Source organism: Zonotrichia leucophrys, chromosome 4A (assembly GCF_028769735.1).
Source record: "Zonotrichia leucophrys gambelii isolate GWCS_2022_RI chromosome 4A, RI_Zleu_2.0, whole genome shotgun sequence".
NCBI classification, from domain to species: Eukaryota; Metazoa; Chordata; class Aves; order Passeriformes; family Passerellidae; genus Zonotrichia; species Zonotrichia leucophrys.
This window is the reverse complement of record NC_088174.1, coordinates 4,216,999-4,427,798: the sequence shown is the minus strand read 5'-3', so window position 1 is coordinate 4,427,798 and position 210,800 is coordinate 4,216,999. Positions and strand designations below refer to the sequence as shown.

Here is a 210,800-nt window from a genome sequence, read left to right as displayed (position 1 = left end):
GCTGCAATTGCCTCTGGCTGGGACTTTCCAGAGCTCCTGTGCTGGGGTGGGAAGGAGAAGACTCACTGGTGGCAAGGGTAATGCTTTATCATCTGGGGTAATGCTTTATCTGGGGTAATGCTTGAGGGAATCTGTAGGGTCAGGAGCCTTCTGTGGCTTGTGCTCTCACATTGGGTCTCCAGAGTTGGGACTGCCAAGGGGGAAGCTTAGAAATTAATTAAGGTGGGAAAGGGAGGAAGGAGAAAGTGTTACAGCCTAAAAGCATAAGAAGGTGCCTTGAAAAATTGTGAAGTCACGGGGAAGATAAAAACATTTTGAGATGGCTAATGTTGCCACAGCAAGAACCTTAAATTAGAGTTTGGTCCTGTAGGTGCTCTTTAAATGCAGGGGAAGATGAAATAATCACTCTGGGGCCTTAATTAGTTTACTCCTGTCTTTGAATGGGTTTTAGTTAACCTGGAATGGGATGATAAGATGTATGGAAGAGAGGCTGCAGCCAATGCTCTTTTGTTTCTTTTTCTTAATTTGTTCACATTTGAAAGCATCAGCAGCTGGTTTGCTGAGATGATATGGTATCTAATGGTGGTTATCAGCTTGATTGTGAAGCATGAAGAGTTTGGTGATGTTTTTCATCTGGCTTATTTGCTAGAACAGCTCACTGTTGCAAAATCTCAAGTGAGAATGCTAATTAGCTTTTCTGTTGCTGTGTGGAAGATGGAGCAGTTCTTGTACCTTGTCTGGAATGAGGCTGGCAGACATTCACTAGTGCCCTGGCTGTTGGGTAAGTGCAGTGTTTAATTCTGAAGTGTGAGATATGAGAAGAAACTATGAAGTTGCATCCAGGTATCTGTATTACCTCCTTCACCTGCCAGTTGCTCAGTTGCTGTGTGTTACTGAGCAGCCCAAGGAGGAATTGCTGTCCTAGTGGAACAGCAGAGCTCAGATTTTCAGCATCACTCTGCTGCTGAACAGTCCTGAGCAAGTGTAAGGTAAGGATGGGTCTGGTTACTGCCTTTCCCTGGGAGAAAAGGGTGTGTGAAATCATAGGGGAGGAGGAATTTAGCACTGCTCAAAGCCCATCTAACAAAATTCCAAATTTCTAAAAGATCCAGTAATGAAAGAAAACAAAATTCTGGTAGGGATCCTATAGATAACTGTTCTTAATTTGCTTTAAAGGATGAGACTGAAAACCAGTGGCTGAGTAAGGAAATGGTAAAGCAAACCTTCACTAAGATTTTCAGAGTCGTGTCAGGGCCAGGCTGCCTGCAGTGCAGAAGCATTTACAGCTGGGCACAGGAGCAGGCGAGGCTGCCTCACTCCAGAGCAGTTCCTTGCCCTGCTGAAGCCCTTTGGCTTTGGTGTTGGTGCTTGCACTGCCCATTTCAGGTACGGAGTGCATCTCCTGAGGCTGGGCTGTTCACAGCCCTGCTGTGCTGAGGCTCAGCCCTGTGCAGGAGGGAATGCTTCCCTCTGCATGCCTTTCCAGAGGGCTGGCTATTATGTAATTGCACACTGATGAAATACTTTTACTCTTCTGAGGATAAACTGGTGCCTTTTGCTGTCATATTTGATCAGCTGGTTTAAAATGCAGTTCTCCACTATCAGTTTGTATCACACCAAGGATTGATGAGCAATTTGGTTTTACCACTTTGCTCTTAACTTTAAACCCCCATCATTTGTGGACTTCAGAAGTTACAACTTGTGCTTTATGCAGTTAAGTAGTGAGTACGTTTGCAAGAATCAAAGATAAATGAAAAATCCAGCTGGTATGTGGATAATTCTGTCATACCAAAGCAATAGACAAACATTTCATTTTTTTTTCCTGGCACAGTGCCTCTCACTAGCAGCTCTAATTTATCACAGAAAGCTGCGAGTGATGGCATGTGCTGAACTATTTCTCCAGTGAGCTACCTTTGGGGGCTGGAAGAAGGGAGATGTGATTTTCTATGGCCTTGCTGAAAGGCACCATCATTCTCTCTTCTCTTGGTCGTGACTTGGGTGCCTAGTGCCAGATGTAAGTAAAAAGAGTAAGACAGCAAGGAGCTCAGCCAGGCACAGCCCTGCTTTTGGGGCACTTTCCCTCACTTCAGTTTGGCTACTCTGCTCTAAATAAGCTCACAGGGACCTTGCTTTAAAGGCAACAGGACCCTCAAAAGGATAAGTGCTGAAACCCCACACTCAATGCCAGTTCAGGGTATTTCAGCCAGCAGATTTTGATTCAGGATGCCAGATAGTGATATAAAATTGGGTCTTTAGAAGTAGACTGAACTCTTCTTTTTGGACTGGCTCCAACTGAGGACTAAAGTGCACTTTTTGATGAGGAATATTGCATGTGCCTTCAGAGTGAGCACCACAGTGAACCAACTCCTAAAGGAATAACTCAGCTCCAAGGAATTACCTCTGAAGCAAGACACTGGCTGAACTACAGGGAGAAAATCCTTATCAGCTGGGTAGCTGGTTCCAGTTTGAGATTGTAATTCTCCAATGAGACTGAAGTGTTGCAGTATTAGTCCTGTAATAACCCAAGCTGCAGAAAAGCAGTGGTCTTGAATGGAGAGGTTGCCCATACCCCCATTTCTGGTACTTTTCTGGTCTTTTTCAAACCTGTTCTCTGAACTGTTGAATACAAGCAGTGCAGGCCCCTTGGACAGGTGCTACATAATCCCTTAGCAGTGCTTACTGAAGAGTGGCCAGGCAGAATTGCTCAATGTGTGTTCTTTTGAGGAAGATTTTATTGCCCAAATAAATAAAACATTAATCCTGCCTGCTGCATATATAGCAGTAGCATGTTTTTCAGGGATATCCCTTCACCTAACAAGCCTTTTGTAGGGAGGAATTACTCTGTGCTTTAGAAATGCAGGGTCTTGCTGCTCCCCTGGCTCCACAGGGCATCCTGAGTGACTGAAGGGTCAGGGGTCAGCTGGGTTGGTTTCCCTGCAGGTATCCAGCATGTTCTCCCCAGGACCTTGCAGGGCTGATTTACACTGACCCTGATTGTTCCAGGGCAAACACATTCAGCTGGGTTTGAGAGTAATTTATTCTGTTTTTTTCTACTTCCTTTTTTAAGCTGTTGTATATGAAATTAAGTGCATAAAGCAAACAGGCTCTATTTTTAATTGGGACTCTATTCCTGCCTCAGGTGTTCAGAGTTTCCCCAGCCCCCTGGGTACCTGCTGCTTGTCTCTGTGATGTGTCAGCCACATCAGCCTGCTGGTGCTTCCTCTGAGGTGTGCAGGGTAACCTGAGCTCCACATTCCCACTGGCACAGGCTTGGTGACAGCTGCAGCCCTGGTGACAGCTCGTGGAAAGAACAGGGAGATCTGAAACTCTATAGCTCTGCTCAGCCCCCAGGATGGCAAACCCCCCCATCACAGGCCTCTGCCCATTCCCTGGGTCCCCAGTGAGCTTTCTCACCCAAGCAGAGGTTCTGGATGCCAGCAGGATTTTTTTTTTTACCCACCTTTGGGCCTGTTGGGTCAGTTGTGACCTGGGGCAGTGCTTTGGAGCCACATGGACCATGTGGGTGTGACAAGCTCCCCCCTGCCCTTCTGTTCCCCTGCCAGCTGTTGGGTGGGTGTAGGTTTGTACACAGGCACAAAGAGGTGTGACAGTGATGCGTGTCCTCCCTGCAGCAGGGCTGGCTCTTTGCTCAGGGGCTCACAAGGAGAAGCTGCTGGCTGTGTGCTGGTGTTGCTGCTGGCTGGGGCATCTCAAGGTGGGGGTGTTGGGGTCTCAGCTGCTCAGAGTGACCCTGAGAAAGGTTGGAAAGTCTTTTCCCAGTTTGAAGAAAGAGTCAGAGCTCTTAATTTCTTGGTCTCAAAGTTGTTTATTGTATCTTATCTATAAAATTCCTTCTCCTGTCCTGCTGAGGTCTGCTCAGCAGGACAGTTCCAGGCACTCTGCCTGCCCCAGGGCAGTGTTATGTCTTTATACTAAAAACTACATGTACTATGTTTACAATTACTTTCCAATACCTATCACCTATGTTAGACAGTGAGCTTCTACTCTAAACCAATTTAAAAGTGCCAAAATCACAGCAGAAGATGGAGGCCAAGAAGAAGAAGGAGAAAGGCTGGACATGCCCAGATCCTTCCATCTTGCCCTCCTGAATCCCCATTCTAAAAACCCCCTAATCTACTTTATTACTTTCTGATAAATTCACTGTCATTCTACTTAATTTGTCATGGCTTGCAGATCTTCATATAAGGCTGGTAACTTGCTCCAGGGGTCATAATCAAACCCACAGGGGCATTTTTGGGCTCTGTGCCTGGGGTCTTGGCTGCTCAGGACAGCCAGAGGGATGTCCTGGGTCCTGACATGGGGGTGGCAGAACTGAGCTGCAGATAAAGCAGCAGGACAGTGTGAAATAATCTGGAGTCTTCTCCCTGATAAGCTCCAGAATCCTGGCAACACTTCACCCTAACTCTGAACTCTGGAGATACCCTTGGAATGACAGAAAATTCTTCAGGCTTTGTAGAGGGATTAAGTAGGTTAAACAAACGTTGTAGGACAGGGTTAGAATTGCATCAGCCATGGCAGCTCCTGTGGGCTCAGCTCCTGAGCAGACTCCCCGGGCATCTTCTGCCTGCAGGACTTGCTCTTTGTGCTGTCTGACAGTGCCAAGGATTTATATCAGCCCCAGTTCTGAACAGAAATGGTGCCCAGGTGCTGTGTGCTCCTGCAGGTCAGGGCAGCACCCAGGAAACAGCTGTCCCTGCAAACAGGAGCAGCACAAAGAAAATATTGATTTAGACACTAAGTGGAACGAAGTAAAACCTTTGATCTCAGGAGGGTTTCCTGGTTGTAGAGGAAAACTCTTGGGTCCCGGAAGGGGAGCAGGGGGAATGCTCAGGTCTGAGCAAACCCCTTCAGCATACAGGGGACCCAAGTAGCATTTTGTGTTCTTCTGTGGTTAAAATGATCTTCCAGGGAGCAATTTTCATCCCTGGTGTGATGACAAGGGAGGATAGTCAGGTCTGAGTCTGTCTGTGCATCCTTCCTTCTGTCTTTCCACAATCTCTGCTGGGCAATGTGGGCTGTCCTAAGATAAGATGAAAGCAGCAGGCAGGTTTTGCAGGAGGAGCTCACTGACTGCTTGCATGATTAATGTGCTCCAGGGATGGGGGAGCTGAGTTGTTTGTGATTGACTGTGGTGCACATCGACCTGCAAAGGGTATAAAATGCTGCTGGAGTCTGGGCCAGCCATGTAAACTGCTCTCCCAAGGTCACAGGCAGCTTCTGGGTGGTGTTTGTCATCCCTGCCCTCTTGGGGACACCTGCAGGGCATGTCCAGCAGAATGCAAGGGACACACAGAATACTCACTTTTGGAGGAGTAGTGAAAAACTGTGAGATCTGATCAAATACAGAAATAAAATTCTAAAGCAGCTCCAAAGTTGCCTTATAGCTTTGTAACTGTGAATTCTGCAAGGTCAAAGACTGTGAATCTGTATGTTTCTAGCCAAACCTGAACATTATAATCCTTTAGACAAATACTGTAACCAAATCTGAGGTTTGGTCTGAGCCACAGTGAGATTTCTCTGAGAAGTTTAGAAAGTGAGTGAGCTTCACTGAAGCTTGTGACTCAGAGAGAGGGATCATTCCTATATATACCATATTTTGTAATAGATGGTAGAGTTGTTGTTTAGATACTGCATTTAAAAACTGTATAAGCCATAAATCATAATTACCCATGTAATCACTGTCTCCTGCTTCTCACTGGCCAAGAACCTTCCCTTGACCACTCTGTTACTCCTGGGCTGCACAAAACCAGCGTTAGGAGATGTCTTGGCCACAGGCACAGCCTTGGTCTGCTGGTGCCTCTGTTTAGCAGGTGCCTGTGCCCTGTGGGGCTGGGGGAGATCAGCACCACTCGGTTTTCCCCTGTGACTCTGGGAATTGTGTTCCCTTCACTCTCAGGGCTGAGCGCTGGGGTGATGCTGTGGCTGGCAGGATGGAGGGGGGACAGGATCTGTGCTGGGCAGGATGGAGGCACTGGGACAGGATCTGTGCAGGGCAGGATGGAGGCACTGGGGCAGGATCTGTGCCTGGTAGGATGGAGGATGCTGTGCAGGGCAGGATGGAGGCACTGGGACAGGATCTCTGCACACCCCGAGCCGGGGCCATCCTGCAGCGCCCATTCCCTGTGCTGGGCTCGGGGCCAGCCCAGGAATGCCTGTGCAGATAGCAGAGGCCCCCCCAGCTGCCCTGTCCATCTTTAGCCCTGTCTCGGGTTACCGGCCGCCTCCAAAGGCAGGCACGGCCAGCCCGGCCCCCGGGCAGCGCAGAGGGGTCCGGGCAGGGCTGGGCCGATGGCATTTCTGAGGAAGGGCTGAAGGACGCTGCCAACCCGCCTGAGCCATGGCCCTGCTGTGCTACAACAAGGGCTGCGGGCAGAGGTTTGACCCCGAGCACAACGCTGAAGGTGAGTGAATTCGTGTGCCTGCCACCGGAGGGAATAATGGGAATTATTGTGTGCTGCTTTCCCGGGGCACAGGCACCCAAATGGCAGGAGCTGCCTCTGGAGCTGCTGGCTGTCTCCGGTGGCTCATGGGAGGAGATTGTTCTCCTGAAAGCTCCTGCCCTGTTTTCCCTTTTCAGATTCCTGCCTGTATCACCCTGGTGTCCCCATTTTCCATGATGCCCTGAAGGTGAGTGGGGCAGCAGCTGTGGGGAGTGCCCTTGTGCCCAGCAGGACTGCCCACAGCTGACCAGCCTGTCGTGTCCTGCTGTCTAGGGCTGGTCTTGTTGCAAGAAACGCACAACAGACTTCTCTGAGTTCCTCTCCATAAAGGTGAGTGAGCTGCCAGCCCGAATGCACCCACTGCTCCTCCATCCTTTCCTTCTGGCCCCCGCCCAGTGCTGTCCCACCCTGTCCTGTGTCAGGGATGTCCCTTGTCCCCTGCCAGCCAGGGATTTGTATCTGCTTCCAAGGACCTTCCAAGCAAGGTCAGAGCCCATCTCTGCAGGACACTGAGCCACCTCATCCTGGAAACTCACAGGGTTTGGGGACAGCCACCAGGCTGAGGAGGACAAAGCAGTCACTGGGCTTGTCTCTGCTGCTCAGGGATGCACAAAGGGGTTCCACAGCAAGGAGAAGCCCCCTGAGCCCTCCAGCCAAGAGAAGAGCTCAGATGAACCAAAGGCCAAGCCAGTGAAGGAGATCATTGTCCAAGGACCAAAATCAGCAGAGAAGATGCTGCGGGAAAGACCAAGGTGAGAAAGGCTCAGCTAAGTCCTGCCCTGCTGTGTCACTTCTGTGTGTGTCCTGCCCTGCTGCTCTCTCAGGAGAGGCACTTAAATCACAGAAAAACCCACTTGGCCTTTGCTGCTGCTGTTTCCCAGCTCTGATGAGCCAAGACAACTGCTGCCAATTAAAGTATCCAGGTCTCTGGAGCAGGCACTGGAGAAACTGAATGTGTCCTCTGAGGACAGGACACTCGAGAGCACTTGTACAGGTAAGGACAAGCTGATGGATGGCACTGGGGGTGCACATGGTAAATTCAGCACAGGGGTTTGCATGGCAGGCTCAGGGCAGTCAGTGAGTGCTGCATGTTCAGCTACCTGCAAAACTGCAAAACTGCATCTTGGAGGCACATTGGGATGGTCTGTGCCCACCTGGGGAGCTGGCAGAGGGTTGGGTGAGGATTTGGGGGCAGGCATGGGCAGTGTGTGTGTCCTGGGTGAGGTTGTGTTGCTCTCACAGGTGAGGAGGCTGCCCAGGTGAGAGCTGGCACCACGTGCAAGAACGCAGCCTGCAAGGCGGTGAGTACCTGCAGGGACCCAGCTTCACCCTCCTGTGCCTTCACCCTCCTGTGCCTTTATCCTCCTGTGCTTTTACCCTCCTGTGCTTTTACCCTCCTGTGCCTTCACCCTCCTGTGCCTTTATCCTCCTGTGCTTTTACCCTCCCATGCCTTCACCCTCTCGAGCCTTCACCTTCCTGTGCCTTTATCCTCCTGTGCTTTTACCCTCCTGTGCCTTTATCCTCCTGTGCCTTCACCCTCCTGTGCCTTCACCCTCCTGTGCCTTTACCCTCCTGTGCCTTCACCCTCCTGTGCCTTCACCCTCCTGTGCTTTTACCCTCCTGTGCTTTTACCCTCCTGTGCCTTTACCCTCCCATGCCTTCACCCTCCTGTGCCTTGCTCCAGGAGCATCACAGGCCCGGGTTCAGGGCAGGTATCAGGCAGGTGGAAGGTGGCAGTGCCCACCTGCTCCATATTCTCATCCCACCCTGGCAGCAGCCACCTCTGTCACTTCCCACCCACTTTCCTGCAAGAGGTTTCCACATTGGTGGTGCATTTGTGTTTCAGTGCTGCTTGCAGTGAAATACAGCACATATTCAGGGTCGGGCACGTAGGCAAAATGCACATGGAGCAATTCCCACCTGCCTTGAGCTGATGCAGCTCAGCCCAATTTTGCTCTCGCCCGAGGCTGCCTTGTGGAGCACTGCCTGCCTCAGGATGAGTGGGAGGGTGCAGCTGTGGCAGGGATGGGATGCTTGGAAACTGCAGTGAGGGAGTGGGGAGCAAAAGGCAAGAGGCAGATGGGGCCATAAAGCTGGCATGGCCTCTGGAAAGGAGTCCCTGTACCTCAGAGTGAGTTTCTGTGATGCCTAAACGTGCCCACTGTGCTTGTGTTGCCAGGCCCTGGGCTGGTAGCAGGCTGTGTGTGGGAGAAGGGTGCAGAAGGGCTGCTGGCAGGGTGGCAGGGGTGACTCTGTGGCCCTGGCAAGGTTGGGGTGGCTGTGCCAGCAGGGAGCAGGGATGGGTGCTGGGCTGCTGGCTGGGCATGGTCCCAGAGGGAATCCTCACAGAGCCTGGCAAAAGGGTGATGCTGGGCATTCAGTGGACACCTGTGCCCCATCACCCTATGCCAGAGACACAGACAGAACTTTCCTCTGCTTCTTTCTCCACAGATCTACCAGGGCCCAGAGAGTAACACAGAGGTTTGTACGTTTCATCCTGGCGTTCCTGTCTTCCACGAGGGGTAAGAAAAAACCTTTTCCCAGAGCAAACTGACCCTGCCATGGCAAGGAGGTGGCCCCAGCAGCATGGGCACTGCAGCTGTGGGTGACACCCCGCAAGGGGACAGCTGGGCAGGGGCAGCTCCTGGTTATGAGCCCCTCTGCCTCCTCCCCACCCTGCTGTGGTCCCTCTCCTGCTCCTGACCCCACTCAGGCCACCCTGCTCTCCTCAGGATGAAGTACTGGAGCTGCTGTGGAATCAAAACCACGGATTTCAGTGCCTTCATGGAGCAGCCAGGCTGCAGCCGTGGGCGCCACTGCTGGATAGAAAAGAAGGTGAGGGGCTCTCAGCACAGGCAACTCGTGTGAGCCATTGGCATTATTGGCATTTGAGAGTGCTCTTTCCATGCTCTGTATTCACACAGGTTTCTGCATTTTATTGTCTTAGTATTCAAAATTGCTGGCAGGTTTGAGTGGCCAATCTTCACCCATCTGCCCTTTGAGGTGCTGCTCTGCCTTCACAAGATGTGTCAGCTCTCCCCCCCAATGGGCAGATGTGCAGTAGAGATCTGAACGAGGCAGGACCTGGCCCTGGACACAGCATGGCCAGCATTGCAGGCTGCCACGCAGAGACAGGTGGCTGAGCACAGGAAAAGTCCTAAAAAAACCCCAAAGGCTTTGGCAGATGATTGCGGATAACTGAATTTGGCTTTAATGGAACTTTTGCTCTGCAGCTGCTTCTCAGGAGAGATCTCATCCACACACCAACATGGTGTTGTGGCAGGCAGCGGGGACCAGATCCCAATTCCCAATACTGTGTCTGTAAGTTTCCCCAGGAAAGTTCTTGACTGGAAACAAGCTTGAGCTGCGAAAGTTCTACCAAAGCAGCCCAGGATAACCCAGAAAGTGCACTGTGTTCCTCTGAGTCAGCACTGCTCCCAGCAACCCTCTCTGAGCCCAATCTCCTCTTTGTGAATGTAAAGAAGGCTGCAGAGAGGGAACTGTGATGCTGTGATTCAGGTGTTTGGTGCTAATTGTCACCTGAGGGCCAGGATCTGGGGCTAGGGCTCCTCACGGAGCATTTCTGTGGCTGGCAGTGTGGAGGGCTGCAGGGGTCTGCCTCCTTGTGCTGCTCAGAAATGAGCTGGTGGGGACACAGGCCTGTCAGTGCCTGTGCTGCTGACACGGTGATAAATCTGAAACGTGGGGGTTTCATCTAGGGTTCATCTGACTCCCAAATGCAGCATGGTGCATGATCCATACCCAATCCCTCCAGGCTGAGATTCCTGTCTGTGCACAGCACTTAGGGGCTTGGGCACAGCAGAGTGGCTCTGGAACTAGGAGAGGTGTCTCTGATCGATCTCAGAGTGCCCTGAAGGAACCCCAAGTACAGCACTGATGTCCCATGTTACATGGGATGGAAGCATGGCAGGGACTGCCCACCTTTGCACAAACCATCTCCCCTCAAAAACCTGCACAAGAGGCTGGCTTTGTTCTCCTGAGATACCAGCACAGATGTGCGAGGAGCATCCCGAGGCTCAGCCGTGCCCTCTGCTGGGGCGGTGCCTGAGCCGTGCCTGCCCTGACGGGCTGCTCTCCTCCTGGGCAGGACAAGAAGGCGGTGCTGTGCCGGCAGGACTGGCACCAGACCGGCAGCCAGGTGGTGGTGACACTGTACGCCAAGAACCCCCTGCCTGCCCTCAGCAGCGTCAAGGCGAACCGCACCGTGGTGAGTGGGGTGGGCTCTGCACGCTTGGTTTGCAGCCCCAGGAGCCAGCTGGGTGCCTGGTGCTTTTGGGTGCTACCAGCAGGGCTGGCACTGCCAACCTGCCATCCCTGAGCTGAGAGCCTGGTGGCCCCACTGCTGCATCTGCCCAGCAGCTCTGGCTTTCAGCTTCCTTTGGTGGATTTGCTGGCTTTGGGTCCTTGACCTGTGGCAGAGGTGAACCTGTCACGCCCTGAAAGGGGTGGAATGTTGCCAGGTGCTGAGGGCATTACCAGACCATTATACTGGAGCCAGGGTGTGGGATGCAGGATGGTGCTGAAAGGCAGCTGCGCTGTCTGGGGAAGAGCTCTGGCAGTGCTGTGTTGCCCTCTCAGATAATTTTCTGTTGATCTTTCAGCTCGAGGCTCATGTCATCTTTGAAGGGAATAAGATTTTCCAGGCAGAACTGGAGCTCTGGGGGGTAAGATCCTGTTTGCTTTGATTTCCCTTTTCCTGCATGGGGCTGGGCTGCAGCTCTGGGAGGCAGCCTGAGCTTTTCATCCCGGGCTGGGTACAGGCATTTATGGCCACTTCTGCTGGGAAATGCCTCAGGGGCTGCGAGGAGACTGACGTGGCTGCACTGACTGATCCAGGGCTCAGGTCGGAGCTGGAGGTCCCTGCCAGCCCTAAAGGTGTTCTGGGTTTGCTGCCAGGCTGCCCCAAATGCTCTTTGGCCCGGCAGGTCCCTGTCTTTGCCACAATCCTGCTGTGAGTTGCAGGTCTGAGCTATGAGAGTGATTTTTCAGCTGCTGGCTGGCTGGGGAGAGCAGCAGCGAGCTCAGGAATTTGCATGTGCGTTTCTGGTCGGTATTTCTGGCGCTGGCTGTGCCTGCAGGCGCGGAGGGCTGACAGGTGTGGGCATGGCTGTGTCTCAGCACAGCTCCTGCTGGGGAGAGGCTGCGAGTGCAGCCGAGGCAAGCTGAGCTCTGCTGAGCTCGGTACGAGCACGGTGGTGCTGCTGAGACACAGCAATGTGGAGCTCAGCTCAGCTCAGTGCAGCTCAGCTTCTCCTGGCACAGGAGGAGATTTCTCCTCTGGCAGGGCTCAGTGGGTGATAGTCTGTGACACACTGTGTAATTGGTTTGAATCAACTGGTGGGATGTCACTGGGGCCAAGCACGAAAGATCAGACCTGATAATCTTAACAAAATTACAAATACAAAAATTACAGCGGTTTCTACTAGACAAAACAACATCGTTGTAATCAATTTTTACAGCAGCACAAGCAGTTCTCAGGCACACACACCCTTTTCCAGTATATAGGAGCACAGTTTTCTGGTCAGTGACAGGGTGAATTTTGAAGTGGCAAATTTGGATGAATTTCAAAGTTCAGTGTCTAGACACCCATCCTGGGCATTAATAGTATTGCTTTCACAAATGAATCCCTGCTGTTCTCTAATAATGCAGGATTCTAAGTTTACTGTTTGCCACCTTTCATTCACCTTTTGTGCCCACACTCTATGTTTTGAAGGGCAGAGCACTGTTTTTTCATTATTTAATCTTAGTGCAATGATGGGCTGGATAACGTGAACAGTGGCCACATTAGAAGCAGGTTCATAGGTGAAATTTCCCATAGTCCATTTACCTGCCCGGCTCACTGTGCCTTTTCCCCTCCCTAGACCATTGATGTGGAGAGGAGCTTTGTGAGCATGGTCCCAGCCAAGGTGGAGATCACACTCTGCAAAGCCAGCCCAGGCTCCTGGGCCAGGCTGGAGCTCCCCCAGAGCAAGCTGCAGTCCTGTGGTGAGCCAGAGAAGGAAGCTGCAAGCACAGAGGAGCCCGGGGCTGTGCAGGATGAGGACTCTGACAACAGCTTGAGCTGGTCCGAGGAGGAGGATGAAGAAGAGTTGGAGATGGGAACACCGGATCTGATAACACCGAGTAACTGATGGTCGAGTGCTTCAGCCATTCCCTGGGTCCTGTGCCTCCATCCCTTGTCCCAAGTCCCTGTCCAGCTCTCCTGGGCCCCCTGAGCTGCTGGGCACCTTGACACCAGCTCCAGCAGAGCAGTCCTGGCCCAGAGCCGTGTGCAGGCTGCAGCGTGGCCTCTCCCCGGCTCGGAAGGGACAATTAATAAACACCCAGAGCAAAGGTTGTCCTCTGAAATCCGTGACGGGCGCTTAAGAAACATCCGCGGGCCAAACCCCGCCTTGTGTCACTTCCTCTTCTGTGCCTGCCTGGGGCAGGACAACAGGAGGAGTCACCTTGGGTGTCCCTGGGGGTGTTCAGAGCCCAGCACCCTCCCTGAGCCCGGCATTTCTGGGGGGGACACAGCCTTCCCTGCGGCTCCTGGGGCGCTGAGCCCCGGGCTGAGCTGAGTTAATCTCTTGCCGTCTCCCCCGCCCGGGCCCCGCGGCTTGGTCGGGACACGGTGACCGCGGACACGGGAGTGTCCCCGCCGCCGGCAGCCAAGGCGGAGCCAAGGAGAGGCGTGAGACCGCCCGGGGCAGCGGTGGGATGCGGAAGGCGCCCCGGGCCCGGCGGAGGCGGGGGATGCCTGCGGGAGCTGCGCGGGCTAACTCGGCACGGGAACGGGAACGGGGGCGGCGCACGCCGGGAACCGGAGCATCCACCCTTGTGAAAAACCCAGCAATCTTCTGCCACAGCGCCACTAAATTGCACAGTCTCGTGTAGAGAAAGCAAAAGCAAACACTCACTTTTGCCATCCTTTCCTTTTGCTAGCATTATCTTTATTAAAGATATATTGTCCTTAATAAGGATACACGTTACTATTTGTGGCTGTGCGTATTTCTGCGTATGAGGTTTGAAGTGGATCTACTGAGAAATCATCCAAAGTCAGACCAACTCGAATAAGATAATACAATACAATACAATACAATACAATACAATACAATCTCTCAAGCTAATTTCGGATAACGCATAATTACAAAAGAACGAATTTAGCATCAGCAGGATCATAGGGGGGCGGATGGCGGGGCTGTATCGGAGCACTCCGGCGGGGCCGTAGCCCCGGGCCGGGCCCGAGGGGATGCTCCGTTCCGTTCCGCTCCGCTCCATTCCGTTCCGTTCGGCTCCGTTCCGCTCTCCGGGGCCGCCGCTCCCCGCGCTCCGCCCGCCCCGGCCGCGCGCGCCCCCTGGCGGCTCCCGGGGCAGCGGCGGCGCGGAGGGCGCGTGCGCGCGGCGGCGGGCGCGGGGCGCGGCCGGGTCGGGGTCCGCGGGGAGCAGCGGGGCCGCGGGGCCGCGCCGGAGGTGAGCGCGGGGCGGCGGCGGCGGCACCGCCGGGGCGCGGGGGCGGGCGGAGCGGAGCGGCGGGGCCCGGAGAGCCCGCGGGAAGGGCGGGGGAGCGGGGGAGCGGCGGGCCCCGCGCGTGGCCGCGTGTGTTCCCGCCCGGCCGTGCCGGAACATCCTCCGTGCCCGGCCGCGCTGACAGCGGGGCGCGGCCCGCGGCCTCCGCCCGCCCGGCCACCGCCGCTCCCGAACCGGGGGACGCTGTGGGCGCACCTGTCCCGGCGGGACGCGGCCGGCTCCGGGACAGGGCAGGGCAGGTAGCCCGGCGGTACCGGGGCTGCTCCGCCGCAGCCGCGTGGCCGGCCGGCTCCTGCGTGCCCCGAGGGCTTCGGGAAGGGATGCGCGCCCCGCTTCGCGCTGGGCCGTGCGGGCGGAGCTGAGTGCGGCGGCCGGGGGTGCTGGGGAAGGGCTTGGAACGAGCCTTTATCTGCTCCGGCAGGGCAGGGCAGATCGCGCTTGCCCCGGTGCCGCCGTGTGCCCGGGCTGGGCTGGGCTGGGCTGGGCTGTTCGATGCCAGCGCGATGCTAACAATCCCGATCAGGAGCACCGCGACAAATTTAAGGCGACCTCTGCTCCCAGCGAGTGTCATAAAACGTTGGCACGAGATGAGGCAGCCTTTGGGAAGGTCCCTTGCCTCCCTGCTGGGAGTGAGGATAGGTAAGGATAGGAAGGTTGGATTTGTTCTCCAGCAGCTGGCACAGCGCTGTCTCAGGAAGAACAGTGCAAGGTGGTGACCTAAAACGCTCAGGGGGTGCCAGGTATGGTCTCATTTAGCAGCTGCCAGGAGCTGCCCTTCATCGCTCAGTGGTTCTCTTCTGCGCGCTGGGAACTTTCAGTTTTATTGCAACCTGCGCTGAGTTCCTGCTTAACCTCAAACCCCGAGAAGCAATGCTGCTTTTTATTTGTTCTGAACTTCTCTCTGGTTTTTTCCCCTCTGTTGTTTTCTGGTTTTGTTTGGTTTTCAGGGTTTTTTTTTTGTTTTCTTTTTTTTTTCAGGAAGTAGTGAGTAATCAGTTATCTGTTTATTCTTTATAGATGCTTGCAATTCCCACCATAATTACCCTGAGTTATAAAAAAAGCGTTAAATGCTTTAATTTAAGAGTTTTATGTGTACCTTAAGCTTGCAATGTGTGTCCTGGGCTAGGGTGCAGTACTTCTTGTGGCAGCATCATTTGCTCTTTGCCCCAAGCTCATTTTTTGATTTTTAAAAAGCTCACGTTCTCTTCCGTGTAAGATGTAAAATACATCACTTGAAGGCATACTTTGGAGCCAGTTTGCCACTGTTCACCAGCACAGCGGTTTTCCTACAAGGAATTCAAGATCATGAGATACATTTTAGATTATTATTTCCATTTAAAAAAACTTTTAAATATTATTCATGGAAGGAACTTTACAGAGACCCTGGAAAAACAACAAAATGTGCGGTTTGCAGTTAGTAGGAGGAAGCTGAACGTGTGGTTTGATTTGTTTATGTGATGAGGCTGTGATTCTTCTGGGGTCCAAAGTATTTTCACACAATCTGGTGCCACGAGAAGATTTGTACCTCTACAGGGAATGTTTTTTTACTTTACATGCCAGTTTGTGTAAATCTGATGAACTGCTGAGAGGCTCCTTGACTCTGGTAACTTTCGCTCACATTTTAGAATTGCAATGCTTGATGCAAATGAGACTTGGCAATGGTTGCAGTATTGTAGTGCACAAGCCATGATAAAATACATGAGTGCATGCATTAACTCTTGTCTTAGTCATACCAAAACTCTTTGAAAAAATTGGTATTGATTGAGCAAGTGCATTTTTGTTTGTTTTTGTTTGGGGGTTGTGTTTGTTTGTTTTGGTTTCTGTGTTTTGGGTTTTTCTGTTTTTGCTTGATTTTGTTTCAGTTTTGTTTTTGGTTGGGTTTTGTTTGGCTTTATTCTTTGTTTATTCTTGTTTGTGTTTTTATTTGTTATTAAATCTCCCTCCCCTTGCCCTCTCCTTCTCCCCAGTGAAATTTGGGGGCTGAAGAGGAGGACTCAAAGAAGTGCAGTCCAATGGAAAGTGTGGAGGGGCTTTTTTTCCTCACAGAAAGCAGCTTAGATTTTCCTGGTGTAACATTGCCCTTCATGCACAACAGTGGCTTTGTTACAACTGAGACTGCCAGCAAATGCCAGGTGACAAAAGATGATAGGAAGACACACTAACAGTTTTTTATTTTTCTTTTTCCCCTCAAACAGGAATCCAGAATGCTTAAACTGGATTTATCGTTCATCCTGCAACGAGCCTAAAACGCCTCTCCACAGAACTTTATGTCTGAGGTACTGTTTGCTTCTTTTAGCCAACAGTAGTGACTAAAACCTTGTCAGAATCTATGGAAGGTGGGAAGGACATGGTTATTAACTTCTTATGAGCTGACTGTGACCCCCCAGGACCAAATTGCTTGGATCACCTGGGAGTGAGTTGGTGAGTGTGGGCACAGCAGCCTGCAGCCCTGGCTCCTGTTCTTACACCTTTGCTCACCATCAAAGGGACACTTGTGTTCAAATAAACTCTGAAGGATCCCTGCCTTGATTAATCCATGCCTCTGCACGTGGTGTCAGGAGGGAAATCCAAGTTTGATACTCTGCAGCTTTTGATTCTGGCAGGATATGTGTCATGTTCATACACTGGGGATCCAGATATCTGCTGGAGTCTTGGCTTTGAGTTCCTGTGGGCTGTGCAGCTGCACCTTGTCACAGTCTTATTGCATCAGCTGTGCATCTCCTCCATGAGCTAATGCCCTTTGGAAATATTAATGATCCATTCAGGATCTTGGATTCATGGAATTGAAGGTGTTTGATATTTGGTCACTAATATCATTGCTCTGCTATAAAATTTGGAGTATAAGTGCCTGTAGTAGGATGCTTGTGTAGTTGAGTTGCCCAAATACCTCATGCAGAACACTTCATTTTCACTCATTTTCACATTCATTTTCACTGTAGTTTCCTAAGAAATATCGCTTTTGTGTGTTTCATCCCAAAAAAAATAAAATCTTTTAATCAATAAGCCAATTTCAGCCTTGTTTGACAGAGGTAGAGGTTTTAAAAATATTATTTGAAATGTTTTGAGGGGTTTCTTTTATTTCCTAGAAACAACTTTTTGTGTCAAAAGGCATGAAGGGCTTTCTAGCATTGGCACTGAAGGAGCAGCCAGCAAGAACTGCACTCCTGTTGTGTGCTTGGGAGCTGAATTCATAGGCAAAGAGCTTGGAAAGGGAGCAAGCTCCCTCGGTTCTGTTGTTCACATGGAGCCTGGGTGCTGAAATGCACAGTTCCTGCTGTGCTGCTGAAATCCACCTTCCCCTGTGGGTTTTTCCCCCTTTCACAGCCACCCAGACTGCTGCAGTTTTATTTCTCTTGCAGGTGAATGGTAGGACAGAAAGTGGTGTGAAAACTTTGAGAGGCGCTGAGAAGTCCAAGTAGGTCACTCACTGCTGAAGGATGTGAGGGATGAGGTCTCCTATTTAACTTTTTCTGCTCTTTCTTGGCACACATTCTGAAAGCCTGGCACTTCTCCACCCCTTTGGCACTTGCCTAAAACAATGGCAAGTAAGCTGAGCTGTTGTGGGATAGTAGCAGAGTCTTGATTAAATTGCTGAGAGCCCCTTTCTCTTCCCTGCTGGGGCTGGTGGGTAAGCTGCACATGTGAATTAACTCCTTTGCATGGTGTGATATATTTAGAACTGCCCTATCCACCCAGTTCTTTGTTGAAAGTTCCTGCCTGACTTCATGTTTCAGGCAGACAGAGTGAGTTGTCTCTGATGTAGTTTTTGTTACTGAAAGATGAGCAATTAAGTTGTTTCAGTTTCTTAATTTCTGCCTGCCCCTGGTAAAGCAGGATCTGGTTCTCCAAAACAGCGCGGGCTTGATGAAAGTGATGGCTGAGCAGAATGACACAGCTCAGTACAGCAGATTTCAGCTGAATTAGAGAGTTTTCTGCTCAGTTTTGGCCAAAATGGGGCCCTGTCTAAACTGTAAAGAGAAGGAAGGAAGAGCAGACAAACTCAGTGAGAGTGAGTTTATCAGAGAGCAATATCAGAGCTAAAATCCACCTCACAAAGAGCATCTGATGTTAGCAAGGCAGAGGCGTGTCCTGCTAAGAAGTTCTGCAAAGGGGTTTAGAAGTGTAGGAAGTATAAAAAACATAAATCTAGAAAACTACCGAAGGATCCAGGTTCCTGTTTTCTCTCTGTTTTCTGTCACTGTATTCTCCCTTCTCTCAGCAAACAGGGAACTTCCCTTCAGGAGTGTTAAGGGAAGATCTAGAAGTTGTTTCTCTACCACAAAAAAAAATCTGATGCAACGTGAAGTTATTGTGTGTCTGAGTTCCAAGCAGTGAATTTCCCCAGCAAATGTTCATCTGGAGAGCAAACTGTCCATGTTAATGATACCAGAAAATGCTTAATTAGGTCAGAACAGGAGCAGCTCTTCAGATGATGTCTTGACATGTTGAAATCTTGCACATTCCAGAGGAAGTGCCAGGTGTGCAGGCAGTGAAGTCAGACTTTGCAGCATCTTCTGAGGAGGGAACTAACCCAAACAGGGAATGCCAGTTTTCAAATTCAAAGCCATTGATGGACAAGATAGAAATAACTCTTATCTAAGTATTTTTGCACAACACTTCTGAGTGGGATGATTTGGTGTGGTTTTTTTTCTCTCTTTTTATTTTCTGGTTGCTTTTTAAAAAAATATTATTTAATTTGAAAATTATTCCCATTCTGCTGTCACTGCTAGAATCTCAACTGCAATAAAAGTCCTTTCCCTGCAAGGACTAAGGAACCCAGATTACTCTCACTACTTTGGATTTTCTGTTCACTTGTTTCTTTAGCTGCATAACCTTTCAACTTGGCTTTGAAGCTTGTGACCAGCTTTCTGTTTCTAAATTGGGTTTTTTTATCTATTGACGTGTTAATCTGTATTTTTCTTTCTTTCATTTTCTTGTTACTTGTCATATGTGTAGTCATATTTTTCTCTCTAAAATTTCCCCAAAAATTCTTTAGTAGGTCACCAAAAAAATCCCGAACAAACCCTAAACCAATTTTCCTACTCTTGGTAATTTTTGTTGGTAATTTTGTTTTTGCAGTGAGTATGGGATTTTTTTTTCAATGTATATTTATATTTAGATAGCATGCAGTGCCAGCTTCAAGGGTGCTTAAGAAATAGGGATTTTCCATGCAAATTTGAACCCAGGCTTTTTTACTATCTTATGATGTTTTATTGTAGCCAAATTGTTTACTAAAAAAATAATTAGAGATTTCAAACATTATGAGTTATTAAGTACATTATTAAGTACATGGATTTAATAGAAAAGACCTGATGGAGGGAATATTAGTTTGCTTGGTTGTGACTTAAATTAAAAAACTCTTTGTCTTCCATATATAAATCTTTAACCAAACTACCCTTGCTCACAACATAATTTTCTGGAGTCAAGTAGCTTTATTCCACTCTTTACTTTTTGATTAATTAATCTAAATTTTGTGTTTCAATACAAGGAATGTGTATCCTGGTGTGTGTTTGTTTTTCTGTATTGCAAATGCCACACACGATTCCTTTCAGCTCAGGCAACCTCCTTTAAAGGGGCCCTTCAGAGAATCATACTTGAAAGCCTGCAAGCTCTTTAGCTGTGTTTGTGTAGTTAATGCTTTGCCCAATGCCTTGGCAGGTTTGCCTGGAGTTATTTCCCCTTGCAAATGTTGCTCTTCTAAAATCCGAGTTTTAGCGAGGTAATTCAAGGTATTAGTGCCCTGAAAAGAGCATTCATGTTTCAGGCTTTTTTTTTGTTACTTTATTACTGATTTCCAAGTTGAAATCTGTAATAGCCTTAAATAAAACACCAACAAAGTAATCTTTGAGTAACACAGTTTCATTAGACATTTTGAATCAGATTGTGTTAGCTGCTGCTGGTGGCTTTGGAGTTTTTCCATTTGGGAATCTGTGCTGAGGGTGCTGCTGTGATGTCCCTCCAGCCATGGGCAGGCTTTGGGGTGCAGTTTGGGGATACCCTGTCACTCTGAGCAGAGCTCTGGACACCAGTGCACAGAGATTTTGGAGATGTGAGTCCCTGTTTGGGTTTTCTAGAGAGATCTGTTTACAAGTGTTTGCAATTTGTTTATTTGGGAAACCAGGGGTTGGGCATATAAGAGGCTTTGTGTATCATCTGGTTTTTGTTGCTGGCTTAGCTCTGCCATCTCTGTGATGTCACTTGTTAGTGACTGGTCAAAATGAATTGTCTGTTGCACAGATAGTTCATTTGGGGAAAGACCTTTGCTGTGGAAGCAGTGGTGTTGGTCAGCACTCAGGTTTCTGGCACAGCACGTTCTGGTACTTCAGGGGTTTGATGCAAGTGCAGGAATGGGCTTTAAAGCCTGCCCTGTGTCCAGCCAGGCTGGGGCAGCAGTAGCAGCACAAGGTGCTGGTTCCCTCCCACCATGTGTGGTTTCCACAGTGTCTGTGTACATACACTGATGCTTCCTCAGCACTGTGTGTTGTAGTGACCAGTCAGTGTCACTCCAGTTGCAGCTTTGTGCAAAGCTTCAGGTAGCCCATTTTCACTTAGCTCAGAAGAATCGTGTGCTCCCAGTGAGAAGGTGGATGCAGGTAAAAACTTTGTCTAAAAGGACAAAGCTGAGGCTTAAATGGGAATGAGTTGTTGATTTGTTTGGATGGTCCTGAAGTTCTGCATTCCCTTTGCCACTCTGATGATGTTGGAGCTGAGATCTTTCTGGAACATGCAATCAAAATAGTTTAGGTTGGAAGGAACCTTTGAAAGTCATCTGGGTCAACCACCCTGCAGTGAGCAGGGACATCTTCAGTGAGATCAGCTTGCCCAGGGCCCCATCCAGCCTGGCCTTTCCAGGGATGAGGCAGCCACAGCTTCCCTGGACAACCTGTGCCAGGGTTTCACCCCCCTCTCTGTAAATAACTTCTACCTTATATCTAATCTAAATCAATCTTTTCCTACTTTAAAGCCACTGCCCCATCTTCTATCATAACAGGCCCTGCTAAAAAGTTCTTCCCACTATTCTCTTCTGTTTGAAGCAGGGTATTTTCTGCTGGTTGCAAGTTGAGGATTACTGATAGTACCTCAAAGGCATTTGGGTGAGAAGGCAGATGCAAGTTCCTTCTTGTTCAGGCTAGCAGTGGAAGCTCCAGCACTCAAGAAATGTACAACAAATGACTGCTTGTAGTTAGTTCCTTGCTATTTTCAAAATTCTTGCTGTTCATGTGATGAAAGTTTAAAATTAATTGTGTTTTAGACTGTATTAGTTTGATTGTCAAACCTACCTTTCCCATATCAGGAAAGGGATATGGAAAACCTCAAAGTGTCAAATATCTCCTGAGTAACAACTCCCCAGGAAAGCTGTTTGACTACTGATCTTTTAGGACATGTATTTTTCTCATGCTCATTATTTAGAGGACACCAAATAACTCAAGCCTATTAAATCCTGCTTGTTCTGTCAGTGATTAGTGAGTGTAATCTGTTCTTGGCTTCTTTAGAAAAATTCTTTATGGATTCTAATCTGGGTTACTATGGCTAGTTAGATTTCAAAGAACAGCTTTTCTTGAGGGTGCTGCTTTCTGAACCTTTTATCAGGTGTCCTGTAAATAATGTAGTTTATTCAAGACTGATTGATCTGAGTGTAGTGAATTATTATTGTAAACAGTAGCAGTGCAGCCCAGAAATGAATATCTTGATTTTATTTATAACTTCTGGACCTTTCTTTGTGGTAAACTGTTTAGATAGCAGACTGTGTAGGCAAATGTGAGTGTTGGTGTGTGTGTGTGTACAGAGGTGGATGTGTGAACCTACAAACGACAGAGTATCTTGTTACTGGGTCACAATCCCTTTCCACTTGCAGGTGCCTCTGAGGACTTGTCCTTTTGCCTGTGGGAAACAGTCTGGCAGTAAGGCAAGACTGTGGGAATTTGGCTAATTTGTACTTACATGGTTGGAATGCAGCCAATTGTCACTTAGCTCTCCACTCATTGCATCTCCATTTCACTATTGTCTTTGTAGCCCCGAGCTCTTCAGAGTGCCTTGAGACACTGAATGTGATAAGAAAATCCTCAGCTATATTAAAAACACTTGCTAAATCTTATCTTTACAGTGCCCACCACTGAGTGTGCTTTGCCTGACTCCCCTCTTCTTGCTTTGAGCAGGACTCTGTTTGTGGGTGAAGGATGCAGACTATAAAGTGCGTGGTGGTCGGAGATGGCGCGGTGGGAAAAACTTGTCTGCTCATCAGCTACACCACCAACGCCTTCCCCGAGGAGTACATCCCCACTGTGTTTGACAACTACAGTGCCCAGATGACCGTGGACGGCCGGACAGTCAGCCTGAACCTCTGGGACACTGCGGGCCAGGAGGAGTACGACCGCCTGCGCACGCTCTCCTACCCCCAGACCAACGTCTTCATCATCTGCTTCTCCATCGGCAGCCCCTCGTCCTACGCCAACGTCAGGCACAAATGGCACCCTGAGGTTTCTCACCACTGCCCCAACGTCCCCATCCTCCTGGTGGGCACCAAGAGAGACTTGAGGAGTGACCTGGAAACGGTTAAAAAGTTGAAAGAGCAGAGCTTGGCTCCCACCACCCCGCAGCAGGGGACTTCTCTGGCCAAACAAATTGGAGCAGTCAAATATTTGGAGTGCTCGGCGTTGAATCAGGAGGGTGTTCGGGAGGTGTTTGCTGAAGCTGTCCGTGCAGTTCTGTATCCTGTGACAAAGAAGAACACAAGGAAATGTGTCCTATTGTAGTTGCCTTGGGTGATGGATGTTGGGAGTTGACTAGAATCTTGGAGGGCTTTTTAACGAGTTAAATTGAAGATTTGCATCTTGCACTAACAGCTCTAAGCAGAAATGGTTTATACAATGAATATTCTTGCAGTCTTACTGCTTCAGGGAAACTGAAACGGAACAGGTTTTTTTTTTTCCAACTGAGAGGTCAAATACCTAGTCTATTTCTAAAGTTCCAGTCTCCAGCTTCTCCAGGGATCACTTGATTATTTTAGTGGAGGAAAATAAAAGAGGAGACCTCTTTGAAGCCACTTCTTTACTAGATAGCCATCAGTTACTAGATTTGCAGAAAAGCACAAATCCTGATAACTTTGCTTTAAGTGTAGCTGCTGCTTTTCCCATCCTTTATTCACTGATTGAATTTGTTATACAAACAGAAGTCTGGCTGTCCAGTTGTTTTGTCAATTTAAAGCTTGAAAACAATTTGTTTACTTGCGAAAATGCCTGAACTGAGATTCACCTTGTAGTGAACTGTGATTGATTGTATGAAGAGTTAGCATTAGGCATGGTTAATGCAATGAACAAGACCAAGGGAATACCTGCAATGATTTATTAATAGAAGCAGGAGCTGATTTCTCCTTATGTAAGGAACTTAGAATAATGATGACTCACTCAAATGAGTGATTTTCATAGTTTTGAGGTGGAGAAGTGGAAGAGTAGTTTAGATTCAAGTCTTCCGTAATCTTCTAAACTGAAATTTTATTTCGCTGTCCAAAGAGACTTTGCACCCTGAGAATAAAGTTCTAACAATTACCTTCTCAGGCTGACTGAGGTATTTGGGATGACACTTCTCAAAATGAGATTTTCAGTGTAATCCCTTTGATGAATTCCAGAGACTTGACAGCAGCCTGTTTGCTTTTGAGGAATGAATTGCTTCAATTCCTAACATTCTCGGGGCCACCATCTCAGATTTTTATGGCAAATTCCTTAGTTGTTTTTCTGTGAGAAGGCTGACAGAAAATTTAGAGGTTCTGTTTACAGGAACCCCTGCTTCTTCCTGTTTTCAGTTCAGTCTGTAATGGTTAGCCAGTCACTGGATAGGATTACCTGGGTGGTTTTTTCCTCTCCTGGATGCTCAGTTCTTATGAACTCTTTTTAACTGAACTTCTATTTACATACTTTTTAACCTTCTTTAGCAGCTCTAGTAAGTGGCAGCTGGCTTTTATTTTCAGGATGTGCACTGTTCTTTATGTGTGGTTCCGGGACCAGCTGAGGAGTGAGCGCAGAGCCCTTCCTTAGACTCAACCTTCCAGCTCCGTGGTATGAAAGCAGCATGCTTCAAAGATACTTTGTGTGAAACCACTGGTGCTGGACTGGGCTTTGTTGTCTGAAGTTGACAGTGCTGTCTTTGTCTGGCTGCAGCCTCAATTGGTCATTCAGAACTTGCTTTTTCCTTGTGATTCCCACACATGCGAAACTGCACTGGTGTATACCCTGGTCAGGAAAAAAAAAAAAGTGCCTCATTTTAGCAGGATAACAGAAAATACAGCAACAAGGTTATTAGGGATCTTGTGTTAATTTGACCTTGCTTTATCTGATGCTGGCAAAAATACCAAGTGGATAGAAATGTTGGTATTTGTGCTCTATTCCACTATTTGAAGAGGATGTGCCTTTCTTCAGCTGGTGTAACTGATGCTGATGCTAACTGCAGTTTTTTTAATCTGACACATGCTCATTTTGGTGCTGCTGTAGCCAATTGCAACCCACAGATTACAAACTGCAGTTAATCCAAATACTGGTGCCTGTGGTCAGTGAACCAACACAGAGTTCCAAACTGAGCACAGAAGTACCAAAACACCCTTTCTGCAGGATGTTTGCAAAAGCCTACACACTCTGCACATTTTTCTTCACCAAGTGCCATTGCCTGGAGTGCTTTGTGTCCCTTGCACTTGCAGAGGAAGTGCTGTTCCAGATGTGGTTCCTGCCCTGAAGGCTGTGAGGGTGTAGAGAATTCACTGAGATAACCTCTACTCACCACCTTCTGCCTTTGCTTTAGCTGTAGGCCTGTAGTGTGGGCTGGGCTTGCAGGCAGCAATTAACTCTGTGCCTTGTAATTCAAGATTATTTTCTGTAGGTAAATTTCAGTAACTGAGTAAATAGACTTTATCATGTTTAAAATGTATTTATTTAAGCCAGTGCACGTGGTTTGTTTTAATGCTGGTCAGACCTAAATCAACTGTCTAGTGACCCCGGTGCAAGCCCATAACCTTTGCTTTATTCAGAAATGTACTTTTAAAAGTCTGTGATACGTTTGAACTAGTCTTAAGAGGTGCCTGAAATTAAAAGTCTACCTTTTTTTTTTTTTTGCTACATATATTTGCAGTTTTGTACTGAAGCTACTACTGTTTTTAAAAATTTTTACTTTTTTTACATACTGAAATCTTTTAATCCTGTGCCTTTTTGTGGTTATTCCTAACTGAATTACATGCATTTTGTGGAGATGAAATCTTGTGAGCAAGTATTATTGCACAACCCCTCCATTTCTGTAGGCTCAAGCAGCCATCCTGGAGTGAACTGGAAGAGAGTGTAGCGAGATAAAATTCAACTGCTTAATCAATTTATTTGATTTGGTTACACTGTTGATTACATTATACCAGAACACCTTATCCCCACTTAGATTACTTAGCAAATGGATTGCACAACAGTGCTGAGGAGAATAACATGATAGTGATAAAAATGAGCAGAGGGAACTTTGAACCATCAAAGACTTTTTACTCACTTTGGAGAACCTGGTTATTTAAATGCTTTGTATTTCTGTCACCCTCTGATGGGAATAAAAGTCCTGGCTAGCAGCTGGTTTCCTCCAGCCTCTGCTTTCCATGAGGGTGAGGTTCAGGACAAATCCAGAGAGCTTTTCCTTTCAGTGGGCATTCTCCCTTCTTGATCCTCCTTCCTTTTTTTCCCCACCTGGAATTCTTGGTCCTTTTTTGTAAGTAATCCAGTGCTTCAGTTTACAATCAGTTCTGTTTGTTCCATGCTTTATTTTTCTTCTGTGGGCAGTTGAAAAATACAGACTTCACATAATCCCATGGCTGGATTTTGTCTTGTTTTGGGAGGTCAGAAAACTCAGTGTCGGTTTCCTGATCGGTTCAAGGTCCTTTGGTTTGTTTCTGAATAGAGATGCAATGTGTATGTCTTAATTCACAGAAGAGACTCACTGTGAAGACACAGATTTTAACCTTTGCTTTGTAAATGATTTCTGAACTACTTGGGGTTTTTTTTTTAAATACAGCTGAAGCTGAGCAGTTCAGGAATTGTGTGTCCAAAGGATATCCATGAGCTGTGCTTAGATTTGGAAGTGCTTTCTTCAGTTTACAGCTGTAGCTATTTCTATGAAATTTAAAGCAGAAGAACCTCCCTGTGCTTTGTCTCCGGGTGCTAAACCTCACTCTGTAGAACCCTTGGTGCTGCTTGGGCTGACCCAAGAAGTGGATGGAGCTCAGAGGGGTCCCAACCCCAGAGTGGGCAGCAAGGACCACCCATCAGCATGGGAGCCCAAGACTCTGAAGCGTGGTACCGATACATACACTGGCAACTTGATTTTATGCTATAAAATAATTTGTATTACATCTAACAGTTTTAAAGGATTTTTTTTTTCCTCCTTGTTTTATTTTATAAATTATGCATAATGACATTGTAATAAACCTTTCCTCACCTCTCTGGCTGTCGCATTAACTCTCCCTGCTGTTTGTACCGCCCCTGTGCTGAAGGCAGCTCTTTCCTGTGGAAAGCCAGGCCCGGTTCTTTGAGGCAATAAAAGGAATTTTTGGCAAGGCCGGAGCGTCTGCGCTTCCTTGTGCGCCGCGGGGCGGGGCCGCGCGGGGGCGCTGTGGGCGGGCGCCGCTCCCGGGGCCGCTCCCGCCGCCGCTTCCGCTCGCTCTCGGTGGCGCGGCAGCGATGTCGGACTCGGAGAGCGAGGAGGAGGCGGACGGCGGCCGCGCCGAGCCCTTCTCCCTGGCCGGCTTCCTCTTCGGCAACATCAATGAGGCGGGGCAGCTGGAAGGGGACAGCGTCCTCGACAAGGTAGGGCCGTGTCGCTCCGGGAGGGCACGGCGGGCGGAGGGATGGGTGAGCCGGGGTGCTTGGGGCGCCCTGTGGGCTATCCCGGGGTGAAGCCGGATGACCCGGTTTGTGCCGGGATATACCGGGATATGCCGGGCTCTGCTGCGGTGAACCGGGATGTATGGAGGTGCTCGGGGTGTCCCGGGATAACCCGGGATGTACGGAGGTGCTCGGGGTGTCCTGTGGTCAGCCGGGGTGTCCCGGGGGATGCTCGGGGCGGGCTCTGGGGCAGGACCCCGCGGGGCTCGGCCCGGCCCGGCGCTCGGAGCCTCCCGGCTCTGGTCTCCCCAGGAATCCAAGAAGCACCTGGCCGGGCTGGGCGTGCTGGGGCTGGGCAACCTCATCACCGAGATCACCGCCAGCGAGGAGGAGAGCGCCGAGAGCGAGGGAGCGCACCTGGACGAGGAAGGTTTGGCGCTGGGGGGCTGCGCTTGCGGAGCGGAGGGGCTGCAGGGGCACAGCTCTTGCCGAGAGAGCAAAATGCACCCGGGTCTGCGGGGAATATCGTGGTGGTCTCTGGCCAGAGCCTCTCTGTCAAAGGCCTTCCCTTCTCCACCTTGCCAAACAGATTCCCACAGTAGCTCCTGATCAATTCTGCACCTGTTCCCTTTAATTTTTTATAAGTACTTTTTCTTTTACTTGTCTTTCCCCCTTCATAAATGAGTTTAATCTGTATTTATATTAAAGAAGCCTACTTAGCACACAGTATTATATCTCTTTCTGAACTTGCTGAACAGTTTTCATGAGTAAGTGATAAGTGCTTCTTGTGCTAAATTTGATTGCTTACCAATCTTTTAGGGGAAATTCAGAGCCATGAGAGCTTTTGATTAAAATGAGGGGAGCAGTAATCTGGTGGGTGATGCTAATCAGATAGTTTTGTTTTTTTCAATAAAGGAAGCATAGCAAAGGATTCATAAGTACCTAGTGAAGTCTGATGTAACTAGTATAAATTAGGATAAAGTTTTGTGTTTCTCCTAGGCTGGGTTAAGAGCACAGAGGATGCTGTTGATTACTCAGACATCACTGAAGTGGCAGAGGATGAGAGCCGTCGGTACAAGCAGGCGATGGGCAGCCTGCAGCCAGCTCGAAGGCCAGGTAAAGGGGCCCAGCACTGCAGCTCTGCCTGCAGGAGCTCTTCTGGGGCATTGTGCTTTCTCACTCCTTGCTTCACGAGCCCAGTATCAGCTTTGTGAAACTCTTTTCACTGGATGAAGCCACTGCTTGCTGTCTTCCTCTTTTAAGAAATCTGTTCCTCGTTAGAGTCACTTCAATCTTAGTATCTCTCTCCTGTTTTACTCTTGAGTTTTATTTTTTTTTTAAGACTCTGCAGAAGGTACCTTGGTTCTTTTGTTGTTCCCAGGTATCTCTGTCTGTATTCTGGCCCAGAATATGCTTTCAAAACCAAGCAGCTTTTCCATTTCAGTAGCTGCTGGTATAAATGCTACATCCTGGCATATTCTTTAAAGGTGTCTTACACTTAACCTTTCTGCTGACTTTCTGTGGTTAGGGAGAAATGAAGGTGATTTGGACTTTTTAACACGCATTTTCTTTATTTGTTCTACATAGAGTGAATGAAAGGATGTGATAGCAGAATATATGAACACACATAGATTTTAAGTGCTTCAGTCATCTTTCTGTCCGTTTCTCTTTGTCCTTCCTTCCTGGTATTTTTTAAATTTACATCTTGCAAGTGAGTTTGTGCAGGAAGCTGAACTGGTAAGAGTTTTCTTCTAGTTACAAGATAAGAATGGTGTCTATGCCATCAGGTTTGAGACAGAATAAATGGAAAGGGTGCCTGGTTTTGTTTTTATTATCTGCTTAACACATGGTGTTGTCTCCTGCATGGTTAGATGAAGATGAGGATGATTATGATGCTGACTGTGAAGACATTGATTCCAAGCTGATGCCACCACCACCACCCCCTCCAGTACCTGGAAAAAAAGAAGATGAAAAGGATGCAGCTGCCACTGGTGAGTGAGGACTTTCTTCTTCTCTCTGGCAATGTGATTGTCTGAAGAAAGTGAGAACTTCTGTGTAGCAGTTCTGCGACACCACGCGTCACCCAAACTCGGTCTGCAGGCTGCATCTGAAGGTGAGTATTTGTGGTGTTGCAGGGTTGCCTGAAGCCTAGGGGGAAGTATTTTATTTCCAGTGACTGTTGAAATACCTGTATTGACAATGAAACTGTTTTTTTATCTCATCCTCTCAGTTGTGGCTGGGGAATTCACCTGGAACGCTTAGGATAAAATGAAAGGTTAAACCAGAATGGTACTCAAACTGCCTGCACAGGCTTAATTTTTGCATAACTTCATATAAACAGTAAATGTGGCACTATGGGGTTATGCTAGGGGAGAGGGAGGGGACCTGTTTGTTTATGAGGTGCTTGTTCTGTTGTAGTATCTGAAGATGGAGACGGTATCATTTTGCCCTCCATCATTGCTCCTTCCTCTGCTGCCTCCGACAAGGTGGATTTCAGCAGCAGCTCTGATTCTGAGTCAGAGATGGGACCTCAAGAAGCCAGGCAGGCAGAATCCAAGGAAGGCAAACTCACACTTCCTCTTGCAGGGATCATGCAGCGAGATGCTTCCAAACAGTTGCCAAGTGTTACAGAGCTCTTCCCAGAATTTCGACCAGGCAAGGTATTGTAAGAGTTTTGTGGAGGAGATGTGTGTCATGTAAGCCCTCTGAATATGCATTGTACAGTGTTAGGGGTATCTATTCAGTAATCACATAGATATTCTTGCTCACTCAATACTTTCTTTAGTTTCTGTGTGCTGCTGTTTCCAGATTGATTTTATCTAATAATTTTCCTGCCATTTGCAGGAATCTCTTAAAAAGCATCCTATAAATCAGGGTGTGAATGTTTTGCTGACCATAGCAAAGGCCTGTTGGTTTGATACTTTTGCCAGATGATTAAAAACCAGTGCTAATCTGTCTGCTTCCTGCTTTTCTGGTAAATATTTGCTCCTCTTTTTATGCTGTCCTAACTTAATGTGCTTTTCCTGTAACAATTGGTGATATGGATCTTTACTTCATTCTCTCCTGAAATTGCTCTGAGCATAAATCAGAAATCACATCAAAGCAAGTTGGTTCAAAGAATGGTTGGGTTTTGCACAAAGTGAATTCATTACAATTTTTTCCTAAATGCTCCCAAATAGAAAATGCAGTTTATATATTTCAGTAATTATTTTGGAAGTTTTAAAGCTGTCAAGAAGAGAGGAAGAGATAGAGGAGAAGGACAATGAAGATGGGCTTATAGTTGCCAAACAGATAGTTGTGGATAAGGATAACTTGGTTTTATGTGTGCCTCAGAGAGTTTGTGTAAGGAGATGAATAATTTGCATCATTAATGTCATGTTTTAATGACTTAGCTGAACACTGTCTATTGGTAATGTAGGTAAGGCTCTAGCACAGAAGTTTCCCTTCTCAGTGTTTTCTAGGCTTTTACAAACTTGGTGTTTCCTTGTATCAGTGTGTTCATTCCTTTGATGCTCAGCACGTAATATCAGAGACTGGCTCAGTGTTGGGTGTGCCCAGTGGGTGCAGAAATCAGTGCAAGCAATTCATGCTGAGCACTTGCCATGATTAATTAATGAGCAATAGAGCTGGCAAAGGCTAAAGCCCTGTAGATTTTGCTATGAGGATGGTTGCTGTGCATGTTAATATAGCATTGTATTTTTGGATGAAACCTCCTAAAATAGCATGTGCAGAAGCAGACTTTTGTGTCCATTTAACCTATTAGCAATTTAACTATGTCTGAGACCTTTGCTCTTCATAGCAGGTCATTGAAACTGGATAAAGGGTTTGTAAATAATCTGTGGGAGTTTTGGAAAGAAGGTTTACATTAATAGGCAGAGGTGGACAGAGTGGTCATATTAACATTTCCTTTGGGGATCAGTGTAACAGATTAACAGAGAACATTAATAGGGTGTATGTGCAAATCTTTGGTTCCTATTCTTGCTTCCTAAATATGTCAGTTAATTTAGAAATAATTTTTTTACCCCTTTAAGAGAGTTCTTAGAAGAAAATAATAAATGTAAGTGTTTAGAAACCAGCAATCGTACCCATAGAAGGAACAGGAGAGAAAATGTATCATTACCATTAGTGCAGGTTTTGGAGGTGTGCAGTGTAGGGGAACTACATTATAATGGAAATAAAAATAAATGTGTTATTTCTGGGCCATATTTTCTATCTGTTTGCTTAAGAAATCTCTATATAACTCTCTTTTAGCTTGTCTCTTTTGCTGATAATTTTATCAACTCTTCTTCAACCTCCATCTGTCTTTCTGAAGATTGTGGCTTGTTCAGAATGAAAATCAATTGCTTCCAGGTGGTGTCTAACCACATGTCCAATATGTAAAGGCAGTCTCTCTTCCCTCTGACTTTCTCTGTGTCTGAAATTAAGAATATATCCTTTTGAAAAGGAAGGATACATCAAACAGAAGGATCAGAAACTTCTTTTTTGAGTATAACCAAGAGGTTGTTGTTGCATTGGGAACTGGGGTTGTACCACAGGCCGAGCTTCTGAATTTCAGAGTGCTCTCTTGCATTAGTGTTCTTCAGGTGAGGGCAAGCATTCCACAGTGCCTGTTTTAATCTGATCCTCCTGTTTTCTCCCGTTCCAGGTGCTGCGTTTCCTGCGTCTCTTCGGCCCTGGGAAGAACGTGCCGTCGGTCTGGCGAAGCGCCCGGAGGAAGCGCAAGAAGAAGCACCGGGAGCTGGCGCAGGAAGTGCAGATACAGGAGGGTGAAGTTGTGGTTGAGAGTGGAGTGGAAGGAAAATCTCCTTGGGAGTATGAGTTTGCTGCTCCTCCCCCTCCTGAGCAGTGCCTTTCCGATGATGAGGTGGGATATCTGAGACTTAGAGAGGGTCACCAGCTAGTGCTTGGGGTAGTAGTGGATTGGACAGTGACTTTTAGAGGAAGGAGCTTTTCCCTCAAAACAAAAGTGGAGAACAGAGTTGGCTTGTATTCCAGCTGGGCAGCAGCTCTTCTCCAAATACTAGTCAGTGACTTCAGGTGATTGCCTCTTACTGAGAAGGCTGCATCCATGGTACAGGATCAATAGGAGAGCTTACCCTCTTTGTATCAGTGAAGAAATCTGTGTTCTTGGAAGTCTAATTGCAGAACATTCTTGGGGCAGCTAGTAAGTATGGAAAAGAACTTCTTAGAAATGCTTTTCTTCTATGAGAGTAAGCTGGGAAACTCGGGAGGAGGAGACCTCTTACTGACACTTGGATAAACCACCAGTGTAACCATTCCCTCTTTGCTGTGCTTCAGATTACCATGATGGCACCTGTGGAGTCAAAATTCTCCCAGTCGACTGGTGACACAGACAAGGTGACAGACACCAAGCCCAAGGTGGCCGAGTGGCGCTATGGCCCTGCCCAGCTCTGGTACGACATGCTGGGCGTCCCTGAAGACGGCAGTGGCTTCGATTATGGCTTCAAGCTGAAGGAGAAGAACGAGGAGGAGGCCAAAGGGCACACAGAGGAAGGGGTGAGTGTGGCAAAGTGTGGGGATGGATGTGGGGATTGCTGCACAGCGAGAATCCGGCGATGGGCTGGTGGATTGTTGTGCACTGTGCAGAATGAGACGCTGAATTTTCCTCTGTACGTTTGGAATGACATCTTCCAAGTCGCATCTCCCAACGTGACTTCCACGTCTTCCAAGTTCTTATTACTCCCTTCCAGGATGCAGAATCGTCGAAGGAGAAGGATGATCTGCTAGCTGATGAGCACTTCCTCATGGTGACACAGCTCCAGTGGGAGGATGATGTCATCTGGAACGGGGAGGATGTCAAGCACAAAGGGACTAAGACGCAGCGTGCGAGCTTGGCGGGCTGGCTGCCATCCAGCATGACCAGAAATGCCACTGCCTACAATGCCCAGCAAGGTGATCAGGGCTCTGACACCAGCTTTACTTGCTGTAGTGAGCTGGCTCATTACATGCTCAACTGCAGCACTTAGTAAAATTATACATGTACAGTTGCATGTCTCAAATGTAGAACATAATTCCCCCTGTCAGGAAGTGCTTTTTGGAAAAATCACAGCTCCACTGAGAATTCTGAGACTCTGTTTCTTTCCAAAACCAGAGTAGGTCACTTCTGTTAAAAAAACCCCTATCCCAGCTCTGTCTTTTTTCTTTCCATGTGGAATACCAGATGCTGGATCCATCTACATTAATATCAAGCAAAGCTGCCCTTAGGATTTCCTCTTTCTATAGGCTAGTGGAATTTTGTTTACTTTTGTTTTTAATGGGAAGAATTATGTAAAAGTCTTCAGAAGTTTCTCTTCAACTAAAAATTGTATACTGTTTTTCTAGATAGGAAGTAACAATTCTTACAAGCCTCAGACTTCTTTTAGACATGGATGCATTTTAAATTGAAATTGTTCACATAGAATGAATGTTTGTTATATCTTATCCTGCTTTTACAAGGAAAGACTAATAGGGATGTCAGATCTTTATTGGGTACCAGTGTCAATTCTTTAGTGTTTAGCTGTGAGTACAAGACACTGAGGTGTTGGGTGTGTGAATTGGAGGTTCTTTGAAGAGGCTGCAGATTCCAGCAGTCAGCTCTGTGTGAAGTGTGTTTTTTTAAGTTTTCCCAGTTCTAATTACACATATGGGATATGAGCAGTAGGTCCATCAGGCTGAGAGTCACTCTCCATGCAATCCCCCAGTCCTGGTTTGAGGCACTGCAGTGCCTCTGACCCTCCCACTCAAGCTGACCTTGCTTTTGGTTTCCTTTTCTCTAGGTTTGAACCGCAGTGGCTCTTTGCTCAACTCACCAATTCCTCTAGCACAGAAACCCAATGTGGCAGGAGTCCTGGGCATAGCAAAGTGCAAGGAAAAGGCCCCTGAACAGCAAGGTAATGGCCCATGAATAGGTGCATGTGACACTCATTTCTGTGGCAGAAGGGCTACTTGTTTGCTCTAAAACTTTTTGGAGGCTGTGTTTCAAAAGATCAAAATCTCTGAGCATTGGTAAAGCTCAGACTTGGGGCTCTACTTCCTCTCTGCTTTCAAGATCAGTTTTCTTTTGCCTTTCAGAGGTTCTCCCTCAGGAAACCTGAAAGATGGGGAAGGTAGAGGGAGTAAGATGTGGTAGTGAGATCTGAAATAGTTTTCTGCCAAGGCTGAAATAGTTTTCTGTGTATAAAATTCTCAAGGGTTCTACTTTATGATTGTTGCAGTTTCCCTGGATGAGGACAAGCCCTGGTACTCCATTTTCCCAATTGATAATGAAGAGTTGGTGTATGGCCGTTGGGAAGACAATATCATCTGGGATGATCAGGCAATGGAAACCTACTTGGATCCCCCTGTCTTAACACTTGATCCAAATGATGAAAACATAATTCTAGGTACGTTTATGGCATGCAGAAATTTGACTTGAGTGGGAAAAGACAAAGGGAAATGGAAGCAAGGGTTTATAATCACACTGTAGTGGAAATAAATGGACTGGGGCAATACTTACAGCCTTCCTTTGTTCTGGATTTTGAAGTTAATTTGCAAGTCAAATACCTCAGCAGAACATGGCAATGCTAATAACCTTTATTGCTGTGGTGTACACATTCAACTTCAAGTTAAATGCACTGACAGGAAAGCAAAAATGAATGCCTTGAAAATTAAATTCAATGTGATTAATCTGGCTCTTGATGTGTTTTAGGAGTGACTGTCTTAGTTTGACTTGCATGCATGTTGGTTTAAGAGGAAAGGTAGGGATGTAAACTTGTGCTTTTAGAAATTCCCGATGAAAAGGAAGAGATGACTTTGAACTCTCCATCCAAGGAGAACAAGAAAGAATCTTCTCTAAAGAAGAGTCGGATCCTTTTGGGAAAAACAGGTGTCATCAAGGAAGAACCACAGCAGGTCAGCATAAGCTTTAGCATCATCTCCAGGGTTAGGAATGATGAGGAGGGAGTGAGATTTGTTGGTTTTTTTGACATCTCTCTCTCTCTGTGTTAAAAATGGAATTAGAACATGTCTCAGCCAGAGGTGAAGGATCCCTGGAACCTCTCCAATGATGAGTTTTACTACCCCAAACAGCAGGGACTTCGAGGAACCTTTGGAGGAAACATCATCCAGGTAGTCACAATAGTCTTCACTGTGAATAAAAGGGCTTGAGTGCCTTGGTAGGAGGTTTTTAGCTGAGGGTAGGACTGAAGATTTGTAGAAAAACAGAATTTAGATTACAGCAGGTCAGTTAAGTGTTCATGAAAGATATTTTTAATGCTCAATTAAAGTTAGGAGTTTGAACTAATTTTTATTGATTGCCCCATCAAACTGAGGTTTAGCTGCTTGATGTTGCTGTGTCCTATTCACCATGCTTTTGTTTGGTGTCTTGTTATGTAGTATTCTTTGTAAACCAATAGTGGGAAGGGAGAAGGAGGTGCAGTTTGTACTTCTGCTGCTACTATGTGTCTTAGTCTGAATATTATAAAATTAATTTAGTTACTAGTGAATATGAATTACTGCTCACTAGCCCTAGCTGAGGATATGATAGTTTTTTCCTTCATTCTTTGTGGAATTCAGTGACTTCTAAAACCTCATCTGACTCCAGCATCTTCTGTAATGGGAAAGCTGTATGTAATTCCAGATGAATTTCTCCCCCACTGATAGGGATAATGGCTTTACATGTAATTCCTGATTAGTAAAAAGATCCCATTGGGTGCCATTTGAAATAGTAAAATTGAAGTCATCCCTGTATGCAAAGGAAAGATCTTTATATGGAAGTAAGCACTTTTCTGTCAGAAGGCAACATTTATGATGACAAGTGAATTTCAATGCACTTGTATTTCTGCTAGGAGACCTAAAAATATCCCTGGGCTCTCTTACTTGAGGTTTAACAGGATAGGAAGATGGTCTTATTTTTGAGGTGGTGATGTCCCTCTTAGCACAGCTTTGTTCTGTACCAGCACTCCATCCCAGCAGTGGAGCTGCGCCAGCCGTTCTTCCCCACCCACATGGGTCCCATGAAGCTGCGGCAGTTCCATCGGCCTCCCCTGAAGAAATACTCCTTTGGTGCCTTGTCCCAGCCCGGGCCCCACGCTGTGCAGCCTCTGCTGAAGCACATCAAGAAGAAAGCCAAGGTCCAGTTGTTGCTGTCTGGCTCTGTGTGTGGCCCCTGGGCAGCTGGGTGAGCTGTTTTGCTGACACTGTCCCCTGTCCCCTGTCCCTGGTGCAGATGCGGGAGCAGGAGCGCCAGGCCTCCGGCGGGGGGGAGATGTTCTTCATGCGCACACCCCAGGACCTCACTGGCAAGGATGGAGATCTCATCCTGGCTGAGTACAGTGAGGAGAACGCCCCTCTGATGATGCAGGTTGGCATGGCAACAAAGATTAAAAATTACTACAAGAGGGTGAGTATCAGATTCTGCTCTTGGACAGTGATTTCCCTCTGCCTCTCACTGAGAGCTAACAGCACCTCCATTGCACCTTCCAGAAACCTGGCAAAGATCCAGGAGCTCCAGACTGTAAATATGGAGAGACTGTTTATTGTCACACTTCTCCCTTCCTGGGTTCTCTGCATCCAGGCCAGTTACTGCAGGTGAGAAATGAGGTTTTTACATTTAAAAGACTGATAAGCTGGACATGGCATAATAGGCAGAGTACCTTTTACAAGCCCTATTTATTCTATCACAAGTAATCCACAGCTTCCAATAAAAACTACCAGCTTCCTTTTGAATCCCAGTTTGTGTCTCTTTGCTTACTAGTAATAGTAATTACAATTAGTAATTCAGTTCCTAGCTTACTTTTTTTTTTAATCTCTGTTGTGTGCTTTTTAAAGGTATTGTAGGAGTTACAAGAATTGCAGGAAGTGAATCTTTGCTGTTTTGCTTAGTAATGGCATTAGAAATAGTGTTAGAGAGGGCTGAGTAGGAAACCAAAGCTGCTTGAATGCTGGGGAGCTCAATAAATAGGTGGTGGAGGGGATAGAAAACATGGGTTTCTCACAGTCCAGGATTTTATATGTACTTCTGAGAATTGCACTTGTAGTTTTTGGATGCCACTTACTAGTCAGGTGTACAGACTTCTGCTTTTATGAGCCTCTCTCTGCTGTTAAAATACATACATTTGAGATGGGGAGAGGAATTAAGAATGTTACAAGGACCACCTGGCTAATAATCCATTAATGTAAATATAAATGGATTTCAGTTAATGCTAGCTGCTCTTGCTGCAGCAATAATTCTTCCATTCTGTACCACAGGATAAAGGTAAGGTGAAGGTTAACATTAGAGATTTATCACAGAACTACCAATGCTAATTGTGTGTTTGGCTGGTTTCTATGGTTATTGTACCCTTTTGCAGATGTGTTCTTTGTGCCTTTTATTGAAAGTGCCTCCTTAAAGGACCTGAAGTACCTCCAAATGTCCAAAGAGCCCTTCAATCTCTGCATTTGTTCTAGTGTTACTTAAACTTTTGTTCTTCATCCTTGACTAGTGCCTGCACATTTACATATACTGTGATATAAATAATGGTATACCATTGCAGTGAACCTTGGGGTGTTGGTTTGGTCTTTAAGATCTTTTTTGTAGATTGTATCACAGAAGATTTGATCAAAACTTCTGAACTTTGATTTGTTTCTCTTAACAGGCATTTGAAAACAATCTTTTCCGGGCCCCCATCTATTTACATAAGATGCCTGAAACAGATTTCCTGATCATCAGGACACGCCAAGGTTACTACATTCGAGAACTGGTGGATATTTTTGTAGTTGGGCAGGAGTGCCCACTCTATGAAGTACCTGGGCCCAACTCTAAGCGAGCTAACACACATATCAGAGACTTCCTGCAGGTATGTGATAGGAGATTGTTTGGGGATTTTGGGGGGTCCTTGGGGCAAGCCCATGGGATAGGCTTGGGCCTTGGGACAGTCTTGATTTGAGGATCTCATTGTCCTGCTGTGACTCTCTTTTTTCATTTGTTTGTTTTCTTGTAAGGTGAGAGCACTGTAAGAATTGGATGTTAACCAGACAGGCCATTTTGATTTTCATTTAACCAAAGATTTATAGCCTGTCTCTTCTGTTTTAATGGCATCCCATATTATAAGTAAATGATAAAGGGTTTTTATTACCAGAATAAAAGGTTAGGAAATTATATATAAATGTACAAAATTGAAGAAGTTAGAGTGGGTTTTGAAGTGGTTGTGCTGTGTAAAATGTCACTTATGGGTTTTGCTAAGAGTCAGTTAAGGAAACTTACCACTGTTCTATCAAACAGCACAGAATTAGAGTTGCCTCATAGGTCTTAATTTTCTAGATCTTCTGGTGATTAAGCTTTGAGACAGTCCATGAACATTCCGTAATTATCCCCAATTTTATTTTTTGAGAAAATTTCTAGTAATTCACTGTCAATTTAACTCAAAATTATAACTCCAGAGGTATCTGCAGAGCAGGAGAATCCGTGCTGTTCACAGAATTTCTGTGACAAAGCACGAACATTTCTAATGTGCTAAAACAAACTTTCAAGACAAATATGTTTCCACATCTCATTCTCAAAACCAGCTGAACCTGAAGCAGACACGCAGCTTGGAAAACTTCACTGAATAAATTTATGAGAAACAATGGTTTTTAAGTAGCAAATCTGGAGCAGACACCAGAAACATCGTGTGTACTGTCTGTACAAGCTGATTTATTGTTTCTTTGGACAAATGGGTGTTGTTTTGTAGGTTTTTATCTACAGGCTCTTCTGGAAGAGCAGGGACCGCCCGCGGCGGATCCGCATGGAGGACATCAAGAAGGCCTTTCCCTCGCACTCCGAGAGCAGCATCCGCAAGCGCCTGAAGCTCTGCGCCGATTTCAAACGCACAGGTACTGAGGGGTTTTCTTTGGTGGGCAGCCATCCTGTGCTGCTCCTGGAGCTCCCAACACAGCACAAAGAGAGAACATCTCCTGATAAACCATTCTTGAAAGCTTGTAGAACTGTAATCTGACAGGGGTGCTGTTTGTTCCGGTTTTTAAGAATGCGCGCTTTCTTTTGGCGCAAGTGTGCTTGGTGGTGAGAAATGACTACATTTAGTAGTCACTAGAATAGTGACAGTAGACACTGGTCACAAGTTTAGACATTTTTAATAACTCTTTGGGCATTTTTAATAACCCTGTACTCATTAAAGACACAACACAAACACATTCCCTCTCTGTGTGGCTGTGTTGTCTTTTGCAAGCAAATACGTGCAAATGAAAGCTGGGACTGTGATAACATCCACCACGTGGGAAACCACTCAGTGTTTGACCTGTGCATTTTTCAGGGATGGACTCAAACTGGTGGGTTTTAAAGCCGGATTTCAGGTTGCCAACAGAGGAGGAGATCAGAGCCATGGTGTCCCCAGAGCAGTGCTGTGCCTATTACAGCATGATTGCAGCCGAGCAGCGGCTCAAGGTAAATCCTGCTAAATCCAAGGCAAATTCCTGGCACCCTGGGAGGGGTGAGCCTAGGTAACACCTCCTCTCTGAAGCTAATTCTGCTATAAAGTAGGCAGGTTAGGTCCCTGACTGTTGTGTCACTTGCTAAGTTTGCTGCTGCATAAAAGGGAATTAAGTTTTAAAGAGAGAAACATTGTGTTCTTACCTCCTATTATCTCAACATTTAATTAGCTCAAAAGTACCAAAGGGAAAGTACAGGAAAGGGTTTATGTTTATACCTGGAGCTCTACAGCTGAAAGTGACCAGCAGGTGGCACTGATTAGTAAGAGACACTGATTATTTTTTTTGAATTTGAATGCACTGTTAGATATGGAGTTTGTCAAAATAATGGGCAGTTTGACATCTCTGCTGCTGTTGGTCACTGTGAATCTTGCAACCAACTGTCTCTGGAAATTTGCTTGTTCAGCATGTCAGGTCTCCACAGAGACACTTCTGGTTCTGTCTCCAGTAACCTTTTTAAGACTTCAGCTTCTTATTTTTTCCCTAACATTTCTCTGCAGGATGCAGGTTATGGGGAGAAATCCTTCTTTGCTCCAGAAGAGGAGAATGAAGAGGATTTCCAAATGAAGATTGATGATGAGGTATCATCAGAGTGATACATGAGTGTGTACACCAGTATATAAATTTGAATGGCAGGAGAAAAATTAGGTCCTTGTATTTAAAGGACATATTTAAAGTCGGATTCACTGGTTCCAATGTTCACACAGCTTTCCTGGGATCTTCTGCTGGCAGCTCATACCTGTCTTTGGTGATTGTTCTTGTGGATCCTTTCCAGAATTAGGCTTTTTTTACCTTAAATGCCTTTTTGTGAGTTCCTTAGCACTTCAGTTATTCATTGAAGTGTTATCAGGGCAGCTGAAGGATCAAGAGGAGGAATTCACCCTCATTGTGTCAGTTGAAAAGTTCTCAGTATGACTGGAAGAGTTCAAAAATAAAAGCTTGGACTGTAACAGGGTTGTGATTGTTTATTTTCTCTCTGGCAGGTGCGCACAGCTCCCTGGAACACCACACGAGCCTTCATTGCTGCCATGAAGGGCAAGTGCCTCCTCGAAGTGACTGGTGTTGCAGATCCCACTGGTTGTGGGGAAGGATTTTCTTATGTCAAGATTCCAAACAAACCAACCCAGCAGAAGGTACAGTTCCCAAATAGCAATAGCTGGGAAGTCATGTGGGAGAAGTGGACTAAATAAGGGATATAAGGAAGAGGAAATATCAAATGAGCCTTGGAAAGTCTCCTGTAATACTAATGGGCTGAATCTTCCTCTGAACAGGACGATAAAGAGCCTCAGCCAGTGAAGAAGACAGTGACGGGCACAGACGCGGATCTGCGCCGGCTTTCCCTCAAAAATGCCAAACAGCTTCTGCGGAAATTTGGAGTGCCTGAGGAGGAGGTGAGTGTGAGCCCAGGGCAGGCTGCATCCTTCACTAAGGCTTTGGCAGCTGATGGTGGAAGGGATGTATAAATTTCTGCTTTGACCTCATGTGGAGAGGCTTGAGATCCACAGCCAGGTGCCTCAGCTGTGTGTCTCTAGAAGCACTCCTTGTTTTCCTGTTTGCAGATAAAGAAGCTGTCCCGGTGGGAGGTGATCGATGTGGTCCGTACCATGTCCACAGAGCAGGCACGCTCAGGGGAGGGGCCCATGAGCAAATTTGCCCGTGGCTCTCGGTTCTCTGTGGCAGAGCATCAGGAGAGATACAAAGAAGAGTGTCAGCGCATCTTTGACTTACAAAATAAGTGCGTTCTTATCTGATGTTCACAGCCTTGGACCCCACCCTGTCCCCACCTCAAAAGTCCAGCTCTGTGCATGTCTGGGGCTCACTGATATGTAGTGGTGTAGGTGTTCATTCAACTTGTTTGGCTTGTGAAATACAGCACTGAGAAAGAGGCCTTTGGCTGTTAATAGAAACCCTCAGAATAATAGAAACCCTTGTTGTCACAGACCTTTTGGAAAGGTAGAATGTGTTGCAGAGTCACAACATGAGGTGTTCTGCAGTTCCACGCATCAGTAGTTTACCACTTCCTTTTCCTTTTCCTTTTCCTTTTCCTTTTCCTTTTCCCTTTCCTTTTCCCTTTTCCTTTTCCTTTTCCTTTCCTTTTCCTTTTCCTTTTCCTTTTCCTTTTCCTTTTCCTTTTCCTTTTCCTTTTCCTTTTCCTTTTCCTTTTCCTTTTCCTTTTCCTTTTCCTTTCCTCCCTTTCCCCTTCCCGTTCTGAAAAAATTGCCATCTCTCTCTTGGGTAGCAGGTACCAATTCTATGTCCTGTTCTTAGAACTGCCAGAATTCATGCATTACTCCTTGTTCTGGCCTGAGATTTGAGAGTGGTGAGGCAATAAGGTATTGTTAATGAAGAAGAGATCAACTGTTTGGAAAGGATTGTCTTGAAACAGTTGTTCTTTTAGCAGGGGTTAAAAGGAGGGCTGAGAAGGGAATATATTATGCCTGTTGTAGTAGTGATTTGCATCATTTTTACATTTGTATTTCTGGGAAGCTAGCAGACTTTTTTTTTTTTAATTTGGGAGGACAACATTCACTGACTTTCAGGATGTCTCTTATTTCAGGGTTCTGGAATCCACTGAGATCCTGTCAACAGACACAGATAGCAGTTCAGCTGAAGACAGTGACTTTGAAGAGATGGGAAAGAATATTGAGAATATGTTACAGAACAAGAAAACTAGTTCTCAGCTCTCTCGGGAAAGAGAAGAGCAGGAACGGAAGGAATTGCAAAGGATGCTCCTGGGAGAAGACAATGACAAAGACAGGGGCAAAAAGGACAGGAGAGACAAAAAGGGGCTGTGTAAGTAACTGCAACCACCAGAATTATGCCTGGGAAGGGATGCAGGACTTTATGTCCTGCTGCAAAGTGTGCTGATCTGGCCACTCAAGAGTGTGGATTCCTTACAGGGAGAAGGTATAAACATGCTTATCTGGGGCTTTTCCCTCTCTGGGGGTTCTTCCTTCTCTTGAGCACTTAGTGGCTGAAAGTGCATGTGAAGTGTATTCTTTGCCTCATATCTTTTGTTTATTTTGAACTATAAACTTACTCTGGTATTTCTTTAAATAGTCATTGCTGCTTCCTGCTGAAGTTTCTTTTTTTTATTTTTATTTTGAGCGGGGAGCTGGTTTTTTTCAGTATTTTTCTCAAGATGTCTTCACACATAGTTCCTGCAACCATCTTACGGTTGTGTAGTTGCATCTTCAGTGTACACACAGCTCTGTGTGTGAAGCAGCACAGTCTGCAGGCTGATAGCAGTGTCTGTTACACTGTGTGCTGTGGCAGCATGTTTGGAGGTAAATTGGGCAGCTGCCAGGTCTGGATCTCCTGGAGATGTGCTTGTTTTAAGTGCATTCCAACAGAGAACTTGACATGTCCCTGACTGGCTGGTAAAACGTTTGGCCTGTGAATGAACTTCATGAAGGTGCCCATGACCACTGTTACTTTTTGAATGTGTGTGAGCAAAGCTGAACTCTGCATCTGAGTCAATGTTATTGTTGCCATCTATTCTCAAATTGGGAATAAATCACTAATAAATAGTGGAATAATTTATAAGGCAAACATCTCAACTGAATTATGAATGTGCTGGAAAGATCTGTGCTCACTGTTGAACACTCCTTGGAAAACTGGATAATTCTTGATCCTAAGTTTCTGCCAGATAACCATACCTATGATGAAAAGCACTGTAACTAATCCATCTGCAGGGCCAGATGCAATTGCATTGCAGGTTGTACCTGTGGTTCCTTGTTGAAAGATTCTGTGCTCATGGTTGAACACTCCTTGGAAAACTGGATAGTTCTTGACCCTGAGTTTCTGCCAGATAACCATACCTGTGATGAAAAGCACTGTAACTAATTCATCTGCAGGGCCAGATTGCATTGCAGGTTGTACCTGTGGTTCCTTGTTGACTGTAGCTGTTCTTTCTGGCTTTATAGTCTATGTGGATAATTAGGTATCTTTGTTTCAGCTGGATTTCATGTCATCATAAGAGAACATGAACAAGTAAAGGGAAAGACTTCTATTAGGTTTTCCTGAGTGTGTGTCTTGGAAGCTTTTAAGCCAAAACTATCTGCTGTATTTAAACAATGGTATTTCTACAATGTGGAAAAAACCTAGAAGCAAATAAAGCATTTTCTTGTGACAACAGCTTCAGCAGCCTCAGCAAACTCTCACAAGGATGATGACACTGCCTCTGTGACCAGCCTGAATTCCTCTGCCACGGGCCGGCGCCTGAAGATCTACCGCACATTCAGGGACGAGGACGGCAAGGAGTACGTGCGGTGTGAGACGGTGCGGAAACCCGCGGTCATCGACGCCTACTGCCGCATACGGACCACCAAGGACGAGGAGTTCATGTAAGGCCTTCCTGCTCTCCTCCTCCTGTCTCTTCACTTTGCCTGCAGGCTTATTTCATTCCACTGACAGCATGAAGAAATGTAGAATTGAGCGTAGAAGCCCAGCACAGTAATTGTGGAGAGAAAGAGATTTAATGGCTGTCCCTTTGGAGAGTGTCACAAACTTCATGCAGTGATTGAGCTGGCAGAAGAGTAGCTGGTAAGTCATGAACTAGGCTGGAAAATTTCTGGGCTTTTTCCCCCCACCCAGACGGAAGTTTGCCCTGTTTGATGAGCAGCACCGTGAGGAGATGCGGAAGGAGCGGCGCAGGATCCAGGAGCAGCTACGGAGGCTAAAGCGGAACCAAGAGAAGGAGAAACTCAAGGGCCCTCCAGAAAAGAAGCCCAAGAAAATGAAAGAGCGTCCAGACTTGAAAGTAAGCATTCCATACAGGTTCTGGCTACTGGAGAAATATTCTGTTCTAATGATGTACTAAAGATCTCACTGGGGGATTTTAATGATGCCTTGCCTCAAAACTAGGAGCCCATATGTGAATTCTGATCCATCACCTTCTATTTTTGCAGCTAAAATGTGGAGCATGTGGTGCAATCGGGCACATGAGGACTAATAAGTTCTGCCCTCTTTACTACCAAACAAATGCCCCACCTTCTAATCCTGTTGCAATGACAGAGGAGCAGGAGGAAGAGCTGGAAAAAACAGTCATTCACAATGACAATGAAGAACTCATCAAAGTTGAAGGAACGAAAATTGTCCTGGGAAAACAACTGATTGAGAGGTAAGGGAAAAAGCAGAGATACTGGTGGGGATAATAAGAATAAACAATTTAGAGCTTAATGCAGAATACTCATATGTGTATTAATCACATAAAGTGACAGGGATTTACATAAACTGTTAGTCCAGAATTTCCATTAAGCATTAGTTATTATGGGAGATGGAACCAAAGCCAGTACTGGGGGACAAATAGTCTTGATTCACATGAGGGCTGGAGGAAGTATTGTGCTTTTTTTTGTTTGTGCCTAGTGCTGATGAGGTCCGCAGGAAATCCCTGGTCCTGAAGTTTCCCAAGCAGCAGCTTCCTCCAAAGAAGAAGCGTCGCGTAGGGACAACGGTGCACTGTGATTATCTCAACGTGAGTGAAGAGTTGCTGAGCTGATTGCAGCACCTCCATTTCTGTTTGTACCAGCTGGCCAGGCCCTTAACTGCTCCTGTGCAACCTCCTCGTGCCTGCCCAGGAAATTAATAAGCTAAATTGTCTAGGATTTCTGTGAGGAATGTTTTGCATCTTGAAACTGCCTTCATTTTTCTGCCTTTGATTTTTTCAGCGTCCCCATAAATCCATCCACCGGCGGAGAACAGATCCCATGGTGACACTCTCATCCATCTTGGAGGGCATCATCAATGACATCAGGGATCTTCCCAATGTAAGTTTGAGCTATGACACCCAAATCCTGCATCTCAAGCAATATGGTTGAAGTAGGGTATGTGTTGTAGACACCAGAATTTGGCTGGTTTTGTATAGGTACATATTAAAAGCTCATATGTGATATTTTAAAATTTTTTTTTCAACAAAACCAGCACAAGATGAATGAAATGTAGCAGTGTGTAATGCTTTTATATATGTGGCACTGGAGAAGATCTGTCCTTCGCTCTTTTCCGACCAGAGCTTGCCAGAAACTTGCAAAATCAAAAGATTAAATGGAAGATTTGAGTTGGAAAGAGAATTTAAAAGTTCAGTTTCTTGACTTCTGTGCTGCAATTGAAAATACTACAAATTCTCAGTGAGATTTTCCTTCTTATAGTGGTATTTGAAAATATTGCATGTAAGAAAGTGCTTGCCATCATGGGGTTGATGGCAAACACTGTTTTTTATTGTGTTTTCCCTGGTGCAGGAAACTGTTTGTGTAAAGTTTTATGCATTAGTGCCTGTTTAACTGTGGACGTTAAACTGAGATTAGCCGTGCTATTACTGTGCTAATAACCATTTGTTGGTTTTCCTCCTCAGACATACCCCTTCCACACTCCTGTAAATCCAAAAGTTGTCAAAGATTATTACAAGATCATTACTCGGCCCATGGATTTACAGACCCTGCGTGAAAACGTCCGTAAGAGGCAGTACCCGTCCCGGGAGGAGTTCAGGGAGCACCTGGAGCTCATTGTGAAGAACAGTGCCACATACAATGGTAAAAACACAGGCAAATCCTGCTTCTGCTAATACACTGTGCATGGATGAGCTGTGGAACTTTTAGAGTCAAGAAAAGCAACATAAAAGCAGAGTAAATGCACTTCCAGATTGCAGTAGTGAACGTATATTTTTCCAGATATACCTGAAAGATTATATTAATTTTAATGAACTAATTAATTAATAAGAAAGAAGTGAATTCCAGCATGTAGCAACAGCTAAATGCTGACTGTGATGTGGTAATTGAAGTTCAGTTATGGGTTTGTGTCTTGGAGTGACTCAATGACTGAAGACTTCTACATGTTTCAAGTCCTGCCTACCTCCTTCATAGCTAAGTAAAATATTGTTTTCAGTAGATTACATTATTATGCTGTATTGAATGAATCTTTCAATGCAAATAGGAATAGTTCACACCCATTGAAGGCAGTGCCTTGGAGCATGCAGCTTTGAGTTAGATTACATTATTATGCTGTATTGAATGAATCTTTCAATGCAAATAGGAATAGTTCACACCCATTGAAGGTAGTGCCTTGGAGCATTTGAGTAGAGTTTGCTGTCATGATTTTACAGATTTTATTCTCAGTTGCAATAAACTTCTTCCCCATTTGGGAATGTCAGGAAACTAGTTTAAAAAAAAATGAAAGAAAGCTAGTTTAAAATAAAAGTATAGATTCTGTGGTAGAGCATGTATCTGCTGGAGAAAAGTGCTGATTCCCTGGCTTTATTCTGACTGCTGATAGAAATGTCTTTGTCCAAAATACACTAATTTGACAGAAAAACCTCCCAGCTGCACTGAGTCTGTCTAGGCTGTGCAGCATTGAGGGTGACACTGACAGCACTGAGTTTGTGTCTTTGCTGCTTCCTTTATTATTTTGACAGTTAAATCCCTGATTTGTCCTAATAACTAAGATCCATTTTTTCCATAGTTCTGTTGCAAATGCTTGTTCCCATGTCTGAGGAATCCTGAAATTATCTAAAGCTGTGGGTTTTTGAATATTCCTTAAATGTCCATCTTGCCTTCCTTAGCAGTTCTGCTTCACTGACTGGACTTAGGGAAGGAAACAGAAATTTCATGATTTATACTGTGAATATTTGGCAGAGGTGGAGGGGTTGGAGGCCAGTCTGCCACAGGCACAGCTGCTTTCCAGAAGGTTTCCAAACTTTACTAGAATGTATGCCAGAAATATTATTTACTACTAATAACATTTTCTCATATAAAATGCATGCTGAACTTGAATAACTGTGTGTATTGAAAATATACTTGAGTATATTCTCCTAACTGTGCCAGAAATATTATCAGTGATGCCTTAGGAGTAAAGATTAATCATATTGTGACATGGCCTTTTTAATCAAGCTGCACTTGCTGTGTGTGTTTGCAGGGCCAAAGCACTCACTGACACAGATATCCCAGTCCATGCTCGACCTGTGTGATGAAAAGCTAAAAGAGGCAAGTTCTGTCAATGTGTTGTGGTCAGAATGGAGGGGGGAGGGATGATCAAGAGTGGTTGAAGACTTTGAGAATAGAGGATGTGCATAGACAAAACCTAGGGGTTTAGGGAGAGTAGTAGAAAATTAAAGGAGTTCTTCCTCCTAGCCCAGAAGGTATTTGAATTTTTACCATTTTAAACAGTTCCCATGGAGCCTTTCTGAAAAAATGCTTGTTTCTTATTCTAGTTACCTTATCTATAGGCTTATATCTTGACTATTACCCCCTGTTAGTTTCAAATATTTTCATAAAAATGTGCATGGGAATCTCTCTGGGACAGATTATTGTGATAGTTCAGTTATTAGTTTAGGGTCAGCCACTGATTTTCCCTACTTCTTTTGCAGAAAGAAGATAAACTGGCTCGATTAGAAAAAGCAATTAACCCTCTCCTGGATGATGATGATCAAGTGGCCTTTTCCTTCATTTTGGATAACATAGTGACTCAAAAGATGATGGCAGTTCCAGATGTATGTATCTTGAGTGACTGTGTGTGATGTCAAAATGTGCTGATGTTGTGGAGAAAACAGTGCTATTAAATAGAAAAGTCATCTGTAAAATTATCAATTTGTATTATATGTTCCTGCTGTCAAATAGATATTTACAGGCCTAGTTAAAAATCCAGCTGGTAGATCTTTTCTCTGTGTCCCTCCTGAACCTAAATGATTGAATTCAAGAGGTCTTGTTATAAACACCTTAAATTTATTTGGAGTGTTAATCAATTCTGCAGACTTGTTTTATGACATTTGTAGCTCAAACAGTAGAAAATTCTACACAGAAGCTTTCTAAACCTGTCTGTTTTCCTTTTTTTCTTTTCTTTTTTCAGTCTTGGCCATTCCACCATCCAGTTAACAAGAAGTTTGTTCCTGACTATTACAAGGTGATTGCCAATCCGATGGATCTGGAGACCATCCGCAAGGTGAGCGCTTGGGCTGAGCAGTCTCCTGAGAGGTGTTTGGACTTGATCACTCACTGGGTGACAATTCTCTTCCAGAATATCTCCAAACACAAATACCAGAACAGGGAGACTTTCCTGGATGATGTTAACCTCATCCTTGCCAACAGCATTAAGTACAATGGTAGGTGGTGGAAATGAGGCTTCAGCTGCCTTTTGTACTTACATTAATTCATGTGGGCACCTGTACCGCCAAAGTGTGTTGAAGCCTGAGGCTGTGATTCATAAACCTGATGATTGTTTTCCTTTCTTGAGAAAAGAAATGCTCATACAGTGCTGTTTTTCCTGTCACATGGAGCTTTATTACCATCTGGTGCAGAATGGGGCAGTTACATTTGGGGAGGATGTTCTGCTTGCTCAGTACACGTCTCTGACCCAGTGATTTGTTTCTGGGAATTTTCTTGAGACAGACAGGGTACAACCTTCCTGTTGTACTTCTAAATCCTCTAAATTGCACTTTTAATGCTGGAACAAACTGGTTGTGCTCTTTTAGCTGAATGTGAGCTCTGCTTACTCAGAAGTAGTTAGGATTTAGGGTTCTGTGTAACCAAAACCTGTCTCTTGCTGCCTGTATTGAAAAAACATCAGAATGTATAAAGAGATTTGTTTCTTACTACAGGGTCAGACAGCCAGTACACAAAAACAGCCCAGGAGATTGTAAACATCTGTTACCAGACTTTAGCTGAGGTATGTGGACAACTTTAGTGGAATATTTACAATTTGAATTTTCTGCTCTGCAACCTTAGCAAGCTTTTTTGTTCTTAGTATGATGAGCACCTGACTCAACTCGAGAGAGACATCTCTACTGCTAAGGAAGCAGCACTGGAGGAGGCAGATCTGGAGAGTCTTGATCCTATGACCCCTGGTCCCTACACTCCACAGGCAAGTGACCAAGCAAGGCTTTCACTTCCTTTTAGTTTCAATCTCCTGGGTGTTTGATCCCAATTTTCCTCTTTGTTTCATGTTCTCCATCTGTCTGCAGTTTGTCTTTTAGTAGAGTATGTTGTTGGATGGTGTGCTAACACATACTGCTTTTTAAGAATAAATATTAGAAACAGTTCTGATGCTTCAGAGAGTGAGGTACCTAAGACAGAGAGAGACATTTCCTAGGCAAGTTGTAGAACTGGTCTGCAATGAGCTGTGTACAGTCAGGTACAGCTGAGTGTGGCTGGAAGGTCAAGGACTGTGCAAGTGTAACATTTAGAAATCCTCAGAAGTCAAGCAGTGGACAGGTAAGGAGAACATGAGGACAAAACATGGGTGTAGTGCTGAGAGGAATCCAGGGAGCTGTTTGGTGGTGGCATTATTGGAAAGGCTCATTGCTGTGGGTAAAGGAACTCTCTAATAAGGTCAGCAAACTCCAACTGTACTCTCATTGCTGGGATTCTCTGCATCTCTTGTTCCAGTTCTAGTGGAAAATAATATTTTTTAACTTTTATCATTATATTATAGAAGACAATTGTGTGTGTCAGGTATTTTCTATGTGTTACAGAGCAAGTACATGCTGGGTTTCTTTTCAATGTTTACAGTTTGGCAAAGATTTATAAGCTACTTAGACTTTTAAAAAAATAATTCTTATTTTGGGTTGTTTGATGTTTTTAAAAACAGCAGTTAAAAACTTCCACCAGGAATGACAAGTTAAAACTAAAATTATGAATTTAGTTCATGAAAACTAAAATTAACTTTGGAATTTGCCTAGGAAAGCAGGGGATGTCATCCTAGTGTCTGAGATGTGCCTTTTGTTTATTTGAAAAAGTTCATAGGCTTTGGGAAAGATCTCTGTGTTGATAATTGAATGATAAAATGCAAATGTTGGGGTATAGGAAGACAAATCAAAACTTTCTTTGCAGTTGTTCAGCCCAGTTGTAGACCAATAATTTTTCAGTTCTGTTCAAGTCTGATGTAATTATGTCTGGAAAGTTGCATTTAATTTTAGCAAAGTCAGAGCAGAAAAGAAGAGCTTGAAGTTCAGGAACAATTTAAGATCTTATAAAGATTATTTTAAGAGAAAAATGAGTTTAAAAATTGTTTAGGCAAGAAGTATACAAAGACTGTATGGCTGACCCAGAGTAGCAGGACACAGGTGGGTTTGGGGCAATATTTAACACTCTCCCATCCATCTCTCCCCACAAAAATACCCAAAATGTAGCATTTTAGGAAGGTGGAAAGTATTTGCTAGAAATCATGATCAAATTCAACTGGCTGAGGATGCTGAAACTGAGTGTCATGGAAAAAGACCTTCCTGCCAGTAGGAAGTGTTGGGCTGCAGGAGAGGAGATATTGCAATGATTTGTTGACACATTTCAAGAATTCAGTGGCATCAGTGGTGATCCCAATGCATCAGAGAATGAGGGACAAAAATGCCATTTTCTCACCTGATGATTTCCTTCCCAAGAGCAATGTTACTTGGTCTGTTTTGTTCCAAGCTGGTGATCAGAAGAGAGGAAAGGAGGCCTGAGCAGGGAACTGTCCTTGCTAAAAGGAAAGAGCTCTCTGAGCTTCTGCCTTGAACCTGTCACCTGAAGGCCACCCTTTCCCTCTGCTTCTGGGCAGAAATCCCACTTCCCACACTCCCAAACTTGCCACAGATGGCAGGTCTGGGGGAACTGCTTGGCTTTAGTTCCCTTTTTTAAATGCAGTTGTGACAGCCAACATTTATCTCCCCATATGGGTCTTCAGAGGTTGGCCTCCAGGATATAAAAAGCAAATACAGTTGAGAGCTGTCTGTGCTTTACATGTCAGTTTAAATCTTAGGAAGCCTGTTTTCCCTAATTTAAGAATTATTTTTATTGTTCTTAAGACTTTCAGTATTGTCTCTGAAGTGTGTATTGTAAGGGAACTTTATCAAAATCCTAATATGTAGTTCCTCATTAACTCTTCAGAGCTCAATCTGCATGCAAACTGCAGGTTGGCTTTAGGAACACTTTATCCAAATCCCCTTTTTCTTGCCTGTGTCAGCTTTAGGAGTTGAGACAATGACTTATGTAGGATTGATTGGAAGCTGCAGCTTTGCTGTTTCATAGGTGCTAGACTTTTCCCAGTTCTGATTGGAACATTTGGGGCTGCAACAGCATTCCCATTATAAGGAAGTGAATGAAAAGGGCCATGCTGAGTCAGACCAAAGGTTGATGTAATCAAGTCTCCTGTTTGTGGCAGGGAACAGAAGCAGGTGGATGCAAACATGCAGTGATCATTTTTACAGCAAACCCTCTCTGCTGCTGGGAATTGGTTGTTCGGGCACCTTAAACTTGTGTTGGACCTGGACCATTGTATTTATGAGCTGCAGAGAGGTCAATTCTCTATAAATTTATTGAATCCTTTTGGAGCCCATTTGTGATTTTGGCCTTCGTAGAATAGCACTGTGTAGAAGTACTGACTTCTATTTTAAAAGCTGTTATTTGGCAAACTTCAAAGCTGAGGTTTTGAGCCATTGCATTTACCCCATTTGTTCTTTAAGAATAATTAGCTCATTTTGACTAAACAGTGTGTAATGATATGAAGACCATGCCAAAAAGATGCATTTAGTCCTGAAATCCCAGTCTTGCCTCTCAAGATAATGTTCCAGTCTCAGTTCAGTGCCTGAGGATGTTCTGTCTCCTGTTTCCACCTATACTTTAGCCACCAGATTTGTATGATACCAGCACTTCCCTCAGTGTGTCCCATGGTGCTTCATTCTATCAAGATGAAAGCAATTTGTCTGCTATGGACACTCCCATCACCTCAGGGAAGCGAGGAGCTCAGGTCAGAATCCTCCATTTTCTCATCTGGTTGGGGAGTTGTCTTGTATGAGCAAATTACCAAAAGGAGGCAATGACTTTGTAGGAAACAGGTAACAAAGATCAAGTTTTCCAAGCAGAGAAGGATATCTCTTCCAAAAGTTATGATATTTTCTTAATTTTGACTGCTCTGAGGCAAAAGTAAAAAAAAAAAAAATTAAAGAGCACTGGGAATTGAGACACTGCAAAACAAAGAATAGAGAATCAAAAGCTGCAAAAGAATCTGCCTAAGGCCAGGTATTTGTTTGCTTCACTGCTTCTGGAAGTAGAAACCTGGTGACTCATGCTACAGAGGGTTAATATGCAATCCCTTGTTAATTCTGAATAAGGAAATGGTGAAGGATATTCTACACATTCACAAGATCATAATTAGATTATTATGGTTGCATCCAGTGACAATTAGGAGCTTGGAACATATGGTTGCCACTGTAGATACCTTATAGTTGTAAAAGGAAAATCAGACAGGTTAAAGGCATTAAATAATTAGAAATTAACTTGTTACAGTAACCACAGAATATTTTTCCTTAGCCTTTATTCTGTATTAAACAAAACAATAAATATTGAAGGAGAGGGAATAGCAGAAGGATGTGCAGTAATAGGAGCATGAAAATAAATTACCAGGAGGATGAAGAAGGTGAGGGGAGCCATAAGACTGAAAGTGGTACCAGAAAGACTGGTGAGAGCTATTCTGAACAATGCAGGCAAACAGAGATTGGTTATGAATAGCTCTGTGTAGTATTGTGGCCATCTGTAGCTTTGTGAATGCCTTCTAGATTTGGAAGTCTTCAGGCTTTCTGTAGAAATTTATAGTCTTTGGGACAGAATCATGCATGTCCTCTTTATCTTGGACTCATGGGGACTGTGGAAAGAACAGGAAGGGAAGGACTGAAAAAGATTTAGGGGAAATGCTGTATGTTTTTAAAATATATTATGAAAATAAGCATTTTTTTTACAACCTAGTGCTATTTTCCAGAAATAACTAGTTGAACAAGGAACTCTGGTCTGTGAGGCTGGAGATTCAAGGATGAGCACACCAGGTAGAAGTTTGTGGAGACTGTGCTCTCTGATCTTGCAATAAAGAGAAGAAGGATCCTTGCTCTGAGAGTGATACACAAATATTTTCTTTTCTGTCTTTCCCTTCCTGTACTGCCACACCCACCTCTGTGGCCCAGGTGTCCCTCACAGCCCCAGGTGATGTCCAGCAGTGCCCCCTCAGTGTCACTGCTGCTCTGGGTGATGTCTATCAGTGCTCCCCTCAGTGTCACTGCTGCTCTGGGTGATGTCCAGCAGTGCCCCCCTCAGTGTCACTGCTGCTCTGGGTGATGTCCAGCAGTGTCACTGCTGCTCTGGGTGATGTCTATCAGTGCCCCCCTCAGTGTCACTGCTGCTCTGGGTGATGTCCAGCAGTGCCCCCCTCAGTGTCACTACTGTTCTGGGTGCTCCCCTCAGTGTCACTGCTGCTCTGGGTGATGTCCAGCAGTGCCCCCTCAGTGTCACTGCTGCTCTGGGTGATGTCCAGCAGTGCCCCTCTCAGTGTCACTGCTCTTTTGTTCCCATCCAGATGCGCCAGGGGCGAGGTAGGCTGGGCGAGGAAGACTCTGATGTGGATATTGAAGGATTTGATGAGGATGATGATGGCAAGCCTAAGACTCCAGCCCCAGTGAGTATATTTACAGAAATCCCAGCCACAGTGTAGGTGCTGACTCTCAGGGCTGTCTGTTGAGTTTGGGAAAGTTAGCACTGGGAAATGAGGGGATGCTTCAGAGTGGACAGAGTGGGAATCTCTGATAAAAATGGCAGCAGGCTGCTGGATCTTCAGCATCCCTGTTTGTGTGACCCAGGAGGTTGAAGATGCAGATGGTGACCTTGCTGATGAAGAAGAAGGATCAGCCCAGCAGCCCCAGGCCAGTGTCCTCTATGAAGACTTGCTTATGTCTGATGGGGAGGATGATGATGATGGAAGTGATGAAGAGGGAGATAATCCTTTCTCATGTAAGTGTCCTTTTCTGATTGTTGATGAACCCAGCTGATCTCATGCTTCCAACACAAAAACATGCAGTAGAGAGCAGAGACCAAGGGGGCAAGATAAGGAAACTGGGTGAACACAAATGGGACTGAAACCAGAATAGGAATGGGAATGCTGTAAATACAGACACACATGAAAGCAGAGTCAAGACAAGATCTTGTTTATTGTATTTCATAAAGTGAAACTGCAAGTGGTTCTGAAAACAGTGCAAGTATGATTTGGTATGCAGAGCCACGAAGGGGTAGTTAAATGGATATTTAATTTGATATGAAATAGGGTTATGAATGTTAAATGTAAAATGTTAATGTTAAAACAATGTTATCACAAACAGGAAGAGGTGTACAGAGGTTATTCAGACTGTTTCTATGTTTTAATACAAACTTATGCAGAAAAGCGTATAGTGGTATTTACCAATGACTTCTGAAGGGGGAATTTTTCAGAGTAGACAAGACATAAGGCCTTTTAGGTAATGATGGCAATGAGATTGCTTTAGAATAACATCAGAATTGGGCACTCAGTGGGTGGTATCCCCTCCCAGATACCTTTTCTGCTGCCTTGTGGAGACAGGGCTTTGTAAACATTCCTTACAATCAGCACTGCAGCCTTGAACCACAGACAGTAGGTATGTGAGTGACAAAGCAAACCTGGCAGTTCCTGACCAAACTTTGGTTCATTACACAGCTATCCAGCTGAGTGAGAGTGGCAGTGACTCAGATGTGGAGCCCAATGCAGTGAGACCCAAACAGCCCCATGTTCTTCAAGAGAACACAAGGATGGGCATGGACAATGAAGAAAGCATGATGTCCTATGAAGGAGATGGTGGGGAGACATCTCATGTTATGGAGGACAGCAATATCAGGTAATTACAGCTGGTTAAAATCCCTTCTCTTAAAGATTTTTGAAGTTTTCATCATAACAACCTGAAGAATATATCATATTTTTCGTAAAGTTATCTTGTGGCTGTTCTTATTGTTGCAACCATAATTACCATTTATTCTTACTGACAGAAATTTGGGGTTGCTGTTAGATTTTCACTAATAAAAATATGAGTTAAATTAGAAGAAAAACCCACCCATTTTTTTATTTTAAGTTAGATGATTTCTTGCACATATGTAGTGGTTTTTGATGGCAGGACAAATAAAGTTTTTTATAAGCTGTCTCAAACTACAAGATGCCTTTCAAATTAAAAAGTGATTTAGCAGATTAACTTTTTTTTTCCCCTTTAAGAACAAGCATGTCCTGACTTGAAATTCAACTGCTTAGTTGAAGTCCAGAAGTATAGGAATATGCATATTCTGTATTTTGGTAGGTGTTCAATTATTAGAAAATTAAATACAACAATATCAGCTTTATTTTTTTGCATTTGAGAGAACAGCAATCTACTCTCCCTTCTTTGGGCATTCTGTAGAGTATAAGTATTTGATTCTCTGTTCTTCTTCTACTTGTGGAATTCAGTTTCTTGGTACAAATATTGATACTTTCCTAGTAAATCACAGGCATCAGAGCTGATAGGTAGCTGGGCTGGCAGGCAATGGTCATTCCAGCCCAGAATATTGACAAGAGTCATCAGGAAGTTCTAGAGAGGATGAGAATGGACTGAAAACACTCCTGCACTTGCTGTCTGCAGTGAAGGTGACAGAACCTCTTGGAGCAATCAGTTTTTCCTGCCTGGAGTGTATCAGAGTGGAGTGAAGATATTGGAATTGTTTCCCTGGTGAACTGTTTTTTCTTTAGTTTCTGTTTCAAAAAGCTGGCCAGCGACAGACTTGAAATGCACAGTCCTGGTGTTCACAGGACTTCAAGCCAACTCTTACAGCAGTTAGAGACAGAATTGCTGGTATCAGCAGCTCATTTGAAATTATTTTCTTCTTTCTTCTAGTTATGGCAGCTATGAGGAACCAGACCCCAAGTCCAACACAAGAGACACGAGTTTCAGCAGCATTGGAGGCTATGAGATCTCCGAAGAGGAGGAGGAGGAAGAGCAGCAGCGCTCGGGGCCAAGCGTGTTAAGTCAGGTCCATCTGTCTGAGGATGAGGAGGACAGTGAGGACTTTCACTCCATTGCAGGAGACAGTGACCTGGACTCAGATGAATGAACTCCCTTCCCTGAGATGATGGTCATTCTGGGCCACTCTTGGCTCCTGAATTTCTCTTGTCCCAATTTCAGTGTAGTGTGGGCTATGTTGATAAGGTTTTTTTTGTTGTTTTTAGATATTTTAATTGATTATAAAACATGTTCTATAAATGAGTAAATGGTGAAAAAGAAGCTTTAGACAAGTGTGTCCTGCTGAAGCCTTGGCTTGTTGTAGCCTGTACTGGTTCCAGAATTCAGATACAGGTTTGTATGGTTTGTTCTTCAGTCTTCATTGATGTAAAGTAATTCCTCAGAAATACTGGCCTGTTGGATACCTGCGTGTCTGTCAGGAAAAAATGCTTGCTCAGAATGAAATACTTGCTGTTGATGAACAACTGTAAGGCAATTCTCATTTCATAAAGGGGAGTTTTTTCTCTGGGACCACAAATACAGTGTCTGATGTCTGACCCCTGAGTGGTTTTGGGAACTGCCTAAAGACTACCAACACTTCAAAAACAGCTGCCCTACTTTTTCTGTAAGTTGCAACTACCTCCAGAAACCAGACTTTGGTAATGTGAACCTTTAGGAAGGCTCAGGATTCACCGGACACTGCTAATTGTCAGTGGCCCAGGGAAGCTGCTGCAGACCCTGGGATTTGGTACGGAATCCAGGTTGAGGGAACTCATGGAAATACAGCAGGAACGGGAACACAGCCGCCTTTGCTGCTGTTCCTCTGTGCGGGTACACGCTGAGCTCCGGTGTCCCGGTTGCTGAGCTCTGCTGTCCCTGTGACTGAGCTGCACTGGTGTTCCGGTGACTGAAATGTCCCAGTGAGCTCCGCTGTTTGATCTCCGCTGGCCCGTGACTGAGCTCTTCTCTCCCGCTATCTGAGCTCCGGTGTCCGAGCTCCTCAGTCCCGCTATCTGAGCTCCGCTGTCTGAGCTCCGCTGTCCCGGTGAGCGGCGGTTCCGCGGAGCCACGTGCGGGGGTACCGGGAGGTGGCGGCGCATGCGCAGTCCCGCCGGCTTTGGCGCAGCGCTGCGCGCGGAAGGATAACTTTGTTCTGATAACGCGCCGATTCCAGCAGGTCCCTCCGCCCGCCGTGTGGCAGCGCCGCCCGGCGCCGCCCGGACTCTTTTCCGCGGAGATAGTTCCGGCCGCGGCCATTCGGTACCGCCGCCGCCGCCATTTCGGGAGCGCCGCCTCAGCGCGCCGCGACCGCGGGCAGCTCGGCCCGGCCCGGCCCGAGCGCACCTTCTGCCGTCGCCGCCACAGCCTCCCCGGCCCCCGTCCCGATGGCGACCTCCGTGGGGAACGTGGCGGACAGCACAGGTACCGTGCGCTGCGGCGCCCCCGGGGACGGGCTGGCCGGGGACAGCGGGGGCCGGGCCGTGCCCTCGCCCCCGGGGCCGCTCCTCGCTGGCCGGGCCCGCGCCCGGCGGAAGTTTCCAGACGCGGCAGGGCGGGGGTGCCCCCGCCGCCTTTGTGGGGCTCCGGGCGCCCCGGGCCCGAGCGCGGTGCTGGGCGCGCTCCGGTGGGCGCTGCCCGTGGGCAGCCCCGGGCCGCTGCCGGGGAGGTGTGAGTGCGGCGGGCTCGCTGCTATATTTATCAGACTATCAGGTGACTGCGATAGAGGGCGAAGTAGGCGAAAAGCCTGACCCAAAATGTGTGTAGCTTTGCCCAGAATCGCTCGCTGCACTTAGGCAGCAGTTTTTTTTCAGCAGCCTGGTGGAATGGAAGGTGTCCCTGCCCATGGCAGTGGAATTGGAACGAGATTATCCTTAAGGTCCGTTCCAGCCCAAACCGTTGTGTGATTCTGTGGCATAGCCGGACACTACAGCGCTTTTCTGAACAGTAAGATAGCGTGTTGTATCAAGGAAAGATCCTGCCCTAAATTTAGGAACTTAAGGAATGGAGGAGAAATCTGACTCTCTCTGTAGGGCAAGAGAAAGAAGTGTTGTGCTTACTGAAAGGATGAAAGGACAGCACAGCTTTATGCCCGAGATTTTGGGTATTTCTGTAACCAGAGGGGCAGGAAGAGCTGAAATGTTGCTTGGGAAAAGCAGAAGGAAAAGGAGGATTTTTGGAGAAAGAGACGGGATAAGAGTGCGGAGATAGGGGTCTAAAGAGAATGGGTAATGATACAGAAATGTGCTGCAGCACGGTGTTTGGTACTTTCTCAGCTAGAACAGTGCGTGTGGCCAGCGAGGCTGCAGCATCCTCTTGTAGCCTGGATCCCTGCGGGTAAAGTGAGCCACGTGCGCGCTGGGAGGAATCCTGTGCTATCCAGCACCTCCCAGCTGGAGGTAACCACTGCTTCTGCCGGGAACTCGGTGCTGTCTGAGCGCAAGGTTGAGCATGAGTGTACTGCAAGTGCTTAGGATGGCATTTGTCGGGGAAAATGGCCTTGGGCGCCTTTCTGATGGTTCTGTGCAGCTTTTTGTTTCGCTCGTATTGTCTGGAAGCCTCGGGGAAGGTCATTGTCACAGCACTGTACTAGACTTTTCCAAGGTCATAGTCGAAGCATGCAGCACAAATTAGCCGAGGTACAGAAATTAATTTATGCAAGACACGAAAAGGGATTTTCCTGGCTGTGACTCTCACTGCAGTTATTTTCTTTACAAATTGATTCAGTGAGCATCCATTCATGGGCTGTCTTACGGATATTTTGCGCTGCATAACTTCCAGCCAAGTTTGTATTAAAAAGTTTCACTCATTCTGGGCTTCCTGATGTGGCTGTCCACTTCCTGCTTTTCAGTGAAATTCTGCACAATCGTTTGTAAAATAAATGCTTGGAGGTAAATGACTGGCAATTTTACACTGTTTGCCTTATCTCTGGAGACAAAGGGTGGCTTGTTTTGTAAACAGAGACACTTGATGAATGGAAGAAAGTGTCAGTGTTTCTTCTTTTGTTGCTTTTGTTAGTAGTTCTCATTCCCAGGTATTAAATCTGCACCTCCTGCTCTCTTGGCCTGGAAGTTACAACCTCAGTTTGACTTCTTGCTCTAAGTAGGCAAAATGTAGCCTTGAAATAGCGACTGAAAGCCTCTTTCCCTGCCGTCATAAGCCTTGAAGTGTAAACTTCTGGGTTGTTATGTTTTGGGGTGTTTTTTGCTTTTTTTCCCCCGCTTTGAAATTTACTGAAACAATTGAAATGTACTTGCAGAGGAAATTGAGCACACGAGCCGTGCTCTTCCTGTCTCTGGTTTCTCTGTGCCATCAGCGGAAGTTGGAAATGCCAGAAGGGCAGAACCTGTTAACAGCACAGGAACGCTCTGCTGGTGCCCAGTGTTGCTGTCAGCACCATTTATTAGTGGAGTGATTTTCAACCAGAGTTCAACATTCTCATGTTGAATAAAGGTTGTACCTTTTTATCTTTGCCAGTCGGTTTAATCAGATCGTGAAGTCCACTTTGCCCTTAGTCAGGGTTTGAAAAACAGGAATCTAATCTGGATAAGGCTACTTGGTTACTAATTTGTGAATTATCTGAAAAAGAGAGTGGCAGTGGTAGTTCCATTTTACTGTGAAACAGTTTATAGCACTGACAGAGACTGTGCAGTATCTGGAAAAACTACTGTACTTATACAGGACTTGCAGTCTTGTATTAAAACCTACTGGTGCTAAAACCCCAAATTTGAAAGTAATTTAAATGAATTGCATCAATCCCAATTTCATAAAATAAACACTGGGTAGTAAATCTGCACCTAATCTCTTTATGATTATTTTGGCTGTCTTTAAAGTTCTCACAAAAGCATGAACTTTTGTACTACCTCACTACAAAAATGTAGGCTCAGCTATTGAGGTGCTTTCTTGTATTAGGAAAGGTTTAACTGTTTCATTTAGATTCCAAATTTTAAAGCTGTAGGATGAGGTGGGAAATGTATAATGAATGGAATGGAGGGGCTGCAGAGTACAGGAGGAAAGATGAGAGATACTTGCAGTAATCGAACATTTTAATAGTAAGAGTTGTTGGTATAAAGGCAGAATTTGAAGGCCAGCACTTCTTTCAAGGATGAATGGTTGTGGGTTTTTCCAAGTTGCACTTGCTTATTTGTAAGAAATTTTCCTTCTCTCACTTCTGGTTGTTTTGCCTAAAACAGGTGGTGTTTCATTTAAGTATTTCGTTCTCCACAGTTGGGTATTAAATACTAAAACTGTTTTGTCACTCCTGTTCCAGCTAAGCCTCCAGGAGCAGTAACTCCTTTCCTGTACCCTGTCTGTTTAATGGTCCCTCCTGTAGGCCAGTTGCATAATCATTGAAGTCTGTGTTTGTCTTTCATCAGATATTGTTGTTCCAAGACCATTTTTCTTCTGTAAAAGGATTTTGACTCAGGGGAAATATAGGAGTATGTAGGATTCAATGAATGTTACCCATTGTGCTTTTTTTGCCCTTTTTTTTTAAGAATTTTCACTACTTGCACAGCAAAACTTTATTTTGTTCAAGTCCTTTATTAAAGTCTTTGTCTCATGTTTTTCATTTCCCTGTGAAATTGTTAGAACTTTTTTTTTACTTAGCAAAGCATAGGATTTTCAGTCGTGGGGAGGAGTGAGGAGAGTCATTGTTCTGTTAGCAGCACTTCCACTGTTAGGAACTAAAATATCATATCATGACAGGAGTCTCTTTCAGAATAATGGAAGTGATTAAATTGCAAATATTCACAGTCGTTACAGTCTGCATTTTTGTTATTATTAGCTGATGGAGTCAAGATCTGGTACAGATAAGATCTTAGAATCCCAACTGTCACCTGCTGTAGTGTTCCATATCATTTCAAACATTTTTATCCATTAGTTGTATACATTTTATTTTTCATTGTTTTGTTTTGTTTTGGTTTTGTTTTGTTCCCATCATCTAACTTTTTGTTTTCCCCCTTTAAATGTTTTGGTGACTCTCCAGAACCAACGAAACGTATGCTTTCCTTCCAAGGGTTAGCGGAGTTGGCTCATCGTGAGTATCAGGCAGGAGACTTTGAAGCAGCAGAGAGGCACTGCATGCAGCTCTGGAGGCAGGAGCCTGATAACACTGGTGTGCTTTTGTTGCTGTCATCCATTCACTTCCAGTGCCGCCGACTGGACAGGTAGGCTGCTGCTGCTTCCCTCTGGAGTTTTGCTTGGACTCATCAGCTTTACAACAGACAGGAGGCCTTGCCGTTGTTGGTGTGTTATTTTGATATTGAACATATTAATTAACATTGGAACATCAGCTGTATTGATGTGTATTAGTTAAAGAAGTTTTGTGGTCTGAAAGTTGTTTCTTTGTTCTTTCTGCTTGCCTGTTCCTGATCTTGCTCTCTGTGCCTCTAGCATTTTGAATTTCACTTGTTCTAGCTGTAAATTCATGTTTGCTGGTGAAGAAGTAAGAACTTTTGACTTAAGTTTGTTTTATATAGTCTTCTGATTGAAGTCATAGTAGTTCAGATATGGGAAAATAGAGTGAGTGGGGATATAACAGAACTTTACATCTAAGTCATGTCCTGCTGCTTGAAAAGAATATCAAGTGGAACATTCATACAGATGTTGGAAGAGGGATTCCTGCAGTGTTTTTTCCAAGTGTGTTGAGCTCAGGTTTGGTGAGGCAACTTGAACCCTTCTGACTAAATGAGAGCTGTCTTTGTTCAGTACAGCCTAAAATGGGAACCAGGGCAATCAGAGTTTAAAGTGGGTGGATAAAGATACAGGACAGCTCTGTAAGGCCAGATTTGCTGGCTCTGTGTTTGGCTCACCTAAGCATGAATGTTCACTAGAGTGACTAGATAAACAGACAAACACTGAATGTCAAGGGTGGGTTTGTTTGGGTGGTTTGGGTTTGTTTTTGGGTCATGGTTTCTTATTTGCTGACTGGTCTGCTTTCTCCAGGTCTGCTCACTTCAGCACTTTGGCAATCAAACAGAACCCACTGCTGGCTGAAGCCTATTCAAACCTAGGCAATGTGTACAAGGAGCGTGGACAGCTGCAGGAAGCAATTGAGCATTACAGACATGCACTGCGCCTCAAACCTGATTTCATTGATGGATATATTAATTTGGCTGCTGCACTCGTAGCTGCAGGTGATATGGAAGGAGCAGTACAGGCCTATGTGTCTGCCCTTCAGTACAATCCTGTAAGTAATGCTTTATTTTATGGAAGTCCATTCTTTATTACTGCCTTAAGACACAAAAGTAGCAGCTTTCAAAGCATGAACAATAGATAACCCTTCCAGCTTGTATACCATAAACTTAATTAAGCAGTTAATACTATTTTTAAGGATCTTTGAGAGGCTTTTGCCACAATAAATTGTGTATTGCAGTAGGGGCTGCTGGTTGGTTGCTTTTGTCTATATGGAACGTACTTAACTTTTTAGATAAAAGCTAAGCAAGGTTTGGTTTCTCTCTTCTGAAGGCAGAAGCATATTTAGCTTTATGTGCTTTAAGGTAGTACTACAGTGAGAGAATTGATGCTTAGACTTGAATGTGAGATCTTGGAAAATCACCAGGTGTTGCTTTATCACAAAGTCAGAAATTTGATGGCGATGAGCGTTGCCTTGGTAAATTTCTGCTGTAGACTGAGTTAGATTTCCATTGTGTGCTGGTTTACAGGAGCATCATTTAGGTTTTATAGGCTGAAACTGACTGTCTGTGAGTGACTCCTATAAGATTGATTGATCTGGTGTATGGATTTTTGGTTGTAACTGTTTCAAATTGTCATTTTTAGTAAACAACAGACTGCTGTCCTCTGTTTATTTTGCATCATGTTCATTAAATTTGTATAGTATTGCTCCGTGTGATAAAGGTATTTGCTTGCCCTTTGGTCAAACATTTTGATAAAAAGTACTTCAAGTGCAGCATTGGTCCCATGGGCATAAATCCTTTTTCTGTAGGAAAAGCAAACCCAGTCCAACAAGAGACTTATTGAACCTTATTTCTCTTTTCTTAAGCCAATGTGAACTTGTCTAACTTAATATGCCAGGTGGTGTGACTAGTGGATGCACTGGTTAGAATAATGTGAGATGGTTTTTTTGCAGGAGTTGAGTTTTGTTTAGGTTAGTAAATCCTTTCATTAGTGTTGACAAAATGTCTACATTCTCTCTGGTCTTTACTGCTGGATAATGCTGTTGCAGATTGTGCTTTCTTTTCAAACAAATGAAACAACAAGAACATGGGGTAAAGCTGTTGGAAAAGGATGGATTAGTGGGCAAAACAGGGAGGAAAACTTCTTTAGGAATACAGGCAGCAAAATCACTTTACATATCTTATTTAAAAGCCATAATGGCAATGGTGTATTTTAGGATTACAGGTTTGGCATTGTGGTTTAAAAAAAAAAGGGCTTGAAATGCTTACATGTGGCAAAAGGACTTAAGCTGCTGGGGGGGCATGCATTTTCAGTTTTTTATTTCTGTATAAAAGGAACTGTATTAAATACTACTTCATGTTAATTCTTTACAGTTGTACTTTTACAGTACTAAATTTGCTCAGATTATTTGTTGTTTGTAATCTTACGTCAAAAATAATTTCCATTTGTGATGTATTTATTAAGAATCCAAATTAAGCTTTCGAGGACTGGGTTGTTCCTTGCAAGTTCTCTGTGAAGACCTGTGGGGAGTGTGAAGTCCTGAAGCTGATGGTGTGATTTTGATTTTTCAGGACTTGTACTGTGTTCGTAGTGACCTGGGGAACCTGCTCAAAGCCCTGGGTCGCTTGGAAGAAGCCAAGGTAGGTGTTGGGTAGAATACATGTAAACATCAGTGTTTTGAAAACTTGAACTTTGCACCAAGTCTTCAAATCTGCGTTGATCAACAGACAGTCCGAGAAACTTCTGAAAACTGAAGGCACTGAAACACCCCAGAGTAGTTGCAGGGCAAGATATGGCATGTCCATGTTTAAAAAGTTGGTTTAAGTCAAGAAATGGAAAGTTACCAAGCCTTGCTGCTGAACTAGACTATCTGATACCATTCTGAAGTATTGGGCAGGGGCTCCATCATGCTTTCATCTGGAAATAAGTAACAATCCTTCAGATCTGAGGCTTGCCTGCTGCTGCCAAGCAGAGAGCCTGTGGTTAGCTCGAGATCCCTGTACGATGCAGGTGCTATTGAAAAGGCCGCTCTTCTAAAGTCCTTTGTGGCTTGTAAGTGGAGAAGAAACTTTCCAAATGTTACCTTGTAATATTGGCTTTTAAAGATTTTTATTCTTTTAACTTTTCCCTTCCCTTGATAGTGGAAGAAAGGCTAGTAAATAATAGCTGCAGTATGCGACACACACCACCCTCCCACCCCCATCCCCAATATCTTTTCTTCATGTCTTCCCTCTCCCCTCCCCCAAAATAAAGAAATCGGAAGGACAAAGCTGGTTTGTTTGGTAAATGAACTGATCAAAAGAAAACTTGCTGTAGTGGAAAGGTGGCTTCTAGCAGTCGTGCGTTTCCTAAACCGACAATTCGAACACCAAGATGAGTTTCAAATTCTTGGCACGTTAAAATTGGGATTGCAGAAAGAAATTGTCTTGTTACAAGCCACCTTACGCGTCCGCGCTGCCGGGGTGAGGAGTGTGGAGAAGGCAGAGCCGCTCTGGGCTCCACGGCTGTCGCTCCAAGCCCCACGCGCATGCTCAAAGTGGAGTGTATGAACAGCGTAGCTGTCTGTTTGGCTGCAGCACCAGCTGGGGAGGGCGGGCATCTTTGTGGGGTAACGGGGACAGCAGGATCCAAATTCAATATTGCTTTGTTTCTCATGAACAACTTGGATGCGTGTACCACCCTAGAGCAGCCTGATTGATTTGGTCGGATCCAGGTTGAAAACAATTGTGTAGTGGCATTCGGAGTTGAACGGTCTTTGAGACACTTGGTTCTCAGCCCACCAAGCGGACAGCTAACATGAATTGCACTTCACTGCAGCTTTAGTGTGACTGGTATAGGCCAAGACACTGCGCCTGCCTTAGGTTGCTGACTTCTTTGTTTCAGAGCTCTGGAGACACCTAGTTTGAAAGTGTTATTCCGTTTTGTGAGAACTTAATAAACGAGGAAAAACATCTCGAGTAAATTGCAATGTGTTTCTTTGGTTATCAGTCCATTTGAAAGATCAAGCCAGCAGATTCCTTACAGTTTGAACTAAAATTTAATTTCTTTGTAGATGTTTCAGAGCCTTTCTTCCAAAAAAAAAAAAGTCCCTGCTGTATGCAATTGCCCGATTAACCCTCTCCCTTCTGCATGTCTCCCTTGTTACAGACAGATTATCCTCATTCCCATGTGTTAAGACATATCCAAAAAAATGCAATTGCTTTGTTGAACTCTTACTAATGATCTTGTTTTATTTTCTCTCTTGTTTTTGGTTTTTCACCACTGATATTGTATTTAGAAGGTTTCAGGTGGGTGAAACCTCCTATTCCATGCGTAAGGTGCCTCGCTGAAGGGAGCTCGAGGCCTGGATCTAGGGCAGACACACACCTCCTCCTCCTCTTCCAGCAAGGAACGCACCGAAAAGTCACATGATGAGAAATATGGTAACGGGTTTGTAACTGCCACAGCAAAACCATTTGCCTCCATGCCTGAATCTTCTGTCTTGTGGCTTCAGAAACAGCTTAAAATATTTAATTACAAGCAAGTAATGTAAGAATATTTTATACTATTAGCCACAAATTCTTTCAAAGAAATAAAGTAAAAGTAAATTAAAATATTTTTTAAAGAAATAATTGGAGATAGTTAATAGTAAAAGCTTCTAACTCTTCCGGTTGTTCATTTTTTTCCTTTTTTCTTCTTTGTTTGGATTGCAGCGTTCTGCTCTTCTGATGATGCGCTGTGATCCTGCAGTAGCGCAAAGGCTGCGCAGCGGTAACGCGCATTGCGTGCGATTCAAGCCCCCGTGAACGGTTGACTCGATGATTAATCTCTGATCGGGCGACTGCCCGAGCTCCAGGCTGCAGCCTTTTGAACAAAAATTGGCTTGTAACGCATTTCCACAGTCCAGACATCAAATTTAACATGCGAGTTTTGTGTGGGCCTGTCTGGTAGATTAATGATTCTGGTTGGCTGTTCACTGCACCTTGGGGCGATCACTAGAGCCAAGCAGTTCGCAGCGATAGCGTGGCGCCGTGCTGGGTAGGATGCGCAGCGATTTCTTGCGCTTGCATTACAGGGACCTAAACCTTCGTGCAATCCTGTCATTTGAGGTTTTGGAGCTGTAGGAGAGGTTCAATTGTGTTTAAAGAAACTGGGGAAGCAAGATGTGGCTGGGGTGTGTCATCGCATTTGACAAGCACACTTTAAACTTTATCTTTTTCAGTAGTTTTTTTCTTCTTTTTTTATTTTTTTTAAACTAATTTCTATCAGCTTTAGAATATTTGAAAATTTTGTTTCAGAGTAAAGTTGTTTTTACACGGTAATTTTTTTATTTTTATGCACTTAAAGGCAGCAGATCTTCTGGTGAGCTACTTGAATTGTTTCTAAGATGATTTTTGTGTCAATCTAGTGTCTGAAGGAATGTTAATCTGTTACAGCATAACTGAAAAATGGTGGGCTTGCACCTGGGTTTTGGTTTGCGCTGGCGCAGGATCAACAACAGTTTGCAGCGCATTAGTTTTGGCGCAAGCTAGCCTATACTGCAGGGTCACTTTTGGCTGGTTAGAGAAGGCATACTAACAATTATTTTTTCTCATTTTTTTCTTTTTACAAATATTCCCCTTCCCTTGTATCTCTCTTCTTTAACTATTCCAAGGCGTGTTACTTAAAAGCAATTGAGACTCAACCAAACTTTGCAGTGGCTTGGAGTAATCTTGGCTGTGTTTTCAATGCCCAAGGAGAAATTTGGCTTGCAATTCATCACTTTGAAAAGGTAACTACCTAAGGGAGTCAGCTTCACTGCTAGATTTACATGTACATGCAGTTGTGTGCTTGCAGGTGATAAATATTTTGGTAGTGGAGAACTTTATGTGATCCTGTTAATTGTTTTTTTAAACTTGCTGATGTTTCAAACGGCCTGGATGGTAGTAGAGACACTTAGAACTCCCCTAGGACTTCACACATGTCAAATATGAGAAAATTAATTAAATTCTTCTTCAGCCCTTTCCTGTACTAAATTTTTTAAAAACCTGATTTGATGATACTGTTTTGTGTGTGAGAGAAAGAATCAACTTGGTGCTTAAATCATTTTGCCTTAGGATTTTTGTTCAGGTATTACTGTCCTTTGAGTAATTGAGAAGAACAATTTTAAGTGACACCTTAATTCCTCTTCTCCAGGGTTATTTTTCAGTACTGTTCAGATTTCCCTAGATTAGTGTCATTAAGAGTTGTCTGAGACCTTCCAATTAGTGTCGTAATTAATTTTGTCCTCATCTCTGAAGTTTCTAGAGTGCCCTAAAGCTGAATTTAAGACGTGGCAACAATTTCTTCCTGAAACTCATGGCTTTAAATGTACAGAAAAAAGCCTAGCTGCTCAAGATTTTTGTTTGGATCTGTGTCCATGATAGATGAAGTATTTTAATTTGGAATTAATAGTTCCCATAAGACTGTAAGAGTGAGGCTTGTCAAATACTCATATGCAGCTTTATGCTGCAGTTTCTGTAACATCATCAGTTTTAAGTGATTTTTTGCATTTTATTAGTTTTGAAGGGAGCAAAGATGTTTTAGTTAGATGGCTACTCAATTTTCCCTGCACATGTGATGTATTTGCTATTTCCTTGATCTTGTGAACAGCCTGTTCTCCTGCACTGGTAAAGCTTTAAAATTCTGTCTTACTTTGCAGTAGGTAAAGGATACAGATAAGGGTTTTTTATGGTTTCTTCTCTAAAAACAAGCTAAAGACAACGTAGCATCAGTAGACAGGAGTGTTCAGTATGATCAGCCTAATGAGAAATAAATGCTTAACACTTTATTCTGCAGTAGTTGCAACTCGGTAGGTAAGCAAATAAATAAATTTGAAGGTAGTACATGCTTCACTTCTACAGATAAATAACTTTGCTCTGTGATTGGTTTGTGTGTTTTCCTTCCTTACTGGATTATTGATAAAGTCTTAAAAACTTACAGATTATATTTATCAAATTTTTAAAAAGCAGCAAACAACTCAGTTTCATAGAAAATATGTTTGTGTTTAATGCTCAAAACTTTTACTTCAAAACCATTTTCAGGCTGTAACACTTGACCCAAATTTTTTGGATGCTTATATCAATCTGGGAAATGTTCTGAAGGAGGCAAGGATATTTGACAGGTAAGCAGATCAGTACTGTTGCTCTCTGTGGCTTGGCAGATATATCAAGATACAGATTGTGTTCCTTCTGTAAATTGTCTGTGGTAGCAAAGACTTCAAGTCTAAGCTTAGCCAGCAAATGGCTTTGAAGTGCAGACAGACCAGGCTACTGGTCTATTTAAATAAAAATAAAAAATTCCAGTGATATGTATTCTTTCATGTTGCTTTCTTGTACTTAATGCATTGTCAAAACCAAGAGTTTCTGATGAAAATAGATTTGAAATTAGGGCTCGGGAGGGTGAAAATAAGATGCACAAGAAAGAACTGAATGCTGGATTTCTCTGTTTTCATTAAGTGATTCAGAACATGATTTGCAAGTGTGTCTCTTCTAAAATTTCTCTTCTGTGTGAGACATACTGGAATGGCAGAATTCAGCTAAACATGTGATTGAATATTCTGTATTTCTGACATGTCTGCCTGATGTTATTGCCTTGGGTTGCAGTAGTGTTGCTGTGTTGCTGAACTAACCTGTTCTGAGACCTCTAATCCGATACGTGAGTCTTCTGTTTCTGGGAAAAGATCCAGGCTGTTCTGTTTATATGCAGTGTAGCATATTGCATCTGTTAATTGGTTTTTAATTTCTGATAGCTGTGGTTTGTGGCCCCAGATTTAATAAAAGCTTGCAGGGAACAGGTTAATTATCTGCATTGCACACAGTCTAAATGACTCAGTGATGTCTGATTGCATCATGAATTAGAGGACCAAACAGAGGCATGTTTTTCTGTAATTTCAGATTTTGCATCACCTTTTAAAGATTTACTTACAGATATATGGTTTTCCTAGAAATTTGATTTAAATACATCAGCCATTTATATAGTGCTATAGGATCATATAATTAAGGATTTCACTTTTGAAGAAAGTGATGATTTAAGTCTAACTAATGGTAGGTTAGTGATGAGAATAAAGATGTAATGTGATACTGTTTATCTTGTTAAAATTGAATAATAAACTGGCAAAAAATGGGGTAAGGAAAAAGAGGGGTTTTTCCTAGTAATGACAAGTGTTAAAAAAAAGAACCCGAAAGCTTTCCTTGTTTTCCAGAAGACCTAATGTTGTTCAGTATGCACTGTACCCAGGTAAATAATTCCTGCTCTCTGGGTGATTGTTTACCTTTTTATCTGATGATTGTTTACCTCTTTTTTCCTTTGTTTTGTTGCAGAGCTGTGGCAGCTTACCTGCGAGCCTTGAGTCTGAGCCCGAATCACGCAGTGGTGCACGGCAACCTTGCCTGTGTGTACTATGAGCAGGGCCTGATAGACCTGGCCATAGACACCTACAGGAGGGCCATTGAGCTGCAGCCCCACTTCCCTGACGCCTACTGCAACTTGGCCAATGCCTTGAAGGAGAAAGGCAGTGTAAGGAGCACTTCTTTCTGCTTAAAATTACTGTGAATGCTTTTTTAATAGGCACCAGCTGTCACCAATTTGTTAAGTTGTTGAGCAAGTTGTTAAGATGGATGTTAACCTCACTTAAAAGGAAGAATAATTCAGGAAATCTCCATCTTGAACCTTTTAAAAGTGATTGTATGATGACTTTTCATAAACAGTGCTTTTACAATAAATGTAGTGTTATATATAATAATAAATAACATTAAAGAATTATAAATAATAACAATAAATATTAACAGTGCCCCTTTTTTTGAAGGTGGTAGAAGCAGAGGAATGCTACAACACAGCCCTTCGACTTTGTCCCACTCATGCAGACTCACTCAACAATCTGGCAAACATCAAGCGGGAGCAGGGCAATATTGAGGAAGCTGTGCGGCTTTATCGGAAGGCTCTTGAGGTACAGCTGGGTGTGAGGGGGAGAGGGGGCTGCTTCTGCATGGGAATGTGTAATAGGACAGAGGTTTTCTTCTCCTTTCTCTAAAAAAAAATGTAAAAAAATACAATAATAAATGCATAACTATTTTTGCTGTGATGTTTGAGACACAGTCAACTTCTTTTTCTTCCAGGTGTTTCCAGAGTTTGCTGCAGCACATTCGAACTTAGCAAGTGTTCTGCAACAGCAGGGCAAGTTACAGGAAGCTCTGATGCATTACAAAGAGGCTATTAGGTAAATGGATACTCCCTGTAAGAGTCCCAGCCTTTCCTAATGGGAAAGTGCCTGGATTTGTATAGAAGATGATTTAGTCATTTGTTGTAATTTTCATAGTTGCTCTTCAGATGGAAAAGTCTGGATATGAACATGTTTTCTCACCAGAGGAGGAGCTTTTCTTGTTCATGATATATAATCTTTATTTTTCAGAATCAGCCCCACGTTTGCAGATGCTTATTCTAATATGGGAAACACTTTGAAGGAGATGCAGGATGTTCAGGGAGCTCTGCAGTGCTACACCCGTGCCATTCAGATAAACCCAGCTTTTGCTGATGCCCACAGCAACCTGGCCTCGATTCACAAGGTAGCACATGGGAATGATTCACTCTTACAAGAGTGGTGGGGCACTGTGAGTAGTTACCCTGAGGATATTTTTACCTGCTGACTCATTTCTGTATCTTCACAGGATTCAGGGAATATACCAGAAGCCATTGCCTCTTACCGTACTGCTCTGAAACTGAAACCTGATTTCCCAGATGCCTATTGCAACTTGGCCCACTGTTTGCAGGTGAGGAAGATGAGGCTTTGAAAGACTTCAGTCTTAAATTAGAAGATAAGATTTTACAGTCATTAACAGTAATTACAGAAGTTCTCACTTCCATTTTTGGAAGAAAGTTAATCTCAACCTCTGAAATAACTGATACAGGCTGGTGGAAGCTGTTGTTGTAATCTTTGTTTTTCTTTCTTTATAGATTGTCTGTGACTGGACAGACTATGATGAAAGAATGAAGAAGCTGGTCAGCATTGTAGCTGATCAGCTGGAGAAAAACAGACTGCCCTCTGTACACCCACATCATAGCATGCTGTATCCCCTGTCTCACAGTTTTAGGAAGGCAATTGCTGAGAGACATGGAAATCTCTGTTTGGACAAGGTAGGAAGTTCTGTACAGGCCAGTTGTTGATTGAAGTCCTTTGAGGCTTTGTCTGTTCCTACTCAAAATCTAATACTCAATTTGTCAGTATTAGCCTTTGTAAGCTTTCTGAGTCACTGACATGTGAAGAGGTGGGATGTAATGTTCATAGCTATTAGTGCTTGTGAGTTTTGAGACAGACTACTTGTGCAGGTGCCATTTATAATTAAAAATGTGCTGTCAGCTGGTGGGAGGGTCCAGTTAACTAATGGAAGGTAACACTTTGTCACAGTGACTTGTCTGAGTAGCCTGATAATCCTGTCAGAGATAGTGGTTGCCAGCTGATGCCTGGGTAAGATGGAGAGCAAAGAACAGAAAAACACTGTGGTGGCTTACAGCAGTGCTGTTCTGGTCACCAGTGACTTGTGGTTTGAGAACTTCCTGAGGATCGTGGTGTGGTATCAGGATATTTAATAATTGGGGTGGAATACTGAAAAGCAGAAATGTGCTGGTGGTGTCTGTATTTGTGTGAGAGCAGCGACATCACATCTTGTGACACAGTGTGTGGGCACTGCACTTGGCTCCAGTGGAATACGTAGAGCACAGGTTTGGAACAGCAGATGTCCATGACTGCCTGCTTGAATGTGGGATAAGGTTAATTCTGCAAACTCCTAGGGGGGTTTTGTCCCTTTGTTTAGATTTTAATTCCTGGGTTTTTAAACACTTGTGTGTTTTCTTGGCAGATTAATGTTCTTCACAAGCCACCATATGAGCATCCCAAGGATTTGAAGGCCAGTGAAGGTCGACTGCGTATTGGCTACGTGAGCTCTGATTTTGGAAACCATCCAACCTCACACCTAATGCAGTCAATTCCAGGCATGCATAACCCAGACAAATTCGAGGTAAAAATAAAAATGGCATGCTTAAAGCTCTAAATATGCCTGTAAGTGGCACTTTTTTTTCCCCTTGGTGCAAGCAATTAAATCAGGAAAGAGCAAAATTTTGCTTCTGGGGTTGGTTTTTTAATGGGTTGATGAGTTCTTCAGCCCAAATCATCCTCCTTTACCAATATGAAGTGCTGTTTTCAGATACACTTGTGGTTTCCTACTTGGGAGAACCAGTCACTGTTAAAAAGCTTCCCTGAGGCTTGGCTTGCCTATTCAACCTGATTCATAGTTATGATTCTCACTAATTACAAAGTCAGAGGTGACTTGAAGGCATCTTAGACATCTAATTCTCATGCAGATCTGTCTGTTAAGGTTACTTTGCCTTGCACTGATGAGAAGATTGGATATATATCTGTGCAGGATGCAGTGCCATTCTCTGGCACAGAGCTAAGCCTGGTTCAAATGTGTCAAAAAATGGCTCAATGCCTCTTTCTTGGCTTCTTTCTCAACTGGTGAATGCCATGTAAATAACTATGATTTATGTGAAACTGGATGTAATTTAAAATCACAATATAGCACAGTTATTTTACAGACAAGTTGTCATAGATACTCACTTTTTGGTGCCTCTTATTTTAGGTATTCTGTTATGCCCTGAGTCCTGATGATGGGACAAACTTCCGTGTAAAAGTGATGGCTGAAGCAAATCATTTCATTGACTTATCTCAGGTGAGCTTGTTTTATGCATTGACCTTCTAGCAAACCTAAATTTTTCTAAATAAGGAAAGAAATGAATCTGTGGTTTGAGATTCTTAGTTGCAATTATTTCTTGAATTAGGCTGATGTTAGTCTCGAGAATTTGAAATTTGTAGTTTATTGGCATTATGCCCTACTTCAGATGTGGTGGTTATCTTGTGACCTCTGATTATTAAAAAGTAACATCAATATTTAATAACTCTCACGTTAAGTCTCAAGATAAGTCATATTTAAATGTCATGGAGAAGTCAAGATGTCACAACTGCAAATACATTGAAGCTTGCCTTAGGTTCAGTGTGAAAACTGACCAGGATTTCAGTATACACAGAAGTCAAGGCAAAGCCCTGTAGTGTAATTAACTGGCTTATTGTTGATGTTCATTTTGATCTTCTGTACTACCTTAGTTTGTGAACGTGTCACTTGCCCTGTGTGAGCTTTAATTACTAATTAGGTGTGGGGGAGGATGTTCTGGTTTCTATAACCTCAGTTTCTGGCCTTTAGCTTTTGTTTTACTGCTACTCAGCTCTGCTGCTGCACTGAGGATTTACACTTCTGTAAAGCCAGAATTAACAAGATTTAAGTCTCACTTAAATTAAATTATGCAGTTGGCATCTGTCCATTGTTACACTGATGACTAACCACATTTATTGCTGGGAGACTGAAAACAAAAAATTATGTATTTATCTATTTATTTATTCTTAGATACCATGTAATGGAAAAGCAGCAGACCGCATCCATCAGGACGGGATTCACATTCTCATTAACATGAATGGCTACACCAAAGGAGCCCGAAATGAATTGTTTGCCCTGAGACCAGCACCTATTCAGGTAACTAAACTCTTAGTAAGCCAGAATCAATGTCAGGAGTTTTTTGGGGAGATTTTTTGACTGAGGATTTTCTAAAATGCCTATGGAAAGAGAATGAGAGGAACCTTAATCAGAGTCATTCTAGACTACAGGAGTTGTCTCAGGTGAGAGAAGCTGTATTTACTGATCGTTGCCTTCAAGCTGCACATTGTGGGGAAAATTTGCTTGAGAGATCAATTTTAGAGCATATATGAGCTGTTCACTGTCTTGGTATGGAAAGTGTAGAATTAGGGGTTGATCTTCAGTTAGTAAAGCAGAAAAAGAAACTTGAACCTGTATGTGGCAAATGTAAGTTAAAATTGATTTTTAACTGCCTTGATTTTTGCAATGCACATGGAACTGAAGCTTTGCTTTCTTGTTTTTTAGGCAATGTGGCTAGGATATCCTGGAACCAGTGGGGCATTGTTCATGGATTATATCATCACAGATAAAGAAACTTCACCAGTTGAGGTGGCTGAGCAGTATTCAGAGAAATTAGCTTACATGCCGAACACTTTCTTTATTGGAGACCATGCCAACATGTTCCCCCATCTGAAGGTACGTTGGAAGTAAAGTAGGTGTTTTCCATAGGTGTCTTTATGAAATGGCACTTGGTGTAGTATTGGTAAGGGGTCTTGTAACTTCTTGAAATCTTTTCTCTTGACAGAAAAAAGCAGTGATTGATTTCAAGTCCAATGGCCATATTTATGATAACAGGATTGTTTTGAATGGCATTGACTTGAAGGCATTCCTGGACAGCCTTCCTGATGTCAAGATCGTTAAGGTGAGAGCTGCTCTTGTCTGTGTACAATCCTGGGGCCTGCAGGTGGAACTCCTCTGACCCCTGTGTGATTTATTTCAGATGAAGTGTCCTGACAGCTGTGACAACGCCGATGGCAATGCCGCCCTCAGCATGCCCGTGATCCCTATGAACACCATTGCAGAGGCTGTGATTGAGATGATAAACCGTGGGCAAATTCAGATTACTATCAATGGCTTCAACATCAGTAATGGATTAGCAACTACTCAGGTGAGGCACTTCAGGACACTGGTATTTATGTTATATATGTGTGTTTTAACATAGCAATGAAGAAAAACCTCCAAGCAAATGTGTTTTCTGTCGTGTTGATTCCTTTAGTTGTCATACTGAAGGAAGCTCATTATAAGCCACAGATGTACTGGAAGATGATCTTCCCCCCAAAGATAGAGGAATTGTATCTAGAGGTATCTAAAGTCCAAAGAAATTCTTTCTTGTTGCATAAAGAAGATATTTGCTTGTTCTGAATTTGAAGGCAAGATTTCCCTGCAGCCTACCAAGATTTGTGACCTGTGTGTTTTTCTGTTAGAAAAAAAAATGGCTGAGTAATAGGATAGAGGCAAAGTTATTTCACTGTATTTCAACATTTATTCATCTCCTTACATCTTCCTAGAATTTTACACTATATTAGCACCTCTCAGTGCTTAACAGTTCATGGGATTTTAGTGACAGTTGCTGGTATTTAACTTTTCCACTGCAGAACAGTTTGTTCCTTATATTCTGACATAAGCATCACTCGGTATCTTGTGAATTTTATTCAGTTTACAGTTCCTCAGGAACCTCTTTTACATCACTTTGATACCTTTTATTACCACTACTCTGTTCATAACCTCATAGCTTGGTTTATTTTTGAATTCTTTTCTTCACAACTGAGACTTTTCTTTGAGTTGGTCATAGTTTCTCTTAGCTTGGTCAGTAAGGCTGTTAGCAATTTTTCTGAAGCTGTCATCTGAGAATCATAGAGAATTCTTCTCTTAACACTCCCACCACTGAGATCAAAGACTCTCACCTCTGTCTGTGCACTTCTAAAACAGGATTTCTGTCTTTCTGTGACATTAATGTAGCACTTCTTTGTGCTGAGATCAGCTACTTTTGGGCATAGGTCAACAAGAACTGATCACTGTGTTTTTGAGGTCTCAGTGACCTGAATTAGTAGCATATTTACCAACTTCAATTGTGCATCTTCTAACAGTGACAGTGAGTCATTGTCATTCACATCAAGTGTGTCATCAGTGGCTGGCTGCAATGCCACTATCTAAATTTTTAATGCCTATGTATGTAAAAATACACATATATACAGAAAAAGGCTCTGAGTAGCTGTGTTGGCCTCTCTGTTTATCTGATTTTGATCCCATCATGGCTTGTCATTAATTAAAAATCCTGCTTCCATTTTACTAATCCTCAAGACTCTTGCATGGTAACTTGATTATTCCAACTTCATCCTCTGCTCCTTTTTATTAGCATATTCCTATCCTTTGTGAAGGCTTCTTAAAAGTTTGTCATTAACTCTTCTTATTTTCAGCATTTTCATTATTTTCTTTGTCAACTGGTTCCTTACAGTCCTATCAGTTACATACGAGTCTGCCTCTATTGATTATCTGTTCAGTGCTTACTGTGTTCTATCTTAAAAAAGAGAAGCACACACAAAAAATCCACCCAAAAATAAACCACAAAAATCCAAACAAACCAAACCTCAGCTTTGCTTTCTAAATACCTTTTTATTCTGTCTTTCAGTTTTAATTTCATTTTTGGTCTCAAGGAAATTATGTGACCTTAAGGAGGATAGGATTCCATGTGTAATGCCTCTTTATATGATTCTTCTTTCCAATTATTCCAGTTACTTGGAATTTCGGGGAGATATAGGAAGGGCATGAAAATGCCCAGTGTTTTTTGCCTTGGTGGTTGCAACATTGTGGCATCCACAAACGTGTACACATACCAGTTAAATTCTTGCTGTGGGTAAGTAGACAATTTTGTTTTGTATCATAAAACCAAAGATGTACTTACAGTAATTTGTTATGCTAACAAATGTGTCTCAGGACAATTCCACAGGGCTTAGTCTTGTTTCCTGCAGTTTCAGTGTTTCAGTACTTTTTTTTTTTTAATTATTTTAGATAAACAACAAAGCAGCAACTGGTGAAGAAGTTCCACGGACTATAATTGTCACTACCCGTTCTCAGTACGGCCTACCAGAGGATGCTGTTGTGTACTGTAACTTCAATCAGCTCTATAAGATTGATCCTTCCACCTTGCAGATGTGGGCTAATGTGAGTATCTGTATCCAGCAGGAAATCTAAGGTCAGACTCTGGCAAAGCTGTTCAAGTTAGCAGAAACTTCATGCAAGTGAACTTGTCTGTGGAAAACATTGACCTTGAGAGATTTGAATCCTACAGTGCTCATGTCGCAGGGCTTAGTGTTAGTAGCATATAGAGGATTTTAGATGTATTTCCAGTTGTTATCTGTGTATCTAGCCAGTCAAAATTTATGTTTGGCACAGCTTAAGTATGCTAGTTCTCTATTGTGAAATAGTTTTGGATTTCCTTAGTTTCTGCAGTTGAGTTGTACCAAATGCCAAGACCAGTTATATTAATAAATGTGAGTGGAGGGCATTTTTATCAGGTTCCAGCTTACAGTGTATTGTATAAATGAGATCATAAAGTTCAGTACTTACCCTCTTAAGGAACTGCTCTGTACACTGTTGCTCAGAGTTGCTGTCTCTTTCAGTGGGATCAGAAATGCAATCCCAGTGATCTCATTCATAATGATGATCTCTTCAATTTCTGCTCTATACCTCAAAGAATGATGACGCCTTCCACTTCATTTTAGTATGTGGCAATTTCTTGTTTAGAAAAGTAAATATTCTTCTCTGAACTTCCTGTATTTTCTTCTTATTTTTGTTACAGATCCTTAAAAGAGTTCCCAACAGTGTGCTGTGGCTGCTGCGCTTCCCAGCTGTAGGAGAGCCCAATATCCAGCAGTACGCACAAAACTTGGGCCTTGCCCAAAACCGAATCATCTTTTCACCTGTTGCCCCCAAAGAAGAGCATGTGAGGAGAGGGCAGTTGGCTGATGTTTGTCTGGACACTCCCCTTTGCAATGGGCACACAACTGGCATGGATGTGCTCTGGGCTGGGACTCCCATGGTCACTATGCCAGGTAATGCAGCAGGGAACCTACATTGAATACATGGCTTGGAATATTAGTAATTTTTTACTAATTAGTAATTAGTAATGGAAGCAAACACATCAAACTGTGCCTTTTGTAGAGTCAGAAGGAAACTAGCTCCTGTGTGATAAGTTACTTGATGAACTCATTCCTGGTTGTTTTTGTTGGTTTTGATGTGCCTTTGATTTTCTTTTCTTCAGGCGAGACTCTGGCCTCACGAGTTGCTGCCTCACAGCTCACTTGCCTGGGTTGTCTTGAGCTCATTGCAAAAAGCAGACAGGAGTATGAGGATATTGCTGTGAAACTGGGAACTGACCTGGAATAGTAAGCAAACTTGGACTCTGGAATGTGGGAGCATCAAGAATGCAGAGTATTTGGGCACAGTGCTGAGGCATCAGTAGTTTTAATCCTGCAGATATTTTATATGTAAAATAGCTGGGCAGTCCTCTTCTAGAGGTATCTTGTGTTGCAGTTAAATCAGCTTCTGCTTTTATGGTAACTTAACAACACTCCCAATTGAGTAACAATTCTGAAGAAACTGCTTATATGCAAAAGTGCAATACAGTTTTATTCTTTTTAAATAGAAGATTAAGCAGTTTGTCACTTAAAATCAAGCTGTAAAGTGTTTACTGCCTTACAGATAATGCAACAAGTTGATGTTGCAGCTCTTCTGATTTGAAGTAATTGTGCTGGTCTGTATCAGAAATGAGAGGAGATAGAACAGGAATTTGGTGGAGGTGGGGAGCAGGTGTTTGTGAAACAGTTGTACAGACAGTTCTGGGTTAGCTGAAAGCAGCAGGTTTCAGAGGTAAACAGTATGATGTATTGTCTGGAACATCTCATGACTGCTTTAACTCTCTTTTGTAGCCTGAAAAAAATCCGTGGCAAAGTGTGGAAGCAGAGAATATCCAGCCCTCTGTTCAACACGAAGCAGTACACGATGGACCTGGAGCGGCTCTACCTGCAGATGTGGGATCACTACGCTGCGGGCAACAAACCCGACCACATGATCAAAGCCGTGGAGGCCAGCGAGTCTGCATGAACAGAGACACACTGGGCCTGCCCTCCAAACTCTCCAGGAACTGAGCCTCTCCAACACCTGTGCAGAGATGATCAGCTAAAAACTGTGCATTTCTACTTAATCTGCCTGGTACTCTGTGGCTGAAGTAATACATGATGGTGATTAAAGCACAGCCAGACTTATTTCTTGCATGATAGGGAAAGACTCAATAGAGCCTGGGATCCTTTTATTCCATGAGGAATTTGAATGGGATTGAGCCGTGTACATGTGAGCCTGTGTGTATGAGTGACAAAGTGGTTGCTGGGGGAAGTTTGAACTGCCCAACCAGTTTATGATATCATGGATTGATTTAATCTTCCTACAAACCTCTCTCCTTTTACGTGGATTGGGAATTGGAGCGTTTTAACACTTGATTTTGGGTACTCCTGTTGGTATATATGTGGTTCTCCCATGACAAGATTTCCAGCTAGCGAGTTGCTCCCTGTGTTAATTTCTAAACTGCGTGGACTGAAAGGGCGTATGTGCTGGTGTAGTCTTTTTTTATAGGTTTTATAAACCACTTGAGCCTATATCAGCCTTTTAATGTTTGACCTCTGTTTTGGAGCTCTCTCTGTAATGTGTTGGTTAAGATAAGGACTTTTGTTTTTTTGTTTTGTTTTGTTTTATAAGCTTCTCCAATAATTCAGCTAATTGGCTTCATGATGGCAGCTCCTATTCTGTTAAAAAACCAAATTTAATTTGAAATTAATCCTTCCCACAGGTGTTTGAGGTGAACACAAACTGGTGCCAAATACAGATCTTTCAGGAATGATTGTTAATTATGTATAGGGGTGCAGTCCTAGGTACTGTAGCAAAGACTTTAAAAAAAAAAAATAAAGCTTTGGTTTGCCAGTTTGATTTGACCGGTGTGTCACGTTTTGTGGTGCTGTCAGAAAGAAAAGCTTGCTGGCCTTTACTCTTCCTTTGTGTACCGGTTTGGGCAGCAGTGGGTATTTTGGGTAGGAATAAGCGCAATTTCCGCGCTGCCGGTGCCGCGGGGCGGGCAGGCTCCTGGGCCTGCCGGTGTGCGCATGCGCGGTGCCCCGGAAGGGCGCGGGCCGTTCGAGCGCCATGGCGGGAGCGGCGGCGGGGCCCGAACCCGAGCCCGAGCCGGCCCCGGGGCCCCGGCACCGAGAATGGCGGGACCGCGCGGGCAGCGGGGCCGGGGCTCGGCGGGCAGCGAGCGGGGCAGCGGCCGCGGGCGGCGGGAGCCCCGAGAGAGGCGCCGCGGGCAGCCAGGGCTGGCGGAGCGGCAGGTGAGGGGCCCCGGGGGAACAGCGCCTCAGCCCGTGTGTCCTGACGTGTTTTTATTAAATCATTAACATAGAGAGCTCTTAAATATATAGCTATTTAAATTATATACATATACATGCACATATATGCATCTCTAAGTACATATGATTTGCAGAAACAAACTGTACAACTTTTGTGGAAGTTGTAAAGTTGGTATGTTTATTACAGCGCTGGACGCATGTGGGAATCGTTCTTTTAAAATGAACATGTGTACTTCTGGGAACTTCAGATCTTTTTTTGTCTCTTTCTTAAATACATAGGCACGCAATTTTACAATAGGTTTCTACATATTTATTCTACTGATTTTGTGTGATACTTGCTACTAATTCTTGTTTATCTTAGAAAGAGCTCTTGTGTCAGGTTGCTGTGCTCTGCTCTTTTCTTATCTCTTGTCTTTTGGCTGAAGCGCAGTTTATCTAAGCACAGGCCCTTCATGAGAACAGGCAGGCAGGCAGACTACACAGCCAGCTACAGACTTAACTTAAAGATGTGCATTTCACTTAAATCAGAATGGATTTCTGCTTTGGAAAATTTCTACTCTGCTTCACATATATATACATATATGTAGGTGCATATATATATATACATATTATGCATGCATTTATGTATAAATACACCATACTACATTGCATGTAGTATGTATTATATATATATATATAGATAGATTTATAATTCTAGATTACACCCTCGTTTGTTTCATGGTGATTGGTAGGTATTAGTGTTTCAGAATTGCAATCTTTAGGGTTTAAGTAATGTCCATTTAAAAAAGCTGTCTTCCTGGTTTGTTAAGCAGCTGCATCACTTATTTTTGAAGTTGTTCATGTTTGGTTCATGTTCTCCTAAAATGAAATAAATGACTTGGTAAGGATGTTGTGGGCTGCCTCTACATTTGCATGGGCATAGCAGTCCAGGTGGTAATGCCTCCATTCTGCCTCTTGAAATATCAGTATGACAGCTGCTGCATTTTGCTAAATATTCATGGCAGCTCTATTGAAGTGCACTTTATGCAAAAGCAGCTTCTTACTCATCAGTGCCTGGGCTGGGGTTTCAGGATTACTATAACATGTGCTCTGACAGCTCATAGGCCACGTGTAAGACAAGAAACGAGCTTTCTATAAAGAGTTAAAATAATTCAGCCCATTTGGGACTTTCAGTGTTTTTCCCAATGTATATTTGGTTCTGTGTTCACGGGTGTTTCACACCAGTGGAGATGCAGATCCTGCTGTGACCTAAAGTTCTGCATTTCATTCTTGCAGCAGTGCCCTGTACTTGTCTTCCAGCAGCGATGACGAATTTGAAATGTGTAAGTAATGACACCTTGGTTTGTGTTATGAAGGAGTGTGAAAAGGACACATTTCTGTCTAATTACATTAAGCATTTTTACATGTTACTTCCTTTCATTGCTTGTGCTACACAGTAATTCTCTCCTTGCAGTGCAGTCTCGGTGTCAGTGCCACAGGGAGTGTTCTTGAATTGCCTCAGGTTTCACTCTTTTTGCCTTGCATTATGTTTTTCTTATTGCCTCAGTTTTGTCTGTTCCCTGTCACTCACTTGCTTCCTTTTTAGTCTCCAGAGACTAGAAAGCTGCTGCCAGCTTTGAGGAATTGAGAGTTGAAATTATGTGTAAATATAATTATGTTTGTTTTTTGAAAGTACTTTAGACCAAATTTTTACTAGTTGCAAACTTTTAAAAAGAGACACAAAACCTTGTTCTTAATTTATCTTCTTTTATTTCAGTTTTAGCTAGACTGAAAACTCCCAAATCTGTTCCTAAAAAGGCAGATACAAGGTGGGTGCTGTCATTAATGAATTTTCTGTGTTCACATCTTGGTGTTCTGTATAATATTTACATTTTACATATTTAATCAGAATAGAAGAAAACAATTTAAAGTTGTATTGATTCATAGGCCAATCTAGGCAAGAGTGCAGGCAGACCTGTTAACATCTTCAATCATGTTCAGGGCAAATGTAAAAAGGGATATTTGGAGGTTCACATGTTCTTCCTATTCATGGATGCAGTTGGTGACATTTGCTGTGAGCAGCTGATAATGTTATATTGGGTGGCTTTTTTTGGGTTGCTGTTTTAGTAAGGCACACTTACTGCTCTATTTTTCTGCTTACTCCTACCTTTATTCCACACAATTTGCCTTTTTTTCTCTTTACAGTTTGAAAGACTTCATTGATGACTCGGATGATTTCTTCTTGGACTTGAAGGTGAAAAAGAGTACAACCAAGAGTGGTAAGCAATCATCTATAATAAAAAAAAATGATAAGATGCTTTACTGTTCTTTGTGTTTTCCTGTCTTTCAAGGGATTTATTCTGTGTTAAGACAAAGGCAGATCTCCTAAATGCAGCTCCCAAAACTTCAAGCTCTTTCTTTTGAATTGCAGCACGGAAAGATCTTCAGACCCCGAAAAAGCTGATGACTCCTGGAAAGAGAAGCACTTGCTGCCAAGAATTGCAGTATCCAGACACTTCAAGTGACACTGAAGATTCTGTCTTTGTAGACAGCCCGTGGCATAACCACCAAAAAGAGGGAGTGAAAGACTCGAGGGAGAGTCAGAAGTGCATAAACCTTTCACCTCCACAAAATCGGAACCAGTCACTTTTCAAAGGCAGTCCAGATTTGCTTGTTAGAAGGAAAGAAAGAAGCTGTGAAAATACAGAAAATAAATTGCCAACTGTGGCCCTAGGACGTGGTGCAGGGGTGGAGTCAGACAGCTCAGATGAGAGTTTTGGATCTTTGATGGAACGGATAAAGAAGCGAAGTCTGCCCCGCAAACCAGTCCTGAGCACAAGGAAATCTGTGTTTCAGCCAAGCACAGCAGGTGAGCAGTCCTGAGCTAACTGCAGTGGGAATTGCCTGGTTCTTTCCATTTGTGGGGCATCAGCCTCTGAGGTGCAGCCCAGCACCTTGAAAAGGATTTTGGTGCAATCAAAAATCACTCCTCTGAGCATTGAGAAAAGTCATCTTGTGCTATCAAGATGTAAAATTTTCACTATTGCTTGTTTTTCTCAGTGTAGACACTTTTCATTTTTAAAATTATTCTGAAAGCAAAGCTGGTGGATCCTTTTGGTGGTTTCTAATGATTCTTTGATTTTTTATTTTTTTTTAATGTATGCTGTGTAATCCTATGACTCTTCCCGTTGAACTAGAAAACATCAAGCCATCCTGCAAAGATGCACAGCCTGAGAAAGGGGAGGGAGTCAAGACACCAAAGCCAAAATCCATTTCACTTCAAGGAACACCTTCCATGATAACTCCTGCAAGAATTCCTGGGAATAGATCAGTCAGTTGCTCACAGTCAGCAAAGACAGAGAAAAGGTGAGTGTTTCTCCATTGTTCCTGTGTTCTAGGACAATTGCAGATGCACAAAGAGCTGCTAAGCATTTTGCATGGGATGATGTGATTCCTCTGCTACCTAGAAACTTCTACTAATTCAGCATTTGTTAATGGTTGAATAGCTGGAAAACAGTTTTCAGTCTCCAGTGTGAAAGGGAGAATATAAACTGATCTCTGCCTAGGGGAATTGATGACAAATAAATCTGACAAATGCCAAATCTTCTTTTTAAATGTTATCTCTCTTGCTATTCCTTTATCCTGTACAGCATGTGGTGGCTCTACAGATTGTATATATCCAGCTGCTTACCTCTGAAAAGATGCCAAAACTCATTATATTAGTAATTAATACCTTTTAAACAAGAGTGTATTGATTTTTTTTATCTGTACCCTTATAACTAGGAGAACTTGTGTTTCTTTGTCTATATGTATGTACAGCTTAGACTTTTCAAAAGAATGCATTTTTCATTTCTAATAGCTGCCCTTATGATGCCTCCTGGCCATGTGCTGTTTCCTTGAATCATTTTATAGTGGTGTGTTCAATACCAAACCTTTAAATGATGTCATTAAAGGTGAGACTTTAAAAGGTCAGAATGCTGCAGCATTGGAATTAGTAATCCTGGTGGAATATCTACTTCTGAAATAACTCCTGAGCATTCCTGGACTATCTTTGTGTGTTTCTGAAAACACACCTTTGTTGTGATGATCACGTTAGGGCTGTTCATATATTGATTAAATTTTGGTATAGTTGTGGTTTGCTGTGTCACAAAATCTCTTTTCCTACTTAGGAGTCTTCATAATCTAATTTTGTGAATTAATGAAGTAACTGCAGGACTGTTGCAACAGCTCTGCCCCTTCATGCCCTCAGAGGGTAAGAGGACAGCCATGGCCTCATGAGGGCAAGCTGGTGGAAAGGGTCAGGAGAGGCTGATGCCACTTGAAGCATCCCTGAGATCTTTATTGGATTTCAAGTAGCCATTATTTTTCCCTGTGTTTTTCCATATGTCTGTACTTCAGCAAACTGCTTAATGGCTTTTCTTGCAGGCTCAGGGTATGTTCAGTGCCTGGTTGTTTCTTGCAAGATCTTTCAAATCCAGCCTCCCAGTATGTGAAGTATTTCAAGAAAAATAAAGAGGAGCTGGCCCAGAAGCTCTACAGGCTGTTTAATAATACTATCTTTGAGCAGAAGGTTGGTTTCAAAAATTCTAAAATGCTGGTTACTATGTTGCTCCTCACTTTTGATGTGATTGCTCTTTATTCCTCTTCACATTGTAGAAGTTAAGCTTTATGGCAGTGGGTTATGTTTGAATTAGTCCAGGCAATTTCTCCAAAAGGGGTTTGCCCCCACTGTGATGCAGCAGTTTTCAGCTTGGCTTTGCTTTCCCAGCTGTAATGGAAATGCTGCACATAATCTGTGTTCCTTCCTATTGGGTGTTCATGTCTGCCTTTCTGGAGCAGAAAGATTCCCATCCTTCAAATAACAGTGTAGGGTGAGCATAAAGCTACAAGTTGTGTTTCAGATTTAAGGCTCAGTTTCAGAGAACTGTCCTGACCTGGGATCATCATTTGGGATATTTGGGACCCTCCTCTGGTGAGAAATATCCTTGAAAGAAGGGCATTGCCCTCAGTAACTCCAATGGGATTTCCCTCAGGAAGGAAAGTGGTTTTTATGCAGATGAGAAAATAGTCTTGAGTTTACAGGTTTCACATAAAACAGCTGAACAGACTCACTATTCCTGAAGCAGAATATCTTACTGCCCACTGCTTCAGCCCTGTACCTGGAGCTACTTGGAGGTAGAATAGAAGAACTAAGGACTCCTGTCTCACCCTGCATTGTGAAATCCCTATTGTTGGTTACAGAAAAACTGATGGTGGGAATACAAGGCCATGGAGGGGAGTTGGCATCTTGAGTGTTAAGGGCACCAACAGAGACATCTTGAATTGGCTTTGTACTAAATACAAGGGGAAGCCAGAGGGCCACAAGGTAAGAGAAGGAGTAGGAGAGGGCAGACTCCATGCACTGTTTTGTTTTTCAGTTACCAGAGGACATGGAAATAATCTGGAATAAGAAAATGAGGAAAACAGCGGGGTACTGTGTAACGGGGCAGAGGGGAGGCGCTGAAGGGAAGCGCTACGCTCGCATTGAACTCTCTGAGAAGGTCTGTGACTCTGCAGGTAGGTCAAGAAAGGGTCTGCTGATTCTTCTTTGAGGAAGTAAGTTTTAGAGATAAAAACAAAAATCTGACTAAGAGATCTGGTACGGGAGCCTGCTTCGAAATTTTATATTATGTTGTACAAATTAATAAATACATGTATGGATTTATCCACATTCCACAGCCCTTCTGAGAGCCTGAGCAAATAATACAAAATGTGAGAACAGAGATGTAGTCACAGTAACTGCACTATTGTTTATATTTCTTAATGAATTGAAGACCTACAGGTTAGGTGTTAGACTCTAATTCTGTGTTATAATGGCAGTCTAAAATCTGACTTCTTCCATCACACCAAGACACCTTGTTGGTAGTGTTTAAAGGTGGAATAAAGACAGGGCAGTGCCAAATTAAGTTCTGTTATGTGGTACTGTGATTGTTATTTCTCCCTCATCCCCTCCCAGTATGGGAAAATGAATCATAAAATGGTTTGGATTGAAAGGGATCTTAAAAACTATCTTGTACTAATTCCCTGCTGTGGGCAGGGACACCTTCCACTAGAGCCAGGTTTCTTCAAGCCCTGCCCAACCTGGCCTTAAACACTTGCAGGAGTGGTGCAGCTTTACTAACCAAACAGAAAAACCCCAAACAGATGAGGTGTGTGGGGGAGTAACTAGGATGCAGAATTGGGGCTGATCAAAAACTGGAAATGCACAAAGTAAAACCTTGGTTTGGAGCATTTTATCTTATCAAGACATTGGTAATTTTAACCTTCAAAATAATACTTTCATCTTAATACAGAGTGAGTGTTGGAGGCCTGAAGCAGTGACCACAGGTGAGTTTGTTCTTCCCCACACACGTTTGTTTGTTTTTGATGTTAGTTTTTGTTTGCTTTCCCCGAGATCGCCTGCGGGACACGCTGATCCACGAGGTTTGCCACGCAGCCACCTGGCTCATCAGCGGCGTGCGGGACGGGCACGGCCGCTTCTGGAGGTTCTATGCCAACAAAGCAGCTGTCATCCATCCAGAGCTGCCAGTGGTGACACGCTGCCACAGCTATGAGATCAATTACAAATACACCTACGAGTGTGGTCGCTGCAAAGCTACGTGAGTAATGTTGTCATCTTGCATGTGACTGCATATTAACTTTCTAACTTGGCACTCTCCTGTGTCTAGAAATCAGGGTTCTCTGAAATAGTAAAGCAGTTTGGATATTCTGGTGTTTTCCAGAGCCTACAGAACCTCAGTATGTGATTCCACATTTGTGAAACTATCCCAGATAGTTTCAGTTCTAGTTTAGAGGTCAGGACAGGCAGAAACGTCATCTGAGGACCAGAGGTGATGAGGGAAGGTCTTTGGGAAGCAGTAAGAGTTATGTACCTAAGCTTTGAAGGATCAAATCCCCATAAAAACTGGGCACAGAATATTTGAGTGATTAAATACTAGATAAAACTACCAGAGGAAGCTTCCAGCTTAAAGTCTTGATGACTTTAAATTACATCTGTACCGTCACAGATGTGAGCAGCACTGTGATGGGAAGGATTGACACTGGGACACAACCTGTAATAATGACACCATTTATGGGGGGTTTTTTACCTCAGGATTGTATGTGTGACTGCCAGAAGTACTGGGAGGAAACACCTCACATACCCCAAAGTGTTTATTAGGACTATGCAATGCAGTAGTTGTTTAGATGCAACAGAGCGTTGAGAAGATTTTTTTTTAATGATATCTTTGAGGAGAAGAGGCAGTTCATACATGCATGGGTTGTGGAGGCAGTTGGAAATGTTGTAGCACTTCATACTGGTAGGCTGAGAGAAGAGACAGAGGAAGGAACCAAGCTGAAAGAGCAGTGGAAAAAATACGAGGGTAGAGAAGTGTAGCACAGATTTGATTGTACCACTGCGTAATGTATTGTTCCCTGTTCCAAAATGCTGCCTTGGGCCTGAGCAGCAGAGCAAGGGCCCTGTGCAGCTCCTGGTTGTTGCCTTTCAGGATCGGGCGGCACTCGCGGTCCCTGGACACGGCGCGGTTCGTCTGCGCCTTCTGCGGGGGGCAGCTGGCCCTGAGGCAGCCCCCGGGCAGGGGGGGCACCCCTGCCAGGACACAGCTCACGCCCTTTGCCAAGTATGTCAAGGAAAACTATGCCCTTGCTAAGAGAAAGCAGCATGGGCTGAGTCATGCAGAGGTCATGAAGAAGCTCAGTGCTGATTTTGCTGTGAAAACCAAGCTGGAAGATTCCTTCTGATATCTCAGTATATCTCCTTTCTTGGTGCTACTTACATTTTGTATAGAGTAGTAAAAGTTCTGAGCAGCACTTACACATAGCATGTCTTCAGTGACTCCAGTAAGGGATTTACTGTTTAATCTGGGCAGCTGATATGCTGTAGACTCTGTGTGTGTGCTGAAGAACTGCTCCCTGTGCATCTGGCTGCAATAAAGTCCATCTGCCAGAGGCAAGAAAGTCCAGGCCCACCAGCCTAAGTCCTCTGATTCTGAATGACTCCAAGGCAGGAAAAGGGGCACACCTGAGTTGGGCTTCAACATGGTTCAGATATTCTCCCATGTAGACTTTCCTGAGAGATCCTTGGCTGTTTTTGTTAAGTGGTAGGTAGATGGTGCCTTAAATCCATTAACAGAATATGTGAATTTCTCCAAAGCCCTTTAACCCTCAGTAAGTAGGGTACCTCTACCCTTGAGATTTCATAGAAACTAAAATAGATGCAGAAGGTCAGGTTGGGGAAAGCAGATTCAAACTTTCCCCAAGGATGATAGGTCTTGTCGTGGCTTAAGTCTCATATAAAATGCAGCAATGTGTGTTATAGTGTTTGTGCCTTCTGTAAGGAAATTGCTCAGGGGCTTAATAATTCTGATAATCAATAAATGCCAGTTTAATACAAACTCTTGCAATAAACCAGGCTACTTTGTTTCAGTTTAATCATGGCTGTGTAGGAATACAGAACCCTGGGAGGAGCCCAGCACAGTCAGTAACATCCTTTGGTCACTGGGATTACAGTCCAAGGATCCCCATTCCAGGAGGCCCAGGGCTGCTGGCTCATCTCCCAGGAGCCCATGTGAAGCCTGGGGCCACTGAGGCACCACCCTCCCTTCTCCTGCAATGATGAAGGTAAGGAGCATTGGAACTAGAAACCAACAGCAAAAACAGCACAAAACCACTGACTATTCCAAAGCTGATTAATTACTATTCACAGCACCTCTAAGGAAAAAGAGTAGTGAGCAATATACTTCAAGGAAGTTCTGCTATTAGGGGATTTGCCAGTAGAAATGTAGAAAGATTGAAGAGTCAGGTCTGACAAAGCAATGGGGTTAAGGAGATTCCACACCTGACAGCACTTTACAGCTGCTGAGCAACACTGGCTGTCATGGCAGGGAGTGCCTCTGCCCCAGCTCTGTCACTGCAGTTGTCCCATCCTTTGCTCACATGAGACAGAGCCACACAACAGAACACAGATGAGGATGTACATGATGGGGGACACTGTGAAATGCCACAGCAAGAACAGTTAAAGGCATTAATTCAACAACAGCTCTTTGATTCCAGTCTTAGGAAATTTCTGCAGTTAAGTTCAGCATGGAACAATGTCAGACTAGTATATCCATGAGTTCTCTGCCCAGCACCTCAACCTTCCCTCTGGGAAGGAACCACAGTCCCCTCACTGAGCCAGCAGAAACTTCATTTTCTAGAGAAGCTCAGTGCTGGGCATACACCAGAATTAGACACAGAATACAGACTGACCAAAAAATGCAGGCACTGGATAGCATTCATTTCATTTTTACTCCCAACAGCTCTAGCTTTGGAATTGTTTATTTGGTTTGACATATGCTCAACACAGATCCTATGTCAAAGATCTTCCAGGTCTGTTCCCAAGCTTCCTTCCCACCTCTTACCTGCCTGGATGAATGACCAGTGATCCAGAACATTATCAGATATAAGATCATGGTCAACTGAAGCTACTAAGAGAAGGCAGAAGTTGGCAGCATCATATATGACAGCAGAGACACTTTTCCCCTCTAACCCTCCTGTTCCAGGCTCCTGGAATACATGTAAAGCAATAGGACTTCTGTCAAAACACAGAGGGAGAAACAACAGGTTCCCTAGGTGTGTGCTCTCCAGAACAGGAGCACTCAGGTGCTGCCCAGCCCCACCACTGAGCCAGAAGTGCAGCAACTGCAGACAGAGCACTGCTTTGCACCAGGCTGGGGCAGGTAAAGTCCTGATCCTGGAGCTGTGCTCTTTGCTGCAAGAGGAGAGGCACAGCCAGTACCTCCACTGAGGCAATGCAGGGCCACCCTTCAGCCTGGAGTAGTTGTTGAAGATTTTATCACATCACTTTCCTGAAGGGTCTGCACTTCCTCCTCACTCCAAAGCAGCGAGTTCCTCCAGCAGCTGCTCCTTCTCCTGCTGCAGCTCCTGCACGCGCTGTTTGTTCTGCTCCAGCCTGTCCTCCAGCCACTGCAGCAGGGGCCCGCTGATGGCAGACATTTGGCTGCACAGGTTCTTTGTGAACACTGCAAAGAGCAACAGCACATCATGCCAGGACAGCACACAACAGACTCAGTGTGCTACAACACCCCCAAAGGCAGCAGCCAGCCAAGGAAACCCTCCAGCCCATGGCAACCTCACATCTGCACTGGAAGGTCAGAGCCAGCAGCTTCTACCAGGGAAACACCATTTCAGTGTGGCCCAGGCAGGGGTGACAGCTCTACAGTGAAAATCTGCACACACCTCATCAGTGATGCTAATTAATTCCTACATTTAGAAGCATCACAGAACATCACATTTCCTAAACATGTGAGAATGGACAATGGGGTGATAAACTTGGAACAGAAGTGGGATTAGGATTGACCCCATCACAGTGGCAAAAGGAAAGATGTCACAGCTATGTAACACCTATAAAGTGCCAGGAGACAGAAGTGTGCATACAGGTCAGCCAGGCACTGCTTTAACACTCAACAAATCCTAAATCCCCTTTCCTGTTCCAACAGAAAAAATAAACAAACCAAGCCCCAAAGCCTTCCTTAATTTTAACCACTTCTACAAAGCCTGAAGGATACAACGTTCATGATTCACCCAGGATTAGGGTGTTTTAGAGCCTTTGAAGTTTTAAGTTCCTAGTTATAATTCTGTTCTTGTGTAACAAGATTCCACCATTTTGACTCTGGGAGCAGCACCCTGGATTGTCACGTGCAGGAAAGGAATCCTTACCTGAGCCATTATGGATCTTGGTTACAGAGTCGAGATGGGTGAGGCTAAGGGAAGGAAAAGAAAGCAGGTTAGAGACAAGGCAGCAGGGAATTGTGAATTAAACACAGGCTGTAAAACAGCTGCCCACAGGTTACACCTAAACCTCTCCACCTGCTGAAGCTCTGTGCATTCACAAGGATAAAAACCCCAAAATTCTGCTGCTAACCCCAGGCTCAGTTCTACAGACTTCAGTAAGTTCTACAGAGGCACGGGAGCTGCTAATCCTTAATTTCTACAGCTTTGCTAAGGCTTTGCTAAATTTTTGCTAAGTCTTAAAGTCTTTGCTAAGACTTTATTACAGCAACAGTAGAACATGTCAGCAAAGGCAGCCTTGGAGAGGGGCAGAGCCCAGGGCTGTTACCTGTGAATTCTCCTGTAGGCATCCTGCTCTTCTTGGCAAAGGATCTTGGGCAGCTCCACAGCTGACTCCAGACACACCTTCCCAATGGTTTCATGGGGCACAACATGAATGGGAATTTCAATCCTGTCATATCTAGAAGGGTATGAAATAGAATTAAAAGCAGCAAACAAAAAAATAACTTCTACAACATTGCAACAGTCTGTCCAAGGCCTGGCAATGCTGCACATCCACTTTTGGAACACATGCCTGAGCTGACAGGCAAAGGGAAACATTTTATATCCACATACTTGTCTTGATTTTTAATTGTAAGGTGCAAACCTGAGGGCTTGACCTCTAGAGCTGGAAGCAAAAAGGTGGTGCTGCTACAGACCAAATTGCAGCACAAATCCCCACCCTGACCTCAAATCTTACAAGAATTAATTATCTAGGCTAAAAGAATCACTGCTAATCTTCAGATTCTCTTCCAGCAGCCTGCAGAGCAGAAGTGAGGAGAGCCTGTGCAGGCATCTCTGTGCATTTGCTCCTCACAACAGGCTGAGAAGGCACTTACTAGAGAAGCCAGAGAAAGGAGAGACAAGACAAAATACAATCGGATCTAATATTCTTCTGTACTCACTCTGAGCTCTTCTGGGCCTGAACAGACTGGAAACAGGTGTAGAGAATTCTACCTGTCTGAGAGAGACAGCAGAAAGTCAGATCCCAAAGGCAAAAAAACATCTAAAAGGCAAAGACACATTCCTTTAGGAAGCTTTCAATAGAATTCCAGAGGTTTTGCTGTGATTTGCTTGCTGGAGGTGCTTAAGGCATACCTTGATATGATGAAAATGATGAAAAATGATGAAAAACCTCTTAAGCAGCAGCTGCCTGGACAGCCTAGAGCTGACTGTCAGCTTATCTCACACGGCAGCCACACCTCGTGGAGAGGCTGGAACAGGGGCAGAGCTGTGTGTGCTGGGCTGGACACCTGAGGGAAGAGCCCTGGCCCATTCCAGAGGACATTCTGCTGCTGCTGCTGCAGCCCCTGGGCAGCTCAGAGCCATCATCACTTGTTCTGCCCTTGGGATCACAATCCAAACCACTCCCACTGTGCTTTCCACGTGCTCCCAGCACAGCTCTGCCCTTCTTGCAGGCTGCACCCAAGGACATCAGCTCTGCCCTGATGTTTCTCATGAGCCCCTGGAGGATTTGTTGCCATTTTTAAGTTGCCTACCTTGGTGTTCTTGTCCTCAATGAAGCAGGAAAAGATGAGTCCCACAAAGCCTTGGTCCATCATCTGATACATGGCCTGTGTGCGGACATCTGCAGGACAGAAATGGGAGTGAGAGCTGCCCTGCTCCCCTGCAGCACTGGGAAATGATCTGCCACCTTCTGAAGGGTGACTGGAATTTGGTAACAAATGTCACAAACTCTGTTTACATCCTCACTCTGGGTGACTTCAGTTTAAACACAGAACTTGATCCAATTTAAAATGTAAACAGAAAATCTTAAAAATAGAAGATGAGCTCACAAAACCAAGAAATTATCTCACAGCCAGCTGCTGCCACAGGTCACCATGAGGTCCAACACATATAAGGAACTCAGGTACTTCTGTTATGAAAGTTTTTAGCTATGCATTAACACTCACAGATACCAGAACCCATCACAGCAGGCCCAGGATCCCCACAGCTGTTTTTGCTATTCCCCACACCCAAGGTGTGGTTTTTCCATCTGCAAGAACAGCAGTACCAGCAGGAGCTGATCTGTGACTCCTGGGCCACCTCTGAGTCCTTGGAGAGCACACACAGCAATGGGGCCACACTGGGGGCGGCCCTGCAGCCCCCCCAGACAATCAGGGAATGTTTCAGACCCAGAGCTGCTCTTACCCACGTGTGAGGGCCACACGGTGATGTGGGGGTGGGAGTGGTACCAGCCCACCACCCTCATGGGCCGTCCTGTCATCTCTGCCAGCCTGTGTGGGGGTCAAGGAGCCAACCAGAACCAGGAGACAAAGGAAAGGGCTGCATGCACAGGGGAAACAGCAGAGCTTTAAAGGGTATCCTATGAGGCAACAGAATTCCAGATCTGTCACAGACCTATTTTATGATAAATCCTTTTGCTAGGACTTTTTCTCCTGAGAAGCCTCAGAAACAAAATGTAAACAATGATTATCTGCTGCTGTGGAATGCAAGAGGTGCATCTGGGATTGGTCTCATGGGGTTGTTTCTAATTAATGGCCAATCACAGCCAACTGGCTCAGACTCTCTGGTCAGTCACAAGATTTTATTATCATTCCATGCCTTTCTATTCTTTGCAAGCCTTCTGATGAAATCCTTTCTTCTGTTCTTTTAGTGTAGTTTTAGTATATAATTTTCTTTTAATATAATATATATCATAAAATAATAAATCAGCCTTCTGAACCATGGAGTCAAGCTTCTCATCTCTTCCCTCATCCTGGGATCCCTGTGAACACCACACAGATCCCTCTGGAGGAGTGATAACACAATGCAGGGAGCTGATGGGAGCCTCTTCCCCAGCACCATCAGCAGCCACTGCTGCAGAAGCAAACTGGATTTGGTTTGCATGTGGCAATAAACAACATTTCAGCAGCTGTGCAAAGCAGCACCCCGAGTGTGTGCAGAGAAGAGGCTCCAGTGCAGCACTGGAGCTTTGCTGACCTTTCCTCTTGCACTCAGCCTCCCTGCTGGACTGCCACCCCCTCCACAAACACACTGCAGTTTTACCTGTGACCAAATACAAAACAATGGTAACAAATTTGTAACACAATTCCACTGCAAGTGCTTGAACCAACAAAAACTCCAGGGCAAGGCAACAGCCAGCACAGCCCTCCCAGCTGACAGCTTCAAACCCACTGCAGGCCTAAAACACAGCCCATGAGAAGAGCCCAGAGGTAAAACAAGGCTCTGGCCAGCCTGCGCTGTCTGTGCTGAAGGATATCTCTGCTTCAGTGGAAGCAGCTGAGAGCTGCTCCGGTGAGATCTCCACACGGTCCTTCCTCTTGTCAGAGCGCCGCAGGATGATCACAGAGTGGATGTGGACGATTCTGTTGGTGTCCACCTAAGGACACGGAGGGGAAATCAGAGATTCCTCTGCCACAGAAACAGCAACCCGCGGGGCACGGCCGCTCTGAGCACCGGGGTGCGCACGGCAGAACGCGGGGTACGGGCACGGGAACCGCAGGTAGGGCCGCAGAACACGGGGGTACGGGCATGGGAAGCCTTCCTGAGCTTCGACTCTCCCAGAGCTGACCCAGGCGCTGGCGGCTGCCAGGGCCGCAGACGAGCGGGGTGCCGGGGTGGCTCCGTGCGCGATGCCGGCCTCACAGCCCCGCGCAGGCCACAACCCGCACAGGGAGCACCGCCACCCGCCCCTCCCGGGGCCGCCCCCCGCGGGCGGTACCTCTCCGATGCAGAGCCCCATCACCTCCTCCTTCTCGGTGCTCAGCGCGTGGTTCAGGCACACCAGGAACGCGTCCGCCTCCAGGTGCACCGCCTGCACCGCCATCTTGCCTCCCCCGGCCCGCCTGCCCTCGCCCCGCCCCCTCGGCGGATCCACCAATAGCAGCGGCGCTCGTGGGCCCTCCCAGCCAATCCGCGCGGCCTCCCGCGAGGCGAGCGGTGCGGCGCGGCGGAAGGGCCGTGCCGCCCACGGGAGCGGCAGCGCCGGGGTTCCGCCCGGGTTCCGCCCGGCGGCCGATGCCCGGGGCGGAGCGGCGGGGGATGGCAGGGCCGGGCCTGGACGGGACGGCCCGGCCCGATCCGGCTTAACCCCACTCGGCTCGGCCCCGGGCCCGGCCTCCGGGGCCTGCGGGCAGGCGCGGGGAGGCGGCGGGTCCGGGGGGCGGGGGACGGCTTAGCGCGGCGCACGCGGCGCGGCGGTCACGGCGCGGGTGCAGGTAGGTCATGGCGGGCCCGGCCCGGCCCCCGCCCGCCGCCGCCTCACGGCCAGGGCCGCCCGGCCCCGGCCCCGGCCCGGGGCAACGCGGTGGCTGTGGCGATGTGCTGCGCCCTCCTCCCGCCCGGCCGCCCCGCCATGGCCGCTCCGGCCCCACGCCTGCGCCACACCCCCCTCCCCTCCGGCCCTCCCTGCCCGGCTTGGCCGCTCTGCCCCCGCTCCCGCTCCCCGGCCCGGCTCTTGCGTCCCTTCCCTCGCCCCTCTGCTTGGCTCCCTCTGCATTATATCCATCTCTTTGTCTTCCTGTTTTTTTAGATCCCACCAAAGCTCGGCCTGCCCTCCCCACGCTGCTGGACAGCCCGGCTGGTCGGTGAGCATCTGCTACCCCTCCGTAGGTCGGGCAGAGCGGAGCGTGGAGTCAGAGGGGCTTGCTCCAGGCAGAGTAGAGTCAAACCCCCAAGAAGAAGCTTTAGAGTGTCTCCACATGCCCTTAAGTCACCAGATCCCCGAGCTGTTGCCAGAGCCGGGCTGGGTTTGTCAGGAAGGCTCAGCACCCTCGTAGCCCTGAGGTGTGCAGGCAGCTCTGAAGCCCAGGGGAAGGCCAGGCTGGCCAGCCGTGCTTTGGGGTGTAACTGTGGCAGCACAGCACTGCTGAGCCTCAGCACTGCTTCTCCTTGCTGCCTAAATGGCAGCTGAACTCCCTGCTGCTTTTTAGATCAAAAGGTGATAAAGGGTGCAGTTTATTCAGCACACTGACCTCCAGCTCTGGGGTGGTCCAGACAGCATCTGGAGCAATTTCTGTCACTGTTTCCATAAAATATTTTAATGTACCCAACTTAAAACCAAATAAATTGTCGTCACTACAAGCTGCATTCCTCCTCCTGGCCATTTTGACATTTATCCATATATTATGGCTCAGAAATCCATCCAGGTCCCAGAACAGCATTAAACTTCTGAGGTTGATGCTAAGATGGACAGAACATCTGCCAGTGTTATTCCTGTCTGTGAGGACTGGGGTTGGAATCTCCCCAAAGCAGCACTTTGAACAGCTCAGCCTTCTACAGCAGTGTTGATGGGAATGTTAAAGTCTCAAAGGATGATGCTGCAATCCTGCACATTTAAGCTGTTGGGGTTTTTCTTGGTTGTGATGGGGTTTTTGATAGGTTATGAAGCAGGCAGTGTAAGAACTCGGGTTTAAAACGTGTTTAAAATATAAGTAAGCTCTCTTCTCCTTCCACCCATGTCTTCCTTCAGGCTTTGTTTTTGCTTTCTAATCAAACCTGCAGCAATAAGACACTGTGTGTGTTTTCAGGTGCACTGTCTGGGTGTGTGCTTGTGGAATCTCCAGTTCCTTTGGTGTGTTTGGGTGCTGCAGACACCTATCCCACCTTGAACCCCATTCCTGTCCCACCCCAAACCCCATTCCTGTCCCACTTCTGTCCCACCCCAGACCCAGCTGATGGTTTTGCCTGACCTCAGGGTTTTCCATGTGGCACCACCTGGGCACCTCCACAGGCCAGACTGAGCCTTTGAGCTTTGCAGTTCTGGGGGAGCTTGGGGCACAGGGTGACAGCACACACAAACCTCTGCCCATTCTGCACAGTGTCCTCTGCATGAGACCTTGTTCTGTTGTCCTGGCTCTGTCACTGCTGCCATCTCTGCTGCCCATGGACACAAACGTGCATGTTGTGCTTTGGTCCTGCTCCCTGTGGTTCAGCCAGCCTGAACCAGGGCAGTGTTTGGAGAGGAGACCTTCCAGGAGAGCTTACCTACTGTAGGAAACACAGGTCATTTACTGAGACTCATTTTTCTATTACTGGAGCCAGTCTTGAGCCTTCTGGTTCTGGGAATGATGACTTGTAAAAATTCCAGCTTTGAACGGAATGAAAACAAGTTCTTGGGCATTTCTGATCATGATGGAACTTTTTGCAGTTTTCTGCAGAGTATCCTGGCCGAATTCCACCTGGGGTGATTGTGTTCAGTGGCAATTGCTGCATTTCACTGTTGGGCAGAGTTCCACACAGGGGTTTAAATTTGTAATGTGGCTTAGGGTAAAGCAGAAAGGAAAAGAGTTACAGAAATGTCCTTTTAACCCTAATTCCTGAAGGCCTTGTGAGGCTTGTCAGGCTGCAGTCACATTCCTCTAAATGCCAGTGATCCAGCTGGTGGGGCATTCCTTGGAATGCCTGTCCCTCATCACAGGATGGCAGCCAGAACAGTGGTGCTTTGTGTGGGGCACATACACATCCCCACACACCAAGCAAGGCAACAAACAGAATGGGTGAAAAACAGAAGTAATACAAGAGCACTCAAAGTTTTCTTTGTGATGGTGCTGTTCAGGCTGACCCGTGGTTGGTGTTTTGTTCTCAAAAAGGCTGAGTGCTCCTCTGGCTCAAAAAGATAGAGAAACACTGATGTAAGATATGGAAGGCATCGTGGAAGAGTATTTTCTGTTATATATGCAGCCCAATGTATAACAAGTTTTTTTTTTTCTCTCCCTGACCTTCCCTCCTTTATTTTGTACCCAGATTTTCTTGCTCCTGTTTGAAATATGCCTTATAACCTTACAAGTTTTCAGAAGACCACTGTGTTTCACTGGGATAAAGAATATTGCATCTGCTTCATAGCAGGAGGATGTTGTATGTGTTACAGCTTAACTTTGTTCTACTTTACACCTAGATAAAGGATGAAGACTGTCTGTACCATTTTGATTACCTCTTCTAGGGTTCAAAGAGAATCATTTCCCCTGACCTCCATTTGCAAATGGCTCAGCTTGATCTAACTGGCACACAGATAAACGTGCTGTTACACAAAAGTTACAGTAGCAGGAACCACCTCAGTGCCCCAAGCTCCTCTGCCCGTGTCGGTGGCTCTCTGTGACCAGCCAAAAGCCGAGTGAGAGTCCTGAGCGCTGCTCCCGAGGAGTTTGGGTGTGAATGGACAGTGCTGCCACCCCGAGAGATGAGACAAAGGACCCTGCGCCCCGACAGCTCAGCGAGCTCCAAAGATGAGAGTCCTGCACAGCGAGCCCTGTGCTCTGCCTCCAGAGTGATCTCCGTTCCTGCTGAGCTCACCTCACTGCTGCTCACCAGTTTTGCTTTTGGGATTTAGACACCTCTTTTTCCCCCCATTTTACACAAAGACTGTTAATAGGACTGTTAGTGGAATGAGCAAAGCCAATACTCCCAGGGTTTAACTTGGTACCAATAGCACCTTTTGCCCCAGAATGCCTTACCAACGCCACCCGGCCCGCGTGTCCCACTGTACGACTTGGCCTGACGTTTCCGCTGGCTTAGGCGCCACCTCAGCCTCCCGAGCTGACTTTTAGGGACATTTCCGCACGTAGCATCTCCTCCGAGAGTCAGACACCACCTGGCTGCCGGCTGCGGGAGCTCTCCCCGTGGATGTGCTCGGAGCTCCGGAGGCCGCGAGTGCAGCCCGCGGGCCGATGCCGTCCGGCTGAGCTGCGGCAGCGCCCGAGGGATGGCGCAGGGAGGGGAGGCAGGCGCTCCTCCCGTGCGCCTCTGGGTGCGCCGCGTGGGGGTTTACTGCGATGAGCACCGCAAAACCTGGCTCGTGGCTGCGGAAGAGGCAAGTGTGCGCTTTGAGCTTCCCCCTGGTTGTAGCGTTGCTGTTTCAGGTGCCTCTGCCAGTAACTGCCTGCTCTGTTTGTTACTCTCCCCCAGGAGGAAGGTATGCTGAGGGCTCGGATCCAAAGAGTTCAGGTTCCCCTGGGTGAGGCGCTGCGACCCAGCCAGCTCCCCCCATCCCGGCTGCCTCACATGTGGCAGCTGTCCCAGGGTGAGCAGTACAGGGATAGTAACTCTCGCGTTTGGGAGATAGAGCACCATCTCATGGTAAGGATGGTGGCGACAATAGAACATAGTCATTCCTGTTTGTGAAGTCATTTGAGATCCTTGAGGGACGGCAAAGGACTGTTACTTTGTTGAAGTCCATTAGCTCATCCGCAGTAACTGTAGACGTATTGAACTTTTCCTTGTCACTTACAGCTTGATGGTGTTGAAGAACTGCTGCTTAAACTCGTGCCTGGGGATTAATCTGGTATGTGCAGACATTACTCCTGCTTTGTACTGTGCACTGTTTACTCCCAGTCTTTCTTCAGTATGAATTTTTGTCTTTCAGGAGCAGTGGCTCTAGGAAGATGCCATTGTCTGTTTTGTACAATAAAAGGTTCTCTCTCCACTGAAATGCAGCCACCTTTGAGGTGGAAGCAGTTAAACAACACACAGCAGCACCACACAAGAGTTTAGGACAGGCAGTGGACTATTGTGACCTAGTGAAGCATCAGGGGGAGTTCTAGGTAGGCAGAATGTGATTGCCCCAGATGGAATTCGGCCAGGATGCTGCAAGCAATGCCCTGGTGACACTGCAAACTGCTGGGGGCTGTGGCTTGTCAGCAACTGGACAGGCAGCAGCTCCCAGCTCTGAGCAGAGCCTCAGAGGGTTCAGTCTCACCTCCACTTACTGTGACACTGGTGCTTTCCTCAGAGGTCTCCCATCCAACTGCTGGTACCACCAGCTTTTGCTTGGCTTTTGATCTTACACTGACACAGTTACAGGTGTCTCAGCTGCAGAAAAATCAACTCAGGTGTCTGAAATCCTTTTCTAGTGGATTTGAACAAAATGGAGCTGTCCTCCAATCTGGTTGAGGGGTTTTTTGGACAGAGGGAGAGGATTTCCAAGACTTCCTCCTGAAACAAAATGAAAAGAGCCCTTCTTGTTGGCTTTATGGCATATACACAACTGAGTTGTTTGGGTGATTGTTTTTTTAAATGCCTTCTCCAGCTGTCGTTCCATGACTTGCCACCAAGTCTTTGGTTGTGTAAAGCTCACAGAGGTGGATTTCTCATAAGTACATGTCTCAGTATAATGTCTAGAGATAGAAAACTCTTAAAATTTAGTCAGCCATGTTAATTTGAATATTTTCTGGAATCTTTGTAAATCCATGTGGAAAAGGACACATTTTAACTAGAGAAAAGAAGAAGGCTTTTAAACTTAGTGACATGAAACTTCCTCTAGTCATTGTCTCCATCATCATCTTTTAGGCAGACAGAGTTCTTGTGTATGTTGGCAGGCACCTGGAAGCAGCTGTAGATGTTTTCTGAATGATGACAGTGGGGGAAATGGGGAGCTCCTGAAAGATGTGGCTGTAGGACATTGTCTTTCCCACCCCCTGAGAAGAACCCTGATCTGCAGTAACATTTTCTATCATTTTAGTTCCTGAACATGTCCCGGAAGGATCCCTGCCAGAAACAAGCCTGTGAAATACAGAAATGCTTGCAAGGTACCAAGTGTCATTTTGTCTTTGGTGTCCTGATTTTTGGTGGAACTTAATTCTTCTAAATTAACCTTGTCTTTCACCTTGAGAAGGAACAAAGCACATTAGCATTGCCTGGCTGCAAAATGAACAGAATTATAATGTCTGATGTTAACAGAATTGCTTTGTGCTTAATTGTAAATGATGAGACCTCATTAGTATAAAGCAGATCATTAGTAACAGTAATGTGCTTGTAGAGTTCTCCATGCTGGCAGTGAGATCCCAGGTGTATTTTTGGGACTCAGCTGTGGGCAGGGAGAGCTAGACATTTATAATAAGCTCTCTTACAGTGTGGTTAGTGAGGGAGTAGGTGGATGGTATGAGAAGACTGCAGAGCTGCTCCAGGGGTGTTTCAAGAGCTCTGTCAGGAACGGGTTAGGTGATCTGTCCTTGAGGTGTGAGAATGTCTTCCTGTCCCCAGCAATTGTCTAGAGACTACCTTTAATGTCCTCCTGGTTTGGAGCATTCTCCCACAAAGGACTGCCTTCTCTCCCTATATTACTGCACTTAAAAGCTGATGGTTGACCCTGTTTTGGTCCCATCTCTGGCAATGTTCTTTTTATAACATTTGTGGAAGTTATTCCAAGTGTTTTTCCTGTGTAGGTTTGTGTACAGCGTTGATCTGAACGGTTAAGTGTTAGCAGAGAAGCTCTTTGCTGCATGTCCAGTCCCTGTCACTGCTGCTGTTCATGTTTTGTGCTGTGGAGCTGTCTGATGGGCACAGATGAAGCAGCTGTTGACAGAGAGCAAAGCAATTTTCCCCTGTAAAAATTAAAGTACAGAGCCTTAACTGAGGAATGCACAGTCACTGTACCCAATGTGTGAGGTGGAGGGTGGGAGCTGCACCTTTGGGAGATGCTGACTTCTCAAAAGTCATTGTTCCAAAGATCTTGCTGCTCCTCTGTGAGACTGAATGCCTGCTGTACATCTCTTTTGTGTTTTGCTATCTATGTGTGACTTTCAGCCCTTGACAGTTGATGGTGTGCCTGTACATAGGTACAGTTTTAGAAACAAAGCTGCAAAGGCAGAGGGACAGTTAGGAGAGCCTTGGGGCACTCATCAACTGCAGGTTATGGCAGGGAGAGATCAGCTCTCCTCTCCAATGGCCTGCTGTGCCTCCTGGGCTGCCAGCTTGCAGAAATCACCACAACCCTTTTCTCAGGGGTGATCTCTGTGTTTGTATTACAGCTCACTCACCAACCCAGTCAGGGAATTCATAGCCCAGTGATCACAGCAGCGTGGTTTGCTCATTAACCAGAAGGTGTTCACTGCTGCTTTCTGGGCTCTCCACAGGTGCTGTGTGTCTCACATTATGCTGCTGTTGCTTCTTTTAATCTTTTAAAAGTCAGAGTGCAGCTGTGTAGTGCTTGCAGAGCTCATCCAGGGCAGAGCAGGGGGCTGTGCATGTTTCTGGGCAGGTGGTTCTTAACTCAAACCAGCCTGAGTCTCTTCCTGCAGGACTCCTCTCTGAGTCACAGAGAGCCACAGCCTTAGACAGCTGTGAGCAAGAAAATGATGGAGTGCTTGTAAGCAGCTGCAGAGCTGGGCAGGGTGTGCTCCCTCAGGGAACAAAGCCTGCTCCTCTCTGCAGACCTGGTGTCTCCTTTTCCAGCCAACAACTACGTGGAGTCCAAGTGTGAAGCTGCGCTCCAGGAGATGCGGAAATGCTGCGCTCGGTTCACCAAGGGCAGGTCCGTCTGCTGTTCAGGGTTTGAGAGAGAAGAAATGGAGAGAGAAAAGGCTAAGTTGACTTCAAAAGGAATTTCCCCACCACCTCAGTAACACAAAGCATGGACTCACTTGAAGAGCTCGTGTGTGTTTTTTCAAGCCTTCTTTAGACTTTCAGAAAAGCCAGATTGCTCCTGGAACACACCGTTCAGCACACCAAAAAGCATTACACAGTACCAACATATGGCCTGGTTAACAAACTTTATTTTCTGTACGAAAACATAATCTATGTTGCCTCTGCATCACACCTGTGAAATGTCAACTTGATGTTTTTAGGATGCTTACCTTACTCTAATCCATCCTTGCTCTAAAAATGGAGAATTGGAACCGAGTTATTCTGGCTTCTGGAGCGAGAGGTACAGGAAATGAGCTCAGGAGAGTGAGTTTAAACACGAAACAAACCCATCTTGATACAACAAAGGTATTGCTGCCACCGTGCAGTAGTTCCAGACAACATTTGCCTGTCCAGTGGTTCAAGCTCAAGAATGGGCATCAGGTCTGATGATTGTTCCTAAGTCTTGTATAGATCATGAGTGACTGCAAGTCACTTTGCCTAAGTGCCTCACTTTTCCACTGGACAGAGTTGTTTATTTTATATTTGAATTGCCTACACGCTGCTATTTGCATGATAAAGATGTTACAGGAATATAATTTCAGGGATTGCTACAGGGATAGGATATTTTTTTAAAAAAGCAATATGCATTTGAAAGATTTGACTGTTGATACAAAATTTATAAATTTATGTCTAATTGAACACCTTTAAGCAATATGCTTTGAATCCAAGTCTAATTAAAACTGCTGATACCCAAAGGCCTGTCACAGAGCCCTGGGCTAGATCCAAGAACTGACTTAGGTGCTGCTTACTGAACAAGCAGTTGTAGGCAGTTATTTTCCACACAACATTCCAGACTCACTCCCAAGCCGGCTGTGTCTGGGCCCCAGGAGAGATGGCTTTCCAGAAGCTCTCGGCCATGCAGCAGAATTTCCTGTGACCTGTAGGAAGAGCTCATAGACAGGTTCCTGCACCACCCTTCAGAGCTGCCTGTCTGCTGTCCCCTGTAGCAGGAGTCCAGGCACCCAAATATCAGGCTCCCAACCCACTAGCCCTAACTCTGTATTAGATCTAGCCGTAAAGGACTTTTGTGCTGTGATCAAGTACAACTTACTTATGAAATAGAGCTTCTATAAACCACTGAGGTCTAGGCACAATAGTTGTGTGTACTGAAGCCTAGAAGAGCAAACCATCTGTATTCACTGCTCTGAAATACCATGGTACAAAATAAACGACTGGAACAAATTGTGGTCTCTGCTTGTTTGTTGAGCTGCAGGCCGGGCGGCTTGGCTGCCATTCACAGCCCAGAGCCATGTGAGATCATGTTTCAATAGAAGCTGCTTGATATTTTTGTAACTGGGGCTGAAGATCAGAATAATTTAGGGCTTGTCTTCCCCTCCCACTGCTGTCCCAATCCAGAAAAAACCTTTAAGACAAAACAGGGTTTAGTGTCCCTGAAAAGCAGGGAAAAGTGATGATAATGTTGTGAACCACCTCAAACACTGACAAGTAGCTGATTTTTCTCCTTTGCCCTATCTGAGCAGGAACAGTGGAAAGAAAGTCAATAACAGATAAATAGATAAAATATATATATTTAGATACATTTAGAAAAATCTAGATAGATAATATATATATATATTTAGGCTTCTGCTGCACCTACAAAAAAGAAATAGCCTTGTCTCCATGCCCATTTGCAGTTGGGTGGAACAAATTTGCTCAGCAGAGGCAACCCAGGCTGGCTACAGACTCATACAGACTCACCTCCTGCCCTAGCAGCATCCCATACTCTTGGGAATATGTGTGATTGGTGCCAGGATGATCATGGAGAGGGATTTATTAAGGTAGCCCAGGTTACCTGCATGGATGAGGGGAGGCTGGAACCCCCATAAACTCATTTATGTTGGAAAAGACCTTTAAGATGGAGCCCAACCATTCCCCCAGCACTGCCAAGTTGAGTACTAAGCCATGTCCCCAAGTGCTACCTGCCACCCTCCTGCTGCTGTGGGTGCTCCCCTCAGTCAGTGAGGCAGGAATGTGCTGGTTCCCAGGAACCCAACAGACCTCACACAGAGAAGCATTTAGAGCAAAACTGTTTAATAAAATATCACTTCAACAAGCATTTACATACAATATATAAAACCACTTTAAAAGCCTGATGTGTTTGAAATCTCAGAGTGTAACAGATGTCAGAAGTTGTTGAAACAACACTAAAAGGAGCAGGAGTGGGGAGGGGAAGGGACACCTCATCTTGGCACCTGCAGCAATGAAAATGCATCCCCACAGAGACTGATCCAGCATCAAAGCTTCCAGTGCTGCCCCACAGCATCAAACAGTGCCAGCCACGAGCCCAACACCAGCACAGCAGAAAGATTTGCCACATCCTGATGTGTTTGTCCATTCCTTGTCTACATTCACATCAAACCCAGCATCAATCTGTGGATTGTTTCCCCTTTCAGCAGCATTTTAGCTCCCTCTCGGGGCCATTTCTCTCTGTAGCAAACTGGGACTTGAGCAGAACTCACCCCACCTAGGGCTGAGTAGAAGTAGTGACTTATTGAGCCAGAAAAACACCCCTAAGGTCTGTTAATGATTTGCTTTGAGCTTTTTCATTGGAGACAGCTTTGTGGAGATCAGTGCACCTCAGAAATTGTGTTCTGCAGCCCACCCAGCCAAAGGGCAGCAATGCTGTTGTCCTACAGGAACAAGAGATCCTCTGCAAGACCAATGTATTCATTTATGCATGTTCACATCTGCAGATCCTACAGAAAAACAAACCAAATCCCAAAAACCCCACCACTGTCTGTAACCCCACTGCTTAACACCAATTTATTGAAGACCTGTTTGCTGCATCCCATCACTCCTGCAGTCCAGGATGGCCTTTAGGAAGGCCATTGTTAAAGGATGTGAGCCCAGCTGCTCCTTCATTCTCCTTGGCCATGTATGGCAGGACAGAAGCAAAGACAGCAACTTCTATCTCCTGATTATCTGCAGCCTCTTTTCAGATCCTGAAGGTGAGGAAAACCTCAGCTAAATCAATGTGGTCCTATAGGGACACTTCAGTCAGCAGAGCTGAAACAAAATTACCAACTGCAAGTGCTCATTCCAACCCCTCAGGTGGGAGAACCCAGCACTTCAGCTCTGCCAGCAGCTCTCAGGGCAGGATCCCCTTTCCAGCCACACTGAGAGCAGCAGATCACAAAGCCTTTGCACACACTGGAAATGGGGTGCAGCTGCTGAGCCAGGTGCTGCAAACCACCCACCCATGATTGCCATTGCTCCCTACCATGTTTCCCATGGAAAGATGAGCTGACTTTCACATAAAATCCCACATTCTGGGCAAGAACTCTTACCTATACCTGCTGGAGGACATCACCACGTTGTCAGACAAGTCTCTGTGCTTGCAGAATACCCTGGGGGATGTTTGTTTGTACTGCACTGAGTCAGACTGAGCTCTGCACCTGGGGAGCCTCATCTCCTGCAAGAGAAGGGCTGCAGCTGATGGAGTTAAGCAAACAGCTTTTCTTGTGGAAATGGCAAACACAAAGAAGGAAGGAACATAACTGAGGCAGAGATATGAAATGAACTGCTCTCACAAGAGCATGGTCTGGTTTTTACTGAAGTTTTGTCATTTCAGTTGCTTGCAGAGACCAGGGAGAAGGAATTTGTGCTCTTCAGAGGCAAGTAAAGGACTGCACTCCAGATTTCACATCATCCTCCTTTCTCCAGTACAGCTGGCAACAGAGACCTGGACCAGTCCAGTGTACCCTGAGCAGGGATGCATTTCCTGTCTACAATCCTGTCCCACATGATTACAGCTCAAGGAGCATCACCAATGCCAAAGTGACCAGAGAAGGCTGTGGCACACATGGCAAGCCCAGTCAGAGGCCCAGAGTGATTTACAGTAAGTGGCACAGCTGAAATGCCCCCATGTGACACAGCCAGGCTGGGCCTGCTGGACGCAGGAGAGAGCCTCAAGGGCTGAGCAGTCAGGTGGTTCTGCAGAACAGAACTTGGTGACTTTCAGAACACATGATGAGAAAAGGGCTTGGAGAGTCAGCCTCAGTGCTCAGTTTCCATCAGCAGTGCCAGTGCTGCAATTCCAGTATGGGGAAGGACACCAACAGAGACAAAGCCAAATGGCCACCTATGTGCAGTGAAACAGCAGGGGGAGGGCAGGAAAATCCATATTCCCCTGTCCTGGATACAGCTCAGGCAGCTTTGACACCTCTGCATCCACCACATCATGGATTGCACAGATCACCTCTGTGCAGAGGGAAGCAGAGGTGTTCCAGGTACCAGGGCAGGAATACTGAAAGCTAAATTGTAGTGAAGAGCTGACACAACATACTGGCAGACAAAGGTACACATAACAGTCCTGAGCACCTGCAAGAAGCACATTTAAGAGGTTTCTCTGCCACTACATTTTTATGAAGTTGAAACTCGTTAAAAAATTTGAGTCTGGGCGTATTTGGAGGGAAATCATGATACACTGGGAGTTGTGAGCTTCCAGACCAAGCCCAGCACACTAACAGCCCAGACAGAAGAAAAAGGTGGAAATCAGAAGCAGCATTGTAAGAAATAAGGGCTGGAACCTGTGAGCAGATGGGACTGAGTCTGTTGGCAACATCCTTTGACTTCTAAGTGAGAGATAACAGCAGTAGGGGAGGGGAGGTTGGGCACAAGAGGAGAGTGCAGCTTCTAGGATGCCATTCCAAACAAGAATCCTCCAGCAAACCCTCCAGTCAGGATAGCATTCTTCTTCAGAAATATGACCACCTAAGCAGGGGTGAGAAGAGACAACAGTGTTCAACAACATCAGGCCACTCACTGACCCTCCTGCTAAGAAGAAATCCCTCAGGCTGTTCTTGAGGTAACTGATGCTCACAGAGATGCCACTGCTCAGATTTGGAAAAACTTCCTACCTAATGAGCTCTCCTCCCTAACTGCACCAGCACACAGCCAGACCTTCACCCTGCCCAGCCACAAGCAGCCAGTTCATCCAGGAGAATGCTGTGGGAAATGATGTCTTCCTAAACTCTAGGCAGGCAACATCCACAACTTTTGCCATCTCTCCCATTTTGCTGTCATGCAAGAATTCCCTCCTTGTATTGGCACAACTGAACATCTGTAACAGTTCAAGAGGCAATCCTGTTTTCTGCTGTCCCTCCAGCACATGGCCTGGGAGAGCTCTCACCTCATCCACTCTGCTTTTCACTTCTGGAGGCATTTTGTCACCACTGGTGTGAAATTTCAGCTGCTGCTTGGCTTTGTTCATGTCCCGCTGTATTAGGTTCCAGTCCACCTTGATGTATCCTGTGTGGTTTGCAATCTAGAGTTTTGGGGATTAGAAAAAAGTTCCTGAAGTCCTGCATGACCACAGCTGAACAGACCCCTTGCTCACCCACCTTCCCTGGCCACAGCCACCTCCCCCTCACTGAGGGGCACACTGCCTTAAAATCTGGACAGAACACACCCCTGCCAAGTGTTCTGCAACATTTGTCTCCCACAGGAACCCCAACTGCTGGGCACACACTGCAGCCCAGCCTGCCTCAGCCTCTGTTCCTCAATGTAAAGCTGGTATCACCTCCCCCTCACAACTGCCATGGATATTGTTGGGACTCCCTGCAGCTCTCCTGCTGCTGTGGGTGGACACAGCTATTAATAGCCCATTCCTCTCAAACCATTTTATCTGCTCAGGGTGATTCAGCTGTGGAACTCCCTCTGCCCAGAGCAAGCTCTTGACTTTGAGCAGAACAAGCAGAACCAGGAGAGTGAGGGAGAATGAGTCACACACAAGACCTGAGGAGCAAACAGGTGAGAGCTGAACAGAGCTGCTCTACCTGCTCCAGGATGCACCAGGTGCATGAACACATCCCAGCAGCTTCCCTCAGTGCCAGGGCTCTGGGAAACCAGCAGAAGTGGTAGAGGACAGACAGAGATCTCCTTTCTCTCCTCCTCCCCAGTGCTTTACAGCGAGCCCCATCTGTGCTGCCCCAGGCTGGCAGGAAGCATGGCACAGATATGGGTAAATCCTTCCTGACATGCAGGGCTGTTCCTCCATGCAGCTGAAGCTGTCTCCTGCTCCACTCAGGCTCTCCTGTGCCTTTGCCTGGCCTTTGGCAGCAGATTCCCAGTGGATGTGCCCTGGCAGTGCTGCACTGATTTATGCACACTGACCCTGCTTTGCTGTTGCATCCATGTGCCCTGGAGAACACACACCTCTGCCATTCACAGCCACACAAAGCCCCTGGCAGAGAGGGGTCTGACCCCACATGCCCCAACAGGCAGTGGTTCCTAGAGAGACCTGAGACCTGACAGTTCTCAGAAAGCCTGGGCTGCTCTTCATACACACCTGGAGTAGGAAAAAGCCTCCTCCCACTGCTGTTGCTGCCAGCTTTCCAACCTTCTGGAAGAGGAATCCAGTACACCTACAAATCAAGCAGCATTTGGTCAGGAGAATGAAACACCTCACACACACTACTCATTGTGCTTCCCACAGGCCAGGCTGCCTTTGGCAGCAGCTACCCAGGACTGGAGACAGCCTGACCAACTGCAGAAGAAACCCATGTGCAACCAGAGAGAAGGATTTGCACCCAGAAAAAAATTGATGCTTTATAGCTTTTCACTTTGTGCTGTCACATTCCAGCCTTTTTCTGTTTGGTTCTTATGTCTTCAACCTCATCCTTCTCCCAAAAGAGTAACCAGAAACCTGTGATTTCACCAAAATCAACAAGTGATTTTGTGTTTTGTTGGTTTTTTTTTAACTGGTATAATCTCTGAGAGGAAATTAGGGAGCACATGTGCTGCTCCATGACAGAGCATGGGGAGCAAATCACAACCCTCTTTCTTACTTAGTTGTAAAGTAAGCAGCAAACAACTACTTACTTTACCTTTTCATTTCTCAGGAGAGAAAAAGGATGGAACAAGCACACAGCAGTGATCTAAGGCTGGTCTCCAAAATGGGTACCTGCTTTCAGCAGGAAAAACATTCCTGCAGCCAGCACCACCCCAGTGCTCAGTCATGCAGCCACAGGCTGGTGTGCTGTGCCACCCAAACCACACTCCCCTTGGAACACGGTTTCCCTATGAGCATTGCAAACAACACAGCAGCCTGCCTTTGCCCATTTCTGAATACACTCAGTGAAGATACAAGAGAAGGGTGGCCAGGCCACACTTCTGTGACAAGACAAAGCTCTGTCACACACTGTTAAATAATTACCCTGTTGCCAGGTGAACATGGCAAGAGGCAAAGCAGTTACACAGTTACACAAAATTTTCAACTCAAACGATGCTGTAGGAATGAAGTTACAAACAGAGCCATGCTCAGTCCCAGCTACAAGTGACAGGAAACCCTGGGAACTGAGAGCCCGGGAGGTTTTTATTGCAGATGCCTGAAGAACATCCACCTCCAGTGGAGAAGGCATCCTTGTTTCAAGGCGTTCATATCTGCCTGTCCTAATTCAACAGCACCACTTTTTACCAGAAGTTAAAAATAATTCCAGACTGGTGCAATTTTCTTCCCTTCGAGACGATCTCAGTTCTTTAAGTTACAGACAGCATTTAGGACGTCCCAGAGCTGAGCAGACCATGGCAGGGGACAGCAGGCTGAGCACCCGCCTGCTGAATGCCTGCCACTCGATCTCCCAGCACCTGTCAGTGACCCGGGGACGCAGCCAGCGCAGCAAGGGCAGCCCGGGCCCCGCTTACCATCCCGTGACCCCTCCGATCACCAGCTGCGTGGCCACATTGTACTTCTCAGCGCTCGACCCCGAGCTGGGGGCGAACATCTTGCGCCACCATGGCCGGTTCTTGGTGTACTCCGCCAGGTCCAGCACGTTGAATGTGTCGTCCTTGGCACCTGCAGGCACCTGCAGAGGCTCAGTGCCGGGACCGCGGCACCACAGCCCCCCGCCGCTGCCCGGTGCGTGCCCAGGGGCACAGCAGCCCTGCCCCGACACGCAGCTCAGGGCAATGGCACTCCCCGGGCCTCCGGGAACCCCCACGTCCCTCAGCCCCCTCCCAGGGCCTCCGGGACCCCGCGCCCGGCACCGCTCACTCCCTCGGGGCCGCCCCTCGCAGAGCGGCCGGGGCTGGGGGCCCGTGCCCGGAGCCGCCCCCTCGGTCCCTCAAGCGGGGCCAGGCCCCGGCAGCCGCCGCCGCCGCGCGGGGCAAAGGGAGCGACACCGCGCCCTGCAGCGGGGAGGCCGAGCTGGGGGAGCCGGGACCCGCTGCAGGGGGAGAGGGGTGGGGGGACCCGCGCCCCGAGCCCCGAGCCATCCCCGGCCAGCCCAGCCCGGCCCACCTCCGCCCGGCACCGCCATGACGCCGCTGCGCTCCGCGCAGGCGCGGGCACGGCGCGCGTCACCGGGAGCGGGCGGCAGCGGGGCCGGGCGAGAGGGAACGGGGGAGAGGGAGCGGGACCGGGACAGGGGCGGGCACGGGCAGGTCGGGAGAGAGGGGCGGGAAGGGAGAAAGAGGGGCCCGAGGGAAAAGGGGAGCAAGGGGGGGAACGGGAGCGCGCATGGGGGCAGCGGGGCCGTGCCCGTGCCCTCGGCTGTGCCCCGGCTGTGTCCCTGGTGGTGCCCCGGCTGTGTCCCGGTGATGCCCCGGTGTTGCCCCGGTGTGCCCTCGGCCGTGCCCCGGCAGTGCTCTCGGTGCTCCTCCCTGCAAGGTGCCCGGTGCTGCAGCAGCATCGCGGCCCCGGAGCGGCTCCTCGGCTGTGCCCCGGCGGTGCCCCGATGGTGCTCTCGGTTGTGCCCTCGGCCGTGCCCCGGCTGTGTCCCAGTGATGCCCTCTGCTGTGCCCCGGTTGTGCCCTCGGCCGTGCCCTCGGTGGCCACCTCTGCAAAGCGCCCGGTGCTGCAGCAGCAGCATCACCGCCCCGGAGCGGCTCCTCGGCTATGTCCCGGGGATGCTCTCAGTTGTGCCCACGGCTGTGCCCCGCCGTGCCCCCAGCTGTGCTCTCGGTGCTCCCCCTGCAAGGTGCCCGGGGCTGCAGCAGCATCCCGGCCCCGGAGCGGCTCCTCTGGGCCCCCCTCGGCCCCGGTGTCCCCGTGGTCGCTGGCGCTCCCGCCCGAGCGGCTCGGCTGTGCGGTGGCAGCGCTTCTCCAGCGGCAGCCGGGGCGGCACAAAGGGTTCCTAAAGCCCACGGTGGTTTGCTCCCTCTGAGATGGGAGCTCTTGCTTGGCTGGGGGTGTCACAGCGCGTTTTGCCATGCGCTGGAAGGACCCCAGGCCCCCCGGCACTGTGGGCACTGTGGGCACTGCGCACCGGGCACACGAGCTCAGGTGTGCTGGAGCAGCACGGGGCTCCTGCTGCAGCACACCCAGCCAGCCCACCCCGGCCTGCTGGGCCTCTGCCCCGGAGCTGATTTGGGCAGCTTGGACATGCTGCCTGGCAGGAACACATCTTAGTGTTTCCCCCAAAATAATGACACCTCTGATTTCTGAGCCATTAATCAGTTGAACTCCTGTAGAACAAAGGCCATCTACCTCCCAGCTGGGGAAGCTGCCCAGGGTGTAGCAAAGATGGAAATCCCAAGACACAAGAAGCAAAAAAAAAAAAAACATGGAGACATTGTGACAGAGGGGACTTGACCCTCGTTTGGGGTTAATGGAAAGCAGTGTGTGAGTGGGAGCAGGCGTGGGACGGGTAGGGGAACAAACAAACACTCTTCTAGGAACTAAACACTTCGAGGAACTAACAGCAGCGCTCATATGCCCTGCTGAGGACATCCTGTTAGTAAACAGCCCAGCACCTCGTTGCCACTTGCACGTAGGTTGGAGGATTTGGGAACTGCAAGAATGTCCCACGTGTTTCCTGCACTGCCCCGAGGAGGGGGAACTGGCTGGAGCAGTGTGTGCATTCAGACCAAAGTGACACGACAGCACTTCCCTGGGAACAGGAGGAAAAAGATGTGGCTGGGGAAGGGATGGCTGGGGGCAAGCTGGCCTCTAGAAATCCAATCTGAACACCAGTGTCAGGTGGTGCTGGGGTCTCCTGCATGTCTGGTACATGACAGGTTTCCATCCCTGTCCAGCATGTGTCCCTGCTTTTGCCTCCCCTGCCCTGAGCAAAGGGATGCCCTCATGCCCTGGGGCCAGGCAGGTCTCCTTTGGTACCTCCAGCTGTGGGCTCTGCTGCAGCTGATGCCAGGAGCATCTGATGGCCTGAGCCCCTGCAGCATGGCCTCCTCTTTCCTAGGACATGTGCATCTTCATCTGGTGCAGGTGCTCAGCTCCCTCCAGCAGGATGCCAAGGTGGAGGTGCTTCAGGGCTGGGGGCTCCTGTGTGGTGGGGTCAGGCACAGCCTGGTGTGGTGGGTAAAGGACAGAACCCAGCCCCTCAGCAGCCCACAGACACTGCAGCTCCCTGCCAGGTGCCTTCCTGCTGTTCAGATTTGGAGGCACAGGTATGAAACACCATTCCCCATCTCAAATGATTCCTCTCCCTCCTGGCACCACCACAACCCTACAGCCTCCATGGCCAGGCTGAGCCCACCAGCCCATGGGAGCTCCCAAAGAGTGTTTCTGCTGCCTGACTCATTGAGAGACGCCTCTGATGTGAGGAACAAGAGAGAAAGCAGAAATGCTCCACTGACCCACTTACTGCAGGGAAACCCAGCAGAGGAAAGCAGGTTTAGTTTGGGACCTCCTCCATGGCAGTATTTCCACTCTGATGCTAGGGTAGGTCCATCAGGGATGGATTTTCTGGATACTCAGGGGTGCCGAAGGCATCAGCCCTGCTGCACTGCTGTTCCCTGGGTGTCCCTGTGCCCGTGAGTTTCCCCATCAAGAACTGCACTGGGCTGCAGCCCCTCTTTGCTCCATCTCTGCTGGGTGCAGTAATTTGGAAGTGCTGCTATGAGGGGCCCTGCCTGGTCCTCTGGGCAGATCTGTGCCATGTGGCAGAGCTGTTCTCCTGCTGCCAGGAAGGGTGAGTGCCCTGTGCCTGGCTGCTGCTTCTGAGCTGCTCAGTGTTCCTGAGAAGCTGTCACGAATCACTTGTTCTCTCTCAGACACACACACAAAAGATTAGACATGGTTCAAATGATTCTGACTAACTTTTATCTGCTCCAGTTCTGAGAACTTTTATGTCATTGTTCTGAGAACTGCACATTTCAGGGAAACAAACAGCCCTTTCTGCGTGCGTGTGGGTCCTTGGCTCTGGCAAAATATGTTCTGGCAGGAGATTCCATCACCTGGAATCGTGGCTTTTCCATCACCTTTGCACAGGAGGACAGTGCCCTGGGGATGGGCAGATGGGCTCCAGGCAGGACTGGAATGCCAACTCCTCTCTGCAGCTTTCTCAAAGGCATAGCTGCTGCCTGGCCCAGCCCTGGGTGATGCTGACAGTTTGCAGAGGCTCCCACATGGGTGTGCAGAGCCCTTGGAAGCTGCACAGCTGTTAATGGCACCCACTGGCTGGGACCATGCTTGCTCTTGCTGGGGCATGTGGGGTCCAGCTTGGCATGCTGGGCTCCCTCTGCATGCCCAGCTGTCCTTGGCCTGATTTGCTCCACACTGGCTCTCGTGTGTCTGCACAAAGCTGCTGTGTGTGCAGCTAAGGCCAGCATCTGGGCCTCCTCCCCAAGTTACTTCCAATTTTCACACCTGGATTCCCTTTCCCATAGCCTTGAGTATCTTGATAATATTTTCTTTCTGGCCTCTTGGATTAGATGTCATCTCTCAGGTTGACTCTTACTTCCCTGGGCCAGGAACCTGGAGCTGCCTCCCAGTAGCTGAAAATGGTTAATTCAACACTTTTCAGTGTCACAACCATTAATTTCATCCCCAAGGAGTGCTTTTCCTGACAGTCCTCTGTGACCTCTAGATGTTGTCATCCCACATCTGGGCATTTGTTGTGCCCAGAGCATCCCTGCCAGGGTTAGAGCCAAGAAGTTTCTGTGTTGTCCCATGCAGAACTCTGGCACCCAGAGTTGGAGCCCCGCTCCTGGCAGCCTGTCCCAACCCTATCCCACATGCCCATCCCGTCCTGCCACCCCTCAGCTGCCCTCTTTATGGTCATGCTCTCTGCCTGGCAATGTTTTCCCCATCTGCTTGTTCCTGGAAACCTTTCCAGATGAGACTCACAGCACCAGGAGATTCCCAGATGGGATGACTAAAATAAAGTCACGTCCATAGCAGGGGACACTGGTGCCTGAGGCACAGCCCAGGTCTCCCATTCCTCTCTTCCCTCCAGTATAGATCACTCCTCTGCTTCACTGCAGTAGGGCAGGATGCAGAGCACCCTGGGGTATCCTGAAACATGACACACCAGTTGCTTTGCCCCAAAATAGTAGCTGGAAAAAGTGAGGTGAGTTGTTGCTCACAAAGAAAAGGAGCCCCAGGTTAGTCATGGAGCCAGCTGTGTGTGTACAAGGTGGAGAAAATGTTTCTTACTCACTCTTTGTCTCCCCAGGAGCAAGGTGGGTGGTGTGGGGGAATCAGTTTCTGCCCTGTGCTGAGGATTCATGCTAGAGACCCCCAAAAGCCCACTGTGTCCCTCTGTGTCCCGCTGTGTCTCTCTGTTTCCCAGTCACCAAGAGCTGTCACATGGATGCTTCTGCACACACTGGGACTGTCACCAAAGGGGTCACTGGCCCATTGCACTCCTGCCGCCCTGTGACATGATTTATGGGACATTTCCCCACCTCACTCATCCAGGGGATGCAGGGACCATGCAGGGCGTTCCTCCTCATCTTCCTGCTCCCTGAGCCAAGGGACAACCATGTGGCAGTGTGTATGTGCCTGAGCACACGTCTCTCTGTGTGTGTGTGTGTGTGTGTGTGTGCACTGATGAGGGGAGGGGGATTTCACGGCCTTTTAAAAACAGAGATTGAAAGTTTGTGAGTAAAATGATATATATTTGTCAAAACATTTCAGTGCATCTTCTCTGAGCTCTACTGCAGAACCCAGGGAGAAGAGGAGCAGCTGGTGGGAAGGGAATTCCAGGGATCATCCCAACCACTCCTTCCCACGTGGCTTGAGGCAAGGTTATGTGGCCACATCATCACTGTTGGGCATCCCAGAGTCAGGGATAAGTCACATGTGTACATCTGCATCCCTGGCAACCCGCTCTCCTTCTCTTAGAGGTGACACAGAAGGTGAGACCAGGCAAAGAACACACCTAAATTCTGCTGCCTCGGCAACCCTCCCTTTCCTCATCTTGCTCCCAGCCAGGAGCCAGGACACGGAGCCAGCGGAACTCACCGCTGTGCTTGCCCTCCCTTTCCTTTTGTTTTTTCCTTTCCTCCTGCCACTGCCAGAGGAAGAGCAGGAGAGTCCACCAGTCACACGCTGGTCACTCTTTGCACAAACCTGCTCGAGCCATTCCCCTCCTGACATCTTTGAGAAACTCTCCAGTGCTCCGAGTGAGTCTGTGGGTGCTGCCTTTAATCATCATCTCCGGTGGATTACAACAGCTGGATGAGCAGATAAAGGCTTTTCTCTTCTTTTTCTCATTCCTTCCTCTTCACTTTTCCTCCTGAAGTCAGAGCAGTTCCCAGCCAGGAGGCATGGTGCTGGTGGGAGCCCTGTGCAGCCTCCTGCTCCTGTGCCTGGTTGAGGAGGGCACCAGCAAAGTGAGAAGATATTACATAGCTGCGGTGGAAACCAGCTGGGACTACACACACAGCAACTTGCTGTCCGTGCTGCAAGCGCCTGCAGGGTAAAGCTCTTCCTTTTGCACTCCTAGAGCCCTGCCCTGGGTGTTCTCCCACCCTGGCATGTGGCACTGGGAGCTTGGCTCCAGGCAGGCAGGACATGGGGGTAACCTGGCAGGGTGGGTGCAGGGAGCTGCTGGGAAGGGGTGGTGTGATGGGGAGTCACTAAGGGCAACCCCTGATGAGGGACTGGTGGAATGGAGAGAGAAAGATGCAAACCTGCTCTGCATCGCTGTTCTGCACTGGTTTATCTTATTGCCATTTGCCTGGGACCTGTTAAAGTCTGTGCTAGGAGCCACGAGCTGATTTTCCAGCATGTGCTTGCTTTTCTGCTCTGCATCCTGGGGGCTTTGGGGAAGTGTGAGGGGAGATGGGCACCTGTGACTCCTGGGCGCTGCAGAGGAAGGTTGGCTGTGCCCCCCTGACATAACTCTGAGCAGCAAAGGCTTTCCGCTGTGTCTGCCCCTGGTAAAACCCAGCTTTAGTTATCCATATCTTTGTGTACATTACCTTGCTGGGGCTGAAATTTTTCCTCAAGGAAATGAAAGTAATTTGTAGCATTTGAGCAAAGCATGGTATTTATGCACAGTAGCAAGGAGGAGGAAGGCATGGTGGTTTTGCTGTGTACTTTGAAGTAGGAAGGAAAAATGGGCATCAGGATGGTGCTGTCTGAAGGCACATCTGGCTTGGGCATGCATGGCTGTGAATGTTCTGAGGTTGGCATGGAGAATGGAGCTGGATGGCTACACCCCTGTGGGTCAAGGTGTGCCCATTCCCTCTGCCCTGGTTCCATCCCCTTCCCCAGGCTCTGCTGAGGCAGGATCAGCCCATGAGTCCATCTCAGAGCCACAGTGACCTGAGCAGTGAGGAGCTGTGGTCAGGCACGGAGAGCCAGTGAGGAGTTGTGGTCAGGCACTGAGAGCCAGGCTCTAGGTCAGCCAGGCTCTAGGGATGACCCAGGTCAGGCTGACTAGCTGCTATAATGACTGTACCCCAGTTATGCTGTTTTTTCCCCTTTTGATTACTTCAGTAGGAAAATTGCATCCAGCACCCCCCTTTTACTGATCCCCCTGCCCTGCTTTCACTGATGCTGCTCTCAGATCCATTAGGCTGTGCTTGTGGTGATGACTTCCCTCACACTTAATTTAGCCCTGTGGCTTTCCGTTTCAGCACTGGCTTTATGATGCACTCAGGCACTATTCCTGACCCTGGAGTGACTCAGGGACCTGACCCTGCCTGGGGATGAGTGGGGTATTGGCAGGCAGTGTGAGGTCACCTGTCCTTCTCTAAAAAGGGGGAAAATAACACTGGCTGTCTCAGAGGGGCTTGCTGGTGTGCTGCAGCCTGGAGAGGCAGAGAGCTCCTGGGCAGTGCAGCTCTTGGGAAGCTGATGGGAGCCAGGGCTTGCTCCTCATGGCTGTTCCCAGCTGCATGGTGGTGCCTTTTCCCTGGCCCTGCTACAGGGGAGGGCACAGGAAAACAGCCAGGCTGGATGTCAGGGGCGTGCAGGAGTGAGCCAGGAAAGTGTAGCGGGCAGGCAGAGCTGGCCCTGGAGCTGGACTGTCCCTGAGCTGTGTCTGTGCTTCCTTCTGCCCCACACCTCGGAGTGCCAGCATCTCATGGCAGCTCCAAAGGGGCATCTCCAGCCAGGACCCCCAAACCCCCTGTAAGTATCCAGGGCCTTCTCTGGCATGTTTGTAGAAAGCTCTGTCAAATTAATGGGCTATAACATGCCAGAGCTGCTCACACTTTCCCCATGATTTCAGTTTCTCTTCCTCCCAAGCACAGCCCCACCACAGGGTCAGAGCCAGCACCAGCACATCCTGCAGTGGCTCCAGGGCTCTCAGCTCAGACACAGGGCTGATGGACACGTAGCAGCAGCCCATGTCTGAGTGTTTTGGCAGTGCAGGATGTCTCCCAGCTCCAAGAGATGAACAGATAGAACGGCTAACAATGCTGATCCAAGGTGCCAGAAACTTATCGGCCTGCCTCAGCTCCAGCTGCCCCTGGGGAAGGAAGTTCACGGGGACCCCAGTCACAGAGGACTGGCCAGAAGAACTCTGATCAGACATCCCTGGGCTGAACCCGCCTGCTTGTCTCCTGTGGGCTCTGCTCTGCCAGGACTGGGACCCAGCACTGAGCCCTGCTGTCACTAAGAGCCCTCCCAGCCATGCCCCTGCATGCCAGCAGAATCCCCCTGGCTCCAGAGGCTTTCTGCCTTGTTTACTGCAGAATTTGCAGGACCAGACCATCATATCTCAGAGCTGCATTCTCAAATTTGTGCTTTCTGGGAGCTAGAGATTAAGGCACAGCTTCCTGAGAGTGGACAGCTGAGTGTCAGCAACCCTGAGCTCAGCTACCTCCCGGTCTGGGGACACAGAGGGGAGCAAAGCTGAGGTAGGACCCCACTGCCAGCAAGCCAGGAATAAGATATGGGTGCCTGTGGGGTTATAGGAGCCTGTGGGGTGCCTGTGGGGTTATAGGAGCTGGGTGCCTGTGGGGTTATAGGAGCCTGTGGGGTGCCTGTGGGGTTACAGGAGCTGGGTGCCTGTGGGGTTATAGGGGCTGGGTGCTTGTGGGGTGCCTGTGGGTTATAGGATATGGGTGCCTGTGGGGTTATAGGAGCCTGTGGGGTTATTATAGGAACTGGGTACCTGTGGGGTTACAGGAGCTGTGGGTGCCTGTGGGGTTTTCTGGGCTCCCATCCTGCTCTGCCCCCGAGGAGAGGGGACCCTGCTCTCCCCACAGCACCCTCCAGCTGCAGGTGGCTTCCAGCCAGTGCTGTGGGGGTGAGTGTGCACTGCCTTTCCTAAATTTGAGTCACTCTGTCTCCTTCCTCTTCCGCTTGAGGAAGAGCTGCAAAGGGAAACGCTGCTGGAGTGAAGGCTTAGTCAGAGCAGGACAGCAAACCTTCCCTGCTTCTTAAGTGGGGAGAAAACACCACCTGGCTTTAGCTCCAAACAAAACAAGGCTGGAAAGGTTTGTCTGGTTACTGGAAATGGTCTTAGTCCTGGGGCTGATAAGTCAGCCTCTGAAATCCTTGAAGAAATTCATGCCTTTGTTATCCTGATAAACAGGCTGGATTCCTTCTGGAAAATGAATTTGTTAAGCTTCTTACAGATAGAAAGAGGCCAGCAGAGATAAGTGGGGTGTGAAATGCATTCAAGGCTCTTTTATCTTTCTGCTGTGAAGTGTAAATCCCATTTTGGGCAGAAAAGAAACAAATGTGGGGACATTGCTCAGACACAAAGCAAACTGCCACCACCTGCCAGCAGCCAGTCTCTTTCCTGGGGGGAGCTGGGGAGGATGTGAGTTACAGTGATGTGATCTGATTGCCACACCTGAAGGTGCTGGGGCTGGGGTGGCTTCAGGGCAGGGGTCACCATGGCACTGCCAGGGCTCTGTCTCTGCTGCCAAGGAAGCCTGAAACCGGACAAGGCATGAGGCAGGAGAGGGGCAGCAATGCCTGCTGCTGTGCCCTGCCCCAGCTGCATCTGGCTCTGGCCTTGTGTCTTCTTCCACCATGACTAACACCACAACACTAATCACTGCCCTGCTGGCATCTGCATGCTGAGCAAAACATTCCCAATCATACCTGGGAGCTGTCAGGAAACCCAAAGGACACAGCAGGGTGCGCCATCCCTGGGGATTGCAAGCAAGCTGTGGGAAGGGAAGGAAGGGGATGGATGTTGCATGTTGCCCATGCATGGATGGGTCTGTGCAATCAGCCTTGGCTTTCCTTCCTCCTGCAGCATTTTGGGGCATGCAGGCCCACGTCCCCCCCCAGCTGGTGTCCCTCCCCAGTACAGGAAAGCTGTTTTTGTGGAGTACCCTGATGGCTCCTTCACACAGCCCAAGCTGAAGCCAGCCTGGATGGGTAAGAAACACCTGCAGGGTGGGGAGCTCCAGCAATCCTTGACAGCCACCAAACTCATCCTGGGCTGGATACTGGCTGCTCTTCAGCCAGGAGCAGGAGAGCAGCTGGGTGGATCTGGGTATGGCAGAGCTCCTGGGGGTGCAGGGGCCCTGCTGGAGCTGATGCAGCTGCTGCACAAGGGCTTGTGGAAAGCCAGAACCCTTTGGGGCTGCTGGCAGGGTGTGAGCTGCCTGATCCCAGCTGCCTGACCTTATTGCCTTACCCCTTCAGGCCTCCTGGGCCCCACCATCCGAGCAGAAGTCCATGACACAGTGGTCATCACCTTTAAGAACCTGGCCTCCCGCCCCTACAGCCTCCATGCTGTCGGTGTGTCCTACTGGAAGGCATCAGAAGGTGAGCTGGCAGCACCAGGGGCTGCAAGTCCTTGTGTGGCACCTCCTGCCAGGTGTGCATCCCTCCCTCAGCCTGCCATTCATTCCCTCTGCAAGGACAGATGGCCACAGAGGTGGCCTGGCTTGGGGAGCAACGTGACCATGCCCAGCCCAGAAATGAGCTGAGCAAATGATGCAGAGCAAACCTGGATCTGGTATAGAGGTAAAACACAGATTAAATTGAAGGCTGCACAGCCCAACATGGGAATTTGGCACAGCTCTGTCACAGCCCGTGGGACTCACTGCCCTGGCATGGAGAGGGGCTGTGCTCTGGCTGGGAGGAAGGTGTGCTGGGGATGAGCCTTCAGTGGCATCTGGCCATTTCTTTGGTTTTAGGAGCAGGGTATGAGGATGAGACCAGCCAGCCAGAGAAGGAGGGGGACAGGGTGGATCCTGGCAAGACACACACCTATGTCTGGGAAATCCAGGAGAACCAGGGCCCGACGGACGATGACTCCGCGTGCCTGACCCACTCCTACTCCTCCAACACCAACAGTGTGAAGGACATCAACTCTGGCTTGATTGGAGCCCTGCTCGTGTGCCGACCTGGTAAGGACAGCACAAGGTCGGGACAGACCACATACAACCTTTAATGAAAGCAGAATAATCACAGGTGCCTTCCTGAGGGTGAGCAGGACAGTGGAGTCAGTGAGCTGTGCTCAATGAAAGTGCTGCTGGGGTTCAGAATTGAAATCCTGACAGCACAAGGTGCAAGAAGATGTGACTGGAGTAAGATTTGTCATCTCTGGCTGAGACATATCCTGGAGGTGGTTGTCCAGACCTGGAAATGACTGGGCACTGTCTGCAGGCTCCAGTGACTCACCAGGAGCAGCTTCTCCACTGAGCAAAGGTCTAAGGGGAGGCACCACAAATTGACCTCTTGATGCCTTCTGGGGGCAGCTGCCTCTCAACCATGGACTTTTGGGGACTGCAAGACTGGAAGCGGGGCTGTTGCAATTTGAGACACGACAAAAGCAAACCACAGCCTGGCCTTGGATTACCAGCTCTTGAAGAGCACAGAGGGAATTCCCTGGGTGGTGCTTGCTGACCTTTAAAGAAATCCATCTCATTGCATCTTGCAGGGACCCTGGCCAGTGATGGGAATGAGAGCCTGCAGAAAGAGTTTGTGCTGCTCTTCGCAGTGTTTGATGAAGGTAAGTGCTGGCTGAGTGGTGTCAGGCATTCAGCAGGGTCTGGGGCATCTGCTTTGCCATGTGTGTTCAATTAATGTGAGCACAGCTTCTCAAGGGTTTTCACCTGTCCAGTCCCCCCAGCCAGTGTGTTCCTGGTGCAGTACTGCCCCTCCTTGTCTTCCCCAGGTGCAGGGAGCTTGCAGCCCCCCTCAGCTCTGCCATGCCATGCCCTGGCCCTGCTCCCACCACACAGGTTAAGAGGGGATTCATTCCCTGTCATGTGTAGTGACATCCCCACACTCATGCAGAGCCATGGCCAGGTGTGCTGTGCATTCCCACAGGCACCACACATCTGAGCTCCCTGAGAAGGTTTATTTTGCTTTGAAATGCTCCCAAGTGACAGCTGACTGCACCCTCCTCTCTCCACAGGGAAAAGCTGGTACTCTGAGCAGGGTTCTGTCCCAGCAGCTGCTCAGCCCCAGGCTCACAACAGGACAGAGCTGCACACCATCAATGGCTATGTCAATGGCTCATTGCCTGGTGAGTCCTGCTGGGACAGGGACAGGGACAGGGACAGGGACAGGGCTGGGGGGCTTGGGATCTGCTAGGAGCAGGGCTGGAGCCAGGTCTGTAACCCTGAAAGGATGGAAGAGAAGAAATCAAGAGGAGTTTCCAGGTGATGGATCTGTTAGGCTGTGCTCACCTCAGAAGGGGTCTTATCTTTCACTCCTTGATCTGCCTTTCCCATTACAGCAGGGCAGGAGCTGTTTGCTGCTGTCTGTGCTGCCAAGAGCAGCTGGCTTCCTTGGAGCTCTCCAGCAATAATGCTGGAAGCAGAGTTTTATTTTTTGTAGCCGTGTGGACAAGGTAGGAGGTAGCATTTAGCTCTCATTAAATCACCTTCATAGGATTTTGGGAATAGAGCCATGGAATAATTTAGGTTGGAAAAGACCCTTAAGATCATCAAGTCCAAGTGTAAACTTAACACTGCCAAGTCTACCACTGAACCATGTCCCTGAGTGTCCCATATACAAGTCCTGGGCAGCCTGTTCCAGTGTTTGACAACCCTTTCAGTGAAGAAATTTTTCCCATTATCTGACATTAACTTCCCTGGTGCAGCTAGAGTGATAAGGTCTTCTCTCAGACTCCTCTTCTTCAGAAGAGCAAAAGAAAAGGCTGGGTTTGATCTCAGTGGACACAAAAGTTGCTGCTTTCTGGTGTTCTCCTGGGAAAAGATCCAGAGCTGCCTGAGAGTGAGGAATCTCCAAGACAAACTGGGAAACACTGTCAGGAGAGTCATTACCACCAGCAGCTTTGGGGAGCCACATCCTAAAACCTCCCACTGGGGCCTGGCCATTCTCCAGCAAAAAAAGCAAAAGTCGCCTAAATTCCCTGTCCTGATGGGTTCATAGAGGTCAGGATCTGAGGAAGCCACATGGTCAAACACCATCTCTGCACAGTGAGTTTTCCCTGGAGAAGTTATCCATGTCCACTCAGCATCCCCCTCCCTGGATGCAGGACCTGGCACCTGAGAGGTGTCTGATGGAGAGCTGGAAATGGAGAGCTGGAAATGGAGAGCTGAGGGCCTCAGGATGGAACCTCCACCCAGTTTCCTCCAGGCCCTTGGGATCTGTTCCAGCCACCTCTGCACTCTGCCAAAAGCGAGTATTTGACTTTGTTTGGCTTGAGCGTCCATGAACTTGTTATTCACTTCCCTGCTAGATTACAGAGCCCTTCAGCACACGTCAGTTTCTCCCCAGGAAAGTATTTTTACAATGCAGTCAAGTTCTTCCCCATTTCCTAAGCACACTGAGCTCTTTGAGTGGCTCTGAGGAAGGAATTTTCCCCAGCACTCAAATAATCTTGGTGACTCCTCTCTGCCCTTTGTGGTATTTCAGCTACTGCTGAGGATGTGCAGGAGCCCTTCTCTAAATGCAATGTTTTAGTATCAGGCTTGCCAGTGCTGTGATCAGACAAATGACTCTCCTGTCCAGTGCCCAATTTCCCTATTTACAGAGTCAAGGAGCACATCTCTCTCTTTACCACTGCATCCCACTGTGAGCTCCTACCAGCAACCCCCCAAAGTCCCCCAGACCCTAAATCTAGTCTTGTCTCAGGGGGATGGTGTGACCTGTGCCTCTGTTTTGCTCAGTTCACATTCCTGGGTGATTTCTCCAGCCTGAAGCCAGCACAGGAGCAGGGGACTCTACCAGACTCTACTCTACTCTACTCTACTCTACTCTACTCTACTCTACTCTACTCTACTCTATGTCAGACTCTGAGTCTGTGGCACCAAGAGTGGGGACAAGGGCTGGGCACAGTGCTGACCCCTGGCTGCTTTCCCTGTCCCCTGGCAGGTCTCACACTGTGCCTCAAGAAGCAGGTCCACTGGCATGTGATCGGGCTGGGCTCTGGGCCAGAAGTCCACTCCATCTTCTTTGAAGGCCACACATTCCTGGTGAGGAGCCACCGTCTCAGCAGCCTAGAAATCTCCCCTGCCACCTATCTCACAGCCCAGACCACGCCAGGAACAGCTGGCTGGTTCCGGATGTTCTGCCAGATACTGTCCCATCAGCAAGGTAACCTTATTTTCCAAGAGCTGGGGGGAAGAGCAGGTCAGGGCATGGCCTGGGCTCAGGGTTCTGTGCAGTGCTGCAGCTCCAGGCCCCTCCTGCTCCTTAGGGTTACATCCACCTGCAGCCTGGCCATACCAGATGGCAAGGGTGGGGATCCAGGTTGGCCCATTTGATGAGAAAAATAGTGGAGAAATTTCCAGGCAGGGCTTGGGTGGGTGCCTGCCTGTATTGGCACAGCAGTGTGACCCTTTCTCCTGGCTGTCTGACCCCAGTTGGCATGGAGGCCTTTGTGAAGGTGGAGGAGTGTCCCGAGGAGCGGCTGCTGAAGACAGGGAAGCAGTTAAAGGAGCCAGAGGACCTGGATTACCCTGAGGAAGATGAGCAAACTTATCATGTGATCCAAGCACGCTCTTTTGCCAAGGACAGGCCCATGACCTGGCCTTACTACATTGCAGCAGAGGAGGTGGACTGGGACTATGCCCCTGTGAAGCCAGCATCTCTGGACAGGTGAGAGTGGGCATGTGTGCTCACGAGGCTGCTCCTCAAGGCAGCCCTGCCAGCTCTTCCCCTTTTCCCCAGAAATTGTTTTTCATTCTGCCCAACCTGGACAGTTTTGTTCTTTATTAATACTAACAGTTTGGCAGGACAGGAATGGTTTTGAAGAGGCCATGGGAAGGCAGCACCTGGCTTTGCTCCATTTTACCAAATGCCCTGCAGAGACATTTGTCTTCATGGCATTTGTCTCTCTGTCAACAAGGCCTCTGGAATCAGTCCCTTCTGAGCAGACAACAACTCCTGGTGACCTTCTCAGCCACCTGCCAGGCCCTTGGATGATGGAAGGTCCTGCTCTGTTTCTGACATGTGGCCATTTGCTCTCTCTCTGCCTTTGCCTGCAGAAACATGGCAAGCCTGTACCTGGAGCCTGGCCCACAGAGGGTGGGCTCAAAGTATAAGAAGGTGGTGTTTGTGGAGTATGAGGATGCAACCTTCAGGAAGCGCAAGGTGTCCAACCAGCAGGACAAGGGAATTCTGGGGCCTGTCATCAAGGGGGAGGTGGGAGATCAGCTGAAGGTAAGAGAAATGCAGTTTACCACTGTAAGGGGAAATTTCAGATGATGCTGTTCCTACTAATAGCTCTTTGCTTGTGGCAGAGGTCTGACTTTAGTCATTCAGGTGCTCTCTCCTGTTTGGCAAAGCTCAAAGTTCACTGGAAAGGCAGGTGGTACTGGCAGCTTAAGGTAAATACTTTCAGTAAGATGCACAGGATATGGCCCAGTCCCTCTCATTTGACTTCTTTGCAGGTGTCTTAGGGCCTGTGTGAGTTCATACACGACCCATGACATCCAGCGCCTTCCTCTGAGGCAGGAGTGTCCCCTCATCCTCCGCTCTTCTCCATCTGTTTGCTGTTACCTCACAGCACTGGGGACTGTCACTTTTGTCTCCCAAAGTGCCTCTCCTGACCACTTGACTTGTTGCAGCTGGGAGGAATGGGATGGTTTCCAGCAGCTTCACATTTCTGCTCCCTCCCTGGGGTTCCCTGTGCGGTTGTGGGCATGTGACAGAGCTATTTAGAGAAATAAAGGAAGGGCTGCCTGCAGTGAAGTGGGGAGCACTCTAAAGCTCTTGATTGCTGTGCATACTTAATGTCCTGGTCCTCTGGGGCCTGGATTGATGGCCCTCTTCTGACTCATGTGTAAAGTAAGACTAAGGACAGCAACTTTCTCTTAAATAAATCTGATATTTTCATGCCCTCCTTACAACAGACACCTCCCAGAACAATGGAGAGTACAGGCTCATCACAGAAAAATGTGGTTTCTTGTACTCTGACTCTGTGATCCCAGACATGTCTGGGTCCCTCCTGTTGATCACTGGCAGGTTGCTAACCCCTGGGCAGTGCTGTCCAGTGTCTCCCTCTCTGCAAGGACACTGAGAGCAGCTTCAAGGGCTTACGGTGATCAGAAAACACCAGAACACCAGAAAACACTGATCAAAACCCATTCCTGCTGCCTGTCCTCATTTCAGATCGTGTTCAGGAATCTAGCCAGCCGACCCTACAACATCTACCCTCATGGCCTCACCAGTGTCAGGCCCTACTATCCCATGAGACGCTCACCAGGTAAGGCAGGCCATGGCAACTTGGGATATCACCTGGCCACTGCCATTTTTCTGGGCCAGGAGAGTTTCCTGAAGCTGGTTGTCCATTCATCCAAGCACCTGAGCTCTACAATTCCAGGGATTATGATGATTCTGGGTTCATGTTCCCATTGGTGCCGTGTAACTCTGTCTTTAAGGAGGGCTTTAATGATGACTGGGAGAAGGGGCATTTCCAACCAGGGAGCTGGGACCACGTTAATTGATACATCCTGGAGGCCTCCACTTTCTGACAATGCAGGAACCATCCTGGTGATCCTGCCTGTGTTTGCAGTTTATTTACAGCCCTCATTCCCTGGGCTCCCTCTGACCTGCATTTGTGGGGGGGTTCACTGTGATTTAGACTCTCTCTCTCTTGCAGCTTTGTCGTTTTTGCTCTGGGCTTGTTTTTCCCTCCAGGTTTCATTCCCAGAACTGCTTTCACCCCTTGTTACTGTGCTCCCAGGACCATGACTTGTGCAGGGCCATCCCACATCCCACCAGGATCCTGGGATGGGCATGGGTGGTTTCCTCTGCAGCTTGTGTGGTCAGGAAACCTTTCTGAGCTCTTTTACAAAGTGGGATCACCCCTTGCAGGAGCAGCCCAGACATAACTGGTCTGCCCTTGGGTTGTGTGTTGCCAGAGAAGGATGTGAAGGATATTGCCATTGCCCCTGGGAAGTCCTTCACCTACAGCTGGAGTCTCACCACTGAGGATGGCCCAACAGAGGCAGATCCTCGCTGCCTCACCCGTTTCTACTACAGCTCCATCAACCCCGTCAGGGACACTGCCTCAGGCCTCATTGGGCCCCTCCTCATCTGCTCCAAGAAGTCCATGGATCAGAGGGGGAATCAGGTGGGTCTTTCCTTTGTTGCCTCAACTTCTAAGCTGAAAGGCTGGAATGACTGCGGTAAGTGAATATTTAAGTAAACCGAAATTTATCTGTCCTGTTTCCTTCAACCCTACTAGCAGTCCTAATGCCTCTGCCTTCCCCATCCTCCCTTGCATGCTCTCTTTTCCACAAATCTTCACCTTAACTCCTGTGAAATAGCAATTAACTTCTCCATGCACCCAGTCTGAGACCTGACAGCTACACTGGGCATGAGGGGTGCTCTGATCAGACCAGGAATAATTTCTTCCCTCTCTTTTCCAGATAATGTCAGACAACATGAAGTTGGTGCTGTTTTCAGTCTTTGATGAGAACCACAGCTGGTACCTGGAGGAGAACATCAAGAGGTTCTGCTCTGATGCAGCCCATGTGGACACCCAGGACCCCCAGTTTTATGCCTCCAATGTGATGCACAGTGAGTACTAAGCCCTGCAAAGCCCCCACAGACACAGGCTCATCCCTGCCCCAGGGAGTGAGCAGGGGATGCACAGCATCTCAGCAGCCATGGAGGGAATTTGGTCTTGAAATGTTTCACCCCTGCCCTCTTCCAGCTATTAATGGCTTTGTATTTGACAACCTGCAAACAAAACTCTGCCTGAACGACGTTGTGTACTGGTATGTCCTGAGTGTTGGGGCCCAAACAGATTTCCTCTCCGTCTTCTTCTCTGGAAACACCTTCAAGCACAACATGGTCTTTGAGGACGTGCTCACTCTTTTCCCGTTTTCTGGAGAAACAGTCATCATGAGCTTGGAAAAGCCAGGTTAGTGACATGGGCTATTCTGCCAACCATGGGCTTGGCATCCCAGCAGAGATCAGTGAGCATTTCCAGCCAGTTCTCTGATTGGTGCCCAATTCCCTTGGACAGCTCTGAGAGCAAAGGGATCCACAACCTGATAGAACACCAAAGTGAGAGGCAGTGATTGAATCTTTCAAAGCTTAAATCAAAGAAATTGAATCACGGTATTTTACTTAATTAGTAGGGTGTGTTAAGGTCACACATGCTGCCAAACCAGTAGCTGGCTGCAGTAACATGAGCCTGGTGAACATTTGCAATCTTGGCTCCAAGCATGGAGGTCAAGGGGAGTGGCAGTGCTGTCCCTGCTGTGGGTGCAGCTACTGGTCATGCCATTTATCTCCACACTTCTGCAAGGACAGAAACCACAGCCACAGACAAGTCAGAGAAAATATTTGCTTCAGAGTTCAGTTATATTCCCCCCACTCAGCACTTTTCCCTTAGAGCTGTCAAACCATTTCCTCCTCCCAGAGAAGACACAGGATTTACCATGTGGTTGCAACACTGATATGAAGGTCATGAGCACTGCAGCCTGAGCCAAGCTGTCAGGGTTTGCAGACACCCCAGGAAGCTTTCTACAGCCAGCCAAGCCTCACATCCGTTTGAGCTCGGATTCCTGTGCTTCCTCAGAAGCAGAGCAGCAGCTCAGCCGGCAGCAGGTGGCAGCTCTCTCCAGCAGCAGAGCCCAGAAATCACACATCTCACCCTCCCTGCTGGGAGCAAACACACTGCCTGGGGATGAGAGACAGATGCAGCCTTCCATTTCTTTCTCCTTCAGTGGGAGAGCTGTGCTGACTGTCTTTGGGAGAGAGGGGTGTTTGACAGCACCAGGATGTCTTTGGGGGTGGGTTATGGTGGCTGCTGCTGCTGGGGGCTCCGTGGGTTCTCACTGCATTAACTGCTCCCACCAAGCTGTGCTTGGGCCCTCACAGGTGTGTGTAGCTCATTAAGCTCTGCCAGCCCTGCTGATGGTGCTTGCAAGGCTCTCATGTTGCCAGAACACTGTGGGTCTGGCTGTAAGACACTCTAGGGACTATGAGAGCATGGAATCACTACCATGAGCCAGAGGCTGCCTGAAAATACAGGTTGCACTAGCAAGGGAGCAGCATGGGAATGGCATCTCTTTAATTTCCCACTGAAGTGAGCTGATGGTGTCCTCTTGGCCTCTCTTGAGACAGGTGTGTGGACGCTGGGGTGCCTAAATCCTGATTTCAGGGACCGAGGGATGCATGCCAAGTTCACGGTCTCGCAGTGCCAGAATGAGCAGTACACTGATGAGGAAGATTATGTGTATTCTGATGGGGAGGAGGTGGCCTTTGAATTCCAGCCCAGGGGCTTCTCTAAAAGAAAGAAGTCATGTGTGAATGAGCAACTGAACAACATCACCTCTTCCAGAAATGAGATAGAGGAGACAAGATTGTGCCTGACAGAACATGGGGCCCTCCAGAGCAATGGTAAGATTTCTGATCCCTCTTCCAATGGCATATCAACATTTTTAGAAACATTGCCAAATCCAAATGATATTTCCACGTCTCCTCTGCCAGAGATGAGCTATGACCCAGTGTCCTATGAGTCCTTCCTGGAAGATGAAGAATTGTCAAAAATCCCCAGCCAGGATGAAGGGTTTGGAGCAGTCCCACGTGGAGAACACTTGGTGAGTGACAGTGGAAGGGTCCATGGTACTGTGAGCTCAGAAGAAGACCAGCAATGGCTGCACCAAGTCACAGCAGCTCCAGGAGAGGCTCCAGAGCTGCAGGAGCCAGTAAAAGGAATGACAGTCCAGTCTGGTGGTAGGATAGAGAACCTGGAAGCAGAGCCTCAAAAGACAGCTACTCATGCAACAAGCTTGTGGGACTCCATTGCTCATGCTGCTGGCAAAGCCCCTCTTCAGGAGAACAGGAGCTCAATTCACCAGAATGATCTGGAGCACAACCTGGCACTTCAAGATGTGTCTTCACAGGGTAATGAGGACAAGCTGCTAAAAAGGGCTGATAAAATATCCTTTAACCCGTATGACTCAGGGGAGGCAATCAGTACAGGCCTGTCTTTAAGTATTGATCACAACTCTTCCTCCACACTGAACAATCCTTCTGCAGATGAGACAGAAGATAATAGAACTTCTCATGCTGTGGTTCACAGTCACACCATAGAAAGTAATTATTCATCAAATGACCTAGATGCTAGGCTGGAAAAAAGGCCTCACAATGTGGTTTCACAAGGCTTTTATGAAACTTTTGAAGAGCAAAATGTTTCTTTGTCAGACAAACCTGTAGAAGAAGAAAACTTCACAGATGAGAGCAACCCCTTGCCTGCGAAAAGTGGCACAGAAAAGGCCAGTGGACTTGCCCAAGGCCTTCCAGAAACCACCTTTGCAGACAGCAATGACCTTGAGCCACCCAGCTATGTAATGACAGAAGAGAGGGATGAAGTAGTTTTGAAAGAAGTGTTTCAGGATGCTAAGGAATTAGCAGAGCTGGACAGTATTGCCCTTTCTAAATCGAACATTGTGACCAATGACACCAAGCCATTCCCAAACGGCTTCTTAAAGAGCCCTGAGCAGTTTCTGAGGCACAGAGTTACAGCCAGAAGCCCTGACTGGAGACCTAAACAAGGCAGGTCACTGGAGAGCAGAGGTTTGGGTGTTCCCAACACCAGCAGCAGGGACGGGGCTCAGCGCAGCAGACGCTCCCTGCCCTCACGGGGAGCACTGGGGACAGGACCTGCAGGGGCAGGAAGGCAGGGCACTGCTGAGGCTGCACACCTGGCCTCAAACTGGGACCCAGGCTCCCCAGGGGCTGTGGTGAACATGGGGGACGTGCACAGCCCAGCTGTGGCCAAGCTGCAGCCAGGCAGAGCTGCGGTGTGGGGGGCTCCTGGGAGACAGCAAGCTCGGGGGAGAAGCCACATGGAGGAGGAGACAAACTCTGTGGAGCAGTTGGGTCAGTCCAGTCCTGAGCCTCAGCAGCCCAAGGCCAATGCCACAGAGGACCACCTGCCTGGGAGAATGTCTGGGAGCACAGAAGGAACATCTCTGAAATCAGCCACCAGAGAGAACTGTTCATTGTCTCCAAGTCGTCCTCCTCAAAACAACAGCACCAAAAAGCCAGCAGAGTATGTGCAAGACACTCCTCATGGATGTCAGGTGCTTGGCAGAGAAGATGGCCTCAGAGAAATAGGGAACAGAGAGGGCCAGGGCCTAGGAGAGCCCAAGGAGGATGGGGAAAGCAACAGCACAGCTGGGGAGAGGAGCCACATCCCAGGACACAGGGAGGAACCAGCCCTGAACAATGGGACACATTCCAGCCCCTCAGAGACTGCCAAGACAGACTATGACGAGTACAACACAGAGCAGACCATGGAGGACTTTGACATGTATGGGGAAGTGGAGCATGACCCACGCTCCTTCCAGGGGGAGATGAGGCAGTACTTCATTGCAGCAGTGGAGGTGATGTGGGAGTATGGGGACCAGAGACCCCAGCACTTCCTAAAAGCAAGGTAAGTGTGATTGTCCTGCAGGCATTCCTGCTGCACTGCATGGCATGGCATGATGTGTCACAGATATCTTTTATGAAAAATCCTTTCCGTAAGATTTTTTCCTCCTGAGAAGCTGAGAGGCCTCAAATACAAAATGTAAACAATGATTATCTGCTGCTGTGGAATGAAACAAGTAGATCTGTGATTAATCTCATAGAGTTGTTTCTAATTAATGGCCAATCACAGTCAGCTGGCTTGAACTCTCTGTCCGAGACAAAAGCTTTTGTTATCATCCCTTCTTTTCTATTCTTAGCTAACCTTCTGATGAAATCCTTTCTTCTATTCTTTTAGCATAGTTTTAATATAATATATATCATAAAATAATAAATCAAGCCTTCTGAAACATGGAGTCAGATCCTCATCTCTTCCCTCATCCTAGACCCCTGTGAACACAGTCACAATGAGATGGCATGTCCTGCCAGGCAGGATCTCAGCTCTGTACCAGTACAACCCAGCCAAGCAGCCCAGGGGAAGGATGCTCCCAGCATCTCCCTCTCCCCAGGGGCGTTTAAACCTCCAGAAACTTTGAGCTTCCTTGCAAGGAAGGGTCAGGGATGCTCTGGCTCTATATCCCCCTGGCCTGTGACAACCCTGCCATACTGTGCTCGCTGTGGGACAGTGTCACATGACTGAGCTGACTGTCACCCTGCAGGGACCCCCGGAGGAGCAGGGGGAAGCACTCCTGGCAGTACCGCAAGGTGGTTTTCCGAGAGTACCTGGACGAGTCCTTCACGCAGCCGGTGCAGCGCAGAGAGCTGGATGAGCACCTGGGCATCCTCGGGCCCTACATCAGGGCAGAAGTTCAGGATGTCATCATGGTGAGTAGAAAGTTCCCATTTCCTATAAAACCATAAATCTCCCTGTCGTTGTTGTTGGAGTTCAGCCAGAGGGAGTGCTGCCCTGCAGTGCCCATGGGTTAACCTTCAGGGCCTGGGGACAGGAGCTGCCCTGCTGGCACGTGAATGGCACCAGACTGGGATTCAGAGGGACCTCAGTGGCTGGAGGAGTGGGCCAGCAGGAATCTCAGAGTGTTCAGATGCAAAGCCCTGGAGCTGAGACCCAACCCCTGTAACAGCATGGCCTGATCAGCTCCTGGGCTCCATGGGGAGCCTTTTGGGTGAGGGGATGCAAAAAGGGTAGTGAGCTAAGCAGGGCTCAGTGCAGCTCTTTTAGGTGCTCTGTATGAGGGCAGGCTTGGGCTTCCCACACTACCACAGCTCCTTCAACACCTACCTGAGAAGAAAGTGAAAGGCTCAGGACTTGTGTCCCTGGAGAAGTTCCCCAGTTTTCATGGAAATCTTCACCAGGATGGATGCAGCACCTTTGGGCTCCAGAGACAGGAGTGTAGCTGACCTTGCTTCCATTGAGCAGGCAAAGGCCTCATCCTGCTGACATGAACCCAGGACGTGCTTTCCACCAGAGACTGCACTGCACAGCTACAGCTTGTGCTTCAGCAGGGGCTGGCTACTGCATGGAGACCAGCTGGAGGCCTGGCAACCAGGGACATCCTTCCCACCAGCTGGCTGGACCCACCACCAGGGCCCAGAACACTGTGAGCATTGCTCCCTCACACATTGCACTGCTCTGCCTTCCCTCTGGTGCAGGTGACGTTCAAGAACCTGGCCTCACGACCCTTCTCCTTCCACTCCACACTGACAGCCTATGAGGGCACAGCACAGCAGGGTGAGGTGGTGCAGCCTGGTGGCCAGCAGAAATACACCTGGAAAGTGCTGCCCCAGATGGCACCAACCACACAGGAGTTCGACTGCAAGGCCTGGGCTTACTTCTCCAACGTGGACCTGGTAGGTGGGAGTCTCCATAGGGCACCCCAGGAAGGGGAGGAGGGCAGCACGCCTGGGTCCTCCTGGGAGGTCAAGGAATTTCCTATGGGGCTGTGCTGAAAGCAGCTTGGGGCTGTGTGGATTCTCAGGTGTCTAATACAATGATGAATACATGCTGGTGCTCCCCTCTCCCTCTCCCTCTCCCTCTCCCTCTCCCTCTCCCTCTCCCTCTCCCTCTCCCTCTCCCTCTCCCTCTTCTCCATTTGGTTTTCACCCATTTCCCCAATTATTCCAGCCTATGATACTTACAAGAAAACCAGCATTCTGCAGTTCCTTACCTCTATGCCAAATCTTCCTGAATCTGGCCCCAGGGTCCAACACAGTAGGGACTGTTGGACAGACAGACACCATGTCTCTTGAAAGCACATGCAAACACTTGTTGCTCAGCCTTTCTTAGCTCGGTGAACCCTACAAATGAATCCCTCCAGAGAGGGAGCCAGGCCAGGGATGCAGATGGGTTCAGTGCTTTCCTCTCTGCTGTCTCTTGCTGGTGTCAGTGACTCCCCCAGCTCAGAGGCAGCCCCTCATTCCCTGGCTCCCTGGCAGGAGAAGGACCTGCACTCAGGCCTCATCGGGCCGCTGATCATCTGCAACCATGGGGTGCTGAGCTACGTTTCCAGGAGGCAGCTGGCTGTGCAGGAGTTCTCCCTGCTCTTCACTATCTTTGACGAGACCAAGAGCTGGTACTTCCCAGAGAACGTGGCCAGGAACTGCCGCCCTCCCTGCCGGCTCCAGCAGGACAGCCCTGACTTCAGGAGAAACCATTCCTTCCACGGTGAGGCTCCCTGCCCTTTCCATCCCACAGCCCGTATCAGGATGGGAATGCCCCAGAGCCCTGAGCCCCTCTGACTGCTGCCTTTCCCAGCCATCAATGGCTATGTGAGTGACACCCTGCCTGGGCTGGTGATGGCCCAGCAGCAACGGGTCCGATGGCACCTCCTGAACATGGGCAGCACTGAGGACATCCACTCTGTTCACTTCCACGGGCAGCTCTTCAACGTCAGGACCGGCCAGGAATATCGCATGGGAGTCTACAACCTTTATCCTGGTGAGAGGCAGCACTGTGCACGCCCTCTGCCAGGGCCTGTGCCCTCAGGAAGTTTCTGTGGGGGAATACCAAGGAGGGGGAGTGGATCTGGACTGTTCTGTCCCTGTGCTTGCACAGCACTTGGCACAGTGTGTCCCATTACAGGCAGTAACTCCGCTCTGCTCTGCTCTCCATTCCTGGCCAGGTGTCTTTGGGACAGTGGAGATGTGGCCCTCACATGCTGGCATCTGGAGGGTGGAGTGCAAAGTGGGAGAGCACCAAGAAGCTGGAATGAGTGCCCTCTTCCTCGTGTATGACCTGAGTGAGTGATTTTCTTGTGAGCACACACACAGCCATGACCAGTGTGTATTTGAGCTTCCTCCCCCACATCTCTCAGCATTTCTCTTGGGGTGACCCAGGTGGGACCTTCTGTGTTTTCACTCTGAAGAAAAGTCACTACTTTAGCCCTTGGCAGCCTGCACAGCCCAGCAGAGAGCAGGGTCAGGGGCACAGCTGGGGTGAAGGCTGGGAGGCAGCTTCATTGGCCTGCAAATATTTACTGCAAGAGTTCTCGGTCTCCAAATCTGAGAGTCTCTGGACCTTCCATAAAATGCACTTACCAAGGAAGTGCATGCATGGGCTGGTCCCTGCCTGTGCTGCCAGTAAGATACAGTGCCCAGCTGCCTAGCCATATATCAGGAGGTAAACTGAGGCACAGAGCAATGACAGGAGGCAGTGAGTGATGCTGCCTGACTGCAAGTTGGTCTGATAGAAATAGCTCCAAGAGCAACTGCAAAATCTACATTAAACTTCTGATTCCACCCCAGAACAACATGTTTCTAACTCACCACAAGTAAGGACTGGGGAAGTGGTGTGGGAGAGTAGTATTTTATCACACTGTGACAGTCTCTCTCCTGTTTATAACAGAATATTAAATGTCAGCCAGAAAATGTTGCTGTAAGTTAAAAATCCGCTTAAGATTTCAAATTTGCATTCTCCCCAGGAGCATTTGACATGCAGTGGAGATGTCAAGGTGTGACAAGTCACTAATAATAATGGTTATTATAAGAGACTAACATCCCTGTGCTCAGAGACCAGAAGAGACACAGAGAGAGACAGGGGTGTCAGGAAGACTTTCCTTTAGCAATGTGATATTTGTTTTCAAAAGATGATGCCTAGCAACAAAAAGGCCCAGGAGCAAGATGTGGGTATAAGGAAGAGACACTTGTCAGCATTGCTGGGACATTAGGACATGGGAATGAGAGGTCATGGATTCAGGGAAAGGAGTTTGGCAAAAGGCTGCTGTGTCTGATGCTGGAAACTCTCTGCTCTTGACATGGGGGGTGTGAGCAAGAACTTCCAGCTATCTTAAAATCCAGAGATGGATGTGGAAGCCTCTAAAACCTATCCCTTGGTGTGAGAGAAATAGACCTGGGAGCTCCTGGAGGCTTGCAAACCTCCCTGAGCCTGAAGGCTGCTACCCAGCCCAGACTTTTGCTGTCTAACCAACTGTGCCTGGCTTCTGTTCCCTGCAGACTGCCAGAATGCCCTGGGTATGGCCTCGGGTGGCATTGCAGACTCTCAGATCACAGCTTCAGGGCAGTATGGTGAGTAACTGGAAGGCAGGGGGGCTCAGGGCAGCTTCAGCCAGCAGAACTCACTTGTTTGCCTGCCCCACTTCTGCTGCACTGAGTCCCTGGTAGTGGAGTCCTTCCCCCATCCGTGCCCATGCCAGCATCCCAGTCAGGACCTGGAGCCTTCCCACACAGCTGGCCCACGGTGCCAGTGCTGTGCCACCCTGTGTGTCACAGACATCTTTTATGAAAAATCCTTTCCTTAGGATTTTTCCTCCTGAGAAGCTGAGGAGGAAAACAGGAACAAAATGTAAACAATGGTTATCACCTGCTGTGGAATGCAACAGGTGGAGCCTTGATTGGCCCACGTTGGCTGTTTCTATTTAATGGCCAATCACAGTCAGCTGGTTCAGACAGAGAGTCCAAGCCACAAACTTTTGTTGTCATTCCTTCTTTTTCTATTCTTAGCTAGCCTTCTGATGAAATCCTTTCTTCTATTCTTTTAGTATCGTTTTAATACAATATATATCATAAAATAATAAATCAGCCTTCTGAAACATGGAGTCAGATCCTCGTCTCTTCCCTGATCCTCAGACCCCTGTGAACACGGTCACACCCTGTGTGTGGCTACTAAACCCCGGGGTGATGCTCAGGCCCAGTGCTGTGGGTGCACCTCTCACCACCTGGGGCAGCAGCAGGGGCCAGCAGCACCCTTGTGTCTGTGCTCTCTCCTTGCAGGGCAGTGGGCTCCTCACCTGGCCAGGCTGCACAACAGCGGCTCCATCAACGCCTGGAGCACCGACCGCAGCAATGCCTGGATCCAGGTGAGGGGGGCCCCGTGTCTGAGGCACCGCTGGGGGCATTGCAAGGCCATGCTCATGGATGGGCAGTGCCTCCCCAGCTATAAACTGCTGTTCCTGCTGTTTCCTCTTCCCTCTGAGAGGGGAGCACTAAGATCCTAATGGCAGCTGCTCTGCTCAGGTTGCTGCTGGCCTGACCCCCATATCCATGCTCAGTGCAGCAGAGGAATCACTTAATGGTCCAGCTGCAGCACTGGATTGTGCAAAATCTCCCCAAACCCAAGGCAGAACAGCTCACCTCTCCTAACAGCTCTCCCCTGTTCACTCACAGCTGTTGGCTGACTTGTACCCTTATGAACAACTGGTTTAATTACTTTCATAACCAGTGCTCAATTATGTCAGGAGGAAGTAAGTTTTTGGGGCATTGCCTGAACATGGCTTGGGTTTTCCATCAGAAGTGAATCCCTGACTTTCATTCTCAGGTGGATCTTTTGCATCCCACCATTATTCACGGCATAAAAACCCAAGGGGCCAGACAAAAGTTCTCCAGCTTCTACATCTCCCAGTTTGTTGTGTTCTACAGCCTCGATGGGCGAAGGTGGAAGACCTACAAGGGGAATGCCACGAGCACGCAGATGGTGAGGTCAAGGGTCTTGAGAGGAGATTGCTGCCCCCAAATGGGGTGTCCTGGAGTGAGGAGGGCTGGGGAGCTCTGTCCACAAGGCAGAAACCTCCTGAGCCCCTGAGATTAGAGAGAGACCATTCAGTGCCAGGTGGCTGAATCACAGGTCTGCAAGGGACTTGCTGTCCCATCTGTCTGATTTTAAACTATCTGAGCTACCTCTTTCCACCATCCCAGGTGGCTGTGAGATCCACCTCTCAATGTTATGTTGTGTTTTACTTAGAGCTAGGCATAAGATTCTACCTGAGTATCTTTTTTGACCTCAAAGGCAAATTTGCCTTTCTAAAAATATTGTGCAGGCACAGATGATTTGGAGAATCTACAGTCGCTAGAAAAAACCCACAACATAAATATGTAAAAGCTGATCAATCGTCTGGGAGAAGAGTAGCCAGAAAAGCCTCCATTGTGTGCACCATCTGTGGCTACAACTTTTCCCAGGTTCAAACGTTTGAGGATTGACTTTTTTCCTTATTTTTCTCACCACTGTTTGGTGAAAATATAAAACCAAGTTAATTTGCACAGACCCAAAGTTTCTTCTTCTCTTTTTCTTTCTCAGTGTCCCACTCACACTTTGGCCTGAGGCTCACTTAAGATCATTTCCCTGAGTTGTCATTTTTGTGTGCCAGACATGAACGTTCTTCTCCCCAGTAATCCTCGTCCTGCCTCTCTTTCCATTCATGCAACAATCCTTTTCCTCCCTTTCCCTGCAGCTGTTCTTTGGGAACGTGGATGCCAGTGGAGTGAAAGAGAACCGGTTCAAGCCCCCGGTGGTAGCTCGGTACATCCGCATCCACCCCACCCACTACAACCTGCGGGCCACGCTGCGCATGGAGCTCCTGGGCTGCGACCTCAACAGTGCGTGTCCCCCTCCCATCCCAGCCACCAGGGCTGCCCTCTGCTCTGCTCTGCTCTGCTCTGCTCTGCTCTGCTCTGCTCTGCCCTGCTGGGGTGCTGAGCCCCAGCTCCACCTGTGCCAGGACCCTCAGGCAGTTATGGAGGAGGAAGGAGGCAGCTGGAGATGGCACTGAGGTGTTGAGGGAACAAAGCTGGAAAGTCTCATTGTGGTCTTAGAGATAAAAATACCAGAGGAAGAGCCAGATCTCACCAGCTTTTTTACTGAGGCACAGGAAACTTCCAGCAGCAGCTAAGCTGATAGATGGGGAGCTGCTGCCCCAGTCTGTGGGGGCAGAAAGCAAGCAGAGACAGATGCTGTTGGCTTTTAGTCTGGTTTTGCCAGTTGAAGGTGAGATGGCTCTGATCAACAGCACAGCCTGGGGAAATGGTGCCCTAGGATCATGTCTTTGGCTTTGCACACCTGCTCTGTAGCAGCTAAAAGCAGCAGTGGCTGTGCTGTCAGCCCATGCCCCAAACCTACCAGCTGGCTCTAGAGCAGCTGTGCACAAGCACACCTGGTCACACAAATGCAGTGTCTCCCTGACAGGTATTCTTGTCCTCCTCCTGGAGACAGGTTCTCCTTATGTTTCCTTACACCAGAAATTCTTCACATTTCTTTTAGATAAAATCTCCAGGGAGAAAAGAAGGTGGGAGTAGTGAGGTCAGAGCAAGGCTGCACACAGGGGCCCCAAGCAATGCAGGGACCATGGCACTGCAGAACTCATAACCAGGGCAAAGGCATGCAGGGCAGCTGGAGCAGTGAGCAGGCAGAAGGCATCTCCATGGTGGGTCAGTTCTAGCCCCTGACAAGCATTGCCTCTCTCTTCCAGGCTGCTCCATGCCCTTAGGAATGGAGAACAGAGGGATCCCTGATGAGCACATCACTGCATCCTCCCACAGCGCCAACATCTTCTCCAAATGGACACCAGCCCTGGCCCGCCTGAACCTTCAGGGCAGGACCAATGCCTGGAGGCCACAGGTAGCCTGTGTGAGGAGATGGCAGGCAGCTGGGAGCCCAGCAGGGTCCCCATGTCACCTCCCCTAGTGTGGGAAGTGTGTGCAGCCACATGCACCATGCAAGCTGCACACTCACTGCCACACTGATTTAGCACCCAGCAGCTCCGAGCAGATGCCTGGTAGGGCAGGTGAAGCAGAGGGAATGGCAGGGCCAGCCTGGCTTAAGCTGCAATGAGTGTGTCTTCCTCATTGCTGCTGGAGGGTTGATGGCAGTCTGTCCTTCCCCAGAGCAACAGCCCCAGAGAATGGCTGCAGGTGGACTTCGAAGTAACCAAGAAGGTGACTGCAATCATAACCCAAGGTGCCAAAGCTCTCTTCACCCAGATGTTTGTGAAGGAGTTTGCTGTCTCCATCAGCCAGGATGGCATGCACTGGAGCCCAGTCCTGCAAAATGGCAAGGAGAAGGTAGGCAGGGCTGCTCTGTGGCCAGAGCCCATGCCACCACCCCCAGGGCAGCAAGCACAGCCCTTGGCAGCAAACATGCTCACAGGATTTCTCTCCAAGAGCAGTGAGCCAGGCTGTGCTTCTTCCTTCCTTAAAGCATCCCAAGGGGTGTTTGTCTGGCTTGATCCTGTCCTCACTATGCCAGCCAAGTGCATCCCTGGCTTCTCTCTCCTCTCCAGATTTTCAAGGCAAACCAAGACCACCAGAGCACAGTGAGGAACAGCCTGGAGCCGCCTCTCTTTGCCCGCTATGTGAGGATACACCCCCGCCTGTGGCACAACCACATTGCCCTGCGAGTAGAGTTCCTTGGCTGCGACACTCAGCAGGAGTACTGATGGCTGCAGGGCCAGGAAGGGGCACTGCCAGCCCAAGGACACACATCCCACCAGGCCCTGAGCCCTCCCCAGGGCTGGAGCCATCCCTCCAGGGGCCTGGCTGCCCCTGCTGCTGGGGAAGGGCTGCAGAAGTGGCTGGGTCATTATCTGCCTTTTCCTGTGTCTGCCAGATGCCATATACTCAGATGTAATGATGAAGAATTAAACAGTAATTTTCCAGTATCTCTCTGCACTTTCTCCTCTGCTTTAGCCTTGGATTCCCCAGGGACTCATTCAACATTACCAGCAGCTACAAATTAATTAGCCTCAGAGCTTCTCAGCCTCGTTTTGCACAAATTCTTGCTGTCCTGGGCACTGGAGGAGGAAGAGCAAAGATAAGGATAGGGGGTGGAGGCCCTGCTCCAGGCCCCAGTGTCCATTTCACAATCGGTGGGGATGGGAGGCTGGAGGGAGGCAGCTCTTGCTCAGCCTGACTCAGCACTGGGCTTTGCCCCTGCACTTCCCTTTGTCTCCCTTCCACAGTGCTGCTGCTGCTGTGGCTGGGTGCCATCACCCTCCTTTCTGTTGCTGCCTTGAGCAAGCTGTCCTTGCTCTCCACAGGAGTTCTGTGGGTGCCTGTGCCTCCCAGGGACCCTGGTGGATGAGCTGCCACCTTGACATGACCCCCAGCAAGGTGTCCATGGGCCAGAGCCACCTTTCTGACACCTGTGGCTTTCCCCCTCCCTGGCACCCACCCTACACTGTGGCAGAGGTTTCCCTTCCCAGGAATGACGATGAGCAGGGTGACATTGGCTCCTGCCTCATTCCTCCTGTGGAGTGGGGACCTTCCAGAGCAACAGCCACCTCACAAGGCTGGGGAGCACCTGAAGGGCTGTGGGGAAGGCATGGAGGTCATCCTTGTTGGGCAGCACTTCTCCTCCAGCAGCTTGCCAGAGCCTGTGCCATCCCACTCCCAGGGCAGTGAGTCCTCCATCTGTGATGGGGGAGCTGGGTGGTCCCACAAAACCTCTGGCACCTGGTGTGGCAGGGAAAGCAGGGTTGTGAGGGGCTTTGGAGAATGGCAGGAGTCAGCTGGGTGCTGCCACAGTGGGATAGGCAGGACAGCAACATCCAGTGATTGCCTTGTGAACTTCCACGGTGCCCCATCAGAGCTGGGCAGTCTCTGCTCACACCTGTAGGAGATGTGGCCTGCAGCAGGTCTGGGAACAGCTGTGCCACAGCACAGGGGACAGCTGTGGTGATGAGGACACCAGGGCTGTGCCATGACCAGGGTGGTTGTGTGAGGGATGGCTGCTCTCAGGCACCCAGCTCCTGCCTCCATCACTGCACTGGGCTGTGTGGTGCACAGAGATCTCCCCTCCATGGCCTGTGGCTGGAGGAAGCAGTGACATGAGCTGCAGACCACCCCAGTGGTGTGACCTGTCTGGGAACCCACACCCAGGGGAGATCAGAAACCGGTGTTTCAAATAACAGCTTGAAAAAGCCTCAGGCACATTCCACACTGCTACACAGGGAGCCTTTGCTGTGGCCCTGGCAGTGATTACATTACAGCCCAGGCAGGAGATGCAATCACCCTTTGGCTCAATTGCATTCTGGCAATAACGAGGCACAGAGGTGAGGAGAGGCTGCCTGGCAAGCACTGGCCTGGAGAGAGGGATAGGAGCCATGAGATTCTCAAAGGGAACACCCCTGCTTGAGGCAGAGTAGCCCTCAGCCTGGGAGGACAAAACCTGCCACCTCAGGCCCTTCTCAAGGCATCCTTCCTCAGCTCCAAAGCAACTCCATGGGTATAAATACCCTTCAGGGTCTCTACCAGTGGATGCTCAGGCTCATCTTCCCTCCAGAAAGAGGCTGCCATGTTCTGGCACATTTGTCTGGTGACACAGGGTTAGCTCAGAGCAAAAAATCTGTGCACCAGAGCCCACTCTGGATTATTTTCAAATAGGAAGCACAGCTGAAATCTCTGCAGGCATCCCAGCAGCTTTCACCCAGCAGCCCTGAGCAGCTCCAGGATGTTCTCCAGCCAGCCAGGCAGCAGGGAAGGGGCTGTGCTGAGAAAGAGCAGTAGTGGGCAGGCAGACAGATGTGTCTGAGCCTGCCAAGTTCTGGCATCCATTACTGGAAGCATGTCCTGACATTTATCTTGTGAGGAACGGAGACCAGACGCTGTTTCCTCCCAGCACGACGCAGATCTGAAATGCATCACATCCTCCCCCAGCCACAGACGTTTCTGTGCAGGGAAAGGGCTTGACCAGCATGAAGCCCTCTGCCTTTCAGCCAGCAGATGCCCTGCCTAGTCACAGCCCTGCAAAGAGTCCCTGGATCCTCCTGCACCCCAGGGATCTTTTGTCTTTCATGACTCAGCTGCCAGGCTTGCCTGGGCTGGGTGATCTGGTGCCCACACAGCTTTCTGGTGTCTCCAGGAAAAAACACAAAATACATCCTGGCTGTCTCTTTCTGTTACAGCCCAAGCAGAGATTAATTGGATAGCCAAAGTGTGTGTGGTTTCAATGCTGAGCCGCAGCCATAAGCCATGGGTCAGGGAGGTTTCTGAATCTCCCTTCCCTCATGCTGGCTGGAGAGCTCTTGGTGTGCTCCCCCACGAGATCAGATGTGGGGAATGTTTGCAGCTATTGCAGCTGTGCAGGTGGGGCACCATCCTCTGAAAAAGTTGCCAGCATGCAACAGAAACAGGCAGTATCAGTCTGAAGAGAGCACCTGAGCAGGGACCATGGCCAATGGGGAGCACAGCAGATTTAATCACAGCTTAAATCCAAGCTCAGCCATGGAGCTTCAACCAAGCTGCTCACCACCTCCTCCACCTCAGTTTTCCCATATGCAACCAAGAGGGAATGAACACACTTAGACATCGTTTTTCTGTCTGTCAGGTGCCTCTTGTCACATTTCTCCCTCCTACTACACATTCCATGATTAACTTCAAGGCATGTCTCTGCTCTCTGTATCTCTTGCCTCCTACTCCACGTTCCTACCAGCCTGTTTCTAGCCCGTGAGTGCAAGAGAAGCCCTGCACCAAGGGGTCCTGCCTCCAGCACATCCCAAAGCCATGTCCCACCAACCCCAATGTGTGTCCACCTCCCCCTCCTCCTTGCTGGCTGTTTCAGCTGCTGGGTAAGGAGTGCTCTGCATAGGAGCACTGACCAAGGAGAGCCTTCTTGGTCAGCTGGGCAGGGATGGGAAGATGAGGCTCCCAGCAACATTCTCCAGCCTGGTGGGCACATCTGCTGGATCCTTTGACTTTTCTAGTCCACTATTTTCTCATCCTAATCAGGCTGTCCAATGAACCCTGCAGACAAAGTCTGGGCCACATGGTCCACCAGGTGCAGCTGCAAAACATGGCCCTCTTAGGTGTCTTTCTTCTGCTCCTGGTATTGACTGCCCTGATCTCCTGCTATCTCCTGTTATGTGCTTAGTACACAGAACTTGCTCACCATTAGGAGCTGAATTTGATGAAGCCTTACACCACCAGTTGTGAATTTCCACCCAGACAGGCTGAACTTTTACCAAGTTAAGTAAGAGGGGGCCCCAGAGCTGGTTTGAGCTGGAAGATAAGGAAGCAGGGAAGGCTGCTACCATCATGAGGTCAGCTGACACAGCAGTCTTAGAGATAAGAGCAGAAACAGCCCACCCAGCGACAGTGAGGGGATCCAATAAAGAACAGGAATACCCCAGATCTTAACATTACTAGTGGTCAGAGCAGTCATGTGAGGGCTGGGGAACTTACATCGTAAGGATTTAATTGCCCAAGGATTTCTTTGATTGGGATTCCTCTTTGGAGGTACCAAGCTCAAGCCGCTCTACATGTCAGATAAATAAAAAACCCATTTCCTCAATGGATTGGCAACTTGTCTTCTTCAAGCCCTGTTGATGGTGGCATAAATCCTGGCAGGTGGGATAATTCCTTCAACAAAGCCCAGGGCCCAAATGGGCTGTGTGAGGTTGGAGATAAGGTAAGAAGGGGAACTACATGTGGACAATGCAGGACTCCAGGCAGGTGATCCCACAAAAGTGCACATCAGGAATGGGATTGTTGGGAAGAGCACTCCCAGCCCAGGCTGTGCTTTGGGACTCTTTGCTCCTGGTAGTGCTAGAGCAGATTGCTGGAGCCAGTCACATCAGCGCCTGCTGCTCCCACCCCTCCTTTTCCCAGCATCTCACAGCATTCTGGGCTTTCTTATAGCCCAGTCAGGAACAGTTTTGTTCCCACGAGGCAGGAGAAACTTGCCATCAGAACGAGATGGATTTTTCTTCTTTCTTCCCCCGCATCCTGTCCTGTCCCCTCCCTGCTACCCTCCCCGCCCCCTTTTCCTGTTTCCCCTTTCCTGTTTCCTTTCTCTAGGAGTTTGCACCCTTCTTCTCCTTGTATTTCTTATGGTAACTTTAGCCCAACTCAGCCTGGAGAACTCATCTAGCAGCACTGTGGGAGTCTGGTCCAAGGCAACCTCTAAACCTCCAAGATCCCAGGGATGGTGTGGAAAACCCTTTCAGTGTTTTCTTAAGGAATAATACAGCAGAATTAACCTTCCATCCCCAAATAAAGCTCAGACTTCACTTTGACCTTCTCATCAGTAAGACCTACAGCAAGGGCAGAAATGGTTTGACAGAAACCCTTTGCACCATGCATGGCTCACAAATACAGGGATTTGCCATCCCACCCATGCAAGTTGAAGAAGGTGGAAGACCCAGAACAGCTGAAGGAAGAAGAGGGCTGGACTTGCTAGAGTGCAGAGAATGGTACCCTGGAGGTACCCTGGAGCTCTGCACACTGTCAGAGCCCAGGAATGACCACTGGTTTGTGAGACCCAGCTATGCACCAGCCAGTGCCACTTTGGAGAGGCGCTCCCCCTGTCCTTGCTGGGTTCCTGCCCACAGTGTCCAAATGAGGGAAATGAAGATGGTGAGGGGGCTTGAGAGGAAGCTTTGTGTGGAACAGGGGAGGTCACTTTGTCTGTCCAGCCTGGAGAAGAGATTGAGCACAGAGCTCATTGCAGATACAACTTACTGATGAGGAGGGCCAGACCCTGATCCCCCTCTGTGCTGACCCATCACAGGTCCGAGGGAACGGCTGAAGTTGTGTCAGGGGAGGTTCAGTCCAGTTTATTAGGGACTGGTTCTTCCCCCAGAGGGTGCTGGGGCACTGGAACAGCTCCCAGGGCAGCGCTCACAGCAGCTCTGACAGAGCTCACGGAGCCTTTGGGCAGTGCTCTGGGGCACAGGGTGGGACTGTGGGGTGTCCTGTGCAGGGACCTCAATGACCCTCGCGGGTCCGTTTGGGGTCGCTTGGGCGCACTCTGTGACCGGAATGCCTGGGCACGACCAGAGCCAGGCAGGGGCCAGGGGCTGGCCCAGCCCTGAGGCGATGGGGACGCTCCCACGGGAGAAGCCCCCGCGCACAGCGAGGCGAGCGAGGCCGAGCGCAGCGGGGCCGCCCAGCGCCGCCCTCCCAGCGCCAGCTGCTCGGCCCCGGCTGCTGGGCCCCGCTGCCGCCGGGCGGCCCCACCGAGCCCCCGGCCCGTCCCCGGCCCGCCCCCGCCGCCTGGCTCCGCCCGGCCCCCGCCGCACACGGGCGGAGCGTGGGGAGCCGGCGGCGCCGCCGCAGCCGGGCCGGGCCGCTCAGCGCTGCCGGGGCCAGCGGGGCCGGCCGCAGCTGCCGCCGGGATGACGCTCAAGTCGGGGCGCAGCGACGGCGGCGGCAGCATGAGGACGGCGCTCTCCGACCTCTACCTGGAGCATCTCCTGCAGAACCGGCCCAAGCCCGAGGTGAGCGGCCCGGTGCGCCCCCAGACCCCGCGGCTCCGCCTGCGCCCCGCTCCCGGCCCCATCCCCGGCACGGAGCCCGGCACGGAGCCCGGCGTGCTCCGCTCCCCTGCGGGCCCTCAGCCCAGCGCTCTGCGCCCGGCTCGGGCCCGGCACGGCTCCCGGGGGTGCCGCTCCATCCCGTCCCTCCCGCACACGGAGAGAAGCAGGGTCCCACAGGCAGGGACCCCGCGCTGCCCATCCAGCTGCGGGCCCCAGCAGCCCGGGAGCAGCGGTGCTCGCTGGGGACGCGGGTGCCTCCGGGGAATGGTCACCCAGCACTGCCGGCAGGGCAAAGAGCTGGGTGCAGGCGAGCAAGGCTCCAGCATCCTGCCGCGGAAGAGATTGTGCTTGTTTTGCTGCAAAGTTGTAGCTGGTCTGAACTGGAACTGCCTGTCACATGAGCTGATTCAGCTGCTGAGCAACCTCCCGGTCCACGGCATGGGCTGCAGGAGGGCGGGGGTCTCTGCCCCAGGGAAGGAGGATGCACGCAGCCCCTCTCACACCTGCCCGGGACAGGGAGTGAGCCCATGGCCGCATGCACCGCACCTCCAGCAGGAGGAGGGCAGGCTGCACCAGCCCTCTCGGTTCTGCTCGGTGGGCTCCTTCCTCACTCAGCGTTCTTTGGGGTGGCTTGGGTGCAGCCGGGAGAGGGTTGGCAGTTGCCACTGTTAAACAGCTGGTGCTTTTCTCCCAGCTTTGAAAACGCATCCTTGGTGATGCCATGGCGTAATGTGCCTGGGCTAAGGAGTCCTTGCAACTGTGGGGAGCCTCTGAGAGAGAGCAGGGAGGAAATTTCCCTAAAGGGCTGTCCTTGCCCATCGTGTTGGACACTTAAACATGAAAAAGAGGCCTGATCAGATCTGTCTCACACCAGTGGCTCATCTGCTTCTCATGGTTCGACCCTGACGGGATGCTTTGAGAAAAACAGTAGGAAAAATATAATTAAAGCAAAGTGTCTGGACCAGGCAATGACTGAGAGATCCAGGCAGAGGGCCTGTCTGGCTGCAGACAGAGCAAGGATAAATTGCCAATAGCAGCAGAGCATGGAAAGTGTAGGAGCTGCCCTGCAGCTTCCTGGTGTTATGGTGTATTTATTTCAGTAGGGATAAAGGGAGAGATGGTGAACGGAGATCTGCATGAGGCCTTTTAAAAGGAGCTCTGTACTGCTGGCTTCCAGCAGTGCCCTGAGCTTGCCAGTCACAGATTCTGTCTCTGTGTCATGGGTATGCAGAGATGGCCCAGGGTGGCTGTGGCCCCTCCATGGCACACCAGGACCTCCCCCAGCAGCAATGTCCCTTCTTGGGAAGGGTGCTGGGTCTGCCTGGCTGCTCCTGGTCTGGAGTCAAACAGGGTGACTGGGAGGTTTCTCTTCTGCATTTTCTTTGGCAGAGCCATGTGCTGGGAAGTGCTGTGCTGTGTTCCTCACGTGGTGGCAGGGCATGCAAATCATGGCAAGTGGAAGCCATGTTATTGCTAGAAAACAGCCCCAGGCCTCTCCTCTTCAGCCTCACAAGTGCCTGCATATCTTTGCCATATCTCCTGACTGACAAGTAGAGATTTACCAAAAAGGTGTGGGCTTTATTTCCAGCTGTTGCACCTGGCAGGATGACCTTGGGCTTGTCCCTTTATCACCTGTGACTCAGTTCCCCAGCTGTAAAATGGGCAGCAAATGTGACCTTTGGGAGTTTGGTGGAGAAAAGGAGGGTACTTCTGGGGAGAGCTGATTTGAGGGTGCAGAGGGAGCACTACACTTGCCTCTGGGCAGCAGCTCTCAGCATCCAGCTGGCAGCAGCTCCAAGGCAGACTGAGGCTACAGGGAGCAAATCCTGAATCAACCACAGGTAAAACTCGGTTAAAAGCTGAGCTAAAACTTCTGGCTTTGACTAATGACGTGGGGAGGGTTGGTTCCAACTTTTTAATCCCAAATAAAGTATTTTTCTGTGTGGCTGTGTGTCACAGCTACAGGGAAAGAGCTGTTTTGCAGGGCTTGTTCTGGAAGCTGGGATGGAGTGGCAGGGCAGCTCCTCCTTCTGTCAGTGTTGTGGTTTCAGTGGCTGTCCCTTGGAGGTTACCGGCTTCACAAACACATCTGGAAGGCTGCATCAGCCTTTTCTGGTGGGAAGGTGGTGCCTCAGCAAAACTGACTGTGCTCCCTTGAAAATCTGGCCCATCTCCATTGCAGCACTCTGTGATCTGGAGTCAGTGTGAGGGCACACAGAGCTGGCAGCACCTTCTGGCTGCCACGACCATTTTGTATCCTTCCTATTTCTCTTTTCCCCTCCCCACAGAGACCTGTTGGTGTTGCTGGGCCTTTTCCTGATGTCAGCGATGTAATCCTTTTTTGGTTTAAATGTTTGCTGGTTTGATTCTTGTTTTTAAACTTCAATCATATTGCTAGAAGGGGTTTTAGGTGAGATTGTTCCTGTGGCTGTGCAGGCAGACTTGAGAAGTCAGTAGCCCCTGGCAGAATGAATTACTTCTAAATGTCTACGTGGCTGTAGCTCCCCAGCCTGCTGAAGCAGCCTTAAAGCAGCTTCCAAGATCCGTTTTTTTTTTTTTGCTACTTTGCATTTTTTTACACATTGCTGTGTTTTTTAAGCTGTACAAGACTGAGATGGACAGATCCTGGATGGGGAGGGAGGCAAGGCTGGAAGCACTGGAGGGTGGCAGGAGATATTGGTGGGTCAGGACATCTCTGCACCAAGCAGTGCCCCAGCCTCCCTGCATGCACCCATGGTGATTATAATGTGAGGGGTCATGATTCATGGAGGGAGCTGGGATTTTGTTCCTCAAAGTATTAGAACAGTGTGTCTTCCTGCCAGCCAAGAGGGCAATCCCAGAGAAACCTGGCTCCAGGATTGCTTCTTGCATCCAAGCTGCTGTACTTTGGGGGCCTGCTTGGCAAAACCAGCAGTACTTTTCTCCACATACTGACCAGGCAGCCCTGTTTTTCCAAGGCTGCCTGATACTGAAGTCTCCTGGTTGGAGCAGCAAGGAGAGCCCAGGAACCAAATCTCTGAACGTGCCCTTTGCTCTGTAGTGCTGCTTTCCTCAAGTGCTGCTTCAGCCTCCTGCAAACAAGCTGCCCAGTTAATGTTTGATTTGCCCAGCCTGGTGGAGCCAGCACAGCAGCAGCCCTGGCAGACAGTGCTGACCCCACTGGGGGACAGGATGCCAAGTCCTGGGATCCTCACCACATTCTCTGTTTGTAAACACTGCCCAAGGAGCTGGTACATTCCCTCTGCCCTGGGATATGGGGCAGAAATCTTGTAGGAAATGCAGACAAGGGGTTGTGGGGTGCCTCTGACCCACAGAGCTGGTGGCTCTTGTGTGCATTGCCAGTGCAGCATTTGTGCAGGAGGATTTGTACCCCTGTGAGCCAGCTGCAAGGCACACAGGGCTGCTGGACAGCCCTGTTGCACAGCTCAGCCCCCAACCTCTGTGCCCCACATCTGCCCCAGCACGGGCCCTGGCAGTGACAGAGCCAGGGCTGTGCACAGCTGGCAGTGGCTGGTGGCCACGAGCTGGCTCTCAGCAGCACTCACAGATGTTTCCTGTGGAGCAGTGCACAAGGAGCAGACTCTGGCCAGTCACCAGCGTGACTTGAAAGGCTCTTGAGGTCACAGACTGCGCTGGGCCAAGCCAGCCCTGAGCGTGGCAGCTGCCAGCAGAGTGCGAGGCAATCCAGCCAGCCAGCTCATGTGCATGGGGCATGAGAGCCACACACATCTCCTGTTTCTGGGTACCTGCCTCAGGGCTGAGTCTGCCACCCCAAGGGTTCTGGCTGTCCTCATGAACCAGCCATCCTCCCATCCCCACCCACTGGCTGCCCAGTGCCATCAGCAAAAAAGCCCCACCATCCCAGCATGGCTCTGGTTTTGGAGGACCTTCTGCATTCAGAGTTGCCATCAGGTGACTGGTGACCATCCCCAGGCACAGCAGCCAGTCTCTGGTGACAGACCTTGTTCTCCAGGAGTCACCAGGGTGACACTGGTGCTGTGTCAGCATGGAGGGCTGGGTGTTTTCTCCAGCTCTCAGCAAAAAGCAAAGGTCGAGGCCAGGAGGCTCAGCTGATGGGGATGGTGAGGATGGGAACTCCCAGTCCCTGGAGCAGACTGTGCAGTCCTGGGTCACTGGGCTCTGCTGAGCCTAGAGGTTTGAAGCCAGGAGCTGCATGGTCTAACCCCTTCCCAAGGCATGACCAAGATAAGTATGATCTGTGCTGACTCCAAGCACCTCATGGGCACTTTGGCCTCAGGTCAGGCTGGAGAAGGTCCTTGTCCTCCTACTCCTCCTTGCACCTGCTGGTCTGGCACAGGGGACAGCTGACAGAGAGCTGTGGGACAGCCCTAGGCATGCACACTGCTGGATCTGTTCCTGTGCTCTGCACATGGTGTGGTAGCATTGTGCCCTGTTGGGCTGGCAGGCCAGGCTGGGGGGATGGATACAACTTGTTCTTCCTTCCACCCTGCAAGTCCATGGCCTGGCTGCTGTTCTGGCTGGGATTCAGCCTTCTTCTCCATGTTTATGCCATTGGCAGCTGGAGCCCACGTGGTTCCCTTTTGAGGAGGAGGTTGGTTGGCACTTCTGGAAGTAGTTGGCTTAAAAATAAATCACTGCATGATGGGCACACAGCTCCCTGAGCCCTTCTCTCCCTGGCCTTTCTGGGGGCTGTGACAGTGACTGTGCCTGCTCTGTCCCTCTCTGCCAGCACCTTTCCTGCTATCCTTGTTAGTCCTGACTCTGCTGTCCCTTTCTTTGGCTCCCTCCCTGCTTTCTGCCACTGCACAGGGCTGGATCAGCCAGCAGCATTCCAGCACATCCCTACCAGAGCTCATATTATTGTGGTTTGGTGCCATGGCTGCAGCCCAGGAGCAGGTGCTCTTCACTGGCCTGGCCAGATCTGCCTCCTCCCCTGGCAATGTGGGGCTGCAGCTTCTCCTCTGCTCCTGGCCAGGGGTCAGGCTGGGTGAGACTGAGCTGGGGCAGTCTCACCTGGGGCAGGGGGTCACGCTGATATTTCCCAGCCCCTGGCATGGAGCTTCTGGCCCTGGTGCTCAGCTGACCAGTCAGGCTGTGTGAGGAGAGGTGTTGGCTCTGCCTGTCTGGGCCCTGCCACATCACTGATGCAGGACTGGAGCTGATGAGGACCTTGCTGGCTGTCCCTGCAGCTTTGCTGGCTGTGGCTCTCAGCTCAGGCATGCTGGGAGGGAGGGTGCAGGCTGCAAACTGGGCAGCAAAGCCAAGAGTCTGGTGTGGAGTGGGACTGTCAGGAGGGTTTGTTTTGCATCCTGAGCTGGTGTGGGAATTTGTGCCAACAGGGCAGAGGCTGCAGATCAAAGCTGGTGTGGGTTTTGCTGGGCTAGCACTGATCTGGGAGAGGCTTGAGGAAAGTCCACTGCACTTGGGGACAAACAGGCACATTTGTGAGCTGTGTGGAGACATTGCCCAGTGTGTCTGAGGGATTTAACAGGACTGTGTCAGGTTTTCTTGGGCTGTGAGGGAGAAGCTCACCAGGCAAGATGGATTTGGAGGTCTTTGTGTGGGACTCCAAGCACTCTCTGTCAGCCCTGGTGCCAGCACATGCTGGAAACCAAGAACAGGGATTTCCTCAGGACTGAAAGCCTGACTTTCCAGTGCAAACCAGCATGAAAGGAGATGGGGCTGAAAGGGGAATGGGATGTTTCTGGCTGGCTTGGTTCAGTGCCTGAATGTTGTGTACGTGGCATTGCACCTTGTCAGTTGCCCACTGATGTAGGTCAGGAAAGGTTGAACTTGCAAACTAAGCTATAGCAAAGCCTGGCTCCAGTTCTCAGGGGTGAGTCCCAAACTGTTCTGTTCACTTGGTGAAGAAATCCTGGGCTTTACACTCTGCAACAAGCTACCTGTGAGCCAAGTGCTGCTGCGACACACAAGGAGTGTTTGTGACTCTTTGCTTCAGAAGATCAGCTGTGAACTCTTTTGGCTTCTTCTACCTGTAGCTTTTCCAAATTTTTCTTACCTCCTGTGTTTCCCACCTGGAAAACTGCAGATGAAACCCACATCCACATCTCCAAGGCTCAAGTTCTTCTGCTCCTTTTCTTTTCTTGCCCTTAGTGTCTTCTCCTCCCGTGTGCTCCCCCTGCACCACAGGCACCTTAACTAACTCCAAAGTAACTCAGGGTTAAGTAGCTGAGCCCCAGAGCAGGGATCAGCATTCCCAGGTGGAGCCCCTAAACCGTGGTCTCTGTTTTGCCCCGACAGGCCATGACTCAGTCCCCACACACCCTGACTGAGGACATTTACACCAACGGCTCAGCGACCCTGGGCAGCCCCTCGCACGGCGGCCGCGAGGTGCGCAAGATCCGCCTCGTGCAGTTCGAGAAGGTCACCGAGGAGCCCATGGTGAGAGCTGGCAAGGCCCCAGAGCTGCATGGCACCCGGGGGTGGAGGGGCAGCCCGAGCTGAGCCAGCAGCCTGGCTTGAGGGAAGCAGTCCCTGGAGATCCCGGCCATGGGAAGAAGGTGATGGACTCTGCCTTCTGCCCAGGGAGCCAAAGCGAGCCCCGCAAAGGGTGGTGATGCTTGTGCCAAGAGGAGCTGCAGCAGCCTGAGTTGGTCTAGCAGGGTCTTCCCCCCAGCCACTGCACAGCCCACTGTGGACATGGGCCTGGAGAGGACTTTGTGAGGGCAGGAGAGCTCTCCCCTGCAGCGAGCAGTCATGGATTTTCCTGTCTTGCAGGGAATCACGCTGAAGCAAAATGACAAGCAGAGCTGCATGGTGGCCAGGATCTTCCATGGGGGCATGATTCACAGACAAGGTAACAAGGCCTTTGGAGAAGTGGTGCATGGGGTGCACGTCTGCAGGTGGTTTCTTCCCATGCAGCAATAATGCAGGTCCTCAGCACTGCTGGCTTCCCCCTGTGACATGGACATCTGTGCCTGTTCCTCCCCTAGGGATGTGTCAGGAGCTTGGGACTCACTGGTCCCTCTGCATGGTTGCCATGTTAAAACACTGGAGGCTTTAGGGATAAATAAAGGGCTGGGGGAAGGGCTCTCCCAAAAAGGAACTGGAGATCATCTGTCTCTGTCTTGTGATGGGGTCACTGTAAGAAGAGATGGATCATACCCCAGGGACCTTGGGGGAGGCTCTTCCCATTCCTAAAGTGCACAGGTGGGACAGGCATCCTGTAGATTGGCTCTGCAGACCAAAAGAAGGTGCCAAAAGAAATAAATAGGTGCTATTTTCTGGTTTTGGGTCTTGCCAAGGAGGCGTGGATACGAGATGTTCTCTGCTTAGAAGAGGCTGCTTTTCCAGCCTTGGATCCAAGTGGGAAGTCTGTGCTTACCACTGCCAAAATAAGACAGGAGCCATTCCAATAACATTACTGGAGCCTGGTTTTTAGTAGTATATCTGAGGCTGTAATCTGCCTGGGTGTATAAACTGAAAACACATAAAGTGAGGAATGCTTGTGTTAAAGGCCCTGTAAGGAGGTTGTGATTGGCTTCAGGTGAGGTACTTGGGGCTGTGTTTGAAATGCTGATGCAGGTGCTTTGACCAGTCCAGAGCACTTTGCACACAGTGGAAAGCAGCCTGGTGACCTTAGGACTGGCTAGGTGTGTGTGTTGGGTGGAGGGGGAAGAATTCATTCCCCTTGTGCTTTCCTGCCATGTGCAGAGGTGGCATGTGTGCTTCCAGAAGCACTGCCAGGCAAACACTGCACTGTCCTGGCCCTGGAGGCTGATGGAGCTGTGTGAACTGGGTTTGGTGAGCAGCTCTTGTCCCTTTTCTGCATTTTCATGTTTCTCACATTGCTGGCAGGCTCCCTGCACGTGGGTGATGAAATCATAGAAATCAATGGGCAGAGTGCGAGCAACCACACAGTTGACCAGCTGCAGAAGATGCTGGTAGGTATCTGTGTGTGTCAGGGCTGTTCCTGGGAATGACCCCTTTGCCCTGCATGCTGTGAGCATTCACCCCCTCCCACACACCAGAGCCTGCACACAGCTGCCTACATACAGCAGTGAGGTGTGGCAGAACCCATCCTGCATGCAGCCCCCTGTGCTTGCTGCTTCTTCCTGGCCCCCTGGGGCAGCAGTGAAGGCTGTTGAGTGTGTCCCTGACATGTGCTGATCCTGTGTGGGGCTTGGAAACCACCTCTGTTTGCCCAGGCTGCTGTGCAGCTCCAGCCCAGGGTGGGCTGCCCTTGCAGACCTGAGCCACACATGCATGTCATGTTGGTGCCATTTGCCTGCTGCTGAGGCCATGCTGATCCTGTCAGGCCCTTGCCAGAGACAGCTTTGGACAGGGCCTCAGAGCTGCCTGGGGTTCATACATTGCTGGTCCTGATCTCTCCCCAGCACATGACACCTTGTTGGAGGGAGGTGGTGCTGCTGCTGAGAGCCCCCACCAGCAGCCTAAAGCAGGAGGCTTGGCCTTGCCAAAGTCCCAGAGGGTGTCCCTGCTTCAGACAGCAGGACCAAGGAGGAGCTTGTCTTTGGTTTTGCCTCCTGAGAAGAGTGGTTGGCCCAGGAGCCCCTTCCAAGCCTCCACACTGGTTGTCCCATGGGACCATGTGGGGGTTGGGATGTGTATGAGGCAACAGTGGCCTGTGGCAGGCAAGAGAGTGCTGTGCTCTAATGTCACCAGGAGGGCCAGAGCAAGGGGCCAACATGGAGGGGACCTGGAAGAGTCAGCCTCTCCTCACTGGAGCAGCCAGAGAGGAGATGATGCAGATCTCCATGTTCATTCTGGTGGTGCTTAGCAGTGCCCACAGCCAGACCCTTGTAGGGGTGCTGGTGTCCCCCATGGAAATGGGACAAATGTGGCAAAGGCAAGCACAGCTATTTGTGACCAGGCTGTGGTGTCCCCCAGCAGCACAGCACACTGGGGTGCCCAGGGGCCCTGCCTTTGCAGGCCCTGGCACTCAGCACCTCCCTGCACAGCTTGCTGCTGTTGAGCTGCCTCCAGACACCACCTCCTCCAACTCTTCTTTCTCCCCTTTGTTCACTAGAAAGAAACCAAGGGGATGGTGTCATTAAAAGTCATTCCCAACCAGCAAAGCCGCCTCCCTGCTCTCCAGGTAAGTGCAGCCTCTGGACCATGGGCAGTGCTGGGACAGGGCTGTGGGGCAGGGTGGGACACAGCAAATCATGCAGGACGTGCTGGGGACAGAGCTGTGCTCAGCCAGGGGTCTCAGGGGTGCCTGCCTTGTCTGAGCTGCTGGAGGGACCTGTCCTGTGCTTACATCCCTGCAAGCAGCCACATGCTGGGCCTGTGTGGGTGTATTCACCCAAAGTGTGTGCAGGAACACGGGGCTGGCATGGCTGAGCCACCAGTGGTGCTTGGGGATGGGAAAGCAGTGGCAGGGGCACAGCAGGGAGCACATGAAGGTCTCTTCCAGAGCCATGGCTGTGTGTGACAGGGCAGCCCTGCTCTGTGGTCCCTGCTGTCACCAAGGGCGGGTGCAGCAGCCCCAGTGATGGTGACATCAGTGTGGATGGCGCCGTGCACAGCGTGGGAGGAAGGAAGCAGTGGGGGCAGGAAGGCAGTTCTTGCACCTACTGTCACTGCCAGGCTAGGGGGGTCATGCTGTGTCTCCAGGGGATGACACCTGCAGGGCTTTGCCTTTGAAGTCCTGCTGGGGCTGAAATAGAGCAGTGGGCAGGGCTGTGTTCTCTGCCAAGGCTTCAGGGCATTGTAGCTGGGTTGCTGTCTTGTCCTTGTGCAGCCCCTTATCATGGACAGGCAGGGGAGGGAGAGGACTTCAGAGGCAGAGGGTGGGGGCTGGATGGTGCTGGGAAGGGCTGAGGGAGCACACATCATTCTTTACCCAGAGAAGCTGAAGTTCTGAACTTCACGTTCAGCCACCTTCTGAACGTGGTGGCAGGTGTTGGTGGCTCTGTTTCTTCCTCAGTTTATGCTGCCCCCAGTCCTGCTCAACCAGCTTTGCATGTGTGTTTGTTAAACACTGGCCCTGTCTGTCCTTCCCTGCTGTCAGTCTGCCCTCCGTGTCCTGACCCAGCCAGCTCCAGTTGGCCAGCTCTGTGCCGGGGGAAAATGTACCCCAGAGGAAAAGAATGCAGTTGCTGGTTCACCTGAGGCTGGGAAAGGCACAGGGACAGACTCCTTCCCAGCAACACTTGTACTGCTCCTGCTGTGCCCAGGGCAGTGGTGCTGTCTGCTCCCCAGAGCCACAGCTGCTTGTGTCTGGGTTTGTTGCAGTACCACCACCAAGAGTGGACAGTTTGGATCCCCATGATCACCTTTATTTCAGTGCCTGGCAGGCAGGGTGCTGGAGATGCTGCCATCATGAATTTCCCCTGCCTGGCTCACAAGGCTGAGTTTCTCTTGGAGCACGTCTACTTGGGAGTGTCTTAATGAGAGGAAGCACAGAGCACTCAAGGCTCTTGAGGACCCCTCCAGCATATTCCCTGCAGCCCTTTGACTTTAAAAGACCAAGACTTCTCATGCTGGAGCCTGCTCAGCAGCTGTCTGGCCCCAGAGAGGGGCTGGCAGCAGGTGTGCAAAGAGCCCTGTGCAGCTGTGGGTGATGTGTGCAGCTGTTTGAGCCAGCTCCTAACTGGTGTAGGGGGGGTGTCTTTCCCAAATGTCCTGGCTTGGGACACCAGTGCTGCAGGAGCAGAGAGCTCTGGGCAGTGCCTGCTGTGTATCCTCCTGTTTGTGCTTCCTGGTGCCAGAGAGTGCTCTCAAAGCTAGCAGCAGTCCTCATCCTGAAAGGAGATGCCACACTTATTGTTTTTCCTAATTTCATTTTCTTGTGCCCCCCTCATGTCACAGCTTGATCCATATGGTGTTTTCTGGCAGTGAAAGGGAGCCATGTTTGTGTGCTGATGGCCCTGTGCCTGCAGCAGCACAGCTGAGGGAAATGGCTTTAATGTGGAACAAGGGCAGCATGGTCTAGCCCACTGATGGAGGATGAGTTTCCAGGGCTGCCTATCACATCTGAGGACAGGACAGGCATCACTGCATGTGAAACTCTTTTCCCCCTTGCTACATGCTGTGTTTCTGGGGTTACTTACTTGCTAGGGTCATACTCAGCATTCCCTAAACTCTGCTTTTCACTCCTAATGCTCTGCACTCTGCCTGGCTTTGCCTACACTCTATGTCTGACAGGGTCCTGCTGGGAGTGAGTGCTGTGGACTCCCTCCCAAGGAGCTGAGCAAGCAGAAGGGACAGGGAAAACAAACTTTCTCACACCTTCTTGTCCCCAGGGCTTCCCCAGCCTCAGGAGGGCACACAGTGGCCTGGGAAGCCATAGCAGCAGCTGGTTTCCAGTTGCAGCTGTGATGAGTTTTGGAAGATGCAAAAGGGCCCAGGACAGAGCAAGGCAGGGATGAATACAGCACTGCAGCCTTGGCTCCCCAGAGGCCTTGTGCCAGGCAGGGATTGCCCAGCTGTGGGGAAAGGCAGCACAGAGCAGCTGAGATTGAGCCACGGCCTTCCCTGTTACAACATCACCTCTGTGCTCACCCCACTGCAGAGCCCAGCTGTGCACCCTGTTGGTGGGACTCCTGTGTGGCTGGCCCAGCTCAGCAGCACTGTGCAGCACCCAGGGAGCTCCATGGCAGGGTTTGAACACTACCTGTGGGTGTGGGGGTGCTTAGAGGCTGCAGCCCTGCCATCAGCTCCCAGTAAGGCCAAGATGCCCTCGTCCACTCACCACCACATCTCACTACAATTCCATGCCCAGGACTTTCCCCTAAGCTTTGTGCATCTCCTTTCTCCCCACACACCCTTGTGGGGCCTGGAAAGGAGCAGGGACTTTGTGCCTGGAGCCATCTCTGCAGTCACTGCCTGGGAGTGCAGTGTGGGGGCCAAGCTCAGCCACCCTGTATGGAGTTTGTGCTGGGTAACACCGGTGTCACTGCTGGGACAAGCAGGAAAATGTCCCCTTCATGTGCTGCATGGCCAGGCTGACTCTGGTCTCCTCTCTCTTTTGCAGATGTTCATGAGGGCACAGTTTGACTACGACCCCAAGAAAGACAACCTGATCCCCTGCAAGGAGGCAGGGCTGAAGTTTCAGATCGGAGATGTGATTCAGATCATAAACAAGGACGACAGCAACTGGTGGCAGGGCCGGGTGGAGGGCTCCTCTACTGAGTCAGCAGGACTCATCCCTTCTCCAGAGCTGCAGGAGTGGTAGGTCCCTGCATTTGCCCAGAAGGGCCGGATCTGGGAGTGGAGGAGGGAGCAGTGACCATGTGCTGTCAGGAGTTTGTGTTGGGTAACACCGGTGTCACTGCTGGGACAAGGAGGAAAATGTCCCCTTCATGTGCTGCAGGGTGAGCTTTGTCTGTCCCAGCAGCCAGCCTGTTTCTCTTGCATGTCTGAGGGACAGTCCTGCTGCTGTGCCAGGGTTTGGGGGACAGCTGGGCCATGGGGGTGTGCTGCTCTCTTGGCAGGCGTGTGGCGAGCGTCTCCCAGCCCAGCCAGAGCGAGTCCCCAAGCTGCAGCCCCTTCGGGAAGAAGAAGAAATGCAAAGATAAATACCTGGCCAAGCACAGCTCAAGTAAGTGTGAGCAGGGCAGTGAGCTCAACCCCAGCCTTGGCCATGCCCCTGCCTCTGTCCACCATGGGAGTCAACAAAACAGCCCAGCTGTGGCAGCAGTGGAATCTCAGATACCCCACAGCTGTCAGCTTTTTTAGAGTCTCTTCTGCAGCCTTCATGCTCCTCATGTGGCCACAGCTGTGTCCCCATGTAGAGCACAAGGCCAGGGCTGGCTCAGCACTGAGCACTGAGCTCCCCTGGTGACAATCCCTTGCACTCCTGGCTCTGTGAGCTCAGGCTCCCCAGCCTCAAACCCCACAGGCTGCTGAACCCCACGGGGGAGGCAGTGGCAGTGCTGCTGCTCAGCAGTCAGGAGCAGCCTGAATGCTCCCACAGCCTGTCCCTGGTGGGCAGGAGCAGCACCCCATGCTAAACTGAGCCAAGAGCTGGCAAAGGTGGGTGCCAGGGACTGCTGGCTCCTGGCCCGGCCTGCAGCTCCAACCAGCCACAAACAAGGCTGTAAATCACCCAGATATATAAAGCTGACCCAGCAACAAGCTCCCTTGCTGCCTCCACCCCAGCTCCCAGGTCCTACTGTCCTGAGCAGAATTACTGAGCAAAAGCAATGGCTTCCCTGGCTTCTCTGGCAGCTCTCCAGCAGCCACTCTGCCCCTTACAGGCTGCTGCTCTTTTTCCCAAGCAGCCAAAGTAGATGAGCTCCCAGCCCAGTCCTGACCACTGCTGTCCATTTGCCCTTTGCTCTGACACACAAACATGGCTCATGCTGGTGTGGCTAAGCCAGTTCTGACCCCTCCATGTCTCCTTTCTCCTCCACCCCAGTTTTTGACCAGCTGGATGTTGTTTCCTATGAGGAGGTGGTGAGGCTGCCTGCCTTCAAGAGGAAGACTCTGGTGCTCATTGGTAGGTCCTGTGCCAGGCATCCTCTGCAGCACAGGGGCTGTGTGTGGGAACCAGGACTGCTCAGGGGCTGGGGCAGCATGGCCTTCGAGACCTAGTAAGGTCTGGGGAGCATTTCTTCAGCCTGCATCCCATGCATAGGCTGACCCCCTCCATGCAGCATGCATGGTCTGGCATCTGCTGCAATGCTGGGGAAGAGTTAATTCAGGCATTTGCAGCTCCTGACTATCTTGATGGAAAATCTCTATTAAAAGCAGCTCTGCAGTTGCATTAAAGCAAGCACTCCCACTCTGTGGGGACTGAGCACTGGATGGTGGATTCCATGGGCATGGGCCAGTCCAGCCAGGCTGGTTGCTGTGCAGGCAGCAGTCCTGTCTCCAGCTGGGGCTGGAGATGAGCATCCCCAGGGCACAAAGAGCCTCCTCCAGGGCTGGAAGTCACCACAGACCAGCCCAGAAAGCACATCTTGGGCAGGGCCCAGGCCAAGCTCTGCACTTTTTGTCAGACCCAGAGCTGTGGAGGGGCCCCAGCATCTCCCACCAGGCTGCTCTGAGCCCAGCTCCAGTGTCCACCTTTCTCTCTCTCTTTTTCCAGGGGCCAGTGGTGTGGGCCGTAGCCACATCAAGAATGCTCTGCTCAGCAACAACCCAGACAAGTTCATGTACCCACCCCCATGTAAGTAGCAGCACAGGATGCATTTCCTCTCACCTCCTTGACCCAGGACCTTCTGACAGCAGGTGGGAGGTGGGGAGATGTTCCTCCAGCACCACCAGGCCCCTGCAGTCAGGTCCCCACATGCAAGGCCTCCCTGTCTGCAGCCCCACATGGAGCCACCTTTACCCACAGAGGCTGCAGGGCTGCTGCCCCCACACACAAACACCTCACTCTTTCATCGAGTGCCTGTCCCCAGCTGGCTGAGGGACTGGTCCAAAGCAGGAACCAGTTAGCAGGGGATTAGTACAGCCTAGTCTTGATGCCTGCTCCACTCTGTCCTCCCCTCCTCGTTCACCCCCTCTCTCCCTCCCCAGACACCACACGCCCCCAGAAGAAGAATGAGGTGGATGGGAAGGACTATTACTTTGTCTCCACCGAGGAGATGACCCGGGACATCTCAGCCAATGAGTTCTTGGAGTTTGGAAGCTACCAGGGCAACATGTTTGGCACCAAGTTTGAAACAGTGCACAAGATCCACCAGCAGGACAAAGTCGCTATTTTGGACATCGAGCCCCAGGTAGGGAGCAGGGGAAGGGGTGGGTGGACAGGGGCTGCCACAGATTGCATTACCTGGGTGCTGGCTGTCACTGTCCCTGCCTTCTCTTCCCAAAGGAAAAAGGGCTGGCTGGCATTTCCATTCCCAAGGGATGGGTACAGTGAGGGTGTTCCTGTCCCAGCACTCACCTGGCTGTGATAATGGGGTGCTGTGACCCTTTTCCAGGAGTCCACCCAGTGAGCTCATGTCCCCAAAGAGGGGACATCTGTCCTTTAGCCCCCAGTGCAGCACAGTCCCAGCCTGAGGAGGGCCGCACTGTGGTGACTGCACCCCTCTCTCCACAGACCCTCAAGATCGTGCGCACGGCCGAGCTCTCCCCGTTCATCGTGTTCATTGCCCCGACAGACCGGGCAGAGGATGTGAGTGCCACCCTGTCCCCTCCTGTCCCCCTCTGCGTGGGCTTCTTGGGCCATGGCAGCACCTGCTGCAGCAACCCAGAGCTCCCCAGCAGTGTACTCCTGTCTGCTTGGCTTTTGGTGCTCCAGAAGTCAGCCCAGACCTGAGCTGCTCATTCCTGCAGCTGTAGACTCATCCCTCAGCACAGTCCCAGCACAGTGGGGCAGGAGCGTTTACCCTGCCATCAGCTATGCAAATAGACACACAAACAAGAGCTGCTTTCATTCTTTGCCTCATTAGGATGCTGATCCCTTTAACGTGAGGATGAAAGCAGCGCTGATAGCGCAGTTAACTCATTCAGTGCCAAGCCTCGGGCTAGCAGCCACAGGCTATATCACTTCCCAGGAAGCCCCTGGATGCAGGGATGCTGCTTACCCTGCCCTACACCCCAGCCAGGCAGGGAGAAGGGAAGAGAGGCCAACAAGAAAACCCAGAGCTGTGCTCCTCCTGGATTCAATGGCCACAACGCCATCTCTTCCAGCCTGTTGTGTTTGTAAAGCTCAGGCTACTGATAGTATATTTGTGCAGGTATTTAGAGGAACATTAGCTGCCTGATGCAGCAGGCTGGGGAGGGGAAAAGGGGACAGATCTCAGAACAGAAAGGGCCACTCTGTCACCCATCCAGAGAGGATTCACATCCTGCTGCAGTGGGCAGGGCCAGCCCTGCTGCCAGGCACTAAATATAACCCTGCAGCTCGGCTCACTGAGGAGAGGGATGCGGCAGAGTTAATGTGACCCCGCAGAGCTCACATGAGCAAAGGCAGCTGCTTGCCCTCCCTCCCCTCTCCACCCCCAACAGCTGCTGGCTCCATCCACAATACAGGAAAATTAATTTTGTAGGAATAGATGAATATTTTCAGTAACTCTTTCAAGATGGAGGTAGCTAAGCAGTATCTTCTTTTTTTTTGCCCCTAGGGTAAATAATTGTATTTAAAGTTTGTCAGTGTTGAACTGAACACCTTAAAGACAGAAGCTTGCTGTTCCCTGAGGGAGGGTGTGGTATTACAAATATTACTATGCCATCTGTAATGTTTTTAGTGCTGGCCACTAAAAGTATCAGTATTGTGATATATACCCAGCTGGTCTAACAAAAAAGAAGGGAAGGACATAAAGATTGGTCTGCTTTGGGTCTATTAATATGTCTATTTTATCTATTAATAATATATTTAATTATATAATAGATATAATTAATATAATCTAATAGTACCCTTTTAGATCTGCACCCTTTTAGATCTATTTAAATCTGCACATAGCAGAGCTCGGTTACCACTGCACCCCAAGCAGTCCCTCCTCCCCAGGCACAGAAGCTGCCTGTCTTTCATGCTCCATTAGGGAAATACATGGAAATGGTCTGGACTTCAGTGCCCGGGGCAGAGCTGCCCAGGGATGCACCTCTGGGCTGTCCCTACAAGCTGGGCAGGAGGAAGAGGCAGCTTTGCTTTTCCTATTGGAAGTGCAGCACTAAAACCCCAGCCAAAAGCAGTGCAGAGGCAGGTGGAGCTCTGCCAGCTGGTGCTGTTGTGGCCAGCCAGTGGGAAGGGAGCATCCTGCAGGGATCCCACCTCCAGCCCAGCCTGGAGCTGGTGACAATGCCCACCGGAGCACTGAGCAGCCTGCTGCTTGTCAGCCTTCTCCCTGGGAGCTGCCACAGAGCATTTCAGAGGTAAACAGAGCCAGCAGCTAACCTGATGCTCCCAGCACCACCCAAAGCCCAGCAAAAGCCCCAGACACAAGCCTAGAGATCACACAACAGCTCCTGGCCCATCAGACAAGCTCCAAGTATTCTCTGTGCTGGTACTTCCCAAGCACTGGAGCTGTTTTGGGAGGTGTTGGGAGGGTGTTTGCTGGTTGGGTGTGCTGTGAAGCTCCTGTGCTGAGCACTGTGCTGTCCCTTGCAGTCAGAGGCTCCAAGCACTGGAGCTGTTTTGGGAGGTGTTGGGAGGGTGTTTGCTGGTTGGGTGTGCTGTGAAGCTCCTGTGCTGAGCACTGTGCTGTCCCTTGCAGTCGGAGGCTCCAAGCACTGGAGCTGTTTTGGGAGGAGTTGGGGGCTGTTTGCTGGTGGGGTGTGCTGTGAAGCTCCTGTGCTGAGCACTGTGCTGTCCCTTGCAGTCAGAGGCTCCAAGCACTGGAGCTGTTTTGGGAGGTGTTGGGAGGGTGTTTGCTGGTGGGGTGTGCTGTGAAGGTCTCTGCTGAGCACTGTGCTGTCCCTTGCAGTCGGAGGCGCTGCAGCAGCTCCGCAAGGACTCGGAGAGCATCCGCAGCCGCTACGCGCACTACTTCGACCTGTCCCTGGTCAACAACGGCGTGGAAGAGAGCCTGCAGCTGCTGCAGGAGGCCTTCGAGCAGGCCTGCAGCTCCCCACAGTGGGTGCCTGTCTCCTGGGTCTACTGACAGGGCACCTTCCATCAACCATCCTGCAGCCACTGGGAAACACCTCCTCAGCCTCCCCTGCCCACACAGCCCAGCACAACTCCCCTCTGCTGCTCCACGGACATGGTCTCGGTTACACTCTCACAGGGTGCCCACAGCTCCTCTCCTGGGGGAACAAACACAGGACAGAGGCTGCCTGGGGGTGAGCCACCTCTTGTGGCACTGCAGGGCAGGGCAGTGGCTACAGCAGAGCCCAGGATAGCTCAGAGCACAGCTCCCTGCCCTCCCCGGGCAAGGGAAAGCACAGTCCTGCTGTGGCACCCAGCTGATCCTCCCTGCAGCAGTCCCAAGGGATGTGGCAGAACAGACAGATTGCTCCTGACATGGCAGGAATGCACACAACTCAAAACCCTTCCTGGAGGCCATGAGGCTTCAAGGAAGTCAAAGTCTAAGGAGGCTTCTCCCAGACTAGAGCTCCTCCACCCAAGGGGTTCCTCTCACAAATGGGGAAGATGATGAATGTGGCATGAGCACCCCCAGGCAGGCCTCACCCCATGTTCCCAGGCTGGAGTTTTCTCATTCACCCTTTGCAGCCATAGGTGTAAAACCTCACTATATTGGAATTCTCACCGTGCAGCTTGGATTGTTCCTGCCTGGCCAGAGAAACTGGGCAGCAGCTGAGCCAGTCCCACAGACCAAACCCCAGAGGGATTCTTCAATGGGTAAATTACATCCAGCCACAACTATCTGTTGCATGCAGTAGAAAAGTGTCTACAAAGATCATCCAGGCATGTTTTCCAGTCTAGGGTGTCTCTCACACTGTATGCAAACACAAAAGCCATGCTCACCCTGGGGTTTGTACTGACTCACAAGCCCCACACCACCATGTCTGGGAAGTATCACCACATCCATGTAGGTGAAAAATCTCATTTGTGTGTTCAGTCAGCTATAGGGGCAAGGGGAAGGTGGTTAAAAAGTCTTGTGCAATTTTTTTTAAGGATGCCAAAAATAAAAATCTATGTGCAATAGGGACCTTTGTTCTGATCCACTGCAGGGAAACAATGAGCAGCAATAAATGTGTGCTGAAACATTGCCATGGCTGGTGTTTTACCTCTCAGGCTGGGCACTGACAAAGCAATGACAAAGGCTCATCAACATGACCATTTCTCTGCTCCAGCACTTCTTCAGGAGAGGAGCAGAGGCTGGGTACGTGGTAAATCTCCCCCATGAATGCCACTGACCTTTTGGGAGGAACCAAAGGAGCAAGAAAATCACCTGTTCAAAACTGGAAGTTTTATTTTTTTTTTTTTTTTTTTGTAAAAAAGGAGTAAATAAAAATGGACCTTTTCTTTTTTTTGTGCTCAGGTTGTAACACCCACCAGCTGCTGTCCCCTCTGCCTGCATCTCCAGCACTGGAGGGGAGCATAGACCATTAAGACTAAAGCAGTGCACAAGGTTAAACCAACAGTTAACAGAATCTCTGCAGGGATCAAACTCAGAACAAAACAGCCTGAGGTTTTTCCTCATTACAAGGAACTCAATTCTGGCTCAGCACTCCCCCTGTGACAGAGGAGAGACCTTCTGCCCCCAGCAAGTAATTCCAGATAGCTTAGCAATACAACAGATTTATCTGAAACCGTTCAAGCCCACACCCAATGAATGCCCCTTGGCAGAGCTGCCTCTGACCAAGCTTTTCCTCAGGAGCACTCCAGCCCCAGCAGCATGAAGAACATGTTGGTCACCTCCTGGTCACCTCCTGCCCTCCAGGCCAACAAAGGGTAGAGAAGAGCAAAGAGCCAGCCAAAGGGACACACTGCCCAGGTCACTGAGGCTGCTGGGCCTGGCAATCAGCACACCATGAACAAGCACAGCCTTGTGCTATAAGCAAAAAGGGGGAATTAAATTCTCTAATCCTTTCATGATAAAGGTCAAAAAAGGAGTGAAAAACAATCTGAGTGGACTGTTTGTTCTCATTTAACTGAAGGTGAAGCCAAGCATGTGGCCAGGTTAAAACAAAACACAGTCCTTCAGAAATAACTGATCTGTCCCCATGGAAACCCATGCACATGGGCTGTGACAAAGCCACTCCTCCAAGAAGCAACACATTCTTTAACTGTCAGGTAACAGCCTCAGCCTTGGGAGAAAAGGAAGAAAGAGGCAGTACATGAGGGGGGAGACAGATTATTCCACCCTCACTAAGGTGAAAACAGAGACCAAGGAAGAGCCAGAAGCTACAGTTTCCCTGAAGATACCACTTCTGTTGGCATCATGGTGCTCAGCTTTAGAGATCAATCCAGTGCAGGGACAGTGAGGCACCCTGCTCCTCTGGCAACCCTTAAAACAGGATGAAGAGGGGCACCTGAGCAGGGCAAACACCCCCTCACTCATATAAACAGCAGAGAAGAACCTGAACTTGCTGGTTCCTCTGCCACACAGCCAGTTCTCTTCTCAAGGCCTAAAACTCCTCCTCCTCACAATGATGAGGTTGCTTGCTTTGGACACACCCAGCTGCTTAGTCCGAGCTCTCTTCTACCTCCTTGTGTTTCTTCTTCTTCTTCTTCTTCTTGCTGCTGCTCTCACTGGTCTGTGGAGAGGTTGGGAAGGTCAGGATGCCATCAGAAAGGAATCCCCCACTGCCCATTTCAGGAAGAACAAAGAGCAAAGCAGTGCAGTCCCCATGGCACACCCCAGCACCATCCTCCCACAGGGCACCAGAGCACAGAGGGGGCCTGGCAGGAACCCCCCAACTGTCCTGGGCCACCTGCCCTATCTCCAACCACCAATTCAGTTTAAAATGCAGCTCTAAACCATCCTCCTCTGCTGTGGAAAGCCTGGCACTCTGTGGACACACACTGCAGGCTGCTGGTGCACTAATCCTGGAGGTGATCAGGGACACACAGCAATCTCTACCATGCTGGGACCATGGCAGTACCCCATTACATACCCTCTCAATTTGTTCTCCTCCACTCTCAGCTGCCTCTTGGGCTTTCTTCTCTTTCTTCCTTTTTTTCTTTTCCTTTTTGCTCAGCTCCTCTGGTGGTGGGGTGGCAGGGGATGGAGGGGTCACAGCTTCCTCGTTTTCACTCTCGGAGTCTCTCTTTCTCTGTTGGAGGAACACACTGTCAGACACACCAATACCTTCCAACAGCTCAGGTGAGGGGAAAACTGACTGCCTGATTCAAAACAACTTCATTTAACAACAGGGTGACTTGCAGACTCTGCAGCATACACTGTCTAGGATTTGCTTCTGCCAGAACTGCCCCCTGTATTTTTCAGTGTTTCCTGTATCTCAAATATTAGTTTAAAACACTGCTGCTCCCTTCCAAGGGCATGGAAAACCCTGAGTTAGGGAATTTTAGGTGCAACTCTTGCATGGACATTTCTGCAGCTCTCTGTAGTCTCCAAAAAGGTTCTCTGGCACAACAAATCTCTGTTGTGGCTTCACACAATATATTTTCTTGTACTGTGTTGAAGAATATGCCCAGGGCTGTAGCTTGGTGTCTGAGCTGCAAATCATGCCCTAGGTGGTGGAAAATTGCTGGAGCCCCAGACAAGGAACTGTGAATGGGCACTGACCTTGTGCCTAACAAAGGGCATGGAAAAGCCTGGACTAAAAATCATCACTGGACCAAAATGCAGGTGCAAGGTGTGTGCAGATAATGGGAATAACAAGGGCATGAAAAAAGAGCCCAAGAGTACTGGCAATACTCACCTTTGCAGCCCTGTCCACCTCTGAAACAGCCTGGTGATCAGCAGCTGCTTCTTTCCTGGAAGCATCCCTGAAAGAAAAGATCCCAGTGTTGCCCAGGACAGTCCCTGCCTTGTTCTGCTCTGGCCTGTACAAATCCCTGTCCCCTCCCAAGGCTCTGTAACCACCCCAGAGCTGGGGGAAGCTGGTGTAGGGGAGACCTGCAGCCTGCACCAGGGCCAGCTGGGCTGGGCACAGCACGGCCTCCCCCCTTTGATTTAGCAGACTGACTCCCTCTAAAACCACTGCAGGCTAAAAAGGGATAACTGTCTGCTCAGGGCCTCCTTCCAACACTGCCCAAGAGCACTCCAAGAGATGTAACTGCACCCCACAGGCCAAGTCTAACATGATCCATGCACAAATAGCAGCATCCAGCCCAGCCCTTGGTCCCCTCTGAACAGCCCTGTGGGAGGCACACACCCAGTACCCACCTGTAATCCACATATTCCATCTTCCAGGACTCTGGTGTGCTCTCATTGGGCTTTCCATGCTTGTCCAGCAGACCCTTCTGGATCATCATCTTCTTCTGACTGGCCTGAAAGCAAAGTGCCACAAGTCAAACTGCAGCTCCAGGCAGGGAAAATCCTCCCTCAAGCTAAGAGGAGAGAATCCAGCTGCAGGCCAAAAAAAACTACAGCATTTTCTATTTACCACTGTTCCAAGGACCTTAAAACAAATGAGACAAAACATCCCCTGCACAGAAGCCTAAATCCCAGACAAGAAGCATCTTTATCAGTAGATAATGGCTAATTTGATGGGGGAGTCACAGCAACAGTAACACAAGTGCACATCATGGAGTCTGGATCTTTCACTGGGTTCTTCCAGCCTAATGACCTGCAGCATTTGAGCTGGACCACTTGTTTGTGGGGTTTTACAAAGGACTCCAAAATGCTTGAAGCATCCTGTATTACCCCACCTTTGCCATAAGACAGATGTGTTAGTAGCCCCAAAGCTTTCACCTGAACCACAGGAATGGGATGAGCAACTTGACACAGAGCTCTGAGTCCAACCTGCATCAGGCCAGCCTGGCTGCAGCTGAGCTACTACCACATGCCTGAGGTGGGAGAGGAACCCAGCACTGGGAGTTCCCACTGCTCCTCTCCTTCAGGCACAGTTTAGTGTCTCACAGACAGTGTGCATTTAAGTAGTGTTGCACCAGAAAGAAAAGAAGCTCCTGCCCAGCCCCTCCAGAGCCATCAGCAAGGGGTGATGGATGAAGGTCATCTTTGCACTGAGTGCTAATGCCATCCACTTCACATCATTTGGCTCTTCCCCAGGGGAGGGCTGGTGCTGTGCAGAGCTGAGGAGCCCATGCCTTAACACCAGCAGTGGCCCTCAGGCTCTTTTGGGAGGGAAAGCCTCACTCCCACCAGCACTGGGCTGCCACAGCTGGCACTGAACTGCCACCATCACAGCTCCAGGAGACCACAGCAGAATTACAGCAAGGCCCTGCAGAAGGCACAGTTGTGCCCAAGGGTCCCAGAGCCCCACATCCCAATGGCTGGGCTCCCACCAGTGCCCTGGGACTGGCCCCAGGCCCACACTCACCTTGGGGCCCAGCCCCCATTTCCTGGGGTAGGTGTCTCTCTCCATGATCACTCTCTTGATCTTTGCCACCACGCCGTGGTCACACGTGGAAATGACAGCTGTGGTCATCAGGGCAATGGCTGCAGAAGCAGGCATGGGGGTCAGTAACTCCCAAAGAACACAACTGTGACTGCCTGTTCTGCCTCTGGCAGCACCAAGATGACCAACACCCCCACCAGTGTCACCCCAAGGACTCAGTGGCTGTCACACACTTCTCTGAAGACCCTGGTTACTGCTGGAGTCCCTTTGCACTGATCTCCAGGAGGTGTGCTGTGCCTGGTGGCAGCATGTGATCAGACACCATCCCTCGTCCCAGTGAGGCTGGAGCCCCCCAGGAGGGGCTCCAACCCTGCCAGCCCTGCTCCCCTCCTGCAGGCAGCCAGCCACACATCCAGCAGCCCCAGCAGGACACTGGGACACTGCAGGGTGTCTGGAGGCTGCACAGCACCCAGAGCCTAGAACAGGAGCTGGGTGCTGCAGGAGGGCAGCTCCACTGCACTCAGAGAATGGATAAACTGTGTCATCACCTCACATGAGCACACCTGAGCATCACACAGCTGCTGAACCCCTCCCACCTGGCCCAGGACTGATGCAGCCACTGCTTCTCAACATCCTGCCCAAAGCCAGCTGCCTTGGGCCCACATTCTTCATCAGGAACCACTAATTAAACCTTCTGCACATGGGAACTAATATGTGGTGCCCTTACTCTCACACAGTCTTTATTTCTGCAGTTAGCTGGACACAAGGAGAAGGAGGCATTCCATACCTAGGCAGATGGCTTCTCCTTTTGTGGTGATGACAACAATCTCCTGATTAAGCTCAATCCCATCCTCATACCTCAGAACACCAGGCAGCATGATCTTGGCTCCATAGCAAATGGCATTAACCTGAAAATGTAGGGAATGGGAGGGCTTAGAAGCAATTATGAGAATCAAAGTATGAAGTGTCTCTAATTTTTAGCTTCCCACTGACATTACCATCCCAGCAATATCATCCCTAAGTAAACAGGGATTTTGTCCACTACATAAAACTTGGGAGCTTTGGAAGGAGAAAGCAAAGCACCCATCACAGCAAACAACAGGTGAGGCATATCTCTCAAAACCATAAGCATCCTGCTCAAGTGAGGAGAGCAGATTCTGTATTTAATTCATGGCTCCTGCCTCTTAGTGCTGCTTTGGCAGCACCCCACATGAGGATCTACACAAGTCACCATGAGGACAGCACCAGACACAAGGCTGCTGATCCCCTGTGTGTTCTACCAGCTGCACAAGTCAGGGGGACCCCTTGCAGTGTCTGTCTGTCCCCTGGCACTGCCTCAGGAACTCACTGCACTGTCTTTCATGACGAGCCTCTTGTGTGAGGTCAGCAGTTTCTCCAGGGGCAGGATGACCCTCCTCAGGTAGCTGTCGTCCTTGTTGTTGTCGTACTGCCACTGGGCATCCAGCACATCATGCATGGTCACCATGTTGTCCTGCAAAGGCAAAACCCTTCTAAACTCTCCCACCATGCACAAGAGAACAGCTGAAGTCCAAGAGCAAATAGGCAGTGAAACCACACACCCACCACAAGCATGAAAACACAACTTAAGAGAGGAAATACTTTCCATCAGCAGCTTGAGATCAGCCTGGCTTGAGCTGCCAGACTTGGACCTTCCTAATCTCAGACAGCACTTGGATCTACAGTCTAAGGTTTGCCCACATGAAACTCTTAATTAACCAGCTCTTTAACCTGTGGCATGGAACAAATTCTGAGAAAACTGTGAGCACCCAACACCTGGAATTCAGAAATGACCCAGTGATTACAGTGCTAAGTGCACAGATGGGTGGGGAAGCACCTGCACTCTGATACTGCTGCTTTGCAAAGAAAGAAATTAGTTCTGGAGTTTGGACCAGCAACAGGATCTCTCTGTAACCAGAGTGAAAAGACTGCACAAGTGTCCAAGATCTCACAAGACTGCACCTCCCAGTTCATTCCAATGAACCCCATTCTCTGAGCTGTTCACACTCCTGAACTCATGGACACCAGGGTCTGTAGGCTGAGAAACACAGGTGACATAAAACAAACCTTCAGCCACCACAGTGCACTTCCCAGTCACTCAGTGTCCCAAAGTTTAATTACCAGAACAGGAGCAACATCCTGAACTGAACTCAACACTTTGGTTACAGACCATCCTCGGCAAGAGCTCTCACTGTTTGGGGGCTATGCACAAACCTCCTAACACTGCAGAGCTCCCACAGTCCCCAGGAGCTGCTGCAATTGTGCCAATGTCAAAGGGGCTGGCTACATTTGAGGTGCCACTGTACCGTCTCTCCCAGGATGCCCGAGCGGACTCTGCGCAGCTCCTGCATCTGGCCCCCCACGCCCAGCAGCAGCCCCAGGTGCACACAGAGGGTTCTGATGTACGTGCCTGCTTCACAGCTCACCCAGAAGATACCTGAAAGGCAGGGCAGGATAGAGAGATTTAGATGTTGTAGTGTGTTTTCTTTATTTGGTATATTCACTGTTCAATTTGTGGTTTTGCAATCCCTCTGTATTGTCCTCCCCTTCTCTTTAGAGTGGCACAAGCCCCCATTTTGTATCTTATGTTTCTAAAATTAGAATTGCTCCCTCATTGTTATTCTATTCAGTTAAGTGCTAGTTTTTCTGTTTGTTACCTGGCCACTCCCTGCCAAGTTTCAACCCCCTCATCCCACTTGTCACCCCCTCCTGTCCCTGCTCTTTTCCCCAGAACCCTCCTTACTCCTCCTTCCATTAAATGTCAATCCCTCCCCAAACCTGCCCTTCCCTTTAGAAACTTCCCTGTCAGTTCTGTATCCTTTGAAACCCCATTGGTTTGTTTAAGCTGTTCTCCTGCCTTGAAATCCTCAATTGGGTTACACACTGTATTCCCTGCCTTGTGTTCCTGTCTGCCCTCAGTTCAGGGTTTTACCATGGAATAAAGTTACCCCAGTTCCACCCCAGGGCCCGTGCTGCTGCCTTTTTGTTCCTCCACTGGTAGCTGGGATTCTGTGGAGCCCTGTCACACCCCTGTTACCACCCAGCCAGGACTCAGTGCATCACAACATTTAAGCAGAAAATAAACCACATCCTACAAGAGAAGCTGCATGCCCAACCCTTCCCAGAGCCATCAGCATGGGGTGATAGATGAAGGTCATCTTTGCCCTGAGAGCTAATGCCATCTAATTGACATCATTTGGCTCTTCTGTGAAGGGTGCAGCAGCACAAAAAGAGGTGGGATTTGCTTCCCAGCACACCAAAGCAATGCATGAAGCAGTTACTGCTGGACAATGGGAGGATTTATGTTGGAGATTTTTTTAGAAATGGCTTAGAAGACAGCTGTGAGGAGTAAAATTCTCACAGCCAGTTTCTGTAAACAGCAGAGGTTCTCAGGTTGTTTTTAATTACAAGTAAAAGTGACAAACATGAAGACCTTGAGAACCTTGCATACCAGAGTTCTCAGGCAGCTTTCTCATAACAAGTAGATATTCTATCTTTGGCTGTTTTGGGAAAGCAAAAATAATTTTGAGAACCCAAATCTTGGTATTGGAAACATAAGGAGGGGTTGGTGTGTTATCTCTGACCTATTGTGAGCTCGGGTTTGCAATATGCATGAACTTAATTAACACGGTTATAAAAAGTGATGGATTGAGTGAATAAACGGAGTCAGATGCTGAACAAGGAAGTTGGGTCTCTCCCTCCATCTTCAATAGATTTAGGTCGTAAGACATGTGCCAAAAGCAGCCCATTTCACAGAAAATTTTATCAGTTGTTGGTTTTATAGGAAGAAGGCAGGAAAGCCCTGTTTTACCTAATCTTCTCTCAGGATCATACTCCACCAGCTTGCTCTCGTAGATGGTTCTGACTCTCAGCTGTCGCTTGACAGCAGCAATGAGGGGTGGCCGCTGGAACAGGGCACCTGTCAGGGTTTCTATGGCCTGAGGGAGGAAGGAGAAGCAAGAGTTTACACTTGTGCCCTAATGCAGGAGCACCTTGGAGTCTGCAGCAACTGTGACCACTTCCAACAGTGAGAAACCACGAGGTTTACCCTAATTTTTATCCATATTTAATACACCAAATCCAAGCCAGTGATGTGGTCGAGATGCCAGGACTTTTCCATTAGATGGCAGCATGTGATCAGACACCATCCCTCGTCCCAGTGAGGCTGGAGCCCCCCAGGAGGGGCTCCAACCCTGCCAGCCCTGCTCCCCTCCTGCAGGCAGCCAGCCACACATCCAGCAGCCCCAGCAGGACACTGGGACACTGCAGGGTGTCTGGAGGCTGCACAGCACCCAGAGCCTAGAACAGGAGCTGGGTGCTGCAGGAGGGCAGCTCCACTGCACTCAGAGAATGGATAAACTGTGTCATCACCTCACATGAGCACACCTGAGCTCCACTCCTGGCCTCTCATCTCCCACCAGTGCCCAGCATGGCTGAGAGCACGTGAGACTTACCCTGGCCAGCTGAGCCTCACTCTCAATGGCATTGTGCAGCCGAACAATTCCCACATACTCTTTGCCTGAAAGAATGACAAGAGCAGTCAGGAACGGCCACTGGCATTTGATGTTGACCTCAAGGTCCACCCTGCTCAACAGCCACACGTCCCCAGAACCCTGAAATCCTACCATCTCTTCTAGGAAATGGGCATGGTTTATTAAGAGTTGGTTTTTCTTGCAGGGAAATAAATCTAAGGTGTATTTATTTCTTCTCTGGACTAGAAGAGGCTGAAGCCCTAAGTTCAACTGGTACATCAAACCATGTCAGAGGTGTTTTCACTGACTTGTATCAGCCCAAGCACCAGAGAAGCAATGAAAAAACCACCTGAGACAACATGTGGTTTGAAATAACCCTTAATGTCAAGGCACTAAAGACTAAGACTGGCCTTTTGAAGTTTGAGAAACCTCCATTTTGTCTCCAAAAGCACTTCACACATCCCCAGCCACTGCAAATAGCCCTGAGCATGAACAAACCTGCACTCTGCTGAGATTTGACCAGCCTTGTGGCCCTCTCGATGCACACGATGAGGCACCCTGTCACCTTGGGGTCCAGGGTGCCACTGTGCCCCGTCTTCTCCACGCGCAGGATGCGCCGGATCCACGCCACCACCTCGTGAGAGGATGGGTTGGAGGGCTTGTCCAGGTTAATAAAGCCAGACCTGGGGTGCAAAAGGGCAGGGAATGGGAGATAAGCATCAGGGCATATATGGCAACAATGCAGGAACTTTGAAATACTGTCCTGGCTGCAAAGAAATGTATTTTTATACAGCCAGATAAGCAATGAGCTCTCAGTAAGCTCACAGTGACCTGCTCCATCCATGCACAACAGGTGATATAATCCATGGGCAAAGAATTCTCCCCTGAACTTATAAAAAACCTCAAATTCTACAAACTCCAAGCAGTTTCAAAGCCCAGCAGGCCAAGGGACTTTTCTGAAGACCCCAGAGAATTCCTTAGGTGGTTTGCATGTTTATCAGACCAGCTACAACCCCAGAATAAAGAAAACTTTACAGGGAGAGATCAGTGGGTCCTATTTAAATGTTTACTGATGCTGCAGTGAAGAAGAAAGGTACAAGGGGAATCCAGACTGAAAATATTTTGAAGGTATTAACTGTGCAAGAAAAATAAACCACTCTGGCCTGTATTGCACTCACCTAACATAGTCAGAAATCTCTCTCTTCAGGGGATTAGCACCGGAAGGAAGAGGTGTGTAGTGTGCTGTCCTCACATTTAACTTGTCGAAGTTCTACAAAATCCAAGCAGAAGTTACAAGTCTTTTTAAGCTCCCTTGATTTCAGTGCTGTTGTGCTGCAGTACATCTCCCACATAACCAGGTCTGATTTGTACATTTAAGTGACAGAACCACTTCCAAAATGGAAATGACCCAACAATGAAACTACGATATTATTTTACAAAAATACAAAAAAATAGAAATCCTGGACTGAAGGATGGGAAAGCAGCACAATATATGCATTGACAATCCAGGATAAACTGAACATTCCCTAGAAACTCAGCAAAACCAACATGGAAACCTACACACGCCACCAGGCCGTAATCAGAAACAAATGAAAAACTCAAGAAATATGGCGGGATCTTTCCAAAGCACGGAAAAACTCACTGAACTTAAACGATATAGCTAGAGAGACATTGTAACACGATTTCTGGCGGCAGAGCACCACGTGTGCCGCTCCCGCAGCGCGGTTACACCTCCAGGGGCAGAGGACAAAAGCAGCGGGAACTCGGACAGGCCACGAGGCCGAGCAGAGCCGCCCTACCTTCAGCAGCAGGGGCCACTGCGACGTGTCCAGCTGGGCCACCCGCGACTCGGGCTTGATCAGAAAGTCCTCGGTGTGCTGGATGTCCTGGGGGGGACGAAGTTAAGCGGGATCAGAGCGGGGGAAGCCGGCGGGCCGCGTTCCCGCCGCGCTCTCCACGTGGCCCGGGAGGCTCCGCTCGCACCACGCGGGGCGGCCGCGATCCCGTCGGGATGAGCGGGGAGAGCCCGGCCCGGCCCTACCCACGGTACCGGAACGCGTCCCTGCGGATACGGCTGGGGGAGCCCCACGGATGGGGCTGGGGGAACCCCATCGCACCCCGAGCACGGCCCGATCCACCCCTCATTCCTCCCGGGAGGCTCCGCTCGCACCACGCGGGGCGGCCGCGCAGCCCCCGGGATGAGCGGGGAGAGCCCGGCCCGGCCCTACCCACGGTACCCAGGACGAGTCCCCACGGATGGGGCTGGGGGAGCCCCCCGAGCACGGCCCGATCCACCCCCCATTCCTCCCCGCGCTCACCGCTACATCATCATCGGTGAGTGCCCGCTTCTCCTTCTTCCGCCGCTTCTTCACGCTGGAACCTGCGGGAGCGACACGCCGGGAGTGAGCGGCGGCAGGCCCGGGAGAGCAGAGGGGCAGAGGGGCAAAGGCCCGGCGGGGCACAGCCGCCTGCAGAGCCCTCCCCGAGCGGCGCCGCGCCGGCCCCGAGCCCTCCCCGCGCCGCTCCCCGCCCGGGCTGCCCGCGCCCCCGCCGGTCCCCACCGCTGCGCACCGTCCCCGTCCGCCATGGCCGCGCCGCGTGCTGGATCGCGCCGCACCGACCGCCCCGGCCCGCCGGGCCCCGCGCGCCGCGTCACCGGCACCGCCCGCCCGCGCCGCGCCCCTTCCGCCGCCTTCCGCCCGCCCCCGGCGCCACCGCGGTTACAGAGCCACAGTTCCGTCCGATGGAATTTGAAAAGGACGCGGACATAAGGAGTTTCCCCACAATGGTTTTTAGTTTTGCCTCTCGGCCTGGCGCATCCACAGCTAGCTTAACCATTAAATAACATCCAGCTCGAGTCTTTCTCAACTTCTATTTTACCTTGTCAAAAGAGGGTTGTGGTAATTAAGGCTTCTTAAAATTAGCAGCGTCTCTGTTTGTGTTTCAAAATTGAAAATGGCAAGTTCTTCGTTATTTAAGTGTGGAAGGTGAGAAACACTTGAAAAACAAACACTGGGAGAGCGTTTGGAAAAACTGCTGTCCCTAAAACCAAATATTAAAATCAGATGCAATACCACTGTTTAACAGAATTACCTCTAACCTCTGGCTTCTCTCCCAGGTGTACAAATGGGATTGCTTCTTTCCAAAAGCCTCAGCCTCTGCAGGGTCTCTGGAAGTGCTGGCTGGGAGCGTTTGTTTCGCTCACCAGTAGCTGGGTTCCCTGGAACTGCTCTTTATGCCCCCAACACACACACCCCGGGGCATCTCCAGCCTCCAGGATAGAGCCTGCCCTGCCTGAGGCTGTGTATTAGCACTGATGGAACTTAGCAAGACCTGTACCCAACAGCTGAGTGCACCAAAAACAGCCCAAAGACCCAAAAGACAGGATCTTTTCTCTAAAGATCAACTGCCCTTACCTAAAGGTCCCAAGAAGCAGAAAGCAAGAGACAAAAGTGCCAGAGAGCAGACAGATAACAGTTGAAAAGAATTGAACAAATAGCCCACATTCCAAGAACTCGTGTAACTTCACCACCTCCACCATTAATTCCGTTCCCAAATTCCCTCAGATGAAGTGGATTTGCCACCGTGCAGGCTCAGTTCTTTGGGTTAACAGCTGCTACAGACACTGGAGTCAAGCCACCACCACCCCAGGAACCACCTGCAGGTCAGTGACCAACTCCTTTCATCCACCACAAAACTCAGGGCCTTGTGCTGGCTGCAGTGTCAGTTGTTTTCAGGAAGGGAAAAAAATGAAAACCTTATTTTTATACGGAGGATTTTTGTTTGATTTTTTAGAAAAAGCACCTCTAACAACATTTGATTCATAGATACCCAAATCCTCCAACACATGCAAATTGCAGACAGTCTTTTAATGAACAGCTTCCTTCTGCCCTGAAATGGCCTTTCTGCTTTAGGCTTACACTTTTTCCAAGCACGACAATTCTCAGTACATACAGTGAGCAGTTTACTATGACAGAAGGCAGACGTGTAAATAGATGAACGCATTCTCTCACCAACCATTACTTCAACTCGTATTAAAAATAAATAACGGAATAGAGTCTGTGCTGGCACCGGCTGAAGCGACCAGTCCGACCTGTCCCAGCTCAGAGCCCCTGTCCGGCGGGGCTCAGCATCTCCTGCAGCACCAGGTGCAGCAGATGGTTCTGCTCGGCGCTCAGCAGCGGCCACAGCTCGGCCTGCAGCGCCTTCAGCGCCTCCGCGTCCTTCTCCTGGCACGCCAGCACCGCCGACTGCAGCAGCAGGAACAGCTCTGCCGGCAGGTAGCTGGCGGCCGGCGGCAGCCCCCCGCCGCTCCCGGAGCCGCTCCCGGTGCCCGCTCCGCCGTCGGGCGCCTCCCAGCAGTACTGCTCCAGCGTGCGGGCGTGCTCGGGCAGCAGCTTGGCGGGCGGCGGCTGCAGCAGGAGCAGCAGCAGCACCCGCGACACCTCGCAGCGCGCCAGCACGTCCAGGAAGGCTCCGCCGGGCGCGGCCCCGGCCCCGGCCGCACCGCCCAGCCCGGCCCCAGCCAGCGCCTGCGCCCGCGTCAGCGCGGCCAGCGCCCCGGCGTAGTCGCGGGCCAGCAGCAGGCAGGAGGCGCGCTCGGCCAGGCAGCGCAGGGCCTGCAGCGGCAGCCGCGCCGCCGTCAGCAGCTCGGCCGCCCGCTGCAGGGGCGCGGCGGCGCGGGCGGGCTGTCCCGTGTCGCGGAGCGCCGCCGCCAGCTCCAGGCACGGCCCGGCCGCCAGCGCGGGCTGCCCCCGCTCCAGGTGCAGGCGGGCGGCGAAGGCCCCGCAGCTCTGCGCCGCCGCCACGTGCTCGCCGAAGCCGCCGCGCAAGCCCAGGCGCTGCCGCAGGTCCCGCTCCTGGCGCAGGAAGAGCCGCGCGGCCTCGGCCAGCGCGGCCGCCTCGGCGGGGCCGTGGAACAGGCTCTGGGCGCAGCGCGCCACGGCCAGCTGGCACCAGGCGGCGTAGGGCAGGCTCTCCTGGGCGCGCAGCTCCCGCGCCAGCGCCGCGAACTGCTCCGCCGCCTCCGCCACGTTCGGCTTCCGCAGGAACCGCCGCCGCAGCTTGGCCGACACCAGGCGGTACCGCGACAGAAAATCGCCGTCGCCGCCGAGCCCCGGCCCGGAGCCGCCCGCCCCGCCGGGGCCGGAGCCGCCGGCCGCCGACAGCATCGCGGGCCCAGCGCGGAACTGACGCGCCGCACCGGGCCCCGCTCCGCCGCGCGCCGCCGGCCAATCAGCGCCTGCGCCGGCGTCCCGTGGCAGGGGGCGTGGCAAGGGCGCGGCTACTGCAGACCGAGCTCCCGGCTGTCACCACCCATGATGGGCGGGGCTATGCGGCACAGGCCCCGCCTACGGGGCGTGGCCAAACGCGGCGAGCAGCGCCCCAAGCATGCAGCGGGCCCGAACCGTGTGGCGCCCCCTTGTGGAGTGGAGGACCCGCGGCCCTGCTCCGGCCCCACCAGGACGGGACCGGGAGCGGAACCGGAACCGGGAGCGGGGCCGGGCGGGGACAGAGCCAGGCTTTGCAGCTGTCGGGGGAAACCGCAGCAGCCAGGTTCACAGAAGAACAATTCACCCAAATGGTAGCAAGTGGGTGGGTGAGCCCCTTGGCCAAAGAAAGTGTGGCGGCAGGAATTTTAGGTGACATCAAAGGGTAACACTTGGACAAGAGAACTCCTGGGGTGCCTAAATAAATAAGCCACGCCTGACTCGGAAAATCTCCAGCGCTGAAAATATTTCGTGATGGAGAGATTAAGTGAGCATGGGACCATGCTCCTCGCTTTTTCCCAGCTGCAGGAGGCACGGCCCGGGCTGGCTGGGAGAGGCTGTTCTCGCACTCCTGTCCTTATAAACCACATGTACCCAACTGCAGCCACCGTGCAGTGACACGGCAGCCACACCGCAGTCCTGGGTATCCCATCGAACAGGCTCGGTGGCAGGTGGCACTGAGCCTTCAGTCTGTCCCAGGCCATCTCAGCATGGCTGTGAAAAATGCATATTTTATGATTGGCTTTTCCCAAATATTAATATGTATTATGTTAGAAAGTTATGATGTATTAATTTTCTTAAGTAGTGTGTTAAATATAGTTTTAGATTATAACATAATGTTAAAATAGAAACTGTGCTATGTAAGATACTTTTTTTAAAGAGGGATGAGGTACTTGCAGCAAGATAGCAGCCAAAGGACACCTAAATCTTTCAGAGAAAGAGAATTTATTGCTCCATTATCAGAAGAAACGAACTTCTTCCTGCTTTGTTCAGCCCTGAAGACATCAGGATTAAGAGGAAGAAGTTGACACTGACCAGACAGAATCCTGTGTTTGAATGGAATTTATGCATCATGTATGAGGTGTACGAATATGCAGCAGGCTATTGCTTTTAAGGGTTAATCCTCTGTTAACGTGAGTCCTTTTTCGAGCCTATTTTGCTCAGAAAGAGGTACCCGGACCGTCCATAACTCTTTGTTTTTATTGTCTTATATTGTCCTAACCCCAATTGTTCAATTTTTTAATACTCTAATTATATTACTATTTTATAACCATTTTTTAAAGCTTTTAAAATTCTAAAACCAATTGATTGGCGTTTTTCACAATGGCCACGCAGCTGCTGTGACACTTCGCTACCCGTGTCAGACCAGCCCAGGGCTGAACGCTCAGCCCTCCCTCTTCCCTCCCAGCGCCGCGGCTCCGCGGGCGGGGAGAGCGGGGCCGGGCCCGGGGCTCTCACCGCGCCCCTTCCGCCGGTGCCGCGGCCGGAGCGGGTCCGTGTCGGTGCCCTGTAAGTGCCCGGAGCGGGTTCCTGTGCTGCCCGGAGCGGGGCCCTGTCACTGCCAGGAGCGAGTTCCTGTCACTGCCCGGAGCGGATCCTGTCACTGCCCGGAGCGGGTTCCTGTCACTGCCCGGAGCGGGTTCCTGTGCTGCCCGGAGCGGGGCCCTGTAAGTGCCCGGGGCGGATCCCAGTGCTGCCGGAGCGGATCCCTGTGCTGCCCGGAGCGGGCCCGGCTCCCCCGCAGCCTCTCTTCCCCACCATGGCTCTGTGCTCCGTTCTGAGGCCGCCGCGCTGCCGCCTCCGCCCGCCGCCGCTCGCCCCGCGCTGCCCGGTGACAACAACCACAGCGACACCGTGGGCACGGAAGGAAAAGGCCAGCGTGAGCTGCAGCCTGCCAGAGCCTTCCTGGGAGGAGAGGTACGGCTTCTTCAAAATATCCAAGCGTTCTTTCAAAGCAATGAGCACTTAACAGCTGTGAACGTGGTGGGTTGCGGGGTTTGTTTCCACCCGGTAGGAATAGAAGAGCCAGGGCTCGGCTCGTTTGCCTGGAGTCTGGCCTGGGGAGGGAATAGTGGAGAAGACAAATGTAAAGTTCTGAGAGGAAAGGAAGACAGGAGGAAAGGAGTTCTGAGATGAAAGGATAAGTTGCCAAATTGGCAAGCAAAAAGTGATAGTCCATTTGATTTGCAGTCCTGGATCTCAGAGTAGTTGGCACTGGGTGCTTTGGAAGCAGCTCCAAAAATCGTAGGTAAGCAATAGCTGCAACTTATCCAGCTGTGAGGTGGTGTTCCCCATGGGCTCAGAGAATCAGTTATGAGTGTGTGAATCATATCAGCCTCACCTCTGTTTTGGGGGTCTTTTTAGGGTATATATGCTTGGGGGTTTTTTTAACCAGTTTATATGTGTTTTGTTCTTGCTTATTCTGCTTTGGATATGAGTAGTGGCAAGTTCTGAGGTTTATCTCTAAACCACTTCTGTATGGGTGGCCGGGTCAGTGAGAATGGGCAGTTTGAAATTCCCTTCTGCTGCACACAAACTGTGCATTCCACTGTGATACCCTGGGTGTTCACAGCCTGGTGCAGAGCCCACACCAGAGCAGGCCTGCCCATGAAGCAGCTGACAGGGATGTTATGCCACAGGAATGAGTTCTCAAGTAGCTCTGGGCACTGCCTTGCTCTTTCCAGGTTAGCAAATGCAGTGACACCACTGTGGAGACTTCCCTACCAAGAGCAGCTACAGGTAAGATGTGTTTACACAGACTTTTCTCTGTTGTGTTGCCCCAGTTGTCCCTCCTATCCCCTTGAGCAGTATTCCTTAGCAACTTAATGCTGCCAACTGTTCAGACTCCATTTACTGCTGCTTTAATCCTGTTGTTGTGAAGGATAGAACTGGAGGTTCCTGGCAGTACAGAGGATGGGCATTTGCACAGTGGTCCTGTCCTCTGTGGGACTGCTCTGGACTTCAGGTCAGACAAAGTGTTCCAGGCCAGCATTTGGAGATCATAGACACAGGATTTTTCACTCTTCCTGTTTCTCCAAGCAGCTGTGGTTATGAAAAGGGCAGAGTTCCTCTGGGGCTATATTTTCACTTGCAGTTTTTCCTCTTGTTGGACTCCTCAGAGGTGGGTGATGAAGAGCTGCCCACCATCGTGTGGTCCTGTGAGAGTGTTTCTGCCTCAGAACTCCTCTGCAGGTGAAGTATGAAAGCCAGAGGAAGACTTTGCAGACACTGGCATCTCGTCTTGAGGAGCTGGGCATCGATGCACAGAAACCTGGTGGGCTCTGCTGTCCTCTGCAGCCTGTAGTCCCTTCGGTGAGTGTCCCATGGGAATGCTCTTCCCTCTGAGCCATGAACAGTCTCTGCCTCACCAGCTCAAGAGTCTCATGAGGGGCACAATTTGCCCGCAGAGGATGTGTCAGTCCTGAGTCAGTCCTTGCTAACTTGTGCTTTGCAGCTTGTGACTGCCCGAGAGTGAAATAAGCCCAGTGCTTAGGAACCCTTTTTTTGTGCCTAAGGCCTCCATGTTAAAGCTGTCACCATTGTCACAGAGAGCCACTCCTTGTCCCCAAGGGGTAGTACTGGCTTTCTGGTGCACAAGCTCTGTTTCTGTGTTTTGCCCATTCACATACACCTTCACATGCTGGCAACAGAATAACCAGGCTGGGGTTTGGCTTTCCTCCGTTGCTTTTTCTTTTAATCCAAGGCTTTGCTTTTCCTTCTTTTCTCCCTCAGCCCATCATTAATGGCTACCGAAACAAATCAACTTTCTCTGTGAACCGAGGACCAGATGGGAACCCCAAAACTGTGGGGTTGTATGTGGGAACTGGCAGAGGTCAGTGCAGGACAAGAAACTCAGAGAAAACTGCTGGAAGGGCTGTGGAAATGTGGAAAGGGCTCTCCACAGTTTATCATGTCAGATGCTATAATGGTTTACGTGCCCTGAACCAGAGCAATTAAATTCCTGTCCAACTCTCTACAGAAAGGAATATTGTCTGTGTGAAAGCCAACCATGTGGAGAACATACCCTCAAAGCATAAACAAGTAGCCCAGGTAAATAAACAAGTCATGTCTGTCCCTTCACTGTGGAATAGGGAGGTTCCAATAGCTCTTACTTGGGAGAACACTGTAATTTTTATGATGCTGTGTTTTCAAGTCCATTTTCATGTTCTGAAAATTTTCATGCCTGATTCTAGTTGATGGATAAATACATTTATAAAAACTCATATGTCAATATTGCCGCCCATGAAGCGTCCTGAGTAATGAAGTTAATTGTCACATTGTCCAAGTGACAATGAATTCCTGCCAGTCTATTAAAATACATAAGAATTGCAAATTGAAATTATTAAAATGTGTTGTCTTTCAAGAGCCTGGCAGGAGCATTCAGCCAGTGCATTGATATCAAACAGAAAAAGCAGACCACAGTGGTGGAAGGGCTGCCTGTTTGGGGGGGCTAAGAGCAAGGCACTTGTCTTCATGGTACTAAAGGTGCCGTTTCCCCTCCCCTCAGTGCTATGAGGAGTTCATCTGCCAGTCCCCCCTGGACCCCTGCATCCTCTTCCACGAAGGTGGGCACTGGAGAGAGCTCGTGGTCCGTACCAGCCGCTGTGGCCACACCATGGCCATCATCACCTTCCACCCCCAGCAGCTGGGCCAGGTGAGCACCTTGGGACAGGGCAGGAGGCACATCTGGCTGAGCTGGGCCTGCTGGCTGTGGTGCTGGGGAGAGGGCTCTAATCAGGGTACCCAAAGAGCTTTTCCTTTCTCACTCTTGACAGGAGGAGCTGGCTGCTCAGAAAGCATTGCTGAAGGAGTTCTTCACACGTGGGCCTGGAGCAGTCTGTGCCTTGACTTCACTTTATTTCCAAGAGAGGTAAGTGCCTCGACAGGGGGAATGAGTGGAAACAAAGCCACCTCCTTCTTCTACCCTTTCTGGCCCAATTCAAATTGCACCAGTTCAGGGAGTGCTGGAAGAGAACGACAGATGTTTGGATCCCTCTTGAAGATGTGGCCTTAAGATGGCCCCATCTTTTATTTTTCCAGACTTATTTGAACACAATATGGCTCTACCTCTGGGAATTATGAGTTTGGGAAACTTAAAGAAAAAAGTGATTCCAGTGATTATCCCAAAACAGTAAATCACATTAGCAGCAAAACTGGGGAATAGACCTGAGGAATGCTGCCTTCTGCTAAGTGATTTTGATCCTTTTAATGAAATTTAGGCTGTGCAAGTCACAGATCCCTTACAAAGAATCCAAATGCTTTAATCTCGTTGAAAGGCTCACATGAAATAGAAGTTGATGAGGGGAAGAACCGTCCTGCGTTGCCCATAGGAATGGAAAGCAGCCCCCCTCTGCTGCCTTCTCACAGATTTTCTTTGTGTGCCCTGGCAGCACCATGACACGCTGCTCCCACGAGCAGTCCCCGTACCAGCTCCTGCACGGAGCCCCGCACATCTCCGAGGAGCTGCTCGGCCTCAGGTTCCGCATCTCTCCGGACGCCTTCTTCCAGGTCAACACGGCTGGGGCAGAGCTGCTGTACCAGGCAGTCGGGGAGCTCTGCCAGGCTGCTGGGGACACTGTGCTCCTTGACATCTGCTGTGGAACAGGTGGGCTCCTGGGCTCCCACAGCTTTGCATTCCACAGCTGGTGCTCACCTGTTTCTTCAGCATGAATGTGTGGAGTGTTTTTGTTTCCCCTGTTTCCAGGCACAATTGGTCTCTCTCTGGCCCACCGAGTGTCCAAGGTTATTGGTGTGGAGGTGGTGGAAAAGGCAATAGAAGATGCTGAGTGGAATGCAGCATTCAATGGTGAGTTCAAGCTCGCTGTGGCAAAAAGTTTCAAACTAAATGCTGAAAAACTAGAGTAGAAGTGAGCAGAGGGACCCTAACCAGTTACTTTCACACAGCAAAGAGTGTGTGAATATCATGTTATACCCAACTCTTGGTGAGACTAAGTTCATGTGGTTGCTTTTTTGTTTCACAGGGATCTCAAACTGTGAGTTTCACAGTGGAAAGGCAGAGGCTGTGTTACCACAGCTCCTGGCATCGTGGGAGGATGCCCGACCGCTTGTTGCTGTGGTGAACCCTTCTCGGGCTGGCCTACGTGAGAGAAAATGCTATTTATTTTCATCTTGTAAACAGAGAGCTTTGAACAAGTTCTGTGAGACTTGTTATACTGGCTCCAAACTCTTCCCTTGTTTAGTCTCTTGTTTCTTGTTACTGACAGCAGCTAAATTCCCTAAGTCTGCTGTTTTCAGTGCCTTCATGCTTTCTCTTTAGCTCTAATCCTTTTTCCATCTTTCACAGGCTCACACAATTATTTAAGAGAGAAGGGACCTCTGGAGGTTTGTGGTGTAATCTCCCAACTATAGCAAGGCCAACTTCAGAGTTGGATGAGGTTGCATAGGGATGTAAAGCCTAGCTGAGGATTGAATTTCTCCAAGGGTGTATCCCCTCTCCTGAAAATATTTTCCCTAATATATTTAATCAGGGTTTTCCCTTGCTGCCCTACATCTATTACTTCTCATGCCCCTTTGAGAAGATTCTCAGTTATCTGTAATGCCCCATGAGGTTCCTGAAGATAGTAAATGGATCCTTGCTTACCTTCGTTTCCCCAGGCTGAATAACCCAGCCCTCAATCTGTCTCAGTGGTCTCCCCTGGAGTGTGTACTGGGAAGTCACACACTGGTCCTGGTGCACAGATGCACTCTCACAAGTGTGTGTGGAAGTTTTATATGCCTTTGGTTAATTAATGCTTTTTCTTTCATGGGAAGCAGAGGGACTTCTCCCATTGCTCTGCCCTGCCTGCCAACCTGGCTAAGCTGTCAGCAGCGTGGGTCACACCCGTGGCCTCCTGAGAGACTTCATCTGAGACAGAGCATGGCAAAATATGCATTTGTGACAGTTCTGTGGGGCTGTGCAGTCATTCCTGCTGCAGAGCTCAGGGGTGGAAGGAAAGCGGGCTGTTTGTGTTTGCAGACTACAGGGTCGTTCGAGCCATCCGGAACTGCAGCGCCATCCGCAGGCTGCTCTACATCTCCTGCAAGCCAGAGGGGGAAGCCATGAGGAACTTCCTCGAGTGAGCACTCCCCCTTCTCTCTCTCAGTGACAGACCCTGTCCAAACAAGGCTCCAAACAAGGCATCAGTGAGAATAGAAAATAATTCAAACATGGCACATTGTGCATCCCTCTGGGAAAAAAAAGCACATCTGGATGTGAGATGCAGAGTCCATGGGGTTCACGGCAGGAAGGTTGGCCCTTTGTCAAGAAAGGGAAGCCGAGAGGATTTGTCACCTGCTTAGGGGTTAATCACGTAGCTTTATCTGCTCAGCCCTTAGCTGTGGTACACCCAGGTGATAAATCTGTCTGCAGGAAGTCATAAGGGCAGTGCAAAACTGAAAATTGAGTGTCTGACTTGCCACTGACTGTTCAGCTTGTCCCTGAGGTTTTCAGAGCTGGCTGGGGATTCACTATTGATGGTTCCACACCTCAGCCAGTGTCAGCTGCAGATTCTGAGGAATGTTTGTCAAACACATGATGCCTCCTTTGTGGGTGCCCCTTGGATTGTGATACCAGTGGTGGGAAGGCTTCTGCTGCTGGTCTAAAGGATGCTCTTTGCTTTCCACAGGCTGTGCTGCCCCCCTGACCCACGGAAGAAGCTGGCAGGGGAGCCATTTGCCCCTGTGATGGCTATTCCTTTTGACATGTTTCCTCACACTGTTCATTGTGAGCTGGTGCTGCTGTTCACCCGCTGACAAGGAGGCAGGAATGAGCTCTGAGAGCTTGAGAAGCAACCTCCTCCTGTGCTGAAGAGCCAATGTAGTTAGGATTTTAACTTATTTTCTGTGAAGTTGTGTAAAATAAATAGTTTTGGTTTTTCTCGTAGTTTGGGTTGCCTAGCAATGCTGTTCGGTAAAAAACTACTTGGATTTCTGGGGTGAAAAGGTTCTCTGTAGCATTTCATCACCCTTCCTTTCCATGCAAACCTTGGGCTGGTGGTTAAAGCAGCCTGGAAAAAACCCTTCCCTGCGGTGAGGAATCTGTAGCTCGGTGTTGGAGCTGCAAGTTGTGCCCTGGATAGTGTGAAATCGCCAGAGCCCCAGGCAAGGAGTGGTGAATGGGCACTGACCTTGTGCCTAACAAAGGACACGGGACTCCAGCCCTGCCTTCTCACCCACAGACTCTGCACAAACCAACGAACAATGAGAACTCTAATTTTCCACTGGTCAGAGCTGTTGTGGGAAATTCAGGTTGGAACAGTATGAAAACCTAGGGATTCCCTTGTTGGGATCCCTGCCTAGAGGAGGCACATCTTGGACAATAAGATTTTCTATAAAACAAAAGAAAGAGAACAGATTTCAGTGTCTCTCTTTTCACATCTGCCTCCCCCTTCTCCACTAATGATTCCTGATGCCTAAATATGAAGTGCCCTGATAAAACGTCAGCTGCAATGTTTTTCCTCTTCAGGATGTTCTGCTATATATAGCTAATTAAGATTTTTCTTCTGTTTTGTATGTGTCCTGTCCTGCTTACAATGTTTTATTTCTCCAGCTCTTCCAGAGATGGAGCTGCTGTTATGGGGAGGGGTGTCTGAGTGAGCAGAGTTCCCTCATGTTGTGTGAGTCCCAGAATGTTTTGAATCAAGGCTGATAAACTCCCAAGGAAACTGGGGGAGTTGCCTGTATTTTTCAGATTTTTAATTCCAGACCTCAGCTTTGAATAATAACAGCAACGAGTTCTCAAGCCATGGGGGTCAAAATACATGTGTTTAGGATTTAAGAATTACTGCACCATAAAGGGAGTGATGATGAGATTCCTGACAGGCATAGGAAGTGTCACTTTTGCACTATCCCATGAGTGTAGGTTTTTACACACTGTTGCAGCCTCTTGTTTTAATTTTATACCAAAGGATGCAATATTTCAGCAGTTCTGTTTTGTGTAATTATACAATTTTTTTGTATAATTTGTATTATATATATGTATTTGTATATTAATATAATTTCACATAATAATCTCACAGTTTCTCACTGTGAGATCTGAATAGATTTCTACTAGTTTTGGTCAAAAGGAAATTTGTTACATTAATTGCAGGGGAGACAATGACTTTAAATCAGAAAGTACCAGAGGATCATAAAACCTTTCCACCAGCCTGTGGATAGCTGAACATACAGGATAGGTTTTATCAGGGTGACACACATGGCCTCATCTTCCCTTTTGAGCATCAGGTTCCAGGAGAGCCACAGGGACAAAACATTTCTTTTTCTTTCCTGGTGCAAATATATGAAGCAGTATGTTGTTTGCTATGTAGTTTCAGTATCTGAAACGGAATGTTCTCTCTATACAAGAGACCCCAGCCCACTTCTCCTCCACAGCATGTTACTCCTGTGCCCTCTGCTAACATGTCCTCGTTTTCCCACTAAGGAATGACTGTGCTCTGCCTTTGGCTGCCATCCCACATCCCCAGAATTGCCTCAGTTTCGGCTTTCTGTGGGCGATTTGTGGAGCACGCAAGGAAACAAGGGGATGGATGCGTTCCCCTTGCGCTCCGGTGCTGGAGCTGCCTGGCGCTGGCTGCAGGGCTTTAGGACCCAGGGGTTGCCGAGTGGAGGAGGCTGAATCCCCTCCCGCTGTCATCCTCCTGCCTCTGCAGCTTTATTCCTACAGCCTTCAATGGTGACGGACTCCCTCCCACCCGGGCTGCCAGCCGGAGCCACAAGGCCTCGCTAGGAGCGGATCCCTGCGGCTCCATGGCATCTCCCAGGACCATCACCATCGTCGCCCTCTCGGTGGCCCTGGGGCTCTTCTTCGTCTTTATGGGGACGATCAAGCTGACGCCCCGGCTCAGCAGGGATGCCTACAATGAGATGGTAAGTCGGGCAGCACGCAGGGAGCTGCTGTGGGGCTCTCCCGCCTTGCAGCAGGAGCGGGGGGGACGCAGGGGGTGACTGCCCTGGAACCCCGAGCGAGGCCAGGAGGGGGAAGAAGCTGATCTGACTCATTGCTTGATCGACATGGAGGGAAGCCAATAAAACGCAGTGCCCAGGGTATCCTGGCAGCCCTCGCCTGGCTCCGGCTGAGCCCATCCACGAAGAAACCTCCGGTGGAAAAGGATGGGGATGGGAGGCAGGGATGGGGTGGCACAGCACACACAGCCTGCCGGAGATGGGGACACAAGGGGATGGAAAAACAAGGCCTGCAGGAGTGCCAGACGTGCAGCAGGGACAGCTGATCCCCGAGGGGAAACCTATCCACTGGATGGGGGTGGGAAAAGCAGATGCCTGCTCTGGCAGATGTTCATCCTCAAAATTCCATGCTTTAAAGCAAGGATAATGACACTGTCATCAGACTTGTGCAGGGATTAATTAATGATTGTGAAATGCTTGAGATTCTTAGCTGGCAGAGGGAGGTATTATTAATAGTCTTCTTATTATTCTCTTTGGCCTGGGAAATGAGCTTCTCCACCTCTTGCCTAAGAGGAAAGGGGTGAGGAGAGGACAGAGAAGTCACTGTGTGCATTTCTCACCTGGTGAGCTGGTTTATGCTCCTCTCTGCTCAGGGCCAGCCCTGCTGCAGAGCTCTGAGGGCTGCAGGCAGGTGAGGGACTGGCTGACACATTTTGCTTCCTCATCTGTGTTTATTTATTCTCCTGCTCCCCCCATCCCTTTTCCCAGTTATTTATTGTGGTGGTTGAAAAGATTACTATAATTTTTGTGCCCTTAAAAAAAATAGTGCTGGAAGTTTCCAGCACATTCTGTTCTCTCCCTTTGCTCCACCTGCCCAGCTGCTTTTCCTTAGCTCTCAAATAACGTCTGAATTGCAGTGCTTAGTCTGCAGCCTAGCACAGGGCTCTGACAGAGGAAAATCCCCAAGAAGTAATTCATGGGCAAGAGACACATGAGGTAAAACTCCTAGAAAACAAAGCTCTTAAGCTTCTGCTACAGAGAAAAAAAAAAAAACAAAAAAAAACCACAGAGACTTTAGGAGCCTTGCAAAATACTTGCTCTGTAAAATATTTCACTTCTGTGTCCCCTTCTGCTTTATCAAGAGTCAGGCCTACAGGTAGGAATGACCCTGGTTTTATAAAGCACACATTAGACAGCACCATTATTCTTCATAGTCCATATTCATGTTACATATTCATGTCTCATTAGGCTCTCCTGCATTTGCTGGGCTGCTTCCTGTGGTGGTCTGTCAGGTCATGCAGACACGGAAAACCTGACCTTGCTAATCCATAAGGATGGCTTTTTGCCCCCAGCAAACAGAGAACCTCTGTTATCTACCTAAACCACCAAACTTGTAGTTTTTCATTTGGCAGAAAACACATTAGCTTGCCTATTAAAATACCTAAGATACCAGAGTACTCTAGGACATGCTTATAGTACATTTCTTAAAAATGTTGTATTTTTCACAACTGTTTAAAAATACTCTGTTCTGAGGTTTTAGTCACTGATGGTTTAAAATACATCCTTACAATACAAACACTTGGAGTAACTGTGTGACAAGATCTTCAGTTATTTTGTAGCAAAAATGACAATGCTGGATATTTTTTAACCACCTGTGAAGTATCAGTTCCTCTCAGAAGGAAGCATCAAAATCTATGGAGACGTGGGAAAGTTCTGTATGACTGTAATGTAGGTTTCCAAAATTGTGTGGAAGTAAATCCACAGTCTGATCAGTGCCTGTGAGAGCTGAACAATCCTGTAACTGAGATTTGGCTTCCATTTCCCTCACACTCTAAAGACAATGGCAAGAATGTCTTCAGGGATATTATACTCAAGTATAAGTGGAAATAATTTCAGTGTCTCACACTGAATATAGGAGCCTTATTAAAATATGTATTTATAAAGGAAATACTTGATTGCAAAACAAAAAGAGAAAAAAAAAACAACAAACTAAACAGTGAGGCCACCAGCACCTCATGTTCAAATGCAAGAACCTGGACATGTGTAAGGACAAAAGTTGTTTTTTTTACCCAAAAGAATAAGGCAGCTGTGTAAGCAGGCTGAGACTTGCAGTTTACACTGCTTCTAAATCCAGCATAACAAAAATGTCAAATGTCAACTTGCTTTCACCTGAGGAAAGAAAGGATCATAAAGGTATGTAAGGACAGGATAGGACTGGTGAATCTCAGCTTTGATGTTTAGTTCCACCCTAAGCCTGCACTGCCCATATCTATTGTAAATTGCTTTGGAATATTGTAAGTTGCTTTGGAGTAGAAAGAGACTTGTATTTACTTGCTGTGTTTTGGCTTTGGAGGGATTTGGTGTGTTAGTCAATTTTAAAGCTCAAGGTACTCTTAGAAAGAGGTTTGTTTTAATAACATGGTTCGGCACTGCTAATTCCAGCAATCAGAACCTCAGATTTTGGGGTAAGGTACACGTGGCCTGGTTGTAGTTCCAAAGATGGATGAGAGGTTGCAGAACTGTTTTCCAGTGAAGAGACAACAGCTCAGAAAGGTGGAATTGCAGACTGATGGTTTAATATACCCCCCAAACAGAAGCTTTACAGATTGGGTATTGTGCCAGAGGGGTCTGTGACAATTGAAATAATTTTTAGGTCGTGTTGCACATCAATCTGTTTCAATGGAAGTCACCTTTGCCTTCCCTTTCTCACATGATGTCCTTGGCTGCTTGGTTCCAGAAACGAGCATACAAAAGCTACGTGCGGGCCCTGCCCATGCTCAAGAAGATGGGAGTCAGCTCCATCCTGCTCCGCAAGAGCATTGGCGCCCTGGAAGTGGCGTGCGGCATTGTCATGACACTGGTGCCCGGTCGCCCCAAGGACGTGGCCAACTTCCTGCTCCTCCTCCTGGTGCTGGCCGTGCTCTTCTTCCACCAGCTGGTGGGTGACCCTCTGAAGCGCTATGCCCACGCCCTGGTGTTTGGGATCCTGCTCACCTGCCGCCTGCTGATCGCCCGGCAGCCCGAGGAGCTGCCGCCCGACAAGAGGATGCTGTCGGTGAACGGCGATGAGCAGCCACTCATCCATGAAGCAGCTCCCGAGAAAGGCAAAGTGAAGGTATCCTAGCTGAGTGCATGTGAGGAAACACGGACCCTCGAGGCAGCTCTCTCCAAAATCACCCAGAAAATTTGGTTTTTATTTACCTACTTGCCTTTTTTTTTTTTTTTTTTTTTTTTTTTTGTCTGTCTAAATAAAGTTGCGCTTGGGGTCTGAGAGATACAAGGTATGTCTACACTGTAGTCTTGCTTTTGCTGCTGCCCTGTAATGTAGAAAAACACAAGCTAGCTTCCACAGGGACAGCTTGGAGGCAGTCAGCAATCCGGCTGGAGCAGTGCTGGCCTCAGCAGGAGCTGCAAACCAGCCTGAGACCCTTCATCTGGGCAGGCACTCAGGCCACCCTGGCACTGCTGCAGTGGGCAGATGGCCCTGAGCAGCAGCAGAGCTGGCCTGGTGCTGCTGCTGCCTGGAGCAGAGGGTGGGCAGGCCATGAGCAGTGTCCCTGTGTTGCCCCACACACACATCTGCACTTCCCTTTCCATGGTTAAGGGGTAAAAGGGACCCTGTTACCAAAAAAGTGCTGTTTGCTGTGTTGGAGAGAGGGGTTCCTTGGGCTTTGCTTCCTCTGTGCCCAGTCCTTTCTATGGAATGCTTATCCAGAGAAAACATGGGATGCTCTGTTTACATCTTCTTTGATTTCCGTGCAGAGGCTCCAAAACTGGGACAATGGCCTGATAACAGTAAGGTTTTTTTTGCCTGCTTCACACAAGGCAGTGGCATCTCTTTACTCTTCTTGGCAGAGAAGATGGGATGGGGAGGAGAACTGCCCAAAGAACTCCAAAGTATCTCTCTGATGTTGGCAAGCAGCATTGTGCTCCCCAGTTCCCTGCAAGTTCCTTTTTTCCTCCCCCCCACAGCTACTGTGACTTTATAGAATTGCTGTTTATTTCTGATAGATGAGGGTCTGAACAATTGCAGTACCTCACTGCTCATCCCACATACAGCCTCAGTGAGCTGGGATAAGTCCTGTTAGCAGAGCCTGAACCCCCGTGATGTATCTGAAATCTTAGAGTGTCATAAGGAGCATGTGTTACCTCTGAAATTTGTCTGGTTTTCTTAATGTTTGTCTGTTTTCAGTTTTTCTTTCTTTCTTTTTTTTTTTTTTTAATTAGTCACAAAAATAAACTTTTTGAAATTTGGAGAAAAATGTCTTTACAGAAACAAATTTTTTATTTGAGAGACGTGTCTGAAAACATTTCCCTCTGGTCAAAAACTCCACCTAAAATGGGCAGAATCATGTCAGGCAATTTGAGACACAATGTGATGCAGAGTGGAAGTCAGAGAAATTCTATTTGGTTTTATATTAATAACCACAGATAATTAAAAGAGACATTTGGGTATTTTACCGAAACAATCTCAAATAAAGTTCTGCTACAGTTCAGTGCAGCAGTGAGAAAAGGCAACTCCAGTAAACTGTCAGCATTGTATCTCTATAAAAATTGATGATGAACGTTCATACAGTTTTCTCCTGAATTTTGCTGCTAAAACAGATGCAGCCCTATATGTGTGTGTGTTTGTGTGTATATATATATATATATATATATGTGGCTGCATCTGCTTTAACAGCAAAATATACATATATATATGCTGGAAAAGCTGCCTCCCAGAGCTCCAGATGGACTAAATCTCTTTTATCAGATGTGTACCCTGAGCAAAGGAACCAGCAGGTTCTTTTCACCTGCTTCTCATCTTCACAGACTATCTCAAGTTCATCCAAAATATATACGCAGAATTTCCTTTACTTCCCAAAAGATGCTTTAACTACTATGCCCTGACAGGTTATTAATTGTGTTTTAATTCAAAACCAAATAAAAATACCACCAATTCAAAGCCACACCATGCTATGCATTCCCAGGAAACACGACTGAGCTGCTACAGCCCTTTCACCTGGGCATCCAGTCCAGGAAACCTTTGGGAACAATTGCTGTGTTTATCTTTTGTAACATTCCTCACTGGAGCTTGTAGAGATGATAATAATAAAGCATCCCATGGAACAAAGCCTTTCTCTGTAAAAGCTTCAGACTGTTCAGTGACTACTAAAAAACCCCTTTTTTTCACATTTGCATGGAAATGAACAGCTGACCCGCAGCAGCGGCTGCACGTTCTTTGTTACAGAGCGAGATAACCCATCTTGGAGCCCAGTAACACGAATTCTGTATTTATCTTAGCGGGCTGACCTCTGTCACTGCCCCCCAGCATTAAACAGCTATTTTTGGACTCTTCCAGCCATCTGTGCACGCTGGAAGTGACAAGAACAGATCCGCTCTTTCTTTAAGACCTCGATGCTAATTTACTCTTCCTTTTTTTTTTTTTTTTTCCTTTAATTCTTTATTTCTATTTCATTCCGCTCGGCCTCGGGGTTACTGCTTCGCTTTATTTGTGCCTTTTTTTCCCCGCCTCTCTATTTTAAAACGTAGCCTTAGGCTGCCGTTCCCAGCCCGAGGGACGCGGACACACCTGAGGGGAGGGACTCGTTCCCTCATGGGGAGTTCTCGCCCCCACGCACCGCGCATGCGCAGAGGTGCCCAGCGCAGGAAGGGTGGAAGCGCCGCCGCCATTCCCTCCCACCGCCCGCGTGACGGCGCTGCGCATGCGCAGCTGGGCGGATGAGTGGAGCCACAGGCGGTCAGTGCGCATGTGCGGGCGGTGGCGGCGGGGTTTGAATGCAGGAACGGTTGGAGCCGGCGGGAGGCGGCTGTGGGAAGGGTGACCAGGGCGGCAGGAGGGCCAGCTGCCCTGCAATGGTCAGTGCTGCCCCGAGAGGACGGGCCGTTAGTGCGATGGTGGGTGGCCAGAGAGGCGGGAGGGTCAGTGGCTGTGGCGGCGGGGGTCGGTAGCCAGGGCAGCGGGAGGGTCAGTGGGCAGTGGCCAGGGCAGCGGGAGGGTGAGGGGGTGGTCAGTGACTTCCCCCGGGGCCGCCTCCGTCCCCTCAGGATGCCCCCGGCGGCTCTGGGGGGGTTACGGTGAGGGTACTGTCGGCACCGAGGGGCTCGCTGTCAGCCAGAACTGCCCTTCCAGCCGCTCTCTCCTTCACCAAACCTTCCTGGTAGAACTGCCAGGACAAAAGAGAACAAAACGCATGTAGGGAAGTGGTGAGGGAGCTGAGAGAAAGCTGGTGCTGTACTCCAGTGTGGTCACCGAGCTTTGCTGCACAGGAAAGTGACAAACGCGCCTATAGGGAAATAGCGATGATTGTAACCTCGTAAGGAAGTGAGAGGAGTATGAATTGAAAGTCATTGGGTTTTAATGTCTCAGGAAATAGACATTCCAGCAATCCAGGGACAGGGGTGCACACTCTACCGAGTTCAGGAAATTGTAGCAAAATTTCCTATTTTGTGGGTAAAAGGTTGATCTCTCCAGCATATTGAGGAGAAAATGCCACTTTTTGTGGGTGTATTTCACCTACACCTGTGCAATTTGGTACTGTTGGTAGCTCTTGTATCTCATTTGGAGGTTTACCCAGATTTCTTAGTTTTTCCAATCCAAGCTGGTTCGTAGGAAGGCTGCAGAAGAATCTAATTTTTGTGAAATAGGAAAAAAAAGTGTTGTTATGATCCTCTACAATCTGTACCTAACCTTGCAGAGAATCATGACTTGTTGACTGGGTTGTGTTGGCACATGCAATCAAAGTAAGGAAAATAATAATATACAAAATTCACTTAGAAGAAAACTTGTTTGTGTTACGTTAACTTTCTGGTTATGTTGATTTTTTTAATCAAAAAGCTATATAAGATTGTATCAGATAATGTTTAACTTGAAAGGAGCTTGTGTTAATTTTTACTGGGGTATTTTTTCCTTTTTAATGTAAGGTGAGAGTTTTGATACACTGTTGTCTTTGCATCTTTGAGAATCTTGCCTGATCTTTTAGGGAGCAGTGAGCTCTAAACTATTTATTCTGAATTTACTCTCCTGTTATGCAGGATGCCTCTAAAATCTGCTTGTCAGGAAAATAAATGTTTCTTTTCCTTGCAGGGAACCAGCTCTCTGACATTCCTCAGCTGATCTCTTTTCTTCCCTAAGGAAGGATTGGCTCTCACATGACAAATGAGTAAAATTCTCCAGTCTCAGCTGGGAGTCTGAAAAGATGCAGCGAAGGAGGAGTTCCAAGACTCCAAAGCAGCCTCTGTCCATTCCCAATAAAAGCCAAACTGATCTCTCTGCCTGGCGAAAGGGAGGGAAAATTGACTCTGAAAAAAGTGTGCAGAATAATCAATCTGCTGATGATCAGAAATGTGAGAGCCAGGAAGGGTCTCTAGAGCAAGCTTTGAGCTACTTTCAGAAAGGTGAGGAAATTTTTTGGGGTGGTTATCTAGGATTGAGAAGATGATAGCTGCATTCTTAATTAAAAAAATTATTTCTGTTTTCCCTCTTTAATGTCTTAGAAGTTTTGTGTTACTACAATGTTTAAAAAAAGGAATAGTATAGAATGCTGGGAGTGGAAGGACCAAACCCCCCTGCCATGGGCTGGGACACCCCCCAGTAGATCAAGTTCCTCAGGGCCCCATCCAGCCTGGCCTTGAACACTTTCAGGGATGGGGCAACCTCAGCCAGGGCCTCACCACCCTCACAGTAAACAATTTTATCCCAATATCTCATCTAAACCTCCTTCAGTTTGAAGCCATTCCTTTGTCCTGTCACTGCATGCTCTTCTAAGAGGTCTCCCTACATATTTCTTATTATAATATCAATAATTTTAGAATAATTTTACTTCTCTTTTCCCTCTTTACCCCTGACCTATGTAATGTTTTAAAATGTCTTAAATTTCTTTCTGCTTTGTTACTATGTCAAGAAAAAGGAGTATGTGCAGGGACAGTTCAGAGAAGCTTTTATTTTAATTTCTGTTCAGAAATTGCTTATTCCTGTGCTTGTCCTGTTTGTTTTTCCTAGCTCAAGACTCTGTTGCACCAAAGAAGAAGAGTGTTGAGCAGGAACATTTGGATGCTGTGGAAAGCACTGCCCTGGAGCAAGGGCTGCCCCCTGAAGGGTTTGAGATACTGCTGAAGGTGGTGCTCAGTGGCACATTTGGTACAGCATTTCTATACTTCTGTCAATGTGCCTTTCCCCTCTAATCAAACCTGCTGAGATAATGTGTTTATGGTCCTGTAGCATAAAATTAATTTTTCTGGCTTGATTTGGTGTAGTTTCCATTTTATTTTGTTAAGCTGAAATGAATTATTTGTCATTATTTTGAGGTATAGGTAAGTCCTTACTAAATTCATATACATCATTACTTTCAGCAAGAAAGCTCTAAATAATTTAGTCCAGAGGGAATTTTGAGTTAAGCTGCAAAAGAATATTGAAGAACCTGGTACATGAGCACCATCTTTACTTGAAATTGTTTTTTTTTTTCAGCTGATACAGTGAATACTCGTTTGTTGAAGAGCCTGATTCCTGCCTCAGTGATACCAGAAAATTCTGTGGTTACAGCTGTGTCTTGGCTCTGTGTTGGCAAATGCTCAAGCAACATCCAGGTAACTTAGTAAGTGTTTACAGTAGTTATTGCTTCTGCACAGGAACCATAAGAACAGGTTAATTTGAGGAATCAAAAATCCTGAGGTTTTATTATACAAGGTCTTACCCAAGATACTGTTGTTTACCAAGACTGGCAGAGATGCCATTGTCAGAGTGGCAATGGGAACCAAAGAACACATTAAAACTGTCTGTGGAGATTTGGTTCCTGCTGGTCTTGTGTCTTTGAACTCCTCAGGAATGGTGTCTTCACCAAGATTTCTGTGAAATACTTCTGCTGTGTGAGGCATCCTTTAATTTCAGTGAGGTATCCCTCAGGTCATGTGCACCTTGGTTGTGGCAACATGAATTAACATTAGGGAAAGACTCTTTTTTGTGTTCACAGGGTCTGCTCAAAGGTTTATGTGGTAGAATCATTTAGATGGGCAAAGATTAAGACACAGAATCCAACCATTAACCTGCTGCTGCCAAGCCAACCATGTGCCAAGAGCCACAGCTGCACATCTTTTAAATCCCTCCAGGGATGGTGATTCAGCCACTTCCTGGCAGTGTGTTCAGTGCTTGACAACCCTTTTGTGATGAAATTTCTCCTGTTATCCAATCTCAACCTCCTTGGCAGAACTTGTTGCTTGTTTCTTCTTGACCATTCTTTTTTTGCTTGGGAGAAGAGACCGACCCCTGCCTCACTTCAGCCTCTTTTCAGGGGGTTGTAAAGAGTGAGAAGGTCCCCCCTGAACCTCCTTTTCTCCAGGCTGAGCCCATGTGTGCCCTGTTTATTGGATTCCCTCTCTCCCAATCACCACTGATACACAAATAGGGTCCCATGGTTCTAGAAACCAAAACCCAGTTGCCAACAGCAGTGATAGGGTCAGTTGTTTACCTGGTGAATCCCTTTCTTCATCTGAATACTCCTGAACTGTTTGTAGCTGTCTGGTTATCCTTGACAATGGTGTGGATCCTTACTGATCATGTCTCTGGAGCTGGATTCTGATTCCCCTGCCTTGCTTTTGCCCATCACTTAATGTAATGTGGTTTTTTTTTCCTCTCTGCAGCTGCTTTTCTTGAAGTGGCTGATCACAATGTTTGACTTCATTGATCACAAGGAACAGCTTAATGCCCTCTATGGTTTCTTCTTCTCCTTCCTGCAAGATGAGAAGTTGGTAAGGAGAGCTGAAGAAATATGGAACTGATAAAATAAACCTAAATGTTGATTAGTAGTATACATATTAATGCTAGAATTAGTCTGGAGTAGATTGATTAGAGATCATTTTCTGATGGTTGGATTTCTATTTTCTCTTTGCATTATAAGATTGCTGGGTGATTTAGGTCCATAAACAGGCAAGCACTGTAAGATTGCTGGGGTCTGTGTGTTTAACGTGTTTCCAAGAATTGCTATGTTGTATCACAAGAGTGTGACCATTTATTCTGTATAAATTCCCAAGAGTAACAGTGGTCTCTGGGATTGTCAGACATCTGCAGGTAAAGTCTCCTGCTCCTGGGCAGAAACTGACTTGTACACCTTGGGCAAAAAGAAAAAAAAAAGGAAAACATTTAGAACAGTGTTTATTTAAGGTGAGAAGCTAATTGCTGTTCTACTTAATTAATTTGAAATGTAGCTTAAAAGAGAACAAGCATTCAGGCAATTTCTGCCATATGGCAACTGTAAAATCCAGGAATTTCAGAGTGTTTGGATTCAGTGCATAATAAGATAATCTTGGCAGTCATGTTAGGTATGAAATCGCTAATATTCTTTCACTTTTGGATATTTGATGGTTAAAACAAACTCCCAAAGTTCTGAGTTATATTTCTTGTGATGTTTTTAATGGTTTTAGATCATAAATGAAGTTAATCTTTCCATAAAACTGGATATAAGTTCTTAATGTTTGAAATAGCTTTTTCAGACATGATGGGTCAGTTGGAAAGAGCATCAGAGTTGGTTTGAAACTAATTTAAGACTCTTTACAGCCTCAACTACAGTTAAAAGCTCTAAAAAAGTATATTGGCTCAAAGGTGCCTTTCCTTTTGAAAATGTAATTGCATTTCCACTGCTGACTCTTGTAATTTCTAGACCATGTTCCAGAAGAAATGATCTGAGTTAATTAAGCAGCTTGGTTACAGTCAGGGCTGCCCACAGTGCAGATGGAGTTTTAAATGAAGTTGCTGTGTGGGGCTGTCTTTGTGCTGGTTTTTGTGTCCTGGCTGTGTGTCTGCAGCAGCAGGAGAGCTCATGGTGCCCTTTTTGCAGTGCCCCTATGTCTGCCACGTGCTCTACCTGCTGACCAGGAAGGAAAATGGTGAGTCCCATCTGTGTGAGCTGAAATACCATTTATTTCTGATTCTGTTTGCTGGTGCTGCCTTTTCTTCCAATGCAGCTGATACAATGATTAGCCAACACTGTGCTTTTAATGCAGGGAAGAGTGAGGGGTAGTTCAGGGAAAACTTGGTGTAACACTTGCTGAATTGGAAACCTCTCTATCACCCTAGAAATAAGAATTATTAGTTCTGCTTGCTTTATAAAAATGTTACTTATATAACTTTTGCTTAGATGTCTGTTATGGTATTTTTAAAATCCTTTATATTCTTAATTGTATTTCCAGTCAGGCCTTTTCGGATTAGGACCCTGCTTGACCTCCAAGCAAAAATGGTGAGTTGATTTCAGATCTTGTAGAGTTTGAACTGTGGTTAATAATGCACTTTGTAAAACTAATGTCCTTACACAGTGGAGAGGAATGATTGGACTTGGAATTGTAGGTTTTAGTCTTTGTGGCATCAAAGTTTCTCTCTTGCATGTGCATCCCTAATTTTCATGTGTGTTTTGTGACCCCATGCAGTGATATATGCAGAGTTCAATGTGACCATGTATGGTAAAATCTCTGAAGCAAAGGGCACCTTCATTTATCTATTACAGTCTTTAATTTTCTATTCATCTTCCTTTTTCAAGTGGTGCCAAAAATGTCTGAAAAATGTAAGATTGTAGAGGACTTGCTCCTTTTTTTAAAAGAAAAAAACATAGCTATAATAACATGTGTTTTAGACAGCAGAAGACTATTTCTTATCATTTTGTTAAATTCCTTTCTATCAGTTATGACTACAGAAAGGTCTTCAGTCCTCTTGCTATTGTTATTTCATTGACCCAGTTTCTGTTGTCTGTCAGTTTCTGTTGTTTATCTAAGGTTACTTAATCATGTGTAACTCTGGAATTTAACTTTTACTGATCACTGGGGTTTTTTGCTTCTAAAATACAGCATTCAGTTTCTGTATTAAAAACATTCCTCATGTGTTTTCCCTCTTGTTCTGCTATTTTACAGGGAATGCAGTCTCATCTGCAAGCTCTGCTGTCACTTTACAAACTTTTCTGCCCAGAACAGGTGACCATAACCCTTCCTGGGAGAATGAAGGTAAGGAATTAGATTGAGTCAATTCAAAACCCGGATTTACTGCAGTATTTGTATGGAGCTTTCTATTTAAGCTATAGCAGATTTATTGGTGAAGATTAATTCCATTTTCTCTTTTCACTGAGTAAAATCAGGTTTAGATGAGGATTCTTTGCCTTGTGTTTTCTTTCCTTTTCATCATAATGAGATGATTTGGTAAGGAATGACATCTACCTTTATTTTATGAGGATTACTTTAATCCTTCTTTTGGTGTTCCTGCTGGGTTTCATTATTATTACTTCACACAATATTATGTTCTGAAGGAAACAAACTGTCTAATTTGTCAAGGTATTGTTCTAATTGCTGCCATTCTCAACTACAAATGACAGTGAACAGATGACAGTGAACAAGAGCTCTGCACTTGGAAAGTCTGTCTCATAGGAGAGAGAAAAAAGCAGGTAAAAAATGTAGGAAACTGATTTGTCAGAGCTGCAAGGAACAGCAAAAAAATAATTCCCCTTTTAGAGAGCCTGTGTGTGTGCTCAGCCCTTTGACCAAGCAGAAATGTAGCAGAACGAGATATAGAAAACAGCATCTGGGGAGACCTAAATTGTGCAACAAAATTTTATTTCAGTGGGATAGACTTAAATGTTTGAGGTTTTTGTTGGTTTTTTAGAACAGACATTTAATTTATATGCAGACAAATTGAGTTTCAATAAAATTTATTTCAATCTGCTTGTGTATTTATATTGTTCTCTAAATTTTTACTTTGCATTGTGCTGCACAGTCATCTGTTGGAGAATTTACATTTTTTAGCATGCACACTTGCATTTTTTAGAAGTGCAGTAAATTACCAGCAACTAGAGCCCAAATATTTCTTCAACTGTCTTTATGAACACAGTGTTGTATAATAAAAGCTTGATTAACTGGGTCCAAGCCAATCTGAATACTTTTGTGATGGTTTGGCATTTGATTAGAATTTAAAGACTGCTTGGCATTGAAATGTCAAAAAAAATTGTGCAGAAAAGGTGTTAGCTTTTCCAATTTTCTGTAGTAATATCTACATTAATTTGAGTATTTGGTTACTCATGGCATTGTTCTGTTATGTGGGTGTCACTTATGCTGAATTCAGAAAATTTTTCTATTAACTGAGCATACTTTGGTCATGTTTAATTTTAAGGTATACTTGAGATTTAATCTATGAGTTGATGATTAATTAAGATTATAAGATAGAAGTGTTGGAGATCCCTTCTGAAATGGGGGACATTGTTTCCAAAGGAAATTAAAGCCCAACAGTTGAATTGTAGCCCAAAGGTGATGAAACGGAGGAATGATGAGAGTTCTGTGCTGTGAAAATCTGTCAAGTAGAGTTGAGTGTCTCTCCATGACTGTGGTGATGTTTATCAGAATAGAAAGTGATCTTTCTATTGCCTTCTCTTAGCTGAACTTCTTGCATGGGTGTCTGATTTCTGTTTCCAGACTTACTTCAAGAACTCAGAGGGCCCATGGAAAGCAGCAATCACTGCAGTAAGGCAGAGAAACCAAGGATCCTCTCCCCTGTCCCAGGCAGTGTTTTTGGGCACATCTCAGCCTCAGTCACGAAAGAGGGTATGTTATGGGCACCCTAGAAGGTGCCAAGTAGTGCTTTTCATTATCAATATTGGCAAATAATGGGAGTCTGCCTTTATTTCAGCACTGGAAAGTGGGGAGTAACTATAGAGAGAAGCAACAATCAATTATAATGAAAATCTGGGTACCTTTGTTGTAAAACTGGGTCTTTCTGGCAACACTGCTCATGAGTGCAGCCAATTGCATTGGGAACTGAGTCATTTGTGTTTCCTTTCTACAGAAATGGAATGCCCAGTTGGTTATACCTGCAAGCAGTGCAAGCACAAAACATTTAGATGAGGACAGAGAAAAGAGCTGTTTTTATTTGTGCAGTCCAAATGAGTCTTTTCCAGTGGAGCAGCTGCAGACCTTCCCTCAGCTCCTACAGAATATCCACCGTCTAGAGGTGAGTTTCAGGAAACATTGGTGAATGTTTTGGTAGATCAAACAATGGCCTTCTATGCCCTATTTATATGTGAGTAGTGTGTGAGCTACCTAATTCTAACAGAGCTTCTAGTCCTGACTGAGGAGATTGGATGAGTCCTGTGAATGGTCTTGTGGTGATAAAAAGATTGGACATGAGGTTCTCTGGCAGTTTATTGATGTAAATACTGAATAATTCTTTATTTCTTTTTTTCTTGCAGTTTCCTTCCCAGATGGGTTCAGTGCTAACAAACCCCTTATTGCTTCACTACATGAATTGTGTGAAAGATGAATCTATTTACCTGAGGCTCTACTATTGGATGGGCCAGAGGCTCCAGGAAGGTAAGAACTTCAGTATTATCTTGTGAGGTAGGGAGCTAAGGGATGTCTGAGGCTTTCCACTTTGCAGTAATGGTTCTGTGCTATTCAGATTTACAGTGATAACCATAGAGTGTTAAAACAGCTACTGGAGGAGAGCTGAATTTGGTTTCTCATTGTGCTTGTTCTTGTTGTGCTCATATTTAAGTTCAGTATTCTCTCCTGTTCAGAATGCCCCTGGTGTGTGGTTGATAACCCATATGAAGAAGAATTCAGGAGCTTCCTGGAAACTGTCTACAAGGCAGAATGTTTCTTGCAGGTAAGTGTGTTTTGTGGAAGCCAAGGGTTTCACAAAGTCTTCCCTTAAAGAGCTTGTGGCACTTTACCTGTTTCCTGTAGTATTTCTGAGACAGTGACCCAAGTGATAAAAATGCCTTTACCTATGGCAAGTCAGTATTCTGGAAATGGCCTTGTTTTCTGCAGGAAAAATAATCTAAGAATGATAATTTGAATGTCCTGGCAAGTATGGCAGGAAGGAGCTGTGAGCCTCTTGCTCTCTCCAGAGTGATGTGAGCATGGCAAGCTGCAGTCAGATGACTTTTTGAATGCTTCTCTTCTGCTTTCCAGGAGGGATTTTCTGCCTGTGAAGAGTTCCTGTATAAGACCCTTCCCCTCTGGGATGGCATTTGCTGCCGCTCAGAATTCCTCAGGCTCGTGAGCTGGATCCCCCTCAGCAGTTTCTCTGGTGTGTGCCTCAGACCCTTTGGGTGAGCTTGGACCCTGGGGATATCTCAGGGCATAGAATTTGTGCACTGATATCATACTGCTTTCTCATTTTTTTCAGACATTAAGCCATATCTCTTTGATCCCCTGGCACAGCTCTTTTTCACATCATCTATTTACTTTAAGGTAATTCAAGTGAACACAATGGCTGTTTACTTCTAGTTAATACTGCTATCTGTACTTGTGTTAGATGTTGAGGGACTCTATAGGAAACATCTTTTTGAGAGGTCTGTGCCCAAACAGGATAAAACATATACTTACAGTTTAACTTCTTTAAGAAATAGGTGCTTTAAGATAGCTTCCTTTTTTGACTGGAATTAAGCTGGGGCACTGGAGATAAAAAGAACTGGTAGCACACAAGACAATAGTTAATTTGTTTTATTGCAGTTTTAACTACTTGTTTAAACAGTTTTATTGCAGTTTTTTCAGTACTTGAAGTTCACATTCTCCAGGAAAAGCTATATACAACACATACAATCAGTTCTAGGGGCCATGCAACTGTGTCACTGCTCCTGATAAACTCCTGGTACCTTTCCTTGGATATGCCATTTCTCAAGGCATTCTTTGTTTGGAATTATTCTCTTGCATAAATTGACATCAACCTGATTTCTTTTTGCCTATTGCAGTGCAGTGTTCTTGAGAGCCTGAAGGAGCTGCTGCAGAACTGGTTAATTCGCAGTGTGATTCAAATGGATTTGGAGATTTCTTCTGTGTAAGTTTGTCTTTAAAGAATGTGAGCCATGTTCTGTGCATTACTCCCTGGAGTTTTTAGATCTATATTCTAGCCCCAACACCCAGCCTAAAGACCAAGCAGAAGGTTAATAATACAGTTATGATTCTGCTATGTTGTAAGCTACCTTGTCAGGCCTGTTCTTTGTCTTTCTTTAGAAGTATTTCTGCTGACACTGGAAATTGAACTGTCCAGAATTCAAAATCCTCATAGCACTGACAACTGGGTGTCCATAATGGTGCTGATAACAATGTCTTGCTGCCTGTATTGAAGAACAATTGTCTGTTGTCGAGTATTTGATGGGGCAAAAGCATAAATGTCAATTTTGTTTCACCATTTTCCATGCTGCTGTTTGCAAAGAGGTTTCTGTAATGTTGTGCCATGTCATTGCTGCAGGAACACCACCCTGTCTGGGCTGGTGAACACGGTGGCTGAGCTGGTTCACTTTGTGGGATGGATCTCTACTGTTGCAATGCGTTTGGAAAACAATTCCACCTTCTTGCTCTACTTCATTCTGGATTTCTATGGCACTGTGGGTATCCCAGTCATTTTGTCTTTCTTTTCAAGTACTCCTAAGGTTGTTTGCATTTTTAAGCTAGAGCATAAAAATATCTTCCTCATTCTAGTTTACAGAACTTCATGATTAAGTGCCAGAATATTCCATGTACTTGGTAGATCTGCAGGTGAAAGCTGCTGTTGCTGCATCCACAGACAGAAGTAAATATGCTGCTAGAAAGTGGTTGCTCTAAATTCAGAGGTGAACTGAGGAAGGAGAATTAACAGTAGGTCATAACCTGCTTTTTTAATGGTGACTTAAAGAAAAGAACAGTGATCAATTCAATTTCACACAACTTATCTTGGTTCTTTTTCATTAAATGTTTCCTTAAAAATGTGGGGTTTTTTTCTAATTTGTACTGTAGACAAACTGAACAGCATCAAATAGCTTTAAGTATTCTCCAGCTTCCTCATGTCCTCACCATAGTTGTGCTTATTGTGAACTCCTGCCATGCTGTAACAACAGCAACAGCTCCTACAATTCAGGTTGGGAATAGCTGAAAAAACAATGGCAGTTCTGGGATCTATTTGTAACTGAATTTGTCCCCTAAAAATGCACAAAACAAATGGGTACCAACACTTGTGTAAGACACCCTGGCCTTCCCTTCTGGATGGATCTGGCTGGGATTCAGTGTCATGCTCTCTGTTGCTCTAAGCCCCTTGGCAGTTTGTAAGAACCATTACTTTGGCAGTAATAATCAGCCTGGATGTGTTTCATTCCTGCAGGTGTGTGACATATACCTGAAGTACAACCTGCCTTTGCTGATAATGCCTCCTGCTGGGGTTTTCTACCCAGCACTGCTCAGCATGGATTCTGTCAACTTGAATCAGCTCTGCTACATTATGTACAGGTACTACAACAGGGGTGGGCTGCAGGGACTCCTTGTCTTCTTTCAGTCTTTTGGAAATGAAGTGACTTTGTTGTAAAAACCTGGGGTCTACTTCTTGCTGTGCAAGGTAAAGGTAAAAATTCCACTTGTGTCCAGCTTTCATGATAAAGGATCTTACAGCTGTAGTTCCTTTTTTTTTCAAGTCTGTTATCCAAGATAGCAGGACTCTGACCTCTCTCCTAGTATTATTTCCATATCTTTGATATGTGAAGGAAGAAGTTCCCCTATTGTTTTGAAGGAACTAAAGTCAGCCAGCTGGGATTAATGGTAGTAACTATACAACTTCTCACTCCTGGTCTTTGGCTACTACACTTGAGTTTTTCCTTACAAGTTCTGCCATGTGCCCATGTGCTGAGTAGGAAGCACTTCTTCCACCTCCAAACTCCAGGAATTTGGGACTGCCTCATGCTGCTGGCAAGGCCAAAGACAGCACTGTTTGTTGCTCTGCAGGATCCACCACCAAGGCTGCACTTCTTGGCCTTGTTAGTTCCAGTGGCTGCATCTGAGGAGAAGAGTGGCCAATAGCTGACAGCTGGTGCAGGGCTTTCCATGTGGCTTTTTCTCTAAGGAATCTGCAGGGTAATTAACATGACAGGAAGGTCTCTAGGAAATAAGAAGAGCTAGTGCTTATTATATAGAATAACTGTCAAGTTGCATTACTTCCAGTGGCTTCTGTTTCTTTGCTTAGTGAATGAAAGTCTCCCTTCTTAAAAACACACTGCATTTCTCTGCTGATTTAAAGGCTGGATGTCCATCCTTGTGTGTTGCATTTATGAAGGTGACTGTCCCAGGCAAACTGGTCATGTGTGAATCATTTAAGAGACTAATATTATTAGATATGTCCCTGCTCTGCCAAGTGATAAAGTCCCTTTGAATCCTTTTTCATGTCTCTCTCTTTCACCAATAAAGTTTGATGATCTTTCTCATGGTGGAAATAAGTTTTCTTGATACATTCCTCCAGCTTTTTTCAACACAGGCATGTAGTAAAAATTTATAGGTCCCTAACTTGGTCTTTATTTTGTTTTTTGGTTTTTTTTCTTTTTCAGGTATCGAGCCAACTTAGTGGCTGCAAAAGAAAATGAGCTGAGTAAAAAGGTATTGTGGACACATCTGTCATGTGCTAGAACAGACTTTTAAGGACTGGAGGCAGCACACAGCTGCTTTGAGGATGTTATTTATTGATTTTTCTTTTTTCCCCCCTCAGAAAATCCTGCAGTTCAAGTTCAGTAACCGGACATACCAAGAGTACAACCAGTACATAATAGCTATGGTGGGCTGTCTGTGGACATCCAGTGCATTCCAGAAGGATACTCATCCTCAAGGTCTTTGTATGGATGATAAACTGCTGAGTAAAAGTGCAGTGAAGGAAGTAAAATCCAGCTTTAACATTGTCTATCATCCAGCCATGATGGGCTACTCTGTTAAGTTCCTGCAGCAGGTAATGGTGTAGGCCAAAATTTGGATCTTTCATGGCACCACATGTTCTGTCTTGACTGTTTCTGTAGAGAAGGGTCTCTGTGTCAAGGCTGAGTAGTAGAGGCAACTGAGCTTTCAAAAGCTGCTGTGGCATTCTGTGTTTGTTAGTTTATTGGCACAATTTAAAGAGTCTTTCTTTGTGTGGTATGAAAGCAGTTGAATGTACGATTCTAGCAGTTTTGGATGTGAATTTGTACTCATGATAGAACTAAAATAGCTAATTAATGAAATAAATGATACTTCAGTAAAAGCTTACCAAAGGTGCATTCTGCCCCACAAAATAGGCAGTGTGACCTAAATATTTAAATTCTAGAAAGTCAAGAAATGCATGGTTAAATTGTATACAGCTGTTCATGCTAGAATTTGTTAGCAGTGCTTTCTGGCTCTTGTGGTAGCTTTTTTGCTTACTAAAACAGAAATACAAGCAGCTGCTTCAAGTACAGAGGTGAGATAACATGGAGCTGTCTTGCATTGTCTGGTGAGTTGTGCCAGGAGTTCCCTTGAACTGTGGGTGCCCTCCTGTGCTCAGTGCAGCTGCTGAAGGGTGGAGAGAGCAGTTTGCCAGAGCTGTTGTTGTCCCAAGATGTGTGTGCTGCTCCAAGCAGGCAGGTTTTGTAGGCTGTCCAAGGGCTGCACAGAGATGCCAGTTGGTTGTGAGAAATGCTGGCAGGCTCGAGGCAAGTGTAGGTGTGACTCCTGGAATGCAGCAAGGGGCACCTGAGAAGTTGAAGCAAAGAATTCTGGTTAGGAACACTTATTTGCCTTTGTTATGTGCTCAGTGTCCTGAATCAAGCTAGTTTGTGTCTTACTGCTGATTAAACTCAGCTTTTGTCTTTGCTCAAGGAAGCTATTTTGGTTTTGTTAGACCAAGGAAAGAGATTGTATGTATCTCATATCTTTTGTCTGCATAATTCGTGTTCTGAGGCTTCCTAGAATCATGGAATATCCTGCAGTGGAAGGGACACACAAAAAATCATCAACTCCAACTCCTGCCTCTGCAGAGTGCAGCCTAAGAATCCCACCCATGCCTGGGAGTGTTTTCCAGACACTTCTTGCATTCTGCCTGCCTTGGTGCTGTCACCACTTCCCTGGGGAGCCTGTTCCAGTGCCCAATCACCCTCAGTGGGAAGAGCATTTTCCTGATATCCAACCTAAACTTTCCTTGACACAGGTTCCTAATTTTTCTTTATAAGTTTTGCACATTTAAAAAAAACCCAAACTACAAACCAACAACCATAACACAAAACCAAAAAACACCCAACCTCGAAATTCCTTAAAAAACCCCAAAACCTTCTGGTGGGGAATTCTTGCATTCTCTTCCTACTGTAGAACTAGAAGAAATTTTACTTAACAGCTGTGACAAATGTGTTTTGAGGCAGGAGGAAATAATGTTGAGCTGCAGGGACACGTTTTCCTGAGCAGTGCTGGGCACCAGAGGGCACTGCTCTGCAGCACTGGGGGAACAAACACTGATCTCAGTGTCACTTCTCTCCCCTTGCTCATTCTTGTGAATTTCTGATGTTTAGAAATGGAGACTTTTACACTGTAGAGAGACAATTGTAAAGATACCTGTGAATATTCCCTGTAATGCTGCAGCACAGGACAAGAGGGTCCAGATGTTTCTTTGCCACTTATGCACAGGGTATGATGCTGGAAGCCCCCTCTGAAGCAGGATTAAAAATCTCTGAATTTCTTTGCATGCCTGCACTTCCTGATTTAGGAGAGCACTTAGCAGAGACCTCTCAACCCTGGACATACTTTTTATCTGACTTGATATTGTTTTATTTCCTTTCCTTAAGATTTGTCCTGGTGATACCGCCCTCAACTTCAAGTTAATTAAGGTAAGATTTATTGTTTTAGTAAATAAAGCAGGTAAATTTCAGCAGCTGTGTTGAAGAGGATGAGGTTATAATCACCAAACTCACAAATGCTCTAGAAAAATTTTGGAAGGGGAAAAATTCCAGCTGTAGGCTGTGATTCAGTCCCTTAACAGGGCCAAACAAGAGGACATCAACACCTGAGAAGTGAAGTATCTGTGGCTAGTGATTTGAGATTTTATGTATTTCCTTCATGAATCAGTGCAGTGTCAGGACAGGCCTGTTTATTGCTCTCTGCAGGCTCCAGAAAAAGTTATTTTTGATGAACCTAATGTTAATTGATAATTCAAGTTCTGCTTCATATTTTATTTGTGAGACAGATGAGTAGCTTTTTACAGCTTTGAACAGGAATCTTCACTGAGCAAATACAGTGGCAGTTGGTTTCCTTTCCTATGCCACAGAGTACTTCAAACCTGATCTGGAGGAATCACCACTAGTGATGGGAGGAGGCTTTAACAGCCATGTTCATTGAGTTCCTGACATATTCCCTGTTGATCCAATAGACTTTTCTTTTTCTAGAAGTGGGATTTATAAAAACTTGCAGTATTAGAGGTCATGATTCAGTCTAAGAATGTAATTGTGGGCATTTAGGACCAGCAGGTGACCCTGCACCTGTGGGTGTTTACAGATGTCACCCAACATGTGGATGCTGTCCCACAGGAAGGCAGAGTTTGCAGACCTTTCCAAATTGGCTTAAGAAAGGTAAAGCTTTGTTCTGCACATCTGACTCTTCTTTCTGGTTTGCAGGGCAAGAAGTGGGACTGGTATCTGGAATATCTGTACAGCCAGGGGCTGAGGGGGCTGAAGGCGTTCATTGAGAGCAGCATCAGTCGGGTGTCCCAGGCCGCCCGCAGCAAAGCGGGGAATGCAGACGTGTGACCTGGGGCTCACTGCACCTCTGTCATCTGGAGCACACTTGCAGACTCTAAAGGACTGTGTCACTAATTCTTCCTTTCTCAGAGGAGAGAAACAGAGCATTGACTCCTACCTGCACTTTTGTACTGACATCTCTCTTATGAAAGTGAAGTCACAGATGTTGAGGCTGCCTTGGTTCACTAACACTGAAAGCCCTCTTGTCCCTGCTAAACTTCTCTGGTCTGAAGCTATGTGACATCCACCTTTTTCACCCTGGTGTGTCTCTGTTGGATTATCTGTTCTGATTGAGAAACAAACACTTTCCATCTCAAAACTGCAGTGAGCAGTGGTGCTTCATTTATAAGTAATGTTGACCCCTGACCTGCTTTGTCTTCCTCAGCAGCAGGTAATGAGAAATAACTCCATCAGCCTTTCAGGGATGCTGTGTATGTCTTGGATTGGAGCAATGTGAGCTTCCCAATCCCCTGTTGTACTCTGTATGACTTTTAACAGACTGACCAAACTGACCTTCCTGAAATTAATTTTCATTTTCAGGCTTAAGGAACAGTTTTTATGCTAACTCTGGCTCTAATGATGTTCTAGTACAGCTGGAAGATACACTGAACTGGATTTCAGTTGATTTATTGGTGTGAGCACTTCCACAGTGCTGCCACCAGCTCACCATTTTCTGTATTGATAAGTGCAAATGTAACTTTCCCTTTTTGTGTTTTTAGCTTGGTAGGTGTTGTATATTATTTGAGTACATATGTGTAATATATATTCTGTAAAATATTTCTAATGTGTCATTTTGAAAAAACTCTTACAAAATGTATCTTCTTCTGTCATTTCATTTCAAGTCTGAGTAGAAGCTGAACTGAGGTTTCCAAAATCTGAATGAACTTTATTTTTCTGCTGTGAAACAAGGTTGTAACCACTTGAGAGTTGGGTTAGATGATGGTGAATTTTGCATTGTGAATCTGTGCTTTGATTCAGTAAAGGAATCAGTCTTGAGAGCAACTCTGGAGCCACTCAAGATGTTTGCTTTCTTCATCCCCTCAAAATCAGCCTGGTTGAGTACCAGAGTTCTCAGCTCAAGTACATCTGGTTAATGTCTAAAGTATTGCCCTTCTCTTTCATCTGTCTTATCCCAAGTAGTGTAAGTGCTGCTTGCTAATTTTTGTCAGGAGAAACAGATCTTCAAAACCCTGATGATATTTTTTCAACAGGAGAAACTCCACCTATTAAA

At 48.1% G+C, this 210,800-nt stretch overlaps 15 protein-coding genes and 5 non-coding genes across 38 annotated transcripts; 11 read left to right on the top strand and 9 right to left on the bottom strand.

Annotated features, from left to right (window-relative positions):
* The first annotated feature begins 6,211 nt into the window (after positions 1–6,211).
* Positions 6,212–12,829, top strand: ITGB1BP2 (integrin subunit beta 1 binding protein 2). Its single transcript, XM_064712803.1, has 11 exons — positions 6,212–6,422; positions 6,599–6,648; positions 6,735–6,791; positions 7,065–7,213; positions 7,343–7,455; positions 7,704–7,762; positions 8,914–8,984; positions 9,195–9,297; positions 10,571–10,690; positions 11,085–11,147; positions 12,345–12,829. The coding sequence occupies exons 1-11, from the start codon at positions 6,359–6,361 to the stop codon at positions 12,612–12,614; spliced, it is 1,119 nt and encodes a 372-aa protein (XP_064568873.1). The 5' UTR covers positions 6,212–6,358; the 3' UTR covers positions 12,615–12,829.
* A 1,040-nt stretch (positions 12,830–13,869) lies between these two features.
* LOC135447928 (rho-related GTP-binding protein RhoG-like) lies at positions 13,870–26,558 on the top strand. Of its 3 annotated transcripts, none has more exons than XM_064713155.1 (3): positions 13,870–13,935; positions 16,188–16,268; positions 22,149–26,558. In XM_064713155.1, exon 3 carries the CDS (start codon positions 22,170–22,172, stop codon positions 22,743–22,745), a length of 576 nt encoding a protein of 191 aa, XP_064569225.1. In that variant the 5' UTR covers positions 13,870–13,935; positions 16,188–16,268; positions 22,149–22,169; the 3' UTR covers positions 22,746–26,558. The 3 variants fall into 3 exon arrangements, with proteins under 3 accessions (XP_064569225.1, XP_064569227.1, XP_064569226.1); XM_064713157.1 differs by lacking the exon at positions 13,870–13,935 and adding an exon at positions 14,107–14,631; XM_064713156.1 differs by lacking the exon at positions 13,870–13,935 and adding an exon at positions 14,107–14,732.
* A 103-nt stretch (positions 26,559–26,661) lies between these two features.
* Positions 26,662–56,580, top strand: TAF1 (TATA-box binding protein associated factor 1). Of its 2 annotated transcripts, XM_064713151.1 has the most exons (40): positions 26,662–26,807; positions 27,138–27,255; positions 27,825–27,941; positions 28,697–28,816; positions 29,412–29,485; positions 31,471–31,689; positions 32,124–32,342; positions 32,537–32,738; positions 33,602–33,715; positions 34,040–34,207; positions 34,588–34,715; positions 34,824–34,931; positions 35,762–35,935; positions 36,031–36,204; positions 36,288–36,392; positions 37,439–37,639; positions 38,513–38,654; positions 39,092–39,222; positions 39,767–39,847; positions 40,250–40,399; positions 40,538–40,657; positions 40,826–41,001; positions 41,824–42,059; positions 43,405–43,612; positions 43,863–44,028; positions 44,177–44,388; positions 44,634–44,742; positions 44,936–45,034; positions 45,616–45,793; positions 47,172–47,239; positions 47,623–47,745; positions 48,102–48,194; positions 48,270–48,354; positions 48,850–48,917; positions 48,996–49,112; positions 51,849–51,971; positions 53,568–53,666; positions 53,848–53,998; positions 54,714–54,891; positions 55,912–56,580. In XM_064713151.1, exons 1-40 carry the CDS (start codon positions 26,682–26,684, stop codon positions 56,126–56,128), a joined length of 5,697 nt encoding a protein of 1,898 aa, XP_064569221.1. In that variant the 5' UTR covers positions 26,662–26,681; the 3' UTR covers positions 56,129–56,580. The 2 variants fall into 2 exon arrangements, with proteins under 2 accessions (XP_064569221.1, XP_064569222.1); XM_064713152.1 differs by lacking the exon at positions 51,849–51,971.
* Positions 56,581–57,254: 674 nt separating this feature from the next.
* OGT (O-linked N-acetylglucosamine (GlcNAc) transferase) lies at positions 57,255–79,651 on the top strand. Of its 2 annotated transcripts, none has more exons than XM_064713154.1 (22): positions 57,255–57,438; positions 61,031–61,181; positions 61,960–62,203; positions 63,723–63,791; positions 66,785–66,901; positions 68,193–68,272; positions 69,471–69,666; positions 69,956–70,096; positions 70,266–70,366; positions 70,559–70,712; positions 70,815–70,916; positions 71,101–71,280; positions 72,003–72,161; positions 72,783–72,872; positions 73,602–73,727; positions 74,133–74,303; positions 74,413–74,529; positions 74,608–74,775; positions 76,677–76,829; positions 77,467–77,719; positions 77,929–78,052; positions 78,596–79,651. In XM_064713154.1, the coding sequence occupies exons 1-22, from the start codon at positions 57,402–57,404 to the stop codon at positions 78,768–78,770; spliced, it is 3,108 nt and encodes a 1,035-aa protein (XP_064569224.1). In that variant the 5' UTR covers positions 57,255–57,401; the 3' UTR covers positions 78,771–79,651. The 2 variants fall into 2 exon arrangements, with proteins under 2 accessions (XP_064569224.1, XP_064569223.1); XM_064713153.1 differs by having other exon boundaries at positions 61,001–61,181.
* Positions 79,652–79,886: 235 nt separating this feature from the next.
* Positions 79,887–88,508, top strand: GCNA (germ cell nuclear acidic peptidase). The gene is made up of 10 exons (XM_064713149.1): positions 79,887–80,044; positions 81,338–81,384; positions 81,819–81,870; positions 82,247–82,320; positions 82,473–82,910; positions 83,239–83,407; positions 84,467–84,611; positions 85,459–85,597; positions 86,475–86,679; positions 87,568–88,508. The coding sequence occupies exons 2-10, from the start codon at positions 81,381–81,383 to the stop codon at positions 87,818–87,820; spliced, it is 1,479 nt and encodes a 492-aa protein (XP_064569219.1). The 5' UTR covers positions 79,887–80,044; positions 81,338–81,380; the 3' UTR covers positions 87,821–88,508.
* Positions 88,509–89,358: 850 nt separating this feature from the next.
* On the bottom strand, positions 89,359–94,721 carry BRCC3 (BRCA1/BRCA2-containing complex subunit 3). The gene is made up of 8 exons (XM_064713150.1): positions 94,593–94,721; positions 94,131–94,250; positions 93,059–93,146; positions 92,407–92,495; positions 91,813–91,868; positions 91,197–91,328; positions 90,797–90,840; positions 89,359–90,099 (listed from the first exon to the last, which is right to left on the bottom strand). Exons 1-8 carry the CDS (start codon positions 94,695–94,697, stop codon positions 89,948–89,950), a joined length of 786 nt encoding a protein of 261 aa, XP_064569220.1. The 5' UTR covers positions 94,698–94,721; the 3' UTR covers positions 89,359–89,947.
* Positions 94,722–94,872: 151 nt separating this feature from the next.
* CMC4 (C-X9-C motif containing 4) lies at positions 94,873–103,450 on the top strand. Of its 10 annotated transcripts, none has more exons than XR_010440350.1 (7): positions 94,873–95,088; positions 95,403–95,457; positions 97,616–98,678; positions 98,774–98,888; positions 99,098–99,149; positions 100,326–100,392; positions 102,038–103,450. XR_010440350.1 is itself a non-coding variant. In XM_064713141.1 (7 exons), exons 4-7 carry the CDS (start codon positions 98,641–98,643, stop codon positions 102,205–102,207), a joined length of 429 nt encoding a protein of 142 aa, XP_064569211.1. In that variant the 5' UTR covers positions 94,891–95,088; positions 95,403–95,457; positions 97,616–97,726; positions 97,812–98,640; the 3' UTR covers positions 102,208–103,450. The 10 variants fall into 10 exon arrangements, 8 of the variants coding, with proteins under 8 accessions (XP_064569216.1, XP_064569217.1, XP_064569211.1 ...); XR_010440348.1 differs by having other exon boundaries at positions 98,774–98,944; positions 102,038–102,110; XM_064713141.1 differs by having other exon boundaries at positions 94,891–95,088; positions 97,616–97,726; positions 97,812–98,780.
* Positions 103,451–104,282: 832 nt separating this feature from the next.
* On the bottom strand, positions 104,283–110,565 carry FUNDC2 (FUN14 domain containing 2). The gene is made up of 5 exons (XM_064713138.1): positions 110,508–110,565; positions 109,913–110,063; positions 108,558–108,633; positions 107,400–107,534; positions 104,283–106,981 (listed from the first exon to the last, which is right to left on the bottom strand). The coding sequence occupies exons 1-5, from the start codon at positions 110,524–110,526 to the stop codon at positions 106,904–106,906; spliced, it is 459 nt and encodes a 152-aa protein (XP_064569208.1). The 5' UTR covers positions 110,527–110,565; the 3' UTR covers positions 104,283–106,903.
* A 4,921-nt stretch (positions 110,566–115,486) lies between these two features.
* F8 (coagulation factor VIII) lies at positions 115,487–140,068 on the top strand. Of its 2 annotated transcripts, XM_064713137.1 has the most exons (28): positions 115,487–115,576; positions 115,696–115,872; positions 119,620–119,744; positions 120,015–120,137; positions 120,512–120,724; positions 121,258–121,329; positions 121,738–121,848; positions 123,666–123,887; positions 124,157–124,391; positions 124,781–124,955; positions 125,907–126,000; positions 126,659–126,870; positions 127,169–127,319; positions 127,456–127,665; positions 128,877–129,152; positions 129,243–131,193; positions 131,885–132,050; positions 132,837–133,034; positions 133,620–133,848; positions 133,939–134,121; positions 134,306–134,422; positions 135,636–135,707; positions 136,413–136,498; positions 136,957–137,112; positions 137,867–138,011; positions 138,881–139,029; positions 139,296–139,472; positions 139,691–140,068. In XM_064713137.1, the coding sequence occupies exons 2-28, from the start codon at positions 115,721–115,723 to the stop codon at positions 139,844–139,846; spliced, it is 6,156 nt and encodes a 2,051-aa protein (XP_064569207.1). In that variant the 5' UTR covers positions 115,487–115,576; positions 115,696–115,720; the 3' UTR covers positions 139,847–140,068. The 2 variants fall into 2 exon arrangements, with proteins under 2 accessions (XP_064569207.1, XP_064569206.1); XM_064713136.1 differs by having other exon boundaries at positions 128,877–131,193.
* Positions 140,069–145,428: 5,360 nt separating this feature from the next.
* MPP1 (MAGUK p55 scaffold protein 1) lies at positions 145,429–164,199 on the top strand. Its single transcript, XM_064713135.1, has 12 exons — positions 145,429–145,624; positions 151,907–152,047; positions 152,384–152,462; positions 153,464–153,549; positions 154,656–154,724; positions 157,608–157,804; positions 158,068–158,174; positions 158,994–159,074; positions 159,666–159,746; positions 160,100–160,302; positions 160,626–160,700; positions 162,952–164,199. The coding sequence occupies exons 1-12, from the start codon at positions 145,523–145,525 to the stop codon at positions 163,126–163,128; spliced, it is 1,398 nt and encodes a 465-aa protein (XP_064569205.1). The 5' UTR covers positions 145,429–145,522; the 3' UTR covers positions 163,129–164,199.
* A 186-nt stretch (positions 164,200–164,385) lies between these two features.
* DKC1 (dyskerin pseudouridine synthase 1) lies at positions 164,386–175,555 on the bottom strand. The gene is made up of 15 exons (XM_064713134.1): positions 175,483–175,555; positions 175,230–175,291; positions 174,711–174,797; positions 174,090–174,181; positions 173,410–173,594; positions 172,894–172,958; positions 172,251–172,377; positions 170,746–170,876; positions 169,770–169,913; positions 169,209–169,329; positions 168,404–168,522; positions 167,287–167,390; positions 166,820–166,886; positions 166,052–166,210; positions 164,386–165,691 (listed from the first exon to the last, which is right to left on the bottom strand). The coding sequence occupies exons 1-15, from the start codon at positions 175,496–175,498 to the stop codon at positions 165,620–165,622; spliced, it is 1,551 nt and encodes a 516-aa protein (XP_064569204.1). The 5' UTR covers positions 175,499–175,555; the 3' UTR covers positions 164,386–165,619.
* Positions 168,047–168,122, bottom strand: LOC135448002 (small nucleolar RNA SNORD83). The gene has a single exon (XR_010440370.1). It is a non-coding gene; the product is annotated as a small nucleolar RNA SNORD83 (small nucleolar RNA).
* LOC135448005 (small nucleolar RNA SNORD17) lies at positions 168,732–168,974 on the bottom strand. The gene has a single exon (XR_010440373.1). It is a non-coding gene; the product is annotated as a small nucleolar RNA SNORD17 (small nucleolar RNA).
* On the bottom strand, positions 170,469–170,603 carry LOC135448010 (small nucleolar RNA SNORA36 family). The gene has a single exon (XR_010440378.1). It is a non-coding gene; the product is annotated as a small nucleolar RNA SNORA36 family (small nucleolar RNA).
* Positions 171,565–171,640, bottom strand: LOC135448007 (small nucleolar RNA SNORD83). The gene has a single exon (XR_010440375.1). It is a non-coding gene; the product is annotated as a small nucleolar RNA SNORD83 (small nucleolar RNA).
* On the bottom strand, positions 172,573–172,815 carry LOC135448004 (small nucleolar RNA SNORD17). Its single transcript, XR_010440372.1, has one exon. It is a non-coding gene; the product is annotated as a small nucleolar RNA SNORD17 (small nucleolar RNA).
* A 1,206-nt stretch (positions 175,556–176,761) lies between the features above and the next one.
* On the bottom strand, positions 176,762–178,129 carry LOC135447714 (40-kDa huntingtin-associated protein-like). The gene has a single exon (XM_064712802.1). It carries the CDS (start codon positions 178,080–178,082, stop codon positions 177,015–177,017), a length of 1,068 nt encoding a protein of 355 aa, XP_064568872.1. The 5' UTR covers positions 178,083–178,129; the 3' UTR covers positions 176,762–177,014.
* A 1,478-nt stretch (positions 178,130–179,607) lies between these two features.
* Positions 179,608–186,063, top strand: TRMT2B (tRNA methyltransferase 2 homolog B). The gene is made up of 12 exons (XM_064713132.1): positions 179,608–180,098; positions 180,866–180,920; positions 181,374–181,493; positions 181,914–182,013; positions 182,161–182,231; positions 182,689–182,835; positions 182,957–183,051; positions 183,572–183,786; positions 183,886–183,987; positions 184,163–184,282; positions 185,158–185,257; positions 185,807–186,063. Exons 1-12 carry the CDS (start codon positions 179,941–179,943, stop codon positions 185,931–185,933), a joined length of 1,410 nt encoding a protein of 469 aa, XP_064569202.1. The 5' UTR covers positions 179,608–179,940; the 3' UTR covers positions 185,934–186,063.
* Positions 186,064–187,783: 1,720 nt separating this feature from the next.
* TMEM35A (transmembrane protein 35A) lies at positions 187,784–193,197 on the top strand. Its single transcript, XM_064713133.1, has 2 exons — positions 187,784–188,045; positions 190,819–193,197. The coding sequence occupies exons 1-2, from the start codon at positions 187,926–187,928 to the stop codon at positions 191,203–191,205; spliced, it is 507 nt and encodes a 168-aa protein (XP_064569203.1). The 5' UTR covers positions 187,784–187,925; the 3' UTR covers positions 191,206–193,197.
* A 569-nt stretch (positions 193,198–193,766) lies between these two features.
* CENPI (centromere protein I) lies at positions 193,767–210,571 on the top strand. Of its 5 annotated transcripts, none has more exons than XM_064713128.1 (21): positions 193,767–193,821; positions 195,169–195,479; positions 196,084–196,221; positions 196,549–196,667; positions 197,718–197,825; positions 198,911–198,959; positions 199,263–199,309; positions 199,974–200,063; positions 201,519–201,647; positions 201,889–202,053; positions 202,292–202,412; positions 202,619–202,707; positions 203,016–203,133; positions 203,233–203,297; positions 203,798–203,883; positions 204,298–204,433; positions 205,183–205,307; positions 206,393–206,441; positions 206,551–206,784; positions 208,622–208,663; positions 209,447–210,571. In XM_064713128.1, exons 2-21 carry the CDS (start codon positions 195,281–195,283, stop codon positions 209,576–209,578), a joined length of 2,241 nt encoding a protein of 746 aa, XP_064569198.1. In that variant the 5' UTR covers positions 193,767–193,821; positions 195,169–195,280; the 3' UTR covers positions 209,579–210,571. The 5 variants fall into 5 exon arrangements, with proteins under 5 accessions (XP_064569198.1, XP_064569197.1, XP_064569199.1 ...); XM_064713127.1 differs by having other exon boundaries at positions 193,817–193,940; XM_064713129.1 differs by lacking the exon at positions 193,767–193,821 and adding an exon at positions 193,847–193,940 and having other exon boundaries at positions 195,217–195,479.
* Positions 210,572–210,800: the final 229 nt, after the last annotated feature.

What these genes read in the sequence shown, in the direction of transcription:
- OGT (XM_064713153.1), top strand. Translation starts at nt 57,402, where the DNA reads ATGGCGACCTCCGTGGGGAACGTGGCGGACAGCACAG. An exon ending in GTCGCTTGGAAGAAGCCAAG is followed by an intron (nt 63,792 to 66,784) that starts GTAGGTGTTGGG and finishes AACTATTCCAAG; the next exon opens with GCGTGTTACTTAAAAGCAAT. An exon ending in CTGATGTCAAGATCGTTAAG is followed by an intron (nt 74,530 to 74,607) that starts GTGAGAGCTGCT and finishes GATTTATTTCAG; the next exon opens with ATGAAGTGTCCTGACAGCTG.
- LOC135447714 (XM_064712802.1), bottom strand. Translation starts at nt 178,082, where the DNA reads ATGCTGTCGGCGGCCGGCGGCTCCGGCCCCGGCGGGGCGGGCGGCTCC.
- GCNA (XM_064713149.1), top strand. An exon ending in CCTAAAAAGGCAGATACAAG is followed by an intron (nt 81,871 to 82,246) that starts GTGGGTGCTGTC and finishes TTCTCTTTACAG; the next exon opens with TTTGAAAGACTTCATTGATG. An exon ending in AAAGAGTACAACCAAGAGTG is followed by an intron (nt 82,321 to 82,472) that starts GTAAGCAATCAT and finishes TTTGAATTGCAG; the next exon opens with CACGGAAAGATCTTCAGACC.
- CMC4 (XM_064713142.1), top strand. Translation starts at nt 98,641, where the DNA reads ATGAGCACCGCAAAACCTGGCTCGTGGCTGCGGAAGAGGCAAGTGTGC. An exon ending in TACTCTCCCCCAGGAGGAAG is followed by an intron (nt 98,781 to 99,097) that starts GTATGCTGAGGG and finishes TGTCACTTACAG; the next exon opens with CTTGATGGTGTTGAAGAACT. An exon ending in AATACAGAAATGCTTGCAAG is followed by an intron (nt 100,393 to 102,037) that starts GTACCAAGTGTC and finishes CTCCTTTTCCAG; the next exon opens with CCAACAACTACGTGGAGTCC.
- F8 (XM_064713136.1), top strand. Translation starts at nt 115,721, where the DNA reads ATGGTGCTGGTGGGAGCCCTGTGCAGCCTCCTGCTCCTGTGCCTGGTT. An exon ending in CTTCGCAGTGTTTGATGAAG is followed by an intron (nt 121,330 to 121,737) that starts GTAAGTGCTGGC and finishes CTCTCTCCACAG; the next exon opens with GGAAAAGCTGGTACTCTGAG. An exon ending in CCTGGGCTGCGACCTCAACA is followed by an intron (nt 138,012 to 138,880) that starts GTGCGTGTCCCC and finishes TCTCTCTTCCAG; the next exon opens with GCTGCTCCATGCCCTTAGGA.
- TMEM35A (XM_064713133.1), top strand. Translation starts at nt 187,926, where the DNA reads ATGGCATCTCCCAGGACCATCACCATCGTCGCCCTCTCGGTGGCCCTG. An exon ending in GGGATGCCTACAATGAGATG is followed by an intron (nt 188,046 to 190,818) that starts GTAAGTCGGGCA and finishes GCTTGGTTCCAG; the next exon opens with AAACGAGCATACAAAAGCTA.
- CENPI (XM_064713128.1), top strand. Translation starts at nt 195,281, where the DNA reads ATGCAGCGAAGGAGGAGTTCCAAGACTCCAAAGCAGCCTCTGTCCATT. An exon ending in TTGACCTCCAAGCAAAAATG is followed by an intron (nt 199,310 to 199,973) that starts GTGAGTTGATTT and finishes GCTATTTTACAG; the next exon opens with GGAATGCAGTCTCATCTGCA. An exon ending in AAAATGAGCTGAGTAAAAAG is followed by an intron (nt 206,442 to 206,550) that starts GTATTGTGGACA and finishes TTCCCCCCTCAG; the next exon opens with AAAATCCTGCAGTTCAAGTT.
- DKC1 (XM_064713134.1), bottom strand. An exon ending in TCACCGATGATGATGTAGCG is followed by an intron (nt 174,798 to 175,229) that starts GTGAGCGCGGGG and finishes CGTCCCCCCCAG; the next exon opens with GACATCCAGCACACCGAGGA. An exon ending in CGGGCATCCTGGGAGAGACG is followed by an intron (nt 169,914 to 170,745) that starts GTACAGTGGCAC and finishes TTGCCTTTGCAG; the next exon opens with GACAACATGGTGACCATGCA.
- LOC135447928 (XM_064713155.1), top strand. Translation starts at nt 22,170, where the DNA reads ATGCAGACTATAAAGTGCGTGGTGGTCGGAGATGGCGCGGTGGGAAAA.
- FUNDC2 (XM_064713138.1), bottom strand. An exon ending in GAGGCTTTTTCCTACTCCAG is followed by an intron (nt 107,535 to 108,557) that starts GTGTGTATGAAG and finishes CCAAAACTCTAG; the next exon opens with ATTGCAAACCACACAGGATA. An exon ending in TGAAAAGCAGAGTGGATGAG is followed by an intron (nt 106,982 to 107,399) that starts GTGAGAGCTCTC and finishes ACCCCTGCTTAG; the next exon opens with GTGGTCATATTTCTGAAGAA.
- MPP1 (XM_064713135.1), top strand. Translation starts at nt 145,523, where the DNA reads ATGACGCTCAAGTCGGGGCGCAGCGACGGCGGCGGCAGCATGAGGACG. An exon ending in AGGTCACCGAGGAGCCCATG is followed by an intron (nt 152,048 to 152,383) that starts GTGAGAGCTGGC and finishes CCTGTCTTGCAG; the next exon opens with GGAATCACGCTGAAGCAAAA. An exon ending in TTTTGGACATCGAGCCCCAG is followed by an intron (nt 160,303 to 160,625) that starts GTAGGGAGCAGG and finishes CTCTCTCCACAG; the next exon opens with ACCCTCAAGATCGTGCGCAC.
- BRCC3 (XM_064713150.1), bottom strand. Translation starts at nt 94,697, where the DNA reads ATGGCGGTGCAGGCGGTGCACCTGGAGGCGGACGCGTTCCTGGTGTGC. An exon ending in CTGCTTCCACTGAAGCAGAG is followed by an intron (nt 93,147 to 94,130) that starts ATATCCTTCAGC and finishes TGACCCCCACAC; the next exon opens with AGGCTGGCAGAGATGACAGG. An exon ending in TTGAGGACAAGAACACCAAG is followed by an intron (nt 91,869 to 92,406) that starts GTAGGCAACTTA and finishes TGTCTCTCTCAG; the next exon opens with ACAGGTAGAATTCTCTACAC.
- ITGB1BP2 (XM_064712803.1), top strand. Translation starts at nt 6,359, where the DNA reads ATGGCCCTGCTGTGCTACAACAAGGGCTGCGGGCAGAGGTTTGACCCC. An exon ending in CTGAGTTCCTCTCCATAAAG is followed by an intron (nt 6,792 to 7,064) that starts GTGAGTGAGCTG and finishes TCTGCTGCTCAG; the next exon opens with GGATGCACAAAGGGGTTCCA. An exon ending in ATGCTGCGGGAAAGACCAAG is followed by an intron (nt 7,214 to 7,342) that starts GTGAGAAAGGCT and finishes GCTGTTTCCCAG; the next exon opens with CTCTGATGAGCCAAGACAAC.
- TRMT2B (XM_064713132.1), top strand. Translation starts at nt 179,941, where the DNA reads ATGGCTCTGTGCTCCGTTCTGAGGCCGCCGCGCTGCCGCCTCCGCCCG. An exon ending in TGCAGCCTGTAGTCCCTTCG is followed by an intron (nt 181,494 to 181,913) that starts GTGAGTGTCCCA and finishes TTTCTCCCTCAG; the next exon opens with CCCATCATTAATGGCTACCG. An exon ending in CCCTTCTCGGGCTGGCCTAC is followed by an intron (nt 184,283 to 185,157) that starts GTGAGAGAAAAT and finishes TTGTGTTTGCAG; the next exon opens with ACTACAGGGTCGTTCGAGCC.
- TAF1 (XM_064713151.1), top strand. Translation starts at nt 26,682, where the DNA reads ATGTCGGACTCGGAGAGCGAGGAGGAGGCGGACGGCGGCCGCGCCGAG. An exon ending in TGATGAAAACATAATTCTAG is followed by an intron (nt 34,208 to 34,587) that starts GTACGTTTATGG and finishes TTGTGCTTTTAG; the next exon opens with AAATTCCCGATGAAAAGGAA. An exon ending in AGATGATGGCAGTTCCAGAT is followed by an intron (nt 47,746 to 48,101) that starts GTATGTATCTTG and finishes TTCTTTTTTCAG; the next exon opens with TCTTGGCCATTCCACCATCC.